The sequence below is a fragment of the Carcharodon carcharias genome, chromosome 17 (assembly GCF_017639515.1).
Source record: "Carcharodon carcharias isolate sCarCar2 chromosome 17, sCarCar2.pri, whole genome shotgun sequence".
In the NCBI taxonomy this organism is placed as follows: domain Eukaryota; kingdom Metazoa; phylum Chordata; class Chondrichthyes; order Lamniformes; family Lamnidae; genus Carcharodon; species Carcharodon carcharias.
Window position 1 is genome coordinate 95442101 of NC_054483.1, and position 288358 is coordinate 95730458.

General features: G+C 42.1%; 1 protein-coding gene across 11 annotated transcripts; it reads left to right on the forward strand.

The window, feature by feature from the left end:
• Nucleotides 1-29564: 29564 nt before the first annotated feature.
• Nucleotides 29565-217506, forward strand: LOC121289876 (exocyst complex component 6-like). 11 transcript variants are annotated; one of them, XM_041209798.1, is made up of 23 exons: nt 29566-29844; nt 65643-65814; nt 67796-67843; nt 67944-68034; nt 74727-74772; nt 84319-84523; nt 86127-86282; nt 86954-87022; nt 105622-105705; nt 105805-105851; nt 106749-106869; nt 108883-108954; nt 111117-111214; nt 112241-112346; nt 114499-114608; nt 123484-123595; nt 133105-133239; nt 134069-134248; nt 134980-135009; nt 156526-156667; nt 174218-174291; nt 206805-206917; nt 216288-217506. In XM_041209798.1, the coding sequence occupies exons 1-23, from the start codon at nt 29720-29722 to the stop codon at nt 216418-216420; spliced, it is 2469 nt and encodes an 822-aa protein (XP_041065732.1). In that variant the 5' UTR covers nt 29566-29719; the 3' UTR covers nt 216421-217506. The 11 variants fall into 11 exon arrangements, 10 of the variants coding, with proteins under 10 accessions (XP_041065739.1, XP_041065741.1, XP_041065732.1 ...); XM_041209802.1 differs by having other exon boundaries at nt 156589-156667; XM_041209799.1 differs by having other exon boundaries at nt 86136-86282.
• Nucleotides 217507-288358: the final 70852 nt, after the last annotated feature.

Below are 288358 nucleotides of genomic sequence, written 5' to 3' on the forward strand. Positions count from 1 at the left end.
ATTAGGCTCGGGATCACAATCTGGCGAGCACATCACAGACACATGCCCGCTGCTGATGGAGGGTGTGACAGCTGAGATCTCTGACTACTCGTACTGTTGGAAACCAAGCCCCTGCTGAGCCCCAAGAAGATGATGAGCCTCTGAATTTGTCCATAAGAGACCTGATGGGGATGCAGAGAGAGGCAGGGGAAACATCAGGCAGAAATGCCAGAGGCCATGTGCAGACTGGACTAAAGGCTGGAGGAGTGCAGCTGCGGTATGAGGACTGTCATGGCTCTGGCATGTGAGCGCTTGGCTTCCTTCATAGATAGGGTGGCAACTGCCATGGAGGGCCTGAACACAGAGTTGCTGCAGGAATTGCGCTTGGACCTGCACTCCATCACACTTGACTTGGGTGCCGTGCAGCAGTGGCTAGATGAGAGGTGAGTCGACGAGGTGGAGCAAATACTTGTGGCACCTAAGTTGTTCAGGGTGTAGGTGAGAGCTCCCTGCCTGGTGCGCACACGTCTGAAGGGTTTGTGTTCAGTGATCACATACCAGATGCACATTCATAGAGTAAAACCCTTTTCTGTTAATGAATGCTGTGGGCTGGTCCCAGAGATCTCTCAAGGCCACATGTGTACAGTCAATATCCCCTTGTACTTGTTGGAATCCTGAGATTGCAGCAAACACTACCGCTCCTGCTGCCTGGCTCTTGAGGCCGAATTTGACAAAATCTTTTGCTCATTTGTGGGTGGGAGGCTGGGACGTTCTGCACATGTCCGCAATACTCAACTGAATGACAAAACATTTAAAAGTTTTGAGCAGCTAACTCATCAGCTCAATGAAATGTTGAAGGCAAGAAAATGAAAGCTCGGAAATGCCAGCATCCCATTTGTGTGACTTTTAAAGTATTATTTAAAGTATGACTTTTTATAATGTGGTTTGATAGTGATTAAAACTGTGTTTTTGTTAAAAAAAAAAAGGGCCACTGGTGAAGAAGTTCAATGCCATTGTCAACTTTAACGTTACCAGCATTGGATTGCCTCCTAGTCCTCGTGGTTGCAGGTCTTTATGGAGCAGCTGGTGTATGTGAGTTGCCAGATCCTGTGACCTTCCAAACCGCCTCTCGTGTTGCCTCCCAGACATCTGCAGTTATCTGCACTGCCTGCAGTAACTACAATTGCATGGCAATACTCACTGTCTCACAGGCCCCTGCTTACCTGCATCCTGCGCTGCTTGACCCTCTGCTGCCTCTCCTGGTTGATTTTCTGGCAGTTGCTCTGCATGGCCTGGGGCAGCCTCCAGCAGTTCGTCCACAGCTGCAAAAGTAGTATGTCATAAATGATCAGCTGTCCTTTTTTACTAACAGGTAGCTTGATGTTCATTCTTGATCATGCACAATTAGAAATGTTGGGTTGACTTGCCCCATCATCATATATCATCATATCTGCCTGAAATTATCTGTGAACAAATTCCAGGGATTGATCTACTTAGCATATTCATTCAGGCCCTCCCACCTGTCTTGAGCATTTCTGCCCTATGGGAAGCCTTATACTTAGCAAAAGGCTCCACCCACCCACCTTGATCAATTCCATTCTGGAGAATCAATAATGCAGCCATGTGCATGGAAACTGGAGCATTGACACTGGAATTGGAAGCTATGACCATGCGCTTCCTATCACTACTGAGCTTTCCTCCATCATCCTCAAGCCACAGCCCGGCATCCTTTAACCTCAGATAAGTTCCACCCATCCACTTATCAGCCATGACCAGCTATTAGGCACCCGTGAGGTTGCCAACCAGCACTGTGCCCCTCTCCCTTAACCCTCAACCTGCCATCCATCATCCTATGCACTCCCTCTATCATCCTTGAGCTTCCCTCATTTACCCTCAAGCCTTAGGACCTCAGCAATATCATTTCTAGTATGTCCCTTGCTCTTCCCATTGTCATACCAGACCTGGACACTTCCAACATTGAGGTTCCCTGTATGCTCCAGTATCCACTCAGCCTCCCCTCCCTTCCCTGAGCACTCATGATGCTGCCTAGCCCTCCCTCGCTGCCTTGGTCAGCAGAAGCTGCTCTTCGGTGCACACTCTGCCTCAGCTCCCGACCTTGCTGCGATCTCACTGGAAGGGCACCCATGGGTTAAGCATCAATACTATGTTTGTAGGGTGACCATACGGAGCAGAATACACCTGAGCATGGTTCTCATCCAATTGATTCATGATTATTAGGGTTTCCCTTAGTTGGCCAATTGTTCTCATCTTTAACTCCACCCAGCTGAAAAGATCCTCCTCCTACTTCGAGGGATCACACTTTCATAGCAACTGCAGAAAGACTAAAAAAATGGCGCACATCACCTTTCAAACTCACTCCACCCTCCCTCTGTCACCCATTAACTTCCCCCATCACCCTTAACCCACCCAATATTACCATTCATCTCCCCTCTATTACCCTGTTACCTTTGACCCTATAACCATCACCCTTCACATTCCTTCCCTCCCCTTTGAGCCTACACACCTTACCATCCCCATGCCAACATTGGCGCTGACCCCTCCCTTATCCACGTCACCTGTTTTGTATGTTTCTCTGATCTTTGCCATGAGACCATCAGCTGCCCGACAATTACCCTGGACCTGCGACCCTGTGGCATCCCACTCCCCCCTCCAACTGTCACTGTTCCCTCTTCTGCCCAATAACTTCAGTTCAACTCCCAGGAACCCAGTGTAAACAGCACTGATCCCGTCCTTTCAGACCATCTCTCTTCCAGAGATCCTTATCCATAAATCCACCACTGACCCATTCACAGGACATCTCCCCACCCCCTCCACCCAAGACCCAAGGCCCTTCCTTCATTCCCACATTACTGAACCCTCATCTTCCCTCCCGCCCTGCCTCGGATTCCCTCCCTACCTCAGACTCCCTTTCCCCCACCCTGCCCCGGACTCCCTGCCTCCCGCCCAGCCCTGGACTCCCTGCCTCCCGCCCAGCCCTGGACTCCCTGCCTCCTGCACCGCCATGGACTCCCTGCCTCCTGCACCGCCATGGACTCCCTGCCTCCTGCACCGCCATGGACTCCCTGCCTCCTGCACCGCCATGGACTCCCTGCCTCCTGCCCAGCCCTGGACTCCCTGCCTCCTGCACCGCCATGGACTCCCTGCCTCCTGCACCGCCATGGACTCCCTGCCTCCTGCCCAGCCCTGGACTCCCTGCCTCCTGCACCGCCATGGACTCCCTGCCTCCTGCACCACCATGGACTCCCTGCCTCCTGCACCGCCATGGACTCCCTGCCTCCTGCCCAGCCCTGGACTCCCTGCCTCCTGCACCGCCATGGACTCCCTGCCTCCTGCACCGCCATGGACTCCCTGCCTCCTGCCCAGCCCTGGACTCCCTGCCTCCTGCCCAGCCCTGGACTCCCTGCCTCCTGCCCAGCCCTGGACTCCCTGCCTCCTGCCCAGCCCTGGACTCCCTGCCTCCTGCCCAGCCCTGGACTCCCTGCCTCCTGCACCGCCATGGACTCCCTGCCTCCTGCACCGCCATGGACTCCCTGCCTCCTGCACCGCCATGGACTCCCTGCCTCCTGCACCGACCTGGACTCCCTGCCTCCCGCCCCACCCTGGACTCCCTGTCTCCCACCCCGCCCCGCCCTGGAATCCCTGTCTCCCATCGTGCACCGGACTTCCTGTCTCCCACCCTGTCCCGGTCTCCCTGTCTCCCACCCTGCCCCTGACTCCCTATCTCCCGCCCCATCCCGGACTCCCTGCCTCCCGCCCTGCCCTGGACTCCCTGTCTCCCACCCCGTCCCGGTCTCACTGTCTCCCGTCCTGCCCTGGACTCCCTGTCTCCCACCCTGTCCCAGTCTCTCTGTCTCCCACCCCGTCCTGGACTTCCTGTTTCCCACCCTGCTCAGGACTCCCTCCCACCCGCACTGCCCCGGACTCTCTGCCTCCCACTCTGTCCCGGGCTCCCTTCCTCCCACTCCCTATCTCCCACTATTTATTCTGTCCATGCCCCTTAGGATCTTGAAAACCTCTATCAAGCCTCTCTATCTCAGCCTTCTTTTTCTCCAGGAATACATTCCCAACCTCTCCAATCTATCATCGTAGCTACAGCTCTATAACCCTGTAATCATTCCTGTGAATCTCCTCTGAACTCTCTCCAATGCCTTCACATCCTTCCTCAAGTATGGTGCCCAGAACTGTCCTTAGTGCTGCAGATAAGGCCTAACTAGTGTCTCATACAAGTTCAATATGACCTCCTTAGTCTTGTATTCAATGCGCCTATTAATAAAGCCTAAGATACTATATACTTTATGAACTGCTCTCTCAGTATGCCCTTGCCATTTTCAATGACTTATATACATATACGCTGAGGTCTCTCTGTTCCTGCACCTCCTTTAGAGTTTCTCCCTTTATCTCCCATCCTATCTTAATCATCACATTGTTGATCAACTCTCCCCAAAGAGGAAAAAAAGCACCTACTTACTGCAACTCCAGCAAGTTGACTATCTTACCTGCTGCACACCAATTATATGCATTCATAAATCTGAAGGCACATATTGCTTGCTCGTGGATAACTTAATTGGGAAGGGGAACTTAATTCTAGCGAGATTGCCTTTTGATGAGCATGCATGACAACAAATCCATGCAAACGTCGGGAAGCTCAATCCACCTTCAAGATTCCTTTAACTTAATTGATTAGTTTCATCATGCCGTCAGGAAGCTAACTTTTGGCTAATTTCCCCCGCCTATCTTGTTTCCTGCTCCTGGGAACATTTCAAATTCGCCCATAGTTTCCCTTTAGGTCACAGACCAGCTGAACGTTAACAGAAAGGCATGGGATTAGTGATAAAGTCCTGTATGGCCAAATGTGTACCATCTATATGGCATAACACTGGGGAAACCTGCTATGTGGGAAAAAAAGTGCAATGATCTCGTGCTGTTGGCTGCTTCCCAGAGACAAAGTGAGGAAAGAGTTTGGCTGGTAAGACATCTATTACCGCCTTTATCCATCAGTGGACTGCTGATTGAGAAACCTGGCATATCGATCCTCCTGTTACTTTCAAAAATAATGTAGGCTGAAAGTTCAAGATTGTGGTCACTTTGACAGATTTCACAGAGTTTTCATGATTATAGAACTTGTCTGAAGGCCTGGCTCAAGGAGATGGCATAATTCCTTAATTCACCTTTGGTGAAATGTAGGCAAATCTTTTTGGACATGTCTACAGTCACAACTTTATTTATGAAAATGAATGGTTGGATGAGGCAGGCAGGTGCATCTCCCTCTCATCCTTCCTCCCAGATCCTTCTCCCAAACTTGTAGAAGAAATGTGCCCAACAGAATGTCCATCTCCTGAATTGTGGCGATGGAACTTAAATTGCAGAGAAATGGAAAATATAGAAGGAATAGAATAAACATAGGCCAAAAATCAAGACAGCAAAATAGTGAATAGACAAATTTAAAATTAGCATTGCAGCGAAACAAACCTTTGTAGCAAACAGTGGTACTAACCTTTGGGAATGCTATCTCCAAAATGATGAACTTGTTTTAAATGGATACATCATAGCATCCATGCTTTTGATAGAAACTGCAGCAAATGGTACCCAGGCAAGGCTCTCAGCAGTCATGTGCATTTATTCTTAGGATGTGACTGTCGCTGGCAAGGCCAGCATTTATTGCTCATCCCGAATTGCCCTTGAGAAGGTGGTGGTAAGCTGCAGTTCATGTGGCATAGGTACAGTTTGTTTCAACTGAACAACTTGCTAAACCATTTCAGAGGGCTATTAAGAGTCAACCATACTGAATGTCGTATGCAAATTTCCTCCCCTCAAGGGCTAAATGCTCCACAACAATCCAATATATTGATGAGACTTAATTCCAGACTTAATAGTTGAGTTTAAATTCTCCCAGCTATCATGGTGGGATTTGAACTCATTAGTCCAGGCTTCTGGATTACTAGTCCAGTAACATTACTACTATGCTACCTCACATCCCCACCAATCACAGCAGCCCCACAGTCATTTAACACTCTAAGGAGTCCAGGACTAGGTACGTGTGGAGGGATCTCACAAAGGGGAGGGGAAGTGAAGCCTGGGGGAGGAGGGGTACTGGGAGAAGAGGTGGGGATCTTAATAGAGAGGCCAGAGTGGAGGCAGCAACCAGAGCAGAGCAGACCTTGGAGGGAGATGCTCAATGTGAAAATGGGCCCTCGAGGATATGCCAGGGCCCAAGCAGGTGACCTGCTGAGCATCCCCCCCGCCCCTGAACTCTTTCCACCAGCCTCAATAATTGCCCACTTAAAGATTAAAATTAGGAGGATGGCAGACTCTAGGCCTTGCCTGCCTCATGTAAAATTGCAGACAAGTTGGTGGTGGGTGGGAAGACCACGCAGGGAATTTTACCGACCCTTCACCTGCCTGCAAACCCACTGGTGGGGAACCGTAAAATGCTGCCCATTGGATTCAGGTGAAAAGTTGTCCTAAGGCCTGTTTAACAATTCTATGACACTCATCTGCTCAATCAGGCTGGTGATATCAGTGTACCTAATGTGGGAATTGACACATAATGATATTCGATATGTGTATCTTGTTCATTAAATTCATATTTGTCTCCACTCTTCCCTGAAGGAGGTATTGTGCGACTCAATTTGCAGTTCTCTTTTAAATCCTTCATGGGCATCGCTGGCGGGGCCAGCATTTATTGCCCATCCCTAATAGCCCTTGAGAGGTGCTGGTGAGCTGCCTTCTTGAACTGCTGCAATCCATGTGGTGTAGGTATATCCACACTGCTGTTAGGAAGGGAGTTCCAGGGTTTTGACCTAGCAACAATAAAGGAACGGCAATATATTTCCAAGTCAGGATGGTGTGTGGCTTGGAGGGGAACTTTCAGGTGGTGGTGTTCCCATGCATCTGCTGCCATTGTCCTTCTAGATAGTAGCAATCATAGTTTTTTTGCAAGGTGCTGTCTAAGGAGACTTGGTGAGTTCCTGCAGTACATCTTGTAGGTGGTACACACTGCTGTCACTATGCATTGGTGGTGGAGGGAGTGACTGTTCGTGGATGGGGTGCCAATCAAGTGGGCTGCTTTGTCCTGGATGGTGTCAGGAGTGTTGTTGGAGCTGCACTCGTCCAGGCAAGCAGAGAATATTTCATCACACTCCTGAGTTGTGCCTTGTACATGGTAGTTAGCATTTGGGGAGCCAGGAGATGAATTACTTGCCACAGGACTCCTAGCCTCTGACCTGCTTTTATAGCCACTGTATTTATATGGTTAGTCCAGTTCAGTTTCTGGTCAATGGTAACCCCAATGATGTTGATAGTGGGGGATTCATTGATGGTAATGCCATTGAATGTCATGGGGCGATGGTTAGAATCTCTCTTGTTGGAGATGGTAATTCCCTGGCACTTGTGTAGCATGAATGTTACTTGTCACTTGTCAGTCAAGTCTGGATATTGTCCAGATCTTGCTGCATTTGGCCATGGACTGCTTCAGTATCTGAGGGTTGCAAATGGTGCTGAACATTGTACAATCATCAGCGAACATCCCCACTTCTGACCTTATGACGGACGTGTATATTTACCTTTGAATTATAAAGTTCTGAACTGATCTCATACTTAGCGAGCCAATGATACATTACAAAGTTAGGATTCCCTGTCATCTCACTCCCTTGATCAAAACATTTCCACTACCTTTGGGTAGTGCTGCAGCTCACCTTTCATTAAACTAGGGCAGTGAGCCAATGCTTTGATAAATTATAGCACTCAACAAAACTAGATATGATCTCTTTGGTCTGAAGCCAGATGAAATCTAGATTCCTTGACTGGTACAAGCTGTTGCAATATGCACTGTCATGCAGCCAACCCTTGTGGTTGGTACTCCTTTCAAAATACTAATGAAAAGCTGTCTGGATGCAGACTGAGTGGTGTTCATATTTGCAAACTGATGTCTTATTGTATAATTTTAAGCAATCAAGGGGCTGTGTTTGATCTAAGTATCCAGTACCTGTAGTTGGAGAACAAATCCACTTGTTGTAGCTGCTGGGGACATAACTACATATATAATGGTCTGTATTCTGCTGCCTAGCCATTCTTATGGTGAAATCATTAAGTAAATGTTTCATTAAATTTGATTTACAGTATCCAATAATGCAAACTAAAATCATCAACAGATGAGACACAGTAAACTGTAGTTAAAAGAATCTTTCTTTCCTGAAAGAGTAGTCTAGCCTAAAAGTTTTGACAATGTTTGATTGCTAGTCTTCCCTGTGGAATGTAGAATTTAGGGTAATCTCACCCTCATGTGTGATATTGGACTGTTTTGAAGGAATGAACAGGTATTGTTCATTACTTAGACAATGAGGAAAGATTTATGTTATGGCATACATAAGGATAGACATAGATTGTTCTGTGACATGCAAAAGTTATACAAAGGTAAATTTACATAATCATACTTTAGGGTGTTTGCACAGGGATTCAGCATATCCAAAATGTAGCCTGTTTGCACACCATTCCACTCCTCTCTGGTGAGAATATGGCAGAATGACCAATGAAATTCAACCCCATGAACATTACTCCTTTTTCTTGGGACAACATTGAAGTCCCCCACCCCAGCTACATTCTGTGCCCTTGCTGCCCTCAGTGCTTCTTCCAAATGGTGTTTAACATGGAGAAATACTAATTCATCAGCTCAGGGAGGGTAGTAGGTAGTAATCAGCAGGAAGTTTCTTTGCCCATGTTTGACCTGATGCCATGAGACATCATGGGGTCTGGACTCAATGTTGAGGACTCCCAGAGCTACTCCCTTCTGACTGTATACCACTGTGTCACCACTTCTTGTGGGTTTGTCCTGCTAGTGGGGCAGCAGATACACAGAGATAGTGATGGACTGGTCTGGGACATTGAAACCACAGCTTCAGCTGAATTATTGATTTCAATCAGGCCCAAGTTAACAAGTATTATTCAAAAATAATGTTGTTTTAAATCTAATGGCCTTTATCAACTCATGATTGAGATGATTTCCAGGTGTCAGTAAATTCTTTGCTTGGTTTCTACCAGATGGAAAATTGGAGTTTTGACAGCATATTTTCTATTTTACAATAATTCTGTCTTCAGGATCTAAATCCACCATTTTAGACAATTCTTTGGCAGGAGATGGCAGATGGGGGAAGGGAATTAACTTTCGATAGAAGAAATTTTTCCAACATATGTTATGTATTCTTTACAATGGATGCACAGTTGAAAAATGAGTACAGGGGTTGGCGAGTTAGGCTCAGCAGCACGCTATGAATTCCAAACCCTGGGAAAGTTATTTGTACTAAGATAAGGACACTGGCACTGGTAAGTCTACAAAGATTTCTCTTTCTCCTTCTTTACTTCTATAACTCATTGACCCCCACTTATGTTTATCTCAGTGTTAGCTTAGTTTATAGTACTCTTTCTTTTGAGTCAGAAGCTTGTGAATTCAAGCACTACTGCAAGATTTAAGTACATAATCTGGGTTAATCCTTCAGTGCAGTAGTGAGGGAGCACTGCTTGCTAGAGTTGCTGTATTTTGGATGCGACATTAAACCTAAGCTCTGATGTCCTGCTTAGGTGGATGTAAGAGATCGCTTGGCACTTTTCAGAGAAGAGCAGCATGCTCCCCTGTGCCATGGGCAACATTTCCAAAAGGCTTTAGATAAGGTGCCACACAAAATATAAGGGCTCATGGGGTTGGGGGTGCTATATTAACATGGACAGAGTATTGGTTAATGGAGAGGAATAAGTGAGTAGGGATAAATGGAGCATTTTCGAGTTAGCAGGATGTGACTAGAGGAGTGTCATAAAGGTCAGTGCTGGGACCATAGCTGTTTACCAGCTTTATTAATGACTTAGGCAGAGAGACAAAGCTAGGTGGGAATGCAAGCTGTGAGGAGGACACAAAGATGCTGCAAAGACAGGGCAAGTGAGTGGGCAAAAGATGGCAGATGGAGATAACAGGGGGAAGTGTGAGATTAGTCACTTTGGTTGTAAGGATAGAAAAGCAGAATATTTTTCAAAAGGCACGAGACATAAATATTGACATTCAGAGAGACTTGAGTGTACTTGTACAAGGAATACAGAAGTTTAGCATGCAAGTACAGCAAGCAATTAAGAAAGTAAATGGCATGTTGGCCTTTACTCTTGTGCTCCAATTCCCTTAGAATAAAGAAGTCTTCCTACAATTGTATGGGGCTTTGGTGAAACCACACCTGGAATACTGTGTGCAAGTTGGGTCACCATATTTAAAGAAGGATATATTTGCATTGGAGGCAGTAGAACAAAGTAGAACAATCACTAGATTGGTCCCTGGGATAAGGTCCCCTGGTGAGAGGCTAAGTAAATTGGGTCTATATTCTCTGGAGTTTAAAAGAATGATGTTTATCTACATATCAACAGAGACAACACTTCAAAAATCATCCATTTATTGTAAGCTGATTTGGGTTATCCTGAAGACATGATAATGTGCTATACAAATGGGAATTTCTTAACCCTGCTCCACTTCTGTCTCTCCTCTATGTCACTTTTCATTCATTTTGGCTTGCCTGCATCACTTCTTATTCTCTCTTATCTTCCATATTCACTTCTTATTCTCTGGCTTTTTCCCCTCAATCAATTCTCACTCTTTTATTGTTCACTCTCTTTCACATTGCCCCTTCACTTCCCACTCTCCAATGCTCTCCATCATCATCTTTTGCTTTCCTCTGTCATGTTGTGGTCAGTACTTAGCTGACTGAAATTGAAAACAAGGGCAGCCAAGGATGAGCAGGAGTGTTGGGAAATATTTAGGGTGGGTTAGTGGGCAAATTGTAAAGTGTTCTGGCTAGGCAGCTATGTAAACGAGTAGGTTCAGACTGGGAAGCATTCCAGGCAAAAGGGGGATTAAGCAGGTAAACTGGAAACCACTAGCTCTGGGCAAGTGAGCTGGAAACATTTGAGGTGCACAAGGAGGTGAGCAAGTGAGGCTATGGAGACTTGGAACAGGTGGACAAGTAGCTATGGGCTCAGGAGTACTGAGGGTTGACAGGTGGACATGTTAATAAATTAGAAGATCTTAGGTCAGGTGAAGGAGGAAGCACTCAGGGTGGCAGGCAAACTGACAGGCTGGGAAGCATTCAAGTGGGTTAGTGAATGAATAGATAGCTTGGAGTGCATTCAATAGGCAAGTGAGTGAGCAAGATGCTATTGGAATGGGTAGGTGAGCAGTTGATCAAGAAAGCATTCAGCAGGAGAACAAGGAAGCAGTTTGGGCAGGAGGTGAGTTAGTTACTGAGTCAGCAACTACTCAGTCTGGTGAGCTGTAAAGCAAGCAGGTAGACCAAGAAACCCTTAGGCTGGGTCAGTGAAAGCCAGGACTTACTAGGTTAAGTTTCATCACAGCACTTGAAAAACTGAGCTCAGTCACAGAGCTGCAAGAAAGGTAGGAAGAATACAGTAACAACTGAAGAGGACATCAGGTGGTGAGGAAGGATTTAGGAAAGATTGATTTGAGGCAGGTTGGGACTGACTCAATAAGGATCGGGATGTGCCAGACAAGGAAGGTGTGTATGGGAGTGGTGGGATGATGAAATAATGATTCAGGCTGTGGGTGATGGTGGTATTTGAAAAAAAAATGGGTCAAGTTAGGTCCTTGAAAGGAGCATGAGGAATGGACTAGGCCAAATTGCTGAAAGGAGCATGGGGATTGGTTTATGGCCTGGCTACCATTGCCGAAATAAAACACAAGCATTGTGTTTCAGTCAGTCAGCATTTCTGGAAGTTCAAGAAACTAAGAATCGAATTTGGCCTGAACTCCCCACGAAACAGCAAAGTAGCAATCATTCACAAATATGAACAACACAACAAATGAAGGTTATTTAACCTTAGAATATTGCCTGTTCCTCCCATACTCACTTAGCTCAATTCACATCCTCCCTGATGAATCAGCAGAAAGTCCAGGAAGTCACCACACATTGTTCCACACAGAGCTCTGTAGCTTTCTTATAGACAATTTTTTTGCTTCTATACAAGTCACATTTGAAGTAATCAGGCATAATCTATACATTTCTTTCCTATGATGAGCTAGATTTTCACTTTGTTTGGTATTAATGGTAAATCCAATATTAAAGGAAAAGTAAAGGTATTGTGGTAACAAAATAACGGAAAATGTTACAAACAAAAAAGACAAGCAGCTGTAATTTAGACCTTTTAAAACATTAATCTATCAAAGAAAGATATTTATAATTTTCAGATTGTTCCAGTTTCCCTCCCAAAAAAAGAAGTCCTGTACCGTAATTGCATGATCAAAAGATGCACCATAAGGTGCACAAGGATTTTAAAAAGCAAAGCCCAGGAAAAAATATTTCAGTGCATATAGGTATTTAATATTAACATTTTGCCATCACAGACCAAAAACAACAATGCAGTGCATAGTTTAACTATTAACATTGACCATTATGGAACAAAGTAACAGTGCAGCACAAAGTTTAACTATTAACATTTACATACAGAACAAAAACAATAATGCAGCATGAAGTCTTACTGATCGTAGAAGCCCAAAAATTCTTCTTCACTGCTGTCATACTCATCATCTCTGGTGTTATATGAGCTGTCACTTTCTTCAAAACGTATGTCATCATCACTACCAACTAGCGCATTGCTAATACCAGATTACTTGAATTACTTCATAATTGTCTCTTTTTTCATTAATTGGCACAAATTTCTCATCCGCTTGCAAAATGTTGTCAAGTCGTGACAAAGAGCCCCCATCCATTCAGTTCACTCCTTGTACATGACTGCTTTAAATGGCTTGTTTATCAAAGGTCCAGGGGCTGTAACTGGCTTGTAAGACTACCTAGAATCGCAACTGGCTGTGTCATCAATTCCACAATATTGTGGCCTCAATTATATGTGCCCCGAAGTTGTTACACATTAATTAGAGGGGCTGGACTTTTAGAAGGCCACCTGGATGCTTCGACAACACAGCCACAATTGCATCCGTTCTTCATTCGCATCCCTTTGGACGAACATGAACAAAAATTCCACAAAGAATTTCAATCTTTGGTGCACTTTTCTCTTAAAAGATCAATGATGGTGGCATGATTTTGCCATCAGAAAATCACAGCAAAAAACAGAGTAGTGGGTTTTCTTGTGACTGGGCATTTTATTTTTATTCATTCATGGGATGTGTGCATTGCTGGTTATGCCTGCATTTATTACCCATCGCTAATTGCATGTGAGAAAGTGGTGGTGAGTTGCCTTCTTGAACCGCTGCAGTCCATGTGGTGTGGGTATACCCACAGTGCTGTTAGAGAGGGAGTTCCAGGATTCTGACCCAGTGGCAGTGAAGGAATGGCGATAAATTTCCAAGTCAAGATGTTGAGTGGTTTGGAGGGGAACTTCCAGGCGGTTGTGTTCCCATGTGTCCACTACCCTTGTCCTTCTAGGTGGTAGCAGTCGTGGGTTTGGAAGGTGTTCTCTAAGGAGCCTTGGTGAGTTCTTGCAGTGCATCTTGTAAGATGGTACACAATGCTGTCACTGTGCGTCGATGGTGGAGGGAGTGGACATTTGTGGATGGGGTGCAAGTCATGCAGGCTGCTTTGTCCTGGATGGTGCCAAGCTTCTTGAGTGTTGTTGGAGCTGCACTCATCCAGGCAAGTGGAGAGTATTCCATCACGCTCCTGACTGGTGCCCTATAGATGGTAGACAGGCTTTGGGGAGTGAGGAGGTGTTCCTCACCATAGGATTCCTTAGCCTCTGACCTGCTCTTGTAGCCACACTATTTACATAGCTTGTCCAGTTCAGTTTCTGGTCAGTGGTAATCCTAAGGATGTTGAGAGTGGGGGATTCAGCGATGGTAATGCCATTGAATGTCAAGGGGTGATGGTTAGATTCTCTCTTTTTGGAGATGCTTATTGCCTGGCATTTGTTTGGTGCGAATGTTAATTGCGTCTTGTCAGCCCAAGCCTGGATATTATCCAGGCCTTGCTGCATTTGGACATGGATTGCTTCAGTATCTGAGGAGTCACGAATGGTGCTGAACATAGTGCCCTCATCAGCGAACATTCTGACCTTATGTTGGAAGGAATGTCATTAATGAAGCAACTGAAGATGATTGGGCCTAGGACACTACTGTGAGGAACTCCTGCAGTGATGTCCTGGAACTGAGACGATTGACCTCCAACAACCACAATTATCTTCCTTTGTGCTAGGTATGACTCCAACCAGCTGTGAGTTTTCCCCCTGCTTCCCATTGACTCCAGTTTTGCTAGGGTGCTTTGATGCCAATGTGATGGGTTTTATACTGTTGAATAGAGGAGGTGGAATAGGTGGAGCAAAATAGAAGGTCAGGGATAGGTGGGTTATTTGAGTATTTTTCTAGTTGACAGGATGTAGTGAGTGGTGTACCACAGGGATCAGTGCTGGGGCCTCAACTTTTTACAGTTTATATAAATGACTTGGATGAAGGTATGGTTGCTTAGTTTGCTGATAACCACAAAGATAGGTAGAAAAATAAGTTGTGAAGAGGACACAAGGAGGCTACAAAAGGTTGTAGATAGGTTAAGTGAGTTGGCAAAGATCTGGCAAATAGAGTATAATGTGGGCAAATGTGAAATTGTACATTTTGGCAGGAAGAATAAAAAGAAGCATATTATCTAAACTGTGAGAGATTGCAGAGCTCTGAGATACAGAGGGATCTGGGTGTCCTAGTGCATGAATCACAAAAGGCTAGTATGCAGGTACAGCAAGTAACTAGGAAAGTTAATAGAATGTTATCGTTTATTGCCATTGAATATAAACGTAGGGAGGTTATGCTTCAGTTGTACAGGATACTAGTGAGACCACATGGAGTAATATGTACAGTATTGGTCTCATTGTTTAAGGAAGGATGAAAATGTGTTAGAAGCAGTTCAGAGAAAATTTACTGGACTGATACCTAGATATGGTGGGTTGCCTTATGAAGAAACGTTGGACAGGCTAGGCTTGTATCCACTGGATTTTAGAAAAGTAAGAGACAACTTGACTGAAACATATAAGATCCTGAGGGGTCTTGACAGGGTGAATTTAGAGAGGATGTTTCCTTTTGTAGGAAAATCTAGAACTAGGCGTCACTGTTTAAAAATAAGTGGTCACCCATTTAAGACAGAGATGAGAAACTTTTTCTGTGAGGGTAGCGAGTCTTTGGAACTCTCTTCCTCAAAAGGCAGTGAATATTTTTAAGCAGAGGTAGATATATTCTTGATAAACAATGGGGTGAAAGGTTATTGGAGGCAGGTGGAAGGTTACAATCCAATCAGCCATGATTTAATTGAATGGCTGAGCAGGCTTAATGGGCCAAGTGGCCTATTCCTGCTCCTAATTCGTATGTTCATATGTTTGCACCAACTACCATTATGTGTGCATAATTCTGAAACATGTGCAAATGATTTATGCAACAGGGTGACATTCAGATCATAAGATGCACAACAATTCTAGGTGATGTTTTTCCAGAGAAAATGTGCATCTTATGGCCTAGCAAATAGGGACTTGATACACACTATATCTGGTCATATAGCATGCACCGATTGAACAGTATGTCCTTAATACTACAGTGTTCTCACTGGAAATAACACAAACCCACTCCTATCTTCAAAAAAATCCTAAAGAATATGATTTTATCAAACCATGCAGTGTAAGGTTGAATCTCTACATTTTTAACTTAGTGTGGGCAGCAGTAGAGTAAAGGTGAACTGGTCAGAAGTTGCCAAACATATTTCTCTGTCTAGGCATGAATTTCTTGGTCGGCACTGTTAGAAGATCTCACCCAGCGGCTTGACAATTAGTATGGTCTCTTCTTGCAGCCTTTGTAAAGAATCCAAAAGACAGTAATCTCACTGCCAATATGCAGGGATTGCATTATCCTCCAGCATGAGTACGTAAAGTCTGGAGCAAGACAAGGCCATTAAATCAATCAGTCTTGCTCCATCCAGAGTACAAGTATGATTAAACTACCATTGACTTCCACCACCTGTTGATCCCCCTAATTAGATTCCTCCTACAGCTTAACATTGAAAAATTATCAAACAGTGCTATTAATATCTTTATATTCTGTAATCTTGCTTCCCAACATACCTTGATCCAGTTTCCCTTTAAAGGTATCAACTTCATCTTCACTATCCTTTTAGAGGAAAAGGAAATTTTCCTGGCCATCTTTTCTCTGTATTTAGTTAAGGTTTGTGAGCTTTATACTTGTTCCTTTAGTCCCTTAGGAGATATGATAGAACCACAGTAAACTTTATATACTTATACAGAAATGCATGCCTTCATACACAACAAAGACCTCTCATATGTACATAAAACAAGATCCCTGGTGCACAAAAGTAGCAAGAATCCCTACGCAAACTACATAGAATGTCACTTTTTTCATCTCTGATTTGCTCTCCTGCTCCTGAAAAAGCTGCCTGACGTGGAGGAACTGTTTCAGGGGTGTTGGTTGCTCTCTGGTATCTCACCCAAGTGAGATATGGTGGATTACTGTGCAATTTCATCCAGCTTCATATCTGTTGTTTACCCAGCACAAATGGGAGATAGAAAGGCTGTTGTCCATACACAAAACAGATGGTTGGCACTATGTAATTCTGATATTCATTGGCAATAAATCTTATGCAGAATGCCCTGCAGATGTAGAACAGTGGGCCTGGTGGAGAAGAGCAAGAGATGACAGGTAGGAGAGATTAGGACAGAGGGGCCCAACAAAGTCAGTAGGAGAAAGAGAGACACACAGACTTATCACGATTCTGACTTTGGATCTCGTATGTGTGCAGCAAGGGATGCCAACACAAGAAAAACAATTTCCCCACCCTTTGCCACACACCAACCCTTGGTTTCTGCCCTGAGCTGCGAGTAGCACAATGTCTTTCTGAGGCTGAAAAACAACCAAACTGGAGCTGGGGAGGTTGCCCAATAATCCATTATGGCTCAGGTCAGACTTACTCAAATGACAGACCCAAGACATATGCATATTCTCATGGGCAGACGGAACAATTTCTGGAACAGAGGAGATTTTGGGTTTGGAGGCTGCCTTTAGTGATCAATTCTCAGTAAATGTTGTCTTACATGTTATGCATAATGTCTAGAAACACAAGAGGTCCAATTCAGAGCTAGTGTGCATCAAGGGGTTGGATGTTGTTCTCTGGTCTCCTGTGAAGTGTGTTTTTTGTTGCATCAGTTTCAGGAAATCAAGGCTAGGCTTGAGACCTGGTTAAACCCTGAAAATATAACATCACATACGGTGATTTCCAACTTTACCAAGCCCAGTTCTGGCCCCTGCATGGACGGTACAGACAAGCACCCAACATGGCACTTGAAACTATTTCTAAGTATCTTTCAAAACATTTTTCTTTGGACCTCCTCAGCTATAACAATGGGTTTCATTTGTTGTTCTACTGTTATATTCTTTATAATCAGAAAGAAACTCTGTACAAAGTTCAAAAGCAGCAGCACAAACATATTTATTAGCTTACTTTATGGTCTGTGCACAGGTATAATGAGCTGTGCTCATTAACCAGAGAAATCACTGAATATACAAGTGGAATGCTGATCCAGCTCTTCAGATTCCTGGATTGGTCTCAAGTGTCTTCCAATATAGCCTGTCCATGGTCCCAAGGATCTTGGCAATGTGCTACCTGTTTGTTATATGATGAGGGCTTCATCAGTGGAGGCCCAAACAAAGACTCTCATTGACAGCAAGAAATTAGTAAAAGAAAAAGCAGCAGCAATCGGAAGAGAATACAAGGGCAAGCCATTGCTTTTTTGTAAAATATGATTGTACTAAAATTATACATGAGGCCTTTTCTTAACTTTGACATCTGGCTGCTGCATTAAAACCTTGTTTACATCTTCCCCCATCTAAATAAGCAATTATCTTTAGACCCTTCTCTGTGTGGAACAAGTCTCAAATCTTCCATTCATGCCCCAAGATGAAAGCAACTTCTAAATCATTCCAACAACAACAATAATTTTAGTACAATCAAACTTTTAATGAGAAACCATACTATGGCTTCTCTATGTACACTTAATATTTGTTACCCTTTGGTGCCAGGTTATGACAAATATGTTCTTTACCCTAAACACATTTTCCAGTTGCCCCTCAGTGGCAGGAATGCATGGCATAGCAGGCTGCTTTGTTGCAATAGGAACTTCCTGGCCCTTGTCTCTTGGCATCCAAGTCTGAAGGTGATCTCGCTGCAGATTCCATCTTCTGTGCTTCTTTATGAGCAGCTTGGCCTTGCACCTTTTTGCCACATCTGCAGACATTTGACCAAGTTTGTGCAGGGCATGTGATGCCAGCTTGAGAGACAATGCCATCACCTGCCCTCACTCCTACCAATGAACTGCAGGAAAACAGATCTGATGGTCCTTATGAGATCCTATGTGATGTCTGAGTACAGCCCAGCCCAAATCCTTTAGGAGTTGGAAGAGGTGGTCCTCTCAAATATGGCACCCTAGGTCTCCATGGTAGGATCCTGAGCATCCATGGAAGAAGGACAGACTGAGTTTATGCTATCCATCACGGAGGCCACCACTGGGCCTACCACAGTGTGCTGCAGAGCCTGTCCACCAAAGTACTGCTCATGGTCCTAGTGGACTTCTCTCCCAAGTTGACTTCTGGAGCATACTGCTTGACATGGCTACCAGCATCTACATCTGTGCTTGAGATTCAAGAATTATTCTTTTATTGTAAACAAAACTTGAGATCCTAACATCCAAGCTGAGAGGCTACACAACGTGACCCTCCAATTAGCAATGTCCTCCCCTTCACATACTGCTTCTCCTCTTGTGTCATCCAGTGCACTCCCCTCTGGCTCCCTCTCCAACTTCCTTGGAGTGTATGTTACTTAGCTGGTGTTTGTAAGGGGCTGAGTGAATGTTGAAGTTCTGGCAGGGCCCCATGCACTCTTGCTTGGTCATACTTCCTCAGAAACATTCAAGTAAGAAATAGACTTGATTTACAGATATTTAATGTAGGGTACAAAAAAACAAAAGTGAAGAGAAGTAAGTTGATCATGAACCTATTTTTTGCACATATGCTCTTACTTCCTCATCTCTGGCATATTCAATAGCTTTTCCTACCCAAAATTTGCAATACTTCTTTGTCAAAGAAGTTACAAGGTTTGAGGTTTGGGTGGTGAGCCAGCCATCTGTTGCAGCACTTTCTCTCTCAGGTGTTATGAGTTGTCTTGTCCCAGAAAAATAATACAAAAGTGAGAATTATTTTTTGTCGCCTTGATATCCAGTGAAACTTAACTGTTAGCCTGCAGCCCAGAATGATGCAATGACAGGGTATGTGCCACATTCCACATTAGGTTCCTTATGATTTCATACACATAAGAATGTGAGTGAAGAAATATTTCTACTTTTGTAGGCATTGATGGTAAGAACTCTAAGCAGTTTAGAGGGAGATCATTATAAATGGCAGACAGCACATTCATGGAAGTTGTATCTGGCTCCTCTTACCTTGCCTGAGTTGGTAATGTCACTTAACTTCTTCCTGTACTGTCTAGCTATGCATGAGATGGAGCTAGAGCTCACTGACCTGGTCTCCTCCTCCTATTGTCCCTGGTAGCATTCATTAGGATCCCAAAGCACTCTGTACCAGCGTCTCCTTCCTCTGCTACACTTCCTCCAACACGGTTTTCATTGCTCAAACTGAGAAGCTCAGGAGTCCCTGTTCTCACCCAGACCTGCCAGATGTTCTTCATTCTGTGAACTTTTTTGACGATAAGCAAATGGATGATGTCAGCCTCTTTAAAGTATTTCAGCTCTTTAAATCTAGCCGGGACCCACTATTTTCCACCTCCCAGAACCACGGCAGGGTTAGTACCAATTACATCAACCAATCAGAAAATTCCTTATTTGGTGTATCTTACAGAAGATGGATTATAGGACTGAGAAGAACATTGCTTGAAATAATTAAATTGCAAAGACCTCAAATTGTCGTGACAAAATGAGCTGCTGGAGGGGTGGAGTTCACCATTGTGCTTCTGTTAACGGATACCTTCAAGCTGTTTTCCCTTCTTTGGCTGCTGTGTATCCGCAGATAAGTGTAGCCTTGGGCGAAGGTCAGCAAAACTCTGCAAGCACTTGAACATCATCAACACAACTTAACGCTGTAACTAACGGATATCATTGGGCTCTTTCATTCTAAAGAATAAATCAAAATGTTCAAAGTGTTTCCTTTACATGCTCTATTGTTAATAGTGCTAACTTGTGACGGTTCCTGTATGAGTTTGCATGAAATGTGCCACAATTGAATTTGCAGCACATCTATTAGAATCTTCAGATAAACATAGAAAATAATGCTTACAACTTGTTGAAACTGTAAAGCATGGACACATAATTGTTGACTGAAATATTGTTGCTTTAGTACAAAGCCAGATCAGTGGGGTGCCAAATAGACCGGGAAGCATTCCTAAACCATCTTGTCATACAACTAATTGAGTGGAGTTCTTTTTAATATCACAGCTTAAAAAATGATTTTGAAGTTATGATTGATTAAATTTGAGTTTTATTTATTCAATCACAGAAAAAATTTCTGTTCATTTACTGGTGAACTTGAATAACTATTTTTGCTGATTAAATAATTTTACATAGCTTACTGAAGCAATTGCATCTTTTGGGATTAAACATTTTGCACAATTAAGTGAATGTGTCTAGCTATATAGGTCATATTTTGCAAATACTTTGAGAAGAAATTGATTTTATTTTTAAATATCAAAAAAGATCTGCAACTGATCAATGGATTAAATTACCTAAGTTGAATAACTTGAAGTGCAATTCTTATCATAGAAGCATACAATGGTTACAGCACAGATCAAGACCATTTGGCCCCTCCTGTCTGTGCTGGCTCTCTGAAGGAGCAATTTACCTAGTACCACCCCCCACCTTCTCTTCATAGCCCTGCATCCTTTTCTTCACTGAACAAAAATTGTTAAGAGAACTTTTTATAAATGATTGGATTATAAATTTTTTATAGCTAACCAGATTCAAATCTTAATTTCAAAGAACTGAGAAGGTTATTTAATATTCTCTGAGGGCACAGCAATTTATTCCACTTGGAATGGACTTTAAAATAACTGGATCTCATGACTTTCCTCATCCATATTAGTCTTATGATACGTTGAGTAACTTTGGCACTTATATCAGAAAGGTCTCAGGTTCAACTGCTCGCCTGTATTAAGTTGTCTGATCTCAGTTAGGACAATGATCTGTCCACAGGAATTTTTCAGACCAACATTGGATTAGGGAGGTGAAAATAAGCCCCAGGAGTTTTGTTTCTGCTTTCTTTCCAGTGACCCAAAAATGTGCACGTGTGGACATCAGATGAAAACAGGGACAGACCTACATGTGATGCCTCCTCCAGTCAAACTCCTGCAATGAGGCTTAAACTTGAAAAATGGTCAATTGGATGATTTACCAAGTGCCTAAGTTGCACTTAATTCGGCAGGTCTTCCCTAAAAGTGGCAACATTGGCTTTCATTGGCTCTCCAGCTGGCAGGTGTGATGCCTGTCACATCCATTAAATACTGCCCAGTGTCCAGAGCTTGTCAGTTCAGAGGCAAAATTACAACAGGGAATCATTTTTTCCCTGTAACTGAAAGGCATTCAGGCCAATAAAGGAGCAAAACAGTAAGGCTCAAGGCAGGGCTAAATGAATTAACAAATTAATTAGAACCAAACTGAAGGAAAAATATCGTATATAAATCCTTAAAGGGAGAAAGGCAAAGGAGTTCACCGGTTTGAATACAGAACATACAGAAACATGATAACAGAATGAACAAAGTGTCAAAGAAAGATCTGAAAAACTATAACTGGAGATATAAGACATAACAGTAAGTTACTATTTTAGTGTAGAACAGTAAAAAGATGGGTGAAGAAAACAAAGTAGAATCCAAGGATGAGCCCAAGAAAGTTACACCAAACTTATATTTATATAGTGTCTTTAATGTAAACAAATGTCCCACAATGCTTCACAGGAGCATTATGAAACAAAATTTGATATGGAGCAACATAAGGAGATATTAAGTCAGTTGACCAAAAACTTACTCAAAGAGTAGATTTAAAGGAGTGTCTTAAAAGTGAGATTCAAGATAGAGAAGCAGAGAGATGTTGGAAGGGAATTCCAAAGCCTAGGTCCTCGGTAACTGAAGGCCTAGCCAACAATGGTGGAGTGATTAAAAAAGTTAGTATCATAAATAATTCATTTCCTAGTGAATACTTGGAGAAAATAAGGAGCACCATGCGCTCCCTCAGTAGCGATAGTCCAAGTGAAACTTTAGCAGAAAATCAGCTGAAAACCTGAGACACAGTAAAAAGGGCTCAAATTATCAACCATGCATTGGTTCTTTCTCTGAGAGTAGCAAGAAAGCCAAGGGAGCTGATAGGTGAAGCATTGATGATCATCTTTGAGGTGGTCAATCATTATTAGGGCAGGGGTACACTGTACAGGCCATTGAAATCCCTTTAAATAAAATGCTGTCAATTGTGTGGCTGACCCATGCAAATGTGTAATACTAATTGGCTGTATCCCATAAGATCACTATGGAGAGCTGAGCACTGACATCAGCAGAACCTGGAAGTGACCCTGACAACTGAGAATTTTATAATCTCTGAAGATTCCATCCCAAATTTCATAGGTTTGAGCAAAACTCTTCCCGCATATTTAGCCTTATACTTTAAAAGTTGAACACATTCATCCTGTTAAACTTTGGTTGCTCCGGTTAAATGTCAGATTACTCTGTTTTCAGTGGGAACATTTTGCATCTTGTGCATTAAACATTTTGCAATTTTTTTTGCCTCCCTGATGCTGTCTTTTTAAAAATTCTTTCACAGGATGTGGGTGTCGCTAGCTAGGCCAGCACTTATTGCCTATTCCTTAATTACCTTTGAGAAGGTGATGGTGAGCTGCCTTCTTGAACCGCCGAAGTCCACATGGTGTAGGTACACACACAGTGTCGTTAGGGAGGGAGTTCCAGGAGTTTGACCCAGTGACAGTGAAGGAATGGTGATGTATTTCCAATTCAGGATGATGAGTAGCTTGGAGGAGAACTTCTAGGTGGTGGTGGTGTTCCTTTGTGTCTGCTGCCCTTGTCCTTCTAAATGGTAGTGGTTGTGGGTTTGGAAGGTGCTGCCTAAGGAGCCTTGGTAAGTCTATGCAGTGAATCTTGTAGATGGTACACACTGCTGTCACTGTGCATCAGTGGTGCAGGGAGTGAATGTCTGTGGATGATGTGCCTATCAAGCGGGCTGCTTTGTCCTTGACGGTGTCAAGCTTCTTCAGTGTTGTTGGAGCTGCACTCATCCAGGCAAGTGGGGAGTATCCCATCACACTCCTGATTTGTGCCTTGTAGATGATGGACAAGCTTTGAGGAGTCAGAAGGTGAGTTAGTCGCCGTGGGATTCCTAGCCTCTGACCTGCTCTTGTAGCCAATGTATTTATATGGCTGGTCAATGATAACCCCCAGGATGTTGATAATGGGGGATTCAGCGGTGGTAATGCCATTGAATGTCAAGGGGCAATGATTAGATTCCCCCTTGTTGGAGATGGTCATTGCCTGTCACTTGTGTGGCACAAATGTTACTTGCCACTTGCCAGCCCAAACCTGGATATTGTCCAGGTCCTACTGCATTTGGACATGGACTGCTTCAGTATCTAGGAGTCCAAATGGTGTTGGACATTGTGCAATTATCAGCAAACATCCCCACTTCTGACCTTACGTTGGAAGGAAGGTCATTGATGAAGCAGCTGAAGATGATTGGGCCTAGGACACTATCCTGAGGAACTCCTGCAGTGATGGCCTGGAACTGAAACTCAAACAACCAGAAGAGAAGGTGAAAGTCATCACAGCTTGAAGCCTTCATGCAACTATGTAAAGTCACTCCAGTGTCATCTGTCACATCAGGTAGCTTACAATGCACACAATTCCAGAAAGTGATTAAAACTGTGTACCAGTCTGGCACCTCTGGGATCAATTACATTTCCCTGTTAAAGGTCTTTACTTCTGCTGTGTTACACCTGTATTTCAAGTGGCAAATAGCTGCAGCAATACAAGCAACTGAAATGGTTAGGAGAATGGGTCTCACTGAGTCAACTCCCAGAGATGAACCACCTGCTACACAATAACCTGTAGACACGCATGGATTAGGTCAGCTCTTTCTAGAGAAGGTGAAAGTCATCACAGCTTGAAGCCTTCATGCTACAAATTGTGTAAAGCCATTCCAGTTGTCATCTGCCACATCAAGCAATTTACAATGCACACAAATCCAGAAAGTGATAAATATTATGCACCATTCTGGCATCTCTGGAATCAATTACATTTCCTTGTTAAAGGCTTTATCAGGACAGACTCAATGAGCTGGGTATCCAGACTTTAGAGAAGCGTTGACACAGGGATGAATTGGTTGAAGATTATAAAATAATGCGGGAACTAGACATAGTTTATGTTGACCTATTATTTTAAATGTACGGGTAGGTTAAAGAGGACATGGGATCATGTTACAATTCTTTTCAGGGCGGAATTCGGATAGATATTGAGTGATAATACTTTTTTTCTGGAGAGTACTGGGTGTTTGGAACAGGTTGCCAGTTTGTGTGGTGAACACAGATTTGCTGTATTCCTTCCAGCGAGAACTCGATCTCTTAGAAATCACCATGCACAAGTGGCATGTATTTTGCAAACTTAAATCAGGACCAATGCAAACTCCTGACTATCTCTGAATGCCTAAGAGGATGAGGGAGAGGGTAAAGAAACATTATCCAGCTTTTCCCCCTAATTAACCTGACTCTTTATCTGTTTTATGCTCTCCAAGGAGATTACATGGCTTTGTGTGGATGGGGAATGTATGTATTGTGATGCATAACGCATTATGATTGTATGAGACAGACACAGATGGATCATTAGATCTTTTTCTGACCATCATTTTGTTATATTCATATGATTAGGGCATTTCAGCAGAACTCTAGCTCTCAAGTGGCAAGTGTTCTGCTCAAGATTTTCAACAGCATAAAGGTTAGAATTCCCAGAGTAGCCAATTAAAGCCCCTGCCCCTGCACTCCTTACATGGGAGGGGGTTGCGCAAAGATCCACCCATAGATTTTCTCTTCCCCACTGGTAAATAGCAGGACCAAAAGCACAGGTGCACTCTAGTTCTTTGTTTTCTGGTTCCCAGTTGAGGTATCCTCCAGGGATCAGAGTTTGATCCTTTCAGCAGGTGGCAGTATTCCTACCGATGTAAAGCATTGTACTCAGCAGTTCACAGTGCCCACATTTTGAGAACAAGAAAATACACTGGAAATTTATTATTAAGAGATTATCCATGGCTGCTGACTCCACTGAAAGTAAACTCCTAAAGCAAAGAGGAGCTCAGAAATGGAAGCTTGAACATCAAATTTCCATGTCAGCCACCTCTCCTAAAGAAACATTCCCAGTCCAGCTTTCCATTATAGACAATACTACCTTCTTCAATGTATAGGAATTTAGATTTGTTTTATGTTTCATGAGCCCCATAAGAAATGTGTGTCAAAGAGAGGAGTACACTCAACTTTTTCTTCCATCTAATATCAGCAACACCTTTCTCATTTGCATCCATGTATGAATGACCCAAGTGGCTGCACTGGCTTGATCATTGACATCCCTCCATGCAACTTGGACGTGCGCTTTTCCAAATAGAACAACACTCTTGCAAGAGGTCTTTTGCAGTACGAACTCCTGTTCTTCAGCATCAAAGAAAGCCATGTTGTTTACATGTCTGTTGTAAATAAGTAGTCTACTTTTCTGCCATCACCGCAATATACCCTTTAATGGCATTTGGTAGCCCTTTAAGAGCTGCAGTCCATCAAAGTGATTGGAAAAGCATTGGACATTACTGTGTAATGACCAGGGGGTACACGTGCCAGGACTTGCCCTTTCTTTTCTACTCCTCAATTGATCGTAACAAGGTATCTTGTAATTTATAAGGATGAAATTATTAATTCAATGTCTGTGCTTAACCGTTTACATGCTGATTGCAAAGAAACCAGTCTGACAGGCTTTCTTGAGTTTAAAAAAAACAATTTTTTTACTGAAGTAAAATCCCACTCAGGCAAAGATATAAAGATATTTTAAAAGGTAAATCCACATTTCAAGCATGAATAATTATATGTTCTACATCATGTATTAAAAAATTGTCAAATTAAAACTCACTGATAAAGGCAAAAATTAGACAGTTCACTGTTTTGAGTCTTTCACTGGGTATCTGTGGCTGAGGTAGAATTTTTCCACGGTGGTCTTGAAATTCCATTGGAGTTGAGGCTGATGTGAACTGCAGTTTCTGGAGACAGTCTTTTAAACCGTAATCCATCTTTCTGAAAAGTCGATGTGATTGTGCCTGAGGTTCTTTTCTATGAAATTTCTCTATCTCTGTGGTGGCTTCCAAAATGTATCGGAGATAGGATCTTGAACTTGAGAGAGAGAGGGGAGAGAGATGATGTTACTGCTCCATTGTCATATTTCTTCCAGACTCTTGGTTTTGGCAGCCTGTGTATTGTATTAAATTACATTTCAAAGTGGTCATTTTGGTCATGTGACCTCTCTTCCCATAGTGATTTCAGAAGGTAATTGATTAGCTCATGTGAGAACAGACCTTGGTTATTGTCATGGCCTAGGTTATTAGTTCCTTTAATGTCCCAGCCATTAATTCATGAATGACCCATCCTCCACCTTGATGAGATAGGAAGATCACCAGATAGGAAGATCAACAGCAAAAAGACTCATCGCCCAAATATCATATTTTAAAACGAACTGCCCAGGAGATGAAACAGAATTCTTCACCCTACAGAACTCCACAAAGACAATAGTAAATGGTACAAATAAATCTCCTGTGTAAAGTAATCCCCTCAAGTTTTTTTTGGTTATTCATTCATGAATTCATTCATTCATTAGCAAGGTCAGCATTTGTTGCCCTTCCTTAACTGCTCTTGAACTGAATGACTTGACATTTCAGAGGACAGTTAAGAGTCAACCACATGCTGGCATAGTCTGAAGTCACATGTAGGCAAGACTAGGTAAGTACATTAGTGAACCAGATGGGTTTTTACAATTGATGATAGTTTCATGGTCACCATTATTGAGACTAGATTTCAATTCCAGATTTATTAATTCAATTTAAAATCCACCAACTGCCATGATGGGATTTGAACCCTTGTCCCCAGAGCATTGCCTGATTACTAATCTGGTGATATTATCACTACACCGCCATCTCCCCTTAATTACAGTATTAATGAAAGTAACAAAAGATGTATTTTACTGTTGTATTGGAAACATATTGATATTTTGGTAATGATATGCTCTGCGATGATAGCTGTCAAACTGCACCATCTAAATGGAAACATTGGTGGCAATTATACTGGATTGCTGATCTGAAATCAGGTGCTTTAAATGTAAAAAATAGCCAAGAAGAATAAAAGCACAAGTTGAGAGTTGCACTTTGCCCAATAGGAATAGGCATTGCCATTTATGCTTATATATACCATGAGTACTGCTCACCCAGCTCATACAAAACAGGGAATGATGAAGGAAATACTCATCTACTTGTTGAATGTTTTCATCATTCTTTGTTTTAGTTTCAGCTTTCCAGTCAATATGGCATTTTATTTTATCAGCTGCCTTATACTGTTAGGAGATTGCAGGTAAAGGAATCTTTTCTGTAACATTGAGAACTGAGTAAGTTTATAAAGTGCCCAGAAAACATGTTTTAAACCTGACCATATCAGGTTAGAGTTATATTCTACATAGTGCCCCAGTCATAGAGGGAGGTCTCACCTTACCAGTTATAGTCCATTTAGAGTCAGATCAAGATAAAAGCAAAAGACTGCAGCTGCTGGAAATCTGGAATTAAAAAACAGAAAATGCTGGAAAAACTTAGCAGGCTTGGCAGCATCTGTGGAGGGAGAAACAGAGTTAATGTTTTGAATCCTTACGACCGATTCTGAAGAAGAGTCATATGGATTTGAAACGTTAACTCTGTTTCCATCTCCACAGATGCTGCCAGACCTGCTGAGATTTTCCAGCATTTTCTGTTTTTATTTCAGAGTCAGATCAAGGCCTGACTCTGGACTTTTACTCCACATTTACCTTGATGTGCACCTAAACTTCTTTGACCTAGCACAAAACTGATGGTATAACTGCAATCAGGAGGGAATAGTTTCTTGATATAATGTTCTATCGTACAAAGAAAAGAATAGGGAGAAGATAAGCAGTTTATCATATCATTAACTATGTTAGCTGTGGGTCAGTGACAGTGCTTTCCATTGGGACTCAAGAGATTTAGACTTCAAGCCCTGCTCCAGAGATTTTGTCCAAAATGCTGACGCTGATACAGTGCTGCACTGTAAGACATACCATTTTTGGAATGAGACCTTCACTGAGGCTTCATCCCACAACCCTAGAAGTTCTGCTGTGTGTTCTTGGCGGATATCTATCCCTCAAACATCACTACGACGGATTATATGGTCATTATTACATTGTTGTTTGTGGGACCTTGTTGTTCAAATTGGCTGTTGTGTTTCCTACATTACGAGCGTGACTCCATTGCAAAAGTTCCTGATCTACGGACACCCAGTGCAGAAGGGGGTCGGGAAGGAGGAGGACCTCCTCGTGAACCTGCTCCTGGGCCTGGCCAAGTTGGCCATTAACAGGTCCAGGCAGCGGGCGATGGAGGGGGAGTCCCGCCCGATTGTTTGTCCCTCTTCCGTGGCTACGTTCGCGGCCGGGAGAGGGAGCATGCAGTGTCTGCCGGCACTCTCGAGGCCTTCCATGCTCGGTGGGCACCGCGGGGACTGGGGTGTTTTATTGACCCCTTTAATCACATTTTGGTTTAAAGTTTGTAAGTTTCCTTTAAACTTTGTCCTTGGTTTTTCAGCTGACCTGACTTAGGGGCTGTGCTTGATTTATTTTGTTAATTTAGTATAATTGGTTTAACTCCAAAAAAGTTACATTGCAAAAGTACTTAATAAGCCGTCACGTGCGTTGGACCTCCTGAGGCACTATATAAATGTGACACTTTCTTTCCCTTGGAGACATGGCCTACAATAAATGTTATAAGAGGGGTCACATTTCATCATAATTTCACAGCCCTAACTTCGTTTTACACTTTTCAGTACGCAGACTGGAGTACCACAAGGAACTTAAGTCTAAAAACCGGTTTGTTAAACGTGATGGTGATTTCTATAACGATTATCCGAGTCATCTCCACTGGGATTTGAGGAATAAGTCGTTCACTGCTTTCAACATCAGGAAGTATTTTCTCGGAGAAATAGTCTCTTAATTGTTATATTGGACTATTGTGACGACATTAGGGATCCTATATCGTATTTTATTGGACACTTTGCTATTCCATAAAACGATTAACAGGATGGTTTTTCTTAATGTTTTCTAAAGAAAGTGTAAGCTGTCATGTTGGTGTTGTAAAAGGTTAATCAGATGGACTGTGAAATATGATAGTCTTTAAATAGCCATGTGCTATAAATAAGTCGTCTCCAGTCACATCTCGTTGATGTGATGGTCGACTGTATTCTGAAATAGGATTGCGTGTTTTTTTTTACGTTTCGACTAATAATTCTAGAATCACGAGGTCATTGTTTTGTCCGGCATGTTCTTTTGCCACTCTTTCTGTTGAGTTTGAGAAAATTCTACTCCAATAACCCGGGAGCGAAGGTATTGAAACAATGGCTCAGGCAAGCAAAACGATTATTTCGAGCTCTTCTAAAGAGGAAAATCGGGAAAACCAAATTTATGAAAATGTTTTTTCTGAGATCGAAACACTGGAATTGCCACTTGGTACGAGTTTACGGTAGGTGACGTGATCTATTATTTAAGCAGTTTGATATTTTCAGTATGAACCAAAAGTATGCAAAGTATTTGTCAACGATTTTCCTGTTTGCATCTCCAACCGATACTTTGGAAGACAGAGAATGCAAGATAATGTGGGTTAAACGGGAATGGTTAATTGTGGAAAAATGCAATTCCAGTTGTCTAAATTAGCAGCCATTTGACTGCTAAATTAGGTCTACGTTGCTAGTATAATATACGACAGTACTAGTCAAGCAGCATTGTAATAAATCATAGTATCATTGCCTGTGAATTGGTATCCGCAAATCATTGTTTAAAGATACGTAGTTGATTAATAGTAGATTGGAAGTTTATAATATTTAAGTCTGCACAAGGTTGTTTGGATTGTTCAGAGCCTATCGCCAGGAGTCCCAGTGTTTCTGGAAAGTAAATACACACTATGCATCAGATAATAAAGTATGAGGAAATTAATTTGTTCGGGACCTCGGCTTCATTTTTTGTCATTGCTTTTTTTTGTCCACGCGGGAAACTGGATTTGTGCAGATTCATTGAGCGTTTTTTTTTCCAGACCTCATTACGTATTTAGAAAAAAAACTTCTACCGATTGATATTGGACTTCAGTCTGAGTCACAGCATTGAAAGGATAATATGCTTTCCCGTTACAGTAATCATTCTACAAGCTTCTACTCTTATTTAGCTGAGACTACTTTAGGTCATCTCAGTTCCAGGACATCACCGCAGGAGTTCCTCAGTGCAGTGTCCTAGGCCCAACCATCTTCAGCTGCTTCATCAATGACCTTACTTCATTATAAGGTCTGAAGTGGGGATGTTCGCTGATGCACCATTCACAACCCCTCGGATACTTAAGCAGTTCATGTCCAAATGCAGCAAGACCTGGACAATATCCAAGCTTAGTGTGACAAGTAAAATTTGTGCCACACAACTGCTAAGCAATGACCATCTCCAACAAGAGAGTCTAATGATCACCCCTTGATGTTCGATGGCATTACCATCACTGAATTCCCCCACTATCAACATCCTGGGGATTACCATTGACCAGAAACTGAACTGGACTAGCCATGTAAATATTGTGGCTACAAGAGCCAGTCAGAAGCTAGGAATCCTGCAATGAGTAAATCACCATCTACAAGACAAGTCAGGAGTGTGATGAAATACTCCCCACTTGCCTGGATGAGTGCAGCTCCAATAATACTCTGGCTTGACACCATCCAGGGCAAAGCAGCCCACTTGTTGGCACTCTATCCACAAACATTCATTCCTCCCCAGCACTGATGCACAATGGCAGCAGTGTGTACCCATTTACAAGATGCATTGCAGAAACTCATCAAGGCTTCTTAGGTAGTGCCTTCCAAACCCATGACCACTACCATCTAGAAGGACAAAGGCAGCAGATAGATGGGAACATCACTGCCTGGAAAGTCCCCTCTACGCCACTCATCATCCTGATTTAGAAATATATTGCTGTTCCTTAGCTGTTGCTGTGTCTGCACCACATGGACTGTAGTGGTTCAAGAAGGTAGCTCACCACCACCACCTTAAGGACAAATAGGGATGGGCAATAAATGTTGGCCCAGCCAGTGAAGCCCACAATCTGTGAATGAATAACACAAATTATAATGTTCTTACCAAGAAACCTGCTGCCTTGGCTTTTTAGTAAAAGGGATGTTTTTAATACCATCTGAAGTAAAACCAGAGTGTCTCAAATAACGTCTTTGTTAGCCAATAGAAAATCTATTAATATAGGGCTAAAGTAACACGGTATTCAATGTTCCCTCCCTATGAAGATATAGTTGGCTTCCTAAGTAGTTCTTCAGTGATGCTGTCAAGATGAAACTTTCTATGTGCTGAAATGAGAGAATGATCCCACATATAGCTTTGCTGCTGTGTCTTTATTTAGACAACTCTTGCAGGGAAGTGGTCAAACATTTACAACTGTTGTTTTGCAATCTGGCCTTTGTCAAAACGGCTGCCAAAACTTTTCTGCGGAGGGAGCTCCTCTCCCACACCCGCAATTCAAATCCGTTTGGAACCTGCTATCCTTTTTTCATACTGTTTAACTTAAACCTAGATGAAATTATCTTTTTGTACATTTGCGATGCATTGCAGATCCAGCAAGTGTATCCCCGTAATGAAGAAATTGAAGTGGGATTTGCACAATAAGACTCTGAAGATGCTTTATTAGTTAAGAGCCTACGCACTTAAAGGTAATAACCCCGTTAGCATTTTATTTTATGCACTTCACCAGCCTGATTTGCCCCGTGAAGTTCAAGGTGTTGGATAGTGATCCCCTGTTTTAGCAGTTTTTTTAAATTTAAAATTTCTGCAATTAAGTCGGGATTTGAATGTAAAGTGTAGGAAGACGCGCACCACTAAGCGTCGGATTTATTTACTTGTGTGCGTATATATGTATATACACACACACACACACATTTCTTAAAACAAGGACACGGTTTGCTGCAGGTGAAGTGAGGCGTGCGCGCACCCTCGCGGTTGCTCGCGCATTCTCGGGAGCGCGCTGACAGGTTGCTGTCGGGGACGCGCGGACGGGATGGGCAGGAAAGTGAAAGCGGCAGCGAAATAAAAAGCGGATCCGGCAGCGGCGGCTTCTCGTTCACACCAGAGACCCCCGAGGGCCTCCGGCTTACCGGGCCGGGCGGTCCAGGCCGGGTCATGAGCCGCTAACCGCAGCAGCAGCAGCTGCCACCTCTTTCCCCGCCCCCCTCCAGCCGGAGCCGCAAGATGGCAGACCCCGAGGCTCTGGAGACGGTCACGGAACACGAGCGGATCCTGCAGGAGATCGAAAGCACGGACGCGGCCTGCGTGGGCCCGACACTCCGGTAAGCGGCGCTGCTTCCGTCCTGGCCGCTCACCCGGTAACCGGTGCTGCCAGGCCTAGACCCGGCCCTGGGGCTTCGCCGGCACCAGCGGCCGTTCTGCCCGTTGCCTGGGTGCCCGGCTTGGCCCTGGCTCCCTCTTTGTTCGGGGCCACTGTTGTTGGCTGTGGGCCGAGAGCCGCGGGACTCGATTTTCAAAGTTTTTTTTTGTGTTTTGAAGGACTTTTGAGCAGCGGTTCCCACTCCCGTGACTGTAAACATTGAGCTGTAGGGAGTCTGTGGGCAGCTGCTGCTCACCCTGCAGCCATTTGCAGGGTCTATTGGACGGCACTGCCCCGGGGGTGCAGGGAGACAGGTGTGACATTTTCCTGATGATACAGGATTGACAGATTCACTGGGGCCACGTACAGTTCCAGCTTAACAGGCACCCAATCCCAGGGTTACAGGATGACAGTGTTCTACTGTGGGACCGTGTCAGTCTCAGGGTTGTAGGGTGTAGGTTGTAGGGTGGGAAAATTGTGCAGCTGCCACTTTTACTGTGTCTCTGCTCAAGGTTACTGGGTGATTGGGTGACCATATCCTATAGTGGGACTCTATGATTAAGGTGTTTATGTTTGGAAGCTCTGCCCTGTGCTGTTTACATCCATTGCTGGGTTTTGGAGAGTAGTTTTGTTTGTATTGGCACTACCAGTTTGCAGAATGCTCTGTTCAGTTGCTATGCATTTAATCTACTTAAATTACATAATAAATTAATTGTGATTATCAGTTGATTACTGTAAAGTGTGTATATTTGTAATATTTTGGGATAGATCATTCTGAACACTGCATTCAAATTTGTTTGGATCTGTCTGAAATTATGGTTTGTGGTTTATGGCTTGTGAAGCAGCAAATTGTCTTAGGGCAATGGAGAATATATGATACTAAAGCAAAATATTGTGGATGCTGGGAACATTCAGCAGGTCAGACAATATCTGGAGCGAGAAACAGTCCAGGTTTCGGGTCGTTGACCCTTCATCAGAAAATTAAATGATTTTGTTTTTGAGTTAGCCTTGGATATCAAACTAACTAGGCATGAAAAGTCAGTGTCAAATGAAAAGTCAGTGTCAATGCTCCATTCTTTAACTTTGGATCTCTCACAAAGAGAATCTGATGCATTTTTAAAATTGAAAAAAAAAATGGGATGTTTGCAATGTCAATGTTACTGTTATAAACATTTCATGGTCACCAGGCAGCAATCTTGCTTGACAAGATAAAATTTGAGCATCCATATTAGGCTGAAAATCAAATCTGAGATGGAAACGATCAGCTGAACAGGAACTATGCCTGAAAGTCATAATTATAGCTGGTCCAGAATTTATTGTGAAAATAATGGTCAATGCTGTTAGCTGCACCATAATTTATGTGCAAATTGGACAGCAGCTTCTGGCAAGTGCATGTGTGCAGCTAAATACAAAAATCCGGAAGTTGAGATGTGCTGCCTCTTAATCAGCTTTGCAAATATGGATGGCATCTTGCCATCTTACTCTCCATTCAAATACTTTGAACACTGAAGTGCCTGTACTTGTGTAATTATATATGGATTAAACTTACCATAAAAGTGGGGCTTTTCCATTCCAGCCTAAGCACCTTTTTTAAAGACCAGTCTTAAACACTGCCAAACAACAAGAGGTGTCATTTGTTTGTCACTCAGTAATTTTGGTGCAGTATAGTCTTGTGGTGTGCTGTGCGTGGATAGACTTTGAGTACATTGCTTTATGCTTCCTCCCACATGTCTGCTTTATGTCTGCTTTACTCCATCCTAGGTCTTTAAGTGTTGTAGTGCCGTTCCTCCCTTCTGCTGAACCCTGTTCCAAATGTTTCTCCTCTGTTCCACTCCCTTGCCGCTGTTTGTGAAATGCTTGATCTCCACTTCTCCCTCATTCTAGCTCTGCTTCCTTCCTTGCAGTCATAAGGACACCCCCCAGTTCTGGTAGCTTCAGGCAGATTCTGAAGCACTACTTCTGCTTCATGAAATGAAATGTCAGGATCAGCATGTGGGAATTCTAGTAGCCTTATTAATTTTGGGTTGCTAGTGTACAACATCATGATCCAAGTCATGCAAATATCGTCAACATCATGATCCAAGTCATGCATTGACGATATTTGCTATTTCTAACCTGCTAACAGACCTATCCACACCTCTAATTTCAAAGTTCATCTGCACTTTTTTCCCCACCCTTGGACTTTCAGTGTTCCCTTCTGTTTTAGCTTCATGTCACAGACCCTGTGCACTCCTTCTGCAGCTGCCTTTAAGGAGGCTTAGTGTAATATACTTGTCAGGTCATGGGTTCAAGCTCCACTTGAGTACACAGTGCTATGTTGTATAGCAGCATCAGCCTATATTTGAGGGAGTGCTTGATAAGTGTCATCTTTCAGAAGAGGTAGACCAAGGCCGTCTGCCCCTTTGATTGTAAAACATCCTGTGGCACGAAGAAGAGCACAGGAGTTCCTCCTGGCACCCTGGCCAACATTTATCTTTTGATCAACATCACCAAAAATAGACTAACTTGTCATTTGTCTCACTGATGTTTGCAGGACTTTGATGTATGTAAACTTAGTTAAGTACATGATGGGCTGTGAAGTGCTTGGGACATGCTGAGGTCATGAAAAGTGCTTATAGAAATGCAAATTCTACTTCCTGCTTGCAGTGGATCTATCTCTGTGGTTGCCAGATGCACCTGCCAGTGTTCTGACTCCTGATTCGATTTGCTGTGTCAATGGAAAGACTTTCTGGCCTTTGGTTCAAGCCTGTAATTCCAGATCAGCTGCTCTTTCCATAGCCGACCTTGGCACACCCCATTCTCCCTCATTCCAGACCAACTCCTGATTTAATTTACATCTGTGTTTGTTACAACACCTGTTGGCTAGCCTGTCCCCACCTCAAGTGGACCAGCTCTGTTTTCCTCTTGTCATGTGCTCTAGCTTTATAATCTAATTTGAAAAGAGAGTTGAAAATTAATGGAAATGAAGATGTATGTTTTGCAAGTAGGCACAGGAGAGGAAACAGATGGAAGGACAGACTTGCCCAACTGAGAAAAGAGACAAGGCAGACATAAAGAAATTACAATGGTGAAAACTGAGCACTGCAGTGCGAGGAAAAACAGACTCAAACTTGAAAATGTGCAGCAAAAATGTACTTGACAGGAAGGTAACACGTACTTGGTCTATAGTACTGTATTTAAATAATGGAAAGCAAACAGTCAGTGACTCTTTCCACAACATTTTTCCTCTTTTTAAAAGTTCATTTTTTAGGATGTGAGCATCGCTGGCAAGGCTAGCATTTCTGTCTGTTCATGATTGCCCTCAGAAGGTTATGGTGAGCTGCCTTCTGGAACCCTTGCAGTCCATGTGGTGTACACTTGATGATTTTGGGGAGAGCGTTCCAGGATTTTGAAGGAATGGCAGCTTAGTTCCAAGTCAGGAAAGTGTGAGACTTGGATGAGAACTTGCAGGTTGTGGAATCCAATGCATCTGCTGCCCTTGTCCTTCTAGGTGATAAAGATTGCAGATTTGGAAAGTGCTGTCAAAAGAGCCTTTGCAAGTTGTGGATGGTACATGTTGCTGCCACTGTGTGTTAATGGTGGAGGGAGTGAATGTTTAAGATGGTGAATGGGGTGCCATTCAAGTGGGCTGATCTGTCTTGGATGGTGTCCAACTTCTTGTTGGAGCTGCACTCGTTCAGAAAGTGCATTCTGCTCTTGACTTATGGCTTGTAAATGGACAGGCTTTGAGGGTTCTGTAGGTAAGTTATTGCCTGTTGAATTTCCAACCTCTGAACTGCTCTTGTAGCCACAATCTTTATATGGCTGGTCCAGTTCAGTTTCTGATCAATGGTACCCCCCAGGATGTCGATAGTGGGCGATTCAGCAATGGTAACATCATTGAATGTCATGGGGTGATGGTTAGATTCTTTCTTGTTTGGAATGGTCATTTTCTGGCACGTGTATCAGAAATGTTACTTGCCACTTTTTAGCTGAAGCCTGAATGTCACAGTCTTAAGATGGTCAATGCCTTGGAGTGAAGTATAACAGTGCAAGAATAGCATTTATTTTTCAAACTCAATTAACATTCTTCAAACTAAGCTAGTATTGCAGTTCTAAAAATGTAAGCATTATTACAATGTGCATTAAATATTTGTACACTGCCTTTCCATTTTTAAAGCTTTTTTTTCCCCACACCCACTTTTGTGGATTTGCAGCATCTTTGGCATCCATGGCCTTTGCCTCAGTCTGGTCTGGATGGAGTGCAGAGACTAGCTTGTTGGCTGAGTCAGCCAACTATCGAAACTGTATCCAGAACCTGTGTGAAATTATAGCAAGCAACTGTGTATCTCCTTAACCAGTAAAATTTGAAGTCATTAATGAGCCGTGCAGAGTCAGTAAAATTTGAAGTCATTAATGAGCCGTGCAGAGTCCAAGTCTGAACAGTGAGTGTCAAGTGTTCTATTTTCAATGTCAAATCAGGTACAGAAAGCAAAATAGAGAGGAAAAGCAAGATTGGATTGAGAGAGATAAGAGCCAGAAAGGAACAAGAAGCTTGCACTTTAACCTCCAAAAATTATAAACTGAAGGAATGAGGCTTCAAACTTGTTACTGTTATATTTGTTAGAGGTTGTTTGACAGTCTTTTAAGACTTGCCATGCTGTGGAAGGGGTACTTACATTGGAATGAACAAGTTCTTAACTTTAAGTTTAATATGCATATATCACTGAAGTACAGGAAATTCATGCCATTCAATGTATTTAAATGACTAGCTTCTTGGTGAAATTCTGGCTTCTGGAGGAGCCAGGCACCTTGGATGGCATCTTCCTGAATTTGTACATTTTGATTATGCATGTCCCATTGCTAGCAGTTCCTGCCTGATATACAGGTTAATAACAGTGAACAACATTAGCCTCACTGTTATTTTTAACCACACAATCAGGACTGGAGTCTGCAATCTTCTTTCACAATAACTTTGGAACAAAAGTTAATCCCTATTGCCAACTCCTTTTTTCCATGCTATGTACAGCACAGCATCTATGGGCAACATCATGGGCAATTCACTAGTGACTTTTCTAAGTGATTTGCAAATTTGTCTGTAGTATTGCCTACTCTCAAATCACAATTGTTACAGCACAGAAGGAGGCCATTCGGCCTGTTGTCTGTGCAGGCTCTCTGTAGGAGCAATTGACCTAGTGCTACTTCCTTCTTCCTGTAGCCCAGCACATTCTTCCTTTTTTGATAACTATTCCCAATTTGCTCTTGAATGCCTTTGTTTGAATCTGCCTCCACCATACTCTTACATTCCAGATCCTAACGGCTTGCTGTATGAAAATCTTTTTCTTCATGTTGCCATTGTTTCTTTTGCCAATTATCTTAATTCTGTGTGCCCTCTCGTTCTCAATCCTTCCACCAATGGAAACATGCTGTTGGTTGATTATTGTACAGACTTTCAAAAATTTAAGTTTTATCGAAGTAATATCTCTGAAGCATATTTGTTATGTCTGTTATATACATGTTAAATAAAATTAAACACAAGGGGGAATAGTGGCCTTCAGAAATTCTGGGGAAGGTTTGCAATGAGTTCTGCATTTGGAGTGTTGGTTGCTACAGATGAGGGTCTAGCAAAGCCTCAAAGGGGCCAGCAAAGATGTTGGAGACTGATCACTACAAGAGCTTAAGATGGGCAGTGGTGCTGAGGAAAGCTGTAATGGTGAAGTGGATTTGTAGATATTTAAGAGGGCTCGGATAACTGGGGTGAATGTCTGAACCTGATTTTTCTGTCCATAGGCTTGTATAAGAAGGATGTGCTGCTCTCCTGTCATGCTTGTTAATTTCTAGATAGCTGATTTCAGAATCAATGACCAGTCATATTCTGCAAGAGTTAATGATGTAACTAATGTAAAAGCAAGTGTATTTTGACAATCACTTCTATGAAATTGCATCATGCAATGCAGATATTTGCCCTTTATAATCCCTTCGTAGAATTTGAACAATAGAGCCATATAGACAAGAGAATATCCCAGGTCAATTGCCAGCTATTGCCGAGTTAGTTGATCTCAGCTGGACTATAGTGGGAGCAATGTAATTGTTCGCACTGTCATTGTTCGCACTGTCTTTGGGGAGGAAAACCCAGGTTACCATTTCCTGATTTCTGGTCACTTTTTCTACTGCTGGAAATTACATATGTGGACATTGGGTGAGGACAAGATTGGGCTGGTCTGTCATGTTTCAAACATGCTCAAATAACCAACTGATATTTCCATATGAAAAATTGCCTCCTGGGGAGTTACCATAGAGCAACCAATGTCCTTTGAACCTAATCCTAAGAAGGAAAAAAAAAACTTTCAGATGAAGGTAGGAAATTGGTGAGAAGGGGAAAAATGGGAAATGGCAGTGAAGATTTCAATCATTTTGATAGGGGTAAATAAGAGCAAACTTTGTACACAGGTGTTGGGGTGGGGTTGGGGGTGGGGAGATAATGACTCAGGCTGGTATTATTAGTTCAAGGTCAATATGTCTTTTAACATTTTGCAATGATTCTTTTCAAATCTTTCTTCTGAAATCCAACCCAAGAAAGCATTGATGAATCTTTTGTAGTTCAAAATGCTCAGGTTTTCGCAATGCTCCCTAGGTCTTGGAGTTTTATTGGACCTTCAAATTAATATTAATTGCTTCAGAATCATAATACCTAAACCTGGAAATCTTCTTGTGGTCCTTTTTTTTCATGAACTTCATATATAAACATTGGCCATCAGCAGGAAATAAATACTGCACATAACAGAATTCTGTGTGGCTAGTGTGGAAGATTTGTGTGGATAGTAGGAATGGTAGGAAATGTTCTGTAAATTTGGTGTTGCCAATTAGGTTTCAGTTTCTGAGGAAGAATGCTCACTCAGCAGTGTCCCTGTAACGCTGGGCTTTTCATTGTGCTTGTCACTGTAGTAATAGTATTCTGAAAGAGCATTCATATTAGCTATAGAAAGCAGTGTTAACTGACAAGCTGCTCTGTGTTTTCCTTCTCACTAACCAGATACTCGGAGTGAGAATAATTCATAGTAATTGCCAATGCAGGAAAATTTAAGCAAGAAAAATAGAATTTTGAAACATTGATTAATTCCTCTTTATTGCTTAAATTTTAATTGTATTATTTCAGTGTTACATCGTCCTAGTGTGGACACATTACTATGTCAACAAATTAAAATAGCATACTAAACATTAGTTTTACGACTGTGCTATCACTAACTGCAAATCAAGTACAGAATTCTTATGATGAATAATTACATGCTTACCAACAGGAGATGTCTGAAGACTACTTGGTGTATGTGTCAGTGTGCAGTGGTTTATGAAAATTAAGTGGCACAGAGATCTCTTAATATTTCACGTCTTCTGTTTACGAATTACACACTTTATAGTCCATATTTTGGAGGTAAATTGATTAAATTCTGCATTGCCCAGTGTACCTCTGAAATATACTGGTGTTGTAGCATGTTTAAAGATGCCTTCACTGGGAGACTCTGTTCTTGGAAATATATCTTGTATTGCGTTCCATATCAAATCATAATTGTATATTGTTGACAGGCAGTAATATCTGATGTACCAGTAAGTAAATTTAAAATGGAAGGAAATAAAATTTGAGCTTCTTCATTTGGGGAGTGACGAGTGGAGATAAGTGTCCTGTCAACACACTACTGCAGCAGAATGGTATATGATTTGCCCTGGTTTATTTTTTACTAGCTCCACTCATACAGGCGCAAGTGGTAATCTTTCACTACACGTTGAGATATTGGAAAAGAATGTGAATGGGAAGGGCTATGGGATTAGAGAGCTCCACTTGAAGAGCTGAACCTTGCACACAAACAATTGAGTAGTCTCTTTCTATGCTCTTAGGTTCCGTGCCTGCAGGAAACCAGAAAGGTCAAGTTTGCCTGGGTGCACAACAAACCACAGAGTTAGATCTTTAAAAAATATTTCAGTAAAAGTTGTTTTTTTTTATATAAGGGGAATATATTTATTGTGTGTTATGGTGAAATAACAAATGTTTGTATTGCAATATATAAATCTTTCCTCAGTCAAGCATGCTGCTTGTGGGCCTGAAGAAAGAAACCTCAACTTGGGGATGGGAATCTTTTCATTTAGCTTACTAAAATTGAGCTATTTCTGTATTCTATGCACAAATATACAATGGCCATGGTGTTTTAGTTTTCATGTGGTATAAAGATCATATGCAGAGAGAGGTAAGCTTGTGTGCTGTTGGAAACTGGTTGTAGAGAATCAGAATGGGCAGGGAGCTAGCAGCTGTGATTGTGTATCTGTTGCCTTCAAAAACCAACCTTTTGTATAATTTTTTTTGTACTGTGGCAGGCAAAAGATAAAAAAGGAGGGTGCATTCTTTGTAGTCCCCTCACTGTACCACTTAGTTGTTTTTTTCCCCCAACTGAGAGTACTGACATCAGACTGACTGTCTTGATTTTAGTGCTCAAGTCCCTGGAATGGGACTTGAACCTACAACCTTCTGACCTCAGAGGCAATTGTACTACCCACTGAGCCACTAGATTGGAGCACCAGTTGCAATGTTGCCTAGCATATTTGAATGTAACATGAAATATTACCTAATTTTCATGTTCTTGTTGAGACTGAGGTTCATTGTGTTCATTTTATCATTGTTGATAATCAGTACTGTGATGAATTGCTGTTAATAGTGTGCCCTTTATACAGGGTACCCTGTGGAGAGAGAAGATGAAGGCCACTCTCAGCTGAAAATTATTAGCCTTTTATGAAAAGAAAATTATGTAAAAGCCCAATTTGTCTTGCACCACTTTATTTGTTCTTCGAAGAAATTGCACTCTAAAATTGGCCAAACATTGCAATTTGATGATTGTTGATAGCATGCAGCAATTACTTTTAGGGAGGGGGTTGTGGTGGTGGTGAAGTGCACTGAGTCTTGTGATGGAAAACAGGAAATGCCTGTTTCTCTGTAATTAGTCACCTAACAAAATCTTGGGAATGCACAGCTTTGAAATGTCCAGTTTTTGAGAATATGAATTCATTAGGTTGGAAAAAACCCCTCCCTGCCCCTCTTCTTTGAGAAATCTCACATATTTCTAACTTCAATTTTGCAATTTTTTGTTTAATTTCTAAACTTGTTTTGTAAGAGGTTAAAAACAAAAACAGAATTACCTGGAAAAACTCAGCAGGTCTGGCAGCATCGGCAGAGAAGAAAAGAGTTGACGTTTTGAGTCCTCATGACCCTTCAACAGAACTGAGTAATATTAGGGGAGGGGTGAAATATAAGCTGGTTTGAGGTGGTGGTGGTGGTTGGGGTGGGGGAGAAGTGGAAGTGGAGGGGTTGTAGGGTCAAGCAAGCAGTGATAGGAGCAGATAATCAAAAGATGTCACAGACAAAAGAACAAAGAGGTGTAGAAGGTGGTGATATTATCTAAACGAATTTATCTAAACGAATGTGCTAATTAAGAATGGATGGCAGGACACCCAAGGTACAGCTCTAGTGGGGGTGGGGTGGAAAGACAAACACGGTATAAAAGTTATAGATTTAAAAATAATGGAAATTGGTGGGAAAAGAAAAATCTATATAACTTATTGGAAAAAACAAAAGGCAGGGGGAAGAAACAGAAAGGGGGTGGGGATGGAGGAGGGAGTTGTTGAATTCAATATTCAGTCTGGAAGGCTGTAAAGTGCCTAGTCGGAAGATGAGGTGCTGTTCCTCCAGTTTGCGTTGGGCTTCACTGGAATAATGCAGCAAGCCAAGGACAGACATGTGGGCAAGAGAGCAGGGTGGAGTGTTAAAATGGCAAGCACATGAAGGTTTGGGTCTTTCTTACGGACAGACCGCAGGTGTTCTGCAAAGCGGTTGCCCAGTTTACGTTTGGTCTCTCCAATGTAGAGGAGACTGCATTGGGAGCAGCGAATGCAGTAGACTAAGTTGGGGGAAATGCAAGTGAAATGCTGCTTCACTTGAAAGGAGTGTTTGGGCCCTTGGACTGTGAGGAGAGAGGAAGTGAAGGGGCAGGTGTTGCATCTTTTGCGTGGGCATGGGGAGGTGCCATAGGTGGGGGTTGAGGAATAGGGGGTAATGGAGGAGTGGACCAGGGTGTCCTGGAGGGAATGATCCCTATGGAATACCGCTTGGTGGGGGGGGGGTGGTGTGAAGGAAAGATGTGTTTGGTGGTGGCATCATGCTGGAGTTGGCAGAGGATGATCCTTTGAATGTGGAGGCTGGTGGGGTGATAAGTGAGGACAAGGGGGGACCCTATCATGTTGCTGGGAGGGAGGATAAGGCGTGAGGGCAGATGCATGGTTGAGGGCCCTGTTCACGACCGTGGGTGGAAAACCTTGGTTAAGGAAGAAGGAGGACATGTCAGAGGAACTGTTTCTGAAGGTAGCATCATCAGAACAGACGAAGGCGAAGGAACTGAGAGAATGGGATGGAGTCCTTACAGGAAGCGGGTGTGAGGAGCTGTGGGAGTCCGTAGGCTTGTAATGGATATTGGTGGACAGTCTATCACCAGAGATTGAGACAGAGAGGTCAAGGAAGGGAAGGGAAGTGTCAGAGATGGACCATGTGAAAATGATGGAGGGGTGGAGATTGGAAGCAAAATTAATAAATTTTTCCAGGTCCCGACGAGAGTATGAAGCAGCACCGAAGTAATCATCGATGTACCGGAGAAAGAGTTGTGGGAGGGGGCTGGAGTAGGACTGGAACAAGGAATGTTCCACATACCCCATAAAGAGACAGGCATAGCTGGGGCCCATACGGGTACCCATAGCCACACCTTTTTATTTGGAGGAAATGAGAGGAGTTTAAGGAGAAATTGTTCAGTATGAGAACAAGTTCAGCCAGACGAAGGAGAGTAGTGGTGGATGGGGATTGTTCGGGCCTCTGTTTGAGGAAGAAGCTAAGGGCCCTCAGACCATGCTGGTGGGGGATGGAGGTGTAGAGGGATTGGACGTCTATGGTGAAGAGAAAGCGGTTGGGGCCAGGGAACTGGAAATTGTTGATGTGACGTAAGGTGTCAGAGGAATCACGGATGTAGGTGGGAAGGGACTGGACAAGTGGAGAGAGAAGGGAGTCAGGATAACGAGAAATGAGTTCCATGGGGCAGGAACAGGCTGACACGATCGGTCTGCCGGGACAGTCCTGATTGTGGATTTTGGGCAGGAGGTAGAAGCGGGCCGTCTGAGGTTGGCGACTATCAGGTTGGAAGCTGTGGGAGGAAGATCTCCAGAGGAGATGAGGTCAGTGACAGTCCTGGAAACAATGGCTTGATGTTCAGTGGTGGGGTCATGGTCCAGGGTGAGGTAGGAGGAAGTGTCTGCGAGTTGACGTTTGTTTTTTTTCCAATAATTTATATAGATTTTTCTTTTCCCACCTATTTCCATTATTTTTAAATCTATACCTTTTATGCCCTGTTAGTCTTCCCACCCCACCCGCCACTGGAGCTGTACCTTGGGTGTTCTGCCATCCATTCTTAATTAGCACATTCGTTTAGATAATATCACCACCTTCAACATCTCTTTGTTCTTTTGTCTGTGACGTCTTTTGATTATTTGCTCCTATCACTGCTCGCTTGTCCCTACAACCACCGCCCCCACCTTAAACCAGCAACCAGCTTATATTTCACCCCTCCCCTAATATTACTCAGTTCTGCTGAAGGGTCATGAGGACTCGAAACGTCAACCCTTTTCTTCTCCGCCGATGTTGCCAGACCTGCTGAGTTTTTCCAGGTAATTCTGTTTTTGTTTTGGATTCCCAGCATCCGCAGTTTTGTTTTTATCTTTGTAAGAGGTTGGCTGCTTTGACTTCTACATAAAACTTAAAGAGCTGTGGATTTTGTAATGCTATCCATATCAAAGAGACTAGATAACAAAACAGTCTACTTTTTCTGGAGCCGTAACATCATAAAACATGCCAAGGTGCTTCACAGGGGGGCATTATAAAACATGATATGATACCAAACTGCGTGAGATATTGAGAAGATGATTAGAGATGGGTTTTAAGAAATGTGTTAGTGGAAAGAGTGGTGGAGTGACTTGGGGCCCAGACCACCAATGGTGGAGTGGTTAAATTTGGGAATGCTAAAAGGCTAGAGTTAGAGTGCAGATATCTGAGGATTGTTGTGCTGGAGGAGATTACAGCGAAGGAAGGGGTGCAGGATTTGAAATAAGGATGAGAATTTTAAATCAAGGTCTTACTTGACTGGGAGCTCCAAGGTACTGAACCCAGTACCGCCCCTTACACAACATCCGATTTGTTTCTTAGATGATTCCAGGGGTTTTGTATTCATTATTATAGCTGGCAGTCTGTTGAACGTATTGATTACTCTTCAAGTAAAGAAGAACTCTTGGTATGTGACTTAAATTTTTTCTTGTACTAGTTTGAACCTTTTGCCTCCTTGACCTATTCCTAAGTTTTGAGTAACTTTTCCAGATTTACATTTTTGCTGCTTATTGCTATCTTTTATATCTCTCTAAGGTCTCCACTTGTGCCTCCTTTATGGACTCTAAGCCCAAGTATCTCTAATATTCTCTTTTTTATAATCTAGGGCACCTACACCTAGGGATCAACCTTGCGACTCTTAGCTGCATCCAGCATTTGAATGGCTTTTGCTAGAACTGTATACTACTCTGTGCGCTCTGACCAGAGCAATGTAACATTTTGAACATTACTTCCTCTGACATGTCATTTTTTGTTCACGCTGCATAATTCAGCAGTAGTTGTGTTAAGTGTTCTGCGTTAGTTCAGCATTTTCAATGTCAGGTATACAAAGGTACCCAGATCTCTTTCAACTTCCCTTTCAGCTATGCCAACACTATTCATCCAATGTGCATGTTGGCCTTTTTCTTCCTACCTGCAGTACTTTGCATTTCAGGTTTCATTTCTGCCTTAATTCTGCTCTTTCACATATTTTTGTCCAACTCCAATTATATTTTGAGTTGCCTCATTTTAATCAACTGCCTGCTTCACTTTTGCAGTTATACTGAAGGTAGGGTATCCTACTTGGGCTTGCCTTCCTCCTAACTTTCTCCATGGCCCCAACCCTGTCTAAATCTTCCAATTACCTGTTAATTAGATAGTGATAGCATACTTGTAAGTCATGGGCCAGAATCATAGAATCTTACGAACCCAAAGGATGCCAGTCAGCCCATCTTATCTGTGACAGCTCTTTAATCATTACCTGCAAGTTTTCCTCCAAGCCATGCACCATCCTGACTTGGAACTTTATCACTATTTTTTCACTGTTGCTGGGTCAAAATCCTGGAACTCCCTAACAGCACTGTGGATGTACCTACACCACATGGACTGCAACGGTTCAAGAAGGTAGCTCACCATCACCTCAAGGGAAATTCGGGGTGGACAATAAATTCTGGCCTAGCCAGCTATGCCCACATGCCATGAGCAAATAAATAAAATAAAATTTTCATCCCACATTCTGGCTTTTGCTGCGTAACTGTGCAAATTTGTCCATATTCAGATACAGAACTAAGTTCTGTAGTTGTTCCTCTGCTTTATCTAATTTGGCACCATATTAACCTGCTTTCATTATACTGGTATCATCCTAATGCCCAGTGACTTCCCACAACAGTTGTCAGCATGTCACAAATGTCTGCCTAATCTATCCCAGGATACTTGAAAGGGAGATGCTGTCTAATCTTGAAATTTAGACCATTTACCTGTAATGGAAGCTCGACATAGCTTAGTCATTAGTTCTACTTTGCAGTGGTGGGAAAAGCAACAGTGACTGCACTTCAAAAAGTACTTTTTGTCTCTAAAGCATTTGAGACCTCTTTGAGCTCATGAGATGCACAATGTAAATGCAGATTTTTCTTTACTGCAGTTCCTATATTTGTGCCATCAACTAAATTAGATTGGATTCTGCATCCAAATCATATATGTAGATCAGAAGCAACCAGTGTCCAATCACTAACTTCTGAGAACTGCATCTAGCACCTCCCTGCAATCTTGTTTTGCAGTTCTCAAGCACTTTTTTTTTCTCATCCAATTTCTTGTTCAGCTCTTAATTCTTTCCTGCATTTATGTTTATTATTACTTCATGTTGGACTTTGTCTAGGATTTCGGAGCCAGAATAAACTAAACTCTACGGACTTCCACTATTCATTTGTGTAACATAAAAAAATTTGTAAAACTTGCATTTATATAGCACTTTTCATCTCACCAGACATCTCAAAAGTGCTTTACAGCCAATGAAGTAGTTTTGAAAATGTAATCACTGTCATAATCATCATGTAGGAAATATGGTAGCAAATTTGTGCTCTCAAAAGCAATGTGATAATGGCCACATAATAATTTGTTGATTTGAGGAATCTTTTATTGACCAGGATATCAGGGAATAACTTTCCTGCTTTTCTTAAAAAAAAAAAATCATCCTATGGCACTATTTTTACATCCACCTGAGCAGGCAGATGGAGCTTTGGTTTAATGTCTCATCCGAAAGACATCTTCAAATTAAGTAATACCTTTCTCGAATCTGTGTTTTAACTGAATAAACAACTGACTATACCAGTGCTCTTCCAGTCTACTCCTTAATATAGGTTATATTATTTACCCAGTTTTGATGCCTGACTAAAGACTGTAGCTATTTTTGTTTGTCTGTCCCCTTCTTACATGTAGGCACTGTTCTGAGCTTCCAATCCTGGAAACAAGTACCCATTAAAACTTTCATTAGTGTCGCCAGTACCTGACAAATTTTCTGTTGGTCTCCTTCACAATCCTGGGATATATTTTATCTACTCCTGGGAGCTGTTAGTCTTCATAGGAGCAGCTGATACAGCATGCTTGCTGTGACATAAAATTTCAGAACATCAATCGTAGAGCCATAATTGGGAGATACACAGGAAAGAGGAGAGAGAAGGATGATCTTGGAGAAATAGAGAGAAAGAGAATGAATGAGGCATAAAGTTGCATGTATAAAAATGGAAAATAATAGAATGTGATCATACACAGGGACTAACAGTGTGGAAACCTGAAGGGAAAAAAGATTAGTGTTAAAATTAAGCAGAGATCCTTTTATAGGGAGCCAGTTCTTTTAATATCCCTCTCCCTTCTTGGACAGTCCTAAGGACTGGGGATGGAGGATAATTTTCTCTCACTCTGGTTTGAGTTCTGCGATTGCTGATTAGTGCAATTTCCAGACTCTGCTGATCCATTGTGTGATCTGCTGTCTCCGCCACATGTGGGGCAGGTGGTGCTAGAGGAGTTGGGTAGATGGGTTGTTTGGAGGTTTGTGTGCTCTCTCCGATGTCTCGACTTCGCCTCTGCACATTCGTGATGAAGTCTGTGTTCAGTGTCTTCCTGGATGAACCTTCTTCATTTTGACCAGTCACAAGCCAGGGTTGGGAGGTATGCTTGACCCCTTCAGAGATGCTTGAGGACACCCCTAAAGTGTTTCTCTTGTCCTGAGTTCTCTTGTCAAGTTCTGTGTAGAGCAGTTGTTTTGGGAGTCTGTTGTCAGGCATACAAGTTACATGTCCCTGTGGACCTGATTTTGAGTAATAGCACTTCCATGCTGGGCAAGCTGGCTTAGGAGAGGATGGTGTTGGACAGCCTTTCTTGCTACAGATTTTGAGGATCTTGTGAAGGCACTGCTAATGGTATTTCTCCAGTGTTTTGAGGTATCTGCTGTGGATTGTCGGTCTCTGAAGTGTTTAGGAGTGTAGGGATCACTGCTGCTGGTAAACATTGGTCATGGGTTTGGAATCCTGCTCCTCAAACTTTTCTTCAGTTGGCCAAAGGCTGACCTGGCACATTGAGGCGATGATGAACTTTGTTGGTATGTCTTCATTGATTGGAGACTTCTAAAATACAGAAAATGGTCCACCTTTTCCAGGATCTCACTGTTGGGAGGTGTTGTGCTGTGGGAACTGGTTGGAAGAGGACCTTGGTTTAGCCAGTGTTTAGTGGAAGGCTCATTTTCTCATGCTTCAGAGTCGACAGCAATGACCTGGAGCTCAGTTCCTTCTATGTGCACTCAGATTTATCTGCATACTGAAGCACTCTATTACTGAAGTTGAAGTTTTGGATTGAAGGCGGCATTGTCTCCACATCTGTAGGTCATTTTCCTCACTGCAATAGTCCACCTCACCTTCAGAAAATTGAGAAGAGAGATGCTTGTGCAATGACACAGTCTTGTTTGACCCTGGGATAGCCAAGATGGCTCCTGTGCAGTAAGCTCCCTAGAAAGCTTCTCACTATGCCTGTCTGTCTGTGGCCATCTGCTGCCATTCGTTGCCTTTCTCCCCTCTTAAACCTCTCCTTTTGCTGCGGTTCCTCTGATTCATTCTTTTAACATAGTCACTAGACAGATGCACAGAAAATCTGTCCGTACTTTAACATTGCCTGGTTGGGCAGTTTGGCTCAGTATTTCTTTAAGAAAGCCGGTGGTAATTCATGTTTGTTTAATACAAACTTGCCAATCTTCCACACACAACTGATAAATTACATGTAGGTTTGGTTTATTTGAAGATGTAGTATGGTTACAATTGCAATTCGTTCACACCACATGCTCCTAGCTAAACAGCTCCTCTGAACAGTCTTCTGGCCACGTGGATTACATCCTGGCTACTTATTCATTTAGCATATTCTCTCCTAAAGCGATACAATTCTGGCTGTTGTGGTAGGATGCCATGTAATGAGAAGGGTGTCTAAATACAAAGTACTACTTCAGCACTTGAAGGCAGCTATTGGCATTTTGTGTTTTATTATCTAAGCATGCAACCATAATACACTGGTGTCCTTAATACTTATGTAAAATATTTATTGTCCTGCAAAATCACATTGAAACTAAGTACATCAGTGTGATGTATGCAGTTCTGTATAATGAAAATGCAATTACCTACTACTATTCAATTTTAGACATCCAAAATTACAACTGTGGAACATAAAAGAATATCTTACAACCCAAGTGACTGTGGCAATTATTATAATACAATTCCCCTGTCAGTTTGTGAACAACATTACTGTAAGTTGTGTTTACAAACGTAGCAATAACAAGTCACAAGTTGCTAACAGGTTTGTGTAACTGCTTTTTTAATACTTCTGAGGTAAATTGAAGCAATTTTGGTAGTAATTGCAGCGCAACATTAACATCAAGCTGTCGGTTGCAGAAACTAAAACAAAACACCCAGTCCAATGTATTTGCTAATGAAGACTATTTTGGCTAGTTATTGAAATTTATTAGCAATGCACTTATCACCTGATAATTGCTCATTTTCAGTACCTAATGTAGGAAGGAAACCTAATGAATCAAAATGAGTTGCAAGAATTTATTTTTGTGTAGAGAGGGAAATTCGTATCGCTGGCTGTTAAGTAAACTGGCCAAAAATTCTGTTAAGGAAGAATGCCTTGTTAATTAACATATACAACCCCTCTTTCCAATTTCTGGATATAAGGTCAGCTTTCTTATGCATTCATAGCCATCAACTCTAAATCCCTGCCTTCTCCATAGTCCTTAGAGCTGCCAATTACCACAACCATCTATCTAACATTAGGACCTGGATGAACCACATGGAATGCAGCGGTTCAAGAAGGCAGCTCACTATCACCTTCTCAAGGGCAACTAAGGATGGGCAATAAGTGCTGGCCCAGCCAATGAAGCCCACATTCCGTGAATGAATTTTAAAAAAAACTTTTCTGCAGCAAATTGATGGGGAATACCCAAGCCGTAGTCACTTTTCTTTTTTGCTCCCACAATCACTTGATTAAACCTGGAGCAGGACCTTAGTATATGGTTAAGTCCTGAGCTTGATTTCCTCTCCTGCATCCACACCTATCTCCTCCCTATGCCAAAATTTATATAATTACTATCAATCGAAGACTGGATTTCATGAGTACTGCAGTCCACAGGCAAACTTGTATGTATATTTCTTAAACAAATTGGACATTACATGGTTATTGTAAGTTAGAGGGCTGTGTTTTATAACAACATTATCAGCATTAAATTATTGGCGATCTGCTTCTCTAAACCTCACAGACAGTAAAGGTAGCTTCCAGATTATCATAACAGCTGCCTATATAGTCAGCACTTTAAAGTTTCTTGGGAATATAATAAAAACAAATTAATTTTAAATAGAACAGGTCGCTGCTAAACATTTGCCGGTTGTGCAGCCAGTAACCAGCAGGAACTTTCTTCATGGTTTACCTGAAAGGAAGCGGAGCATAAGGATTACTGATGCTACAGAAGAGCTGGAAAAATTGAGATTGCAATAAAAGTATCTCTTCACTCTGATTCTTAGTCAATTCTCTGCAACTACCCTACAATTATCACCAACTTTTGTTGCACCATTTTGCTCTTTTTTTTTTCTCTCTCTCTATGTGGTAGCCCTCTTGCCTCCGAGTCAGTTCTGGATTTAAGGTCCACTCCAGGGACTTGAAAGCAGAATCCAGGCTAATACTGAGGAAGTATTGTACTGTCAGGGATGCTGTTTTTCAAATGAAATACTACTGAGGCCATGTCTTCCCTCTCTAGATTTAAAAGACCCCATGCAAGGTAGTTCCCTGTGGTTTCCAGGCCAGCATTGATCGATCAATATTATGATCATAGTTACAGCACAGAATAAGGCCATTTGGCCTGTCGTCCGAGCCAGCTCTCTGCAAAGGCAACTTGCCTAGTCTCCGCCCTCTTGCCTTTTCCCTGTAGCCTGGCAAATTTTTTATCTTCAGTTCTCTTTGTGATTGATGCTCACTCTTGGACAGAGCATTCAAGACCTTGGCCACTTGCTGCATAAAATTTATCCTAAAGTTGCTGTTGTTTCTTTGCTGATCAACTTAATTATTGTCCTCTTGTTTCTGGATCCTTTTGCCAATGGCAGCAGTTTCTCGCTCGCTCTCTCTCCAGACTCGTCATGATTTTGAACACCTCTGCCAAATCTTCTCCAACCTACCCATGTAACTGAAGGTCCTCCATCCCTGGAGCCATTCTCGTGAATTTTTTCTGCACCCTCCAAATGCCTTTATGTCCTCCCTATAAAGTGTGATACCCAGAACTGGACACTACCCCTCCAGTTGAGGCTGAATTAGGGTTTTATACAGGGTTATCATAACTTGACTTTGTAATCCCTGCCCCTATTTATAAAGATTAGAATCCCTTATGCTCATAACTGCTTTCTTAACCTACCCTGCCACCTTCGATGATTTGTGATCGTATACCCTCGGGCCCCTCTCCTCCTGCACTCCCCTTCTTTAGAATGGTATCCTTTATTTTATATTGCCTCACCTCATTTATCCTATCAAGATGTACCACTTCATACTTCTCTGCATTAAATTTCATCTGCCTATTCTACCGTGCCAAGTCCTTTTTAAAGTTCTACCTTATCCCCCTCAGAGTTCACGACACTCTGAACTTTGTCATCCACAGAGTTTGAACTTTGTGCTCTTTACACTCAAGTCTAGATCATTAATATATATCAGGGAAATTAGGGGTCCTAACACAGACCTCTGGGAACCCTACTATATACTTTCCCCCAGCCTGAAAAGCAACTATTCACCGCTACTATTTCCTGTCATTCAGCCAATTTTATATCCATGCTGCTATTTCCCTTTTATTCCATGGGCTTTAACTTTGCTGATAAGCTGATTATGTGCACTTTATCAAATGCCTTCTGAAGTCCATGTACACCACATCGGCTGTAGTACCATCATCAACTCTCTGTTACCTCTAACTCAAGTTAGTTAAACACAAGTTGCCCATAACAAATCTGTGCTGGCTTTCCTTAATTAATCCACATTTGTCCAAGTGACTGCTAATTTTCTAAATGCCTTCCTACTACAGAGGTTAAGCTCCCTGGCTTGTAGTTGCTCAGCTAAACTTATCATTACACCTTTGCAATCCTCCAGCCCTGTGGCAATACCCTTGTATCTAAGGAGGATTGGAAGAATATAGCCAGTGCCTCTGCAATTTCCATGCTTCCTTCTTCCAGGACCTTGGATGTGTGTTATCTGGTTCTGGTGACTCGGTCAAATACCTCATCTTTATCATTAGCTCATCGTGTCTCAAGTACCTCCTCTTTCACAAAAACAGGTTGTGGTCATTGTCATGTATCTGTTGTGGGTCCTTGCTGTATGCATGGGCTGCTGTGTTTCATTATATTATGACACCTATGCTACAGAGTTTTTATTGGCAGTTGCGTGCTTAGGGATGAGCTGAGGCCATGAAAGGTGCTTGTATAAATGCAAGTTATTTTTCTCCAATTGCTTGTCTCTGTCATCTGTGTGTGTCTCATAGTTCCCTTATATATTAGATTTGTCTTCCTCGCATTTTGTCTGTGATTCTGTCTTCTTTCTTTGTCCTGCAGGGTATCCCTATCCATGTGTTTGACCTCTCAACTTCTTGAAAGTAATTTTCTCTTTTATTAATTAATGGAATGTGGCTGTTTCTGGCTAGGCTAGCATTTATTGCCTAGCCCTAATTGGCCTTCAGAAGGTGGTAGTGAGCTGCTGCCTTGAACCACTGTAGTCCATGTCTTGCAGGAACACCCACAGTGCTGGTAGGAAGGGAGTTCCAGGATTTTGATCCAATCTCAGAAGGAACGGCGATATAGCTCCAAGTCAGGATGGTGTGTGGCTTGGAGGGGGAACTTGCAGTGGTGGTTGTTCCATACATCATCTGCCTTTGTCCTTCTAGAGAGTAGAGGTCACTGGTTTGGAAGGTGCTGTTGAAGGAGCCTTGGTGAGTTGCTGCAGTGCATCTTGTAGATGGTACACATTGCTGCCACTGTGTATTGGTGGTGGAGGGAGTTGATGTTGAAGGTGATGGATGGGGTGCCAATCAAATGCAATGCTTTGTCCTGGATGGTGTCAAGATTCATGTGTCGTTGGAGCTGCATTATGTTAGTGGGGGATTCAGCAATGGTAATACCATTGAATGTCAAGAGGAGATGGTTAGATTCTCTTTTGTTGGAGATGGTAATTGTCCTCCAGTAGTGTGGCGTGAGTATTACCTTCCACTTATCATACCATGCTTGAATATTATCTAGGTCTTGCTGCATATGGACACTGACTGACTGACTGTTTCAGTGTCTGAAGAGTTGCAAATGGTGCTGAGCATTGTGCAATCATCTGCAAACTTCCCCACTTCTGACCTTATGATGGAGGGAAGGTCATTGATGAAGCAGTTGAAGATGGTTGGGTCGAGGGTACTGCCCCCAGGGAGCTCCTACAGTGATGTCCTGAGACTTAAATGATTGACTTCTAACAATCACAATTATCAACCTTTTGTGCTAGGTATGACACCGACCAGTGGAGAGTTTTCCTCCTGATTTTGTTAACTCCAGTTTTGCTAGGGCTCCTTGATGTCAAGTGCAGTCATTTTCACCTCTCCTCACCTCTGGAGTTCAGCTGTTTTTTGTCCATGATTGAGCCAAGGCTGTAATGAGCTCAGGAGCTGAGTGGCTCTGGCGGAACCCAGTTGGAGTGTCAGCAAGTTGTTGCTGAGTAAGTCCTGCTTGAAAAGCACTGTCGACAAGCCCTTCCATCATTGATGACCTGAGAGTAGGCTGATGGGTGACAATGGGTGACATTGGCTGATTTGGATTTGTCCTGCCTTTTGTGGACAGGACATAGCTGGGCAGTTTTCTCCATTGCTGGGTAGATGCCAGTGTTGTAGCTGTACTGGAACAGCGTGGCTAGGGGTGTGGCTACTTCTGGAGCATAAGTCTTCAGTACTATTGCTGGAATGTTGTCATGGCCCATAGCCTTTGCAGTGTCTAATGCCTTCAGCCATTTCTTGATATCCCCTGGAGTGAAGAGCTGAAGACTGGCATCTGTAATGCCAAGGACCTCTAGAGGAGGCCGAGATGGATCATCCATCTGGCACTTATGGCTGAAGATGGTTGAAAGTGCTTAAGCCTTGCCTTCTGCACTGATGTGCTTGACTTCCCCCCATTGAAGATGGGGATATTCGTGGAGCCATCTCCTCCTGTTAGCTATTAATTGTCCACCACCATTTAGAACTGGATGTGGAGGACTACAGTGCAACCTTTGGAGAAAACTGACAAACCCTGCCTGTTACAGTTCCTTGAGTTTCAGTTTGGAGTGTAGAATGCCAGTAGAGTTCATATGCAGGCAGAATATGCATAAAAGTTGTGATCAATTGTATGACTGATTAAAGATGGGAAGGCTTTAGGTGCATGTTTTAATGGTAATATGAATAGTTGTACATCATTTTTTGTGTAGTGAAAATTGCATGTAGCAACTTTTTTATCGGTTGTGTTTGTTTACAATAACAACTTGGATTTGTGTTGTGCCTTCAATGTCGAAAACTGGCCCAGCTGGCCTCACTGTGGCATAATATAATAAAACCTGGTTACAAGAAAAAAGGGTGATGTTAAGAATGGTGATCAGAAGCTTTTGTCAAGAAGGCTTAGGGAGTGATATGTCAGGAGTGACAATTTGTATTCAAAAGAAGTAGCTTTTGAAAGCTGTTTGGTTCCAACCTGAACCCATCCCTAGTTGCCTGAAATAATGGTGGGCTTTATGATGGTGCTGCCAACATGGTGTTAAGTAGAAAATTCCAAAATCTTGGCAACTCCAAGATGAACAAATGGCAGTATATATCTAAGGCTGGATGATGTGTGACGTGGTGGGGAACCTGCATTTGATGGCATCAATTGTGTGGCTGGGGTTGGAGGTACTATAGAAGTAAACGTACTGTAGTGCATCCTGTAGATTGTAGATATTGCAACCACAGCACGCTAACGTAAGAGAAGGAAATACCGAGTGCAGTGGCAGTGAGACCAGTCCAGCAAACTGCTTTGCCCCGCACAAATCCCAGGTGTCTTCATCTTTAGAATTGTGCCTTTTTTGGTTTATACCGTGCCTCATTCTTTGCAAAATGTGTCACTTAACACCACTGTGCATTAAATTTCAACTGCCATGTGTCTTCCTGTCTATGCCCTCTTGAAGTCTATCACTATCCTCCTCACAGTTCACAAGTTTTATGCCATCTGCAAGTTTTTTTGTGTGCACCAATCCATGTAAATAGTAGTTATTCCATCACACTCTTGACTTAACTGACTTCAGCTTAGTAGGTGAAGAGATATTGTGATTTGCAGGTCAGGAGGTAAACCACCACACAGTATTCTGTATTTGCCCTGCTATTGTGACCACAATGTTTATATGGCCAGCACAATTAAGCTTCTCGTCAGTGGCTACCCCCAAGATGTTTATGGTGGTATTCTCTGATGTTATTTTTGAAAATAATGATAGTTGGGGGCTTTTTCTCATTAGGGGTTGTCATTTGTCTAGCAACTAAGTGGTACCGTATGAGGTTCATTTGCTTATGGAACTGTCCCAACATTCCTAGAATCCCTGTCCTATGTACCCAGATTCTTGGAACCTCCTCTGTCCCAGTGTTTTGAAACACTGGGACCTTTCTCAAAATGCATTTGGTCCCTGAGACCCCATTCTAGTGTTCCAAACACACAAACTTCTTTGCTGGTGGTCCAAGTTAATTTGCTTTCATGAAGAAGTGCCTGATTGTTGAATGTGGAACTTGTGTACTCAGTGATTTTTGTTTTATACACCTGGATAGAATTACTAATTGTAATGATCTTGGTAGAAACCAGTAATGTTTGTGTATTTTGTAGAATCTGAAAACCCCAGAATTTATTAAAAAGAATGAAGCCACAAGGTTCCCCGTTTTAAATCAAAAGAATTTTATTGCACCAAAATTAAAGAGCACGACGATTCATCACTCCACTCTTACCTCAATGATCATTTATGGTAAAGATATTACAAGTAGCATGAACACAGTTACTTATTTTCTAAACCAAACTTCCCAACTCAACTTTCCTTCTAGGCCAATTTGCCTTACAACCTCAAAACTCGGGTCCAATGTTTAAAAATTGGAGGGTTAACTGCTTGGTCTGAGTACTGCTTCAAAGGTTTGCAGAAGGGTTTGCGATTTCTTGGGCCTTCCACCTATATCCGGCAAGGCTTTTCCTTCAGATCTCCTCCTTCAACCGTCCCACAGCTGTCAACTCCTAGTTCAACACAGATGTAAAGTAGCTAGCTTCTGAAGTGTGACCTTGGGTCAGGACTCTCCAGGTTCCTTGTATCTTGAACGCACCCCCTGCCTCTCAGCTTGGCTGTCTCAGAAGTATAACTCACTATTGGCAATCCTTCAGTTAACAAGAGGTTTCAACTCCAATAGCCAGCAAACCAAATTTCAAATGAATTCTGAAAAGAGATATTCTATACTCCTACAGGCAGATTGTTCTAAAACTAGAAATTCTGCTTGAGACCAGAGCTGCACTCACAATCTACTCATCCTTCCAATTAACTTCTTGTTGACTGTATTTAGCATTTAACTGAAATTCACTGTGTAGGTAACTCTTTCGAGTACAAACACGTTTCCATCTGTTCCTATTCAGATGAAGTTACATTGTTTCATAGTTTGCCATTGTGAGATTTGAACTCTTGATCTCTGTCATCACATTAGTCAGGTGCATTGCCAGAAATCAACTCTTCGAGAGCCTTGGTTCTTAAAAGTGACCAATGCCCGGACATACAATGTTGGTTTTATTCCCCCCAAAAGCACATGGGCCGTCACATTTATCACCTCCCGTGGATTAACATATGTTATTAAATTTTGTTTGTTTTCATGAACACTGCTGCAAATCCTCTGGGGATAAATTCTAGGTTGATATTTCAGTGCAGTGCTGTAATGTTGGAGGATTAGTCTTTTGGATGAGACCGTGCTCTCGGTTGGATATAAAAGACCCCATAGCTCTATCTTGAAGGAAAGCCAGGGAAATTATCCTAGGTATCCTGGCCAATATTTATCCCCCAGATATCTCAAAAATCAACTACCTGGTCAATATCACATTGTGGGAGTTTACTATGTGCAAAATTTGTTGCATTTTCTTATGTAAGTGACTACACTTAAAGTACTTTGGCTGTAAAGCACTTTACAAAGGCACTATATAATGCAAGTGTTTCTTTTTTCCTCCTTTGCCATGTTGTATGTAAGCAGCACCGCAGGAAATACCTTCATACATCTGAATTACATCAAGTTACTTAGTCATTTGGCATAACTGATCAATGCTCCACCCAAGTTGCCTCCCAACCCTCCTATTCATTTCTCCCTCATGTTCTGATCTAGTTTTCCCTTAAGTGCATCTATGCTGTTCACTTCAACTACTCCTTTATGGAAATGTGTTCCACATTCTTACATACATAAGCTAAAGAAGTTTCTCCTGAAGTCCCGATGGGGTTTATTAATGGCTACCAGTGTGTTATATTTATGACCCCTGGACTTGGGCTGCCACCCCAAAAAGTGGAAACATTTTCCATGTGTCTACTCGACCAATCTTTTCCAATATCTTAAGCTCTGTCAGGTCACTCCTCAGACCCTTTTTATGGAGGATAAAACTGTTCACAGTATCCCACAAGTGTGGTCTAACCAACGTTCTATATAAGTTTACTGTAACTTTGCTTTTCAATTCTGTCTAAATGTGAACCCTTGCATTTGGTTTGCTTTATGATGACCTTATAACCTGTGTCACTACTTTGATTTGGGGATGTATGTCCCTTTACACCTCTATCCTGTTTTAGATTGTTACTGTCCAAGCATTATGTGGTATTTTAATAACTGTTTCATAAGCATAAACACGTACAGGTTGGTTGTAATTGATTCTTTTTTGTTGCCCCCAAATGAAATGGCAAATCTCATTGGCTGTGCATGAGACTGTCAGATGCTTCCTGCAGTTTGCTTAACATCTCAGACAATTGACTGAGAAACATGTTTTTTGCCTGATTATTTTTCCACCCCACCCCATTTAATAACAGTGCTTTCCTATTACTCCTTTTCCAGTATTGTTTAGAATTTCGACAGATGTAGCCACATTTAGGCGCAGTTAAGGAAGCCCTCTAGTGGTGCTGAAGGGTATTATGCTTTTTAAAACTGCTGCAAACTGGCAGTAGGGATTGGTATTTTCAAGCTGCATGCTGCATGTTCACTTCTGTATAAATGCCATAAATGTTTGGACAAAAAAATTGCTTAATTTCCAGTCCTGTTTGAAGGTTCCATTCCACAGTAACATATATTTAAAATGCAAAGAATCTTAAAGTCAGAATTGGAGAATTGTCAAGAATACATAAGTCTTATTGCATTCACTTCTGGTATAACTTCTTGTCAAGATTTTGAGTAGCAATTTTTTTATGTCTGCTTATAATGGAATTGCCTATTCAAGTAATTATTGGAACTTTCCTATGTAAGTACTTACCATGATGGCACATCTCCACTCATTGTACAATACCACAATCTTTCCATTCTACCACCAAATGCTGACTCTTATCTAGCACCTTGGCCCTAACTTGCCTTACCCCTTTGGCTGCTGCCTTCCTGGCCCTGCTCATGTGTCTGGCACCAGATCTCTGCCCAGCTGTTTTTCCTGGTCCTGTACTTTTGTGGCATTGATGTTTCTGGCTCCAAACCTTGATCTGGATGGCTTTTCCCTTTTCCCTTTTCCCCTCAACTTTTGGTCCCTTTAGGGGGTGGCGGCGGCGGCATTGAGTGCTTAATGAACTGCTTCGTTCTTCTAGTTTTAGACTAGGCAGCAAACGCTGTCGTTTGGAATTTTCTTCGGTCTCTGCAATTCCTTGTTAAAATCACCACTTGAGATTTGAAAATGGCCTTGATCTATTGTTTTACCAGTTGCAGAATATGGCATCTTGTTATTTCTACTGTCCAATCTTTCTTTCCCTACTGTCCTTCCTGAGGAACTTCCACAGACATTGGATTGCCTACTTCCACTCTCCTGTCTTGGCACCTGGTCTTCAATTCAATGCCAGTTTCATTACGTCAAATTTTATTTACTTTTTGCCATTTAAATCCTCATGTTAGTTCCTCTCTCCTCCCCATACCTTGATCTAATTTGTAACCTCCACTGCCTGTACAGTTTAAACAAGCTGTTCTGTGTTTTCATGCACATCTGGGTTGCTGCTTTGGACCAGAGCCAATCACTTTTTTCTTTTTTTTTCTTCTCTCCTTAACCCTCTTGCCATTATGCCTCATTTTATATCTCTGCCCTTAGGAAATCTATCCTCTCGAACTCCAGTACTCATCATCTTCCCTGCTCCCATGCTGCCATCCTAGGTTTGATTCCCTCTTAAATAATTCTACTGCCTCCCTTGGCATCTTCAGAGCCCCATCAAGAACTTATTGCCACATCCTAATAAGCTGCAACTCCAGTGTCTCGTATTATTCTCTCCCTGACCTATGCATTTACCAGGGGCTAATCTAGTCAATCACCCCCCAGTCCTGACCCTATAAACTCTGCCCGTAGATCTGCTACCATTGACCCCTTCATCTCTGTTCACCTGCTAATAAACCCTTGCTGTTCATGTGTTTACTGTGGGCAATTAGTGACACCTTGACGGAGATCTGGCCGGGAGTAATGACCCCTTTTTTCCCCTTTTTAATGAAACCTCACTGCCCACCTTCTTGACTTACTCAAACTGTCAGCGCTGTGGTGGAGCCCTTGTCTCTAAATCACACCTTGGTCTGTCCCCTTACTCCTTTCATAACTCCTCCTTTGAACACCTTCTGTCACGCCTTTTTTTTTCATTTAAATTCTTGTTCTGTACTATCCATCTGAATGTCGCTCCAAATTTCTCATTTGAGATTCCTTCCCTCTGTTTCTGCACTGAACAACTTCTCATTGTCTGTGATTTCCATCTCCATCTCAACTCCTCTCTCCTTGGAGTTTACTACCCATTTCCTCTGTCTCCTTTTTTGTATAAATTCTCCATTCCAGATATGCAACCATCACCTCCTTAATCTCAGCACATGAGCACTCACTACCCCTATCATATTATTCTCACTGATGATAACTCCTATCATTATTGTCACTGATAAGGCAATCTCTGATCATTTCTTTGTAAGGACCTCTACTTGCCTTCCCCTCACTTCTCTTTCCTAGTTACTTGCCTCTGCAATCAGGTTCCCAACTACCTAGTCTTTGGCTCAATAGCTACTATTTCACTAAATCACACCCTCTCCACCAGTGGAGCGGACACGATGGGCCAAAGGGCCTCTTTGTATGTGGTAAAATTGGATGACTCTTTGCTCTTATCCCCACTAAAACCTTTGCTCTTTCCCATTTTTATCGTTCCTTACCCCTTGTCTTCACTCGCTCAACTCCAGGGGCACAGACTTAAATGTCTTTGGTGACAAACTGCTTTAATCATTGATCACCAGTGCATTAAAGCCTAATCGGGTTATGCTCTCCAACACCTAAAACTCCCCACAATCCAAAGATCATCCAGATGGCAAAGATGATACCTGGCTTTGCTCTTCCACCACTAACCATCTTGTTAAACCACACCCACCTCTAGCAAGTGTGACAAACGCATGGACTATTTTTCACAATCATCCAATCAGCTGTATCTGCTGCATCCCTCCCTTCCCCTAGTTCACTAGTACTAGTTTGTTCTAAGATTTCCTGTTGCCCTAACCTTGAAATTGCTTCTTTCTCTAGTTTCTCTCCCATTTCCCCATATGTCCTGTGAGCTCACTTTGTCAATGAAATCTGCCTTATTCTTGCTAGATGCTATTCCTGCTAAACGGCTGACCACTACCTTACCCTTTCTGCCTACTAGTATTAGCTGTCATAATGATTCCTTCTCCTCAAGTTCTGTCTCCCCTCCTTCAGATCTGCTGTCACCAACCCTATTTTTTTTAAAAGAAACCCTCGACCCCTCCATCCTTGCAAACTACTGCCACATTGTGAACCTCCCTTTTTCCCCTCAAGTCCTTGAACATCCAAACCCATGCCCGTCTTTCTTTTGAACTGCTTGTTTGAATCCCTCCAATTTCCATCACTGTAGCAAGATGGCTTTTTCCAAAGACCGAAATAACCACCCCTGTGACTACGACAAAGGTCTACTCTTCCTCTTTGTCCTACTCAAACTGTCTGCAAACATTGAATTATTTGGTGGCCAATTATTTCAATTTTAATAAGATCACTGTTTTCTGTCTGGGTAGGACTGCACTTACCTAGTTTCATTCATATCTATGCTGAATCATCTGCAAAGGCTTTTCTTCTCACTTCCACACCATTATCTCTGGTGTTCAAAGCCTGTTCTTGGACCTCCTTTTTCACATCGTGAAAATTTAAATACATTAGAGGTTCAGGTACAAGCATTGTTTAAAATGTCATGGTACAGACAATAATGAAAAAGGCTAATGGGTGCTGGCCTTTGTATCTAGAGGAATAGACTACAAGGAAGTAGAAGTTTTGCTTCAGCGGTACAAAGCCTTGGTCACACCACACTGGGATTATACTTTGGGATGTGTGCTTTTACATTAAAGGCACAAGGTAAATGCAGGTTGTTGCAGCTGTTGACATGGGGCACATGGACAGAGATAAACAGGGGGGTAAGAGACAAGAAGACATAGGGGTTGGAGAGAAATGCAGGTAAGAGGAAATGTGCAAGTTGAGAGTTAAAATATTACTGTAAAAAGATTTATGGGACACAAATGAGAAGAGAGACTTGGAAAAAACACAGGACAAAGAAACACCAAGATCTTGAAGAGAAATAAAAAGCATTGTCAGTGACATGAATGAGATTCAGCAAGAACAGACAGATGGCGCTAACAAACCACAAATGAGAGGTGGGTTTGCCAGACTGTGGACTGGTTATGTGTACAGAGAGGGAGAAGGAAGGAGAGGTGGGGGGGAGCAGGACAAAAAGGGGTGAGAGAACATAGTATTGAGAAGAATATAATGTAGAATATATTGAGAAGAATATAGTGTAGACCAACCTTTGCCTGTTCATCATTACTATTTAAAAGGTGGTGATAAGCAGTTGCCTTGAGCCACTGCAGTTCATGTGGTGTAAGTGCACCCAAAGTGCTGTTTGGAAGTGAGTTCCAGGTTTTTGATTTAGTGACATAGTTCCAAGTCAGATGGTGTGTAGCTTGGAGGAGAGCTTGCAGGTGCTGATGTTCCCATGGGTCTCCTGCCCTTATCCTTCTAGGTGTCAGAGGTTGTTTTGTTTTTGGAAGCTGCTGTCAAAGGAGCCTTGACAAGTTGCTGCAGTGCATCTTGTAGATGATATGCACTGCTGCCACTGTGTCAATGGTGGAGGGAGTGAATGTTTAAGGTGGTGGATGGGGTGCCAATCAAGCAGGCTGCTTTGTCCTGGATGGTGTCAAGGTTCGAGTGTTGTTGGAGCTGCACTGATCCAGGCAAGTAGAGAATATTCCATATGCTGCTGTCTGTCACCTCCAAGCAACAAGTCGGGCTTTGTGAAGTCAAAGTGAGTTACTTTCTGTTACGGACAGGAGGGGAGTTAATTTAAACAGCACTACGTTCTCTTCTCGCCACCCATCCATAAACGGGTGTTTTGATTTGCTTCCCTCCTTATAAGCAATGGCATATCTCTTAACCCCTTGGTTTTGGTGTGATCCAATTTTCTATTAATAACACAGCAAACTCAACGGATGAGCTCAAGGCTTAGTTTATTTGCAACGTGAAAAGCACGTTTGCAACGTCCCCATTTCATTCAGATAGTAAAGATTAGAGACCAGAGGGAAACAAAATGCGGTTTCATGATGGTTCCAGAGTCAAGAATCGAAGTCCAATGAGGTATTCCTTCACTGAGGTTGGTGGTTTGAAAATCGAAGCTGTATCACTTTTCCAGTGGTGTTGACTTCACATGATAGGCATACAGTGATGAATCAGTCTTTTCGGTGATGGTACAGAATTTCCAGCAGAAGCAGTGGAGATGAGGGCCAGGCATCCAGCTGGGCAGAGCTCCTTGTGTGAAGCAGCTAGTTAGATGGCAAACAGCAGACAACAACAGATATGCTCGTTCCTATTTCTAAAATTTTAAAACTGAACAAAGACCTTTAAACTGGCTGAACCCCACAAACAAGAGAAGCTAACGACCACCTGCAGTTCAGCAAGGAAATATTACTTGTTCCACAAGCCAGAGGCCCATGTCACATCTGTAACCTCCCCACTAGCTCTTTGACAAAGGATGTGTATCTATCATCTGGATTCCAAAGACTGTTAAATGTCTTGACCATTAGGAATTGACTGCAGGGCCTTTGTCTTAGCAGACAAGTCATCTGCTTTTGGCCAGCCTGAGTTATTCAGTGCAGATGGCCTTTGTATGGTTCTCTTTGCAGTTGGGCTGTACAGTCCACAGGTGGTCGTTAGTGGCTCCTCAGAGGTAAGATGAGTTTTTTTGAAACTGCCAAGTAGCTTCTCTTGTTTGTGGGGTTCAGCCATTTTAAAGGTCTTTGTTCAGTGTTAAAATTGTAGAAATAGGAATGAGCATATCTGTTGGTATTTTTATAAAAGTATACAGTGTGAGGTCTTAGTCCTTCATACTACTTACTAGCCTGAATATTGTCCAGGTCTTGCTGCATGTGGGCAAGGACTGCTTCCGTATTTGAAGAGTTGTGAATGAAACTGAGCACTTTACAATCATCTGAAAACTTCTTCATTACTGAATGTATGATGGAGAGAAGGTCATTGATGAAGTAGCTGAAGAAAGCTGGGCTTAGGATGAGGAATTTCTGCAGTGTTATCCTGCAATTAGTTTTAACCAACCAAAAACATCTTCCTTTTTGTCCCAGGTAAGACTGCAACCAGTGAAGAGTTTCGCCCCACCCCCTCCAGTTCCCATTGACTTTAACTTTGCTAGGATTCCTTGATGCCACATGGTCAAATGCTGCCTTGATGTCAAGGGCAGTCACTCTCACCACACCTCTTAAGTTCAGCTCTTTATCGTCTTGACCCAAATGTAGATAATGAGGCCTGCTTTGATCTGATCAGTTTATTGCTTGCTCCTTCCACTGTTCAGTGTGATGGAAGATGTCATCAAGCGGCACTTACTCAGCAATAGCCAGCTCACCAATGCTCAGTTTAGGTTCTGCTCTGAGACATATCCTGCATAGTATGATTCAGTGAGTTTGACTGAGCTGTTGCTTGACAAGCCTGTGGGACAGCACTCTGAATTGACATAGTCCCTGGATGTTAATGAGGAAGACTTTGCAAGGGTGAGTGAGCAAATCCTGCTCAGTCAATGTTGGGTGATCTGTCCGGTCTTATTCTTTTGGCTTTTATATAGTGGTTTGATGCAACTGGCTTGCTGGACCATTTGAGGGCAGTTGAGAGTCAAAGCCATTGCTGTGGCCTGGAGTCACATTTAGGCCACGTCAGGTAAGGATGGCAGATTTCCTTTCCTAAAAGAACATTAGTGAGCTAATTGTGTTTTTTTACAACTATCTGGTGGTTTCATGGTCTTTTTTCCAAATTAATTGATTTTATTTAATTTAAGTTTCCCCAGCTGCTCTGGTGGGATTTGAACTTTGGTCTCTGGAGCATTAATTTGTGCCTCTGGATTACTAGTCCAGCAACTTTTACCATTGCACTGATGCTTCTATTGGAATTTCTTTTAGAACTAATCCTTGGCCTCTTAATTTGATTATTTCACTCATGAGGACTCTAGCTCCAAGTGCAGACTTAGTCAATGTTCAGCATTTTGGCAAGGCAACAAAAGGAGTTTAAACTTCTGCTCTGATGTCCATCTAATTGTGCAAAACTAATGCACCATTGATTTGTTTTGAAGTGTAAATAATCACAAAATATTGTAGAAAATGTAACCATGCTTAAATGTAAGAGTGGAAATTTTAATGTAGGTGTGTGGGGCTGCATGGGTGTGAAACAGCAGAAAACAGGTGCTATAACTACATTTTTCACTAGATGGAGCCAGGAGTATTTGAAACAATTTCCTGGTGATTAGTAATGCAGATTGCCTAAGTCTTGGAATAAAAGTGAGTATCGTTAGTGGTATTTATTGTTAATAATAGACAAATGTTTCCCGTTCTAAAATCTTGAAAATTGTTTGTGACTGATTAAATCTGTTTTGGTAGATCTGTATATGATGACCAGCCCAATGCACACAAACGATTTATGGAAAAACTTGAGGCCCGCATTCGGAATCATGACCGGGAGATTGAGAAAATGTGCAATTTTCACCATCAGGGTTTTGTTGACGCTATCACCGAACTGCTTAAAGTGAGGTCAAATGCAGGAAAACTAAAGGTAAGAAAATGTAGTGAGGAGAAACAAAAGACTAGAATACAATCTTGCATTTTTATGATGAAATATACTGCAAATATTAACATCTCTAAGTTGTATTTAAAAACTACAATGTTGAAATGGTTCACTTCTAAGAAGCTTTTTCAATTTGAATTCCAACTCCATCTATTTCATTTACCCACTCTACAGTACGCTATGCTTTTAACAGTGATGCCAGAAGAAGTGACAAAAATACTCATCTCAAACAGCAGTTAGACTAATGACCAGATAACTTGCTTTAGTGATATAGGTTGACAGATAAATATTGATTCAAACACTGGCAACCTCCCCTTTTTTTGGTAGTTTACATTCACTTACAAAGGTAGATGGTTCTTTGATTTGTCTTATATGGATGATGGCACCTGTGATTGTACAGCACTCCCTCAGTACTGCATTGTAATGTCAACTGAGACTACATGTTCTAGTTTCTGAAGTCGGGGTTTAACTCAAGACTTTCTAACTCTTGAGGTGAGAATGCTACTCAGTCATGCATTTGCAACATGAGAATGGTGAATGGGAATATAATCCATATGGAAAGTGCATGGAGTAGTAGATGAAGGAAAAATCTTGGGGCTTCAGATACATATGACACAAGGCTAATTTGCACATTCAGAAACTAGCCATCAAAATTAAAGCAATGCTGGGCTATGTCATGAAGCTTCAAGTATAAAAACTACTGTTTTTGTACTAAGAACTTGGAATATTTGTATAGAGTTTTGGGTATACTACCTTAGGAATGACTATAGTGGCCTTGGCCCAGCACTAATTCATTAGGATGATAATAGCATGAGGGAATTTGCTTATAACGGAGATTTGGTGAACTTGAGTTGTGTTTCATTGCAATGTGGAGGCTGAGAATGACCTGATCAAAGTGCTTAAAAAAAAAGAGGAATTGACAAAGTAGAGATGAAGCTACTTCTGCAAGGAAATCCACAACAAGGGCAAATGATGGGTTTTGACTTAAACTGGTTGAAAACTTATCTTGGAAAAGCTTCTTTACAGAGGTTATGAGCATATGGAAGGCATCACTTCAAAAGGTAGTCAATTGAGGTGTTTAAAAGGTAGATAATACTTATCTGTGAAATAAGGGAGATGTACCAAAGGCAGGGATTTTGCCAAAAAGGTTCTGACAAAAATGGTAGAGCAGGCATGATAGGCTGAATGGCCTCTTTCTGTCACCATGTACATTTGGGGCTTCTCACTGGGGATGGTGATGGCCATGATTCTTTTGGGGTCAGTTCCACTATAACCAGCAGCAGAAGTATATAGGTGTGTGAGAAATTTAGAGAACTTTAATTTTGGGGAACCATTTCATTGCACAGGTGTTATAAGTGGTTAATTCAGTATCAGATTTGTTCTATAAATATGTTTAGAATGAATTGTGCGTAATTAAGATATGTTCTAGTGTTTGATGTAGTCTGTTTTTAAATCTGAGTTTCTGATTTTACTAAAATCAGAATAAGAATCCATGGTAAATTTAAAGCTTTAACTTCTTAGATGTACACATACTGATAAAAACTTAAGCTGCTGTATAAAATTTCTCTTTTACATTTGTGAACCCAGGTGCAAGTTTACAGCAGGACACCTAAAACAAGAGCTGCTTTTTTTTTTGCAGTAGATGATATTTGAATATGAGGGAATGAACTCAGTCAATGAAGCTGAGTACCTACTAATGAGTTGTTTAACAGCAAAAATGAGTTTGAACGCGGTGATGACTTAATAAGCTGCTTCATATGTGGGAAAGACTGGTGCCATTCTTTTTTGCTTGCACCTGCTTAAAGTGCTGCTTTAATTTGTTAGAGACTTCATAATTTCTGTAGTGTGTATTAATTCATATGTTTTCTAATTTTAGAGATCCAGCAAATGAATGATTGATTGAATATGGTTAAATATTTATCTCTTCTTGTTTTAGTTTCTAGAAGTCACAAAGTAATTTTTATTTTAGGTTCAGGTAACTGACACCAATAGGCGGCTTCAAGATGCAGGAAAAGAGGTGAGAAAATGACTTCAGTATTAACGTTTCTGTGAATGTTAGTACTTGGCTGTGTACTTATTTACTAATGGGTTATATATTGTATTCTTCATCTTTTAAGGTGATTAACCAAAGTGAAGAAATGATTCGATGCAGGGTACAGCAGAGGAACATTGCTACTACAGTAGAGAAGCTTCAGCTCTGTCTTCCGGGTAAGCAAGTTTAATTGCATCTTGTAGCTTGGTTTTATGAAAGTGCAGCACATAGGCCATGCTGTGCTGAAGAACATCTTTGAGAAAATGACTTGAATGTGAGTGAATTCACAAATCCAGCATCGCTAGTGGAGAGCTATATTCCAAGGAATGACGGGTTGAGAAAAGGCTACAACACTACCACTAATCATCTAATCATAGAATTTTGCAATAAAGAAACAAAAACAATTTGTCCAATAGGACCATTTAGGTGTTTATGCTCCACACCAGCCCCCTTGGACCTTAGTTGACTAAAATGACTACTGTGCTGCCATGGCCACCCTCCCCAACTTTTTGCATCCCCACTCCCTTCCCCAAGTGTGAGATTGATGAATTTACCCCGAAGTGTTACAAAATGCAGTTGAAAATTGATGAAATTCAGCCTATGGACTTGTCCTCAGGAATTGAAGTTTGAATGACTTAATAGGGAATTGATAGAGTAATTGAGGCAAATAACTATTGTATCAATTATGTTTAGTCAATTTATTTTTAGGTGAAATTTAAACCTATCTGTACTCACTTTGCAGTAGTTGGAGGTGAAGAAAGAAGAGGGAATTTAAGAATAATGCATTTATTGAATAGTGCATTTGGGAATATACATGACTTCTGTATTTAGAAATGTACATTCTTTCCACATTCTAAATGAAATCTAAATTGAATATCATTTTCATTTTTTTGTCCAAAGAGTTCAAATTAGCAGCATCAATGCGCTTTTAAATTTTGTCCTTTTTATTTTCTGCAGATTCTGCTGTGTCTCACAGCAGAGAATATTCAGTTTTTTAAAAAAAAAAGAACGTGGGTGATGCTTGGAGACAGGAAGGTGCCCTTAAATCTGTGGAACTATGAATTGATTCTGGCTCAAGCTGTTGGGATGCAATTCTTTTCTCTCGAAGGGATATACTCTGTGTGCAAGACGACTGGGGGACACTCAAAATCTCTTTTCTTGTGTTTGAGCATATTATTGTCTGTGGTGTAACAGTGGCCTGAGTCTTTTAGTCAGTGCAATGCCACTGCTCCTGAAAATTTACCTGACTCAAAGCTACTGCGCATTTCTCCCACTATCTTCTGATTCCAGCTGTCGTAGAAATGCACAGCATGGCACCCACCCCTGTTTAACTCCAATGAGTGGAGTACTCTGAGAACAAGAGGACGTGCCCCTTCTATTGGCACGAGCTGCCATATTCTGGTACATTTTTAAAGGTCCAGGTCCATTATTTTGAGTGTTGGATGGGGTTGTTGTGGAGTTGCCCAAGTGTTGGACCATGTTCTAAACTGTCCAACACTTCCTGGGTAACTATCAAGGTAAGTCACGTAGATCTGTCCCAAGTCTCCAACTTTGGCTCACAGTTGGAGACGTCTGCACAGGGTTGCAGGCAGCTGGGGAATTATGCATCTAAAATTTATGCTTCCCAGACAATCCTTACCTTGGTCCACACTGTCCTGATGTGCATCTTCCTTCATGCAGAATGGAGACTGAAAGAGGGGCCAATGTGGTTTCTGGAAATGTATTTGTGAAAGGTTTTTCTTGGGGGGTGCTGGCTAAGGCTTACAGTTGGGTTGAATAGAGCAGTTTGCATTCTATACAAGCCTGACTTGGGAATGATAAAAGAAGCATTTAATTCATAGAACAGAAAACACATTTACTTTGTTCTAGAAGTAACTAGAATTTACAAGGGAAGTTGTCTTTCCTTCCTAAATTTGAGCTATCTGCAAATACTTGATCTGTAGATTAGACAGTATTTAAAAACTCAATTCTAGGTTCTGATCAAATTATCTTTCCATTAGAGGAAATTGAGTTTTTTTTTACATAGACTCAGTGCTAACAACAAGAAAACCCATGGAATTAGAAGATATCTATTCCAATGTCCTTAGATGAGATCTGAGGGATTAGCAGTCATTATGCAAAAGAAACAACATAAATTCATATAGTGCCTTTCACAACCTCGGGACATCTCAAAATGCTTAGCATCCAAAGAAGTACTTTTCTGTAATGTAGGAATTGTGGCTACTGGTTGTAGCATAGCAATTTCCCACAAACAGCAATATAATTTAATAGAATCTGTGTTACGATTTTAGTAGAGACCAGTAATTTCTTTTTTAAGTAGACAAAATTTGAAATCCCATTATTTTCTGAAAATGCAGCCACAAGATTCCACTGTTTTAAAGCGGAAGAATTTTTACTATACAAGAGTCAGTAAAGCAAACACTAAATGCGATCTATGTTATACTCTTTTAACATCCAGCATTAACATAAATTAACCTGAATTAACAGATAAATTGCAGTTGGATATAAACTAAAAATTGCACAGTAAATGACAGATCTAACTAAGACCTATCTTGTGAATTGACTCAGCAATCCCCTCGGATTGTAGTGATCGCACACAGTCACAAAGTCCTTCAAGCTCTGTCTTCCTTACGAGGAACTTCAGCTCTGAACCCTCTTGGAGCTAATCTGATTCCCAGTCAATAGTAGCGCACAACCAACCTGAGCTCTATGGGCATGGTTTTCACCACAAATGTCGTGCCAGTTCAGCTTGCCTGTATATTGTAGATCTATCACTCTTATCTTCAAGTAACAGAAATAGCTGCAGTAACTAATTCTCTTTGTTCTCAGCTTCTGAATCTATTTGCTTCTTCTTGAGTCTTTAGCTTGTCTGTCCTGCTCCAGTGGACTCAACAGCTGCTACTGCGCAGCTTGGACTGATCTGTGTCCTCCTCCTATCGTTCAACAAGGTTTAGTTTTGATTTCCCACCTTGGCTTGTTCCTGATTTCCTTCGAGACTGGCAAGCTCAGTTTTATGTCTGTGTTTACCTTTCTTTGCTTCCCTTCCAGTTTCATTTTCAGTTCAGCTTTTTGTTTTGAGGTAGGGCCTGCCTCAAACAAATTCAATTTAAAAATCTAAATTCCCTCAGTGTTGTTAGTTGAGGTGTGAATATTTGTCAAGACGCTGGGCAGGAATACCCTGCTGCTCTTCAAAATACTGCCTTGAGATCTTTTATTTTCACTTGAGAGGACAGATAGGGCCACAGTTTAATGTCTAATCTGAAGAACAGAACTTCGACGTTGCATCATTCTCTCAGCGCTACACTAGCATGTTAGTCTGGTATTTTCTTCCAGTTTCTCGAGTGGAAATTGAGCTCAACTCAAAGGGAGAGAGCATTACCAACTGAGCCACAACTTGCTGACGAAGCCATTCGACTGGAAAGAGGTCAACGTGATATCCATTTTCAAAGAGGGGAGGAATGTAGGCACTGATAAGTATAGATGTATTTGTCTTTATTCTACATGGCAATGAAGAATGAAATTGATTATCAGGAGTAACCATGAGGATTATCTGTACAATAGGAACTTGGCAAATAGGAGTCAGCATGGATTCAGAAAGGGAAAACCCTACCTGACCCATCTCCTTGGACTTATGGAAGTGACACCTTGCGTGGACTGTGTAAAGCCCTGTTTATGAAATCTAGCTCGCCTTAAAGGCAAAGGTTGGAAATTCCAAGTCCTGAGAAATGTCGGACTTTCCGTGCATGCACAGACCCAGAGCGTGCTGCACGTGTGCAATTCAGCAGTGTAAGTTCTTTGGCCTGAGGACAGATAGAAAACCTGTGAAAACCTAGGTCAGGTGATCAGGGGCAGTGCATCATTGAAAAGAAGTGTCCCAGGCAGGGGACAGGGAGAGGTCCCAAATGGAGAAGAGATAGGGAGAGGCCTCAAAAGAAGAGCCCCGGACAGGGTCAGGAAGATGCTCCAGTGATGTTTAAAAAGTAGGAAAAGGGCTGTAGTTAGCAGACTTTACGCAAAGAGGCTCCTAGAGAAGCCCTGAAGACCCAAGAAGGCAGCAGAAGTTGGTCACTGTACCGTGGGCCTCTGGGATGAAGGTACCCCTTTGGAAGCAGTAGTGTTTGGCTCAGCACAGCCAAAGATTTAAAGTTATGCTCAAGTGCAGATTAAGGAATCCAGGGGAACGGAATCTCGAAAGATGAGTTTGGAAATCCTCCGAGGTGGGCTATTGTTGATGCCATTCAAGTTGAAGCAATTTTTGGTGAGAATTCCCAGGTTAGATCTTTGCTAATGATGACTAGAATTCTTCGTGATAGAATCAGAGTTTCACTGAGATTGGTTGACTCGGTGTTTACTGCCGTCTGGGTAGGCTATTGAAAATGCTGAGCATGTACAACAACTCAGTCAGCATTCATGTAGAAACATGGATTAATGATTTGGATGTGGTTTGAAATCTTATTTTAGAAAAAATAGTGTGTGTTGGACCGTAGCTTGGGAAAAATGCCTTTTTATAATGAAATAGACAATTGTTTCAGAGTAATCTGCTTTCCCTATCCCATTGAGCTTGTGTGAAGTATTTGAGCCTCTAATTCCAGTTTTTGAGACTGGCTAGTTTCAGGATTCAGCACTGTTCCTGTGTTGGATGCGCTTATCCCAGCCTTCAAAACAAGTGGAAGAATTCTATTATACTCACTCTGAAGCAGTACAATTTGACAATATACGAAGAGATTATTTGCTTTGTTTTGCCTGTGCCACCTCCTTACTCCAGAACTAATGTCACTTCCCAGTTTTATCCCCGTAGCCCTGTATTAAATATTCATTCACGTTTTCCTGTAGTTTTTGCCTTGAGTACTTCCTGCGGCAAAACATTCCGTGCTCCAGCAAAATGTCTGTAACGAAATTGCTCCTGATCCTTCTCTGTGTTCTTGTAGTGATCAGTTGAAATGGATGATTTTGGTACTGATTTCTAAACCAGGGAAATTCTCTCTAGTCATTCAGTCATGACACTTCGTAATTTTTAAAGACTCTATTAAACTTCCCCTTAATCTTCTCTGTTCCGGAGAAAATAGTCCCAACAACTCAAGTCTCCTATATCTTGGCTTGTCCAGGTGAATCTGTGCTGTGTGCATTTAATATCATTTTCTGGACCAGGGTGCTGAATCCTGCACACAGTATTTATAAATGTGGCCTGACCATTAACTTGTGAAAATTTGTCATTATCTATTTGATCTTCTATCTGTTTTTCAATTTAGAATACACAAGTTAGTACTATTGCCATGAAGACAATGAAAGGAATTATGAAATTTTAGAACTATTTAACAGTGCTGACTCAGCTACAGCTCTCTAATTGATAGCTGAAGTCAGGCATTCTCAACTTGTTGCATGCCCCTTCCTAATTCGAAGCCTGAAAATACACTGGAATGGAGTGTAATTATAACTTAAATGGCCCTTAAACCGGTATGTTAATAAGTCTTTCCTTTATTTATTTTTTCTTTATCGGATTTGGATTGTATTTCTAAAGCTGAAGTTTGTTTAATAGTTAACTTTTTAAAATATTTCTCAATTGAAGAAATGAGTTTCAAAAGCATTTTGAATGCAGTTTCATTTCAAGACACTTCTTCTACTAGGAATTGGAAGGGGACACTATCTTAAAAATACTGACATCTGTTTTACTTTTCCTGGTTCCTACCAATTACAGTCAAGAACCAGGTGTGAAGAGCAAAGGTCAGCATTGTAAATACACAAACTAGTTACAATTTTGAACACTTTTTCTAGAAAAAAAATAAAAAAAAAATATTGCATTCAAAATAACTCTTGTCCCTTCCTTGAGGAGGTAAGTTATTTTATTTTGTACCTGTGCATCAGTGTTTATGAAGTGAGTTTGTGCCTTCAATAAATTTTCAAAACCTGGACTTATCTCAGATATTCTTCACATAGAACATAAAAATTCTTTTTTGAAGCAAATATGTTGTTATAAGGGTGAAGAAAAGAATGACAATCTGTAAATAAAAACTGATGTTTTCAATGCTGAAATGCTTTTTGGAAATAGGATTTTTTTTCCCCCTCTATATCCAAGTTTACCATTGTAGGTCTTCCTATTATGTAATTTTCCACTCTCTCACATTTGTATTTTTTCACAAATACTTATTTTTTAGGACACTTCACACTGCTACTTTTTCTCTATTATGCTCTCCTCCACCCCCCCTCCAATACTAAGAGGCTATGTTTTGCGTTGTTCTCAGATTTTTATTTCCTGCCTTTTAAGTTTGCCCAAAAATCTACTTCTAATGTATAGTTTTGAATCCTCTTCTCATATCTTGATGAAACTCACTGCATAAGTTCTGATAATTTGAATTCATTGAAGGCTTTTTCCTTCCAGATTTTCATCATGTTTTGTCACATCTTCTCCTGAAGACTTTTACTCAAGTCCCATGCATGGTTTTTCTCTATTCCTGGACTTGAAGCTCAAACTCTACACACTGAGGTTCCTCTGTGGCCTGCTCACTTCCCAATCTGATTTGATATGCAACTTCTTGGTGTGATGATTCAATGCTATGTAATACCATGGTCTTGGCGCTGCCTCATTGGGACGAAGGTTTACTAAATAGCATTGACGTTCTTGTAGCTGTGGAAAATTGTGACCTCAGACATTGTAGTTTCCTTAAAGGCCAGTACCCCAAGTGATTTTTCTCAGTGCAAAATGCCCACATTTTCTTGTGTTTAGCTTGGATTTCAATTAGTAAAGAAAAATCATACCAAGTATTCCAATACGTTTCATTGTAGTTTATCTACCAAAAAGCTTTAGAGCAGAATAATTGCATTATTAAGAATTGTACTAACTTTTTTATTTTTCCTCCCTTTTTGCTTTTAGTGCTAGAAATGTACAGCAAAGTGAGAGAACAGATGAAGGCCAAAAGGTACTTTATGTTTCTATGCTCTGAACTAATTTTCCATTGCAACTTTCCTTTTATAACAGTCTAATGATGGGCCTTCTCATGAGACCTATATGTATATTATATTTCTACGTTTGACAGTATTCAATTCAATTATTAATTGTACATATTTTGTGTAAAGATAGCATATAATCTGACAAGTTAACAATTTGTGTGAAATTCCAACTTGCATGATGCAGCATTTTATGTTGGTTATTTTGCCTTCATGATAAATGCTGTGCCTTTATGCCTGGATGCTAAATTTGATTTACAGCATCATAGATTGCCACAAGTGACAAATTAAGATCCTAACCATCTGTCTGATGTTCTTAAGTATGTAAAACTACTACCTCAATGACCAATGTGGCACCAAATCTATGTCAATAAATTATATTTATATACTAGCAGTGAAGTACAGTAAGTGGAGACGAACTGGGACCATGCTAAGGAGGTTGAACCATTTCAATGTGATTTATAAAATTCACAAGATGCTTTTGTGCCAAATTGATGCAACGAACCATAGAATGGCGAAGACAGGCATGATATCTTATTGAATCAAAAATATCATGGAATTACTGTAAATAGATTAATAACGTCAAACTGACAAAGAAGATGGGGGATTGTTGGCTTGAATGCATGACTGCCAAATGCTTCCGTCTAGTCCATGAAAGAGACAGTATGTCTGAATCTGCACAGTCTGGTAAGTATGCTATAGTGCTTTGTAAGCTTCCTTCTTGTATAGTAAACATAGTTGAAAAAATTTGTCCATAATGTGTACCATGTTCATGTAAAATAATTGGATGAGCAACTCTCCTGTGCCCTTTTATTCTTCAGTTTGATAAATTTCATTAAATTATTTGCAAAATCTGGCTTTTGCAGTAGCTGTCTTTTCTTCTAGTTGAAAGTCATTTAATAGAAGTGTATCTTGTCTCCACAGATGAAATATCTCCATCTATTTCTGAGCTTGCCAGCAGCTTGGAAGGGCCGCTGGTTAAGCAGGAATGAACATCAGGCATAAAAGCTATGGCACTTGGGGGAATACATACAACATTGTGTTGTTAAGTGGTAGAGTTCTCTGCAAACCTCTCCTGCATAGACTGGAAGCTCTGCAACAGCAGATCAGAGGATTTATCTGCCCTACAAGGTAGATGCTGGCCACTCAAAAAGGAGGACATAGACCTGATTCATCAGCCCCTTTAAAGAATGTCTATGCTGTTGTGTAATTGGGTAATGCCCAGCTACACACTTGCAAGATTGAAACCATAATTTTATACACAAACTGGCAATAGTTGGCTCTCTGGTCTATTGTTTGCCATGTTGCTGTGAAGCCTACAACCCTCTTTCTTGGGATGTTGCCATTCAGAGCCTCCTTGAGTTCTCTGACTCTTGAAATCATAGGGTTCCATTTTCAATCCCCGTCAACCCAAATCCAAAGTAACATAATAGAGGCTTATTACAAATCCAGATGGTGTACCTACCCAAGGGACTGCGGCGGTTCAAGAAGGTGGCTTACCATCACTTTCTTGAGGATAATTGGGGATGGGTAACAAATTATGGCAGTAATACCCACAAAATAACAGGAAAAAGCCCACTCTGTTTTGTAAATCTGTAAACAGAACAAAATTACAGATTCTTGGCACAGCTCATAATGCAATTAGAATGTGTTTTATTAGTCTCCCTTGTTTCTGATATTAATCCAGTAGTAACCAGAATTAGCTTGACTTTCCTTTATTTTCCTTGGAGAATTTTGCATCATTTACACTTACAATCACAGAATTGTGGTGGTGTACTTTTTAAAAATTTGATGTAAACTTGTAATATTTTTCTTTGAATAAAATATTTTAAAATGTACTTTGGTCTCCAATGTTCTTTTCTCATGTTAGTCCTCCTGTCCCAATTCATATGGAACACTCTCAAAACTACATCCAGGAGGCAGGCCATCTGGGGAATTCTTAGCCTATGGTTCTACTGTTTACTTTATTCATATGGAAGATGTCTTGATTTGTCCAGTTACAGAAATAATTTACTAATCAGTGTTGCTTTTGCAACTATGTTCAAAAATACTATTATTTAATGTGCTAAAAAATGATGCACTATGTATTACAATACATTCTACCCTGGGTAAAACTAATTTAATTTTGGTGACATGGTTAGCATAGTCTGTATAATTGACACAAATTCTAATAAATATTTGAAGACTTCAATAAATTGGTATGGACGTGACTAAATTTTATGGGTAGTAACCCAAATTCTGCCAACATTGAAGCAAAAACTACAAATAGTTTGCAATGTAAAGCAAAAACCTGAACGACATTGGAGATACAAGGAGATAATAGTTAATTTTCAGTAATCAATCATTGCAATCATAAACTAATTTCAAAATTAAACAGGTGTCCATTTTTCTTGTGCTTATCTCATTACAATGTGTTTGCACTCATTAATGTACCAAATGCATGCAGTATAATGCATGCTACACTAAATTTGTGTGCCACAGCTGTGCTTTGCTAATAGATTAAACTATATGATTTAATGAGAGCACAACTCAGTATTTTAGGCTTCAATCAGGTAATAATTTGAGATGATTGATCAACCTAATTTACCCTAAACATAAATGACATTGCTGTAAACATGATTGGATTTCTCCAATATTGTTAGATTGCGAATCCACATTGAATGCAGGGAAATCATGAAGACTCTGTTAAAGAAAGGACTGCTCAATGTCATTTGAGGCTTTTTACCTAACAGCTACATAATAATGTAAACATTAATTTTGTTTTTGAGATTTTGATTCCCTCTTAAATGAAGGTAAAAGTAATATTTTTGGCAAAATATTTTCACAGTTGCAGATCATAATTAGGATCCCAAAGTTCCTGTTCTTTGGAGGGTGATACCAGGGCCTTTGAACAAAGGAGTGAGAATTTGGGATGGGACTTAATTATTAAGTTGCTATTCCTTTCCACAAACCAAAATTCCAACTTGAGCTAGGGACCTGTGAGGGTGGGGAGGAGGGTTGCAGAAGGTGGACATGGATCTGGGTTCCCCCAGTGCACTCAGCACTGAATAAGTCAGAACTGCAGGGGTGACATCATCCTCTGGAATTCTTGCCTTATCTTTAATAGTGTTGATGAGCCTCAATGCCTGGTGGTATTCATTGCTTTCTATTACGACAGAGGCAATTGAAATTTCAAGTATCTGTTTTAAGATTCAAAACCCATTCATGACCACCACTGAACACCACACCCCCACCCCACCAGCTCAGAGTAAAGTGGAATGGTGGCAGTCTGAAAATTCTCACCCTGCCATGGGACAGATGCCCCAAGAGCATTGTCAATGGGGTCGTTCTGTGTATCAGCAGTTGAAGTTAAAAACAGTTAAATTGACTATTTAGATTCACCTCAAGGTAAGTTGAGCAAATGATTGCATGTCAGGAAGGACAGCTGGGTTTACTGAAGCAGCTCAGAAAATGGAGCTGGAGAAAATATGGCAACGGCCAAAACCAGCTGAGGACCTTGGCTGGCTGACCTAGCCAAATTTGCTCCCACCATGATTGTCGAGCTGCTTCTGGGGTTGCAACTGGCCTCTACAGCTTGCTGGTAATCAAATAAGGCTGGTGGGTTAATTTGCCACCAACCTTATTGCATGCATGTAGAGTTTGCAGTACTGGAACTGCACCTCCAATTCACGTGCAATCCAGTTTCTATGCCCGTGAATGGTATTGAGTAGCTAAGGTTGAAGTTGAAGGAGACCCAGCTGTCTTAGGAACCTCTGGGCTCAACATATTCAATAGATGCAAAGCAACAATCAGTAAATATAATGGAGTGTTGAGCAGTTTAGCCAAAATACAAGTCTGAGAAGTGGTGACCAAATTTTATAGCACTCTGGTCAGACTGCACCTTGAATAATATGGGGTCACTAATAAACCAGCACAACATTCAAGCACTGAAGTCATTGCAGGGAAGAGCCACAGCTGATCTCGAGTGTTGATTCTGAGATATCCAGTAAAACTGGGACTTGGGATTTTTAGTCATCTGTAATTTAATCTTAGAGGAATATTAGCTAGTAAATAGTATGGAAAATATAAAGAAAAGTTATTTGAAATTAGATATCGAGAGCAAGACAGGGCAACACTGGTTTAAGTTTGCAAAAGGAAAATTTACGACTGATAGCAGGAAGATGAGCCAATAGAGGGTGTTGGCTTCTGGATAGAGCATTGGAGGTTAAACATCTAGAATCATTGATGTTGGATGCTGCAATTGGCGGACCTTTGGGTTTTTTGGGATTGATGGGCTCACACGGCTTTTCTGTGATCTGTTGTGATTACCTTGTTCTCTCATTTCATTTCACATCATGAACCATGTGTCAAGCTCACCAGTAAAGTGTCCGAACGGAAGTGAGTGTATGCTGAAGTCTCCCAGGGAACTCAGATTGGGCTTGTTGTGTTCCTTGTCTTGATCAACCATTCCCACTGCAGAGAAGTTTGCATTTGCCACTTTAAAAATGTCAGTAACCTGGTAGTCATTGAAAAGTGTGGCATCCATACTGAATCCTACATGCCAGCTGTCCTTGAACAATTTCACAACTGGTTGCAGAGAATGAAATGTACCTTAACCCTAAAAAGTGTGCGATTTATTGACATCTGCTTTGCTGAAAACAAACCAGCCCCTCCCAATTTTGTCACTAAATGATGTCACAATCGAACCTTAATGCCATCAAACTGTTGGATATATTTATCCAGGCAGATCTAAAATGACATGTACACATTGGTTGCATTGTTAAGCAAGCTAACACATTGGTTGCATTGTTAAGCAAGCTAACACATTGGTTGCATTGTTAAGCAAGCTAACAGCCCTCTGTGCATGCTTCTGAAGGTGAAATACCAGTCCCCTCATGCAATGATCATGTAACTTTTTTCATTCACCTTGTTTTGGAATATGGGGGCAGCTGTGTGGTCAAGTAGAATCATAAAGCAGCAATGTAAAGCAATTGAGTGTGTTTAGAAAAGGGCTTGCAAAGTCTTTCTTAGCCCTAATTAGTGTAGTTACTCAGACGTCTTACATAACTATGATATGAAGACACTCTAGAATAGGTATGGTCAACTCTGTTGTCCTTTCATGATCGTTGCCAATCTCCAAATTTCATGTTACCTGCAGGTGGATCTCAGTGGCTACCAGATACAGAATTCAAATCAACTAACTGAGTTAAGATGTAAAACAACAAGATTTAAGAAAATAGTGCCATATCTCATCCATACAATGAACAACCTCTAATGATTGTTGGGCTTTGAATCTTGATGATAAAGACCCTAATTTGATGATCAATGCGTTATTCTGCTCTGTTCTTTCTACCATTTTTTTGCATTTAACTTGGAATGATTGATTGTAAAGCTTGTCTCAGTTTGGCCTTTGATTTTTAAATAAATAAACCTTTGAATTGAAGTTAGTGCAATCTTGAAAACGCTAGCATGCCAAGAAAACCTGACTTTGTGAAGTGTATTTTATACATTTGAAACACTGAAAAGTGCAGCTTTTATGAATTGTTTTGATCCTTTCATGGCATATGAGTGTCACTGGTATGGCCAGCATTTGTTACTCATCTCTAGTAGCCCTTGAGAAGATGGTGGTAAGCTGCCTTCTTGATCCACTGTGATCCATCTGGTCTGGGTATGTCTACAGTGTTGTTAGAGGGAGTTCCAGAATCATGACCCAGTGACTGTGAAGGAACTGCAATATAGTTCCAAGTTGGGATGGTGTGTGACTTGGATGGAAAGTTGCAGGCGGTGGTATTCCCATGCGTCTGCTGCCCTTGTCCTTCTAGGTGTTAGAGGTTGCAGGTTTGGTAGCTGTTGTCGAGGGTTGGTGAGTTGCTGCGATGCACCTTGCAAATGGTACACACCACAGCCACTGTGCCTCGTGGGTGGAGGACGAGAATGTTTTAAGGTGGTGGTTGGGGTGCCGATCAAGTGGCCCGCTTTGTTTTGGATGGTTTCGAGCTTCTTGAGTGTTGTTGGAGCCACACTCATCCAAGTAAGTGAAGAATATTCCATCGCACCTGACTAATGCCTTATTGATGGTGGGCAGACTTTGGGGATTCAGGAGATGAGTTACTCACTGCAGAATTCCTAGCCTCTGGCCTGTTTTTGTTGCCACAGTATTTATATGGCTGGTCCAGTTCAGTTTCTGATCAGTGGAACACCCAGGATGTTGATGGTGGGACATTCAATGATAAAGCCATTGAATGTCAATAGGAGAGGAGGTGGTTAGATTCTCTCACGTTGGAGATGGTCATCGCTTGATGTTCGTGTGGTTGGAATGTTACTTGCCACGTATCAGCCCAATTCTGAATGTTGTCCAGGTCTTGCTGCAGTTGGACATAGTCTGTTTCAGTATCTGAGGAATCATGAATGGTACTGAACACTGCAATCAGTGACCGCATCTGACGGCATGATGGAGGAAAGGTCATTGAAGCCCCTGAAGATGGTTGGACCTAGGACACTACCCTGATACAAGCATTTTTCTTTGTGCTGAATATGACTCCAACCTGTAGAGAGTTTTCCCCCCCTAATTTTGATAGGACTTCTTGATGCCTCGCATGGTCAAGTGCTGCCTTGATGCCATGGGCAGTCACACTCGCTTCACCACTTGAGTTCAGCTCATTTGTTTCATGTTTGGACCAAGGCTGTATGAAGTCAGGAGCCAGGTGGCCCTGAAGGAAACCAACTGAGCATCGGTGAACAGGTTGTTGCTGTGTAAGTGCTGCTTGATAGTGCTGTCGACAGCATCTTCCATCACTTTGCTGATGATTGAGTGGATTGATGGGATGGTAATTGGCCGGATCAGATGCATCCTGCTTTTTGGGGGCAGGGCTTAACTGACCGATTTTCCATATTGCTGGGTGGATGCCGATGTTGTGGCTGTGCTGGAACAGCTTGGCTAAGGGCGTGGCAAGTTCTGGAGCATAAGTCTTCAGTACCGTTGCCGTGATGTAATCGGGACCCATAACCTTTGCTGTATTTTTATTTTAAAAACTTAAGATTGAGTAGTTTGGCACATAACATTAACAAATGTATGAACTGCAACTTCTCAAATGAAAAGTGGCTACCTCAGGAAGACTATTGTTGCCCTTCACCTAGTGTATTATTAGTTTTCAAAATTACTACACTTACTACACTGTCCCATAAGGACATCAGATTTGTATTACCTGATCAGTTTAGATCCTACCTAAGCATCATGATGAATGGCAACAAAATAGTTATTGAACATTGATTTCTAAATCAAAACCCAGAATCCAAATGATACAGTACTTTAGTATTCTGTAGAAATGTTTTCTTAATTATTATATTTGGACTTTCTGTAAGAAAAGTCACTTTTGTTAATGGTATTGTAAATGTTCTAGCCCAATGGAAGCCTATTATGGCTTGTATTTAATTATTGTATTTGCAATTAGCAAAAATGAAATCTATGTGGGTAATATATAAACTTGTCTGTCATTAAAAAATCATTGAGCCTGACTACTATTAGGTTAGGGAGTTACTTGGGTTAATGGCTTATGATACAATGTATAAATTATTCATAACTGATGATGCTGCTGAACAGCTTCAAGCAATAAATGAAAAATCTTATTTGAACAGAGAACTATTCAAAAGTTGATGTGTTTCTCAGCAGAAATATGCAAGGAGTAACTTGTTAAAATACTGATTCTAAATTCAACTTAACAGCTGGACAAATTGGAAAACAGTTTTTTGCTTTGGGTTTGTTAAATCTACATTTTGTTTTGAGTAATATGAGTCTGTCCTACCTAATTTTGTTTTGTAAGTCTTTCACAACCTTAATCTGAAGAATGATATACATGTGCAATGACAAATGGGTTGGTTAATGGGTAAAACCTGCACACAAATCTTCTAGGTTTTATTGGGCATTTACATAAATTATGCTTCATAGCTTTTGTTGATAAAATGATCGTGATAAATTTGTCACTGCCAAAGGCATTTATCAACATTTATGAAGGGTGTTATTTTGTTATGGTTTTGCTTGAGCTGGTAAGTTCATTCCAGGTTGTATGTTTTTTTTTTAAAAATTGAATATTTATTTTAAACCTTGGCCTGCAGTTGACCTGCAAATTAAAAAGGCCTTAATATTTTATGAGAACAGATGTTAAAAGCCAAGGTCTTGTTCTACAGACAGATATAATTAGAGAAGGGCTTGCAGAATGGATTTGAGGGATTATGTGTGAATGTTGATCTCAAAGTCAGTGTTTTCCAGATGATCTAACAGTGCAAAGATAAGCTGATCGGTATAATTTGAATAAAACTGTTTATATGACTTTGCTATTATGAATATATCTTCTTGCGGTTGCATCGTTGGTGCATTTTGGGCATTGCTCTTTTCAAAATGTGAAGGGCATAACCTAACAAATGTACCATGCAGTGATGGTATTAGACAAAATAAGCTGCCTTAAAGTGCACAGATCCAGTGTCATCAGAGATAAAAGTTCTTAATTTGTGTTTGAAGCCTCAGCTTATAATCATCATATCACATGGGCTGCTATGATTATAATTGAGTCCAAGCTGTTCAACTGTGCTGGTAACACATGAGCTTTGCTGGATATCCTAATTGTGGCAAGTTGCTTGCATAAAATTACTCCTTTAGCATTGAAGATAGAAGAATTTAATCAGCACTTTAATCACAATTTTTTTTAAAGCCTTTTTCTAGGTGTTTCCCTAATTTAAAGACACATACACTGATTGAAAGTGTGCAGTGTAGTTTAAGGCAGAATACAAAGAATTCAGACGATGTGCCATTTTTTTGAGCTTTTGTATCAATAGTATATCTTTTCATATGCATTTATAGTATGAGTAGATTTTTTTCCATTGTGGAATGTCAGATAGAAGTTATGACAGCTGGAACGTTGCCATGATACTTGTGACATTGACAGAAAAATTAGTAAAATAATTAGATACTTTATTCTTCATGTGCATTTTTACATACGAAACTTCAGACTAAACAATTGACATGTTCGCTAGGATTTCTGTCTTGAGAAGAAAAGTTGAACGATGTCTGCTAGATTTTAGATCTTTCTGATGTTGCGAACAGATACAATTCTTGAACCATGGGCATAGATTCAGGGTGAAACAAAATGAAATAAATAGGCAATTCAGACAAAATTTCTTCCAGAAAAGATTGATCATCCTGTGGAACAAATTGCCATTACATTTAGTTGAACAATAACATTAAAGCATTTCAAAAGGAAAATGGATGAGTTCCTGGCAGCTGAAAGAATTCATGGTTATTGATTTCCTCATTTAAATGGCAGTTATCTTGCCTAAAAAGTGATAGTTTGTGGATGTACTAGAGCGATTGATGCCTGAAATGTTATTAACTTATGTAACCGTTGAATCCATGAACACTGCAGCAGGCTAGAGATGTTATTTTCTCACTCTTTTAATTTTTTTATTGATGGCTCATCATATTTTTAAAATCCTAATTGGTTTAATGAACATGATTTGATGCATATAATTTGTTTTTAATCTCCCAGATATTATTCTGCGTTGAAAACTATGGAACTTCTAGAAAATACGTATCTTCCCCAGGTTCATCAGTACCGTTTCTGTCAGATTATGACTGAAAATATTCCCAGGCTGCGGGAAGAGGTCAAGGAAATTTCGATGTCAGATTTGAAAGATTTTTTAGAAAGTATTCGGAAACATTCTGATAAAATAGGAGAGATGGCCATGAAACAAGTGAGAAAACAATTTAATTTTTTTTTATATGGGTAACATATAATTTTGCTATTTTTTTTCTTTTCAGAGTAGCTGTATGTGTGATTATGGTTTGTTCTATTAAAATTAGTTTGCTAAAATTCAGATTTAGCTACTCAGTTGGTAAATGTAACTTGTGGAAATGTGCTGGGTCGGACAGACCAAGGCAGTTGGATTCCCTGTCTCTGTTATTTGTCAGTTTAGCCAAGGCTGGGTCACAGCAGTTGGCTGAGATGCTCAGGAGAAGAAAAGTTGTCCATTATTCCCACTGCACATGATTATTCAGTGATTTTTTTTTGTTGTCGTTGTCGAGCACATGTGGATAACCAGTGAGAACAGGATCTTTCTTGAGATTAGATCGCCTACTGATATTCACTGACTAGGTTTTCACATGAAAACTGGCCAGCTGATTAAAGTACCGAAAGGATGCCAGCATCCACAGATCTACACCCCAGCTTTCAGAAGGGAAGAGGAGAAAATTAGTGACAGACGTAAAATTGAATGTGGACAACTGGTTTACTGGAATGTTGATTTGGAGCCATGATACCAGAGTTCAAATACTAGTTTTCCATTTGGACCTCCAGAGAGAATAGGTTTTGGCATTTTGGAAAAATTAACTGTGGAATTAATAGAACACTAACAAACCCTTTTGTAATACTGAAGACTGTTTTCTGATTGTTAGATTAAAGCATGGCATTTATGCTACTTCAAGATTTCTATATAAAGTCATCTATCTCCCTGTTAACTCAGGAAACCAATTGAAGAAAGGAATTTTGTAATTGTAATCATTAAATTGCCAGTCTTTAAATTTGCTCATCTTGTTCAAGAAGTGGAAGAGTTCAGGAAAAAACATTTTCAATGTGTTCTGAAGAAAAATATGTACAATCCTTCTCAGGAGGGAAGAAGTATAATCCCAGTCAAAATCTAGCTTCATGAAATCCTGGAAAATTGGATTCCCTCTACTTAGAGAGTTACTCGGATGCATTTTGGGATCTTTTACAGACATTTTACCACTGACGCATTTGGAGATTGACAAGTGCTAGAATACAATTTAGAAGCTTAATACTCAAGTCATAGTGTACTAGATTTCTGAGTTACATTCAGCAATGGGTTGGCATTCAGATCGGGGAGAATGCTTTTTAAATTTGAGCTAACTTTGCTAGTTACGCCGTTGGGATGGAATAGATGCTGATCTCTGCTTCTGAGGAGGAGTTAAGTTTTAAAACTGCTATCCTGGAAAGAGGAGAGTCCTTTTCCTAACGTAGTTTTTAAGACTCCTGCTTTATCTTGGTAAACGATGTTATGCATTGTAATGTGTTAGTCTAGATTGGCAGAATTGACACTAAGTTAATTATTTGTAAAACTTAGATCAAGATATATGATGCATTATTGCACAATTATATAATCTCTGAATTTTAATTGTGGCTAACTTAGAATAATCTTTAATGCTGCATAGTGTCAGATCAATAAACACCTTATGTTTAAAAAAACAGTAAATTATAAATGTTTAACTGAATGAAGTAATTCATCAAAGCAAGTGTGTATTTGGAATATTTCCTATTGGCTTTGTATTAATGATCCACAGTCTCAACAGCAAAGAACTTTCAATAGTGTTGTCAAGAAGCAAACCAATACCAGCAATGAAAGGAAATTTAATGTTGCCAATGGTACGGTTCCTGAGCACATGAATGTAGCAACATCGGGACAGATACAAGACGAGGAAGACGAATACGAAGAGGAGGTAATTTTAATCATTGCTTTTTATTTAGACAGTTTATAAATAAAATACATTGATTATGTGACTGAATACACAAAAGCACAATATATATTTGTGATGATCAAAAAGTACATTTTTTCATTGATTAGTGAAAGTTTCTATTACTTTCAATTCTGTCCTAGACTAAACATTGCAAAGGTATAAAAAGCTCAGCGTAAGAAATTGTGATAACTATTCTTCATCGAGTTCAGTGGGCAACTAGAACTGTTGGCTGGTCTTAAATACTTTGAATGCATATCTATGATCAAACACTGGGGTGCATGGTTTTAGCAGGAGTTTATAAAAATATTTTAATTTGTTCTGCCTAGTATGCAACCCTATGGTTTATGTGCTGACCTAAGTAGTGCTCTGGCATAAAGTTAACAAGGTATGATTATCTGAAGGTGGAACGTAAGGTCTGGAACTCGGGTGGGGAATCTTTCCCATTAGTAGCTAAGCACTGATCTTTCTGGGCATCTTGAAGGTACAATTATGAGGTCTCTCTAGAACATGTATTAAAGTATGCTCAACATTTTTAGAGTCGAAAGTTAGACATGTTAGTTTACATTTGCAGAATAACTGCTAGTGTAGTTAAAGTTTGGTTGATGTTTTAAAGCTTTGGCATACACATACAAAATAATGCACATATTCTGCAGGTTCTCACTGCCCAGGATCTAGTGGATTTCTCTCCTGTTTACAGATGTCTGCATATATACAGCATTTTGGTAAGTGTTGTCCAAATTTCTCAATATTTCTCTTTAAAGTTGGGATTATGCATTTGCACATTATACAGGAAAGGATATTAGTGGTTTTCAGTTGTTTCAGTTGAGGTTAAGTACAAGTGGTGGGCACTAATTGAATGGTTACTTGAGTACATATAAAGAGACACTTACTGACACAGGAGAGTGGAGTCAGAGGCTATATACCTATAATGTTTCACTCTAAATAAGTCTATTCCAAGTAAACACTGGGTCTGGTTACTTCCTTCACCAACTGCCTATCAAAAGTATAATGGTTATGCTTGCCAAATAAGAACAAGGAGATTTAAAAAGCCGTATAGAAATACCTGTATATGAAGTGAAGAGCAAAACTGTACTCAGCTTCTGTAGCAAGCAATATTTTTAAACATACTTGTGAGAAAATTGAAGTAGGGAGATTCTGAATAAAAGGAATACTGAATTCTCTAAATATATCTACAGCAAATTTCATAATATAAGGTATAATTGGATTTGTTTTCCTTTGACTTCGATTTAAATAGTTTAATATGTTTTTGTGTATAGAATGTACTACTTCAACCCAAGAGGCTCCTTTCTGAAATATTTTCATGTCATGATAGAAAATCTTGCATTTGCATGCACTTGTCCACAAAACTTTACTTCCTGTTGTCACACTGTCCAAAGTCTAGGTCTTCCAGTCAGCAGCAATGCTGGGCGCATTGCCGGTGCCTTTGAAGCTTTCTGTGTCCCTATGACACTGCCCATTTTCATCTGGGACATCTGATCCTGGCTGAAGCAGAAATGGGCCTTCATGACCTCTCCAGGGTAACTCCAGTGAGTACAAAAGAGTTGAAGGAAGGAGGGGATAATGCCCCCTTTTTACAGCACCAGCTGTCTTACTGAGCCAAGTTTTTAAAGGTCCATAAGTCTTTCAATGTGGGTTAGTTAGTGGATGACTGGGTGAGTGAGTAGGTGGGCAGTTGGGTTGGGTCAGTGGTGGTAGAGAGCAAGTTGACTTCAAGTGGTGGTGATTGGGGATGCTAGTTGTGATGCTCAGTTCAATAATGGTGGCTAATGTCCGAGTTAGACCAGGTATTAACCAGCTTAACATTTCCTGGCTAAGTATCCAGGTAAGTCCTGCGTATCTGGCCCAAGGCCCTGACAGCTCAATGTTGGAGACTTTCGCAGAGGGTCCTGGGCAGTGTGAATCAGCCCATGGGAGGTTTAAACTTCCCAGGCAATTACAGCGCATGTGTGTGCCAGGACTTCTGCAGGGTCCTGATGTGCAACACAGACTTAAGTCCAGATTTTCCTGTGAGGACATTGGAAGGTTTGGGACTAAATCTTGTGTCAGTAAGATCTATTATAAGATCATAAGTAGTAGGAGCAGGCTAAACAGCTCATCTAACCTTCTCTGCCATTCAGTAAGATCATATCTGACCTTTGACCTCAACCCACTTTCCCACCTGATCTCCATGTCCATTGATTTCCCCCAGAGTCCAAAAATCTGTCTCATACTTGAACACTGAGCATCCACAGGCCTGTGGGGTAGAGAATGCCAAAGACATAGATTCCTCTGAGTGAAGAAATTTCTCCTCATCTTCAATCTTAGTTGATCGATCCCTTATCCTGAGATGCTGCCCCTATTCATAGACTCTGCACCCAGGGGAAATAACATCTCTGCATCTACCCTGTCAAGCCCTTTAAGAATCTTTTGTGTTTCCATGCAATCATATCTCATTTTTCTAAACCCCAATGAATAAAGGCCGAATCCACTCAGCATTGCTTCATAAGGCAACTCTCTGATCCCAGGAATCGATTAAATCAAATCAATTGCTGCCCCGCTTCCAAGGCCTGCCAACTCCAAAAAAACCCTGTATATCCTGACTCTGCTTTCTGTCTGTTAGCAATTATCTATCCATGCTAATATATTACGCCAACCCCATGAGCTGTTACCTCGTGTAATAACCTTTGTGGCACCTTGTTGAATGCTTTTTGGAAATCCAAATATGCTACATCGACTGGTTCTATTTACTTTGTTTGTTAGTGACCCCTTATAAATACCTTTTATGGAAAAGTCCTATGTAAACTGTTTCCTGTTAATAATTACTGACTCTGGTGCCATGTGGTGCTGTATTATTGTTTTCTCACAAGATACTTAAAATTTCTTCTGAAAATTTATCAGCTGCCAATATTTCTCAGTTAATGAAGCTGCTAATGTCCAAAAGTACGATTTAAATTAAATTTTAAAAGCTCATGCTGTCATGATTGGCAAGACCCTGTAACATAATTAAATTTATCCATTGAACAAACTTCTGTGCCTTTTAATACCTTCAGAAAAGTTTTCACTTGCAGGTGAATTGCTGTCAGAGTCATTAATGGCACAGAAGGAGGCCATTTGGACGCCAGTCTGCGAATATTGGTGTACCCAAATTCCCAAGGTAGTTAAGCTGCTGGAATATTTATTCTTTGGTTTCTCCCTAGTTGAGTTTTTCAGAATTAGTTTAAAGTTGAAGACCAAATTTCAAACATTTATTGAGATGAAGTAAAACAGTGTGTGCGTGCACACGTGTTAGAGAAAAACAGATTGTGGATGGTAAACTTGTTCTAGCATTGCTAATTAGTTCAGGAGGTGCTTTGCACTATCAGTATGTGTCTTTCCTCATAATTTAAGTTAGCTTTCAACAGTGGGATTTTGAAGAAAGCAATCTGTAGTCTACTGACATTTAGAAATGTTAATGTTCAAATTGCGAGTGTGGCCAGTGAGTGCCATTGCAATATGACTGCCCTCTGAAATGGTCTAGCAAGCCAGACAATTATATCAAACGACTACAGATAAGTCAAATACGAAGTAAACATAACAGACCATCCAATATCAATCTAGACATCAGATACGATAAAGACACACCACCAGATACAACAAAGGAATACCCTGACCAGTTGATCCTGCAAAGTCCTTCTCACTAACATTTGGGGATATAATAAAACTGGGAGAGCTGTCCTAGAGACTAGTCAAGTCATAGTTGTACTCAGAGTCATAGAGATTTCTCCATCACAAGCCCTTGATATTCCTTATCCCACCAGCAGGTTAGATTCAGCAAAGCTGGCAGCGCAGTGGTTTACAAATGGGAGGGAGTGATCCTGGAAGTCTTCACCATGACTTTGGACCCCATGAAGCCTTTTGGCCTCAGGTAAAACAATGGCAAGGAAGCTTCCTGCTGATTACCACTTACTGCCCTCCCTCAAAGGATGAATCAGTATTCCTCCATGTTGAACTTCATTTGGAAGAGGCATTGAGGGTAGCAAGTGCAAAGAATGCATTCTGGATGGAGGACTTCAATGTGCACCACCAAGTGGCTCAATAGCCCCGCCGCTTACTGAGCTGGCCGAGGTCCTGAAGGACATATTGCCACACTTATTTTGCAAAGGTAGCAAGAGAATCAACTCCAGGGAAAGACTATTGACCTTGTCATCACCAATCTATCTGTCACAGATGCATCTGTCCATGCCAGAAGTGGTAAAAGTGACCAACACACAGTCCTTGTGAAGATGAGCCCCACCTTCACGTTGAGGACACACTCTCTATTGTGTTGTGTGGTGCTACCGCCATGCTAAATGGAATAGATTCAGCTCAGATCTAGGAGCTCAAAACTGGCATCCCTGAGACACTATGATCCATCAGCAGCATCAGAATTGTGTTCAACCGCAATCTGTAACCTTATGGCCCAGCATATCCCGAACTCTACCATCACCATCAAACCAAGGGGCCAACCCTGGTTTAATGAGGAGTGTAGGAGAGCATGCCAGGAGCAGCACCAGGCATATCTGAAAATGAGGTGCTAACCTGGTGAAGCTACAATACTGCATTATGTACATGCTAAACAGCAGTAGCAGCACGCTACTGACAGAGGTATGCAACCCCATAATCGACAGATCAAATAAAAGTTCTGCAGTCCTGACACATCCAGTCATGAATGGTAATAGACAATTAACAACTAATGGGAGGAGTAGGCTCCAAAATCATCCCCATCCTCAGTGAAGGCAGAGGCCAGTAAGTCTGTGCAGAAACCAAGTCTCAAGCATTTTCAACCATCTTCAGCCACAAGTGCTGAGTGCATAATCCATCTTGACCACCAGCATCACGAATGCCAGTCTTCAGCTAATTTGATTCACATTGTGATATCAAGAAACTGAGTGCACTGGTCACAGCAAAGGCTATGGGCCTTGAAACATCCCAGCTGTAGTGCTGAAGACTTGTGCTCCAGAGCTGACTGTGCCCCTGGCCAAGCTATTCCAGTACAGCTACAACACTGGTGTCTGCCCAGCAATATAGAAAATTGGCCAGCTAAGCCCTGTCCGCAAAAAGAAAGTCAAATCTCATCCAGTCAGTTACCAGCCCATCAGCTTACTCTCAGCCATCAGCAAAGTGATGGAAGGGGGGGGTTGACAGTGCTAACCATCGGCACTTACTCAGCAATAACCTGCTCATTGCTCAGTTCGGGCTGGGACTACTCCGCTCCAGACCTCATTACAACCTTGGTTCAAATGTGGACAAAAGAGCTGAATTCCAGAGGTGAGGTGATGGTGACTGACCTTGTCATCAAGACAGCATTTGACAGAATGTCAATTCAAGGAGCTCTAGTAAAATTGAAATTAAAGGGAATATTGGGGAAACTCTCCCCTGGTGGCGCCATACCTAGCACAAAAGAAAGTGGTTGTGGTTGTTGGAGGCCAAGCATCTCCGGCCCAGGCTATACCTGCAGGAGTTCCTCAGGACAGTGTCCTAGGCCCAATCATCTTCAGTTACTTCATCAATGATATTCACTGCATCATAAGATCAGAAGTGAGGATGTTTGCACAGTGTACAACCTCATTTATAACTCAAATAACGAAGCAGTCTGTGTCTGCATTCAGCAAGACCTGCACAACTTTCAGACTTGGGCTTATAAGTGCGAGTAACATTTGTGCCGCACAGTACCATACAATGACTGTCTCCAACAAGAGAGAATCTAACCATCTCCACTTGATATTCAACAATATCACCATTGCTCAATCCCCTACCATCAACACCCTAGGGGGTTACCATTGGCAGAAACTTGACCAGCCACACACACAATGGGACTGCATTAGAAGGTCAGAGACTGGGAATTCTGCAGTGAGTAACCCATCTCCTGTCTCTCTGAAGCCTTTCTACCATCCCCAAGGCACAAGTCAGGAGAATGATGGGTTACTCCCCACTTTCCTCAATGAGTGCAGCTCCAGCAATACTCGAGAGGCTTGACAAAGCGGCCTACTTGATTGGCATCCCATCCACCATCTTAAACATTCACTCACTCCACCACTAGTGTATAATGGGAACAGTATGTATCATCTTATGGATCTAAAGGCTGACGCATCCCCTGGACCTGATGCCTGCATCTTACAGTCTCAAAAGAAGTGGCTGCAGAGCCAGACAGAGCGTACAGTGTGATGTTGCAAAATTTTCCAGCTTCTGGAAGAGACACAGCAGATTGGAAATCCACAAAGCAGGAAACTATAGGCCAATTAGCTGAACATCAGTCATTGGGAAATTGCTGGAATCCGTTATTAAGAAACTTGTAACAGGACGTTTTAGAAATTCATAATACAATCAAGCAGAGTCAACATGGTTTATGTAAGGGGAAGTGTTTGCCAATTGTATTAGAGTTTTTTGAGGATGTAACAAGCAAAATGGATAAAGGGGAATCAGTAGATGTAGTGTATTTGGATGTCCAAAAGGCATTCGATAAGGTACCACTTAAAGATTACAGCCCAATATAAAAGCTTGTGGTATGGGGGGTAATATATTAACTTGGATAGAGGACTGGCTAACTAACTGAATATAGAGTCTGGATAAATGGGTCATGTACAGGTTGTCAAACTGTAATTAGTGGAGTGCCACAAGAATCAGTGCTGAGGCCTCAACTATTTACAGTTCATATTAATGACTTGGTTAAAGGGACCAATTGTACTGTAGCTAAATTTTCTGATAATGCATAGATGGGTGGGAAAGCAAGTTGTAAAGAGGACACAGTTTGCAAAGGGATAGTTAAGTGAGCACACAAACATTTGGCAGATAAAATATAATGTGGGAAAATGTGAGGTTGTCCACATTGGTAGGATTATTTAAATGGAGAGCGACTACAGAATGCTGTGTGGTACAGAGGGATCTGGGGCTCTTTATACATGAAATTCAAGGTTAGCATACAGCAAGTAATTAGGAAGGCAAATAAAATGTTGGCCTTTATTGCAAGGGGGCCGGATAATCTAACCCGGCATGTCAGTCATATGTTTAAACTTGTGATGAAATGGAAAAAAAATGTCTATCTGATTGAAAGTGAATTTCCACTGATCAGAAGCATTGAGGTGCTCTACAAATATTGGGCTTGTGTTGAATAATTTTTTTTTCTTGTTTGTTACCTGTTTTTAAAAAAAAAAACACAATGCATAACTTTGAGTTAATTTGGAAGATCCCAGAACAAAAGGAGTTGTTTTTGAGAAGACTAATTCAGGATTGATATGTGGTGTCCCAATTGACAGCCTGGAGAAGCTTTGTCCAAACTTTCTTTTCTGTTTCACTAAAGTGATTTAGTTTTAGCATCATGAAACAGTTAATTTGCTGATGTAGATGTGAAGAATACCTTAAGTACAGACACCTGGCCTAGCTGGCGCCTTCTGTTTCTCAGGAAGGTGAACCCTTAAAATAAGATGTTGTGAATGGAATTGGCTAAGTACTTCTACTTTTAGTCTCTGAAGAAGCTTCAGAGGCTATCTGTCATCAGCCCTTTTCCATCAAATCTCTCCAGTAACATCTGAAGATACCATAAGTGCAAGGATAAAACCTGGGACTTTAATAATCAAAAGACTGGCTCAGTACTATCAGAAATTCAATTTTGCAGCAGAGTATTTGCCCTCCATTCATTTATTAAAAAGCCATGGTTTGACCATCCTCTTGTAAAAAGAATGAAAGTTGGCTTATAAACTACAGGAAAGGGGGTTCAAGTGCCTTTTAGGAAAAACGCATGCTTTATTAAAAGGATACCTATTAAGAAAATTTCTGACTCTTCCTTGGTGTGCAGGCAGAGAGGGAATGGATACTGCCAGGCAGCCAAGACAGACTAGGTAGGTAGTGCTGGAGTGCATCCAGCTCTCTAACTGGTATTCAGTTCTTGGATACTGGTGAGAGTGATGATCCCTCTGGGGACTGCAGCCAGAGTCATGTGCACAGCACCTCGCCTAGCTCAGCTGTATGGGTTGGGCGGGGGAGGAAGATATTTAAAGCATTAGTATTGGGGGATTAGGAACAGACAGATATGAATCCAGGAAGGTACGTTGCCTTCCTGGTGCCGGGGTCAAGGATGTCACTGGTTGCAAAGCACTGAAAAGGGAGGGTTAACAGCTAGCAGAAGTGATCCATATCATTGCCAATGAGATTGTTGAAAGGGATGAGGTCCTGCATGACAGATTTGAGAGAGCTAATTGGCAGGAGGGTGGGAACCAGGAAGTCACTTGAGGAAAAACAATGTGTACAAATAATTGGGAGAGACAGGTTGCGCTCAGGTAAAAAATAATAAGGTGGGGTCAGAGTAAGAGAGAATGCAATAAGGTCTAAATTGGGTTTTCAGTGCATGTATGTGAATGCATGAAATGTGTTGCAGGTGCAGAAAGCCACATTGGCATAAGATGTTATGGAGAAGAGAGACCTGGCTCAAAAAAGGGCAGGATTTGACACTAAATATTCTTGGATACAAGCTGTTCAGGAAAGAAAGGAGGAAGGGTGGCAGTATTGATTAAGAAAAATATTAAAGTGCAGGAGAGAGGATGTCTTGGAGGGGCAAGGACAGAATCTATTTGGTTAGAGCTAAGCAACAAGAGGTACCTTTACACTTCTCGGTGTATTTTATAGGCTACCAACTAGTGGGAAAGATACAGGAGCAAATTTGCACAGAAGTTTTAGAGTGGTGCAGAAATTACATAGTGATAAGGAGGGACTTTAATTACCTAATATGGACTTGGATCATAATTATACAAAGAGGCAGAGAGGGGGGGAAGAGTTTGAGGTGTGCTCAGGAGAATTTACTAGATCAATATGTATCTGGCTTAATGAGGAAGGAGGCATTTTTGGATTTGGTTATGGGGAATGAGGATCAAGTGTCAGTAGGGGAGCATTTAGGGGACAGTGATCATAGTTAACCTAAATCTTATGGGTACTAGGGAAAAGGACAAGGAGCAATCCAGAGTAAAAATAATTAATTGGGGAGGGCCAATTTTAATGGGGCAAGAACAGACCTGGCCCAAATAAATTGGAATCAAAGATTGGAAGGCAAAATGGAACAATGCAGTGGCTTTAAAGAGGAGAGTTCATGTACGGTCAAGGTACATTTCCATGAAGGGAGAAAGGTAGGACAAACAAAACCAGAGCTCCCAGGGTGACGATAGAGAGCAAGATGAAGCAGAAAGAGTGCACATGACAGAGTCATGTTGATAAAACAAGTGAGAACCAGCTTGAACATAACTCAGAGGAGAAGTGAAAAATGAAATAAGAGCAGCATAAGGAGTGTGGGACTGGTTAAAGATCAAAAGGAAATTTATGCATGGAGGCAGAGGGTGTGGCTGAGGTACTAAATGACGACATTGCATCCATTGTTACCAAGAAAGAAGATGCTGCCAAAGCCATAGTGAAATAGGTTGTTGAGACACTGGATGGGCTAAAAATTGATAAGACGAGGCATTAGAAAGGCTGGCTGTATTTAAAAGTTGATAAGTCACCAGGACCAGATGAGAAGGTATCTGATGATACTGGGAGAAGCAAGGATGGAAACTATGAAGGCACTGGCCAGAAACTCCCAATCTATCTTGGGTACAGGAGTGGTGCCAGAGGACTGGAGAATTGCAAATGTTACACCCTTATTCAAAAAGGATAAGTTCAGCAACTACAGGCCAGCCAGTTTAACCTCGAAGGTGGAAAGCTTTTAAAAGCAGCAATCCAGGACAAAATTAACAGTCACTTGGACATGTGTGGATTAATTAAGGAAAACCAGCACGGATTTGTAAAAGGCAAACTGTGTTTAAATTAATTTGATTGAGTATTTTGAGGAGATAACAGTGTTGACAGGAAAGCATTTGATGTAATGTACATGGACTTCCAAAAAGCCTTTGATAAAGTTCCACATAACAGGCTTGTCAACAAAGTTGAAGATCGTGGAGTAAAAAGGGCAGTGAATACAAAGTTGGCTGAGTGAAGAGAAACAGAGCAGTGTTGAATGCTTGATTTTCAGCTTGGAAGATAGTATATATTAGTGTCCCCCAAAGGTTGGTATTGCTTTTCTTGATCTATGTTAATGACCTACACTTGGATGACAAGTTGGAAATAATGTGAACTGTGAGGAAGGTGGTTACGGACTTAAGAGACATAAACAGGCTGGAATGGGCAGACATATGGCAGATGTAATTTAAAGCAGAGGTGTGAAGTGATATATTTTGGTAGGAAGAATGAGAAGGGGCAATATAAAATAAAGGATAAAATTCTAAAGGGGGTTTGGGGCAGACAGATCTGCGAATAAATGTGCAAAAGTTGTTGAAGGGGCAGGGCAGTTTACGAATGTGTTTAATAAAGCATACAAAATGTTGGGCTTTATGAATAGATTACAAAAGCAAGGAAGAACCTTTATAAAAACATTCATTTGATCTCAGCTGGAGCATTGTGTCCAATTTTGGCAACACCCTTTAGGAAAGATGTGAAGACATTAGAGAGTGTGAAAAGAAGATTTATGAGAATGGTTCCAGGGATGAGGGACTTCAATTATGTGCATAGATTGGAGAAGCTGTGGCTAAAGAGAAGGTTGAGGGGGGACTTGATGGAGGCGCTCAAAATCAGAGGGGCCTGGACAGTATTGATAGGGAGAAACTTCCCACTGGTGGAAAGGTTGTGAACCAAGGACACCGATTTTAAGGAGAATGGCAAAAGAACCTAAGGCAGTAACCCATTCCCCCTCTGCCTGCACACCAGGAAGAGTCAGAAATTTTCTTAAAAGTTGTCCTTTTAATAAAGCACATGTTTTGCCTAAAAGGAAAATTTTTTTTTGCACACAGCAAGTGGTGCACACTGCCTGAGAGTGTGGAGGAGGCAGGTTCAATTGTGGCTTTCAAAAAGGTATTAGATAATTAATTGAAGAGAGAATATTTGTCGGACTACACTGAAAAAGTAGGGACCTTGGTTTAGCTGAGTTGCCGAATTGCCATCTCCTGTGCTCTAACCAATCAGAGATCACGGTAAAAGTGATCCCCTGCAATATTCAGTGAGCTTATCAGCAGCATAAGGCGTTCACTGTTCTTCTTGAACATGCTATCTTCCAGACTCTCTTACCTATAAAATAATGCTTTACTTCATAGGAAGCACTGGTTTGCTTACGGAGGCAGTACTTGTCTCAAGGCATGAGAAAAAAGCACCAGAATATTAATGTGACCTGCCAAAAGTTTGTTAGCAAAAATACCTTCAGGGATGAGAATTTTCTGCCATTCCAAACATGTCTCCAACGGCCATCTCCTCTGTAACCCAAATAGGGCTGAACAATTGAAAGTCCAAGTGTCAGTGGAACGGGGAAATAATGCAGAGCTATGATTGGAGGATTGGCGAGCATGGGAAAGACCAAAATTGAGAGGAGCTGCTCCTCCAATTACAGATTCTTGCTGCTTTTCCAGTGACAGAATCTATGATTGGAGGAGCAGTAAGGACAGGAACCTATGATTGGAGAAGTTGGAGCAGTTATTCTGGCTGGTCCTGCTGCTGCCATGCAGGAGACCGATTGCTTCAATAAGATGCTTGACGACCAGTTCGACATTCTCCGTAACATTGAAGACAAGAATTTGAATAAGAGAAAAAAAGTGGCCTGAAATCCAGAATGGGGGCTGGGAGCGAGACTTCTGGCAGCTTCTCCGCCACTGCTGTCTCCAACACTGCCAAAGCCAGGAGGAGAGAGCCTTAAGGCTGGAAAATTCCTGCCAGCAATGAGTTTGGGAGCAGGCCCGGGGGAGATCTTTGTACTGAGAATGTCTTCATGAGTAGGAGCCAATGGAGAGAAGGTCTGTTTCCCCGGCTGTGGCTGTGCAGAATTGGGTAGGGGAAGGGTTATAAAAATCTTCATTAATGTTTAAGATACCACCTGGTGGTGACTGTGCACTTGGTTTCTCTGCTTCCCACTGCAAAGCCCAGCCTGTGGACAGGAGCAGGCAGGCAGCAAACTGGTAAGTGAAACTTTGTTCTGTTTTCAAAGGTATCTTGGTTGTATCAACGTGGAGTGCAAATGTAGCACAGGATTTAATTTCTGTAGAAAACTCTTTTCTATATGTAAAATGCAGCAGTCAGCAAAAGAGAGGGGTGGGGGTCTGTATTTGGTTGGGGTGGGCATTTGTTCTAGACTGACCGTTGCTCTAGATGCACAAGGTTCTCTGTGTTAGAGAGTAGGAACCTGGCCTGGGTTTATCATGGCAACACCTGGGGACCCTGTACACCCATCTTTTGAGCACGGGACTGATGCTGGCCTAGTGATATTTAAAATTGTAAGTGAGGGATGATGTACTGTTGGAGAATACCTCATTCTCACAATGCATTAAACTGACACTTGAATGTGTTGATTCTTAGATGGAGCATAGTTACACTGAATTAGTCAAGATCAGTCAGTTCAGCAGAAATAAGAAATTGAACCTGGGAACTTCCTGACTTGTGTAGTTAAGGCTGCTAGGCCTTCAGGATCTTGACTGCTACTTTTAAGTGCAGTAAAGCCCTGCAGTTCGCAGGGGGTTACGTTCCTGTGAAATCACGTACAGCGAGCATGCTTTATAATGGGAGTGAATTAGATAGGTTCTGACCATTGCAAAATTACTTGCCTGCTGCACTTCTGAGCTTTGCTGTTCCAGATGTGGAAATCTGTCCAACTCTTTACCTATCTCTCCTGAGCAGTGACATCCCTCAAATTCACAACCCCACAAAGCCAAAGTGGAAAAAAAAGTATGTCCTTGAATTTAGTCATCGTAAACAAAAACCCTATCACCACAACATGCAATTAGTCTTAACTTTATCCAGCATATAGTTGTTCTGAGGTGCCAGCATGTCGTTTAGCAGCTTGGCTTTGAGCTTATTCACACTTCATAAGGAAGCTTGATGAAAGGTAACCCTTTCACCCAAACAAATCTGTGTTTCTGTTTCAAAAAATTAAAACCTGCAAAGCATTAATCTATGAAGTAGTTCACCAGCTGATTTCACCCACCCTCCCACCCCCCCCGCAGCCACTCAATCAATATAGTATTGTGTTTTCAAATTCTTCCACTGACCATCTAGGAAGTCAACCCCTTATTTTTAGGCTCTTTCCCTCATTTGCACTCCCATGAAGATGATAAACAGGTATGAACTTCAATATAAATCCTTCCAATTTCTGAAGGTCTTTTGGGACCAATACTGCGAATGGACCAAAATTTGCGACCATGTGTACAAACCCTTTAACGCAGGTAAATGAATTTGCGAAAGAGATTGTGAACAGCAGGCATTTACCATCAGTAAATCTGTAGAAGTGGTGGGTGGGGAGGCAATGACACATGAGATGGGAAATGATCAACCATTCAGAGTTTCATTTGGTCTGTTATTTACTTGCATAAACTGCTACTTATAACTAAACAAAAACAGAATTACCTGGAAAAACTCAGCAGGTCTGGCAGCATCGGCGGAGAAGAAAAGAGTTGACGTTTCGAGTCCTCATGACCCTTCGACAGAACTTGAGTTCGAGTCCAAGAAAGAGTTGAAATATAAGCTGGTTTAAGGTGTGTGTGTGGGGGGTGGAGAGATAGAGAGAGGTGGGGGGGGGGTTGTAGGGACAAACAAGCAGTGGTAGAAGCAGATCATCAAAAGATGTCAATGACAATAGTACAATAGAACACATAGGTGTTAAAGTTGGTGATATTATCTAAACGAATGTGCTAATTAAGAATGGATGGTAGGGCACTCAAGGTATAGCTCTAGTGGGGGTTTTTTTTTAACAATGGAAATAGGTGGTAAAAGGAAAATCTTTATAATTTATTGGAAAAAAAAAAGGAAGGGGGAAACAGAAAGGGGGTGGGGATGGGGGAGGGAGCTCACGACCTAAAGTTGTTGAATTCAATATTCAGTCCGGAAGGCTGTAAAGTGCCTAGTCGGAAGATGAGGTGTTGTTCCTCCAGTTTGCGTTGGGCTTCACTGGAACAATGCAGCAAGCCAAGGACAGACATGTGGGCAAGAGAGCAGGGTGGAGTGTTAAAATGGCAAGCGACAGGGAGGTTTGGGTCATTCTTGCGGACAGACCGCAGGTGTTCTGCAAAGCGGTCGCCCAGTTTATGTTTGGTCTCTCCAATGTAGAGGAAACCACATTGGGAGCAACGAATGCAATAGACTAAGTTGGGGGAAATGCAGCTATACCTTGAGTGCCCTACCATCCATTCTTAATTAGTACATTCGTTTAGATAATATCACCAACTTTAACTTTAACACTTATGTGTTCTATAGTACTATTGTCGTTGACATCTTTTGATGATCTGCTTCTATCACTGCTTGTTTGTCCCTACAACACCCCCCCCTCCACCTCTCTCTCTCTCTATCTCTCCGCCCCCCACACACACACCTTAAACCAGCTTATATTTCAACTCTTTCTTGGACTCGAACTCAAGTTCTGTCGAAGGGTCATGAGGACTCGAAACGTCAACTCTTTTCTTCTCCGCCGATGCTGCCAGACCTGCTGAGTTTTTCCAGGTAATTCTGTTTTTGTTTTGGATTTCCAGCATCCGCAGTTTTTTTGTTTTTATTATTGCTACTTATACCTGTCTGGTTTCTATTTCATTGCATCAAGTAGTTGGAATTTGAGCTGAATTTGATTTTAGTTTATTTTTGGACATTGGGAAATGTACTTAGAATCCAAATTTAAGAGAAAATACCAAGGAACTAAGGACAAATGGTTTCCTGAACTCCTCATGTTAACTGCTGTGAATGACTGGCACTGAATCACCTTGTCGTCTTCAGTGATGAACAGAGATTTTTCAGATGGCAACCTTAGCTCTTGGGTGGTGGTGCTTACCCCTTACTGAAGCTTCTCTGCCTATGGTGTGCATGACACAGCAAGGTCATGCTTTGTTGTTAGTATGGACTTCATCCTGTACTTTATGTACTACCTACATGAAAAGTTGAAATGTTGAGGTCAGTTTGGTGATTTTATGGCACTACATTGCAAATGCATTGGTCTTGATAGCAATAGAAAGTGACGAAAGGGAAACTAACATTTCTGCCCACTTGATGTCTAATAATTTCACCCATTTGCATTTCACTACAGATCTTAAAAAGTGCTATAATTTTCTGGCCCCTCACTGCACTGACTTTGCTACTTTGTGTTGTAATATGTGCATGATTCCTTGTCTCAAAATTTTCAGATCTTTTTGTCTTTGGCTGCTCTCAGCCGTAGACTTTTTTCTGCCAATTTTATCCTTCCCCAACAAAATGCTACTTGAATTATATTTAATGTACAGCACACAAACAGGCCATTTGACCTAACTTGTCCGTTTGGTGTTTTTATACCACATATGCTACCTCCTAGCTGCCTTCATCTAACTCTATCAATACATTCTTCCATTCCTTTCCCACCTCGTGTCCATCTAGCTTTGCCATAGCTTCTATGATTGCCCAAGTATATAGCCTCAGCAAATCTTGACGAAAGAATATGATCAAAACTTTACCTCTAGTTTGAGTTCCATCCTGCCACCTTTGGACTTTCTGAGGCTATATGTAGCAGACAATAAAGCATTTTAAAGAAGTTTCAATGTTTATATATAGGCTACCAGAAAACTAATGATCATGAAAGTTGTCACATTGTTGTGAAAACCCAAGTGGTTCATTGTGATCCTTTAGGGAAAGCAGCCTGTTGTCCCTATCTGGCCTAACCTACACCTTCCTGCTTTATTCCACTGTTTGGTGCTTAATACCATCCTGTAAAGTGATGTTGCCACCCGCTCCATTATAAATAATTACTACCGAGTTCAGAACTAAGAAAAACAGGTGAATCTCAAGAATCGCCCCTCTTCATCATTGGGTCAGTTATCTTTGTGATCCCACAATGGTGTTATGTAGGAAACTTTATCAGCGTAGGACTGGTCGAGGAGAAAGGCAACCACTAAGACCATGGGTAGTCTTACCGATTTGAGTTGAACTGTTTTCTGAAAGTGTCCCTTTCTGGAATTTAGTATTGCCAAAGATCAGTGTACAGAATGACTGAAACAATGATTTGAAACTTCTACTTTTTGAGAACATATTTTTAAACGACAGCATTACACAAAGGAAACCATTTGCAAATACATTTCACCATGACAGTAATACCATGTGCTTCGCTATGGATATTAATAGCCTATTTGGCCAAGTGTCGAAGTTCTAAAATTTGATTATTTTATTAAACCATGGTGTGTTTGTTTTTCTGGCATCCCGCAGCTCAATATATATCTATAAAGTATTGTCACACAACTGTCTGCTTGTGCTCCATTTTCCCATGGATCTTTACTATTATAGTGCTGACTTCTGGTTGTGATCTTATGCAGTAGAGATTATTGTACTGGATATGTTTTGGTCCACTCTCTAAAGAGTTCATGGATTTTGGATTCTTATTTTGTCTGGCTCTGACTATATTTTGTGATGTATGTTATTTGTTAATGCCATTTTCATATAGCTATTGCAACATAAAACCTTTAGACATATAGTGATTGACAAACAAGGTTTTACCACCCATAACCGGCCTTCAAAATTATAACCTACAATGCTTTGTGTTTTGCATGTATGGCTGTCACATCACACTATATCAATTATATTTCCAAATCCCAAACTATTAGTTTTTTTACAAAAATGTAAATATTTTGCTTAATGGGAAGCAGTTCTTTGGCTTTTTAAAACATAAGTACATCTAAAATGGCCGTACTGCACTTACTTTTATTAGTTGAAAAGCCTATTATCCCTGCACCATTAATACCAGGTTCTTAAAGAATTAAGTAATAGGCTAAAACAGCTCTGACCTGGCAGTAACCTCCACAGTAAAATCAAAACATATAATGCTAAGCTGCTTTGTTCAGCTAGCAATAAAACTGTGTTGCATTCATGGAAAGGATGACAAAGAGTACTTTACAACAAATAGTTTCAAGCAGACAGATGGTTTCTACAAGAGTGCTTCTCTTAGTCAATGATCAAATACCTCAAGCACCTCAGTCCAATAAACCGATATACCAAGGCATTCCATGTAATCCATTTCATGATTCCGATTTGCATAGACTTTGTTTATGAATTAGCATTCATTTGAGCTAAGCACTTCAAAAATGCATAAATCAGGAAGATTTCAGGATTGATCTGCAATCCTTTCTAGATTGGTTGATCTCAGTCAGGGTAAAGGTAAGGGCACTGCAATTAGTTGGTTCTGACTGCTATCAGAGGATCTGTTGGCAGTGGGAAACTTTGAGATTGCTATGACCACTAGCCTTTAAAAGATGGTTATGGTTCAAACTGTATCCTTTACTTAAAGGTAAATGGAGTAATTTAGTGAGGGGGAATGTGATCTCCTATTAGCTGTGTCTAGAAACAGGCCCAGGTGACTGGGTTGTTATAGGGACAGGGGCCGAGGTGGAGCTCTATTGAAAGACAGGCATGTTTTAACACTTGGACACACAGGACGAGGAGGCTGTTCTTGCTGCTTGCAGTCAGATCGAAAACGGGTGCTTTTGAGTTAATCACTAAACGAAGTTCAGGTTACCTGGAGAGACCAGAGAAACCAGGTTTACTCTCCTTGTAAGAGGAGGCTAAGGGGAGATTTGATACAAATGTATCAGAAATGGGTTGGTAACGCTTTGAAATTAATAAGGGATGACTTAGTGCACCAATCCCAGCAATGATGTGGACCATAACAATCTTCCCATAAGCCTACCGCTAACCAACTTGAGCAACCGCTTGAGGTGGTAGGCTATATTTGAGATCCTATGACATACACAGGATCCTAATAAGTGTGTTATGACTCAACTAGGCTGAGTATGTAAAACTTGCACTCTACAGGTTTTCAGCTGACAGACCAATGCTACTCAGGAGAGCTATTACCAGTGAGAGAACATAGGAATAGGAACAAATCATTTAACCCTTCAAGCCTGTTCTTCCATTCCTACCATTCAATGAGATCATGACTGACCTGAAACCTAACTCTGTATGGATAACAATCTGTCAAGTTCAGAGTTAAAATTGGTAGTTGATCTAGCATCAATTGCCATTTGCAGGAGAACGTTCTGAACTTCTGCCACCCTTAATGTTTAGAAATGTTTCCTAATTTTACTCCTGTAAGGTCTGGCTCTAACTTCAACTATGCTCCTTAGCCCTGGATCTCTCCAAGGCCAATATATCCTTCCTAAGGTGTGGCACCCACCACTCAGTCTTCCAGGTGTGGTCTAACGAGGACCTTATATAGTTGAATCATGACCTCTAACCCCTGTATTCTAGCCTTTTAAATATAAATTCCATTCCATTAGCCATTTTGATTATTTTCTGTACCTGTTCAAGATATTTTAATGATCAATCTACCTGGACCCTCAAGTATTTTTGAACAATCACTGTTTCTACATTTTCACCATGTAGAAATACCATGTTCTATCCTTTTTAGGTCTAAAGTGGATGGCCTTACATTTGGCAACATTGGGAATAATTGTGGCAAATAAATTTCAATCACTTAAAATTGCAAAGAGATATTAATAGATTATGATTCCATCTGCTTATAATGCCGCTTTTCTTTGTGCCATTGGAAAATTAGATGTGTTTTTTTTTGAGCATCATCGAAGTCATTAATGAATACAGTGAATAGCTGAGGCCCCAAAATAGATCCTTGAGGGACACCACCACTCAGATCCTGCCAATTAGAGCACCTGCCCAACTTCCCTACTCTATCTCCTACCATTCAGCCAATTTCCTAACCAGTTCAATAATTTGCCCGCGATTCCAAGAATTTCAACTTTTAGTTACAAGTCTCTTATGAGGAACTTTACCAAACACCCTTTGAAAGTCCATATAAATAACAATTATAAACATTCTCCTTCCCACTACTTTAGCCAAGTCTTCAAAAAATTCAATCAGGTTCAATGTTGAAAACAGATACATCATTGAACTGAAATGCTCAAACCCAGTGGCATTACTGGTGTAATAAACATACTGGCAAAATATGAACACAGTATTGTTTGCAGAAACATGGGAGAACTTCACTAAATTCAGTTTTAGTAGATTTGAGTTTGGTGTAATGAGGTTCTAATGTCCTAGACAATTTATTAGGCTATTCACTTGGCCTAATATAACAGGCAACCTGCAGAGAAATATTTTTTAATAATTGTAATTTTTAATTGGAAGCAATCCCACATTTTATTGGTGCCTTTTTTCACAAAAGCTAGCAACAGATTAATGGAAAAATGTTCTTCATTTAACAATAGAAACTATTGTAGATAAAGATAGTGAAACTTACTTTCTTGTTTTGAATTGGTTTGAACTGTTTTGAATTTCCAATATGTTTTTGCTATAGGGTGATCGAGAAACCTTCGAGAACTATTACAGAAAACAACGAAGGAAGCAAGCAGGATTGGTATTGCAGCCACAGTCAAGCATGGTATTGTTCACAATGATTGTTAAGAGTTGCATGTTATCGTGTGGTTGATATCTTTATGATCACCTGTTAAATTTCTTTTTTCTCCCCCTTTCATATAAGCATGAAACTGTTGAAGGCTACAGAAAATATTTTAACCAGATTGTTGGGTAAGTCCTTGTGTTCTGTTGAAGGCTTAGCAGCATGCTTTTGTTGGGGAAGAGTGTCTCAAAAAGTGTTTTGCAGCTTTGTGCGCATGCTTGTTCTAAAGTCGATTCAAGGCTGCTGTTGCAAGCACACCTCAGTTTAACAAGGGTCATTTTTACAGTAAAGGTGGAAGTTGGTATAGCAGAACTGCTCAGTGGTAGCACTCTCACCTCTTCAGTTATACACTCAATTCCCATACCAGAAGCTTGATTCCATAGAGCAGGCTGACACTTCAGAGCACTACTGAGGCAGTGTGTCGTGATGGAGGTGCGTCTTTTGAGCAATATGTTAAACCAAGGCCCTATCTGTCCTCTCAGTTGGATGTAAAAGATTCCATGATACTGTTGAAGAGTAGAGGAGTTCTCCCCGTTGTACTGCCCAATATTTATCCCTGAATCAACATCCCTGAAATAGATTATCTGATCATTATCTTGTTGCTGTTTATGGGACCTTGCTGTGCACAAACTGGATAAGGCATTGCCCTAAATTCTAATGGTGCCTACCTTCAAAAAGTACTTCATTGCCTGTAAAGTGCTTTGGAACTCCCAAGGTCATGAAATGCACTATATATATTAAGGCATATTTTATCATCTTGCATTCTTTACAAATGCTGCATATGTATAACATTTTCTGCGTGCTAATAGGCTCACATGCAAATAGAGACCATTCTTAAAGCAATTTTTCAATAAGACTGAACTAACCTCCAATAATCTACTTAAATACTGTCATGTTTATAAATTTAATAAAATATACAAGTATAAAACTACATAGAAAAAGTTTACACATTGCAAATGTGCAGTTTTTACTTCTGTAGTGCGGTACTGTGCTTTTTAGTATTTAAATTTGTTTTTCAATTTTAGATTTTTTGTGGTGGAAGATCACATATTACATGCAACACAAGGGTTGGTGACCAGAGCATTTACTGATGAGCTATGGAACATGGCACTTTCAAAAATTATTGCTGTCTTAAGAACCCATTCAGTAAGTTGTCAGATTGCAATTTTTTTTAACATTTATGAACAAAATAAGCACTTTTGCATTATGTCAGTGTAGAAGGAGAGGCATGCAAGTTGAGATACTGACCTTCGCACTTGTTTAGTTTGTGATGTTGCACCAAATTCAGATCTGTTGGGTATTTTTCAATGTAGACTTGAACATATCAGTGATTTTCATAGCTGCATATGTACAAAGCCTCTGCAGAAAGACAGTTTATCTGAAGATTTCAAATTCATTTGACGAAAATAAGCCAACATGTGTCTAAGATGAAATTTGGGGGTTCCGTACATTGAAGTGGAACATTTAAACATAGTTCTGTTTAGTTGTATCTGGAAATTATGTGGAAGGGGTTTGTGTGTGTCATACATGCTTGTGCCATGATGCAAGTGAAAAAATTTAAAGGACTTGCTTCACGCATTTAGTGAACTGAGCAGGAGAATTCTGACATCACATCATGAGAGCTACAAAAATCTAGATATTTTTGCCGTTGGAAGTCCGGAGGCTGCCTCTTTCATATTTGAGATTGCTGTCAACTATAGGAGGGCTGTGTGTCTGCTATTGATAGCACTCTATCAAGGGACAAGTGCCTCGTGTTCATTGACAGGTATGTGCCAAAGTGATGAATGGTTACGCCTCCCTTCTTTGACTTTTTTTTGTAATTAAAAGTTACTTAAATTTGGGAGAGGACCTGCCAAGCTTTTGTTTATCTCAGTAGAATTGGGCTTTGAGCCACAGCCGTGGGCTATTTGCATAATCCTTAAGTGATTTGCAACTGACTAGCCTTCCAAACATGCTTTTAGTCCGGGAGTTTAGGATATGTAGAGTTAATCTGCTGTTATTGTTGCAATCTGTCCTCATTAGTCTCAACTGACCTCTTCATTAGATCAGATTGAATAGTTCAGTATTGAAAGCAGCACCAGGAAATAGTTCCTAATTATCATTCTAAATGCACTATTTTCAAAATACACCCCATGAGTGAAGCAGTGTTTTCCTTATGCACCAAAGTAAGATCTTTGCAATACAGTCAGAATGTTATATAGTCCATAAACTATAGAAGTTAACGTGAATTGTGTAGTGGCTGATAATTTAAGAATTTAAAATCAAATTAACTGGGTGTTTTACTCATGTGTTGTATAAATAGCAATTAAAAATTGCATAGAATTTACAACATTTAAAAAAAAAAGGTCATTTGGTCCAACTAGTTTACATTCCACATAACCCACCTCCTACCCCACATCTAATTGTCTTGGTGACTGCAGATTTCACCAATAATCCTAAAATAAAAAACAAATGATGTAAATAGAAGAGACACCTCGATATGCAATTTGGGTGCAAGACCCTTTGGCTGACTACCACGTTGCGCAGAGCATTGGTTGCCTCTGTTTTGGATTTGAATGAAATACTCATGAAGAAAGTACTCAGCTGGAAATTTTTGATGCTGTTGAAAATAGGAAAGAATGAGAAGAAAATCTATAGAATGTATAGAAGTAATGAAGCCCCAATGTATAGAAGTTAGTCACTTCATTGGATGTCGATAATGTAAATTTGAAAATCATCTGAACCTTGAAATGAGATTATAACCTTTTGTGTAACTGCCGTCCATTGTTGTGTAGCTCCCATCTGCCTATTTTATTTTTGTATAGATTGCTGAGTTTGTGAAATAATCCTATTTTTTTTCACACACTCACCAGTGTCAAGTGACATGGTATTTGTTGACTAACATGCTGCTGTTCTTACATGAAGTCATTCACTTCTGGGAATGATTAATCATTGTGATATCGCTGCAGATTTATCAAATAATCATCTATGGTTGATTAAGAAAAAACTGTGGTGATATGATATAGGAATGTATTATCCTGTTAAGTAATTTACAGATGGTAATTGAGAACAGCCTCTAGATATTAAAACGAATATTATTGTATTCCTGTTCTCTGCGGGAGAACACAGTCATATTTTCTACAGAAAATATTAATGTGCCTTTTAATCTTGTACTTCTAGTCCTATTGCACTGATCCTGACCTTGTTTTGGAGTTGAAGAATCTAATCGTGGTTTATGCTGATACTTTGCAAGTAGGTATTGGTTCATTTAGTAGTTGTCTACATCTAATGTCTTAAATTGTATTGTAATCAAAATCTGAAAATATTAAAGTAAATAAATCAAGAAGTTTTGAAGGAAAAGGTCTCAAGCCTGTAAACTTAGGAGGGTGTAAGCACAAAATAAGTGAGATGTTTCCCAGTTTTAATGTTAAAGAATGTCAGATTAAGTGGCATTCCGCTAAGTCTTGTTTTCAAAACCATGACAGTGGAGGAAGTGCCTACAGGCTCTCCTATTTGAAGCTTAGTAGGAATGAGAGTAATGATCAGTAATAACCATCATACTATTGATAAAATAGAGACAAGGAAGACTGCAGTGAAAAGAGACAAAAAAGATGTTGGGGGCTAGAGGTGAAAATACAGACAGAAAGGGGGTGGGAAGTTAGCGGAGCTTATTAAGCAACGCATTTATCTTGTAACCTGTCCAGGAGTGGGAGAGATGTTTTAAGACCATCCAAGATATGAAATAATATTCAAATCTTGGGAGGAATTATACAAGCTATGTATAAATACTGCATTGTTTTTATGGGCGTGATGGTAAAGATATCGGAACTATTTGCTTTCTGTTGTTTGATTGTACTTGGAAAGACTTTTAATGTTGAGTGTGTACAATTGAGCTAAAATGGTCTTGGCCTTCACGTTTTTTCTCAATAATTATTATTAAGTTAAATTAAACTGATCAAATTTAGTCTGCCTGTGGAACATAGAATCTGGGACCGAATGATACATCAGTTCTAGTGTTGGGGAATAAAATAATTCCAGCTTTCCAGATGGCTGAATGAGTAAATGTATTGTGAAATATGGTGCTGGGTCAAGACCAGGAAGGCTCTGGTTCAATTCCAGATTTGTGTTCTATTAACTGATCTTAGGCAGAGAGAAAAAAAAATGAAGATCTCTCAGTTGATTTAAGTGCCCTGGGCCCGGATTTTAAAAAAAGTTGGCTGCCTCCATACCTTTATCCATTTGCCAGAAGCGTATTTGTGCAACTTGGCAACAATCTGCTTGCAGCACGGACCCTTCACCTGTGAAACATTTGAGCTAAAATATAAGACATCACTTATTCAATCTACATAATACTTTAATGGACAGGAGGAGCAAGTCTAGCTTCCCTGCCAACTTTTCACCTTTTCCTTCATTTAAGATATATTTCTTCCTTCCATCTTCCACCTTACTATATTTGCTTTCAGTTTTAAGATTGTTTTCTAAATTGCCACTTCTGTGACCAGAGCAATTTGCAGCATTCTAGCGTTATGACTGTGAGGAGGATAGGTGTTGGCAGAAAAATTAAGAGAAATGCATGGAGGAAAAAGGAATAATCCCTCATTTTAGTTATCATCTGCCATACAACCACTGACCCCCCAATTCCTTTTTGACCGCCACAACTGGACTAAAACTTCACCAATGAATGTATTTTAAACATTATCGCTATCTTAATTTATTTCTAATGGCATTAGAGGTTGTTATTTTTGTCATTATTGGTTTCACACTCACAACCAACTTGGCTAGAATGATCTTTCTTTTCGTTAGGATGCTGCAGACAGAACCTGCCCTCAGATCTTTCAACTGTTTCCAGGATTTTAAGTTTCCTGAGCACAATTGGAAGATTTATACTCTTGAGAACTGAAGCCTGACCTACCCAACATTTCCACAGTTTAGTTGCTTTCACTTGTCGGAGTTGTACTTTGGAGCATGTTTGCAAGGCATTTAAACAATTCAGATGGAAAAGTGTTTTTCTTATAGCCATTTGTTACCATAGACATTCCATAAGATAGACTCTGTTCCCATAGTTCTGAAGGTCATTGAAAATTGGATTAATCGTGTCTCTTTGTTTCCCCCCAACTACTGCTCAAAAGAATTGTGAAAAGCTAAGAAATTGGCTTGAGCTCAGGCAGATGCAGCTACAGCTACAACCCAACCAGAGCAAAAAAAGTATCATTCGAAACTCCACTATTCTGCAAATCCCAACCATCACTAATCCTGCATAATGTCACTCTTCAAATGTTTAATTTTTGCACTATAACTTAAATTCTAATCAACTTTTGTGAATTGATCATGCTGTTCTGTGTTTCAGACTGAATTATTTTTATTGTCACTTCGGATAGTCCATGTGTGTTCTTAATTTTAAAATTTTTTTCTAGGGTTATGGATTTCCTGTCAACAGATTCTTCGACCTATTGCTTGAAATCCGGGATCAGTACAATGAAACCTTATTAAAGAAATGGGCAATAGTGTTTAGGTTAGTATTGTTTATGAAACAAATTATATTCTGGTCACTTTTATATCAAAATACTGCCATTTATCATTATCTTCACTTATCCAATTTCAATCTCAAAGTATTTCTGTTTGATAAAGAGTGACTGTCATTATACAGATAGAGTTACCAACTTTAGCTTTGCAAACTTGCTTAAAACTAGACTTGGGCAACTGTGAAGTGAAATCTTTTACAGGGCTCAAATCTACAACATTCTGACCCAGGGATATGAGTATTGTTAACTCAGCCAGGTGGACGTGGAAATTTTCCTTCTCTCTTGGCTTTAATCATCTTAAGCAAGATTACTTTTCGCAATACAAAACCAGTTCATAGTAGGCAAAAACCTATAAGTATAAAAGCACTTGTTTAACACTTAAAATTAGGAGCATGGCCCAGTGAGTACATGGGGATGCTCATGCACTAAATGAAATAGCAGAGGCTGTTCTTGTGTTTTTGGGCTTGGGTCCATTGCAGGCTAGTGTAGAAGTAACTTTACTCATTGTGTGGTTCATGTTGTACCTGAACTTTACTTTTCTGATGCTAATACTGGATACAAAAGATAACAAGCGCTGCATTCCAGCACTAACATCCATCACTTAATTTAAAAATCCCCCCCACTCCCTAAAATAAATTCTGTTTCAAATAAAAACAGAACCACTGCAGTGCTTGCTACAAATGTAATTATTAGTGCTGTATCAGAATAATGTGTATACTCTCTGTCTAGAGTTTAACTAGGCTGAATATGGTGCTATTTCACAGAGTCATTTAATCTATTTTTTTAGTCGGATGGTGAATCTTTGGAATTCTCTGCTCCAGAGGGCTGTGAATGCTCAGTTGTTGAGTATATTCAAGACTGAGATCTATAGGTTTCTACATATTAAAAACACCAAGGGATACGGGGATAATGCAGGAAAATGGTTTTGAAGTAGAAGTCAGCCACGATCTCATTGAATGGGCACAAAGGGCTGAATGGCCTACTCTGCTCCTATTTCTTATGTTCTATATTAACAGGGAAATTTTTGAGTCCGACAACTACAGTCCTATTCCTGTAGCAAACGAAGAGGAATACAGAATGATAATTAGCCGATTCCCATTTCACGACTTGGAGCTTGAAAAGGTCAGTGGCATCTTTGCTATAATATTTAGTTTTATCTTGCAGATCACCCAAATTTGATTCTGGTTTGTTTGTACTGCAGCCCTAGTGAAACTGAGAAGCAGTTTCTGCTTCACAGCAATGTTGAATTTGCAGTAAAGCTCTGGGTGAGGACTAAATCTGATTCCAGAGGGGAATGCTGTGAAACTTCCTGGGGGCAGTATCATACTGCTTGGTTTAACACCACATGAGGTATAATCTCCTGATAATTCTAAGTTTATTTTTGTACTTAATCATCGTAAGTAACAACATTGTGGGAATATGGTGCTAAAAAAAATCGACAATTATCTGAGTTGATCAATTTCAAGAAATAGACTGCAGAAACTATTTTGCCAAGCCTGCAAGAAGTCGGTTGAATGTTGTGGAGCTGATGATCCAAAGTGTTGCCAGGCAGTTTATAAACAAGATTCTGCCAACTTTGATCACTAATATAAGGTCACTGGCTACAGAATATGTAGTGGAAACATTAACTCCTCCAATCCCTCTTTCACTTATCTTCCAAATTTAGTGCTTTTGTTATTTTTAAGTCTATTGATGAAGATTGGTATGGAATGTTATCCTTTTACTGTCAAAACGATTAGCTTTGGTAGCAAAAGGTGCAGTAGCAGCATTATGTGAGATTTTTTTCTTTCAATTTTATCTCTTTGTTAGGCATCTTTAGGTGAAATGAAAGAAAAGGAGATTAACCCAGCTGAGCAACTTGTTACAGAGGGCCAGAACTCCTCTGTCTTTTGTTAAGAATTGATTGACATTGTAGTGGACCTGTTATAGTTAACAAAAGCAACAGCGCTCATTTTAGAATTATATTTGCCCAATACATGAGAATTTTATCTGAATGGGCCTGTGGAGTATTTTGAATTAAGTAGGATTTATTCCACATGTATACATTAAATCCTAAGATTAATTTCAACAAAGTCATGAAAATCCTTCACCTAAGGTGATCTGAAACTTGGGTATATTCCACAGTGATATGGCCTAGCTAGTTTCAACTTTTTCTTCAACAAAAACAGAATTACCTGGAAAATCTCAGCAGGTCTGGCAGCATCGGTGGAGAAGAAAAGAGTTGACGTTTCGCGTCCTCATGACCCTTCGACAGAACTTTTTCTTTGTTTGGCTACTTGTTGATTATTTGGTCAATAACCTTGTGTTGTTTTCTGGTTCCTCACATTTCCCTTTTAAAGTGCCCCACTTTAACAGGGTGGTTTGGTTGTAGGTTTTTTTCAGAAGTCGCATGTTTGAAACAATGTATGGCTTTAAGTTTAATTTATATTTTTTTATTTGGGTGTTAAAGGTGAAACCTGGTTTTAGTTTCATTTAGAGGCTTTTGTGAGCTGGGTCCTGCAAGCCTGCTAGGAAACTCGTGTTTGCTCTGAAGTTGAAGTAATAGTGAGTTCAGATTGCAGTTTTTGGGTGTTCAGAAGTCCGCCGGAAGAAAAGTGCTTGAAACTTACTTGAAACCCAAGTAAGAAACCTTGGTGTTGAGACAGTGGTAAATCTTCACTGGGGTTTTGTGTATGTAAGAGTTGATGGGATAAAGGCAATAGTGAGAATTTGAATCATTTTCTGGTATCTGTATTGAAATCTTTCCTACCTTTTTTGTCTAGTGTAATATAGTTCATTTTTTCTTGTTTAATAAACATTTTATTCTTTGTGCTAACAGTATACTGGCAGACTCTTAAATGTGTTCAGTAACTGACCTCCACAGTTTCTAAATAAAAAAAGTTAGGATCTACCAAGCCAGGTTTCGCACTGGGACCTGACTTGTCCAGTATTAACATCAGCTGGGATCATTACACTTATCTGTAATTTTAGAGATCTGTAACTGTGAGGTTTTGTACTGTTTTCCTGCATGTAAAAGTGTAATATTGTAGCACTGTTTTTCATTTATAAGACAACTATTAGATATTTAGGTAAGTTTGACTGCTAGTCAAAACTGGCATATTATCTTAAACCTACTATTTGGCTTCTTGTACTGTAACACTATTTCATAAGGAGTCAGAAGGCCAGGAGAATATATGTATGTTTATAAGGTATAATACCATGCAGTCCTAAAAGAAAATCAAAAATATATTATCTTTTTTAATTGTTCTAATAAAATATTTTGAATTTTGCATAGCAACCTTTTCCAAAGAGGTTCCCAGTTTCTCAGTCAGTACCTGAGATCTACAAGGAGTTCAAGGAATTCATTTATGCAAGCCTTAAATTTTCAGAGTCCCTTCATCGAAGGTGAGCATGAGATAACGCAAGTAGAAATGTCATGCTACGCGGCTGGGAAGAAAACTTAGAATATGTCTGCCAATTTCAAAATTGTTGGAGCTGTTAAGGACTTGTTAGAGATTTAGTAAAACTAAACATGGGTGATAATTGTCGAAGATGTTAACTATATAATTCTACACCTGAAGTCTTAATATGGTGGCAGTGTTGCATTGCATCTTTTTCATGGCTATAGATACTGATTACCTTAATTTTTTTTCTTCAAATTCAAACTCTAATACAAAATGGTTTTTTGACAAGAATAAATTAAAGTTAATCTAATGCATCCATTTCAATGTATTTCTCATGTCACATTAGATGAAATCAACTGTCTTCTGTTTGTTGGCTTCTACCATCGTTTAGTTTTTAGTATATGCCCTGTCCTTTCACCTCTTTCTCTTTTCTCCTTGCTCTCTGTCCTCCTTTGCTTCCATGGCCTCTTGATGGTACCTAACATTAGGTGACCTGAACAGTTAGTAGCAATAATTCTGAAAAGTCTTAAACAATCTAAAAGTCTCCCATGTGCAACAAAGTCATGATGTTGGAAGTAACAGTGACTAATAATGCGTGAATGCTAAATGCAAGACATATAATACAGATGTCTATTGTGAGTTTTGTCCATTACAATTCAGACATCATGCCTGGATATATACAAGTTTGTCATACTAGAACCTGAGTGACTCAAATACATATACATGTAAGAGTAACAGATTGCAAGTCATGACCATGGATCCTATCCCAGAATTACTTATGGACATATTGAACTTGTAAGTAAAACATTTTTTTTTAAAAAAAGAGATATAAGAAAAAGCTGGCCAAGATTTGTAAGGTAACAGCTTGCTGGAAAATTCCTATGTGGATTACTTGACCAACTAGTTCAGGGAGAATGGAATGTCACATCCAGCGTGTGACACTGTCTACTTCAGACAGAGGCACTTCAAAGGTAAAGATACAATGTAAATTGCACTGTAATCTCCTGTGGTTGTGGAGATAATGGAATATGATTACCATCTCGGCTGAAACCACCACCTGTTCGGTTCTATCCCAGACTGTGAACATGAACTGAGTTGAAAAATAAACCGATCTGGGCGAAAGCCATGTTTGTTTTTTCCTTCCAGGAATATGCAAGAAAAGGGGTTTAAAAAAGCCAACAGCAACCCTAGTCTGTGTAGTAGCCTGGTGTTTTGGTGTGTCTGTGCTGTGAAGATCACAGCTGAAGAATATCAAATGGGCAGCCCTGCGCTTGTAGGTAAAAAAAAGTATTTCTCTGATTGCTCGAAGCATGTCATAAGTCAACAAAGCCACTGTCAAAAAAGAAACAGGACAACTCCTTCCAGCTAACCTGCAGAACCAAGAACCTCAAAATCAACTGCTAAAGTCAGTGTTACCAGAATCACCCCAATCAATGCAACATTTCACCATCTACTCCTCTGGGACAAGCCAAAGGACTGATCGCGTATCTCTAACTTTTATTTTTGGGTTCAATTTTCTCATTTCTGACCTGTGTGCATGTGTGTTGCGTTTTTTTTCTTTCTCATGTTTAGTAACTAATAAACTCACTCTTTCCTTGATTCAAGACAGCCTGGTTAAATTGGCTCTTTTAAAACATAATTACATTTGGACTGGGAAAAGGCATCCATGAGGAATACCTTAAATTAACCTTGTTGTGACCAACCGAGGGGGTTGAGTAAAGAAAGGGAGCCAGTTCACACTGCCCCCCCCCCCCCCCCAAAAAAAAAACCAGGAGCATTATAATTTGGGGTGCCTCGTCCGGGTCCCTCGCCCAGGGACCAATCATAGCAAATTGGGGGCTTGTCCGGGCTTGTTCCCACAGATGAAACAAACTAATTAGAGTGGGGAATGTAACTTATTCCTTCGAAACCAGTTTTAAAAACTGCATAAAGGCTTTCTTGAGTCTGTACTATTAAAAGTGTAAAAATGTCCACATTTGATGCCAGTGTTTTTCCAGGAGAATTGGGGAAGTTACTTACGAGGGTATAGAAGTTCTGTCCCTTGAACAGTTAGAAGATTTAGCAAAGCACTTAGGTTTAGAATTTTTGCCTGAAATCCAGAAAACTCAAAATTTTAAAAGGGGTGGCCAACAGCCTACAGGTGGAAATTGTTGATGAAATGGATAGAATAGAGGTAGAAAGATTAAAATTGGAGCAGCAGAAATCAGGAAAGAGAAAAGGAAAGGGAAAGAGAGAAAAAGAGGAAAGACAGGAAGGGGCACAGAGAGAAGAGAGAGAACTTCAGTAGAGAGAAAGAAAGGGATTTTAAGCTAAAATATCTCAAACTGAGGGGCAGGAATCCTACTGTGTGCTTTGAAGACACTACCAACTCAGACTTGAGGGGTGAGGCAACCCAGTTTGCTCATTTAATCCATAAGTTTGATGAGGCAGAGGTGGAAGCCGCCTTTGTCTTTTTCAGGCAATTATCTGTCATTAAAGTGGCCAGTCCAAAATTGGCCCATATTACTGCAAAGTAAACTTTCAAGGAAAGCTCACAAGGTTTACTCCTTCTTCTTGCCTGAGGGAAATGCCACTGACTGTGAGACAGCAAAAAAAGGGCTATTTTAAGCACGTAGTAGTTAGCGCAGGAGGCATACCGTCAGAAATTCCGTACTCTCAGGAAATAGCCTTACTAGACGTACCTGGAATTTGAAAGGCTTAAGTAACTTGCCTGTACCCACTGGTCAAAAGCACTTAAACAGAAGCCACTTACGAAAACCTCTGAGATAATTCTACTTGTGTTTAAAAACTCCATACCCTCCTCAATAAGAACACACCTGGAGAAACAGAGGGCAACAGGGGCTGGGCAGGCGGCCACACTGGCTGATGATTATGAGTTGATCCACCAACCGTTGTTTCAGAAGAGACTCTCCCTAGTCACCCCCAACTAACTGGAAAAGATAGAGGTGGAGAAAGGATAGGAAACTGAGCGTGGGAGAGAGGGAAATGTAGAGGGCCCTCCTCAGGACAGAAAGGGTGCTGCTGAGATGAAAAGTGAGGCTAAGAAGTCTGTGTGTTTTAACTGCCGAAAAGTAGGGCATCTCCAGGCCAACTGCTGGAGGTTACGGGAAAAACCAGTGGGTTTTATTGGGGCACATACTTCCCTGTGCAGAGAATGGGAGTCAGAAGGCAAGGCAGACCAGGCTATGGCTCTGACTGTGGCTGCGAATCCCTGCAGATGCACCCCTGAGAGTGTGGTTGATAAACAAATCCCTGCGAGTTACAAGGATTTTGTATCCAAAGGAAGGGTGGCCACATTTTCCCAGATTGAGGCGAGTAAGCCTGTAATAAAATTGAGGGATACAGGGGCCAACCAAACTCTACTGTTGGGAAAAGACATGACCTTCCCACCATAGAGTGCAGTCAGTGCCAAGGTGCTGGAAAAGGGGATTGGAGGAGAGTACATGCCCAGCCCCTTATACCAGGTGCATCTGGAGTGTGGCCTTGTGTCAGGGCCAGTGACCATGGGAGTCGTGCCCAGTTTGCCAGTGGATGGGATCAGCGTGCTCCTCAGCAATGACCTGGCGGGATCAAAGGTAATAGCATCCCCAGTGGCCTCTGAGAAGCCCAACTGTGTTCAGGGAGATAGAATAGCTGCAGGAGAAAGTGCCTGGTATTTTCCTTGACTGTGTGGTAACGTGGTCCATGACCAGACAAGCTCCATCAGTGGAGGCTGAGGTGGCACTGCAGACAGAAGACCTTGTGGTCTGGTTATCTGAAATCTTTTTTGAAAGTCTAGAAGGCCCTAAGGAGGTAATAAATAGATCTTCCTTGGTAGTGGCCCAACGAGCTGATCCACTGTTAAAAGCATTAACTCAGACTGCACACACTGAAGCTGAGGCAGAAGCAGTCCCTGAATGCTACTACATAAAATGAGGTACGAATGAGGAAATGGAATTCCCCCCCCCCCTCCCCCGACACAGACCTGCAAGCAAAGATTTGACAGTGATCCACCAGGTAGTGGTGCCCCCGAGGTACCATAAGGAAATATTGCAGCTAGCTCATGAAATTCCAATGGCTGGGCATGTCGGTATATGTAAAGCCCAAGCCCATGGCAACCAGCATTTTTACTGGCCACACCTCCACAGGGATGTAGTAAGGTTTTGCAAAACCTGCCAGGTTGTGGGAAAACCCCAGCCTGCAATAAAACCTGCACCTATGATTCCTGTGTCGGCTTTTGCGGGACCATTCAGCAAGAAGTTAGTGGACTGTGCGGAGCCCCTTCTCAAAACTAAAAGGGGCCACCAGTATACCTTTACCATCATGGACGTAGCTACCCATTTCCCAGACACTGTTCCCCTGAGAACCATATCTGCCAAAATTGTGGTGAGGGAATTGACTCAATTCTTTACCAGGTATGGTTTGCCCACCGAGATCCAGTCAGATCAGGGCTTAAATTTCATGTCCAAAATATTCCAGGAAGCCATGGAAGTCTTCAGCGTATCACCTGCAGTCACAGGGGGCACCAGAACGGTGGTGCTGCAATGCTACTGCCAGACCCTAAAAACAATGATCAGGGCATACTGCCACAAGTACTCCCATGACTGGGATAAAGGGTTAGGTTTTCTTCTGTTCACCATCAGGGACTCACCCAATGAGTCCGTTGGTTTTACTCTGTTTGAATTAGTTTTTGGGGACCAAGTGTGAGGGCCTCTGAAGCTAATCAAGGAGAGGTTTTTAGAACAGCAGGAGGAAGTCTCCATGTTAGACTAAGTAACAGTATTCTGGGAGCAACTCGAGCCTGTGATGTGGCCTGAGAACACTTGAAAATCTCCCAAACAGCTATGAAGAAACAGGCAAACAAACATGCCAGGGCCCGAACCTTTCTGCTAGGGGACTGTTAGTGCTCTTATCAATACCAGGTGAATCCTTAAAAGCCCGGTTCAGTGGCTCGTACAGAGTAGCGAAGAAGCTCGAGGAAGTAAACTATCTAATAGACCCCAGATCCCGGGAAAAAGCAAAGGCTGTGTCATGTCAACATGATAAAACAATATCACAGCCGAGAGCGATACAAGTAGGTATCAGTCTATCCTATTGCCACCGACCTAGAGGATGAGGGTAGCAATTGGAGGGAGACGTGGGTGAGGCCCACATTGAACCCTTTACCACCCAGCTAACCAACACGGAGGTACTAGCAAACTTAGACTCCCTAGTCACCCACCCAAGCGCAGATCAGTGAGCAGACTTGACAAGGCTGCTCACTGCATTTAAAGGCTTGTGCAGGGACAAGCCAAGCTGCACCACACTATCTCTACATGATGTGGATTTGGGCAAGTTCCCTCCCATAAGCCTATTGTCTAGGCCCAGAAAAGCTGACCCAAGCTCGGGAGGAGCTTAACTACATGCTGAAGCACCAAATAATAAAGCGTAGCAGCAGTAGCTAAGCTCCCCAGTTGTGCTTGTGACCAAGCTGGATAGCTCTACAGGGTTCTGCATTGATTACCAAAAAGTTAATGCAGTGATCGTAACTGACTTCTACTCGATACCCTGGCTGGAAGACTGCATAGATAGGATAGGTAAAGCAGCCTCCATTACAAAGATAGATTTACTCAAGGTATACCTGACTGCCCATGCGAAGGAAATCTCTGCCTTCGTAACTCTCTAGATGGGTTACACCAGTGTCGAGTCATGCCATTTGGATTCTGAAATGCCCCAGCCACCTTTCAAAGGCTGGTGAACCAGGTAGTGGCGGGCTTATCCAATTGCATCATGTACCTAGACAACAACCTAGTGTAGAGCCACACCTGGGAAACTCAGTTTGAACAACTGGAAGCCCTCTCCCAGAAATTAGTCAGCTGACCTAGTGGTCAATCTGGCAAAGAGAGAGTTTGCTAAGGCTCAAGTGTCCTTTCTAGGACACATAGGCCAAGGACAAATACTGCCCAGAGCTGCAAAGGTACAAGCAGTAGCACAGTTCTCTGTTCCCACAATGAAACTGGAAAGCATGAGGTTCTTGGGTAAGTGTGGGTTCTCCCGCAAGTTCGTCCCAAACTTCAGCACAGTTGACACCCCACTGACAGACCTCCTACAGGAAAAAGAAAAGGCAATCTGGACTGAAATGCCAGACAACTTTCAAAAGGCTGAAGGCCATTTTTAGTAAGTGAGCCTGTGCTTGCAGCTCTGAACTTTAAGCATTTAAAGTAGCCATCGATGCGAGTGACATCAGGGTAGGGGTTGTCCTCCTACAGGAAGATGAATTGGGGATCGAGAGACCAATCGGAAGGTACTCCAAAAAAACTAAACAAGTATTAGAAATGTATTCCACAGTAGAGAAGGAAACCCTTGGTTTGTTACTGGCTTTCAAACACTTTTTATATCCATTTTGGATATATATCTCAGAGACACAGTCTATACTGACCACAACCTGTTATCTTTAGTGGAAAAATTTAAGACACAGAATGCCAGGTTATTCCGTTGGAGTTTGCTTCTCCAACCATATCACCTAAAAATTACCCAGATTGCAGGTGCCCTGTCCAGAACTTAGAGTCCTGGTTAGAACTGAAAAGATACTATTGACCAAGGCAAGAAGAATGAATGTGTGTGTGTCAGTGTGTTTGTTGTTTTATATTTATTTATTTTTTCTCCTTTTTTATTAATTAAATGAGAATCACTCTCATTTCATGCGTCATGTGGGGAAGTGTCATGACCACAGATCCTATCCCCAAATTCCTTATGGACGTATTGAACTTTTAAGTAAGACATGTGTTTCTTAAAAAAAGACATGCAAGAAAAGGTTGGCTGAGACTGTAAGGTAACTACTTGCTGGAAAATTCCTATGTGGATTACTTGACTAACTAGTTCAGAGAGAATGGAATGTTGCACCTAAAAGGTATGACATGGCCTACTTCAGACTGATGCACTTCAAATGAAAAGATACAATGCAAACTGAACTGTAATCTCCTGTGGTTGCGAAGATAATGGCAAAAGATTATCATCTCAGTCGAAACCATCACCTGCTGAATTATATCCCAGGCTGTGAACATGAACAGAGTTGAAAAGAAAACAGATCTGGGCTATGTTTATTTTCCCTTCCAGGAATACACAAGTAAAGGGGTTTAAAAAAGCCAACTGTAGCTCTAGTTCTGTGCTAGCCTGGTGTTCCGTTCTGGTGTGTGTGTTGTGAAGGTCACAGCTGAAGAACACCAACTGGGCATCTCTCTGCTTGCAGATTTTTTAAAAAAATGTATTACTTTGATTGCTGGAAGCAAGTCACAATCGAAAAAGAAACAGGGCAACTCCTTTCAGCTAACCTGCAGAACCAAGAATCTCAAAACCAGCTGCTCAAGTGGTAAAGTCTGTGCCACTGGAATCTCCCCAACCAAGGCAACTTTTCACCATCTACTCCTCACGGACAAGCCAAAGGACTGATTTGTATAGCCTTTTAACTTTTATTTTTAGACTCTGTTTTCTAATTGTGTCTGTGTGTGTGTCTGTGTGTGTTTCCATTACTCTCATTTCATGCGTCATGTGGGGAAGTGTCATGACCACAGATCCTATCCCCGAATTCCTTATTCCTATGTGTGTGTGTATATGTGTTTCCATTTTTTTGTTTCTCACTCTTTCTTTGATTCCAGACAGCCTGGTTTAATTGGCTCCTTTTAAAACATAAGTACATTTGGACTGGGAAACGGTATCCACGAGGGAAGGGATCCTTTTTAAATTCACCTTGTTGCGACCAACCGAGAAGGTTGAATAAAGAAAGGGAGCCAGTTCACCCCTCCTCACCCGGTGCATAACAATTTGGGGTGTCTCGTCCGGGATCATAACAAATTGAGGGAACCTCGCCCGGGACCGGTCGGAAGAGGTAGAAAGCACAAACTCAAAGCTATGAATGCAAGGAGAAAAACTATCAATAAATAATTACTGGAAATGTGAAGACAACAAATTAAGCACAGACAATCAGCAAATAAAAGGAGGAGCTGAACAAATCCATTCAGCTGTCAATTTGCTCTTTCACAAAATTGAGTACTTATAACAGAAAATAAGTATTAGGCATAATAGGCATAAAACAATCCCAAACTTTGTATGAAATTTTTTGAATTCTACATATGGAAGCATGTATGTATTTGAAATCTCTAAACTTTGCTTGTATGAGAAGCCTGAGTTATTGAGTTCAGACATACTGTATTCCCAGACCACAAGTATTAGTGAGAACACTCAAGCTAGCAGGTTCAGCTCTCCCTGTGTGCTTACGCATACATGTTATACAAGTTTTAATGATAGCAAAACTGGAGAGTTAGCACGTCCAGTACTGCTTTTGTAAGTACCTCGTGGAAAATTAATGAGAAGAAAATACCTTGAGAGACTATTTTTAATGCAGTGAAAATAGCTGCATTTTTTTTTTGTTGGATACAACATCAAAGACCATGTAAAACATGAAATTTTCAGCTATTTCTGATGTAACTTTCCTGAAGAATTTTTGGTCGCTTGCAGCATGTTTCATGTGTGATAAATGAAACTTTAATTTTTAGATGTATTCTAAATCGTCATATCAACCTCCTTTGTTTACACTGGGAACTTGCACACAATAATTATCCATGTGCCCCAACCATTTCTTTCCTGCTATTGGTATGCACCAATTTGCTTGTGGAGGTTGGTCACTTGTTCATTGCTGTGGATGGCATTGTAGCTAAAACACCTCTGTTGATTTGGCTGGACAGATTGTGATGATTTTGAACAATGTTATTAAAAGTCCCGTCTGAAGGACACATTGGATCTAGATTTGTGTCAACGTATTCGAGTATGGTGTTTGCAATGTTATGGTTGCTGTGAAAGGCTCTTGATTAGTCAGTTTTACTGAGTGCATCCTATTAATGCAAATTAAATCTGATCTTCAGTTCAACAGAAATAGATGATATGCTCAGAAAATCTACCAACCTGCTGCTGACTCGAACTCTGAGTGGATGTTTACAAAGCCTGATCAAGAAACAGCACATAGGTTTGACTGAAGTATGTCTTTAATGCCTAGAAGGTTTTATGTTTTAAAATAATACCAACCAGCTGGTTATAAATTACTACCAGATCATTGCTATCAAATTGAGTGGTTGAAATTTGATGTAACATGTTGGGCAGCCACTCGATTCAATTGTTATTTACACATTATTAATACATTATTACTATTTTACCTGACCACTAAGGTGGGTGGGTGGGGGGTGCGGGGTATTATTGGCCATAAATATCAGCAACAATGCAACCAAGTTGTGAAATGATTGGTCTTTCTCAAATGATAGGTTAGATCCTGAGTATGCAACTTAGTTCCTTAGCTCTGGATTAAATATCACATGGCAAAAGGAGGCAGATATACCAAATTCAGTCAAACGATTATGTAATCTATACAAAAGGCTTAGAGGTTGCAAATTAAATTCTTGATAATTGCTATTCTTCAAGACACACAGAGGACTACTAACCCTATAATGGACTTGTTCTAGCAAGCACTGGCCCTGAATTGTATACTTAGCCTAACATCTTTCTGTAAAGCAACTAATTTGCCTTAAGATCTTAGGGAATTAAAGTAATGTCAAAGCAAAGAGTTACAAGACTATTGCCATTAACTGAAGGGCCCTATGGTAACAGAGAACATGGTGGTAAAACCAAGTCAGTTGAAGTTTCACCAGCTAAGTTTTATAGATTTTATTAATTCTATTTTGTATTCAAAATTACTGTTATAATATTACAATATACTCAATCTGTCCACCAATATCTTTATAACGTCACACACTTGTTAAAAAGTACCTCTCAAACTAGTTTTTGAACTGGAAATATTTTATATTGGTTCTGTATTTTATTCAGCAGGGTGTACAAAATAACTACACAGTTCCACGGAGCTCCAATTTGAAAACAAATCCCTTGGACCTTTTTGTTATGTAAAAACGCTTTCCAACAGATGTTACTCCTTAGAAGGTCGGACTGAGAAAATGTAATTCACACCGAATACAGTATTTGTTTTTCTTGCCACCATTTACTTCTTTCTAGGATTTGGATCCATGAGCCCTGGCCATCCTCTGATACCTTCCACAAATGACCTTTGATGCTCTTGTTCCCAGTAAAACCCTTACGCCATCCCACCCTGATTGTTGTACTTGGTAGGGTCTCCTCAGGGAGTTTTCACTCCTTGAAGCTTAAGACATGCAGACTTAAATATATCTGGCGTACGACTGGTTTACTCATTATCGCCAGATCTAGCTATTACCAGATCAAGCACCATTAGACTCTGGCTTCTTGAGCCAAAACTGTCACACCCTTGCCCTTCCACTGCCCTAACTCTGAACCCACATCTTCCTCTAGTTCCTTCCTTATTTTCCTCCTTGTCCATTCCAAGTTAATCTCACCCATGAGATCCACCTCCTGCTTTCTCGACTTATTCCTATTGAACTGATAACCATCCAACTCATCTTCCTTGTCCCATGACAAATGCCCCTCTCCATTTCAGAACTTACCCCTCCTCAAGAAAATGCCCCAGCAATCTGTACCACTCCATTTCCAACCTTCCTTCTGCAAAGTCCTTGAACGTGTTGTCATCTTATTATTCTGTCAGTCTTTTCCACAACTTCCACTTGAATCTCTCCAAGCGGATTTCAGACCTGACAAGACATAGAACCGGCCGTAATCAAAATTACAAATGACTTCTTCTGTAACTTTAATTGTTTCAGGTCAGTAAGATTGTCTCCACTTTGTTCCACTCCTTGATCCAATCATAGGTAGAGAATCTCTGCCAATGGTTTTCCTTCCTGCCCCAGTACCATTATCTCTGCCCTCCACAACCACCCTAAAAAGACTCTCTTTTCCCCTTCCAATTTCTCATTTATATGTTATCCCTCAGTGATGTTGTCAGAATACATGATGTCAAGCTCCTATATGAGCTCATGATACCCAGCTCCATCTCAGTCCTTACAATGCTTCTCTGTTGTTGGTCTGCTTGATTGACATCTAGTCTTTGGGCTCAATTTCCTTACTTTAAATATTGGGAAGACCAGAGCATATATTTTTGGCTCATTTCCCCGACAAACTCTGTCTGCTGACCACCAATCCACCTCCCTCTCCTATCACTGTTTCAAGCTGAACCAGCCTGGTTGCAACTTCTGCATCCTATTTGACTGATCTTCAGGCTCAATATCCTTTCCATCACAAAGAACAGAGCTTGCAACTCCGCATCACCTGTCTGCGACTCTTACCGCCCTATCCTCTGCTGATGGTCCTCATCCGTGCTTTTGTCATCTGCAGAATTATTATTCCAGTGCTCAGCTGGCAGATATCCCATCCCCCACCCTGTATAGCCCTGAGCTTATCCAAAACGTTTCTGTATCCTAACCCTGTCTGTTTCTGAATCCATACCAAACCCTGTTCACCCACAACCCTATGCTTGCTGGATTACCTTGGATTAAACAACATCATAAATGTCCTCTCACGTTAATACTTGCAATGATTTCCACTAATATCAGCAAACAGTAAAATGTACTCAATGTTTCGTTAACGTTGCAGTGCCATTCAGCATTAACTTCAGGATCACCACTGCTGCCATTTCACAGCCCATCAAGGCCGTGCTGCTCCTGATCTTTGTCCCTCCTCCAGCCATTGAACCTCCTGATAACTCTATATTCCTCGTACCCTCGTCTCGTCATATTCCTTTCAGCCTGCCATTGATGGCTGGACATTCAGCTGTCTAGGTCCTAAGTTCTGTTGAGTTCCCTCCCTAAGACACTCCACCTCTCGCATAAGACCACCTCCCACCCCCCTAAAACCTACCTTAAATTTTTAATTACCCCTTCAACAAAGGCACCCTATAAATGCTAGCAGTAGTTGCTGTAGTTAGGTAGTCAGTTGTAATGAATTTCGACATTAGGTCCGTGGACTATTCAACAGCAAGAAACATCAATCCGGCTACCCGAAAACGGGCAGTGTCTTAAAACTGGACATTTTTATAGTGTCCAATGCATTAATTTTAACTGAGTAAAATTTAAAAAATAACTTATCTGGACAATTCAGCTGTATGCTGCATTGGCACAGTGTGGTTCCAGACCAGTTACCAGTTTTGCTACTTTGTGCGCTGCTGTATCCCGCACTCCAAGTGACCCTTGACTCCACCTGACCCAAACTGCCCATTGTCCAAGCCACCTAACCCTGAATCCAGCAATATCCGAAATCCGGCATGTGCCGGTCTCGAGTGTGCTGGATTTGAGGTACTGTACCTGTATTAATCCAAATCTGTTTTTCACTTCTATCTTAAATACACATACTTCCAGGAGGAAACATTGGATAGTGGTTTAATGAGATTTGTATAAAGGTTAACTGAGCCATGCAGAAAAGTTCATGTCATGGTTCAGCTACTGATCTATGCTAAGTTAACTGTTGTTTGTCAGGGTGATGTAAGGAATTGTATAATTGGTCTCAACTTCACTGGATTGGTGAAGGGAAAAGCATCGAGAATTCCCATTCCTAATTACAGTCCATTATTGGGACAGAAAAGAGGATGTGTGTGTGAACCTCAGGCAAGAACAGAATTGGGCTCAGCTGTGATGCCACCCAAGGCTGAAAAAATACCAGCCAATACTTACTGCTGGACCTGACATGCTCCTCAAGTCAAGTGGTCATTGTACTTCAAAGAAGCCATACACCAGCAAATAGTCAACCATTTCAGGTGGCGTGGAAATCCTTTGTGGGAGTAAAAAAAAAAGCTTTAAAAAAGAAATAAACTGGCATGGAGTATGTCATTTACCTTGGATTAAGCAAGATGATAAATATTTTCTCACTGTAGTATGAAAAGAAAAAGAAACTTGCTTTAGACATGCACTGACTTCCGCTGATATCAGAAAACAGTAAAGTATACTCAATGTCTCATTAACATTATAGTGGAATCTACTTTAGTGTTTACAGATTCATTGTTATGTGAATATAATATTTAAGCCAATTTGTATGAAACTTGTTTTTTCTGCTATCTGTATTGATCAGTAAAAGTTGATTAATTAACTTGACCTTTGATCGTGTGGCATCAGCAAAGGTTTGCACCTCTTTGCATGTAATTAGTAGTTCAGCTATTCACCGCAATTGAGCTCCTGCCATTGACACGATATAAATCCTCTCCACTATTGATGCAGTATGTAAGATCTACAGGATCTATGGAAGAGTAGGGCCAATGAGGGACCATAGAGGTAATCTGTGTATGACCCGGAAGACGTGGGTACAGTCCTCAACTAATACTTTGCGTTGGTCTTCACAATGGAAAAGGATGACACAGGTATAGACATCAGGGTAGAGGTTTGTGAAATATTAGAGGAAATTAACAGAGAGAGAGAGAGAGAGAAGGTACTAGCGGGTTTAGTGGCCTTAAAAGTGGATAAATCCGCAGACCAGGATGAGATGTATCCCAGGCTGTTGAGGGAGGCAAGGGAAGAGATATCAGGGGCCCTGGCAGTAATTTTCAAATCCTCTCTGGCCAGAGGACTGGAGGGCTGCTAATATTTTTGTCCCATTATTAATAAAGTGAGGAAGGGATAGGCCAGGAAATTACAGGCCAGTCAGTCTAACCTTGGTGGGGAAGTTACTAGAAAGAATTCTAAGGGACAGAATATACCTGCACTTGGAGAGACACGGATTAATCAGGGATAGTCAGCATGGATTTGTTAAGGGAAGATCATGTTTGACAAATTTGATTGAATTTTTTGAGGAGGTAACCAGGAGGTTAATGAGGGTAATGCATTTGATGTGGTCTACATGGACTTTAGCAAGGCTTTTGATAAGGTCCCTCTTGGCAGACTGGTCAAGAAAGTAAGAGCCCATGGGATCCAAGGCAAAGTGGCATGTTGGAGCTAAAGTTGGCTAAGTGGCATTTTGGATCTAAAATTGGCTGAGAGGCAGGAAACAGAGGGTGATGGTAAAGGGATGTTTCTGTGACTGGAAGTCTGTTTGAGGCCCTTGCTGTTTGAGACCCCATGAAGTCTCGTGGCATCAGGTCAAACATGGGCAAGGAAACTTTTTTATTAATTCATTCTTGGGATGTGTGTCACTGCCTAGACCAACATTTATTGCCCTTGAGAAGGTGGTGGTGAGCTGGAGTGACCACCGTACTGTCCTTGTTGAGAGGCAGTCCCATCTTCACATTGAGGATACCCTCCATCGTATTGTGTGGCACTACCACTGTGCTAAATGGGATAGATTTAGAACAGATCTAGCAACTCGAGACTGGGCAACCGTGAGGGGCTCTGGGCCATCAGCAGCAGCAACAGAATTGTACTCAACCACAATCTGTAACCTCATGGCCTGACATATTCCCCACTCAACCATTACCATGATGCCAGGGAAATCAAGGGCTATGGGGAAAAGGCAGGAAAGTGGGGCTGAAGATTATCAGATCAGCCGTGACCTCATTGAATGGCAGAGCAGACTCGATGGGCCAAATGGCCCACTTCTGCTCCTACATCTTATGGTCTAACTGTCTCCCCTTGACATTCAATGGCATTACCATCACAGAATCCCCCACTATCAACACCTTGGGGATTACCATTGACCAGAAACTGAACTGGACTGGCCATATAAATACAGTGGCTACAAGAGCAGTTTAGAGGCTAGGAAACCTGCAGCGAGTAACTTACCACCTGTCTCCCCAAAGCCTGTCTGCCATCTGCAGGGCACAAGTCAGGAGTGTGCTGGAATACTCCACTTGCCTGTTTGAGTGCAGTTCCAACAGCACTCAACAATCTTGACACCATCCAGGACAAAGCAGCCTGCTTGACTGGCACCCCATCCATAGACATTCACTCCCTCCACCACCAATGCACAGTGGCAGCAGATACAAGATGCACTGCAGAAACTCACCAAGGCTCCTTAGACAGCACCTTTCAAACCCACAATCATCAACACCTAGAAGGACAAGGGCAGCAGATACATGGGAACACCACCACCTGCAAGTTCCCCTCCAAGCCACTCACTATCCTGACTTGAAATATATTGTCGTTCCTTCGCTGTCACTGGGTCAAAATTCTGGAACTCCCTCCCTATCAGCACTGTGGGCTTACCTACAGCATGTGGACTGCAGTGTTTCAAGAAGCCACCTCACCACCAACTTCTCAAGGACAATTAGGGATGGGCAATAAATGCTGGCCTAGTCAATGATGCCCACATCTCATAATGAAAGAATTTTTAAAAAACTTCCATTTGGAGCTTTCTACAGGTGAAAAGGACAAGAGTAGCAATGAAATGGGAATAGTTGGCCAATATCCTGGAATTCACGACTTGGCACCATCAATTACCACAGCGGTTTAAGGAGAAATCCCACCACTACCACCTTTAAGGTAGCTATGGTGGGCAATCAGTATCCCCTACATCCTGAAAACAAGTTAGTAGTTGCTCTCTTGCAATTTCTGCTGGCTTGCTTTGAGCTGATATGCTGGTTCAGTGCTGATCTGTTGTTACACAAGAGAAGTTTCCACCCAAAACCACTTTTGGCTGCTGCACCGCTGTGTAAACTGCCAGTGAGTAGCGCTGTTAAACAACTTGATCAGTATTCACTGATTCTCTTAAATAGCTGAGCTGCCTAGATACTGATTTGCAGCTCAAATTTTGAGCCCTAATGAGTTACTGGCTATAACTTACCTTCTGAATTTTACTAATCTCATCAGCTGCACATTGAAACAATTTTTACACAATTTAGTAATCAGCTGTTTAAATTGTCAAACGGTGCTGCTCAGCTGTTCAACAGCATGATTCACCAGTGTTGTAAACAGTTGAGTGCCAGTCTTGCAGTGATATTAAACTTTGAAGTTTATTCTTGCTCTTTCTCCCACTTTAGCCCATTCCCTGTCAACCAAATTTCCCTCATGCTCTTTTGGACTGAAAGTTGGGCATGGGATTGACACTTTTTGATTGATTGCTCGTGCAATATTTGTGATCCATTTTCAAGGCTAATTAAATTGATCACTGACCAGATTCCATTGCTACAAAATCTCTTATATAAATTGAAAATCTGTACCACTAATACTGATCCCATGATTACTGCTTTGAGTTCAAATGATTTTGTATGTTGGATAGACAACAAAGAACCACCATTAAGTTCAGTCAAAAATAGAAGTAAAATTCTGCTTAATACATAAGAAATAAACTAAAAAAAATTTTCATTATTTGAACTTCTTTCCTTAAGCCCACTCTATCTCACACACATACAAAGCAGTGTGCAATTTCCACGTTCATACATACCATTTCTCAGCCATAATCTTTTCTTATTCTTAGCATTGTTCTGCTCTCTGGATTTGTTCAACAACTCTATGTTGCATCTTTGTACCATTGTCACTAATACTTCCTTGATGACTGAATTAAATGAGTATTATGGCTTCATTTGTGTGCAATTTTTAAATTGTTAGAATAATGTTACAAAGCTATCATATGAAAATGGAGCAGGAGTAGGCCACTCAGCCCTTTAAGCCTGCTCTGCCATTCAATAAGATCATGACTGATCTGATTGTAACCTCCCGCCTATCCCCAATAACCTTTCACCCTCTTGTTAATGAAGAATTTACCTAGTGCTGCCTTAAAAATATTCAAAGACCCTGCTTCCATTGCCTTTTGAAGAAGAGTTCCAAAGACTCATGAGCCTCAGAGAAAAAAATTCTCCTCATCTCTGCCTTAAATGGGTGACCCCTTACTTTTAAACCGTGACCTCTAGTTCTAGATCCTCCCACAAGAGGAAACATCCTATCCACATCCACTCTGGTGAGACCCTTCAGAATCTTATGTGTTTCAATCAAGTCACTTCTTACTCTTCTAAGCTCCAGCAGATACACAGTCTAACCTGTCCAACCTTTCCTCATAAGACAACCTTCCCATACCTGATGTTAGCCTAGTAAACCTTCTCTGAACTGCTAATACATTTACTTCTTTCTTTAAATAAGGAGATCAGTACTGCACACAGTATTAGTGGTCTCACCAGTGCTCTGTACAAACTGAAGTATAACCACCTACTTTTGTATTCAATTCCCCTCCCAATAAATGATAACATTCTGTTACTTTCCTAATTACTTGCTGTACCTGCATGCTAGCCATTTGTGATTCATGCACTAGGGCACCCAGATCCTTCTGAATCTCGGAGATCTGCAGTCTCTCACCATTTAGATAATATGCATCTTTTTATATTCTTCCTGCCAAATTGGACGATTTCACATTTCCTCACATTATACTCCATTTGCCAGATCTTTGCCCACTCATTTAACCTTTCTATATCCCTTTGTATCCTCCTTGCATCTTCTTCACAATTTACTTTGCTACCTATCTTAGCAACCATACCAGCAGTCCCTTCATCAAAGTCATTTATATAAATTGTAAAGAGTTTTTTTTATTCATTCACGGGACGTTGGCTTCACTGGTTGGGCCAGCATTTATTGCCCATCCCTAGTTGCCCTTGAGAAGGTGGTGATGAGCTGCCTTCTTGAACTACTGCATCCATGTGGTATGGGTACACCCGCAGTGCTGTTAGAGAGTTCCAGGATTTTGACCCAATGACGGTGAAGGAACGGCAATATATTTCCAAGTCAGGATGGCGAGTGACTTGGAGGGGAATTTCCAGGTGGTGGTGTTCCCATGTATCTTCCCATGCTATCCTTGTCCTTCTATATAGTAGTGACCGTGGGTTTGGAAGGTGCTGTTGAAGGAGCCTTGGTGAATTGAGGCTGCAGCACTGATTCCTGTGGCACACCACTCATTATATCCCACCAAACAGAAAAAGACCCATTTATGGCTACCCTCTGTTTCCTGCTAGCTAGCTAATCTTCTATCCATGCCAATATGTTACCCCCTACGCCATCAGCTTTTATTTTCCTCCTTAACCTTTGTGGTACCATATATGTCGTGTAAATGCAGATTAATTCTAATAGTTATTCAGTTCTTAGCCACTGTATAAACTGTTCAGTTTAAGATTAACATGGCTGAGACTTGGACCAGATGAAAAAGTAAGCCATTTCAGAGTTGCAGGTCCCCGAATAATAAGGTTTAGGAAGAGTTTGATGTGCTTATGCTGAACTTAACATGTGCATTGAAAGTGAAATAATATTTATCATAAACATGCAGTTCCACCTGTACTGTGCAGTATAGTACTAAAACTGTCTGAAGAATTGCGAAAAATTTTCTAACTAGCTTTTTTATTAACTAACTTTTTTCTCTGCAGTTGTATTTGAATCTGGTCTCTCATAAAGCAAATTGTAATGCATTTCCTTTCTGTTGGGTCGATGATGTATACTTGCTAAACAATTACAAAAGAATTGTGCTGCATGGATCCTGTTAAATCACTCCATATAGTAGCTATTATGCTAGACATATAAAAGTTATTGATGGTTGAAACAAATGGAATTGTGAGCTAAATGCTTATTTTATACCAAGTTGCCTAGAATAAATTGCATTGAATTACTGTATTGCTGGAAAACGGTAACAGCTGAAAAATTCAAATAAAGTCTCAGCAGCTGTATTTTTACGTTTTGCAGCTTGTACAAATCATCATAAATACAACACACCTGGAACAGGCCTGTAAATACCTTGAGGACTTTATAACCAACATCACCAATGTTTCCCCTGAGACTGTGCACACCACACGACTTTATGGGCTGTCCACATTCAAGGTATGTGCACTATGGATATGTTAGCAATGCACATGTGGAAATTTGTCTTGTCATTACTATAATCATGTGTAAAACAGTTACTTTAACAGCTGTGATAATTTTGACTTTGTTTATGTACTTGTGATCTAGCACTAAGTGAACTTAAAGCCCGTATCAAAGTACTCTTGTATTAGGAAACTTTTGGGAGAAAAAAATATATATTCATTTGGAAAACTTATTGGCTCACTGAGCTTTCCACCATTCTTTGGGTGGCTTCACCATTTGATCTGTCCTGAAAATAAATAATTGACAGTTCTTTAATAAAAGTTTATTTTATAACCAAACATAAAAATATTTTACATGCATTTTGGCCTTAGAAGATCGAGGTATAAATTGATTAAACTATGCTCCTATGCTTTATTGACTTTTCAAGTTAATTTCTTTCTGTGAACTGCTGTGTACCAAATTATTTCCAAAACTATCTGTGTAGCATCCCAGCAGCACAGCACTTCCTATACATATATCAACACTTTTGTTTCTCTTCCTTCAGGCGTTTAATAATATGTTGATTGATTCAGGTTGTAATTCCTTTGATGTTCTGCTGTCTGTATTCTGCTTGCTGTCTGTTAGTTCGATGTTAAAGGAAACTGGAAATAATTACACATTTTCAATACATTTGTTTTTTGAAATTTGCATGTTTCATTATCAGGATTGCGTTTTGTCTACGTGCAAAACTTTTACAAAAAATGATAGATTCTTAATGTTTGGTGAAAGTTGAATGTGAATTGAAACAGTTTTTGCAATAATAAAGATACATATCTAAATGATTTTAAATAATGGATTTTTGCAGGATGCTAGACATGCAGCAGAAGGAGAAATATACACAAAGCTTAACCATAAGATTGATGAATTCATACAGTTAGCTGATTATGAATGGACTATGACAGAACCCAATGGTCGAGCCAGTGGTTATTTAATGGATCTTATAAATTTTCTCAGAAGCACTTTTCAAGTTTTTACACATTTGCCTGTGAGTATTAAATATGAGAATGAAAATCCTAAAATAATGCTCTAAGTATAATTATTTTCTTGCTTTAGATCCTGAAACCACTTAGATTTTCCTCTCTTATTCTTGCCTATAATTTTTAAGACCATACAGATTGTAGTTTTACTTACTCTTAGCTTGAACAAGAATTAAAATGTCACTTTTTTTTCCAACTAACTTCCTTGAATGATTCTTAATATATGAGCTAAAAAGCGAACTAACTTCACTGTTGGAAGAGAATTTCAATTAGCTATATAGGTGGCATTAATCCAATTTTCAAAGATCTCCAAGTGGATTGAGAAAACACTAGCTGTAGCCATTAAATGTTGCACTTCTGTCCTAACATTGATATTTAACTGCTTTCAAAATCAGACAAAATAATCTTTAAAATAAGAATTACCTTTATATTGTGAAACAATACTGAACAATGGGAAAGGCCTGTTCAATTTTGCTTTTTTTTAAAATTTGCCACATAACCACACTCATAAATCCAAAGGGAATGTGATTGATACGCAGAATTGTGACCATTAAATGAAGGGATTAATATGGACATTCTATGACTTTTGTATTGTGAAGATGTCCATCTAGCAGCTGATCTAATTAGTAATAATATGTTTTGGCTTTACTTTCCTTTTTATTATTGGTGTTCACACTTCTTTCCACACCTGTTTACATTTGATTTTTTGTTTTGATTTCCTTGCTGGGTTCCTTCTCAGAATAACGTCAATCACCATGCAGCAATGTCGGTGAGTAGCTGAAGAAAGCATGCACATCTGAAGGCTATGAACTGGCTACAGGCTTGTTGCTCAAGTCAAGTAACCTTCAATATAAATTTAAAAGTCAACAACTAAACCTGCCCTTCCCCCACTACTGGCTTTTGCTTGTTCTATATAGAACACATAAATGACCGATGAATAACAGAACAGGCAGAATTTGGTTTACGTTAACATTTTATGATAGGACAGCCTTCAAAATGCATCTCTGTCTGTTGTAGTGGCCGTTGGTTGTGTTTAACAGAATTAGCCCTTCTACCCAAAGATGGAAAAATCTAAACGTACCTTTTGGCTTAAAAATAGTATACAGCAGCATTGATTGCTAGAAAGAACAAACTTCAGGCACCAGAAACTTTCATGTTTTTGTTAAATGTGATTAAAATATAACCTTTTGATTGGTGCACTCTTCAATGCAGTCTTGTGTGCTTTAGAAGGAAAGGTATAAATTTAAGGTGAAACTTGATATTCCATTTTTGGTGTGTTTATCAAGAATTTTTGTTTCATTCCTTTGTTGAGTAAATTGTATATTATTGGAATAGCACAGAGTTAGTATGCACACTGTACCAGTGGCATCCTATCTTCCTTTGGAATAGAAAAAATATTTTGTTTTCCTTGCAAAAATGAGTTCTGTTGCAACTACCAAGTGATGCTGTCATTTCTGGTGACAAAATGCAGGTGACGCTGACACAAAATTTGCAGTCAGCATTCAACACTTGTGCTTTATACCACAGAAATTACTGAAGCCTAACAATTTACTGTTCATTTTTTCATCATTAACTCTTAATCTATTGGGTGTAGTATTAGCTATATTTCTAAATGTTCATGACATAAAGCAATGGCTTAAAAGCAATTATTGCTTCTTTAACAGCCTGTTCAATGTATTCAAATAAGCTGTAGAAGTAGGATGAAGCAGTTAGTTCCTTTAATCACTCTTAAAATAACCATTCAGTTTATAATTTGAAAAAAAATCTCTCTTGCGCAATGTGTAAGAAAAATTCTGAATTAAAAAGAATGTTGTAATTGTATGCTTGAAAAATTTGCCTTCCAACCCTTCCCTTCCTCTATACTGTTATTTCTAAACCTCTTGACACTGCAATGTGAGACACCCATGTGGCAACTGTCTGCATTTTGCACAGATATTTGATTCCTTGGATTTAGTGCCCAATTGTCCACATTTGTAGATCAAAGTAGAGATTTTGAACTTTTCCATGCTTCGCTTAAGTCACCCCTAAAGCCATTGTGCCTCCATTGTAATAATGGTCTCGTCTTGCTTCATTTGCAACACTATCCCATTCCCCTTTCTGCCCATCCTCATCCTTTCTGAAGTGAATTTCAATAAAAACATTGTATTTGTCTCAATTAAATCATAAAAACAATTAAATTGATCAGTGAACCTGAGGAAAGGGGTGGGAATGTATGTTTACGTGATAGTGAAATCAGGAATTCTTGCGCACGGTGTGTGGTAACACTTGATCCCCCAGAGTGGCAATGGCAGTGAAAAGCTAAGACCAGTGATGAGGGATGAATTAGACAAGAGTGCTAATGTGAAGTGATGTAAAGGGGAGAAGTTTCAGTAGAACTGTGGGAAGTGCATCTGTCAGCAAGAGGAGGGATGAAGAAGACTTCCTGTGTGAACTGGTGGGGAGGAGAGAGAAGTGTTGTCTTGATATGGGGGAAAGGGGAGAAGAGAGTATGTGAAATGGGGAGGAGAAGAAGAGAATGTGAAATGAGGAAAGGGAAGGAAGAAGAGCTCTGTTGTGAGCTAAGCACTAAAGTAGGGAAGAATGAACTGAAAGCATAAAAGAAAACCTTTTAAAACAATTTAACAATACCAATGTATATGCATATAATCCAAAAATTCTGCAAGAATTGAGGGTAAAGCCTCTGCAATCTTTGCCATAATCTTCTATATATGATGGAATGTTGGTTATATCTGCCACAAGTCTGTACAAGTGCATGCCCCACTATACTTTTCATGAAATTAAAAATTTCATCAGCTTTTTTAGGGCTGCCTGAGATCTGTTGAATCTCTTGAAGAATTAGCTTTAGCTGGTTAGCTACTTTGGCATATATCAACACAGACAGCCCTAGCATATAAAACATTGACTATGTTGGCATAAATACTAAGTTAGTATTTGCTGTCTTTCACTTTTATTCCATATGAAGTGATTTTTGGAGTCTTGCATCAGTCAGTGCATATCATACTTTCTGCACAGTTAGTAATGCTGGTTTTAAAAAAAAGCTCATGTCTCAAGATGGCAAAAATGCTTGATATTTGCTGTTGACTTGTGTTGCCCTCTCCATGTAGACCAAAGTGCAATGACTTAGCGACTTGGGGACAGCACACAGCAGGGATGCAATGAGTCGTTTTAAATTTGTTCAAGATTGACCTCCTCCCTGTGTTACACCCCCTCTCCTAGTCCCATAGTGTCATAGAGGTCTACAGCACAGACAAAGGCCCTTCGGCCCATCGAGTCTGTGCTAGTCAAACAAGTACCTAACTAATCTCATTTTGGGCTAGGCCCATAGCCTTGTATGCCATTGCATCACAAGTGCACATCCAAACACTTCTTAAATGTTATGAGAGTTTCTGCCTCTACCACCCTTTCAGGCAGTGAGTTCCAGATTCCCAACACCCTCTGGGTGAAAACAATCTTCCTCACATCCCCTCTAAACCTCCTGCCCCTTATCTTATATCTATGTCACCTGGTTATTGATCCCTCCACCAAGGGGACAAGTTCCTTCCTGTCTACCCTATCTGTGCCCCTCATAATTTTATACACCTCAATCATGGCCCCCTCAATCACTTCTGCTCCAGGGAAAATGACCCCAGTCTATCCAATCTCTCCTCATAAGTAAAACTCTCCAGCCCAGGCAACATCCTGGTAAATCTCCTCTGCACTCTCTCTAGTGCAATAGCATCCTTCCTATAATGCAGATTCCAGAACTGCACGCCATGCTCTAGCCATGGCCTAACCACAGAGAAAAGAAATGTTGTTTCACTAGAATCAAAGGCCAATGAGGTATTCCTTTACTGAGGTTGACGGGCTAAAAGCTGATACTGAGTAGTTCACTTTTACAGTGGTGTTGACTTCACACGATGAAATAGGCATACAGAGTTGAATCAGCCTTGCAGGCAATGGTACAGGCTCCTCAGACATAATGATGTGTAACGATACTGCCAGGTAGCTCCTTTCGTTTGTGGGTTACAGACAGACCTAGAGCCATAGGCCTTTGTCCAGTTTTACATTTTTAGGAGATAGCAATGAACATATCTCTGTATTTTATGAAATAAAATATACAGGGTGAGGTCTTAGTCCCTCACACTAGCTTAAAGTACTTGGCAATCATACATTCTAATGAGATAAAAGCAAAAAACTGTGGATGCTGGAAATCCAAAACAAAAATAAAAATACCTGGAAAAACTCAGCAGGTGTGACAGCATCTGCGGAGAGGAATACAGCTCTGTTGAAGAGTCATACAGACTCGAAACGTTAACTGTATTCCGCTCCGCAGATGCTGTCAGACTTGCTGAGTTTTTCCAGGTATTTTTATTTTTGTTTTCGTCATACATTCTAATGAGTCTCTTTTTGATGCTTCATGACTTCTTTGCTTTGGCATGACTAATATTTATTGCAATCTACTTTCCTTCTTACCAACTGTTTTGCTACAGCAATCCCGTGTACTTGTTAGGAGCATTGCTGTTTTGACCTTCTGTGATAGTCCAAACCTCCTTGTGGTATTTTATTAACATCTTTAGATATAATTACTGCTTGACAAGAATCAGTAATCCTTTGGAAAACAACCGTGTGCTCGTACCTTGATTATACTTGCCATTTTCCATCGCAAACATCCAATTACCCTAACATAGCCCCAAATGGCTAAAATCAAATGGTGGGCGAGATTTTCCAGCCCAGCCTGCTGCATGGATTGTCCAGTCCCGCCAAAAGTCTACAGACTTTTGGCAGGGCTGCGGAATCTCCTGCGGTGGGCCCCACCACAATGGGGCCGAAACATCTCGGCTGGTGTTTATATTACTCAAGTGGACATTGCATTCCTCAGTAGCAAAAACAGACATGGCACGGAATATCCGAAAAGGTTTTGTAACTTGCTTTACCTTGTAAGTAAGTTCCACTGATCACCTTCACGGTCTGGCTCAGGTTGCTTAGATTCAGAGGATGTATGAAGGAGTGCCAGAGTTGTACTTTCTGTTCACTGCATGGATCCATATTCTTTCTTTCTCACATGTATTGAACTAACCCTTGAAGTCTGGCTCCCCTAATAAGTATGTTGTTATATAATGACTGGTTAATAAAAGCAGAAAATGCTATAAGTGTTCAGCAGGTCAGGTGGCATCTGTGGCGAGAGAAACAGAGTTAATGAACTGGACTTTTGTGAAGGAGATGGGAAGCGGTGTTAACAGTGGCACCTTGCATTCAAGGTGAAAACACTGCATCCTGTCCAGCTGATGCCTCCATTCCAGAAGAAATATTATGAAGATTTTGGCCCTTGTGAACATGGTGTCAGTCACTTGCGTGATACACATCTGCCCTGCAGACTGCCTAATATTACCTGAGTCCCTGGGGAGGATCAAAAGGATTTGGTAAAATGATACTTTCATGTTGCGATAACCTTACTAATTCTAGAATTTGTCTTCTGGTTAAACTATGACAGATGAGGCAAAACTACGGGAGCTTGTCATGTACAGAAAAGTATGGGAGTTTGTCATGTACAGCAAAGCTGGTGAAGACAGGTCTCCTCCAGCAATCTCAGGTATACATGGCGAGACCTTATAAGTATGGGTCTTGGTTACTGGTGAGTGCACACAGAACACTCCAGGTGTTTTTACAGCAGCACTTGGTGAACCCCTCTCCCTATTCTGAAGCATTTGGAATGTTTCTAGCCAGGCAGGGAGTATCCACGCTCAGCACTTTGTATGGTATAATTTGAACTCTCATAGCAAAGGAAGCTAACAAAGAAAGTTTTTATAAAAAGACAGTTCTTGGCAATAAAGAAAAAGCAGTAAAGAAGATTTCCTGATAAACTCAGCATTTAAAAGGCCTACTTCAGGAGACCAGACATCAAGATGTTTTATAAGCCATATAAACCAGGGGAGCAGCACATTGGGCCATCTCTTGACCACAGTATCCTGGCAAGGGACCTCATTTAAGTTTTTTTTTAAAAATCCAAATGAGATTTCTGTGTGCCAGAACTCAGCCTTGTAATCTTATTTGTGCATTGGTGGAGAAAATCATGGATTAATTGTCACGGGACCTGCAAAATATTTGTAGCCATGTTAGTACCTTCCTGCAACGATGCTTTAAATATAGTGTTTCTACTTATTCTTTCACCAAAGACTTGGAACTTAATCAAAATGTCATGCTCTGGAAAAAGCTACATCAGGTTTGCCCAACCCGCAGTGTGAGTGAGTGAGTACCCTGGGACTGGGAGTGAGTCGGACACACACCCTGACCCCCTCACACACTAATGGCCATCTTTATTAATTACTCAAATTATCAATTTATTGCTTTGACATTGCTCTATTTTTGCTCAACAGGTTGTCCCTTTTGTTCATATCTTAAACTTATTTTGAAATTCATGTTTAAAGTTGTGCCAAACCTATCTTTAGAAATTTGTTCATCGACCCCTTGAGTGAGAAAGAATTGGAAATATGGTCCATCCACGCAAAATGTTGGACGAGCCCGAGCTACATAAAGCTGCCCATGTGTAAAAATAGGCGTAGGAATACAAGTACAAATTTTGTCAAGAGACTGGCCTTGTGAGTTGTCTATAGTCATAGAATATGACAACCTAATTCGGAAATCTTTTCCCCTGAGTTGAAAAAGCAGACTTGCATCTGATGGGCTCAATATTATTCAAGGAATAAACAGAATGGGCAGAATCTTTGGGTTGGCGAATGGGGGCGGGCCCCGCTTGCTGATGTGTAAAATGATGTTTGGTGACATCCTGATGTCACCGTGCGTCATTTGGATCTTCGGTTCATTTGGCGCACACCTGAGTCGGCTGCGCACCCTTTGAACTGTCAAAGGCCTATTAAGGCCACTTAAATTCCAGTTGAAATAATTCATTGAATCTTAATGTTGGCAGACACGCGAAGAGCCCAGGCGGCCTTTATATTTTTCATGAAACCTCATCCATGGGCAGGATGAGGTTTCATGAAGATTTTAAAACATTAATGAAAAATTTTAATACAATTCATAGACATGTCTCAGCTCATGTGACACTGTCATGTGAGGGGACATGTCTTTAAATTTTTTTTTCCCTTTACTTTGATTTTTAAAAATTTTAATAATCTCCCTGAGGCAGCTCTGTGCCTCAGGGAGATTTCTGTGCTCTTTCGTGGGCATGCTGCTCAGCCTACTGCCTCTGCCCGCACAGGGAGTGTTCAGTGCTTCTGGATGCGTGTCACACTGGTCGGACCTTAATTGGCCCGCCCAATTGAAATAGCAGCTCGCTTCCGATCGCGGGCGGTTATCAGCTGTGTGTCCGCCCGTGCCCGCTCCTGCCCAACCCCCCTCCACTCCAGGGAGAAAATTCTCACCAATATTTCCTTGAAATCTATCTGTTATGATTTTAGCATCTATCATCAAAGAAAATATTTTTCTAACTATCAGTTGTGTTCCATGAGAGAATTCTTGTTTAGGATTTGAGTTTCATTGAGCAACATTATAACTGTCCCTTCCTTGAATCTAAGTTTGTGTGGTGGCATGCTCATTGGCAAGACTTGGAAGTTCTGGAGGGATAGACTATTTTCATATTTGTTTGTAGAATCAAAGCTAATATATTCACCTGACAGCTTTTTTAAAGCTTTTTCATTCCAATCTGGTGAATCTTCACCTTTAGCACAAAGAGTAGTTTTTGAATAATAAGTTATATCCCATAACTATTTTGCCACACATAACCGTCCCGTGCCATTCCATCTCTCATGGAAACAATCACTCCAGCCAGGGTAACTTTGTTGCTGGGCTCCCCTAACCTTGCTGTTTTTGTTTTCCACCAACACCCCTACCCCCACCCCCACCCCCAAAACTTGTTATTGGCAGTACAGGTGCATCACGTGCTCCACTTGTTAATGTGCCTCTCTTGCCTCTGTGCTCACTAGCTATCGCCCACCAAATAAATCCACCAAAAGATGGACCCCCTAAACGGACCAATCAAAACTGTTCAGGCAGACAAAAACTGATGAATAGAATCTACATTAGCAATGATACTGATCAAACCTTTATTATTAAAGTAGGTAATTGGTGAAATGTGCAAACATAGTATCAGAAATCTCTGGACATTACTGTGAATTAGATATAAATTGTTTTTCCCCCTTTGCCTTTCATGCAAGTTGACCGAAATCAAACAAACAGAATTTCTGCAGTGAAGAAGGCTTCTTCAGTGTTATAGGACTAGAATCTCTCTTCTGTGGCATGTTCTTAAGATAGTAAAATTTAATTTGCTTATTAAGCTGGTAAAAATCCCAAAATTGACCACAAATGTGAATGCTCACTTGGTGAGCTGGTTTGTGTCTGAAACCAATGCAATCCCAAAGTAACTGTGAAAGTCCAAATGACTGAATGTAAGTGTGAAAAGTGGTTATACTGATGGATTTCATGCATAACAAGACTTTTAAGTAATCAAAGTATAGTTTTTAACTTCTTTTGTAGAATAGAATGTGACATGTGTACTTGCATTATTAAGAATTGTTAAGGCATAGTTTGAATTGCAATTTTTAATACCTCTTGCCTTAATCAATTGGCTAGTGCATAAAATAAATAGCTGCCATTTGTAGTCAGCAGTATTTGAAGCTAAATGTGAGTGAAGATGTTAAGTTGAAACATAATAACCTTATCAGTTACCGGCTGATGAAATTAAAGATTTAATTGTTCTATTTTGAGGGTTGGTCCTCTTCTTGAGGAATGGATGTTACTGCAGCATTTTTGTTCATTTAAGTAACAAGGAATCCTCGATGCACAGTTGGTAGCAAGATACAGTGCATAAAAGGGCAGCTCTTAACCACGTTTGGCTCCAAAGACTGTCACCCAAAAGCCCACATAGGTTGGCCAGAGAATGGGTTTTGTTACTGATTCTACCAAATGTCACCTCATGCTGTTTTTGATTGGCACAGTTTGGCAGGGAGGATGGATGTATCTGTCACTGGCTGGTTAATTGTGCTGCCGGTCTCATCCTGACAGCAGGTCTTCGACTCTTAAGTGGCTCAATGCAAAGCGAATTAGCAGACTGTAGTCATATTTCTCATTTGGTATGCCCTGACTTGGTGAATACAGCTCATAAATCATATTGACTGGCACTAAACGGAATGATGAAAGCTGCTTTTTAGACAGCTAGTGCAGATGGAAGTATCCAACACTGGTGACGCACCATGCAAAGATGTAAAGACCAAACCCTTTGGGAGTCTTAAAAATAGAAAGAATCTTTGTGGCAACTGTTCTTAAAGAAATCTTTGAATTAAGCACCTGCCAACTCATCCAAAATATTGAGAGTTAATTGCTTTTATTTTAACTGTTTTGTAGTTCAGTTGTGATTCAGCAGAAAGTTGTTAATGCATGCAGAAAGATATCCTGCCATTCATTCAGCCTTTAACCTGGTCATTTGATTAGTGAATAAAATGAGATGCTGTGATGAGTTTATTTTTATTAAGTTCTCAATTACCCAACTAATTTCTTAAGGCAACTCTTTGCCTTTGTAAACAACCATTATTTCAAAGTTCAAAATTCGAATTCTTTACCTTCAAGTTATTATTGCCGCCTTCTTTTTAGCTCCTTGTATCATGCATGGATCAGTCTTTGGTTTCATGGGGCAGAATTTTATGGCCCCTCTGGTGGGATTTTCTGGTCCCATCAAAGTCAATGGAGTTTTGAAAGTCTCACCGCATTTTCCAGCCTGTCCCCATTGCGATGGCTGTAAAATTTCACCCACGGGGCTCCTTTAATCTCAAGTCATTAAATTGACTTAATATTGGTGAAGTTGAACCTATGAAGATTTGCCTTTTGTAACTGTGTGTTTCGATAGCTGAAAAATTAAGTTGAGGATTTAGTTTACTGTTTCGGCTGCTCAGTTTCAGGAAAATTCCTATTTCTCTGTGCCAGTCAGGCTTTTTTTTTCAGCCTACAGGTGATGCACCCCAGCTAATAAATTAGTTATAAAGCTACTCAAGCATCAATAATGTTTTTATTACTGAACTAATAACCCAAAGCTATTCAATGCCTAAAACAATTTTATATAAAATAACAAGTGTAGATACCATACCTCTCCTATTCTGGGGCTATTTTGATTTTGACTTTTTTCACTGACATATATATTTGTTAACAGCCATTTTCCAAGCTAGTGAAAAGGAAAAATTCTAATGATTGACATTGCATTAACCTTCAACATAGAAGAGCATGCAGTTCCAAATTCCACAATTGTTACCCATCCTGTAGTGTTTTGGTGCCTGTTCTGTGCCAGAGATTTTACTTAGCTAAAGCAAAACCCCAGCTACTGAGGTGTCAGCAAAGTCTAATTAGTTAGGCTTCTAAGTAGGATGGACAAAAAGTAGTATATAATACCATGATTGTAAATATGACAACTTATCTCTCACATGACACTTTTGTACATGTATGTTATCTTTTGAAATCTTTGCTTTTGATGCTGACCTGCATATAATAAAAATCACAGGAAACTAGAAGCAAAGCTCTGAATAATAGCCAACAAGCTGAAACGTCCTGAAGCTTATGCGATTACCTTTGAGGGGTTGGAGAGTAATTTTAGATACCAGTTTCTTCAACTGAATACAAGTCTCCGTATTTTTGCCTTTGTCAAGAAGGGTGGGAACATGGGAATAATTCTAGTGAGCAAAGGGCTGAGAAGTGTATGGTCTGATAGACTGTCCCTGTATTGAGTACAAAAAAAAATGAGAAAGTAACTTTGTTTTTGTTAAGTGATTTTGCATAGAGTAGTCATTTGCTTATGATGTACACATAGGTTGTTTAATATAAAATATTATATGTTTATTGCCATAATGTCATGTATGCAATGTTTGGTTGGACTAAAATACTGAAACTAAAAATTAAGCAATCTAAATAGCTAATGCGACAGGCATTAATATACAGCAGGGGATCACATTGATTAAGTAGCTTTTGTTTCATTAGTAAATATTCCATGTGTTTTATGTTGGAATGTAGGACTGCTCTTTGCTTTACTTATATGCACTTACTGGTTTTGATACCAGCAGAACATATCTATTACTACAATAAAACATGTACTTCCTGCTACATGAGACTGATATGAAGCAATACAAATATCAAAATTAATGTGAAAATTGAGCTTTCCATCATAGGACATATGAAGTGCTATTGACTTCAAAAGCAACACTGCATTTCGTATTGGGTTGAGTTTCTTGTTTGAGTTAAGTAGGAGAAAGTGGGCCATGCTTTCCACTATTGACCTCTATTTGTTGGAAGGATATCTTGAGGACAGGATTGGGTTTAGCTGTGACACCCTTTCATCATACTGCCTGCTGACACACTCTCTCAAGGCTCACATGAATATTTGTTTGAGGTAGTTGATGGCAATTGTTAAATGCTACCCATTGAGGTGTTGCTGCCTTCATTGGAGGAAAACTCAGGTGAAAGTGCTTGGAAAAATTAGAGAGTAAAATGCTATTTCGGTTTGGCAAAATATTGTGCTTTTCTTCAAATAAAAAGCTAAAAATTGTAGCAGAAAAAAAAAAGTACTGCAATTTACCACACAGGTTTATCCTCGTTATTGGTCTTGTTATAACAATATTGAGCCTCGAATTATGATGTAATGGTATATATGTCAGTGATTTTAAATATTTGTTTTGTATAAGTGGAACAGGAAAGACAAGTCAACACTAGGAGGAAATGAGGTAGTGAAGTGCTTAGGCAGAGAAAGAATATGGGGTATATAGTACAGGGAGAAAGTGAAAGCTGGCTTCAACCACAGGTTTGCAAGCAGCAGCACCACAGGAGAGATGCAATGTTTAATGAAACAAAACCTTGGTCATAATATTAGAGAACAAAATTTTCTCCCAGTGTTGTCAAAGTGGAATTACTTTTATTCAGGCAAGGGGATTTTGCAATGTCTTGTTGCAGATTTTCCTTTTGCTTCACACTCCTACCCTTGCTGTGTCTTCCTCACAGATTTTCTTTACCACTCTCTCGCGATCCCCAAAATTAGGAACTAAAATTAGGATTCTCTTGTATGTGGGTATATTGTGCATTTTGGCACCATATCTGGTGGGCAACAACAACAAATTATATTGATATAGCACCTTTAAATGTAATAAAACATGGTGCTTAACTGCAATATTATGAAACAAAATGTCGTCATGCCACATAAGGAAATATTTGGTCAGATGATCAAAAGTTTGGTCAAAGGATTACATTTTAAGGAGAAAGTAAGCAAGAGAGGCATACATGGAAGCTGTAGGCTTTTGGGCCTGGAATGATGGCAGTGTTATTTTTGGAGACGTGGTTTCTAGTTTGAAACCTGTTAAGTTGTGGAATCTCTCTCTTTTAACTTGATAATTAATTCTGTAATAATACAGATGTGTAATTAAACTTGTAGCTAAATGAAGGAGTTCATAGATTTCTTTGTCACCAAGATGGAGGTTATTCAGCTTCATATGCTGCTTTTTCCCTTACATTACCTTTTATCTACCAAGCCAAGCCTGCTCCTAGGCTCCATCCTGCCCTAGCCCCCTTTTCTATTTCTTACAGCTCCCTGTTGTATCCTTCTGACGCTGTGTGCTTGCCAAATCTGTTCCTGCATCTCCCTGTTTGAATCTCTCCAGTCAGGTATCCACCCTTACCCAGGGTCAGAAATGACACTTAACAAAGTCAGGAATGACATCCTTTTACGACTTTGATCCTGTTGTGTTATCCCTTCTCAAGCTCTCTGGAATCTTGACCATGTGCAGTAATCTAATCCTCCTCTAATGCCTTTCCTTCATTGTTTAGCTTGGTGTTGCTGCAGTTGCTTATTTCCGTTCATACCTATTTGATCATAACCAGAACATTGCCAGCAAAAATTTTTTTCCACCCGCATTCCATTACTTCTGGAGTCCCCCAAATATCTATCCCTGAGCCTCTTCTACATGCTTCTCCTTGGTGATAGCATCTGCAGACATGGAATCAATATTCACATGTATGCTGACAGCACCCAGCTCTGTCTCACTGCCACCTCTCTCGACCCCTCCATTACCTCTCTGCAGCTTACTCACCACCTCTACCCTTTCTGATCTATATTGCCTCCTGGTTCCCAGTGCCACAGATTTCAAGTTCTCATCTTTGTGTTCAAATCACTCCTCCTTATCTCTGTAATCTCCTTCAACCCTACAGTGTCCCTGCCCCCCCCCCCCCCCCCCACCAATACAAGTGTGCTGTGATTTTCCTTATACTCAAAACAGTATCTCCAGTTTACTTTCTTGTCAGGTCACCTGTACATTCCAGCTTGCAAATCTGTGCTGTTTTGCACTGAGCCTCATGCTTGTGATGTGTTCAGGGTAGTAATCTTCAACTTTTGAAATAGAGCTGATTGTTGTTCTAAGTGCATTATACATCTATTTCTATTTTATCTTGGGAGCTAAAATAAGCAAGAGCACTTACAGAGTAACTATCTTGGAGAAGAGAGCTGTCAGCACTCAGATGGCAGAGCACGGATATGAGGTATATGTATATATTGTTGGTAATATTGGCACAGGTCACATTTCTGGTTTTTCATGTTTGAATTTGTGACATTGTACTTCAAAATTCAACATGATGGAAAAACTGATCAGTAAGAGTTCATTGTTCAGCATATTTCAGGAAGAATCAAAGACAATTAAACACTTAAGTGTCATATTGAAATATATTACATTGGTCAGTATATTCGTTTTGTCAAAATTTTTTCTATTATATTACATCTCTTATACATTATATCCAGAAACTGGTTATGTTACCGGGATTATTTTGAATTTTAAGGAGTTAAATGTTAGTCATAATATAATGGAATTTATTATAATTTAAACGCTCCTGCATTTTATAAATTGAATGTTGGAATTTTGGTTGACAACCTATTAATCTGCTTATACAGTTATTACATTATATAGGCAGAATAAATAGGACATGGAGCTGATTTGATGGAACAGTATGTTACACTGAAACGCCGTACTTGTTCCATTAAATTAAAATGACATCTCCATTAAGTATCTCAAACCTATTACTCTGTAATTAAATGAACTGTGGCCATTGATCTTTAGTTTCCTTTTCCCATTCATATTGAGATTGCTTGGGGAGCAGAACTGCTTATCTTCCAATGTGATTAACATTAGGTTTGGGAAGTCCTGAGCATGCTGAGTTTGCATTGTCTTATACTTTTATTCATCGATTGATGACTAAATGTTTTGTGTACTGCCTTGGTTTTAAAATGTCTTCAGTTTAAAAAGAAGTGACGCATCCTCGACCTGGTTTGCTTTTGTTTTGGTTTAGAATGTCGCAAGTTGAAGTAAACGTATTAGAAGAACTTTTGTGACATCCTTACAATAAGATAGTAAAATGAGGGTTAAGATTTTCTGTGCATGAAATAAATTGGTATAAGGGGATTAAGTTGTAAGTGGCAGTTCTGATTAATAAAATTCAACAACCAGTGGCACAAAAATGTTTCTAAAAACTTAATGCCGTGCTGGAACCATACACTAGTAAAAAGATTGATTCCTTCAGGATTGGAGGGAGAAAATAATTGTCAAAAAGCAATTATTTGGCTGTATACAGTCAATGCATTTTATAAATCACATACATTCACTGCCTTTTATAAATGTTCATTTTCATTGCATTTTATAACCATATGCATCCTCATAGACTTCTCTATAATCTAGATATTTGGCGTAGCAAGACCAATTCCATTCCATCTGGTTTTCCAAAATTGCTGTGAATACAAAGTTGTTTTTAACTACATATACTTGGATAAAAGGTACTGATAGTTTTAGTGATATGCTTTCAGGTAATATACTAGTTGCTTTGCATTAGTTATCATATGAAACTTGAGCTTGAGGTTCTTGTGCTATAATTTGTTTTAATGGCTGTTTTTAAAAACTCTAAAACATGGACTTATCTTGACTAATCAACATTGGCTGCTTTATACATTTTTGCTTTTATTCACTTTCACTGTTCCTTAATAACTCTCAACACCTTTGGCTGGCATAGTGTGCCTGTACGTACTGCAACCTTTGACCAAGACCAGTGGTTGATCTGTGACCCTTAAAAGCTGAATAAAATGTCAGTCTCCCTACTATTGCTTGTATACTGCTACCCGCCCCCCCCCCCAATCCCTCCCAGTCTCTTCACCTATTTTGAGCAACTTCATACTAATGAAACTTCCCACAATTGTCTCTTTTTGGAACTCTCAAAGAATTAATGAATTATTAATTAAAGAATTAATTGTAACACTTCAGTTGTGATGCTGATGCCACAAGATTGCTCAATTGTTCTTAGTAATATGTATGAAGAACAGTTTCTAAAATCATTCAAGTAGAAAAGTCAGCAATTCAAGCTTCCACAATTTTACAAGTTCTTGCAGTTTAGGTGGTATTAAAGGTTTGTTCCTTCAATCCAAACAATTTCTGGATTACTTGGAATTTACGACCTTCATGCAAGAAGAAACCAGTTTTGCCAAAACCTTCAAAGGAAAGTTCACAAAAGTTCTTACTTTGCCATGAGAAGTTCTTGCCGTACGAAGAAGATAGCAGAGTAGTGTCAGTGGTGTTGAAGTTCAAGGTGAGTAAAACTGATTGAGGTCAAGATATAGATGAAAGCTGATGTTTGCACACTGAGGAGCAGCATCTGGATGAGGAAGATAAAGCGTACAAGGATAGAACCTTGTGCTGTCCATGCACAGTGAGAGCAGAAGCCCACTACATGGGATCTTCTGACTATGCTGGAACCAACAGGATGGGAGTCAAAACAGTTGGATTACTGGAGAGGGGTTATGAAGGAAAATGAAGTTTTGGCTGTCTCCAGTGCTGCAGAGCGGTTAATTTCGATGAGGAGGGATTGGGTATCATAACAGTCACAAAGGATATTAGTGAAATAGGAACAGAAAATAATGAGAAACTGTTTCCACTGGTTCGAATATCCACAACTAGAGGGCTAAGATTTAAGGTAATTGGCAAAAGAACCAAAAGTGATATGAAACACTTTTTTTGTTGTGATCCAGAGCAGACACTGCCTGAACATTGTGGTGGACGCAGATTCAGTGGTAAATATTGAAAGGGAACGGGATAAATTTAAGGCAGAGATGAGGAAAATTTTTTGAGTGTCGCAAGTCCTTGGAACTCTCTTAAAAGGTAGTGGAAGCAGAGACTTTGAATATTTTTAAGGCAGAGGTGGATAGATTCTTTATAAGCATGGGGTTGAAAGTTTATCAATAATGGCAGCAATGTTGAGTTGAGGTTACAATCAGATGATCTTATTGAAAAGCAGATCAGGTTCAAGGGGCCAAATGGCCTACTCTTCTTAATTTGTATGTTCATGTGTAAATATTTGAAGGCACAAAAAAATTACAGGTCTGTGGGATAGAGCAAGCAAGCGTGTTAGAATTATGAGCTTTATAAGATTATATTTTGGACTGACTTAGGGTAAATGAAGTAAGTCATGTGACTTGTTCTGAAGTCTGGCAGTAAGCCTGGGTGGTTTGATTGTTAGAGATCAAAGGGAAGCTTAGATTGTTTTACTGAGAGGAAGGTGCAAGGTATTTTGCGCTTGGAGATAATGGCATCAGCCTCTGGGTTTAGAATGAGTAGACTTTCAGTCTCGTAAAGTCCTAGAAACATGTTGAAGGTACCTGATGTAAACCATTATGCTGTAAATTGTCCCTTCTAAGGCGAAGGGGAGTTGTGATCAAGGATAGCTAATTAACATTGCTACCTAGATACAAGGTTACTGTGTTTTATGATGTCATAGGGAGGAAGGCAGAAGAAGCCATTTTTAACTTTTCAATGAATACAGTAAAAGTCAATGAAATCTTGTATAGTTAAACTCTAGTATGTTTAAACTCGGCTCAGCCTCTGAATATGAAATCACGGAAAAATTTCTAATTTTGTTATATCTCCAGGGACAAATAACTTTGCGAAAGAATGACATAGGGCAGAACCTTCTGGCTGGCGTGCGGGTGGCGGAGCCTGCATGCCAGCGTTTAAAATTGTAGTAGTTGGACTCATGAATAACCTAATTTCTAAAAACTCGTGATCGTCACTTGAAATTTGACTTTGGACTACAGTGGTTCTACTTGGTCATGAGTGTACATGAAGATAGATCTTGTTTTGTCTGGTCAGGATCAGCTCTTCTAATTGAAAAGGTGAGTATCATGTTTATAAGTTTTTATTTTCCGAATTAATATATAAAATGTTATGGAACATAATTGCTCATCTTCCAGTCTTGAGGCATATTTGCTTTTCTGTGCAGTAAAATAATCTGTGTTGAATTTAGTGAATATACACAAATCTTTTTGATTTTATTTCTACCTCAGTTGCACAGTCAAGTCATTTTTTACAATCAATGATTTATTTTGGGGGTGTTAGCTAGTTTTATATTAAAAGGCTGCTGCTAATACCAGCCTGACTTTGGCAGCAGCATCATTATGGAAATAAAGTGGTGCAGTTGTATTTTGTTGGTGCTGTGGAATCTGCCTCCCAATGTTAATTAGGAACACCACTGGCATCACCAGCATGCCACTGACCTCCTTACTCTTTACTCTAAAGTGAAATTTATGATGTCATGGAGAAATGTGGCTGAGTTTCTCTTTGAACAGTCTGGTAATCATATATGAAAGCGCATTTCACCCAGCTCAAACTTTTATATAGCATGTGACTGATTTAGATGTAGGGTCCAACTATGTAATTGTAGCTAAAATGCAGTTTGACTGCAGCACTTTGCCTGCCTTATTGGGAATTGGACACGGAACCTTAAGCGTATTCATATGCTTGCTATACTGTAGACCAGTACGTAGCATACTTCAAAATGCCAAATATTATGCAAATTAACAAACTTTGTATTGTATCTGGAACAATTGAGTAGCAATTCAATTATTGAGTCCCTTTTTCAGATGTACACTTAAGAGGATCTCCGCTTCATATTCTAGTCCTAGGTAATTTTTGACTATATACTTTCAATCATCAGCAACGTGGTGTAAGGGATCATTCACAGTGCTGTCAAGCAGCACGTACTGACCATAACTTGCTCACTGACGCTCAGTTTGAGTTCTGCCAGGGCCTCTTAACCCCAGAGCACAACAACAGCCTTGGGCCAAACATGGGCAAAGAATTCCAGAGGTGAGAGTGACTGCCTTTGACATTAACATTGCATTTGGGTTAGTGTAGCATCAGGGAACACTAATAAAATTGAAGTGACTAAGTGGCACCCCACAAATGCCAGTCAATGGCCATCTCCAACAAGGGAGAACCTCACCATCGCCCTTGACAGTTGATGGCATCAGTCATCGAATCCCCCTCTATTAGCATCCTGGGGTTCACCATTGACCAGAAACTGAACTGAACCAGCCATAAATACTGTGGCTACAAGAGCAAGTCAGAATCTGGGTATTCTACAGAGAGTGAGTCACCACCTGACTCCCCAAAGCCTGAAACCAAAGTACAAGTCACAAGTGTGTTGGGATAGTCTCCACTTGCCTAGGTGAGTGCAGCTCTAGCAACACTTGAGACACTATCCGGGACACAGCAGCTTGCTTGATTGGAACCCCATCCATCATCAGTATACCATCTACAAGATGCACTGCTGCAGTTCGTCATGGCTTCTTCCACAGTATCTCTCAAACCTGCAATCACTATCGCCAAGAAGGACAAGGGCAACAGGCACATGGCACATGGGAGCATTACCCCCTCCAAGTCACACACTATCCTGACTTGGGAAAAATATCATTCCTTCATCATTGTTGGTTCAAAATCCTAGAACTCCCTCCCTAAGAGCACTAGGAGAACTTCACCACACAGACTGCAGCAGTTCAAGAAGATGACTCACTACTGCCTTCTCAAGGGAAAGTAGATATGGACAATAAATTCTGGCTTTTCTGATGATGCCTGTATCATGTGAGTGAATTTTAAAAAAAGGTGGGGCCATTAATTTCAAATTTTTAATGCACCTTTTGATAGGGGCACCAATGTGAGGACAGCCAACACAGGAAGTTTGGCATGTCACAAATAATTAAATGAGCTGATCTTGCAGTATTTTGCACAGTCTGTTCACTTGTGCATAGTGCATGCATCCCTTATTTGGACCTTATTTGATTTTAATGGAAGTAATCTATCCATTAATTATGGATATTATGTAATAATCTGGGTTGATTATTAATTCAACAAGAAGGAAGACTGCATTGCCAAAGGTGCTGTGTTTCACAAGGGATAGTAAAAGAGGGGACAGATTTATGTGTGTGCTCAGTGCATGTGCAGTGTTCTAGAAGTTATACTAGTATGGTATGATATATTTTAAAAAAGGAAAGCTGGCATTTATATAGTGCCTTATCAATTCCTCGGGACATCCTAAAGCATTTCACAATCAATAAATTATTTTTGAAATCTGCTTACTGTTATTTTGTGGACAAACAAGGCAGACAGTTTGCACACAAAGGTTTCACAACCAGCAAACAAGATGAATGACCAGATAATCACCCTTTTGGTGAAATTGGTTTTAAAAAAAAAGAGGCTAGGATACGAAGGAAAACAATTTCTGCTGTTCGAGTAGTACATTGGGGGCTTCCCTCAGTAATGAAGTGCTAAGTTCACACTTAAATGTGCACTTTAACTCTCAAACTTTTGACTTTCTGGCAAACACTACTAAATGTGCCAAGTGGGCACAACTTTATTTCCTTGGATGAACTGCCAGAAGTAATAGTCAGAAACTAAATATTGAGGGATGTACAGTTATCAGCAGAGGAACTATTTTGTACAATACTCTAACTTTATAAGGGAAGTTGCATTGTAGTGTTGTTTGTTACTAAAGATTAATGATGACATCAAGCTTTGTTTTCACCTGTTTCGGATTCCACTGTAATTTCTGCATTGGTTGGTGCTCTGGACAAGGTTTTCTGATTATAATTTCAATGACAGTGTTAATCCTTCATTTTAAATAGGTTAACACTTGTGCTAAAATAACTGATCAGAAAATATAGTTGTTTTAAAAAATTGGTAGATATGTGCAGCATATTTTGTGAATGGAATTCTGAAGTTTATTAGTGAGGAATGTGAAAAGTTGAAAAGAATGTAGAAAAATGGACAAGGTCATGAAAATTAAAATCATAATCATCAAAGACTGTGGACTCATTTCTTGTGTCCATAACTTCACAAAGTTTACTTCAGGACGAGTCAAAGAAAGCAGGTACAGTTAGGAATTGACTTCTTCATCGCTAGTTAAAGTTTTTTTTTAAATTCAGTAAATCGGACTAATCACTGGATAATTTACCGTTCTTGTACATTGCCTTAACAGCAGGTTCAGAGCATTGAGAAATGGTTAGCTTACTTCATAATCTTAGTGGGCTAACGTCTTGTGGTTTAGCACCTAAAGATATGGGGGAAAATATCTTACAAATTATGGATAGGGATTCCCCTTGCAGCTAAATGGAAGTACATATTTGTCATTTAGACTCGCTGCCAATTTTCTGTGTAGTTCTAAATAATAATCATGGTGCTGGGAAAAATAACTAAGAGGAAATTATATGTAGTAAAACACTTGCCTGTAGTGATATGAAATATGCTGTTAGTTGAATCACTGTACTGTATGCATCCAACCCATTTGATTTGCTGTGAAATTTTAACACGCATGGTTTGGCAGCTGTAAGAAATGCAAATACTTTCTGCCTTGTGTACTTACAAAATTAGTTGTGAATTTGCTATGATGGTTAATGCATAATTTCATAGATCGTTGCTTTGACAACTTAGCATCAGTGGTCACCTGCATTTCAACTGGAGGGAATACTTGTGTGAGTGTTTTGAATTGTAAAATGCTGCATGTTCCAGGGTGGCAACATCCAGGGGTTTTATTAAAAATACATTGATCATAACTACTCATAAGTACTTTTCATGAAACAAAGGCATATTGCATGCATGAGAGGGCTGGAAGAATTTATAGATACAAATACAAGGCTGAAATTTAAATGGTTTCATGCCACTTTTAAAACAAAATTCTAACATCAGGAAAATAGCAAACTTTATGTATATCCACCAGCACCAATTCATTGTCAAGCTAATACAGTGATTTGAACTGCTTCTCAGTATTTTCTAATTATTGCATTATTTTATACATTGCATTGTATAAGCAATTATACATTGCTGGATTAACAGATTGGACTACCAACACACATGAAAATCTGTATTTCATTGGGGCTGGTTAGATTTAACTGCAGCTGGAGCTACTGAAATCTTGGAGCCCTGCTTTTTCTGAATTACATCCAGCCTTATCTCTCCATCTCCCATGATCTGATGACACTGTCGTGGTATGACAATGTATTGCATGACTATAATCCCCAATAATGCATTTTTCATATAGTTTGCATAATTGTTACATTAAAGGTAATAGAAATTAAGTGTAGGCTTACGTTGATACTGAACCAAAATAAAGTTGGTTTCCTCACCAAAGAATACAGATTTTTGTTCCAGTTGCTAAATTCTTGCAACCAACACAAATGTGCATTCCAGCAACAGTCATGAAACTGTAAAGATTGTATGAAATGAGAAGACACACACAAACAATCAAAACTTTTTGTTTGGTACAATTATGGCACAGAATTAATTCTGTCATCTAAAGACAGTGGTAGTCATGTTGTACTTGAGTATACTTAGTATTAAATACTAGAGTGTTTTCTAAAACTGGCAGCACCTATTTAAATTAATATACTAAACTTGTGAGCAGATCAAACTGCTGTTCTTTGTATCTTGACTTAACGAAAGCAGTAATTTCTCGGTTCTTGAGAAAGGCACAGTACAGTTGCTGGAAGAAGTTCCTGTAGTTCATGCATACCATTTCAGTCTCTCATGCATTTTCTTGTACATAACAAAATTATGCGCATTTATACAATCATCATTGCCATTAACACTCCGATCATAAACCACTCTTGTGATTTTGTTTTTTCAATATGTATTCAGTTAAGAGGGAGAAAAATCACACTTCTCCATTTCTAAGTGTTTTTGTTTTTTAAAAAATCCTAAACTGTATAGGGTTTAACCCTTTGAGGACGAGAACAACACTTTATCCTAATAATGGAATGTGTAATATAGTTCACAGTTACATTTGTTTGGAATACGATTCAATTCTCTATGAAATGCAATATAATCAATCTTAAATGACAAAAATCAAATTGGGATACTTTGTAAATTACAGGTATTTTGTCCTGAAAGGATTGACCAGATTTTTAATATGAGTGTGTAACTGCACTTTGCCCTTGGATTGATTTTGCTCAATGCCTTACTTTTTCCAGGGAAAGGTAGCCCAAACAGCATGCATGTCAGCCTGTAAACACCTATCCACATCTCTAATGCAGATGCTTCTAGATGCTGAGGTGAAGCAGATAAGCATGGGAGCCATTCAACAGTTCAACCTCGATGTTATTCAGTGTGAATGTAAGTTGAACTTTATTTAGCCTAATGGAGTTGAACAAATGATTTTAACCTCATTAATTCGATCAAATGGAGCTTATGCTAATGCCAGATGTGCATAAATCTGTTACTACATTTAAAAAGCTTGCACTACAATGATGCAGCTTTATTACTGTGGGACAAGGTAATGACCTACCTAATGGGATTTTTTTCATATATTTACTATAAAAATAAATATGATTGCTGTAAATGCAGATAACAGCTGGTGTTCTGAAGAGGATAATACCTGTAGAAAACCCATATTTTTAAACAGAAGTTGATCTTCTGTGGCATTGCTCACATATCTTTCTGTCACACTTTCTCTGCCTGTTTTTGTAATTTTTTTGTTACTCTGTCCCTCTTTCTGCTTGACCCCGTTCGTCTATCTTTCTGTAGCCATGTCACACAGTCTTATCGTTGTTGTATCTGTCTTTGTTGTATCTGACTTTTTTCTCTCACTATCTGTACACCGCCCCCCTTCCATTCTTTGTGGATACCTGTCACTTTGGTTTCTATGGCCACAGCAAACAGGAGTGGCTTGTGAACGTAGGATGATCATCCAGCTCCCGAATGTATCACCAAAGCCAACTTTCTCAAGTGTTGCAAGAAGAAAGTACCACTTGACGTCCAAGAAGAGCACAAGGAGCGATGTGTTGGTGCTATAACATGGTCCACCTCATGGAACAGCTATCTGATGTTGCCTGTTCAGGCAATCCCTTTAAGCCTGCCCTATTTGTGTGAAGCAGCCCACAGATGACTGTATCTAGTCTGAAGGGTATAATCATGGCTAGTCACACTGAGGAGCAATATAGGATTATATAATGTTCACTTGATCCTTATCTTTTTTATATATGAATGTTATTGTGACTACCCTGGAAGCGTCTGTCTCTAAAAATAGTGTAGAGTTTCATAAAGGGGAGACAGAGTGAGCTCTGGGAGAGGGCTTTGTAGAAGTTGGCAGGATAGCCATCAGGCTCTGAGGTTTTCTGAAGTTGATAGATTTCTACTGACTGTTGAAGCTTGCTAGTTAAAAGCAGAAATCTGCATTTTCTTAGAGTTGTGGAGAAGGAGGTTGGATAGATATTGTGCAGTTTGTCATGACGTACATGGAATTCAAAGATAAGGTGAGGTGTAGTAGTTTGTAAACTGTTTATCGCAACAGGGTCTGAGGTGAGGTTACCATTAACTTACACCCTTCAGCACAAACTGCATCAATAGAGTATGTGAGGAGTTTCTCCAGCTTGTCAATCTGTTTGTAGTATTTGGCTTTGATATACCAGAGGAGCTTTTCAGCACCCATTAATAGGAGGCTATTTAGTTCCTTCTGTCCTGCATCTGCGCCTTTCAATGCTCTCCATTCAATGCCTTTTGTGTTCAGTTCCTAAATCCTTTACCTTTTGTTCCAGCTCTCTCTGGGTCCGCAGCTCTTTATGCTTTTTAGTGGTGGTGAATGTGATGATATGACCTCTGAGAGACTGTTATGGTACTTTCCCACTGTAGTATGAAGGAGGTGGAGTTCAATGTGGGGAAATATGAGATCATCCACTTTAGATCCACGAAAGACAAATCAGAATATTTTCTTCATTGTATGAGCCTCAGAGCACCAAAGGAACAAAGAGATTTAGATGCCCATGTACACAAATCACTAAAAGCTAGTGCACAGGTATAAAACTCAATTAGAACGGCTAATGGTGTGTTGACCCTTATCTCAAGAGAATTGTATCGCAAAAGTGAGGAAGGAATGCTCCACTTTTACAGAACCTTGACCAGACCTCATCTGTAATATTGTGTTTAGTGTTGATCATTGAACATCAGGAAAGATAGATTGTCCTTGGAGGATGATACCAGTGCTTAAAAGATTTTGAATTGAGGAGAGGTTTGTAATGAAACTTGGTTTGTATTTGCTTGAGTTTAGATGGTTGAGGGGTAATTTAAAGAAAGTAAAGAAAGAACTTGCATTTATACACCACCTGAGGATGCTTAAAAGCACTTTACTGCTTATTAAGTATTTTTCCAAGTGTAGCCACTGTTGTAGGGAAAGGTGTCAGACAATTTGTACACATTGCAATAGAAATTCCTCAGGGTAGTGTCCTAGGCTCAGCTGTCTTTAGCTGCTTCATCAGTGAGCTTCTCTCCATCATATGATCAGAATTGGGGATTTTCACTGATGATTGTACAGTGTCTAGTATCAGTTGCAACTGCTCAGAATACTGAAGCTGTCTATGCCCGTGTGCCGCAAGACCTGTTCAAGGTTGTACTGATAAGTGGCGAGTAACACTCGTGATATCTGTCACATTGCTCCACAGCCAACCTTATTCTATAATTGCATGAGAAACTGGCCTACAATATGAGGCAGAGGCAGGCCACCAGAGGGGGCATCCCAGCACTGTAACCCCATCAACCAACGAGAAGAGAAAGCTATGGTCGTCATGGGGTCGTGTACTACTGTAGCTGTGCCAGAGACACAAATCGGCATCACCTTTCCAGGGCAAAGTACGTAGCCCTGCGGTTATAATGATGCTGTGTTAGCCCTAACTTCACATGGATGGAGACACGGGTGGACACACAGGGATGTGGACACATGAAACCTTCAAGTCTTTTTTTCTCTTTTAGAAAATGCACAAATTAATCAAGGACTGTTGGCATGGATTTGTTACAGGAAGGTTGTGTCTGACTAACTTGACTGAATTTTTTTTAGGCATTTTTGTTGCTCCCTGTGAGTTTAGCGCATTTGATGTAGTGTACATAGATTTTAGCAAGGCCCTTGACAAGGTCCCATATGGCAGATTGGTAAGAAAAATAAGAGCACATGGAATCAAGGAAAAGTAGCATTTTGGATCCAAAACTGTCTCAGGAGCAGGAGGTAAAGGGTTATGGTGGATGGATATTTTTGTCACTGTAAAGCTTTTCGTGTTATGTATATCGATGGTTTAGCCTTAAATGTAAAAAAAAATTATTAAGATTGTGAATGATACAAAAATTGGGTGTGTGGTTGGTAGTGAGGCAGAAAGCTGCAGGAAGTTATCAGTGGACTGATCAGATGGGCAGAAAAGTGGCAAATGGAATTCGGTTTAGAGAAGTGAGGCAGTGCTGGCGAGGGCAGACAAGGCAAGGGGATAGACAATAAATGGCAGGATACAGAGAAGTATAGAGGAACCAGAGGGGTGTTGGTGTGCAGGCCCAAAGAACCCTGAAGGTAACAGGACAGGTAAATAGGTAAAGAAGCAGGGAAGAGAAATTTCACCTTTTGGCAGAATTCCAACTTTTGAATCATAGAATTCCACTCTTAATTTATTTTGTGACCACCTCCTGACCCAGGATAGCTGTCACTCAGCCCCTCTCTCTTTAATCCACCGCCAATCTGGCTTGCTTTCTATGATTGGAGATATAGATGCCATGTGCCCTGTCGCTGCTGCTACTATGTGCAGCCAGCAGATTACCTTCCTGTGCTGGGCCATCCTGCTGTTGCTCCCTCCACTCTGGGAGTCACTGCCACTGGCTGGATCTTCTTGCCCAATCGGAGACTCCATTACTGATGGAGCGACTTGGCCTTGACCCAACCACAGCCTGCTGCTTAGCTTCAGGCTTTGGCCTGGGAGGAAGGGAGATTCTGTGGCCTCAACCACATCCTGCCCTCAGCAGCAGTCACCACTTTGCACCGCCTTTGACTCAGCCTATGTAGGACCCTGTGCTACCCAAGTGCCCAGTGATGTAATAGACTGCGCTTCCTGGCCTGTGGGTTCTGAACCCCAGGACCTGAGCTCCTATCCCCCAAGGAGGGGACTCCACCTTCTCTGGCAGTGCGGTTCCAAGTGGCGTCAAGTGAGGAGGAACCACAGCTGTCCACTGGCAGTGGGGAGGAGGTGGAGCGGCTGCAGGTCTAGGGGAGCAGGACCAGGAGGTCAGGGGAGTAGGGTTGGAGGTTCTGAGGGATTGGAGCTGGGGGCATCTGGGAGAGCAAGGCCTGGGGTTTGCAGCAGTTTCTCTCACACATCAATGTTTTATAGAAATTTAAAATTTGAGTCCAATTTGTAAAATGTTACCCTTTTATCCATCATCATTATCGCTGCTTTTCTACTTCTGCTCCCCAAACATCTGGACAAGGTGAAGAAATCCAGGTTTTTTTGCAAGGGGAGGGGTGTTGTGAGTGGGGAGGGAAGGAATTCAGTGAGGGGCTGAGTGGGGAGGGAGGATTTGAGGGGAGGGCTGAGGAGGTCATGAGTGAGTGCATGCTGAGTGGGTTAGGAGGACTTGAGTGAGTGGAGGCTAAATGGGGATGGGATGGAGGGCATGAGTGAATATATAGGGGGAGCTGGATTGGGAAAATGGGCATCTGGTGTGTGAAGAGGAGCTGATTGCAATTTGTGTGGGGGTGTGGGGGGAGAAAGATTGGCTTCACTGAGTCTCCTGTCACCATGGAATAGAGAATTTGGCTGAAACATACAAGTATATAACATAATATTTTTACAAAATACTTAAATATGAAAATCAGTTTTTTATTATGTATTATTATATGTTGATCTAGAATACGCAAACAATAATAGCATGCCAAATGTTACGATGTTGCTTTACTGTTGTTTTGCTTTTGCTGGCTTCTGGGGTCACGTTAATTTTCAAGTTTTTTTTTGTTCATGGGATGTGTGCATCGCTGGCAAAGCCAGCCTTTGTTGCCCATCCCTAATTGCTCGAGAAGTTGGTGGTGTGTTAAAATTAGGTCATTTTGGAAAATAGTTTCTGAAGCACTGCCGTAAACCTTTGCTTCACTTCACATGTACGTAATCCGGCAAGGTCATGTTCTGTTGTTAGCACATGTAGTGTAGGGTGAAGTCCATACTAACTGCTTTGAATACTGAGGTTGCTTTGGTGATTTTATACAAATGCATTGGACCGTCTGGTTGGTAATAGAAGGTAATTCAAAGGAAAACTAATGTTTCAACCTATTTAAAGTCTAATGATACCACCCATTTGAAGTGGCTTAGAACATTTGCATTTCATTACAGAGCAAGGAATTGTGACAAAGAATCATATAATTATTTCGGACTGTTTTGCCTCTGGCCACCAATTTTCAGACCTTTTATGTCTTCGGCCACTCTCATCCCTGAAGAAGGAATACAGGATACCTTTCTTTATTAGCTGAGGCATAGAATGTAAGAGCTGGATGGTAATGCTAAAACTGTATAAAACGCTAGTTATGTTACACTAGAGAATTACATACAGTTCATGTCCCTGCAGTATGGGAGGGTGTGATCAGACAAAGAAGGGTACAGAGGAGATTTAGGAGCAAGTTGCCACAAATGGAGAATATTGGCTATGAGAGAAAGATTGGATTCGCTGGGGTTTTCTTTGGAACAGAAGAGGTTGTGGGGAGATTTGATTCAGGAGTATAAAATTATAAGGGACCTAAGAGAGTAGATAGGAAGGACTTATTTTCATTAGGATAGAGGCCAATAATCGGGCGGTGCGGGGGGAGGTGGTGGTGGGGGCGGTGGGTGCACCATAGACTTCAAGTCATTGGATCAGAGAAGAGTTGAGAAATTTTTTCACCCTGAGGTTGAAGGGGTCTGGAACTCTGCCCGAAAGGATGGTGGTGGCAGTTTCCCTTATAATTTTTCAATAATATTTTGATATGCACTTGAAGTTTCCTAACCTACAAGGCTCCAGACCAAAAGCTGAAAAGTGAGATTTGTCTGGATAGTTCAGTTTCAGCCACACAGACGCAATGGGCCAAATGGCCTTCTTCTCTGTTTTTTATATATGTTTGTGTTTCAAGTAAGTACCAGACAATGACCATCTTCAAGAAGAGAGAATCTAACCACCTTCCCTTGATGCTCAGTATTACTGCCGTCACTGAGCTCTGCCACCATCAACACCATGGGGCTACCATTGACCAGAAACTTAATTGGACCAGCCATATAAATATTGCAAAACTAGGAATTTTGCAGCATGTAATTCATCACCTGTCTCTCCAAAGCATGACCACCATCTCCAAGGCACAAGTTGGCAGTGTGCTGGAAAACTCTCCACTTGCTTGGATGAGTGCAGCTCCAACAACACTCTAGTTGCTCAACGCCACGCAGGACAAAGCAGCCAACTTGATCAGATACTCATCCACCAACATAAAGGTTCATTCCCTCCACAACTGGCACCCAGTGGCAGCTGTATGTGCCATCTAGAAGATGCACTGCAGCAACCAGCCAAGAATTATTTTGACGGCACCTTACAAACCATCATCTCTACCACCTGGACAGACCAGGGCAACAGACAAATGGGAACACCACCACCTGAAAGTTCCTTTCCAAGTCACACATCATCCTAACTTGGAACTATATAGCCAATCCCTCATTGTCACTGGGTCAAAATCCTGGAATCCCTTCCCTAACAACACTCTGGATGTACCAATACCATGTGTACCACACCGCTTGAAGAAGACAGCTCACCATCACCGTCTCAAGAGCAATTAGGGGTGGGCAATAAACACTAGCCATGCCTTCCCATGAACGAATATTTCGAAAAGAAGAACAAGGTCCCAAAACAGCAATGACATAATGATCAGCTAAATTGTTTTTAAAGTGATGTTGGTTAAGAGCTAAATGTTGGCCAGAACAGCAGTGAGCACATCCCTGCCCTCCTTTCAGTGCCAAGGGATCCTTTACACCTATCCAAGAGGACAGACACAACCTTGGTTTAATATATCTTCTGAAGGGCAGCAACTCTGTATTCCCTTAGCACTGCACTGAAGTGTCAACCTACGTTATGCGCTCCAGTCTTTGGAGTGGGACTTGAACCTTCTGACTGGGGTGAAAGTAACTTAAATGTCTTACCAGTATGGCTGTATCACAACCCCCCTTCCCACCTCCACTCCATCAAACAGTGATAATCATTAAATAAAACTCCCAAATCAGAGTGAGCACCTTTCACACCTGATTAGTGCTGTGTGCAGCTGGCAGTAATTGTTCATTTGATCACTCACTGAAATGTCAGGAAGTCAGCTGATCTGTGCTGCACTTCATGAGGGAATAGCTGAGAGAGGAACAGGTGGGGACTCCATCAGGATCAGCAAAGAATACCAGAACCAACTGGGTTGAAAACTCCCTTATCCTCTTCTCCAGGGAACAAGCTGATGAGAGAGAGAAGGGGCTTCAGACACTGAGGTTATTGGCCAAATCAAAATGGGAGCCTTCAATGGAATCAAAAACCCTCTTCCTCTTACTGTTCTGAGACCTTGGAATCCTGATGTTCCTGCAGGAATCTCCTAAAACGTTGATTTCTCATTTCATTTCCTCTGATAGGCTAATGATGTTGTGCAGCAGTAGAAGTCAAAAAACACTCCTTCATTTATATCCACTCAACCAATCAGAAAGACAAAACAGGAGTCACAAATGGAGGCACCTGCCAATGTGAAAATGCATGGCCACTTTCTCACTGGCACGCCGTACCAGACAGTACGGTTTACTTTCACCTCTGCTTCTGACCCAAAGGTGGGAATGCTCACCATGGAGCCATGGTTGTTACATAAGGTCTTGAAAAAAGATAGAGATTAATAGAGTAAGTGGACAAATTACTTCTGGCAGGGGTTTTCTGAATAAGGGTCATAATTTTAAAGTAAGAATTGGACCAGTTAGGAGTGTAAGCGGGAAACATTTTTTTTGCACAAAGGATAATTGAATTCTGCAACTATCTGCCTCAAAAGCTTGTAGATTCTGGATCATATGAAACTTTAAATACAGGCAGTTAGATTTTTTGGAGTGAGAGAATGAGATGATATTTCAGTTCATTGACCTTTCGTGATGAAAGGGAAATGACCTGAAACATGAACTCTGTTTCTCTCTTCACATATGGAGCCTGATCTACTGAATATTGCCAACATTTTATGTTTTTATTTCAGATTTCCAGTATCTTCAGCAATGTTCTCTTTTAAAATGTTGTTTTTGTGTGCAGTCTTTTTTTCAGTGCACAGTTCCATAGCCTTTGGCTGCTGTGCATCCAGCCAGCTTAGTAGCAACATCGATCCACAGTATTTTGTTTTTGTGTGACCGATACCCTTGGCTATCAAAAATCAAGGACTATGGAGCAAAGGTAAGTAAATGGAATTGAGGTTGAGATCAGCATGATCTAATAGAATGGGTCTGTAACTACAGCAGACACATTTAGCTGAAATTTTGGCAAGTATTCCAGATTTCCAAACAGAGCAGTGATGCAAGCTCAATCACTGCAACCCAGAGCCCTTTGAAACATGTATTCACGATTTTCAAAAAACTGATGTCTTAAACAAAGGAGGACTCTGTTACTGGAGCCATCAGACCTATCTCCAGAACTCTTTGAAAAGGGAGATTGTTGTCATCAAGCAGGCAGTCTGAAATCGGGGTACTGTATTGAGTGCAGAATGCTTCATTCTACCAGAGCTCTGAGACATGGCTATCCTTAGGGTCTGGCATTGGTTTATATGGAGGGCCTGTGTCAGCTGTCCTTGGAAGTGCACAGCTCCTTACATTTTTTTTATTCTGGACAGTGTAGAGGTTCATGGAGACAGTGGGGGTGGGTGGTGATGGTGCAGGTCATCTCTAGTTAGCTTTGGGGCCTCATTGTCATTTGAGTAGTAGAGACTGCCAGTAGGATTGTTGGAAGCAAGTACTTGGGCCTAGCATTGCTCACTTTTGGATAAGGAAGTGCCAGTGGGAGGACTTCATCCTACAATGTATAGGGCCTCCTCACTGGTATAGTTGACTATCCCCCAGCTTTACTGGCAGATTACATATGGAGATGGATCTGCAGCTAGCAGTCATTTGATTCAGAGATTATTGATGCTGTTGGCTGCTGTGCTATGATTCAATATGAATGCTAAATCACTTTTGGAGCTACTTGGTTTCCACTCCATTTGAATTGATTGATTCCTGTTAATTGTCAGGGCAGTTTCCTAATGCCCTCTGCATCAGGGCTCCTCATAATCTGAAATGCAGGTGGGTGGGGTGGAGAGGGGCTGCTGAGTGATGTTTTTTTTAATGGCTCTCCTTAGATGCATTTTGTTTAGTATAGTGGGAATGCCTTGCAGCAATTTTGAATTCCAAGGGCGAATGATGTGGTGGGAAACTTTGCCGCAGTTGGCATCCCCTGATTTGGCTATTGACCAGGTCATTATGTAAATAATGACCTCTTGCTTTGATTTATTCTGTTTATTCTACTTTCTTTCGTTGAATTCTTTATTTTTCCCTCCCTTTTTCCTTTAAGTTGTATAATTCCTACTTTGTACTGCAGTAGCTAGCCTTTTGTTGTTAAAACCAATCTACTGAGGCCTTTTCTTGAAATTTAGTTTCATTCTGCTGTATCTTGGTTCGTTGTTCTTTTCTCTCCCTCATTCACTTTTTGTTTCAATGAGTTTACCTTTTTACTTCATTCTTCCCTATCAGCCTTCTCTTTCGATGATCGCACTGTTTGAGTGAGAGATCATCCTTCAGGCAGGAGTTTGGAGTTTCAAAGCTTCTGTTTTTTTTAAATACAGCCACCCTTCTGCAGCAGGAGATTGTAGAGGATCAATTGGGAGGAGCTGCGAGGGGCTTAAGTCAATGTCCATCTTTTTTCCTTTTTTAAGAAAAGCTGAACCACAGTTACAGCCATTACCAGGCTAGGAAGGCAGAATACTTGTCATCATGAAATGCCTTGGGTAACAATGGATTTGTGCAAGATTTTAAAATATGCCAGGAGCCCTTTGAAAAATGCAGGCGTATTGGTGGTGAGGCCACCGGAAGCCCAGGGTATGATTTTGCCTCAGTCGTTTAACCATGTGGAATTAACTATATTTTAGAAGAAAATCAGTAGAAGTGTGCAAAAGTTAAAATTGCTCAAATTGGATGTGTTTTTTTGAACTCCTCTTATGTAAATGCCTTTACAACAATTTTAGCATTTATTTTACACTTTTAACATAGCTGAACATTCCACTTCGCAACAGCATTATCAATCAAAATTTGACACCACTTGACAATTTGACAACACTTTCAGGATGGACCAAAAGCTTGGTCAAAGAAGTATGTTTTAAGGCACAACTTAAAGGATATGAGACTCAGAGGTTTAGGGAGGGACTTTTAGAGCTTAGGGTCAAGGCAGCTGAAAGTGTGGCTACCACTGATGGAATGATTAAAATCAGAGATGCGCAATAGGCCGGAATTGGATGAGCAGAGATCTCAAAGACTTGTCGGGCTCAAGGAATATAGAGATGGGGAGGGGCAAGGTCACGGAGAGGGTTTGAAGATGAGGATAACAATTTTAATATTCATAATATTTAATTTCAATCATGATAGGTAGGTGAACAGGTCTTTTATTATTCCTTTATGGGATGTGGGCATTGTTGGCAAGAATAGCATTTGTTGCCCATCCCTAATTACTTTTCAGCTGAGTGGCTTGCTAAGCCATTGTAGAACGCTGTTAAGAGTCCGCCAAGTTGCTGTGGATCTGAAGTCACGAGTGGTGGGTTTTTACAGCAATCAGTGATACCTTTACTGAGACTAGCTTTATTATTTAGATTAAAATTTCACCAACTGCCATGGTGGGATTTGAACCCATGTCCCCAGAGCATTAACCTTGGCCTCTGGATTACTATCCCAATGACATTACTACCAGTGACATTACTATTGTGCCACCATCTCCACCTTGGTGGCAGTTAAAATATTTATGTTCAACTGTATGCCTTAAAAATGGCATTAACTTTTTATTTGGTGTTGTGATGCTGTTTTCTTTGCAATCAAATGAAAGATCTCTTGTGTTCTATGAAGAAAAGTATTTCATGAAAGGACTCATTTTAATAACTGACATCAATTTCAGTTTATAAATTCATTCTTTGAAACTATAATTTCATATATAACCTAGAACATTCCAGGCTCCTGTTTGTGCTGTTTGAAAATTATGTTCAGTGATAGGGTGCTATGGTTGGCCTCAGTACCTCTGAATGCAGATGGGAATATTAGCCAGATTTCCTTAGATCACTGCTGGAGAAAAGGTTCAGATTTGTCTGTGATTTTTACCTTTTCCCCCCCTTTAGCCTTCTCTTTTCATGGTTAAAAAGGCTGGTGACAGTGAAGATTAGGTGCTACAGTAAAATACCAAAGGATAATGGGCACCCATAGAGTTGTAGCCCAACAAGGAGTCAGGAGCTGCGATTCTTAGTTGGGGCAGGGGAAACTGAACCTGAAATATAAGTCAGGGTATACATAGTGTTTTTAAATGAACAGTGATTGTGATATAGTTTGAATGTTTATAGTTGTGTGTGACCAAGAGGTTTAATTAAAGCAAATATTTTCAGTGCAAATGTTTTCGGCTCAAATGTTTTCAATATGTATTAATATAATGTTTCTGCATTTAATACATTGAAGGAAATAAATAAGAACCAAGCTTATTTGAAAAATTGTTAGATTTAAGTGGTCAATTCTGCCTAAAGTAATATTGCCCGTTATAAATTGTGTACTTTTTTAAAAAAAAGACTGAGACAACTTGACTGAAATTTGGAGTGTATCTGCCAGGACAGTAAATAATTGAAGCTTACTTTGTTGAGCATTTGTGGCTACTGTCAGATGCACATTCCAGAAATCACTGTGCTGCCTGTGATTTATATTTGAACTTATTGCCCTCCTCCAGTCTTTGGGTATGACATTTTCAGGATTAATGGTCACAAGAGTGACATTTCCATTAGCACCCTATATGTGCAAATAACTCACAAATGGCAGGTAGCTTCCTTTATTGTAATTGATAAATGTGCTTAAGGGTTTAACTTGCACAGGAGGAATGGTATCAACTGAAAGTCATGTTATGTTTAAATGTCAGCTGGATTCAAATCCTGCCACCTTTTTGTAAACAGAACTATTTTAAAAGTCAATAGCAAATGCAGAAGCTTAAACAAAATAAGTGCTTTTGTTCCCCAGAAATATACGTTTAAAAAACCCTAGTTTTCAGTTCTGCTTATTCACAATAGTGCCATTTGTTAACAGTCAACTTGAATTTTTTTTTAAAACCAATAAATTCAATATTTGCTTTGCAATGCAGAACTGGGTCACCAGTTCCTTAGCAATGCTACCGTGCGGTGGAAAATCCATTTAGCCACACATTTTTACACCATGGGAGGTGACACTTGTTCTGAGTCCTACATTATGTTCTTGGTTCCATCTTGCTGGGCAGCTGCAAACTGTGTGGAATGATACTGCTGGTTGGTTCCAGTGAAATGCTGGTTATGAACATTGTGCAAGATAAAAGCATAGGTAATTGGTTCACAACAACCAAAGCAGACAAAAGAAAGAAGACAGTTCATGTCATTGGCAGGAGGAAGAAAATGGAATGTCATAGACTGTTTATTGATCTGCTTCATGCATGATTCAAATGCATTGGGAGGAAGTTGTTTTTGTGAATAGACTACTTTTGATTTAAAATGTGCTAAGAACCTATTCCAATAAGAGAATAATATATAATGGTAAACCAGAATGGCTAATTCCTCTTGATAGTCAGAATTTTTGAAACAGAAATTGCTTTTGCAAGATATTGATTTCCCGAGTATTGAGCCAAAACAGTGAAATAAATGCACTGCTCCATGGATTGTCATCTTGACATGGCGGAGAGGCTTGTGCATTCCAGCGATCCCTTGAGCGATGCTGTCAGGAGCTCTTTGCTCCTGGTAGGGCCACCCATAGTGGCAAGGTTGAGGAGAGGTGCTAGATAAAGTGCAGTCCAAAAAGTCAGCTGCAGCAAAACAGGCAAAATACGCCTCACCAGCTGTGAAGGTGGCACTAGGGGGTTGCCCACTCTGCATCAGATGTGCAAATCACTCTTAATCTTTTTAGTTCTATCTACAAGAAACACAGCCTGTCCTTGAATGTTACCAAAACCAAACTCGTATATCAACCCATATCTGGTCAGCCAAATATTCCATCTCCCATATATGTTGAAGGAGGGAAGATGGAATATGCTGAGTACTTCCAATACCTTGGCAGCTTCCTCAAAAGGCCCCCATTGATGAGCTCCAACACCAGATCACTGCGCCAGTTCAGTCATCTACAAGTAACGACAGTGAGTGTTTGACAACAGCCTACACAACGAAAGCCCTAGAGTACAGAGCAGCTGTCATCAGCATGCTCCTGTACTGTAGTAAAACCTGGACTGTGTATCAGTAACACTAGAACAGCTGGAGAAATTCCATCAGCAATGCCCCTGCTGCATACTCCAGATTTAAATGGGGATTGGGGGGGGGGTGGGATTGTGGGGGGGATGGGGGCGGGGGATGGAGGGGGGGTGATGTTTTGGGGGGGGGGGGTGGGGGGGTGGTGGGGATTGGGTAGGGGGGATTGGGGGGGGGTTCTTTAAGCCAGGTCCACAAGTTTTCAGGTAAAATGCCTACAAAATCAACTTCAATAACTGACATTGTTTCTGGTTGGGTGAAAACTGTCCACCCACCAGATCCTGTTCTCTCAAATAGCCAACATTTCACAAGAGCTCAAAGAAAATGCTTCAAGGATACTCTGAATAAAGCTGTCATTGAAGCAAGGCGGCATTGACCTTAATGACTAGGAGGATCTTGCTACCAACCATTCAGAATGGCAATAACTTGTCCATCAAGCTGCTTCATCACACTTTTGAGTCCCAACTCAGCAGCAGAGAAGGAAAGAAAAGGAAGGAAATCATGCACTCCAGATCCCACTATCTTGTGGGATGTCCTGCCTCATCCAAAGATCTGTGGATCAAGAATCAGCCCTTTACTAGAAACAGAGTAACTCTGTTGACATCTGCATTGAGAAAAGGCTATTTGATGCGTGGACTCTGTTGGAAGAGGTTTGAATGAAAAACCTCACTCAAAACCTTAATGCATCTTTTCTCTTTACAGATGCTGATGACCTTCATGTATATATCTATCACTTTCTATTCTTATTTCTTTCTTTCTTGTCCTGCTCGTACCTTTTTTTGATAAGTCTGTTGAAATGTTTTAGCCACAACCCATATTGCTTCCACTTTCTGCACCTTATGTCATTCTCTATGGAGGTCTTCAATCAGCATTGGTTGCTGACCCATTCCTTCCAGCATGTTGGAGAAAGGACAGTAAGACTTCAGGCCTGTGTCAGATTAAGTGCTCCTGAAGTACTTCATCTACACTCCCTCCCCTGAAAATAGTGAAGATTGTGTTAAATTGTGTCACATGAGACCACTATTATTCTCTGTGACTTGGTGATCCCTCTGTCTGTCCAAAGACTTTATTATTTTGACTGAATCAATTAATGATCAGTCAATCTAACTCACCAAGGTAATCCTGTCACTCTAGACACAAATGTTTGCCAAGTGCCACTGTGCCTAAGTGGAACAAACCTTTGTATCTCCAGCAACCACATCACTGAAGTTCATGGAAGGGCTCTATCTTTAGGACTAAGAATGGAAAGGAGATAAGTATTCAAGTATCAGGCATTGCAGATGCATTAAGTTTTTGAGAATGGGCAAGTGGGTTGAGTTGCCTTCTGAATCATGACTTGGAGTACTCAACTTGGAATAGGAATACTATTAGCAACCTACTTTAACTATACAGGCAGCAATCTATATTCTTTCCTTCTTGTTCCCTATGGTTCTATAATGCCACCAATTTACTCTGCACTCATATTTCAATTCCTGAACACTATCAGTTACCTCAATATCCACCGCATGGATGGCAAGAGGCCAGTTGTTCCTCCACGTGAGGTCCTTTTCACTATTGAAGACAATCTTATGATTCGCTGATGCCTGCTTACCAGAGTCCATAAGTCCTCCTGACAACTTATCATTATCCCTGGATTGATAGCACTCCTGTAACCCAAGGAAAGGCGGTCTTACAAACAAGAGTTGGCATTAAGCCCACTGAGTCCATTCCACCATTCAATCAGATCACGGCTACCCTGTGACCTAACTCCATATATCTTTGCACTTGGATACTGAGGTGAAGTCAGGATGCGGGCTGGATGTCTTTATGTTTCTTTGGAACATCTTTTTGCACGTTTGTTATTTGGAACAGTCAGGATAATACCAAAGCATAGGAACTGATGACATTCTGGTAGCTCCCAATTAGTATTTTAGCATTGGAGTAGTGCCTGTTCAATCTCACTATCCTACATGAAAGACCTTCTCTTAACTTCCAGGCAAGATTTTTGTTTCTAGCCTCCCTTGTAATTCTTTTGACGATTATGTTAAATTTATGCCCCCTCATTAACACCTTGCCAATTATTGGAAACAATCAACACTAATTTATCGTAATTCTTCAGAATGTTTTGAAACCTCAATACTCTTAACTTGTCAACTCTCTTCAAAGTGTAACCCTTCACCTCTGATAATGTCCAAGTCATTCTGCATTGATCCTTCGTAAGGTGTTCACAAGTTGTACAGTGTCTTCCCGGATCATGTACAAGCTTCAACATTGTCATCTTGATTTTATATTGTATGCCTCAAGATAAAATTGCCAGTATCTTAATGATGTGTATGAAACCCAGATTTTGTGTGTTCGTATAACTGCCATCAGCTATTCCTGCTTAAAGTATTTAGATGAGCATTCTTTGGTATCTTGGTTCAAAAAGCCAATTTGGAAAATAAATCCAAGTGGATACTCTTTGTATGAAACTAGCATTTTAGTCTGGCTTTGTGCCGATTTAGTGTTCCTTTCTTTTGAACCTCTTAGTACTTGTGACTCTGAAGTATCTCAAATTTGACAGTAGTTAGCCTTAACTGAATTGATATGCTGAACATGAAGCACTTTGAACGCATTTGAATTTCTGCCACTGCTTCATTGGGTCAAGAACTTGTGATTCTGAGTTTTAGTTTGCCTCTGATATTTGCATAGCACTTCTAAATTGCACTAGCCTTCAATTAGAATATACCATCCACCAAGCTTGGCAAGATGACTTGTTAAATATATACTGCATTGCTGTTATCTTGCCCATTCCAGTTACTCTACAGCCACTTCCTGGATGCCCCTAAAACCAGTTATTGTGGATGGTATAAAAACAAGGTGCTGGAAAAACTCAGCAGGTCTGGCAGCATCTGTGGAGAGAGTAACAGAGTTAACGTTTCAAGTCCATATGACTCTTCTTCAGAATATTGTGGATGGCATATGTAAGACAGCTACATGGAATAGCCCACATACTTTCACCAACCTTTCTTTAGATTGAGCAGCAATGGAAGACATTTCATTTGGTCTGCCTGTCCTCACAGCTGGAGTCTTTCTTGCCCTATAAGAAATTCATTCTCTTCATTCTGCTTACTACTTGGTCAGCCTCCAGCAATGTGGAGGATTTGATTTGGAAAAAAAAAATATTTTGTTGAGGTTAGCTTTTTATTTAAGGAGCATCTTCCATACCCTTCACTTTCACACAGCTGTCCCTCACACCTTGTAGGGAATGCAAATGATGGATTTTTTTTTTCAGGAAATGCCTTAAGACACAAACAAATTAAGCTTCAGGGCAGAACTTATCTTGTATGTTGCACATAAGTCAGAAGCGTCACATGGGGGAGCATCACTGTCATCATGACATCACAAAATGTCTTGAGGGAGGCCGGCTCTCCATGTGACTTTTCCGAGCAAATATGGCTTGATATCTGTCCATTCTGAGGTGGGGTGGAGGGGGTGAAAGGAGTGGGTGAAGGGGGAGACCCAAGTAGGATAGGCCATCTGCTTAAAATTAACATATTTGCATATTGCTTAAATCAGTTATTTGAAATACCAAATACTTATAATTCTAAGTAGCATAATGCACACATTTGTTGCATAGACACTATTTTTAACTCTATACCATGGCTTTTGTAAAGATGGATAACTCTGTTTACTAGCTCAACTGCATTGTAATTGTCTGAAAGGAAAGTGTTCCAGTAGCCTTTAATTGTAGGATTTCCAATTGGTCAAGCTTTCTTTTTTTCTTTTAATCATATTTAAACAACCTTTTCAAACTGACTTGTATTAAATTCCATTATCAGAAACGTCTTAGATTGCAAGAACAGACATTCCAGTTAAGTACAGATTGTAGTGCTTAGAGCATTCCACCTGTTGTCTGCATGTTAAGCTAGTTCCCACCCTACTGTCTGTCTTTAATTGCTGTTTGGCTAGAGGTAGGATTTTTATTGAACAGATGCTGTAACAAAGCAGATGTTTAAAGAATATGTTGACAGCCATGGAATTGGTATTTTCTCAAAATGCTTTTGTTGTCATTCACCCTGTGGACCAAAAAAATTGAGGTGAATGAATTGTCAACCCACTTACTACAGCAGTATCACAACTTGTAAAATTTGTGCACATGATTGCGCAGAAATATTATTTTGCCATCAAACAGCACCTAATAATCAAAATTATTATGTTGCAAGTTTAATACAGCAATTGGTTTAATTGATTTCGATTTAAAAGTTTCCTCTTGCAAAAAAAACTGCAGGAAATTAAGCTTTAGGCCTTCATTTTTGATGATCTATGGCCAAGGTTAATATGCTTCAGTAGGCTGCATAAAATTGTTTAGATTTACCACATTTCTGCCTCAGAGTTAATTTTTCCCCCTTAATCTTTACTTCCAGTGTTTGCTAGCTCTGAGCCAGTGCCAGGATTCCAAGGGGACACCCTGCAGTTAGCTTTCATCGACCTCAGACAAGTAAGGCTTTGAGATTATTTTTCCTTGATGAGTGATGCTGAAACCATTGCTTAAAATATCAGTCATTGATGCTGCCTGTTAGCTGGTTTACTTTTTTAAGAAGCTGTTGTGTCCACGTCAGCTTTACTGGATTATGATGCTGTGAACCATGACAAAAGTGCTACACACTGGTTGTGATGTGTTGAACAAAAGGTTTTGATTCAAATAAACCCTGAGATTTAACTTCCTTTTTCTTCTCCCATGAGTGGCTGGTTTTAATGCTGCCTAATGTAATTTTTAAAAATAGGATTACCTTTCCAAATCCTGAGTACTAAACAAGTATATTCTTGGTTAAGTAGTATGTAATCAAACCAGTTCTACCAAATGACAAGTCACTCGATGTATGATCATGAGATATGCAATATATTATACATAATAAAGGGTAGTGGAAATGTGGAATTCTCCCAAAAAGACTGGTTGCTGAGTAAATTAAAATCTAAAGCAGAGGTTGACATAACTTCTTTTTGAGTAAGAATATCACATGCGATATACAGGCCATCTATGACCTCATTAAATGACAGAACAAGCTGAAAGCACGGAATAGCCTACCCAATGAGAGTAGGCCATTCAACCTCTTGAGTACGTTCTGTCATTTGATTAGGCCATGATTGCATTAACTTCAAATATTTATATTTCCCAAAGCATTGTAAAAAGGAATCAAAACCAAGAACAGGAATTGGGTCAGCTAGGTTTAAGGGCAGGGGGAGAGTTAGAGAGGTGGTTAAGATTGGGAAGGGGATGGTGAAAGGAAACCAGTGAGTTTGGCTACAATCAGCCTAGAGATAATAATGGGGCTGGGTGCAAAAGGAGCTGAACTCTTGATTGCCATAACAAGGCTCAGTGGGAGTAAGGGGATATTTCACCTGAGAGATTCAAACTCTAATCTGTAAATTGTGTGTGTGTGTGTGTGTGTGTGTGTGTGTGTGTGTGTGTGTGTGCGCGCGCAAGGGAGCATGCCTTGGGAGGTATTTAGTGTCAAATGCAAAGATATTGCTCAGTTGGTCTGCGGTCAATATTGGGAAAGAATAACATATTCTCTTTGCTCAGTGATGCATTAGGGAAGTTCATGTCTGATTTTATGCTCAATCCTGGAAGGTGCAGGCCGCTTCTTTAATTTCTGGAGGTCTTGTGGCACAGTAGGTAACGTCCCTGCCTCTGAGTCAGAAGCTGTGGGTTCCAGTCCCATCCCAGGATTTCATAATGTGGTCAAGCAGGTGGGTATCAACCTGCAAATCATTCCAAAGTAGGCCAATGGCAGATGATAAGAGTGGGAAAGATTTCTGGTCAATCATGTGATGGAAAGAAAGAGCCTCTATCATCACAATCCATAGTTCCAGACCACAACATGTAAACTGCATGTTACCACAGCAACACATGACTCTGAATGATCTGTAACACACACATAAGGGGATGTATTATGTAATGTAGGTTTGTGGTTGAATACCTGAACGGTGACAAGGTTTCTTGAGCTTTGAATTTCTGTTAATTGATTTTTGGTTAAATGTCAGAATCTATTTAGAATGGGGTTTTGGGCCAGGGATGGGGTGTTTTACAACAAAGGGATTTCTCCTCTCATGTTAAGTCTGTGGAGCAATATGGGTGTGGCATTTAAATTTCCTTTCAGACCTCTGCCCTGGTATTCTAGGGGATGATTGGGGAAGGGGAGAGATTACTGTGGCACCACCTGCTGGACTAAGTTAGAACCCCACTGAAGTTTCACAGAGGCTTAAATCAGTTGGTTGGTCACATAATATTAGGTGGATTATTGCTTAAGACTCATCATAATATTTTGGCTGCAATACAATTCAACAGAAGGGTCATGAGGGCTCGAAACGTCAACTCTTTTCTTCTCCGCCGATGCTGCCAGACCTGCTGAGTTTTTCCGGGTAATTCTGTTTTTGTTTTGGATTTCCAGCATCCGCAGTTTTTTGTTTTTATAGAATTTTTTCTCTATCTCTTTCCTATCATTTGGTGGCCTACAGTATTCACCCAGTGATGCAATAGCTCCTCTGTTCCCTCATGATAACTAAATGGATTCTGTCATTGACCCCTCAACTACATCATCCCCTTGAAGTGCTATAATACTTTTTTGATCAATACAGCTCACCAATTTCTCCTATCTTTCCTGAATACTTTGTTACCTGGAATGTCAGTTCCCAATCCTAGGAACAGGAGTAGGCCATTTGACCCATTGAGCCTGCTCCAACATTCAGTTTAATCATGGCTGATCATCTACCTCAATGCCACCTTCCTGCACTATCCACATATCCCTTGATGTCATTGGTCTCCAGAAATCTATTGATTTCTGTCTTGAACATTTCACAGCCCTCTGGGGTAGAGAATTCCAAAGATTCACCACCCTCTGAATGAAAAATTCCTCCTTATCACAACTTTAAATGGCCTATCCCTTATTCTGAGACTCTGTCCCCTGGTTCTAAACTCACCAGTCAGGGAAAACATCTTATCTACATCGACTCTGCCACGACCTGTAAGAATTTTGTAAGTTTCAGTGAAGTCACCCCTTATTCTTCAAAACTCTAAGGAATACAGACTTAGTTTCCCCAATCTCTCCTCATAACACAACCCTGCTATCCCAGGGATTAACCTGGTGAACCTCAGTTGCACTCCTCCTATGGCAAATATATCCAGCCTTAGATAAGGGGACCAAAACTATGCACAATACTCCAGAGGAGGTCTCACCAAGGCTCTGTATCACTGCAGCAAGACATCCTTACTGCTGTACTCAAATCCTCTCGTGAAGAAGGTCAACATACCATTTGTCTTCCTAACTGCTTGTTGTACCTGCATGCTTGCTTTTAGTGACTCATGAACAAGGACATCCAGGTCCCTTTGGACACCTGCACTTCTCAATCTCTTACCATTTAAGAAATACTCTGCTGTCTTGTTTTTTCCACCAAAGTGAATAACTTCACACTTATTCACATTATATTCCATCTGCCATGTTCTAGCCCATTCACTTAGCCTGTCCAAGGCCTCTTGAAGCCTCCTTGCATCCTCCTCACAACTTACATTCCTGTCCAGTTTGGTGTCATCGGTAGATTCGGAAATATTACATTTAGTCCCCACAACCAAATCATTTATGTAGATTGTGAACAGCTGTGGACCTTGCAATAATCCTTGCAGTACCCCACTAGTTACAGCCTGTCATCCTGAGAATGATCAGTTTATTCCTACTCTGTTTCCTGTCTGCTAACCAATTCTTGATCCATACTAGTATATTTCCCCAACCTCATGCACTCTAATTTTATTCACTAATCTCCTCTGTAGGACCTTATCAAAAGCCTTCAGAATCAGGTTCCACATCCATTTGCGTTTCAAACCCATCTTAAACTGCTTTGCATTAACCCCCATCTGATCCTGCTTATTTCTGAACTATTCTTCTAATACTATTTGTCTCTCCCAACCTCCATGTGCCCTGCTTGTCTCAAATGTTTCATCTGGTGCCCTTCCTGCCAAATTTATTTAAACTCTTCCCTACAGCACTAGTTGACATTGCATTATATGTGTTAAGTGTATTTGTGCATACATTTTACAGCTGTATGTGTGTGTTGGTGTGGAGATGCATGCAGTTTTATAAAAAATATCAATTTTTGTGCATGCCTAATTCTCCATGCAGCAATCTGTAACTGGGATGCTTTAGATTTAAACTTGCTATTTTGATTGTTATAAAGCAGTTTTAGTACATTGTTCTCATAAGGGATCATGCGGTTTTTCATTAATCAAAGTCTAAAACCTCCTTCAGCTTCTCTGCCTTGTGAGTGACGATATTTTGGGAATGCAGAAGAACACAAGCGCTTGTGTAAATCAGCACCCACCTGTGGTAGAAATACCATGTGCCAATTTCCCTGTCATACAATCCTATGATCCATTTATTTTTTAATGTGATGGATGACATTTCTTTTCAAATAGGCTGTGCAGGAAACAGTACCTTTTATAAGGAACTTCTCCATAGGGTCATCTGGCTGTTTCATGTACTGCTTGCAGTTTGAATTTGATACTCTGCCATGCCTTCGAGGTTATGAAAGATAAGGAAGTAGGTCCAGTGGTTGGGTTTTACCTGCCCACCCTGACTGTGCCCTAGGGTTAGGCTCTTGATACTTGCATCGCTTTACAGAAGAGTTGATGACAGGTAGAGACTGATACTAGGGAAAGCTTGAACCAAATCAAAGCTAAATAGCAAGAGGCTTGGGATTGGATGAGAAGCTGTGGCTAAAAGATGGATCAGCAGGATTGCCCTTTTTAGAAAAATAGGTGACCCAAGATTGAGGGGTCATGATCCCACTGCCAATCACTTGATCACTAATGGAAGTTAGTTGTCTCACTAACAGCTCCCTTTTTTTCTCCTTACTTTGGGCTGTGGATGTGAAAGATTAGTTGAAATACGGGAACAAACTCTGTTTAAAAATCTTGAATGAAACCAAATATGTGTGAAATTTCAGAAAGTCTAGAAAGCCAACATATTGAAATCTAAAAATGCACAAATGTTTTTAATTTCATGAATAAAATGTAGCATGTGTTAAATATCATTTTTCGGTTAATTTTCAGAGGACTTAACCAATATGTAGAGCCTGTACTGCTTGAAATAGTGTTATCTTTCACACACAATTGCTAACTTTCAAAATAAAAATGTGTAAGTGTATTCAGTGCTCCTGCATGCGTGGGACTTCTCTATTTAATGAGAAAATCAGAACATTGACCATCTTGTCTAATTCTGAAGTGAACGCTGATTTTGAGAGGCTCTGAGTAACCATTTCAAGTCATGTCAGTCAGTTCCACCTAACACAAGTGGTCATTTGGTTTGTTTGCTCTGTAACCTTGCGCCACGTTTGACATCTTTTACTGGCGAGCTTGAGAAGAGCATTTGTCAGTGGAGGGCAGCAGGTCAAGATGGAATAGTGAAGGTGAGGGGATGAATTTTATAAAGACCAGAACTTCAGAAGAACCATGACCAAAAGTGCAGAGCTGCAAAGGGTACAAGTGAAGATGAGATAAATCAAAAGGTTGCGATTGTGGAAGAAGGAAGATTGGGGTGTGAGCAATTATACAGCAATCTGCATTAATATGATCCCTTTAATGTACTAAAATATCACGAAACGTTTATACGTGCAAGTCTAGAAAACTAGCAAAATCTAACAGCTGAAAAAGAGTCTTGAAAATATAGCACACAAAGACATGATTAAACGGAAAGTGCGTGGGCTTTTGGAAGCAGCAAACAGAGAGAGAAAGAGTTAACGTTCAAGGTCAATGATCTTCCATCAGAACTACTCTCTCCCTAGTTGCTGCTTGACCTCCTAAGTATTTATGGCCTTTTCTGTTTTATTTCAGATTTCCAGCAATGTCTTGCTTTTGTATCTGTGAAGGGAGAATATCTGTTTCTCTCCATAAATGCTGTATTTTTCCAACATTTTCTAATTTTACTTAATTTGTCATTTATCTGCCCATTCTGCAAACCTGTTAATGTCTTCCTGTATTTTGATGCAGTCCTAATTTGTAAATCCTGGCACTCTATCTCCACTTTCTATGCCTAGATCATTATTTATAAGATAAACAATAGTGGTCCCAGCATGAGTCTCTGCAAGATGTTTAAGGCTGAAATTCCATTGTAAAATTTGGAATATTGATCAAGTTGCTTAAAATTTTCTGTTTATATCATCTAAATCCCTCAATTTAATTACAGCCTTGTAACTCAATGCAATTGTTGAACATGCATATTTAAATTAGGATTACTAATTTTAAAGAATGAAAAATATGTTTCCCTTTTTTAAAAAAAATGTTAAGATAACAAGCTTAGGTTATTAAGTTTTGAGACTTAAAAGTTCTGAATGCTAGTTTGAATTTAAATGAAAACTTGTGAAACAGTAGACATTGGCAATATTTTAAAACTCTGGTATAACAACAATCCCAAAGGCTTTGAGAATTTTTAGAACCACTAGAAATATGAGGGTTTTAACACACTTAATTTATGCATCATTTGTTAGTTTAACATTAAACCTAGCTTCTAAATTTAATTAAAATTAATATTCTTTTCCTCTGTTCAAAAATGTTTACGTTTCTAGCAATCTCATAATATGTATAACAAAAACTCTTTTTTGGATTTTGCATTTCCAGTGTTGTTCTGACCCTTGTGACTTCTTATAATTTTAGTCTGATCAGTTATTTATGATCCATAGATTTTTACTATACCAAGAGAATGCTAATCTTCTGTGTTGCCTAACCACATTTGTCCAATTAGCCTTCCATGGGATCAAGACCAACTGAATATGTAAATGCTGCTCGCAGGCCAATAAGACTTTATTCACTTACCCAGACCTCGCCTCCTTACGCAAAATCAAAAGCTACCACTGGGATGCAGGCATTGTTTGTTTTCTCTTCCAGGAATTCCTTCAAGTAGGACTTGTTCTCTGATTTTTAAATGTCTTTCTTGCCTGTGCCCAAACTTGTTAATTGAAAATTTTGAGACTCTACAATCCATAATACCATTGCCTTTCATGATCACAAAATGAGCAAAAGGAGTCCATGTAGATGAGATAGGCTATCCTCTTCATCCCAAATGTCTTCCATTTCGTTAAATTTAAGTTAAAATTAAATTGAAATTTAAATTTTGCTCATGCACTTGAAAGTCCTGACTAACCCACAGTGACACCACAGGGCCTATTCAAAGTAGTCACTGAATATATTTGTCCCTCCAAAGATGTACACTCTGGTAGCAATTCTTACTTCTCCAAATCTGACTTCAGAATATTTTCTTCACAGGGGAAGTCCGCTAAAAGGAGTCCACAAATTTACCTTTCTTATCTGATGGAGGGGACTTTGGAGGCTGTCCAACATTTATTCTCAAGCCTGCACTCTTTAAACTAAATAGCATATCTTTGCGAAGTGGGTGAGGGGAGGGCAGTTGGGTGCTTTTCAAAAGTTAATCTTTATGTTCCAAAGGTTTTCTCTGATTTTCATTGAGGGGTGATATTTGCGATGATCTTGTTAGTATTAATCCTCAAGCTTTATGAAAGAAGAAATTGGCCCATTAGGTTAAATTCCCCGAGTTTTGTTATGAAAGGATTGAAATCCTAATTGTTCAGACCAGATAAAAATGTAAGGACTACAACATTATTATGAAGGAGAAAATTGATCAGTATTTCCAACCCTAATCATTATCTAGTGACCCCCTTTGAAGTCCAGATACATTAGAGGACACTGAACTACACCCCACCTCTGTTAATCTGCTGTAACAACCCTCATTCATGCCTTTGTTACATGTAAACATGTCTATTTCAACGCACTTCCCATATTTTTCCCTCTGTAAATTTGAAATTGTCCTAAACTCCGCCGGTGTACTAATTTGTACCAAGTCTGATTCACCCATCACCCTGGTGTTTGTTGACGTTTATTGACTGCCACTTAAGCAATCCCTCGATTTTAAAGTTCTCATCTTTGTTTTCAAATCCCTCCATGGCCTTGTCCCTTCCTATCTCTGTAATCCCCTGCAGCCCCACGATTTTGAGATATCTGCACTCTGCACTTTGTAGAGCAATCCCGATTTTAATCAATCCTTCATTGGTGACCGTGTCTTAATACCTAGGCAGGTGCTGAGCTCTGGAACTCACCTAATAAACCTCTAAATCCCTCTACCTGTCTTTCCTTCTTTAACTTATTTGACCAAGCTTTTGGTCATTTTCCCTAATATCTCTCTGTGTAGTTTAGGTGTCAAACTTTGTTCTATAATGCTCCTATGAAGCACTTTGAGATGTATTTATATAGCATCCTTAACATTATAAAACAAGTTGTTATTATTGGGTGTTGGATGAGGATAGAATCAGATTTGATTGAGATGGTCTCCATAGTAGAATAGTTAGTTGACACTCAATGCCTTGGCCCAACTTATTTTTATGTCCAAAATGTTTGCTACATTTGTATTTTTATCTGTGAAATGTATTTCATAGGTTAAGTGTCATACTGATGTAGATCAATATTTTTGTTATATAAGTATTCAATCTTGACAAATCTAGATGGTCTTTTGTTAAAACCTTGAAATGAATTTGCCCTAACAACTTGGTTGAAGGATTTTTAGTTACAGATGTAATAAAAGGGGTTCTGCGGCATCATCCAAGTACAACTTTGCTGAATAAAGAAGTGATTATGGACAGCTCAAAATCCTTTTAATTCATATAAAAATGAAAGAAACTGTGCAGCTGTCCATATACCTCAGTACCAGTGTGTTTTTTAAAACTATATATACGTAATGTTTTGCAATTTTAAGAAATGTTCTCTTTGATCTCTTGCTCATTATCCCAGTCAAAACACCCTGCTCATGCCAGCAAAAAGGAACGGATTTGATAGAAATTCACTTTTCCCAGCTGGGAAGAATGACATCAAATCCATTCAACTTCTCCCTATAGAGGGTTTATGTTCCTCCATGCAAAATCCACAGCAAGTAAGGAGCCAAGTTAATTAATACCCTTGCGTGCAGATTATGTTGCCTTTTTCAAGATGGTCCTTTACAAATGGGATGAGATACTAGCAAGTTGATCTCAAAAACAGAGAGAAGACATTAATTGAAAATGTGTTGGGTAGTTTTTTTTAAACAATGCATGTGTAATGAAATGGGAAGCTTTTCATAACTTAGTGAAGTTCTCTTCTTCAGGTTAATACATACTACAATTATTGTTGTATGGTACTCTGGCATCTGACAAAGCAATTGTAGCAATGGTGCATTATAGTTCTGATATTGGCCTCAGACTAGTATCTCTAACATACTGTACGGTTCCTGTGGCTGGTAAATTTGTTAATTTTCAATGTTATTGTTGAAGCATTCATTCTTATGATTTTAATGTTAACTGTTTATAAATCACCTTTACAATGGGTTGGGGTTATCATAAGCTTGTACAAAGTCCAGCTATATGAGGCAGCTGAGAGGGGCTCTTGCACTTTCTGTTCTGACTGCTCGGAGTTCACATTACCAGTCTGATCCACATCACACTGATGCTTTTCTGAAACAGCTTTGTATCAGCATGAATACAGGTGTATAAAGGCACAGTTGTTATCACATATAAAGACGTTCAGGGCATTATTTTATGTTGCATGTTGGGAAAGTATCATGCAAGCCTGTTGTTGCAGATGAGGTATACTATCTAATGGAAAATATGTGCTAAGATATTTACATGATTTTGATTCTTTTTGTGTTTTATACATCCTGTAGGATTTTCTAGTTGAAAGAATAATAGTTCAGGTCCACCAGCAGGATAACTTGTTGAAATATGCAGTTCCCATAGCCTGTATTTTTTTTTCACCCTTAGGCCTGGGTTACGTGGGTGTGTCTGAGATTAGAACATCACTGGTGCCATTGGATTTAGTTCTGAATATAACAAGACTGGACTTCCCACAATGCTATAGCCTGAGGGCCTGCTTTTGGGAAAGCATGTTGCATGTGGGGAGAAATGAAGATTGAGCAGGCTTAGTATGAACCCACATAACCATGGCTTTTTCCTCAGAACAATAACCAATCCCCTTGTTCCAGCTGCCAAAACTTAGGGAGTTTCATTTTCTGCACACTGTCAGCGTGTGAGGAGGTAATTCCTTAAAAATTAAGGCAGCATTACCTTTGTATTTAGCAGTATTGATTTTAGCCTCAGAAACTAATGTGATCAGTTTGTAATTTTTGTCAAGTAAATTTTAATACCAAGTTTTTAGGTGCACAATTTTGAGAGTTGTGTGTTACCAGTTTTGAACACACAGCTTGTTTTATTTTCCTTTGATGCGTGGTCCCCCTGTGAGCTTGCTTTCATTGTGCTACAGTCAGTGCTTTCATTTTTACTTTCCTGTAAAAACCTGGGATCTGTTAGGAAAGTTCTGAAGAATTTACCAATTAGCAGCTGCCCTGCCAGCCACAGCAGGTGGCTTTCATATCCCTCAGAGAGGCTGTTTGCACCTCTGATCAAAGTGAATGCAGGTTTAACAAAAACAGTCAAGGATTTTGTTGGATTTTTGGTATGTGACGCAAACCCGTGAAGTATAGGTAATTTTTGTAGCTTGGCTATTGAGCTGGTAATAAATTGCTGCCATGTCAGGAAGTGTTAGCTTTGTTGTGTGTATAGCAGTGTTACGAGTTTACATTCATTTCCTTGATAGCCGCTCTCACTAGGGAATGTGAGGGGATGAGTACTAATAGGGACGAGTAAATATGTCTGAGAACCAGTCAACACCTGATAAAAGAAGGAGCTTAATGCACCTTAATTGAAAGGCCAAGTGTGAAAATAATTCCATTTGCATTTTTATGTAGTAAATGGGAGTCTTTGTCAGGTGATTTTCAAAAACATTTTGAAGCTTTAAAAAGAATGTTGCAAATAATTAGACCAATATACTAATATTTAACACATCAATATTAGCGAAACACAACAAGCTTCTCATATGATATAGTTCCAGTTCCGAAGAAGAGTCATATTAGACTCGAAATGTTAGCTCTGTTTCTCTCTCCACAGATGCTGTCAAACCTGCTGAGTTTTTCCAGCACATTCTGTTTTTATTTCAAGTTTCTCATGATTATGTAGCATGGGCATCCAATTAAAATCTGTTTTTGAACTTTTTCATCTTCTGTGCTCCCTCAAATTTTGGGCCCCTTTCTGCTTTTGCATTGACGAAAAGCATTTACAATACTTGGCTTAGAACGGAATAGAAATAATAGCAATGCAGTAATAGCATAACAGTCTGCCCTCATTAGCCTGTGTAAGAACTGTATGCACAGTGGCAATGGGAGCAATTGGCCAAGCTGTGTGTGACAGCCCGCTTGTTTGGAAATAGGCTAATCTCCTGCTTGGGTTATCCAGAGGTCAGGTGGAGATTTCTTTTTTCAGCCTCCTTTAGTGCATTAGTTTCTATGTGCTTTATAACAGCCGTCTTCTTTGGTAATTGTGCCTGCAGGCTGTGGATGGACAGTAGTTATCTGTTGAAATAGACTAAGCAGCAAGTGTTCTGACATGTTTATCAGGCAAATTGTACCTGACAAAAAGGTAATTACACTTACAATTGAGTCCAAGAGCAGCTGGATGATTAGGGGTTAATCAACTGTGCTTGGTAGACATGTCCTGTGTTTAAAGCTAATGGTTTAGCCTTGACTGTTAGAAATCCTGAGCAGAATTTACAATGGAGTAGTCAAAAAAAACATGAACTATTCAATCATATATTACATCTTCACAACTCCCAAGTATATTTGATGTTACCTTCCATTGAAAAACAAAAGGAAAATAAAGATTTGCATTTATATAGCACTTTTCAAAACCACCGGATGTCTGAAAGTGCTTTACAGCCAATGAAGTACTTTTGAAGTGTAGTCATTGCTGTAATGAAGGAAGGGTGACAGCCAAGTTGCACACAGCAAACTCTCTCAAACAGCAATGTGATAATGACTAGATAATCTGTTTTTGTGATGTTGATTGAGGGATCAATATTGGTTAGGACAATGGGGATAACTCCCCTGCTCCTCTTCAGAATTCTGCCGTGGGATCTTGAACATCCATCCGAGGAGGCAGATAGGGCCTTGATTTAATGTCTCATCTGAAAGACAGTGCTGTACTCCCTCAGCAGTGCACCAAGTGCCAACTTTTGATTTTGTGTACTCCCAACATGGATGTGATGGCACTGTTCTGTGTCTATGCATTAAATAAACATGTTTACATTCTGGATAAGGAGCAGAATCTGGATAATCACCTTATAAATCATTCAAGCTGTAGTATTAAGCTTATAGTTCAGTACTACTTTCAGTTACCTTATGAAACACATTGTGATGAATGATTGTGATATCATAGATTAATGAAACAATGTACGTTTCATGTTGTTTCCAAGATAAAACCAAATTATGAAAGAAACAAAAATTGAGGCATTGTAAATGTTTTCCCATTTCATAACTAGTAATCTTAAAATAACAGCAATGTTTTGTCAAAATCAATGTCCAAGCAATTTACCCAACCTAGGGTATCATATTAGTATTTTGTTACATAATTATACCCCATTAAGTAATAAAGCTTTCAATGTCTCATGCAGATGAAACGTAAAAACTTTCCATGATTCTGCCAAGCATTCTCCAGAAACAATGATGAATGTTTGGAAATGATACAGAAACACTTTAAATTACCTAAACGACGTTGGCAGATCACAATACATTTGGGCAGTTTGGCAGGGGAGAGGAGGGGGTTTGTGTGGAGAGGGGAAGAGGAACAAATACCTGGAAAAACTCAGCAGGTCTGACAGCATCTGCGGAGAGGAATACAGTTAACGTTTAACAATGTAAGAGGAAGAGGAGTTTGGTTTGCATTGTGACCAAATTGGATGGAATATGAATGAGAATGATTGATCGCCTAAAATAAATACTACAATGCCAGTGAGTTGAGTTGGAAAACATCCATCTTAGTGGATGGAAAAATGGGATTGGAGGTAGGGGAGCAGGGTGTGCAGGAGAAACAGTATAAAAATATCAAGTGCCCACAACAGAGATCTTGGACACCACCAGTTGAATTTTATCAAAGATATAAAATAGTTATGCTATTCATTATTTCAGCAAAGCTTAGAATTTCACCCTATTAGCATGGTAGAGACCGTGGAGTTTGGGCTGGTTGGGAAGATGATTTAGTAAAGGCTGCATTTGATGCCAGCGCGGTTCTATGCGAGGCTGCCATCTTCATATGGGTGATGTACAACATGAATCCAGCTTTTTTAGTTTCAAAAAATATTGCCCATGCATCAAAAAGTGCCTGTCAGTACTTTGCAAAATCATATTTACTCCTGCAGCATCATTAATTCATTGATCCCTCTTAAAACTGAAGAGATTTGAGGATTTGACAGAACACGCAGATGTTTTAAGATAGGATTCTACCTCTTCGCTAAGATACTGTAACGGTTTCTCCAAATGTCAATAAAATGCTTGTGAGCTAGATATTCTGAGCAACTTGCTGACTATGATGTGTAGGATCCATGGAATCCACAAACTAAGAGCACAGTGCACTAACTGAGTTAGAAAGCAAAATGAGTTGGCGGTGTGCTGGGTAAATTGACGTGTGCACGTCATTGGCTTTCTGCATGTGCGTGGACCAGTGTACAAGTGCAGACGGGTATCAGACAGCCATATTACATTGGCAGGAGACACAGTGATTTGTAAATGCTGAGTTTATTGTTTAGCAAAAAGGATATTTGTACAGCCTAACTTTGTTTTCACAAAAGATGTGACTGAGTTTGTAGCCAAGGTTTTCTGATTCAGCAAAAGTCCTTGCCAGCTCCCTTTTAAAAAAGAGTGCAGTGGAGCTCCTTTGTACATGGTGAACCCTCACCTCTACCTGTTTTTCACAATGGTATAAAATGAGCACCTTGAACCCTTGGGAAGCAAATTACGTTATATTTTAAGCAGGGCTTCATATGTAGCCTTGTTAAAAATGATTTCTGTCACATAGGACACTGGACTGTTTAAAATACATATAATGGGTCCAAGTATTTGTGTTTTCAAAGTTCTTTCTTGATATTTGTGGGTGATTTCTAAATGCAGATGGGAAGTCCTTAAGTTATGTTGTTGGGTAAAGTGATTCACCTGTTTCTTTTGATGCATCTCAAGCAGTCCTGTAGCCAAGGACTGTCCACACTAATCAACTTCCTATTTTCAGTGCCACACCTGATAAATCCCTAATTCTCTGGTATGTATCCTTTCCCCATCTGTCCCACAGATGGTTATGTGAATAAGCCTGACCTATTCTGAGGCTTGGAATATGGAGGTGCACAGCCCCTGCATTCCGCAATGTAAGGAGTTTCAGAAGAAACTAGTCCATTCTGCTACCAAGGATCATGAAACTCTTCATTGAGCCAATTGTCACTAGCAGATGCGCATAAAATCAACTGATTCAAATTTGCTATACTCTTGGAACCCTAGTGCGCAGGAAATTTGAATCAACCCATTTTATGCGCATACACTACCAATGGCAATCAACTCCCTGAAGACACTGCACTCCTACTTTCTGTCAAGAGATAAACAACCATGAGCATATAGTGAGACCCCAGATTGTAGCTGCATCACAATCCCAAGATTACCACTATATTCCAGACTTCTGAAGAGGGGTCATACAGACTCAAAACATTAACTCTTGTTTTTCTATATCTGCAGATGCTGCCAGATCTGCTGAGTTTTTCCAGCACTTTGTTTTTATTTCAAATTTCCAGCATTTGTGGTATTTTGCTTTTATTTTACTACAATAAGTTGTTTTTGTCAAAGCAGTTTCAATATAATAAACCCAAGCTATTAAAATAAGCACAATGTTAACGAAATTATTTTTTTTAAAGTTTATGTACTATTTTCCTTAGTCCAACTTTTAAACCTCTCCATGATGGGTTTTGAGTAAATGCACATCCCGATATATTTGAGCCATACAGACCATGAAGGCAGCTGCCTCAATTGCTCATCTATATTGAGTTAACTGATGTCAATAAAATTCCTGCAATTGGGCCTGGTTCCCTTGCAGGAGAGGAAAAAATCAGCCTGGCACTCCACAGCTGATCACTACCTGGTTCCCCCTGCTGGAAAGTGTGAGAGAGAATATTTTCTACGGACATGATCAGGCCTATCTTGCCTTTTGTTCTCAAATAACTCATCAGTTTCTCTTCATGTTCTCATATGCAAAATGGCCACTGGGTTAGTTATTGGAGAGCTACCAGAACCTGTGGGGCAATATCTTCAGAAGACAAGAGGTTAAAAAAAAATTCAAGTTCATTTGCAGAGTAATCACTTTTATGATGCGTATGTATAAAACTTTTTAAAATGACTGCAGAGTAGTCTAGTTCTGTCGAAGGGTCATGAGGACTCGAAACATCAACTCTTCTCTTCTCCGCCGATGCTGCCAGACCTGCTGAGTTTTTCCAGGTAATTGTTTTTGTTTTGGATTTCCAGCATCCGCAGTTTTTTTGTTTTTATTAGCAGAGTAGTCCACTTGATTATTTAAAATTAATTTCACAAGGTTAGTTTGGATAGGTTTTTTTGTGCCATGTGGGTGCTAGGATAATAGATTTAAAATGTAAACTAAATAGAGGAAAGATATTGTACAAGAAAAGGCTAGTCCTTCTTCACCATTATACATTCTGCATGTACCACTAAATAAAGTGTGGTACATGTAGAATCACATTGCTATATGAAAATTAATTTAAAGCAAAGTTATCTTGTGACCCAGAATAATTGCATCAGGGATACTGCTTAGAAAGAATGATTGTGACATATGTATGTATTAGCCGGTGTTTGTTTTGCTACAAAACAAAGGCCTATATTAAAACAATTATAGGCATAATAAAACTTCTCATTTGCAACATGGCTTAGAAATCAGTGTCCACCAATTTTATTTCACAAATCTAAGAGATTGGAATATGAATTGGAATTGAAGTAGAACATTCTGATACATTTGCTTGTGTTAAGAAATCTCTGAGAGAGGGAACTACTTTTGCAAGGTTGACTTTTAAAATTTTTTATGCACTTGCATAGAATTTACAGGATAGGCTCCGGCCATTTGGCCCAACTAGTTTAATGTTTGTTCCACATGTACCAATATTGTGTGACACTTTACAAGTGTCTGACCTGCTCCCAGGTGGCTGCAGTGTCTGATTCACTGCACTATAGTAGAGTGTGGTTTTCTCCATGCTCAATGTGTAATATCTGAGTTATGGACAGAGGTCCCCCATTCTGCTAAGATACCAGCCTCAGTCACACCATGTGGAAAGCCAGACACCACCTAAACGTAGCAAAACATCAACAGTTTACGACATAGGAGGGGGTCACTTGGCTCATTCTGCCCATGCTGGCTAAAAAAAAGTTACCTCTCTGTATTGTACCTTTTCAGGTCTTGATTTGCAGCCCTTCAAGTTTACCTCCATATGTATTTTTAAATGCGATAAGTGTTTCTGCCTCTAAGTTTCTGCTGAACTCCCTTCTAATCCTTCTATCAATTATTTTAAATCTATGCCACCTGGTTATTGATATCTCTGCTAAGGAAATGGATCTTTCCTATCCCAGGCTCCTTAGGCAGCACCTTTCAAACCCACGACTGCTATCATCTAGAAGGACAAGGGCAGCAGATACATGGGAACACCACCTGGGAGTCGTCGTCATCGTCGTCCCCACCCCAAACCATTTATCATCATCCTGAATTGGAAATATATCGCCGTTCCTTCACTGTCGCTGGGTCAAAACCCTGGAACTCCCTCCTTAACAGCAGTGTAGGTGTACCTATACCACAAGGACTGCAGCGGTTCAAGAAGGCAACTCACCACCACCTTCTCGAGGGCAATTAGGAATGGACATTGAATGCTGGCTTAGCCAGCGACGCCCACATCCCGTAAATTAATTTAAAAAATACTGTCTAGGCCCCCTCATAATTTTATATATCTCAATTAAATCTTCCTTCAGCCTCTTCTGTTCTGAAGAAAATAACCCAAACCTATTCAACCTTCCCACAGTGCAAAAGTTGTCCAGCCCTGGCAATGCTTTTGCAAATCTTATCTTGTACCCTCCCTAGATTTAAGTCTAAATCATTAATATATGCCACAAAGAACTAGGGACCAAATACTGAGCCCTGCAGGACCCCATTAGAAATAGCCTTCCAGTCACAAAAATATCCATTGACCATTAATTACCCTTTGCTTCCTGTAATTGGGCCTATTTTGGATCCAACTTGTCACTTTCCATTGGACCCCATGGGCTTTAACTATTGTGGCCAAACTGCTATGTGGGACCTTTTCAAAAGCCTTGCTAAAATCCATGTAGATTACATTCAATGCACTACACTCATTGACCCTTTTTGTTAACTCCTCAAAGTTAAATTAAATCACAGACATTACCTTCTCTTAACAAATCCATGCTGACTGTCTTTGATTAACCTGTGTCTTTCTAAATGACATTTAATACTGCCCCTCGGAACTTTTGAGAGTAATTAGCCAACCATCGTTTTCCAATCCTCTCTGGCTACAGGCATGATGCTGGAGTACTGCTAACATTGTGCCGTTGTTTAAAAATAGAGGAAGGGATAGATCAAGTAATTTCAATCCTAACATCTGTGGAGAGGACAACAGAGTTAACGTTTCGAGTCCTTATGACTCTTCATCAGAACTGATGAAGAGTCATATGGACTCAAAAAGTAACTCTGTCGCCCTCTCCACAGATGCTGTCAGACCTCCTGAGTTTTTCCAGCTATTTTTGTTTTTGTTTCAGATTTCCAGCATCCGCAATATTTTGCTTTTAATTTAAGGCCTATCTGCCTAACCTCCATGGTAACCTCCTGCCCTGATCCTCTGCATCCTTGGCTCTCTCACTCCTCGGTCCCACCACCAACATTAGAAACAGCACTTGAGGGTAGAACTGAGACAAGCAGTGGGGGGAGCTGGGCGTGGTGGTGGTGATGGCGGGGTGTTGATGGGTGTGGGGGGTGTGGTGGGGGGGGGAGGTTCCGGAAGGTGGATAGCCAGGGGTGCCAGTTGGGGGAGGGGTTATAGGTGGCTGGGAACCCTCACTATTTCCCTCAATACCTATTGTTTCTCTGACACTGATTTCCCTTCAAGTAGATGTTTCCAGTCCACTTTTGCCAAATCACATTTAAGTTGAATAAAATTGCCCTTTTCCCATTTTAAAACTTTTACTCTAGGTCTATCTTTATCCTTTACAATTCAATTGGATTTGACATAATGTCAATCAGTACCTCCAAAATGCTCTCCTATTGATACCCCTTACACCTGCCCAGATTCATTCCCTAAAGCCAAATCCTTTGCTACCCCTTCTGTTGGGCTTACTATGTCCTGGTTAAAAAAAGTTCTTAATGCATTTTAAGAACTCTGCATCTCTGTATCTTTTATACTGATCCCAATTAATATTAAGATAGCTGAAATTCCTTACTGTTACTGCCCTACTGTTTCTGTACTTAGCAATTTGTCTACATATTTGCTGTTCTATTTCCCTCTGGTTAGTGGTGTGTAGCATATCCCCAGCAGTGTGATTACCCTTTTTTGTTCCTCAGTACAATCCTTATGGCTTCATTTGATGATCCTTCTAGCATCTCATCCCTCCTTCACAGATGTTCTTTAACCAATATTCTGACCCCCGCCCCCAGCCCACTGCTTTTTTTAATCTCCCCCTCTACTCTATCTGAATCCTCTGTAGCCAGCAATGTTGAGCTATCATTCGTGACCTTGGGAATCTAGAGACCTAGTAATCTGGAAGTACCACCTTTGTTTTTTAATTTGTTTCCTGAATTCTGCTGACAGAACCTCATCCCTCCTACCTATGCCATTGGTACTGATATGGGCCATGGTTTCTCTCTCTTCACCCTGCCCCCTCAAAAGGCTCTGCAGCTGCTCAATGACATCCTTGATCTTAGGCAGGCAACATACCAATCTGGAATCATGTCTGCAGTTGCAGAAACACCTGTCTGTTCCCCTTACTATTGAATCGTCTATCACTATTTCTTTCCTGATGGTCCATCATCCACACCGCCCCCCCCACAAATCCCATCTCTCCTCCCACCTCTTCCTGTACACCTGAACTATCCATGGTGCTCTGGCTTTGGCTCTGGTATACAGAACTGAATATCACTTCAAGAGCAAAATATATTCAAACTCCTGCATTGCCCATCTGGCCCTCCTGTCTGGTGGTCACCCATCCCTTTCTGCCTACACAGTCTTGCAATATGGAGCGGTGGGGGGGCTTGTAAATAAACGTCTCAGTAACCCACTGTCATAACTTAGAGGAATAAAAGATAATGGCCAGGATTTTATGGCCCCGCCACGGCGTCTCTCCGCTCCACTGCCCCCGGCGGATGCGGCGAGCCATTTAAATCTCCGGTTCAGTGGGACTGTAATATCTTGCTGGGCGGGAGGGGCTGTAAAATCCTGGCCCATGATAATATTCACCCACCAATTACCTACCTACTTTCCTTGGCCTCACTCCTGATGTTTTTGGATTTTGTATTTGCTAAGTACTCCACTGAGTCTGCAGTCTGTCCTGGATTTTTCTCTTGCTCTTTTTAAGCTTAGTTCATAGCTTATAGTCTAATTAATATTGTTTTAGTCTAATTAGTATAGTTTAAGTTAGAGGTAAATTGAATTAAATGTTTAGTTATAATCCACACTTCTACAAATATTGACAATTTAAAAAAAAAACAGCATCTTTGCACCAAATTCCCGAATTGTGGGGTTGGATTTTAATTCCAGTGCCCTGATCCTGATGATGGGCTGAATTCTGTGACGGAAATCCAGAACTATTGGTGGTAATACCCAGAAGATGGCTAATTAAGTGGCAGCCTGCGGCACTGCCTTCCAATTAGGCAGGCAGGCTCCCAAGGCTGGAGGATCAACAGGAGACCATCCAGCACTGGAAGATTGGCAGCCCCATCATCAGAGGAAAGAAAGGACACCCTAAGATGGAGACATTCTCTGAAGACTTGTTAAAAAAAAAACTTTACAATACAAAGAGACCCCACTGCCATGCCGTCATTGTGCAGGGGAATGAGGCAGCCCTATGTTATTGAGGCTGAAGTGGGTGGGGAGGGGGTGTGGCTTGCTGGCCCACTCCCATCCGGTCTACCACCAGGAGGCCTCCTCCATCTCTCAGCTGAGTTTCAGCCTTAGCGGTGGGGGGGGTGGGGGTGGTCTGCATGTCAACTGGAAAAATCCTTAAGGATGCCTAATTGGCCACTCAGCTGTAAGCAGCATATTCATAAATTACAGAATCTCAGAATTGTTAGTGCAGAGGAGGCCATTTGGTCCATCATGTCTGCACTTGCTGTCTGAGTGAGCAATTTACCTAGTGTCGATTCTCCAACTTCTCCCCATAACCCTGCACATTGTTCCTTTTTCAGGTAGAAGTCTAATTCCTTTTGAATGCTTCAATTGAACCTGCTTCAGGCAGTGCATTCCAGATCCTAACCACTCGCTGTGTAAAAAGGTTTTTCCTTATACAAATAAGGAGCAGGAGTAGGCCATTTGGCCCCTCGAGCCTACTACGTCATTTAATAAGATCATGGCTGATCTCATAGTAACATTAAATCTGCATTCCACCTACCCCTTATAACCTATCATCCCCCTCGCTTACCAAGAATCTGTGCACCTCTACCTTAAAACTATTCAAAGACTCTGCTTCCACTTCCTTTTCAGGAAGAGAATTCCAAAGATTCATGACCCTCTGAAAGAAAAAAATTTGCCTCATCTCTATTTTAAATGGGCGACACCTTATTTTTAAAGAGTAACCCCTGGCTCTAGATTCTCCTACAAGAGGAAGCACCCTGTCAAGACCCCTCAGGATCTTATGTTTCAGTCAAGTCGCCTCTTACTCTTCTAAACTCAAGCGGATATGAGCCTAGTCTGTCCAATCTTTTTCCTCATAAGACATCCCACCCATTCCAGGCATTAGTCTGGTAACTCTTCTCTGAACTCCTTCCAACACATTTACATCCTTATACAAGATGGCCAATATTGTACAGAATACCCCACATGTTGTCTTACTAGTGCTCTGTATAACTGAAGCATTACCTCCCTACCTTTGTATTCAATTTGCCTTGCAATAAATGATAACATTCTATTAGCTTTCCTAATTAGTTGTTGTACCTGCATACTGGACTTTTGTGATTCATGCACCAAGACACCCAGATCCCTCTGCATCTCTGAGCTCTGCAAGTTCTCATCATTTAGATAATATACCTCTCTTTTATTCTTCCTAGTAAAATGGACAATTTCACATTTTCCCACGTTATACTCCATTTGCCAGATCTTTGCCCACTCACTTAACCTATCTATACTTTTTGTAGCCTCCATATGTCCTCTTCACAAATTACTTTCCTACCTAGCTTTGTATCATCAGCAAATTTGACAACCATCCCATCTATCCAAGTCATTTATATAAATTGTAAATAGTTGAGGTCCCAGCACTCATCCCTGTGGCACATCACTCGTTATATCTTGCCAACCTGAAAAAGACCCATTTATGCCTTCTCTCTGCATCCTGTTAGCCAGCAAATCTTCTAACCATGTCAATATATTACCCTCTGTACCATGAGCTTTTATTTTCCACAATAACATTTGATGTGACACTTGATCAAATGCCTTCTGGAAATCGAAGTACAGTACGTCCACAGTTCCCCTTCATCCACAGCACATGTTACTTTCGCAAAGAACTCCAATAAGTTGGTTAAACATGACTTCCCTTTCACAAAACCTGACTGTGCCTGATTACCTTGAACTTATGCAAGTGCCCTGCTATAGTTTCTTTAATAATAGCTTCTAACATTTTCCCTATGACAGATGTTAAGCTATCTGGCCTGTAGTTTCCTGCTTTCTGTCTCCCTTTTTGAATAATGGAATTATATTTGTTATCTTCCGATCTAATGGGACCTTTCCCGAATCTAAGGAGTTTCAGAATATTAAAACCGATGCATCAACTATCTCACTAGCCACTTCTTTTAAGACCCTCAGATGAAGTCCATCAGGGCCTGGGGATTTGTCAGCCCGCAGCTTCAACAATTTACTCAGTACTACTTCTCTAGTGATTGTAATTTTCCTGAGTTCCTCCCTCCCTTCAATTTCCTGGTTTATAGCTGCTTCTGGGATGTTATTTGTATCTTCTATAGTGAAAACTGATGCAAAATACCTGTTCAATTCATCTGTCATTTCATTGTTTACCATTCTCAATTTTCCAGACTCATTCTCTATAGGACCAATGCTTAATTTGTTAACTCATTTCTTTTTTAAATATTTGTAGACACTCTTGCTATCTTTTTAAATTTCTGGCTAGCTTTCTCTGTACTCTAATTTTTCCCTCCTTATTAATCTTATAGTCATCCTTTGTTGTTCCTTATATTTTGTCCAATTTTCTGGCCATCCACCTATCTGCATAATTATATACTTTTTCTTTAAGTTTTATACTATCTTCAACCTTTCTAGTTAACCATGGATGGTGTGTCCGTCCCTTGGACTTTTTCTTACTAGTTGGAATGAATCTATTCTGAAATATCCCCTCAAATGTTTGCCACTGCATCTCTATTGAACTACCCCTTAACCTAATTTTCCAATTCACTTTAGCCAGCTCTGGTTTCATGCCCTCATAACTGCCCCTTTTTAAGTTTAAAAACATAGCCTCAGACCCATTCCTCTCTCCCTCAAACAGAATGTAAAATTCAAGCATATTATGGTCGCTGCTACCTTGGGGTGACTTCACCATGAGATCACTAATTAATCCCATCTCGTTGCACAATATCAGGTATGTATAGCCTGCTGTCTGGTTGGCTCTTGGACATGCTGTTTTAAGAAGCTATCCCGGAAACATTCTATGAACTCCTCATCTAGGCTACCTTTGCCCATCTGACTTTTCCAGTCTATATGTAGATTAAAATCTCCCATGATTATCACCATGCCTTTCTGACAAGCTCACTTTATTTCTTCCTTTATGCTTCATTCTACCATGTGGTTATGATTAAGGACCTATACACAACTCCCACAAGTGACTTCTTGCCTTTACCATTTCTCATTTCTGTAACCTGGTTTCCTGAACTTAGGTCATTCCTCTCTATTGTGCTAAAATCATCATTAACTTATAGAGCCACCCCTCCACCTTTTTTCTCGCTTCCTGTCCTTCGTAAATGTCCTTTACCCTTTAAAATTCAGGTCCCAATCCGTGTCCTCCTGCAGCCATGTCTCTGTAATGGCTATCAAATCGTACTTAATTATTTCTATATGCGCTCAGTTCATGCATTCAGATACAGAGCCTTTAGTTTGATCCTTTTATTCTTTTTATAACCTCTAGTCTCATCAGTTGATTTACTGTTATATTTGTACTCTATCCCTTCCTGTCAACGTCTGTTTTACGTTTCCCGTAATAATACCTTTCTCTTTTGCCTTGTCTCTACTCTTTGATTTACCATGTCTTCCCAAATTGTACTCTTAGCCCCGCTATTTAGTTTGAAACCCTCTCCTCTTTCCTAGTTATGCAGTTCGCAAGAACTCTATTCCCAGCACAGTTCAGGTGTAGACCATCCCAGTGGCCTACAGTATTTCCCCAATGTTGGTGCCAGTGCTCCATGAATTGAAACCCAAGTCAGCCTTTGAGTCACGCATTCATCTCCCTAATCTGATTTGTCCTATGCCAGTTTGCTTGTAGCTCAGGTAATAATTCAGAGATTATGACCTTTGAGGTTCTGCTTAATTTAGTGCCAAGCTCCTCATATTGACTGTGCAGAACCTCCTCCTTTCTCCTGCCTATATTGTTGGTACCAACATGGACCATGATGACTGGGTCCTCCCCCTCCCATTGCAAGTTCCTCTCCAGCACCAAGCAGATGCCCAGAACCCTGGCACCGGACAGGCAACGCAGCTGCCTGGATTTGCGCTCTTTGCTGCAGCAGATGGTGTCAATCCCTCTGATCATACTGTACCCTACTACCACTACGTTCCTTGTAACTGCCCCTACTTGAATGGCTTCCTGTACCATGGTGTCATGACCAGTTGTCTCATCCACCCTGAAGTCCCCACTGTCAACCAAACCAAAGCTGAAAAAACCTCAAACCTTTTGGAAAATTGCACTCCTGCCCTCTGGGTCCCCTTACCTGCCTCACTTGCAGACACAGCCTCCTGCATCTGACCAAATCAGAAGACCCTATCTTAAAGGATGAGACCGCCTCCTGGAATAAAGTGTCCAGGTAACTTTCCCCCTCCCTGATGTGCTGCAGTGTCTGCAGCTCGGCCTCCAGCTCAATTACTCAGATCCGAAGTCCTGCAGCCGCAAACACTTACTGCAGATGTGTTTGCCCAAGATCGCACCAGTATTCAGTATGCTGCAATCACAGGACATCACCTGCCCTGCCATCTCCAATATGTATTAATTGTTAATTATTAATTAAGCTTACACTTCCCAATGATTTTGGCACTGTCAGTAAACTTTACAATACTGATAAAACAATATAGTACTTACAATACTGTAAAACTAACTATATCAGTTACTGGTTTACCTGCTCCTTCTGCTGCACCGAAGTGGAAATCAAATTCTGGAGGCTGAAAAAGAAATGAAGGGAAAAAAGCACTCCTCCCTGCCCTTCACCGAACTCCACACTCAACACACTTTACTACTTGGAGGAAACCTTACCTAAAGCACCTCTTTTCCCCCTATGCACCGAATTCCCACTTTGAACCAAATTCCCAAATATATTCACTCGGTCTCTCACTCAGGCAAAGTCTCCCCTCTCTGACCATGCACCTCTTACTCTTTTACTAATTACATTAAATCTGCACCATCTCGTTCTCAATCCTTTTATGAGTGGGAACAGTTTCTCCCTATCTACGCTGTCCACACACCTCATAATTTTGAATACCTCTATCAAATTGCCTCTCAGCCTTCTTTTCTCTAATGAAAACAGCCCTGACCTCTCCAGTCGATCTTCGTAACTGAAGTTTTTCATCCCTGGAACCATTCTCGTGAACCTTTTTGCACCTTTTCTAATGCCTTCACATCCTAAAGTGTGACTCCTGGAATTGTACCCAAATCTCTTTCTGAGGTTGAGCAAGTGACTTATGCATGTTCAACATAACCTCCTTGTTCTTGTACTCTATCCCCCTATTTATAAAGTCCATGATACTGTGTTTTATTAACCACTCTCTGAACCTACACTGCCACCATCAATGACTTATGCACATATACACCCAGGTTTCTCTGCTGCCACACCCCCTTTAGAATTTTATCCTTTATTTTATATTGTGTCTCTAAGATTTTCCTACCAAAATGAATCAATTCATATTTCTCTGCATTGAACTTCAACTGCCACCTGTCTGCCCATTCTACCAACTTGTTTATGTCCTTTTGAAGTTCTACACTATCCTCCACGATTCACGATGCTTCCAAGTTTTGTATGATCTGCAAACTTTGAAATTGTGCCCTGTACACCACAGTCTAGGTCATTAATATACATCAGGAAAAGCAAGAGTCCCGACAATGGGGAACTCCACTACAAGGCTTCCTTCAGCACGAAAAGCATCCATTAACCACTATTCTTTGTTTCCTGTCACTCAGCCAATTCCGTATCCATGTTGCTACTGCCCCTTTTATTCCATGAGCTATAACTTTGGTCACATGTCTGTTGTACGATACTATATCAAACACCTTTTGGAAGTCCATGTATACTACATCCCCTCATCAACCCTCTCTGCTATCTCTTCAGAAAAGCTCCAGCTAGTTTGTTAAACATGATTCTCCCTTGAGAAATCCATGTTGCCTTTCTGTAATTAACCCACATTTATCCATGTGACTATTACTTTTGTCCTGAATTATTGTTTCTAAAAGGGCCCAGAGTTAAGACCATGCCTGCAAATTGCATGCTGGCCATTGGTTGAAAATTGTGGGTCTGCCCACCTCTGGTCCCACCTCCACAGCTGTTTGAAAAATCAGCCCCTGTGTCACGTTTGCGATGCACTCTGTTCTGCCATTACTCTATGCCAGCCGGTCACGCCTCAGTACGCCCTGAACATGTCTAATTTGATTATCTGTTTCGTCACACATGCATTGATGCATGCAGTTTGAGGATTTTTTTTCAGTACTGTAAATACCTTTATCAATGGAGGTTCAACACCCATTTTTCATGTATTGCCATTTGTCCTGCAGTGCCTTGCCTATTGGAAAAAGAATCAGATTCCACAGTTAGTATAAAATACCGTTTAGTTTCAAGATTGTTGATTCTTACAATGCTGACCTCTAGCCTTCTCATTTTTAGTCATGAAACTCAGCTAGTGGGAAATCTGCTTATTTTAAGACTAGTGAATAATCTTAGTTTTTCCTGCTCATGGCTCCAAAATACCCCACCAAGTGGTTCAACCTGGAACTGATGAGTTTATGTGCACCGTTTAAGCAGTTTTGAGAGTTAGGTAAACTGTTCCAGGGATTCAAAAAATAATTATTTGGCAAGTGTTTAAGGTTAGAATTCTGATCAGAGTCTAGAATTCTATTTGATTAATTACTAAGTAATAACTCATGAGAAATATGTCACTTGCCCAGATAATTTAAACGTAAATAATGATCAAATTAAAAGTCAGTGCTTTCATTTATTCCAGCCAACCTTAGTGCTGATTCCCTCAAGTAATTTTGTGGAACATTTTAGCTATCTTAGATGATACAGTAATTACAGTGTGTACAATTTTGTTAGTCTCTAACAACATCACTGGATTATATTTTTAAATGTCAGGTATATGCAATATATATTTGTAAAACTGATCATTGCTTTCTGAATTGATAACTGTTAGTTTCAAACAAGATTACTACTAGACTTCTTTAGTGCACTGAGACCAGTTAATTATAAGAAAACAATTGCACTTAAGCCAATACACCTATTCCATGAGGTTTTATTGTTATATGATGCTCTTAATTCGTCAGCTCGAATTGCTCCTGCCATTAAAGATGGACCAGTGGTCACCTGTACTTCACCCTGGTGTAGTATCGTTAAAAATATTCTCTGGATATAGCCTCAGTTTAGAAAATCCAAATCTGTAATTATATACTAGTGGATGTTTTGCAGAGTTCAAATGACGTGGTTCACAGATTTCCCATAATCACAATAGTGCTTTAGTAAATGCTAGTGGCAATGCTGCTTAAATTACTTAGCATCCTGTTTTTGGGCATTATACCTGAATGGGATTTAAGTTTTGAATGTGTGTTTTTGCTATGCTATTACTAAAAGTGTTTGGAAACAAAGTATATAGCAAATTAAAGTATTATTGCTTAGCTAAGTTTTGTCAAGTAATTGAAGGTTTGTGATTATAGGGAAATTATTGGCAGTTAAATATTTTAAACTGCTGTTTGTGGAAGGGATAGTGTCATTCGGTGTGTGAGAAAATGCAAACGTTGATTTACTTGGAATTTCAAATAGCTTCTTCCTTTGATACTTGCTCCTACTGTTGATTGCCTTTTGAATTTGTTTGGATTCTCAGTTTAGTCACAAGTGTGGTTTTAAGTGGCTTATGGTTCAGTAGCGACATAGTCTTAACTGGCAATATAAAAGAAAAAAAAATGAGGTACAAGTAGTAACCATTTTTGAAAGAGTAGCGTGTTTTATTTCAGAAGACAATAGTTAACTCATGCATTCATTGAATTAACTCCTTACTTAAATAAAATGCACAAGGAATTGGTTTTAAAAGTATGCTTTACATTTTAGAGGCTATACTTTAATCCCTGACTCTTTGTTTCGTTCCTCATCCCTTTCCTTCCCCACCCTTCTAACAACATAGACATTGAGAACACTCAGCACCATGTAGTCTGTTTTCATTTGGAGGAAAAGATAGTCATGGGTGTTTGGTAATCTATAACTATTGTCAGCACCATTCTTTAATTATCTAATAGGAGCCAAATGCCAGAATCTCTTCCCTCTCTTCTCTAAAGAAGTTCTCTGCCATAGTAAGGTGCTTCATCATTTTACTGACGTGCCTGAGAATTGACAAAACCTGCTGTTGGGCAGTTCTAGGACTTCAGTTCTCAATATGGTTAAGAGATAAGTCATGCTACAATTGAACTGGCAGGCTATGTAATCTAGGCTATTTCTGGATTTTGGGTTGTATTATCAACTTATATGAAAGCATTTTTATTGCTCAAATTTTCATTTTCTGCCATTTTTCAGTTTGATCTGTTATGCATTGAACTGATTAAGTTTAAGGCAATAAATTGTTTGCTTAAAAAGTGAGCAATTTCTATATTTCAAATGCTTTTCTTGCCAATTTTCTGTCAAGTTTTCTCCTCTTCCAACTTCATCAAAAGCCGTTGATAGCTTTTTCTTTCCGTGGCTGCTGAATGCGCTGGTTTCATAATTGAGCCTGATCCTGTCCTTGTGGATATACGTCCAGCAGAAGTTCCTGGATGGTTCTTGTTGTCCAATCATCTCTCCATCACTCAGGATGGTGATTAAAGCTGAAAGTTCCCTGGTCTGTATGACTCAACTACCCTCTGGATAAATCCTGAGTGACAGGGGAGATTCAAACTTTTTCTTTTTTTTTCTCTCTCCAGCTTTCCCACTCTCTTCCTTTCGTAAAACTGTTGATTGTTGCTAGGGTGCAGGTTTTGTAGGCATTGGCATCCCCTCTACTTCTTCCAAATGGTAAATCTTAAGATATGATTGTAGACCATGCATCTGCAAACTGCAAATAACTGTTTATATTTTGTTTGCTCTTAATATTGGCTTATACAGAACAATGCATAGAAGTTAGAACACAGAAAGAAGCCATTTGGCTCAATCAGTTTGTAATAGGCTTTCCTCTTGAGACCTGATCATATTTACCCACCCTGTTCCAATATTTCTTCAACAATTTTTTTTCTACATCCTGATATCAAGTGATGTCTTTAATGTCCTGTGATGTTATACCCCGAAATTTCTGTGGTCTTCCACAGCACTGGACCTCCTTTCAGAGTGAAGTGACTGATTTTTTTTAAACCAAAATGCATTATCTCACATTTAGACATTGAATTTTTCTGCCACTTTTTAGCATATTTCAACATCTCATCCTCTCTTTACAGCTCCTATTGGTCTTCTAAAGAATTAACTATATCTCCTATTTTGGTTATCAGATTTTCTCATAATTCCTTCTACATCTGTATCCAAATCATTGATATACACAGTGAACAGAAGTTGCCACAGAATTGAACCCTATGGGATACCACTACCCACCCAACTACTGTTTTCACCCTTCTAACCAATTTTTAATCCAGCTTGCTGTCCTCCTCTAATTCCACAGCTCTTAGTCCGTTCTAGTTAAATCTCCATTTGATATGTTGTCAAAGAGTTTTCTAAAATCTATTTACATTCCATGGTATTTTCCCTATCTCCATATCTGTTACATTCTCAAAGGAGATTTGTCATGCACAATATTTCCTTTTGAAATCCATGATGACTTCTAACTATTTTCTCTCCACATGGATACTTGATAATTTCATCCTTAATTAAAGGCTAACATTCCTACCACAGATGTTAAGATGACTGGCCTATAATTACCTACAGGAGCTCTGAAGGAGCACAGGCACAGTGACAGACTTACCCATCCTGCAAGCCATCCTCCATATCAGTTACATGTATTTTAGTGCTTTGATGCATGAAGCCCAAGGAAAATTTCAGAGTGTTAAGGCTGTCATTTGTAATTTGCATTACGATTTTTGTTCTATGCTGAAGTACAAGCACACATGGAATATAATGATAAGGTAAGATTGCGAAAGGTTTGCATGGATAAGCAGCCGATGTAGAAAAGCTTGATGGGCAATATTTTGTGGCATAGAATCTTGACCATTTACTTTCCCCTTGGTACTTTTTGCATCATCCGGATTTCTGAAAGTATGTTTTCTTCTCTTAGCAATGGCTCCCACCTTTGACACAGTATGAAATCTTGAATTTACTGGCTTGATATTTCATCTAATGGGTGCAAATGTAAAGGAGTGCAAGGGCAGAGGGACCTGGGTGTATATGTGCACAAGGCATTGAAGGTGGCAGGACAGGTTGAGAGAGCAGTTAAATTCCTTTTACAGTAATCATATTAATAGGGGCATAGAGTTCAAGAGCAAGGAGGTTATGTTGAACATGTATAAGACACTAGCTTGGCCTCAGCTGGATCATTGCATCCAGTTGTGGGTGCTGTACTTTAGGAAGGATGTGAAGGCCTTGGAGAGAGTGCAGAAAAGATTCCTGAGAATAGTGCCAGGGATGAGGAGCTTCAGTAATGAAGATAGATTGGAGGAGTTAAAGACTGTTTCTCTTGGAGAAGAGAAGGATGAGAGGAGATTTGTTAGAGGTATTCAAAATCATGAGAGGTCTGGACAGATTAGAAAGTGAGAAACTGTTCCCACTTGTGAAAGGATCGAGAATGAAACTGCACAGGTTTAAAGTAATTGGCAAAAGCAATTTGAGAAAAATCTTTTTAACACAGTGAGGTGGTTAAGGCCTGAAATGCATTGCCTGAGAATGCGGTGGAGGTAGGTTCAACTGAGCATTCAAAAGGGAATTAGACTGTTACCTGAAAAGAGAGAATTTGCAGGGTTACTGGGAGAAGTCAGGAGAATGGCATTAAGTGAATTGCTCATTCAGAGAGCCAGTGCAGATAGGATGGATTGAATGGCCTCCTTCAACTCCATAACAATTTTGTGATTCAGCAATTCTGTTACATGTTGCATTGTACAAATTACCCTGATGCTTTAAAAAAACATATTTCTTGTAAAACAAGTTTTAACTTGGTGACCTGCATAAAGAACTGTTCTATGCAAAACAATTATGAACCTTTAATTGCACTATAGAGGTTGTGGCATTCTACAGTCACAAATTCAACAGTCTTTCTTGTGACCGGCTTGACCAATAATCAGTCAGTTAATATGTATTTTAAGCAAGATGATATAGATATTCATTTTTACTTCTCTGTAGGTGGGGGACTGTGCTGCTCTGCACTGCCCCACCTCAAGGTTGGACTACAGATTAATGAAACGTACCTGACTGACTCTAGTAACCAAGGGTGAAATTGTCCCAGATTTGCGCTAAGTACAGTAGTGGGTGAGTAAAACGATGTTTTAGCTGCCGGCTGTGATGGCAGGTTTTCATGCCGTATCATCCCAAACCCGCTATGTTACTTACACGTTCCCGGGAAACATGCCGTTTCCATGGTGGGCGGGCTCTCATTCGTCCGCCACATCATCACCTTGCCACTTCATCACGCCAGGCACCACATTTTAAAGTGCATTTGCACTCAGTGCTTCCAGCCCAGGACTTCAGCAAAGAAGACATGGCCCCAAAAGGCAAGAAGGCTGCAGCTCTCCAGTGTCTTTTGGACACTGTGGAGGCCCGCTGTGATGTCCTCTATCCCTGCTCTGGCTGCAGGAGGGGCAGCTACATTACCTCTTAGGCTTGGTAGACGATGGCACTGATCACCACTGCCATTGTTGCACAGAAGAGGTTGACCGTCCAAACCAAACATGTTCATATGTACATAAATACAAGATTTTAAAAAAAATGTTCAAAGAAAGACTTAAGTAAATTATTATAGCCTGATGAATATTAGACAGGAAAAGATTAGCTGGTCAGTCTTGATGCCTTATCCATAACAGTACAGACACTCCCTACCCACCCAGTGACACGTGATCTCCTCGGAGAGGTGAAAAAACAATTAGGGCAAGAAAATCTGGAAAATTCCTCTCACTCTGTGTAGGCAATCAAACTGGTTCAGAAGACATAAGCACCCACCCACCTCTTGTATTGCATGACCTGCACTCCAGAAGATGCACAACAAAGCTGTGTTCACCGCACACGCTGGCAACTTGTTCCAAAGGCATACTATTCACTGGGAAACCAAGAATGGCCTAATATACAAGCTAGTTCTTCCCTACGTAACATGACTCTGAGCCTCTCATCTGTAGGTGAATGTGGTAGCCATCCTACATGCAAACTGTCATAGATAAATCAACAACTAATTGTTTTTGGTGTTGGTTGAAGGAGTGATTTGGCCTAGAACATCAGCAAAGTTCCTTATCCCTTTTTAAATAGTGTTATGGGAATTTTAACAACCCCGTTTAACAATCAAACTGGAAGTGGTTTAATGTCTTAGCTGAAGAATTGCATCTCAAAAGTGCCTGAGTACATCATTGCGATTTTAGCCCTTATTATATGTTCTTGGAGCGGGGCTTCAACCTCAAAAGTTGAGAGTGCTGCCAACTACATTAAACTGACACCTGTTAAAAGACAACCAACGTTTATTCAGGAATTGAGGCGTTGTTCAAAGAGATTGCTGACATTGATGGAAAAATGCAGTCATTCTGTTACCCTGCTACTTTGATTTTCAGAAAATCATGGTAGGGAGCCACAAGGATAAAATATGATTCTGAACAGAGGACAAGGAAAGGGAAAGTAAGTTCTGTTTTCCATTGGCTTTCCAATGGTAGACAGTATCACATACAAGATGCAGTTAAAAATATGAGTAACGTTTAAGAGGTTGCAGGTTTGTAGTTCAGTGTAGCTGTCCTGGAACCCAAGCGTCAAAATACAAGTACTTTATCAAGTTACTTGTACAACACTGGGTTCGGCAAATCAGGAAATGAGTAGACGTTTGAAGCAGACTGTTAACACCTGTCCAGTTCGAATTTGTTAATTTAATCTCTTCAAAGTGGCTTCTGGCATTTAGTACTTTAAACTTGGAAAAGTTTCTTTTGTATGATGCTTATTGCATTTCGATTCAAATCGGCTAACAATTCAAAGTTGCAGAGTTGATTTGAATTGTGTTTCAACTATTTGTGCCTAATGGCTTTAAAATAAAATTAACTGCGTGAAAAAGAAGTCTCAGGGTAACCTGCTTTTGGTTCAGTCCTACTTTCATTCTATGAGAGATGCATTCCTTCCAACACGAAGGCACTTAAATATAAATTACACCAGTACTTATTTTAAAAGTGTGTAATACTATGTATTGCTTGCCTTTTGTAGCTACTTGACCTGTTTATGGTGTGGGACTGGTCGACATATCTAGCTGATTATGGGCAAGCCACATCCAAGTATCTGAGAGTGAATCCCAGCACAGCTCTGATCCTTCTTGAGAAGTAAGCAGTTATATACAGCTTTATGCCTCTTTTACGTGTGTGTTAAGTATGGTTACCAACTACCTTAGGCAATATGTAACATGGTGATTCTTTGTTGTGGTTTGTATTATTTTAAATGACTTGCATTCTGAAGAAAAGTATTAGTCTGTTTAGTTTATTTCATGTTTACTTTCTTTTCCATTTTGTATTGTCATTTATAAGATCAGGAAGTTATATTATTTATATTTGCATTTTAGATATAAACTGGAATTTTGGTCAAAATGCACATTGCAAATTCCAGTACATTAACATCAGAATTTTGCAACTGTCCTTCTTCTAATTGCTTGAAGTAGGTTTTGCCTTTCTCTCATCATTCATTATTTCATCATTCCTCTTTTGCTAAATTGTTGCAAAGCAGAATCTACAGAGGGTAAGTAGTTTGCATATTCTAGGCAGTGCTGCTCGTTCATTGTTGTGAATTGAGGCTATGTGGCTCCATTGGGAATTGCATTTTATGTTTTAGAAATTACTTTCATGATTAATGTGTGCATATTTAACATCATAGATTTATGAGCCATTGACTTAAAGCATTTGTGACAAGCTTGATTATAAACTGCTTTGATTTTTGCTGTCCTAAACCTGTTTGGGAAAGTAGCTACCATCTAAAGCAGTTAACATCCAACTTAATGACATTGAAAACTATCCCTTTGAGCAATCTAATGAGATTTTTTTTTTGGTAATCTAAGTAAGTTTCCTGTTAAGACAGAAATAAATTTTGATTGTTGTGGTGATGTTTTAAGTTTTTGATGCTGTTTTTTTGTGAATGCAGTTTACACTGACTTCAAAACCAATGAATAAGTAATCTGTTTATCCACTTTTGTGTACATGACTCATCTTCATAGAGTTATAGCATATATCTATCAAGAGCAATTGGTTGTGCATAATGCATAATTTGGCTACAGTTGAAAAAACCTGGAGAAACACCAAGAACGGTCAACATCAGAGAAGAAGTTTTTTGTTAAATTATTCTTTCACGGGATGTGAGCATTGCTAGGCCAGCATTTATTGCCCATCCTTAATTGCCCTTGAGAAGGTGGTGATGAGTCGCCTTCTTGAACCGCTGCAGTCCATGTCTTGTAGGTACACCCACAGTCCTGTTAGTACCATAGAAAAGTTATGGTTCAGAAAGAGGCCATTCAGCCCATCATGTCTGTATCAACCAAAAGAGAGAGAAGAAAAGAAACTAGCTACTAATTTTTAATCCCACTTTCCAGCACCAGCACCTTGTCTGTAAGCTTGCATGTTACAGCACGCAGAACCAGGTAGCTTTTAAATGAGTTGAGCATTTCAGCCTCAACCACCAAGTTAGGCAGTGAATTCCAGGTGCCCACCACCCTCTGGGTGGAAAGGATTTTGCTCATGTCTCCTCTAATCCTTCTACCAATCACCTTAAATCTATGCCCCCTGGCAATTGACCCCTCAGCTAGGGGAACCAAGTCTTTCCTGTCTAACCTAGTTAGGCCCCTCACAATTTTGTACACCTCAATTAGGCCACTCCTCAGCCTCCTCAGATATTAGCAAAACAACCCTAGCCTATCCAATCTTTCCTCAAAACTGCAATTTTTCTGCTCTGGCAACATTCTTGTAATCCTTTGCACTCTCTACAGAGCAATTATGTCCTTCCTGTAATGTGGTGACCAGAACTGTGTACACAATTCTAGCTGTGGCCTAACTAACGTTTTATATAGTTCCTGATTACATCCCCGCTTTTGTATTCAATACCTCAATAATTCCATTCACAAAAACATCCATCGACCAATACCCTTTGTATCCTGTTGCTGAGCCAATTTTGGATCCAATTCATCACCTTCCCCTGTATCCCGTGAGATCTCACTTCTGACCAGTCTGTCATATGGGATTTTGTCAAATGCTTTACTAAAATCCATGTAGACAACATCCACTGCACTACCTTCATCAATCCTTGTAACTTGCTCAAAAAATTCTATGAAGTTAGGAAGACACAATCTTCCTCTAACAAAACCATGCTGACAATCCCCGATCAATCCCTGCCTTTCTAAGTGACAATTTATCTTGTCTCTCAGAATTGATTCCAATAATTGGCCCACCACCAAAGTCAGACTGACTGGCTGATAATTTTCTGACCTATCCCTTGCACCCTCTTAGATATTGGTACAATGTTCACAGATCTCTAATCTTCTGATACCTTGCCTGTATCTAGTGAGGATTGGATAATTATCCTCTGAGCATTTGCTATTTCCTCCCTGGCTTCCTTTAACAACCTGGGATACAATCCATCTGGCCCTGGTGATGTATCTGCCTTCAAGGATGTCAGTCCCTCCAGCACTTCTCCTCTCATTATGCTTATTGTATCTAATATTTCACACTCCTCCTCCTTAACTGGAATGTCTGCATCATCTTTCTCCTTAGCGAACACAGAGACAAAGTACTCATTGAGAACCCTGCCCACATCTTCAATATCCATGCACAAGTTACCATGTATATTTGATAGGCTCTACCCTTCCTTAATTATTCCCCTGCTCTTAATGGACTAGTAAAACATCTTTGGGTTTTCTTTGATTTTACCTGCCAGTATTTTTTTCTTATCCTTTTTGCTTTCCTCATTTCCTTTTTTACTTCACCCCTGTACGTTGTATACTCCTTTATATAGACTTTCTACAATATTAAGCTTTTTGTGACTGTCATAAGCTTTCTTTTTCTGCTTTATATTACTCTGTATGCTTCTGGATAACCAGGGGCTCTAGATTTGGCAGTACCACCCTTTTTCTTTATGGGGATATGTCTACATTATGGCCATAGAATCTCGCTTTTGAATGCCTCCCACTGATTTGACACTGTTTTCCCTTCTTGTAATTGTATCCAGTCCACTTTTGCCAGTTCACCTCTCAGCCATGTAAAATTTGTCTTCTCCAATATAGAACTTTTACTCTTGTTCTACCGTTGGCCTTTTCCATAATGATGCTAAATCTAACTGTATAATTGTCACTATCTCCAAAATGGTCCAAGGAAGGGAATTTCAGGATCTTAACCAAGTGATGGTGAAGGAATGGCAAAAGAGTTCCAAGTCAGGATGGTGCAGGGTTTGGAGGGGAGCTAGCAGGTGGTGGTGCCCTAATATGCATCTGCTGCCCTTGTTCTTCTAGGTGGTAGAGGTCATGGGTTTGGAATGTGCTGTCGAAGGAACCTTAGTGAATTGCTGCAGTACATCTTGTAGATGGTACACACTGCTGCCACTGTGCATCGGTGGTGGGGGGAGTGAATGTTTAAGGTGGTGGATGGAGTGCCAATCAAATGGATCTCTTTGTCCGGATGGTGTCAAGCTTCTTGTGTAGTTGGAGCTGCACTCATCCAAGCAAGTGGAGCGTATTCCATCGCACTCCTGACTTGTGCCTTGTAGATGGTGGACAGGCTTTAGGGAGGTGAGCTACTCACCGCAGAATTTTAAGCCTTTGACCAAGTTCTGTACATCTTAAAAGAAAGAACTTGCATTTATTTAGTGCCTTTCACAACCTTCAGATGTCCCAAAGTGCTTCACAGCCAGTGAAATATTTTTGAAATGCAGTTAATGTTGTAAATAAGAAAACACAGCCAATTTGCACAGGGTTCCATGAACAACAATGAAATTGATAACCAGATAATCTGTTTTTGGTGATTTTTGTGGTGGGATAAATATTGACCAGGACTGCAGGAGAACTCCCCTTCTTGTCTTTGAATAGTGTCCTGGGAACTTTTACACCCATTTGAGATAGTTAAAGATGCCACCTCCAACAGTGCAGCATGATATAGTTAAGGCTGGTGCTATTTAGATACTGTATAGTAAGTCCTTGTTTTAAATTGTGTTTGTGTTCCTGGAAATTGCAACTTTAAGTGAAACAACTTTGATTCCTATGGGAACCCATGAATCACAATATTAAAGCTGGAGTTTGTTTCTTGCCCAGAAGAAGCAAAGTACAAGTTGAAATACTGTACCATACATGGTGCAGTACTGTACATTTCTAGCTGAAATAGCTTGCAAAACAAAATAAATCACTGATTATAAAAGAAACCCTGTATAAATTCAAATTGGATTACACTCACTAGTCTTGAGATGTTTCAAAACATCCAATTTCACTGCTTGGCTGATGGCTTTTCTTGCTGTCTTTGCAGCAGCAGGCTGTTACCAGCACTTACTGGCCATTTCTGGCTCAAGATTAAAAGTAATCTGGAAGTCTTACCTACAGCAGGCGCTCCTCAAACTCAACATTTAGATCAAATTTAAGTCCAACTTTTTGCTTGAAAAAAAACTTCTGGCCTGTAGGGATTTAAAAAAAAATTGATGCTGCCTCAAGTACAGTGGAAAAAGCCTCCTTAACAATGGTGCTAATTGGGCCACAGGACACGATGTCACATGAAGGGAACAGACGCACAATGACGCGTGCGCTGCATGATGACAACAGGCGCCAATGACAGACAGCAATGAAAACGGACAACAATGACACAAAATGACTCTAAAGTGAAAATCGCAACTTAAATCGGGGAAAACAGGCCTGAAACAAAAACAACTTAAAGCGGGGTGACTTGAAACGAGGACTTAATGTACTTTATTTTACACTATTTTTATCCCAGTCATTACAAATTTACATTTCACTTCATTTCTCCTCCTCATAATGTAATGTTTTGTTCCATATTTCATGGTTTTTCTTAAACCTAAACCATTAAGTAATCATTGGGAAGCCTTAATTTTGCAGAATAATTCATTGTGGAACTGTACTCCATTCCTTTACAATTTCATGGAGACTTTAGCCAAAAGTGTCTCCACCTCTCCCAGAACAAGCCCTCACCTTCATATCCATTTATTATTCAGATGTTGAATATTGACAGATGATTGCCCATGACTTGATGTTCATGTTTCAATTCAACCCTGTTCTCAAATAAAGTCGGAGTCGCAGCCCTTTCTGAGCCCAAGGACTTACAGTCCAACCATGATCTGGCAAAGATTGGTTTGCTAATATAGAACTGGGTTATCTGGTGCCTCTGTATGGCTTTTGGTGCCTGAAAAACCATTACTCAGCTATGAAGGACTGAGAAGGGAGGCAATATTTCAGCCCTCATAGTGTTGCAGCCTAAATCCTACCTGTCAGAACTTTACCAGTTTCATTTGGCTCATGCTCCCTACTATAGGGGAGGCAATGGTGTAGTGGTATTGTCGCTGGACTAGTAATCCAGAGATCCAGGGTTATGTTCTAGGGACCTGGGTTAAAATCCTGCCATGGCAGATGGTGGAGTTTGAATTCAATTAAAAGTCTAATGACCATGAAACCATTGTCGATTGTTTGTTTTTTTTTACAACAAACCCATCTGGGTCACTAATGTCCTTTAGGGAAGGAAGTCTGCCATTCTGGCCTGGCTTACATGTGACTCCAGATCCACAACAATGTGATTGTTCAGAGGGTATTTAAGAGTCAAAGTCAATTAGGGATGGGCAATAAATGCTGGACTAGCCACCGACGCCGACATCCAATGAATAAAAAAAACTATAAATGGAACAATTTAGATACTCCAACTGTTCAGAAACCCAGGCTTGACTCTCGAATTTTTTTCCCTCCCGCTCTAAACATTGGCTACAGCCAAGATGGTAACAGCCATAAACATGGCCAACCTGGATAAAATTCTTCTTCCCCAAAAGAAGTAAAACTGCTCTCTAATTTGGCTTTCTTAATTTCCCGCTGCTCTGACCCAAACTCCCTGTTATTGGCAGCAGGAATATCTTCAGTACAGCACTCATAAACAACTTGCCCTTCTCCTCCCTCGCCCTCATCCCAGGAGCTGAATTTAATTTGCTGCAGTGTTTACTTGAGTGCGAGTACTTGAATCAGAAAAATTTTGAGTAATGGATATCACCATGTTCTCTGAAACAAAGCCTTTATTATTCTGCAAAATTAAGTAATGGAATTACTGTAAATAATGAAATTCTACACATGCTGGAGATAGTTACAGTTTCTGAATAATCCAAAGACTTGTAGAAAATGAATTGGAGGTATATTTTTTTCCTTTTTTTATTCATTGATTATGGCTAGTGAGAGGAAGTATCACTTTTTAAATGATCATAAAGGAAATGTAAATAAGGCTGACCATTTGATTCAACTTAGTTTATCCATTCAGGAATAGCTGACAAGTTCTCCCATGCCTTCCCTTGCAGTATCCAATTGTTTCTTAAATTATTCCAGCCTTTTTGGATCCACTGCTCAACTTAAATCTACTTCATGCCTTTTATATGAAGGATTTTCAGACATTCTAGCTTTACCTTTTATAGTTTGAACCCGTGACACCTCGTCATACTTTCAATTTATTTTGAAGTAATTTTCCAGATCTACCTTTTCCAAGCCACCTTAATAAAATGACCACTCAGTTGCATCAGCTTTATGGTATCATCTCTGAACTGCCTCCAGTGCTTGAATATTATTACGATTCTGGTAGAGATCGATAAGTCTATTGAAAAGCAAGTAACAGGTTTCATACCTGGGACAGTTACTTTGTGCAGCACAGGGACATGAAGAGAGAAACCAGGGCAGCTGCTGTTCTGAAGGGCAGAGGAAAAGACTGTTTTTGTGTTAGGAACCGAGCAGGATGCTGTCAGAGCAGGTTCTCTGGTTGAAGAGAACAGATGGGACTTTTGGAGTTTTAAGGCACAAGGAGTGGCTGAAGTGGGCCTTGCTGCTGTATTATATGTTTTAATATACCTTCATCAAGTTACCTATATACATCAGCAAAGTGAACCAATGCAGCATCTTTGAGCCTCTCTAAGTAACTAAATTTTTTTAAGGCGGGAATTCTTCTTATGGCTCCTCTGAACCTTTTCCATAGCTTCTGTATCATGAACCATATGAAAGTTCCAAAACTAGCTACAATTTTCTAAATAAGCTTTAACCAAGATCTTTTGCAAGGATAAGATAGTGTGCTTAGTTTTATATTTAATAATCTTACTAACACTAACCAGTACTGCATTTGCTGTGGCTGCTGCTTCTCTGCATTGGCTCTGTATACATGAATACTAAATATATGGGTGTTGTGTGGTTTATTGGTCTGTAATGATTTTATTAAAGGCAAGTTATTTTCAGCAAAATATATCAGCTGAAATTTCATAAGTCAATAATCATAAATTCTTAATAGATCTATGCAGATTCAGTTCCCACTCAACTGGATAATCGGGAAAGAGAAATGCATATTGAATGGCAACCAGTAAAACATGATCAGCTGTGGGTGAATATCAGTAGCTGAAGAATTGCATGATGTAATTTCTTACCTCTAGCCACTGCTGATGAAGTAAGACAAATGGAGGCAGTGCACAAGGCACCTTACCTCACTGAATCCAGAAAACATGCTGACATTCAACATAAAGTTTTAAAATAAACTGATGGTTTCTGGGAGTCACAATTATAGGTTGTTTATTTACTATTTATCTGAAATTTATACCGTGGTAAACTTCTAATGTAAGCGCACCTTCCTATCAGTGGTAGATCTCCCAATTCCTTAGCTTGTACTAAAAGAAATAAACCAGACATCTCAAAGCACTTGACAACCAATAAAGTACTTTTGAAGTGTAGTTACTATAGTAGGAAATCCGGCAGCTAAATTGCACACAGCAAACTCCCACAAGCAGCAATTTGATAATCTGATATTTTGTGATGATGATTAAAGGATAAATATTAACCATGGCACCAGGGATGAATAGCCTGCTCTTGTTTGAGGTAGTGTCATGGAATCTTTTACATCCATCTGAAAGGGCAGTTGGGGCCTTGATTTAACATTTCATCCAAAAGATAGCACTTCTGACATTGCAACGCTTCCTCAGTACTGCACTGGAGAGTCTGTCTTGATTTTTGTGCCAGAGTGGAACTTCAACCTCAGACCTTGTAACTTAAGAGGTGAGAGTGCTATCAGCTGTGAGCTAGGGTTGGCACTTTAGAGAGCTACAACAGAGAGATTCCTGTGTTCTAACCAACTCTAGTTGTTTTCTTGATAAATGCCATGCCGTTTTAGTATTCATAGTTGAATAGCATATAAATTAAGTAAATCAGAAGGGACACAACTAGTAACAGCATTGATTGCCCTGATCCAATTATCCCTTTAGCCCCACTTCCCTGAAGATTATACATAATTTTGACTGTTTGTACATAGTTCTATGGGAGATTGACTGACTGGAATGTATTTATATAAAAGGTGGCTTTTCGATCTTTTATCTTTTTCACAAGAGATCTCTGGGGCCATGCCTGTCTCTTGCCTTAATTGAAAGTGTGTTTATTTTAAGACTCTATTCAGGGCCTTTTTGAGATGAAATGGATGTCCACCGATATGAATACACGAACTGGATTTAGCTGGGCATCCCTGTCAGTCCACTTGTAAAATTGCTTGTTTGGAAATAAATTATGGACTGGAGTTGGGATAGTCATAAGTTGCACTTGATTTTAAACAATTACAGTATTATTTAAGGTTTTATTATACCATGCATTCTATAGCTAACCTGAATCCAAACCTCCTCCTAATGTTGTTTTGACCCAGCTTTGAGGATGTATGCAACAATTGACCATAATTATTTTCCCAGTGTTTCCTCCCCCATCGCTTTTTATGGAAATGTATTTCCTCAATATTTAATCTCTGGGAATTCAATATAGTGAGGCAGGGAACTCAAACAACAACTTGTATTTATGTGACTCCTTTAATGTAGTAAAACTTCCCATGGCACTTCAGAAGAGCACTGTCAGACACAATTTGACACTGAGTCACATAAGGAAATGTCAGGACAGGTGACCAAAAGCTTGGTCAGAGACGTAGGTTTTTCAGGAGCATCTTAAAGAAGGAGAAAGGTAGTGAGGTTTAAAGTAGGAATTCCAGAGCTCAGGGCCTTGCCAGCTGAAGGCTCTGCCACCAGTAGAGGAGAGAAGGAAATTGGGGATGCACAGGAGGCCAAATTTGGAGAAATGCACAGTTTGCTAAGGTTTCTAGGGCCTGTAGGGAGGAATGAGGCCATGGAAGGATTTGAACATGGGTGAGAATTTTAAGTTTGAGGCACTGCATGTAGATCAGCAAGCGCGGGTGATGGGATGAACAGGATTTGGTGCAAGTCAGAATATGGGCATCAGAGTTTTGGATTATCTGAAGTTTATGGAGGCTGGGAATTAGGAGGCCTGTTTCATACTCTTAACATGATGTGCCACACCAAGTCATACTTTCAAATATCACCCAGTTTTTTCTCTTTCAGTGAATGGTGTGCTGTTTTGTTAATAGACTTGTGTTGGGTAATAACATTTACTTGAATATGTAGAAAGTTTTGGAAGCTGTATATCACTAAAAGTGTGGTTTATTTCTTTTTCAGAATGAAAGACACCAACAAAAAGAATAACATATTTTCCCAGTTCAGAAAAAATGATCGTGACAAACAGAAACTGATGGAGACGGTAGTGAAACAGCTACGCAGTTTGGTGAATGGTATGGCCCAACACACATAAGACTTGTTGCCCTCATTATTTTGTTCTTACCCTTTATCATTCTTCAACCAGCATTTGTATACAATAGATGGTCAAAGGAAATTCCTGAAGGATAAGACTGTATCAAGTACAGAACAAACAATTCAAAATGTAAAGGGTACAGTGGAATAAGATGAGGAGAATTGGGGGAAAATGTTTTGTATGTATTTTTCAAATCATGCAGAAGTTGGTGTATTGAGATTTTCTGAATATGTGCAGTGGCCTTTACTACACACGGCAAGCGTTTATCACAGTTTCCAAAAAACTAAAAAAAAAGGAACGAGAAAGCTAAAAAAAATTAGAGAAAATATGCTCAATTATTGGGCACTGTCAACACAGAGGAAGTTAGGTTGGGTAAGTTAAAATATTTCACACAGGTTTTACCAGTTGCAGCTGCAACGTGATTTTGTTTTAGTTTAGCAGTAACACTGTACTTTCTAACTTTGTGCAATGGATTGACAGTGACATTACTTTGTAAATAATAAAACAAAAAAAGCCATGATGTTCCAGTCTTGCATACAGAGTTGGCTGTTGTCTCCATTTCACTTTATTGACCAGGTGTTTTGTATGTTTTACCTGCATTAATGTTCTATCTAATTTGTTTTTCATTATTCACATTGTGAAAAATGTTCAGCATTGTTTTATCTTTATTCACATGACAAATTTTACTGCACACAAATTGCTATTTTTCAGTTTTTACTCAGGGCTGTACTATGTGAATTTTGTTGGTTTTTTTTGCAGAAATATAAAAATAAACTTGAAGCACTAGCCTGTAGCAATCACAAGTAATGAAATTACTTTTGATTTGCTTCAGCACATTTCTCTCCTTTTTGATGCACATCTTGAGTCATAGATCATTGATGATAATGATGGTGTTTTCTTCTGATTGTTTCTCTGCACTCTCAATTTGAAACATAGTCTTCACTATCTTACTCTTATGACCTCTTTCAGTTTGTTGACTACTGTTTGTAAGACAGACAAAAATGAAGGAAATTAAATTCTGTAAATTGATTCATTGAAGTACTTTATTCTTACTCTGTAATAAAAGTAACCCTGAGCACTTTTTAATTGCTATTTCCTGAAGTCTCAATTTTATTTCACTGGCTGATGCACACTTACATTTTACTTGTGACTAGGAATTATTTGGTCAATTTTGGAATTTTGCTATGTAATTTTACATCCTTAAAAGTATGATCCATACCTACTATTGTGTTTGAGGGTAATTCGTTTAAGTATTGCCCCTAATACTTCAATGTAAGGTTTACTCATTAATCACTTCATGCCAGCGTCACTCGCATTCATCCTTCCATGCCAGCAGCACTTGCTCACACAACAGAGTGCCTTGACAGTTGTGGTCTGAAAGAAGCAGACAAGTAATGTTTAACCCACAACTTTAAAATCTCTTTTAAAAAGGAAAACACATTAAGGAATGATTGCAATGTAGTAATATAATTTCATGACTCATATCATTATAAGTCAACCTAGCATCACGCTTACTGCTTCGTACCTGCTGAATGCATTAAGTAATATACTGTAAACACTCTCTGGGATCCTTTATTCTGGAAGGACTTTGCCCAAACCAATATCTGGAGTGTAACAATGAATATCCAGCAGAATTATGTTGTGCTGCCAAATCTGCTTTGCTCACTGGCACTGAAATGCCATTAAACTTTGAGCAACAAGCTGGAGGGGTAGTCAATATGGTGCTTTTTTAAAAAAAAGTTTACGTTTTCATTAAAAAGTTTCTGAATGGGTCTGTGTGGGTTACAGTTATAGAACAGCTAGTGTAAAGCCATCTCCTTAAATTCTCTTAAAATGATCTGCATTACTTGCCTAGGTTTGATGTGGGCATCTTGCATCCAAGTCATACCATATTCACTACTTAACGTTGATACAGTGCCCAAAATCTCTTTATACTGATGTGAAATGACCCACTGAACATAGGCACAAGCAACTACACTGATTGTGTAAAGATGTTTTCAACCCCCCCGCCCCCCCATTTTGTGAGTAACCAGAAAATTTGCTTCCACTCTGGATCTTTGAGTAGGAAAGGGGAAAGCCATTTGTATGTCCTTTTATTATTTGGGAAATCAGTAATATGATGCTCTGGCTGTCCCACGGCTATTCCCGATGTTCCTGTTCCTTTTTGCACTGTTCCCTTCTGTTCCAACCCTTGAGTGGCTCACTGCTCCCCACAAGCTTTTCACTCTCCTGTGTCTTACTGCTACTCTCCCACAACCTTTACCCAATCACCTGCAGCTTCTAACTAATCTTCCCCAATCTCTCATCACTCCAAACATGCACACCCTGGTTTGGGCCCCATTCCACAGACACTTCTCTTGAACAACAGGCAATAGAATACTATTCTTTTGGTGTTGATTTTCTTTTTCAAGATTCCTTAACAACAGACTCAATTTGAGTTATTCTTTGCATTTGGGGATTTTTTTAAAGAAAATACGATACCTTTAAAATTTATCTTAAAATAGATTTTTTAAAAACTTTATTGGGATTGTAACTTGATGAATATGAAGAACAGGGTGCAAATCCCCAATACGCCATGTGGGCAATTTCTTTGACCATCAAATTGGTCACCTTAAATATTAACACAAATTTTAAAAACTTTTCTGTCACTGGAGGTAAAATGAAAAATAGATACAGTTAATATTGAGAAGCTTTAATATGTGTTTGTTGAGGATTTTTTTGAATAAAAATAATTAAGATGCTGTTTTCTGGTTTGAAAAATTTCTTTCCTGATAACTTAAATATTGGGTTCCATACACATTGTCTACTGTGCGTTGGACGTCTGTCTTTTGAGCTATCTCTGAAGTGGTGTGGGTCCTTGTACTGTTGGTCACTACGGAGCCTTCAAATCAGTCGCGTGAATGGACCAAAAAAGTTTAAAAAAAAATTAAAAACCTATCAGCTGTGAGGTAACACCGTGGTTCAAAATTAACCAGAATGCATGATTTTAAATTTTTTTTCTTTAAGGCATGGATTTGGATTACTATAGGAATAGGGCTTCATGGCATTGGCAGGGAGGGGGCCACTTTTAGTAACAGGTGTGCCGTCTTTAATGCGTTAACCACTGCCTATTATTGAGTATACCGCTACATAAACCCGAGAAAGCATGGACACATTAACACTCAGCATGTCTCGGCTGCATCCCTCCCAAAATTTCCCTATTGGGTTGTTAATATGATCCGCAGAAAAGAGATTGACGCTGAACAGATTTCTATGGGTGCCTCTTTCTACTTTAAATGAAATTACGCGTGAGCTTTTTTCGGGTGTGCAGTTGAACGAAAAAAAATCGTTTTGCTTAAAAAGAGCTGAGGAGAACAACCCGTTCTGAAAGGTGTCATTTTCTTCAGTAAACAAGCTTTCTAATTCTCCAACAAGGAGAATAGTAAAATGTGCCTGTCTCACTCCCGCAAATTCATGTTTTTTTTTGTGTGTGGGTTAAGAAGCGAGTGTCGGTGTGTGTGGCCTTAACCATCACGCCACTTGTTGGGTTTCTGCAGGAAAGAAATATGTCTCCGCTAAGACAACAGTTAATTACGTTTTCTCCCATTTAATCCCTTGCGGATTTTATTTTTCTCTTGTTTGTTGTCGAATTCTATCTGCTCATGTCCGGTAATTATCGAGAGAAACTGCGAAATACAGGCCAGCCGAGGAGAGACTGGATTCTGAAGTTGGCATCGGATTTTGAAAGGAGGCGAATGTGGTTGTGTGATATGGAGAGCCCGGTGCCTTCTGAAAAGATGAAACAAGCCGACTCCTAATTGAGTTGAAGGAGAATCCTGAAAGAAGCTGTGCTCCCGAAGCAGGAAGATCGAATCCGTTAAAAGCTTTTCATTTATCCCCTAGCACTGCAGCGCCCCTGCTTGTAAACTAAGCCCCTCTTTCCCCAGTGGATTAGACTGAGAATGCCCTGGCCTTTTTTCCCCCATTTTTCAAAGAGCGGTATTACTTCGTGAAGAAACAAACCATTTTTTTTCCTTTTGCCTTTCTCAACTTTTAAGTTAATTGTTCCCAAAAAATCAGCGTGGGGGTGGGGGTGGGGGTGGGGGGGGGGGGGGGGGGCGGGGGGAAGAGAGACTTGTAATGCCGCTATTTACAAAAACCTTCGACTCTTTTAAAAGAAAATCACTCAGTTTGAATGTTGTAGTTTTTAAACGTTGTAGGTTGCGGTCATAACATCAAATACAACCTTAAAAGTAGCAGAGAGACTCCAGGTTGGGGTTTGAAGCTTTTCCTGACTGAAGTGCTGTCAAACCCTCTAAAGGAGACAGTCTCCCACTTTTAAGGATTTTACCACATGCGATGTCATTCTAGTGCAGCGCCAAAGAGGGTCCTGTGTAGATCCCAGTTTTTTTTAATATTAGGACATAAATACAAATGTCCTGTTCTCCCATTTCCCAATGTTCGATACGTTTAAGAATGGAGGTAGGAGAGACCTGTTCATGTGTACACACGCATGCGTAGAGCTCTCCTTGTCTAGGAGAATTTGAATGGAAGCCAGACAGGAGTCACAAACAAAGTGTTTGGCTGGCAGCGCCATAAAGAGGCATGGCTGTGGATTGAGCTGGGTAATTGTTAAGCGCTATTTACAGCGTAGAGCTCAAAGCCAACTTATGACGTAAATGGATGTCAACTGCATTTAAACCTGAATTTGTGGGCAATTGATTTCGTTACCTTTTGATATGTGGGTTAATCGTTTAAATAGTTGACCTGACGAGCTAGGCTTAGGTGTCACTGCGTATTATCCCTGCGGACTGTGTAAATGTTTTCTGGGGAAACCGTCTCGATACCTCATCCAAAAATAGCAAAACATGTTAGTTACCATACAAGGCAGGCCAGCATATTAACCCTGATTAATAATTAGTATTTATGTTCATAATTGTGTTTTAAGAAATGCCTTTAAATTCCTTTGTGAAGGTTTTATAGCCATTTGACATTTTGTATTAGTTGCATCCATTTTCTTACCGTTTCTGTATAATAAATGGTTCAGATTTAGAATGTTACTATATGAAACTAAATGTCTATCGCACATTAGATGAAAAGCACAGAAGTAAAAATAAATACATCGCACCCCCTTGTTTAATGATTAAATTCAATATTTAAATTGCATACTTCTTGTGACATGTCTATATGTCACAGTTGCGGGAATCATTTAAACAGGGGTGGGACACGCTGCGTCTGGTATCCCGCTAGAACACAGGTTCCATTCCAAGGAGATTGACATTGTTGAGGCGGGACATAGTCCCAAGCCACATTCAAAGAAGCGGGATGTCAACTAATTAAATTGTTTTTTAATTGCTTTGGTTTGAAAAAAGCTGACCAAAAATAACACACGGTGATTTATCAGGAGGGCCTTCTGGAGCCGAGTTGGGAAAAGCTCATCCCCTGAGAGTGTCCGCGTTCTTTTGTTTTTTTTCGTAAAGGGACAGTTTCGTAAAACAAAAACCATCCCAACAAGCACCAACAGGTGTCTTCAATGTCCAGGGCGGGGGTAAATGATATGAGGCACCTGGAACTGGGCCTTAGATCAGCTAAGTAAGGAAGTTAGAATCAAAGGAAGTGCTGATCGGGTGTGGAAAGTTGACAAGGGAAATAATCAACATAGCACATTAAAACTGGGTCACCTTTATAAAGGAAACCAAACGAATTCACGTATATCACAGAACTAAAACCTGCTGGAATACTCAACAAGCCAGGCAGTATCTGCATAACACCGTCTGATTTGGGAGCCAAAACTCTAGAGATTGTACTTCATAGAAATGGGATAAGGGAATTTGATTTTCAAAAGTCGTGGCCTTTATAAGCCATAAAAGTAATAACTATTTCAGAGGCAACTAGGGGATCCTTTACATTCAAGTAGCATTTTCAAGGATTTAGATCAAGAATACTCGCACAGTTGGTGGTCTGAGTTAAGGAGGGACCTTTCGAAAAGACAAACCCCAATGCGGATAATTAAATCCGAAACCACTCCAGTCGCTGTTTGAATGAAAACCAGTATGGGGAAGAGAAACTGTTTTAAAGGTGAAAATGACGTTATAGTGGAACAAAAACAATTATTCCCCAAATATAAGTTGCGAATGTGTTAGCGACCAGGCTAAGAACATTGTAGATTCAGTAATTGCGGAGGATGTTGGCATAAAGTCGAGGTCTGGTCAGAGCTGTAACTACGATATCCCAGTTTAAGGCCAAGAGTGAGCGGCAATGTACTCCCCCTGTAATTCAGTATCACACCTACATGCAGCAACTTTTAAAAAAAGGAAGCAATTTATTTTTAGGAATGAAGTAAAAATAATGTTGCACTGGAAGTTATTAAACAACATTTAAATACAAATTAATCTAGAGTTTATTTCTAATGGTCAATATTTTAACACATGGAGCCAGCAGACTGCGGTTATTTATTGAGTTTGGTTAAAAATCCAAGTCTGGAACTTTTAGCCACCTTATTGATTTAATTTTCATTATATCCTAAATAATCCAGTTTGTACTTCCTTATCCCTGTAAACACTTTATCTTGGCGATGTTTAGAAATAGGCAAGTTCTTACCGATTTGATTTATGGATGATTTTATATGGACTATTTATTCCTGAAGTTACATGCACAGATGTTCCCGAATTTAGAACATAGTTATTAACTAGGTATGGGTTAATTCTGTATGTGTGTATGCGTGGGTGTGAGTCAACCACGCTTGTGCATGTGTCAACTGTGCGCGTGTCAACTGTGCGCGTGTGACAGCTGTGCGTGTGTGTGTGTCAGGGTGTGGTGTATGTGGTTGTCTGGGTGAATTGTGTGTGTGTGTGTACGTCTGGGTGAACTGTGTGTGTGTGTATGTCTGGCTGAACTCTGTGTGTGTATGTCTGGGTGAAATGTGTGTGTGTGTAAATCTGGGTGAAGTGTGTGGGTGAACTGTGTGTGTGTGTATGCCTGGATGAACTGTGTGTGTGTGTATGCCTGGATGAACTGTGTGTGTGTGTATGTCTGGGTGAACTGCATGTGCGTGTGTATGTCGGGGTGAACTGTGTGTGCGTGTGTGTATGTCTGGGTGAACTGTGTGTGCGTATGGATGTCTGGGTGGACTGTGTGTGTGTGTGTATATGTCTGGGTGAACTGTGTGTGTGTGTACGTCTGGGTGAACTGTGTGTGTGTGTACATCTGGGTGAACACTGTGTGTGTGTACGTCTGGGTGAACAGTGTGTGTGTGTACGTCTGGGTGAACAGTGTGTGTGTGTGTACGTCTGGGTGAACAGTGTGTGTGTGTGTACGTGTGGGAGAACAGTGTGTGTGTGTGTGTATGTCTGGGTGAACTGTGTGTGTGTATGTCTGGGTGAACTGTGTGTGTGTACATCTGGGAGAATTGTGTGTGTGTACATCTGGGTGAACTGTGTGTGTATACGTCAGGGTGGTCTGTGTTTGTATGTCTGGCTGAACTATGTGTGCATGTCTGGGTGAACTGTATGTGTGTATTTCTGGGTGAACTGCATGTGTGTATGTATGTCTGAGTGATCTGTGTGTGTATGTCTGGGTGAACTGTGTGTGTATGTCTGGGTGAACTGTGTGTGTGTTTTTGTCTGGGTGAAATGTATGTGTGTGTGTATGTCTGGGTGAACTGTGTGTGTGTGTGTGTGTGTGTGTGTATGTCTGGGTGATCGGCGTGTGTGTGTATGTATGTCTGGGTGAACTGTGTGTGTTTATGTCTGGGTGAACTGTGTGTATATGTCTGGGTGAATTGTGTGTGTGTATGTCTGGGTGAATTGTGCGTGATGTATGTCTGGGTGAATTGTGTGTGTGTGTATGTCTGGGTGAACTGTGTGTGTGTATTTCTGGGTGAACTGTGGGTGTGTGTGTGTATGTCTGGGTGAACTCCGTGTGTGTGTATGTCTGGGTGAACTGTGTGTGTGTATGGCTGGGTGAAATGTGTGTGCATGTAAATCTGGGTGAAGTGTGTGGGTGAACTGTGTGTGTGTGTATGTCTGGGTGAACTGTGTGCGTGTGTATGTCTGGGTGAACTGTGTGTGTGTGTACGTCTGGGTGAACTGCATGTGCGTGTGTATGTCTGGGTGAACTGCGTGTGCATGTGTATGTCTGGGTGAACTGTGTGTGCGTGTGTATGTCTGGGTGGACTGTGTGTATGTGTACGTCTGGGTGAACTGTATGTGTATATGTCTGGGTGAACTGTGTGTGTGTGTGTACGCCTGAATGAACTGTGTGAGTGTACGTCTGGGTGAATTGTGTGTGTGTGTACATCTGGGTGAACACTGTGCATGTGTACGTCTGGGTGAACAGTGTGTGTGTGTACATCTGGGTGAACAGTGTGTGTGTGTGTGTACGTCTGGGTGAACAGTGTGTGTGTGTATACTTCTGGGTGAACAGTGTGTGTGTATACGTCTGGGTGAACAGTGTGTGTGTGTACGTGTGGGTGAACTGTGTGTGTCTGTATGTCTGGGTGAACTGTGTGTGTGTGTATGTCTGGGTGAACTGTGTGTGTGTGTGTACGTCTGGGTGAACTGTGTGTGTGTACATCTGGGAGAATTGTGTGTGTGTACATCTGGGTGAACTGTGTGTGTATACGTCAGGGTGAACTGTGTTTGTATGTCTGGCTGAATTATGTGTGCATGTCTGGGTGAACTGCGGGTGTGTATTTCTGTGTGAACTGTGTGTGTATGTATGTCTGAGTGATCTGTGTGTGTATGTCCGGGTGAACTGTGTGTTTATGTCTGGGTGAACTGTGTGTGCGTTTTTGTCTGGGTGAAATGCATGGGTGTGTGTATGTCTGGGTGAGCTGTGTGTGTGTGTGTGTGTGTATGTCTGGGTGATCTGCGTGTGTGTGTATGTCTGGGTGAACTGTGTGTGTTTATGTCTGGGTGAACTGTGTGTGTGTGTATGTCTGGGTGAAATTATGTGTGTGTATGTCTGGGTGAATTGTATGTGTGTGTATACGTCTGGGTGAACTGTGTGTGTGTGCTTATGTCTGGGTGAACAGTGTGTGTGTGTGTGTGTGTATGTCTCGGTGAAATGTGTGTGTGAGTATGTCTGCATGATCTGTGTGTGTGTGTATGCCTGTGTGAACTGCGTGTGTGTGTATGCCTGGGGGAACTGTGTGTGTGTGTATGTTTTGGTGAACTGCGTGTGTGTGTATGTCTGGGTGAACTGTGTGTGTATATCTGGGTGAACTCTGTGTGTTTATGTCTGCGTGAGCTGTGTGTGTTCATGACTGGGTGAACTGTGTGTGTGTGTCTGGGTGAATTGTATGTGTGTGTATACGTCTGGGTGAACTGTGTGTGTGTGTGTGTATGTCTGGGTGAAATGTGTGTGCATGTCGATGTCTGGGTGAACAGTGTGTATACGTGTTTGTCTGGGTGAACTGTGTGTGTATGAGTATTTCTGGGTGATCTGCATGTGTGTGTAAGCTAGGGTGAACTGCGTGTGTGTGTGTGTATGTCTGGAAGAACTGTGTGTGTGTGATTATGTCTGGGTGATCTGCGCGTGTGTGTATGTCTGGGTGAATTGCCTGTGTATGTATGTCTGGGTGATCTGCGTGTGTGTGTATGTCTGGGTGAACTGCGTGTTTGTATATGTCTGGGAGAACTGCGTGTGCGTGTGTATATCTGGATGAACTGCATGTGTGTGTATGTCTGGGTGAACTGCGTGTGTGTGTGTGTATGTCCGGGTGAAGTATGAGTGTGTGTGTCTGTCCGGGTGAACTGCTTGTGTGTGTATGTCTGGGTGAACTGCGTATGTGTGTATGTCTGGTTAAACTGCGTATGTGTGTATGTCTGGGTGAACTCCATGTGTGTGCATGTCTGGGTGAACTGTGCGTGTGTGTATGTCTGGGTGAACTGTGTGTGTGTATGTCTGGGTGAACTGTGTGTGTGTATGTCTGGGTGAACTGTATGTGTGTGTGTGTACGTCTGGGTGAACTGCATGTGCGTTTGTATGTCTGGGTGAACTGCGTGTGCGTGTGTATGTCTGGGTGAACTGTGTGTGCGTGTGTGTATGTCTGGGTGAACTGTGTGTGCGTGTGTATGTCTGGGTGGACTGTGTGTGTGTACATCTGTGTGAACGCTGTGTGTGTATGTCTGGGTGAACAGTGAACAGTGTGTGTGTGTGTACGTCTGAGTGAACAGTGTGTGTGTGTGTGTGTGTATGTATGTCTGCGTGAACAGTGTTTGTGTGTACGTCTGGGTGAACAGTGTGTGTGTGTACGTGTGGGTGAACCGTGTGTGTGTATATGTCTGGGAGAACTGCGTGTGCGTGTGTATGTATGGGGGAACTGCATGTGTGTGTATGTTTGGTGAACTGCGTGTGTGTATATGTCTGGGTGAACTGCGTGTGTGTGTGTGTATGTCCGGGTGAACTATGAGTGTGTGTGTATGTCCGGGTGAACTGTGTTTTCGTGTGTGTGTCTGGGTGAACTGTGTGTGTGTGTATGCCTGGGTGAACTGCATGTGCGTGTGTATGTCTGGGTGAACTGTGTGTGTGTGTGTGCGTGTATGTCTGTGTGAACAGTGTGTGTATGTGTACATCTGGGTGAACAGTGTGTGTGCATGTGTGGACTGTGTGTGCGTGTGTGTGTATGTCAGGGTGAAGTGCGTGTGTGTGAATATGTCTGGGTGAACTGCGTGTGTGTGTGTGTGTGTGTGTGTGCGTGTGTGTGTGTGTGTGTGTATGTCTGGGTGAACTGTTTGTGTCTGTGTATGCCTGGGTGATCTGTGTGTGTGTGTATGTCTGGGTGAACTGTGTGAGTATGTCTGGGTGAAATGTGTGTGTTTATGTCTGGGTGAACAGTGTGTGTATGTCTGGGTGAACTGTGTGTGTGTGTGTGTGGACTGTGTGTGCGTGTGTGTGTATGTCAGGGTGAAGTGCGTGTGTGTGAATATGTCTGGGTGAACTGCGTGTGTGTGTGTGTGTGTGTGTGCGTGTGTGTGTGTGTGTGTGTGTGTGTGTATGTCTGGGTGAACTGTTTGTGTGTGTGTATGCCTGGGTGATCTGTGTGTGTGTGTATGTCTGGGTGAACTGTGTGAGTATGTCTGAGTGAAATGTGTGTGTTTATGTCTGGGTGAACAGTGTGTGTATGTCTGGGTGAACTGTGTGTGTGTGTGTGTGTGTGTGTGTGTATGTCTTGGTGAATTGTATGTGTGTGTGTACGTCTGGGAGAACTGTGTGTGTGTGTGTGTACGTCTGGGGGAACTTTGTATTTGTACACATGGGTGAAGTGTGTCTGTATACGTCTGGGTGAAATGTGTGTGTATGTTTGGCTGAACTATATGTGTATGTCTGGCTGGACTGTGTGTGTGTATGTCTGGGTGAACTGTGTGTGTGTGTATGTCGGGGTGAACTGTGTGTGCTTGTGTGTATGTCTGGGTGAACTGAGTGTGCGCATGTGTATATCTGGGTGAACTGTGTGTGTATGTGTACATCTGGGTGAACAGTGTGTGTGCATGTAAATGTGGGTGAACTGTGTGTGTGTGTATGACTGGGTGAACTGTGTGTGTATGTGTGGACTGTGTGTGCGTGTGTGTGTATGTCAGGGTGAAGTGCATGTGTGTGAATATGTCTGGGTGAACTGCGTGTGTGTGTGTGTGTGTGTGTGTGTGTGTGTATGTCTGGGTGAACTGTTTGTGTGTGTGTATGCCTGGGTGATCTGTGTGTGTGTGTATGTCTGGGTGAACTGTGTGAGTATGCCTGGGTGAAATGTGTGTGTTTATGTCTGGGTGAACAGTGTGTGTATGTCTGGGTGAACTGTGTGTGTGTGTGTGTGTATGTCTTGGTGAACTGTATGTGTGTGTGTACGTCTGGGATAACTGTGCGTGTGTGTGTGTGTACGTCTGGGTGAACTTTGTATTTGTACACATGGGTGAAGTGTGTCTGTATATGTCTGGGTGAAATGTGTGTGTATGTTTGGCTGAACTATATGTGTATGTCTGGCTGGACTGTGTGTGTGTATGTCTGGGTGAACTGTGTGTGTGTGTATGTCGGGGTGAACTGTGTGTGTGTGCTTATGTCTGGGTGAACAGTGTGTGTGTGTGTGTGTGTATGTCTCGGTGAAATGTGTGTGTGAGTATGTCTGCATGATCTGTGTGTGTGTGTATGCCTGTGTGAACTGCGTGTGTGTGTATGCCTGGGGGAACTGTGTGTGTGTGTATGTTTTGGTGAACTGCGTGTGTGTGTATGTCTGGGTGAACTGTGTGTGTATATCTGGGTGAACTCTGTGTGTTTATGTCTGCGTGAGCTGTGTGTGTTCATGACTGGGTGAACTGTGTGTGTGTGTCTGGGTGAATTGTATGTGTGTGTATACGTCTGGGTGAACTGTGTGTGTGTGTGTGTATGTCTGGGTGAAATGTGTGTGCATGTCGATGTCTGGGTGAACAGTGTGTATACGTGTTTGTCTGGGTGAACTGTGTGTGTATGAGTATTTCTGGGTGATCTGCATGTGTGTGTAAGCTAGGGTGAACTGCGTGTGTGTGTGTGTATGTCTGGGTGAATTGTGTGTGTGTGTGTGTATGTCTGGAAGAACTGTGTGTGTGTGATTATGTCTGGGTGATCTGCGCGTGTGTGTATGTCTGGGTGAATTGCCTGTGTATGTATGTCTGGGTGATCTGCGTGTGTGTGTATGTCTGGGTGAACTGCGTGTTTGTATATGTCTGGGAGAACTGCGTGTGCGTGTGTATATCTGGATGAACTGCATGTGTGTGTATGTCTGGGTGAACTGCGTGTGTGTGTGTGTATGTCCGGGTGAAGTATGAGTGTGTGTGTCTGTCCGGGTGAACTGCTTGTGTGTGTATGTCTGGGTGAACTGCGTATGTGTGTATGTCTGGTTAAACTGCGTATGTGTGTATGTCTGGGTGAACTCCATGTGTGTGCATGTCTGGGTGAACTGTGCGTGTGTGTATGTCTGGGTGAACTGTGTGTGTGTATGTCTGGGTGAACTGTGTGTGTGTATGTCTGGGTGAACTGTATGTGTGTGTGTGTACGTCTGGGTGAACTGCATGTGCGTTTGTATATCTGGGTGAACTGCGTGTGCGTGTGTATGTCTGGGTGAACTGTGTGTGCGTGTGTGTATGTCTGGGTGAACTGTGTGTGCGTGTGTATGTCTGGGTGGACTGTGTGTGTGTACATCTGTGTGAACGCTGTGTGTGTATGTCTGGGTGAACAGTGAACAGTGTGTGTGTGTGTACGTCTGAGTGAACAGTGTGTGTGTGTGTGTGTATGTATGTCTGCGTGAACAGTGTTTGTGTGTACGTCTGGGTGAACAGTGTGTGTGTGTACGTGTGGGTGAACCGTGTGTGTGTATATGTCTGGGAGAACTGCGTGTGCGTGTGTATGTATGGGTGAACTGCATGTGTGTGTATGTTTGGTGAACTGCGTGTGTGTATATGTCTGGGTGAACTGCGTGTGTGTGTGTATGTCCGGGTGAACTATGAGTGTGTGTGTATGTCCGGGTGAACTGTGTTTTCGTGTGTGTGTCTGGGTGAACTGTGTGTGTGTGTATGCCTGGGTGAACTGCATGTGCGTGTGTATGTCTGGGTGAACTGTGTGTGTGTGCGTGTATGTCTGTGTGAACAGTGTGTGTATGTGTACATCTGGGTGAACAGTGTGTGTGCATGTGTGGACTGTGTGTGCGTGTGTGTGTATGTCAGGGTGAAGTGCGTGTGTGTGAATATGTCTGGGTGAACTGCGTGTGTGTGTGTGTGTGTGTGTGCGTGTGTGTGTGTGTGTGTGTATGTCTGGGTGAACTGTTTGTGTCTGTGTATGCCTGGGTGATCTGTGTGTGTGTGTATGTCTGGGTGAACTGTGTGAGTATGTCTGGGTGAAATGTGTGTGTTTATGTCTGGGTGAACAGTGTGTGTATGTCTGGGTGAACTGTGTGTGTGTGTGTGTGGACTGTGTGTGCGTGTGTGTGTATGTCAGGGTGAAGTGCGTGTGTGTGAATATGTCTGGGTGAACTGCGTGTGTGTGTGTGTGTGTGCGTGTGTGTGTGTGTGTGTGTGTGTGTATGTCTGGGTGAACTGTTTGTGTGTGTGTATGCCTGGGTGATCTGTGTGTGTGTGTATGTCTGGGTGAACTGTGTGAGTATGTCTGAGTGAAATGTGTGTGTTTATGTCTGGGTGAACAGTGTGTGTATGTCTGGGTGAACTGTGTGTGTGTGTGTGTGTGTGTGTGTATGTCTTGGTGAATTGTATGTGTGTGTGTACGTCTGGGAGAACTGTGTGTGTGTGTGTGTGTACGTCTGGGGGAACTTTGTATTTGTACACATGGGTGAAGTGTGTCTGTATACGTCTGGGTGAAATGTGTGTGTATGTTTGGCTGAACTATATGTGTATGTCTGGCTGGACTGTGTGTGTGTATGTCTGGGTGAACTGTGTGTGTGTGTATGTCGGGGTGAACTGTGTGTGCTTGTGTGTATGTCTGGGTGAACTGAGTGTGCGCATGTGTATATCTGGGTGAACTGTGTGTGTATGTGTACATCTGGGTGAACAGTGTGTGTGCATGTAAATGTGGGTGAACTGTGTGTGTGTGTATGACTGGGTGAACTGTGTGTGTATGTGTGGACTGTGTGTGCGTGTGTGTGTATGTCAGGGTGAAGTGCATGTGTGTGAATATGTCTGGGTGAACTGCGTGTGTGTGTGTGTGTGTGTGTGTGTGTGTATGTCTGGGTGAACTGTTTGTGTGTGTGTATGCCTGGGTGATCTGTGTGTGTGTGTATGTCTGGGTGAACTGTGTGAGTATGCCTGGGTGAAATGTGTGTGTTTATGTCTGGGTGAACAGTGTGTGTATGTCTGGGTGAACTGTGTGTGTGTGTGTGTGTATGTCTTGGTGAACTGTATGTGTGTGTGTACGTCTGGGATAACTGTGCGTGTGTGTGTGTGTACGTCTGGGTGAACTTTGTATTTGTACACATGGGTGAAGTGTGTCTGTATATGTCTGGGTGAAATGTGTGTGTATGTTTGGCTGAACTATATGTGTATGTCTGGCTGGACTGTGTGTGTGTATGTCTGGGTGAACTGTGTGTGTGTGTATGTCGGGGTGAACTGTGTGTGCTTGTGTGTATGTCTGGGTGAACTGAGTGTGCGCATGTGTATATCTGGGTGAACTGTGCGTGGGTTTGTACGTCTGGGTGAACTGTGTGTGTACGTCTGGGTGAACTGTGTGTGTGTGTGTAAGTCTGGGTGAACTGTGTGTGTGTACATCTGGGTGAATTGTGTGTGTGTATGTGTGGGTGAACAGTGTGTGTGTGTATGTCTGCGTGAACAGTGTGTGTATGTGTACGTCTGGGTGAACAGTGTGTGTGCATGTACATGTGGGTGAAGAGTGTGTGTGTGTGTATGTCTGGATGAACTGTGTGTGTGTATGTCTGTGTGAAAGGTGTGTGCGTGTTTGTGTATGTCAGGGTGAACTGCGTGTGTGTGAATATGTCTGGATGAACTGTGTGTGTGCATGTGTGTGTGTGTATGTCTGGGTCAACTCTTTGTGTGTGTGTATGCCTGGGTGATCTGTGTGTGTGTATGTCTGGGTGAACTGTGTGAGTATGTCTGGGTGAAATGTATGTGTTTGTGTCTGGGTGAACAGTGTGTGTATGTCTGGGTGAACTGTGTGTGTGTGTATGTCTGGGTGAACTCTGTGCGTATATGTGGGTGAACTGTGTGTGTTTATGTCTGGGTGAGCTGTGTGTGTTTATGACTGGGTGAACTGTGCGTGTGTGTCTGGGTGAACTCTGTGTGTGTGTGTCGAGGTGAAATTTATGTGTGTGTGAATGTCTGGGTGTACTGTATGTGTGTGTGTATGTCTGGGTGAACAGTGTGTGTACGTGTTTGTCTGGGTGAACTGTATGTGTATGAGTATTTCTGGGTGATCTGCGTGTGTGTATAAGCTAGGGTGAACTGCGTGTGTGTGTGTGTGTGTGTATGTCTGGGTGAACTGTGTGTGTGTGTGTATGTCTGGGTGAACTGTGTGTGTGTGTGTATGTCTGGGTGAACTGTGTGTGTGTGATTATGTCTGGGTGATCTGCGTGTGTGTGTATGTCTGGGTGAATTGCCTGTGTGTGCATGTCTGGGTGATCTGCGTGTGTGTGTATGTCTGGGTGAACTGCGTGTGTGTGTATGTCTGGGAGAACTGCGTGTGCGTGTGTATGTCTGGGTGAACTGCATGTGTGTGTATGTCTGGGTGAACTGCATGTGTGTGTATGTCTGGGTGAACTGTGTGAGTATGTCTGGGTGAAATGTGTGTGTTTATGTCTGGGTGAACAGTGTGTGTATGTCTGGTTGAACTGTGTGTGTATGTCTGGGTGAACTCTGTGTGTATATTTGGGAGAACTGTGTGTGTTTATGTCTGGGTGAGCTGTGTGTGTTCATGACTGGGTGAACTGTGCGTGTGTGTCTGGGTGAACTCTGTGTGTGTCGAGGTGAAATTTATGTGTGTGTGAATGTCTGGGTGTACTCTATGTGTGTGTGTGTATGTCTGGGTGAAATGTGTGTGCATGTCTATGTCTGGGTGAACAGTGTGTGTACGTGTTTGTCTGGGTGAACTGTGTGTGTATGAGTATTTCTGGGTGATCTGCATGTGTGTGTAAGCTAGGGTGAACTGCATGTGTGTGTGTGTGTATGTCTGGGTGAACTGTGTGTGTGTGTGTGTGTGTATGTCTGGAAGAACTGTGTGTGTGTGATTATGTCTGGGTGATCTGCGTGTGTGTGTATGTCTGGGTGAATTGCCTGTGTATGTATGTCTGGGTGACCTGCGTGTGTGTGTATGTCTGGGTGAACTGCGTGATTGTATATGTCTCGGAGAACTGCGTGTGCGTGTGTATATCTGGGTGAACTGCATGTGTGTGTATGTCTGGGTGAACTGCGTGTGTGTGTGTGTATGTCCGGGTGAAGTATGAGTGTGTGTGTATGTCCGGGTGAACTGCTTGTGTGTGTATGTCTGGGTGAACTGCGTATGTGTGTATGTCTGGTTAAACTGCGTATGTGTGTATGTCTGGGTGAACTCCGTGTGTGTGTATGTCTGAGTGAACTGTGTGTGTGTATGTCTGGGTGAACTGTATGTGTGTGTGTGTACGTCTGGGTGAACTGCATGTGCATTTGTATGTCTGGGTGAACTGCATTTGCGTGTGTATGTCTGGGTGAACTCTGTGTGCGTGTGTGTATGTCTGGGTGAACTGTGTGTGCGTGTGTATGTCTGGGTGGACTGTGTGTGTGTGTGTGTATGCCTGGGTGAACTGTGTGTGTGTATGTCTGGGTGAACTGTGTGTGTGAGTGTACGGCTGGATGAACTGTGTGTGTGTGTACATCTGTGTGAACGCTGTGTGTGTATGTCTGGGTGAACAGTGAACAGTGTGTGTGTGTACGTCTGGGTGAACAGTGTGTGTGTGTGTGTGTGTGTGTGTGTATGTATGTCTGCGTGAACAGTGTTTGTGTGTACGTCTGGGTGAACAGTGTGTGTGTGTATGTGTGGGTGAACCGTGTGTGTGTATATGTCTGGGAGAACTGCGTGTGCGTGTGTATGTATGGGTGAACTGCATGTGTGTGTATGATTGGTGAACTGCGTGTTTGTATATGTCTGGGTGAACTGCGTGTGTGTGTGTATGTCCGGGTGAACTGTGTTTTCGTGTGTGTGTCTGGGTGAACTGTGTGTGTGTGTGTGTGTGTGTGTGTGTGTGTGTGTGTGTGTGTGTTTGTGTATGTCTGGGTGAACTGTGTGTGTGTGTATGCCTGGGTGAACTGCATGTGCGTGTGTATGTCTGGGTGAACTGTGTGTGTGTGTGTGTGTGTGTGTGCGTGTATGTCTGTGTGAACAGTGTGTGTATGTGTACATCTGGGTGAACAGTGTGTGTGCATGTACATGTGGGTGAACTGTGTGTGTGTATCACTGGGTGAACTGTGTGTGTGTATGTGTGGACTGTGTGTGCGTGTGTGTGTATGTCAGGGTGAAGTGCGTGTGTGTGAATATGTCTGGGTGAACTGCGTGTGTGTGTGTGTGTGTGTGTGTGTGTGTGTGCGTGTGTGTATGTCTGGGTGAACTGTTTGTGTGTGTGTATGCCTGGGTGATCTGTGTGTGTGTGTATGTCTGGGTGAACTGTGTGAGTATGTCTGGGTGAAATGTGTGTGTTTATGTCTGGGTGAACAGTGTGTGTATGTCTGGGTGAACTGTGTGTGTGTGTGTATGTCTTGGTGAACTGTATGTGTGTGTGTACGTCTGGGAGAACTGTGTGTGTGTGTGTGTGTACGTCTGGGTGAACTTTGTATTTGTACACATGGGTGAAGTGTGTCTGTATATGTCTGGGTGAAATGTGGGTGTATGTTTGGCTGAACTATATGTGTATGTCTGGCTGGACTGTGTGTGTGTATGTCTGGGTGAACTGTGTGTGTGTGTATGTCGGGGTGAACTGTGTGTGCTTGTGTGTATGTCTGGGTGAACTGAGTGTGCGCATGTGTATATCTGGGTGAATTGTGTGTGTATGTGTACATCTGGGTGAACAGTGTGTGTGCATGTACATGAAGGTGAACTGTGTGTGTGTGTATGACTGGGTGAACTGTGTGTGTGTATGTGTGGACTGTGTGTGCGTGTGTGTGTATGTCAGGGTGAAGTGCGTGTGTGTGAATATGTCTGGGTGAACTGCGTGTGTGTGTGTGTGTGTGTGTGTGTGTGTGTGTGTATGTCTGGGTGAACTGTTTGTGTGTGTGTATGCCTGGGTGATCTGTGTGTGTGTGTATGTCTGGGTGAACTGTGTGAGTATGTCTGGGTGAAATGTGTGTGTTTATGTCTGGGTGAACAGTGTGTGCATGTCTGGGTGAACTGTGTGAGTGTGTGTGTATGTCTTGGTGAACTGTATGTGTGTGTGTACGTCTGGGATAACTGTGTGTGTGTGTGTGTACGTCTGGGTGAACTTTGTATTTGTACACATGGGTGAAGTGTGTCTGTATACGTCTGGGTGAAATGTGTGTGTATGTTTGGCTGAACTATATGTGTATGTCTGGCTGGACTGTGTGTGTGTATGTCTGGGTGAACTGTGTGTGTGTGTATGTCGGGGTGAACTGTGTGTGCTTGTGTGTATGTCTGGGTGAACTGAGTGTGCGCATGTGTATATCTGGGTGAACTGTGTGTGTGTGTGGGTTTGTACGTCTAGGTGAACTGTGTGTGTGTGTGTAAGTCTGGGTGAACTGTGTGTGTGTACATCTGGGTGAATTGTGTGTGTGTACATGTGGGTGAACAGTGTGTGTGTGTACGTCTGCGTGAACAGTGTGTGTTTGTGTGTATGTCTGGGTGAACAGTGGGTGTATGTGTACGTCTGGGTGAGCAGTGTGTGTGCATGTGTACGTCTGCGTGAACAGTGTGTGTATGTGTACGTCTGGGTGAACAGTGTGTGTGCATGTACATGTGGGTGAAGAGTGTGTGTGTGTGTATGTCTGGGTGAACTGTGTGTGTGTATGTCTGTGTGAACTGTGTGTGCGTGTTTGTGTATGTCAGGGTGAACTGTGTGTGTGTGAATATGTCTGGATGAACTGTGTGTGTGCGTGTGTGTGTGTGTATGTCTGGGTCAACTCTTTGTGTGTGTGTATGCCTGGGTGATCTGTGTGTGTGTATGTCTGGGTGAACTGTTTGAGTATGTCTGGGTGAAATGTGTGTGTTTGTGTCTGGGTGAACAGTGTGTGTATGTCTGGGTGAACTGTGTGTGTGTATGTCTGGGTGCACTCTGTGTGTATATTTGGGTGAACTGTGTGTGTTTATGTCTGGGTGAGCTGTGTGTTTTTATGACTGGATGAACTGTGCGTGTGTGTCTGGGTGAACTCTGTGTGTGTGTGTTGAGGTGAAATTTATGTGTGTGTGAATGTCTGGGTGTACTGTATGTGTGTGTGTATGTCTGGGTGAACAGTGTGTGTACGTGTTTGTCTGGGTGAACTGTATGTGTATGAGTATTTCTGGGTGATCTGCGTGTGTGTATAAGCTAGGGTGAACTGCGTGTGTGTGTGTGTGTGTGTGTGTGTGTATGTCTGGGTGAACTGTGTGTGTGTGTGTGTGTGTATGTCTGGGTGAACTGTGTGTGTGTGATTATGTCTGGGTGATCTGCGTGTGTGTGTATGTCTGGGTGAATTGCCTGTGTGTGTATGTCTGGGAGAACTGCGTGTGCGTTTGTATGTCTGGGTGAACTGCATGTGTGTGTATGTCTGGGTGAACTGCATGTGTGTGTATGTCTGGGTGAACTGTGTGTGTATGTCTGGGTGAAATGTGTGTGTTTATGTCTGGGTGAACAGTGTGTGTATGTCTGGGTGAACTGTGTGTGTATGTCTGGGTGAACTCTGTGTGTATATTTGGGAGAACTGTGTGTGTTTATGTCTGGGTGAGCTGTGTGTGTTTATGACTGGGTGAACTGTGCGTGTGTGTCTGGGTGAACTCTGTGTGTGTGTGTTGAGGTGAAATGTATGTGTGTGTGAATATCTGGGTGTACTGTATGTGTGTGTGTATGTCTGGGTGAAATGTTTGTGCGTGTCTATGTCTGGGTGAACAGTGTGTGTACGTGTTTGTCTGGGTGAACAGTGGGTGTATGAGTATTTCTGGGTGATCTGCGTGTGTGTGTAAGCTAGGGTGAACTGCGTGTGTGTGTGTGTGTGTATGTCTGGGTGAAATGTGTGTGTGTGTGTTTGTATGTCTGGGTGAACTGTGTGTGTGTGATTATATCTGGGTGATCTGCGTGTGTGTGTATGTCTGGGTGAATTGCCTATGTGTGTATGTCTGGGTGATCTGCGTGTGTGCGAATGTCTGGGTGAACTGCGTGTTTGTATGTCTGGGAGAACTGCGTGTGCGTGTGTATGTCTGGGTGAACTGCATGTGTGTGTATGTCTGGGTGAACTGCATGTGTGTGTATGTCTGGGTGATCTCTGTGTGTGTGTATGCCTGGGTGAACTGCATGTGCGTGTGTATGTCTGGGTGAACTGTGTGTGTGTGTGTATGTCTGGGTGAACTGAGTGTGCGCATGTGTATATCTGGGTGAACTCTGTGTGTGTGTGTGTGTGTGTGTGTGTGTGTGTGTGTGTGTGTGTGTGTGTGTGTGTGTGTGTGTGTGTGTGTACGCCTGGGTGAACTGTGTGTGCGTATGTCTGGGTGAACTGTGTGTGTGTGTGTACGCCTGGGTGAACTGTGTGTGTGTCTATGTCTGGGTGAACTGTGTGTGTGTGTACATCTGGGTGAACGCTGAGTGTGTGTACGTCTGGGTGAACAGTGAACAGTGTGTGTGTGTACTTCTGGGTGAACAGTGTCTGTGTGTATACGTCTGGGTGAACAGTGTGTGTGTATACGTCTGGGTGAACAGTGTGTGTGTGTACGTGTGGGTGAACTGTGTGTGTCTGTATGTCTGGGTGAACTGTGTGTGTGTGTATGTCTGGGTGAACTGTGTGTGTGTGTGTACGTCTGGGTGAACTGTGTGTGTGTACATCTGGGAGAATTGTGTTTGTATACATCTGGGTGAACTGTGTGTGTATACGTCAGGGTGAACTGTGTTTGTATGTCTGGCTGAATTATGTCTGCATGTCTGGGTGAACTGCGCGTGTGTATTTCTGGGTGAACTGTGTGTGTATGTATGTCTGAGTGATCTGTGTGTGTATGTCCGGGTGAACTGTGTGTTTATGTCTGGGTGAACTGTGTGTGCGTTTTTGTCTGGGTGAAATGCATGGGTGTGTGTATGTCTGGGTGAGCTGTGTGTGTGTGTGTGTATGTCTGGGTGATCTGCGTGTGTGTGTATGTCTGGGTGAACTGTGTGTGTTTATGTCTGGGTGAACTGTTATATGTCTGGGTGAACTGTGTGTGTGTGTATGTCTGGGTGAAATTATGTGTGTGTATGTTTGGGTGAATTGTATATGTGTGTGTACGTCTGGGTGAACTGTGTGTGTGTGTGTCTATGTCTGGGTGAACAGTGTGTGTGTGTGTGTGTGTATGTGTATGTCTCGGTGAACTGTGTGTGTGTTTTTGTCTGGGTGAAATGTATGTGTGTGGGTATGTCTGGGTGAACTGCGTGTGTGTGTGTGTGTGTATGTCTGGGTGATCTGCGTGTGTGTGTATGTCTGGGTGAACTGTGTGTGTTTATGTCTGGGTGAACTGTGTGTATATGTCTGGGTGAACTGTGTGTGTGTATGTCTGGGTGAAATTATGTGTGTGTATGTCTGGGTGAATTGTATGTGTGTGTATACGTTTGGGTGAACTGTGTGTGTGTGCCTATGTCTGGGTGAACAGTGTGTGTGTGTGTGTGTGTATGTCTCGGTGAAATGTGTGTGTGTGAGTATGTCTGCATGATCTGTGTGTGTGTGTATGCCTGTGTGAACTGCGTGTGTCTGTATGCCTGGGGGAACTGCGTGTGTGTGTATGTTTTGGTGAACTGCGTGTGTGTGTATGTCTGGGTGAACTGTGTGTGTATATCTGGGTGAACTCTGTGTGTTTATGTTTGCGTGAGCTGTGTGTGTTCATGAATGGGTGAACTGTGCGTGTGTGTCTGGGTGAACTCTGTGTGTGTGTGTCTAGGTGAAATTTATGTGTGTGTGAATGTCTGGGTGTACTGTATGTGTGTGTGTGTATGTCTGGGTGAAATGTGTGTGCATGTCTATGTCTGGGTGAACAGTGTGTGTACGTGTTTGTCTGGGTGAACTGTGTGTGTATGAGTATTTCTGGGTGATCTGCATGTGTGTGTAAGCTAGGGTGAACTGCGTGTGTGTGTGTGTATGTCTGGGTGAACTGTGTGTGTGTGTGTGTATGTCTGGAAGAACTGTGTGTGTGTGATTATGTCTGGGTGATCTGCGTGTGTGTGTATGTCTGGGTGAATTGCCTGTGTATGTATGTCTGGGTGATCTGCGTGTGTGTGTATGTCTGGGTGAACTGCGTGTTTGTATATGTCTGGGAGAACTGCGTGTGCGTGTGTATGTCTGGGTGAACTGTGTGTGTGTGTGGGTTTGTACGTCTGGGCGAACTGTGTGTGTACGTCTGGGTGAACTGTGTGTGTGTGTGTAAGTCTGGGTGAACTGTGTGTGTGTACATCTGGGTGAATTGTGTGTGTGTACATGTGGGTGAACAGTGTGTGTGTGTACGTCTGCGTGAACAGTGTGTGTTTGTGTGTATGTCTGGGTGAACAGTGGGTGTATGTGTACGTCTGGGTGAGCAGTGTGTGTGCATGTGTACGTCTGCGTGAACAGTGTGTGTACGTGTACGTCTGGGTGAACAGTGTGTGTGCATGTACATGTGGGTGAAGAGTGTGTGTGTGTGTATGTCTGGGTGAACTGTGTTTGTGTATGTCTGTGTGAACTGTGTGTGCGTGTTTGTGTATGTCAGGGTGAACTGCGTGTGTGTGAATATGTCTGGATGAACTGTGTGTGTGCGTGTGTGTGTGTGTATGTCTGGGTCAACTCTTTGTGTGTGTGTATGCCTGGGTGATCTGTGTGTGTGTATGTCTGGGTGAACTGTGTGAGTATGTCTGGGTGAAATGTGTGTGTTTGTGTCTGGGTGAACAGTGTGTGTATGTCTGGGTGAACTGTGTGTGTGTGTATGTCTGGGTGAACTCTGTGTGTATATTTGGGTGAACTGTGTGTGTTTATGTCTGGGTGAGCTGTGTGTGTTTATGACTGGGTGAACTGTGCGTGTGTGTCTGGGTGAACTCTGTGTGTGTGTGTCGAGGTGAAATTTATGTGTGTGTGAATGTCTGGGTGTACTGTATGTGTGTGTGTTTGTCTGGGTGAACAGTGTGTGTACGTGTTTGTCTGGGTGAACTGTATGTGTATGAGTATTTCTGGGTGATCTGCGTGTGTGTCTGAGCTAGGGTGAAATGCGTGTGTGTGTGTGTGTGTGTGTGTGTATGTCTGGGTGAACTGTGTCTGTGTGTATGTCTGGGTGAACTGTGTGTGTGTGTGATTATGTCTGGGTGATCTGCGTGTGTGTGTATGACTGGGTGAATTGCCTGTGTGTGTATGTCTGGGTTATCTGCGTGTGTGTGTATGTCTGGGTGAACTGCGTGTGTGTGTATGTCTGGGAGAACTGCATGTGCGTGTGTATGTCTGGGTGAACTGCATGTGTGTGTATGTCTGGGTGAACTGCATGTGTGTGTATGTCTGGGTGAACTGCGTGTGTGTGTGTATGTGCGGGTGAACTGCTTGTGTGTGTATTTCTGGGTGAACAGCGTATGTGTGTAGGTCTGGTTAAACTGCGTGTGTGTGTATGTCTGGGTGAAATCCGTGTGTGTGTAAATCTGGGTGAAGTGTGTGTGCTTATGTCTGGGTGAGCTGTGTGTGTTTATGACTTGGTGAACTGTGTGTGTTTATGTCTGGGTGAGCTGTGTGTGTTTATGACTGGGTGAACTGTGTGTGTGTGTGTATGTTTTGGTGAACTGTATTTGTGTGTGTACGTCTGGGAGAACTGTGTGTGTGTGCGTGTGTATGTCTGGGTGAACTTTGTATTTGTACACATGGGTGAAGTGTGTCTGTATACGTCTGGGTGAAATGTGTGTGTATGTTTGGCTGAACTATATGTGTATGTCTGGCTGAACTGCGTGTGTGTATGTCTGGGTGAACTGTGTGTGTGTGTATATCTGGGTGAACAGTGTGTGTATGTGCACGTCTGGGTGAGCAGTGTGTGCATGTACATGTGGTGAACAGTGTGTGTGTACGTCTGGGTGAACAATGTGCGTGTGTTTGTATGTCTGGGTGAACAGTGTGTGTGTTTGTACGTATGGGTGAACAGTGTGTGTGTGTGTACGTCTGCATGAACAGTGTGTGTATGTGTACGTCTGGGTGAACAGTGTGTGTGCATGTACATGTGGGTGAAGAGTGTGTGTGTGTGTATGTCTGGGTGAACTGTGTGTGTGTATGTCTGTGTGAACTCTGTGTGCGTGTGTGTCTATGTCAGGGTGAACTGCGTGTGTGTGAATACATCTGGATGAACTGCATGTGTGTGTGTGTGTGTGTGTGTGTGTGTATGTCTGGGTGAACTGTTTGTGTGTGTGTATGCCTGGGTGATCTGTGTGTGTGTGTATGTCTGGGTGAACTGTGTGAGTATGTCTGGGTGAAATGTGTGTGTTTATGTCTGGGTGAACAGTGTGTGTATGTCTGGGTGAACTGTGTGTGTGTGTATGTCTGGGTGAACTCTGTGTGTACATTTGGGTGAGCTGTGTGTGTTTATGTCTGGGTGAGCTGTGTGTGTTTATGACTGGGTGAAACGTGCGTGTGTGTCTGGGTGAACTCTGTGTGTGTGTGTCGAGGTGAAATTTATGTGTGTGTGAATGTCAGGGTGTACTGTATGTGTGTGTGTATGTCTGGGTGAAATGTGTGTGCGTGTCTATGCCTGGGTGAACAGTGTGTGTACGTGTTTGTCTGGGTGAACTGTGTGTGTATGAGTATTTCTGGGTGATCTGCATGTGTCTGTAAGCTAGGGTGAACTGCCTGTGTGTGTGTGTGTGTGTGTGTGTGTGTGTGTGTGTATGTCATGGTGAACTGTGTGTGTGTATATGTCTGGGTGAACTGTGTGTGTGTGATTAAGTCTGGGTGATCTGCGTGTGTGTGTATGTCTGGGTGAATTGCCAGTGTGTGTACGTCTGGGTGATCTGCGTGTGTGTGCATTTCTGGGTGAACTGCATGTGTGTGTATGTCTGGGAGAACTGCGTGTGCGTGTGTATGTCTGGGTGAACTGCATGTGTGTGTATGTCTGGGTGAACTGCATGTGTGTGTATGTCTGGGTGAACTGTGTGTGTGTGTATGTCTGTGTGTACTGTGTGTGTGTATGTCTGGGTGAACTGTGTGTGTGTGTGTGTGTGTACGTCTGGGTGAACTGCATGTGCGTTTGTATGTCTGGGTGAACTGTGTGTGCGTGTGTATGTCTGGGTGAACTGTGTGTGCGTGTGTGTATGTCTGGGTGAACTGTGTGTGCATGTGTATGTCTGGGTGGACGGTGTGTGTGTGTGTGTACGCCTGGGTGAACTGTGTGTGTGTATGTCTGGGCAAACTGTGCGTGTGTGTGTACGCCTGGTGAACTGTGTGTGTACGGCTGTGTGAACTGTGTGTGTGTTTACATCTGGGTGAACGCTGTATGTGTGTACGTCTGGGTGAACAGGGAACAGTGTGTGTGTGTGTGTGTGTATGTCTGCATGAACAGTGTTTGTGTGTACATCTGGGTGAACAGTGTGTGTGTGTGTACGTGTGGGTGAACCGTGTGTGTGTATATGTCTGGGACAACTGCGGGTGCGTGTGTATGTCTGGGTGAACTGCATGTGTGTGTATGTTTGGGTGAACTGCAAGTGTGTATATGTCTGGGTGAACTGCGTGTGTGTGTGTGTATGTCCGGGTGAACTATGAATGTGTGTGAATGTCCGGGTGAACTGTGTTTTCATGTGTGTGTCTGGCTGAACTGTGTGTGTGTGTGTGAGTGTGTTTGTGTATGTCTGGGCGTACTGTGTGTGTGTGTATGCCTGGGTGAACTGCATGTGCGTGTGTATGTCTGGGTGAACTGTGTGTGTGTGTGTATGTCTGGGTGAACTGAGTGTGCGCATGTGTATATCTGCGTGAACTGTGTGTGTGTGTGTGTGTGTATGTCTGGGTGAACTGTGTGTGTACATCTGGGTGAACTGTGTGTGTGTGTGTGTGTGTGTACATGTGGGTGAACTGTGTGTGTACGTCTGGGTGAATTGTGTGTGTGTACGTGTGGGTGAACAGTGAGTGTGTGTGTACGTCTGGGTGAACAGTGTGTGTGTGTGTGTGTGTGTGTGTGTGTGTGTGTGTGTGTGTGTGTGTGTCTGGGTGAACAGTGGGTGTATGTATACGTCTGGGTGAACAGTGTGTGTGCATGTACATGTGGGTGAACAGTGTGTTTGTGTACGTTTGGGTGAAAAGTATTTGTGTGTGTGTATCTCTGGGTGAACAGTGTGTGTGTGTGTGTGTACATCTGGGCGAACAATGTGTGTGTGTGTGTGTACGTCTGCGTGAAAAGTTTATGTATGTGTACGTCTGGGTGAACAGTGTGTGTGCATGTACATGTGGTTGAAGAGTGTGTGTGAACATTGGGTGAACTTTGTGTGTGTGTGTGTATTTCTGGGTGAACAGTGGGTGTATGTGTAAGTCTGGGTGAGCAGTGTTTGTGCATGTACAAGTGGGTGAACAGTGTGTGTGTGTACGTCTGGGTGAAAAGTATGTGTGTGTGTACGTTTGGGTGAACAGTGTGTGTGTGTGTGTGTACATCTGGGTGAACAGTGTGTGTATGAGTATTTCTGGGTGATCTGCATGTGTGTGTAAGCTAGGGTGAACTGCCTGTGTGTGTGTGTGTGTGTGTGTGTGTGTATGTCATGGTGAACTGTGTGTGTGTATATGTCTGGGTGAACTGTGTGTGTGTGATTATGTCTGGGTGATCTGCGTGTGTGTGTATGTCTGGGTGAATTGCCAGTGTGTGTACGTCTGGGTGATCTGCGTGTGTGTGTATGTCATGGTGAACTGCATGTGTGTGTATGTCTGGGAGAACTGCGTGTGCGTGTGTATGTCTGGGTGAACTGCATGTGTGTGTATGTCTGGGTGAACTGCGTGTGTGTGTATGTCTGGGTGAACTGTGTGTGTGTGTATGTCTGTGTGAACTGTGTGTGTGTATGTCTGGGTGAACTGTGTGTGTGTGTACGTCTGGGTGAACTGCATGTGCGTTTGTATGTCTGGGTGAACTGTGTGTGCGTGTGTATGTCTGGGTGAACTGTGTGTGCGTGTGTGTATGTCTGGATGAACTGTGTGTGCGTGTGTATGTCTGGGTGGACGGTGTGTGTGTGTTACGCCTGGATGAACTGTGTGTGTGTATGTCTGGGCAAACTGTGTGTGTGTGTGTGTACGCCTGGGTGAACTGTGTGTGTACGGCTGCATGAACAGTGTTTGTGTGTACATCTGGGTGAACAGTGTGTGTGTGTGTGTGTATGTCTGCATGAACAGTGTTTGTGTGTACATCTGGGTGAACAGTGTGTGTGTGTGTACGTGTGGGTGAACCGTGTGTGTGTATATTTCTGGGACAACTGCGGGTGCGTGTGTATGTCTGGGTGAACTGCATGTGTGTGTATGTTTGGGTGAACTGCGAGTGTGTATATGTCTGGGTGAACTGCGTGTGTGTGTGTGTGTATGTCCGGGTGAACTGTGTTTTCATGTGTGTGTCTGGCTGAACTGTGTGTGTGTGTGTGAGTGTGTTTGTGTATGTCTGGGCGTACTGTGTGTGTGTGTATGCCTGGGTGAACTGCATGTGCGTGTGTATGTCTGGGTGAACTGTGTGTGTGTGTGTATGTCTGGGTGAACTGAGTGTGCGCATGTGTATATCTGCGTGAACTGTGTGTGTGTGTGTGTGTGTGTGTGTACATCTGGGTGAACTGTGTGTGTATGTCTGGGTGAATTGTGTGTGTGTGTGTACATCTGTGTGAACTGTGTGTGTACGTCTGGTTGAATTGTGTGTGTGTACGTGTGTGTGAACAGTGAGTGTGTGTGTACATCTGGGTGAACAGTGTGTGTGTGTGTATTTCTGGGTGAACAGTGGGTGTATGTGTAAGTCTGGGTGAGCAGTGTTTGTGCATGTACAAGTGGGTGAACAGTGTGTGTGTGTACGTCTGGGTGAAAAGTGTGTGTGTATGTACGTTTGGGTGAACAGTGTGTGTGTGTGTGTACGTCTGGGTGAACAGTGTGTGTGTGTGTGTGTGTACGTCTGCATGAACAGTGTGTGTATGTGTACGTCTGCGTGAGCAGTGTGTGTGCATGTGCATGTGGGTGAAGAGTGTGCGTGTGTTTATGTCTGGGTTAGCTGTGTGTGTGTATGACTGGATGAACTGTGTGTGTGTATGTGTGAACTGTGTGCGCGTGTGTGTGTATGTCAGGGTGAAGTGCATGTGTGTGAATATGTCTGGGTGAACTGCGTGTGTGTGTGTATGCCTGGGTGATCTGTGTTTGTGTGTATATCTGGGTGAACTGCGTGTGTGTGTGTATGTCCGGGTGAAGTATGAGTGTGTGTGTATGTCCGGGTGAACTGCTTGTTTGTGTATGTCTGGGTGAACTGCGTATGTGTGTATGTCTGGTTAAACTGCGTGTGTGTGTATGTCTGGGTGAACTCCGTGTGTGTGTATGTCTGGGTGAACTGTGTGTGTGTGTATGTCTGTGTGAACTGTGTGTGTGTATGTCTGGGTGAACTGTGTGTGTGTGTGTGTGTGTGTGTGTGTGTATGTCTGGGTGAACTGCGTATGTGTGTATGTCTGGTTAAACTGCGTGTGTGTGTATGTCTGGGTGAACTCCGTGTGTGTGTATGTCTGGGTGAACTGTGTGTGTGTGTATGTCTGTGTGAACTGTGTGTGTGTATGTCTGGGTGAACTGTGTGTGCGTGTGTATGTCTGGGTGAACTGTGTGTGCGTGTGTTTATGTCTGGGTGAACTGTGTGTGTGTATGTACGCCTGGTGAACTGTGTGTGTACGGCTGTGTGAACTGTGTGTGTGTGTACATCTGGGTGAACGCTGTGTATGTGTATGTCTGGGTGAACAGTGAACAGTGTGTGTGTGTGTGTATGTCTGCATGAACAGTGTTTGTGTGTAAATCTGGGTGAACAGTGTGTGTGTGTGTGTGTACGTGTGGGTGAACCGTGTGTGTGTATATGTCTGGGACAACTGCGGGTGCGTGAGTATGTCTGGGTGAACTGCATGTGTGTGTATGTTTGGGTGAACTGCGTGTGTGTATATGTCTGGGTAAACTACGTGTGTGTGTGTGTATGTCCGGGTGAACTATGAGTGTGTGTGTATGTCCGGGTGAACTGTGTTTTCATGTGTGTGTCTGGTTGAACTGTGTGTGTGTGTGTGAGTGTGTTTGTTTATGTCTGGGTGTACTGTGTGTGTGTGTATGCCTGGGTGAACTGCATGTGCGTGTGTATGTCTGGGTTAACTGTGTGTGTGTGTGTATGTCTGGGTGAACTGAGTGTGCGCATGTGTATATCTGCGTGAACTGTGTGTGTGTGTGTGTGTGTGTGTGTGTGTATGTCTGGGTGAACTGTGTGTGTACATCTGGGTGAACTGTGTGTGTGTGTGTGTGTGTGTGTACATGTGGGTGAACTGTGTGTGTACGTCTGGGTGAATTGTGTGTGTGTACGTGTGGGTGAACAGTGAGTGTGTGTGTACGTCTGGGTGAACAGTGTGTGTGTGTGTGTGTGTGTGTGTATGTCTGGGTGAACAGTGGGTGTATGTATACGTCTGGGTGAACAGTGTGTGTGCATGTACATGTGGGTGAACAGTGTGTTTGTGTACGTCTGGGTGAAAAGTATTTGTGTGTGTGTATCTCTGGGTGAACAGTGTGTGTGTGTGTGTGTACGTCTGGGTGAACAATGTGTGTGTGTGTGTACGTCTGCGTGAAAAGTGTATGTATGTGTACGTCTGGGTGAACAGTGTGTGTGCATGTACATGTGGTTGAAGAGTGTGTGTGAACATTGGGTGAACAGTGTGTGTGTGTGTGTATTTCTGGGTGAACAGTGGGTGTATGTGTAAGTCTGGGTGAGCAGTGTTTGTGCATGTACAAGTGGGTGAACAGTGTGTGTGTGTACGTCTGGGTGAAAAGTATGTGTGTGTGTACGTCTGGGTGAACAGTGTGTGTGCATGTACATGTGGTTGAAGAGTGTGTGTGAACAGTGGGTGAACTGTGTGTGTGTATTTCTGGGTGAACAGTGGGTGTATGTGTAAGTCTGGGTGAGCAGTGTTTGTGCATGTACAAGTGGGTGAACAGTGTGTGTGTGTACGTCTGGGTGAAAAGTATGTGTGTGTGTATGTTTGGGTGAACAGTGTGTGTGTGTGTGTACATCTGGGTGAACAGTGTGTGTATGAGTATTTCTGGGTGATCTGCATGTGTGTGTAAGCTAGGGTGAACTGCCTGTGTGTGTGTGTGTGTGTGTGTGTGTGTGTGTATGTCATGGTGAATTGTGTGTGTGTATATGTCTGGGTGAACTGTGTGTGTGTGATTATGTCTGGGTGATCTGCGTGTGTGTGTATGTCTGGGTGAATTGCCAGTGTGTGTACGTCTGGGTGATCTGCGTGTGTGTGTATGTCATGGTGAACTGCATGTGTGTGTATGTCTGGGAGAACTGCGTGTGCGTGTGTATGTCTGGGTGAACTGCATGTGTGTGTATGTCTGGGTGAACTGCGTGTGTGTGTATGTCTGGGTGAACTGTGTGTGTGTGTATGTCTGTGTGAACTGTGTGTGTGTATGTCTGGGTGAACTGTGTGTGTGTGTGTACGTCTGGGTGAAATGCATGTGCGTTTGTATGTCTGGGTGAACTGTGTGTGCGTGTGTATGTCTGGGTGAAATGTGTGTGCGTGTGTGTATGTCTGGGTGAACTGTGTGTGCGTGTGTATGTCTGGGTGGACGGTGTGTGTGTGTGTGTGTACGCCTGGATGAACTGTGTGTGTGTATGTCTGGGCAAACTGTGTGTGTGTGTGTGTGTGTGTACGCCTGGGTGAACTGTGTGTGTACGGCTGTGTGAACTGTGTGTGTGTGTACATCTGGGTGAACGCTGTGTGTGTGTACGTCTGGGTGAACAGGGAACAGTGTGTGTGTGTGTGTGTATGTCTGCATGAACAGTGTTTGTGTGTACATCTGGGTGAACAGTGTGTGTGTGTGTGTGTACGTGTGGGTGAACCGTGTGTGTGTATATGTCTGGGACAACTGCGGGTGCGTGTGTATGTCTGGGTGAACTGCATGTGTGTGTATGTTTGGGTGAACTGCGTGTGTGTATATGTCTGGGTGAACTGCGTGTGTGTGTGTGTATGTCCGGGTGAACTATGAATGTGTGTGAATGTCCGGGTGAACTGTGTTTTCATGTGTGTGTCTGGTTGAACTGTGTGTGTGTGAGTGTGTTTGTGTATGTCTGGGTGTACTGTGTGTGTGTGTATGCCTGGGTGAACTGCATGTGCGTGTGTATGTCTGGGTGAACTGTGTGGGTGTGTGTATGTCTGGGTGAACTGAGTGTGCGCATGTGTATATCTGCGTGAACTGTGTGTGTGTGTGTGTACATCTGGGTGAACTGTGTGTGTACGTCTGGGTGAATTGTGTGTGTGTACGTGTGTGTGAACAGTGAGTGTGTGTGTACATCTGGGTGAACAGTGTGTGTGTGTGTGTGTATTTCTGGGTGAACAGTGGGTGTATGTGTAAGTCTGGGTGAGCAGTGTTTGTGCATGTACAAGTGGGTGAACAGTGTGTGTGTGTACGTCCGGGTGAAGTATGAGTGTGTGTGTATGTCCGGGTGAACTGCTTGTTTGTGTATGTCTGGGTGAACTGCGTATGTGTGTATGTCTGGTTAAACTGAGTGTGTGTGTATGTCTGGGTGAACTCCGTGTGTGTGTATGTCTGGGTGAACTGTGTGTGTGTGTATGTCTGTGTGAACTGTGTGTGTGTATGTCTGGGTGAACTGTGTGTGTGTGTGTGTATGTCTGGGTGAACTGCATGTGCGTTTGTATGTCTGGGTGAACTGTGTGTGCGTGTGTATGTCTGGGTGAACTGTGTGCGTGTGTTTATGTCTGGGTGAACTGTGTGTGCGTGTGTATGTCTGGGTGGACGGTGTGTGTGTGTGTGTGTACGCCTGGGTGAACTGTGTGTGTGTATTTCTGGGCGAACTGTGTGTGTGTGTGTACGCCTGGTGAACTGTGTGTGTACGGCTGTGTGAACTGTGTGTGTGTGTACATCTGGGTGAATGCTGTGTGTGTGTATGTCTGGGTGAACAGTGAACAGTGTGTGTGTGTGTGTATGTCTGCATGAACAGTGTTTGTGTGTACATCTGGGTGAACAGTGTGTGTGTGTGTACGTGTGGGTGAACCGTGTGTGTGTATATGTCTGGGACAACTGCGGGTGCGTGTGTATGTTTGGGTGAACTGCATGTGTGTGTATGTTTGGGTGAACTGCGTGTGTGTATATGTCTGGGTAAACGGCGTGTGTGTGTGTGTATGTCCGGGTGAACTATGAGTGTGTGTGTATGTCCGGGTGAACTGTGTTTTCATGTGTGTGTCTGGTTGAACTGTGTGTGTGTGTGTATGTCTGGGTGAACTGAGTGTGCACATGTGTATATCTGCGTGAACTCTGTGTGTGTGTGTGTGTGTACATCTGGGTGAACTGTGTGTGTACGTCTGGGTGAACTGTGTGTGTGTGTGTGTGTACATCTGGGTGAATTGTGTGTGTGTACGTGTGTGTGAACAGTGAGTGTGTGTGTACATCTGGGTGAACAGTGTGTGTGTGTGTGTATTTCTGAGTGAACAGTGGGTGTATGTGTAAGTCTGGGTGAGCAGTGTTTGTGCATGTACAAGTGGGTGAACAGTGTGTGTGTGTACGTCTGGGTGAAAAGTATGTGTGTGTGTACGTTTGGGTGAACAGTGTGTGTGTGTGTGTACGTCTGGGTGAACAGTGTGTGTGTGTGTGTGTGTGTGTACGTCTGCATGAACAGTGTGTGTATGTGTACTTCTGTGTGAGCAGTGTGTGTGCATGTGCATGTGGGTGAAGAGTGTGCGTGTGTTTATGTCTGGGTTAGCTGTGTGTGTGTATGACTGGATGAACTGTGTGTGTGTATGTGTGAACTGTGTGCGCGTGTGTGTGTATGTTAGGGTGAAGTGCATGTGTGTGAATATGTCTGGGTGAACTGCGTGTGTGTGTGTATGCCTGGGTGATCTGTGTGAGTATGTCTGGGTGAAATGTGTGTGTTTATGTCTGGGTGAACAGTGTGTGTATATCTGGGTGAACTGTGTGTGTGTATATGTCTTGGTGAACTGTATGTGTGTGTGTACGTCTGGGAGAACTGTTTGTGTGTGTGTACGTCTGGGTGAAGTTTGCATTTGTACACATGGATGAAGTGTGTCTGTATACGTCTGGGTGAAATGTGTGTGTATGTTTGGCTGAACTATATGTGTATGTCTGGCTGAACTGTGTGTGTGTATGTCTGGCTGAACTGTGTGTGTGTATGTCTGGGTGAACTGTGTGTGTGTGTATGTCAGGGTGAACTTTGTGTGCGTGTGTGTATGTCTGGGTGAACTGAGTGTGCGCATGTGTATATCTGGGTGAACTGTGTGTGTGTGTGGGATTGTACATCTGGGTGAACTGTGTGTGTACTTCTGGGTGAACTCTGTGTGTGTGTGTACGTCTGGGTGAACTGTGTGTGTGTACACCTGGGTGAATTGTGTGTGTGTACGTCTGGGTGAACAGTGTGTGTGTGTGTGTGTACGTCTGCATGAACAGTGTGTGTATGTGTACGTTTGGGTGAACAGTGTGTGTGCATGTACATGTGGGTGAAGAGTGTGTGTGTGTGTGTATGTCTGGGTGAACTGTGTGTGTGTATGTCTGTGTGAACTATGTGTGCGTGTGTGTGTATGTTGGTGTGAACTGCGTGTGTGTGAATATGTCTGGATGAACTGCGTGTGTGCGTGTGCTTGTGTGTATGTCTGGGTGAACAGTGTGTGTGTGTGTGTGTGTACGTCTGCATGAACAGTGTGTGTATGTGTACTTTTGTGTGAGCAGTGTGTGTGCATGTGCATGTGGGTGAAGAGTGTGCGTGTGTTTATGTCTGGGTTAGCTGTGTGTGTGTATGACTGGATGAACTGTGTGTGTGTATGTGTGAACTGTGTGCGCGTGTTTGTGTATGTTAGGGTGAAGTGCATGTGTGTGAATATGTCTGGGTGAACTGCATGTGTGTGTGTATGCCTGGGTGATCTGTGTTTGTGTGTATGTCTGGGTGAACTGTGTGAGTATGTCTGGGTGAAATGTGTATGTTTATGTCTGGGTGAACAGTGTGTGTATATCTGGGTGAACTGTGTGTGTGTGTATGTCTTGGTGAACTGTATGTGTGTGTGTACGTCTGGGAGAACTGTTTGTGTGTGTGTACGTCTGGGTGAAGTTTGCATTTGTACACATGGGTGAAGTGTGTCTGTATACGTCTGGGTGAAATGTGTGTGTATGTTTGGCTGAACTATATGTGTATGTCTGGCTGAACTGTGTGTGTGTATGTCTGGCTGAACTGTGTGTGTGTATGTGTGGGTGAACTGTGTGTGTGTGTATGTCAGGGTGAACTGTGTGTGCGTTTGTATATGTCTGGGTGAACTGAGTGTGCGAATGTGTATATCTGGGTGAACTGTGTGTGTGTGTGGGATTGTACATCTGGGTGAACTGTGTGTGTACTTCTGGGTGAACTCTGTGTGTGTGTGTACGTCTGGGTGAACTGTGTGTGTGTACACCTGGGTGAATTGTGTGTGTGTACGTCTGGGTGAACAGTGTGTGTGTGTGTGTGTACGTCTGCGTGAACAGTGTGTGTATGTGTACGTTTGGGTGAACAGTGTGTGTGCATGTACATGTGGGTGAAGAGTGTGTGTGTGTGTATGTCTGGGCGAACTGTGTGTGTGTATGTCTGTGTGAACTATGTGTGCATGTGTGTGTATGTTGGTGTGAACTGCGTGTGTGTGAATATGTCTGGATGAACTGCGTGTGTGCATGTGCGTGTGTGTATGTCTGGGTGAACTATTTGTGTGTGTGTATGCCTGGGTGATCTGTGTGTGTGTGTATGTCTGGGTGAACTGTGTGAGTATGTCTGGGGGAAATGTATGTGTTTATGTCTGGGTGAACAGTGTGTATATGTCTGGGAGAACTGCGTGTGTGTGTGTGTGTCTGGGTGAACTGCATGTGTGTGTATGTCTGGGTGAACTGCATGTGTGTGTATGTCTGGGTGAACTGCATGTGTGTGTATGTCTGGGTGAACTGTGTGTGTGTGTGTATGTCCGGGTGAACTGCATGTGTGTGTATGTCCGGGTGAACTGCTTGTGTTTGTATGTCTGGGTGAACTGCCTATGTGTGTATGTCTGGTTAAGCTGCATATGTGTGTATGTCTGGGTGAACTCCGTGTGTATGTATGTCTGGGTGAACTGTGTGTGTGTATGTATGGGTGAACTGTGTGTTTGTGTGCGTACGTCTGGGTGAACTGCATGTGCGTTTGTATGTCAGGGTGAACTGTGTGTGCTTGTGTATGTCTGGGTGAACTGTGTGTGCGTGTGTGTATTTCTGGGTGAACTGTGTGTGCGTGTGTATGTCTGCGTGAACAGTGTATGTATGTGTACGTCTGGGTGAACAGTGTGTGTGCATGTACATGTTGGTGAAGAGTGTGTGTGTGTGTATGTCTGGGTGAACTGTGTGTGTGTATGTCTGGGTGAACTGTGTGTGCGTGTGTGTATGTCAGTGTGAACTGTGTGTGTATGTCTGGGCGAACTGTGTGTGTGTGTGTGTGTGTATGCCTGGGTGAACTGTGTGTGTATGGCTGGGTGAACTGTGTGTGTGTGTACATCTGGGTGAACGCTGTGTGTGTGCACGTCTGGGTGAACAGTGAACAGTGTTTGTGTGTACATCTGGTTGAACCGTGTGTGTGTATATGTCTGGGAGAACTGCGTGTGCGTGTGTATGTCTGGGTGAACTGCATGTGTGTGTATATTTCGGTAAACTGCGTGTGTGTATATGTCTGGGTGAACTGTGTGTGTGTGTATGTCCGGGTGAACTATGAGTGTGTGTGTATGTCCGGGTGAACTGTGTTTTCGTGTGTGTGTCTGGTTGAACTGTGTGTGTGTGTGAGTGTGTGTTTGTGTATGTCTGGGTGAACTGTGTGTGTGTATGCCTGGGTGAACTGCATGTGCGTGTGTATGTCTGGGTGAACTGAGTGTGCGCATGTGTATATCTGCGTGAAATATGTGTGTGTGTGTGTGTGTGTATACGTCTGGGTGAACTGTGTGTGTACGTCTGGGTGAACAGTGTGTGTGTGTACATCTGGGTGAACTGTGTGTGTACATCTGGGTTAATTGTGTGTGTGTACGTGTGGGTGAACAGTGAGTGTGTGTGTACGTCTGGGTGAACAGTGTATGTGTGTGTGTGTGTGTGTGTGTGTATTTCTGCATGAACAGTGGGTGTATGTGTACGTCTGGGTGAGCAGTGTGTGTGCATGTACATGTGGGTGAACAGTGTGTGTGTACGTCTGGGTGAAAAGTGTGTGTGTGTGTACGTCTGGGTGAAGTGTGTGTGTGTGTGTGTGTACGTCTGAGTGAACAGTGTGTGTGTGTGTACGTCTGCATGAACACTGTGTGTATGTGTACGTCTGCGTGAATAGTGTGTGTGCATGTACATGTGGGTGAAGAGTGTGCGTGTGTTTATGTCTGGGTTAACTGTGTGTGTGTATGACTGGGTGAACTGTGTGTGTGTATGTGTGAACTGTGTGTGTGTGTGTGTGTGTATGTCAGGATGAAGTGCATGTGTGTGAATAGTCTGGGTGAACTGCGTGTGTGTGTGTGTGTGTGTGTGTGTGTGTGTATGTCTGGGTGAACTGTTTGTGTGTGTGTATGCCTGGGTGATCTGTGTGTGTGTGTGTATGTCTGGGTGAACTGTGTGTGTATGTCTGGGTGAAATCTGTGTGTGTATGTCTGGGTGAACTCCGTGCGTGTGTATGTCTGGGTGAACGGTGTGTGTGTGTATGTCTGTGTGAACTGTGTGTGTGTATGTCTGGGTGAACTGTGTGTGTGTGTGTGTACGTCTGGGTGAACTGCATGTGCGTTTGTATGTCTGGGTGAACTGTGTGTGTGTGTGTGTGTATGTCTGGGTGATCTGAGTGTGCGCATGTGTATATCTGCGTGAACTGTGTGTGTGTGTGTGTGTGTGTGTATGTCTGCATGAACAGTGTTTGTGTGTACATCTGGTTGAACAGTGTGTGTGTGTGTGTGTACGTGTGGGTGAACCGTGTGTGTGTATATGTCTGGGACAACTGCGTGTGCGTGTGTATGTCTGGGTGAACTGCATGTGTGTGTATATGTGGGTGAACTGCGTGTGTGTATATGTCTGGGTGAACTGTGTGTGTGTGTATGTCCGGGTGAACTATGAGTGTGTGTGTATGTCCGGGTGAACTGTGTTTTTGTGTGTGTGTCTGGGTGAACTGTGTGTGTGTGTGTGTGTGTGTGTATGTCTGGGTGAACTTTGTGTGTGTATGTCTGTGTGAACTGTGTGTGTGTGTGTGTGTATGTCAGTGTGAACTGTGTGTGTATATGTCTGGGAGAACTGCGTGTGCAGGTATATGTCTGAGTGAACTGCATGTGTGTGTATGTTTGGGTGAACTGCGTGTGTTTGTATGTCTGGGTGAACTGCGTGTGTGTGTGTATGACCGGGTGAACTATGAGTGTGTGTGTATGTTCGGGTGAACTGTGTTTTCGCATGTGTGTCTGGTTGAACTGTGTGTGTGTGTGTGTGTGTGTGGTTGTATATGTCTGGGTGAACTGTGTGTGTGTGTATGCCTGGGTGAACTGCATGTGCGTGTGTATGTCTGGGTGAACTGTGTGTGTGTTTGTATGTCTGGGTGAACTGAGTGTGCGCATGTCTATATCTGGGTGAACTGTGTGTGTGTGTGTGTGTGTACGTCTGGGTGAACTGTGTGTGTATGTCTGGGTGAACTGTGTGTGTGTGTGTGTACATCTGGGTGAACTGCGTGTGTACGTCTGGGTGAATTGTGTGTGTGTACGTGTGGGTAAACAGTGAGTGTGTGTGTACGTCTGGGTGAACAGTGTGTGTGTGTGTGTGTGTGTGTGTGTGTGTATGTCTGGGTGAACAGTGGGTGTATGTGTACGTCTGGGTGAGCAGTGTGTGGGCATGTACATGTGGGTGAACAGTGAGTGCGTGTACGTCTGGGTGAAAAGTGTGTGCGTGTGTGCACGACTGGGTGAACAATGTGTGTGTGTGCGTACGTCTGGGTGATCAGTGTCTGTGTGTGTGTACATCTGCGTGAACAGTGTGTGTATGTGTACGTCTGCGTGAACAGTGTGTGTGCATGTACATGTGGGTGAAGAGTGTGCGTGTGTTTATGTCTGGGAGAACTGCGTGTGCGTGTGTATGTCTGGGTGAACTGCATGTGTGTGTATGTCTGGGTGAACTGCATGTGTGTGTATGTCTAGGTGAACTGCGTGTGTGTGTGTATGTCCGGGTGAACTATGAGTGTGTGTGTATGTCCGGGTGAACTGCTTCTGTGTGTATGTCTGGGTGAACTGCGTATGTGTGTATGTCTGGTTAAGCTGCGTGTGTGTGTATGTCTGGGTGAACTGTGTGTGTGTACGTCTGGGTGAACTGCATGTGCATTTGTATGTGAGGGTGAACTGCCTGTGTGTGTGTATGTCTGGGTGAACTGTGTGTGCGTGTGTGTATGTCTGGGTGAACTGTGTGTGCGTGTGTATGTCTGCGTGAACAGTGTATGTATGTGTATGTCTGGGTGAACAGTGTGTGTGCAAGTACATGTGGGTGAAGAGTGTGTGTCTGTATGTCTGGGTGAACTGTGTGTGTGTATGTCTGTGTGAACTGTGGTTGCGTGTTTGTGTATGTCAGTGTGATCTGTGTGTGTGTATGTCTGGGCGAACTGTGTGTGTGTGTGTACGCCTGGGTGAACTGTGTGTGTACGGCTGGGTGAACTGTGTGTGTGTATACATCTGGGTGAACGCTGTGTGTGTGCACGTCTGGGTGAACAGTGAACAGTGTGTGTGTGTACATCTGGGTGAACAGTGTGTGTGTGTGTATGTCTGCATGAACAGTGTTTGTGTGTACATCTGGTTGAACAGTGTGCGTGTGTGTGTGTGTACGTGTGGGTGAACCGTGTGTGTGTATATGTCTGGGAGAACTGCGTGTGCGTGTGTATGTCTGGCTGAACTGCATGTGTGTGTATATTTGGGTGAACTGCGTGTGTGTATATGTCTGGGTGAACTGCGTGTGTGTGTGTATGTCCGGTTGAACTATGAGTGTGTGTGTATGTCCGGGTGAACTGTGTTTTCGTGTGTGTGTCTTGTTGAACTGTGTGTGTGTGTGTGTGTGTGTGTGTGTGTGTGTTTGTGTTTGTCTGGGTGAACTGTGTGTGTGTGTATGCCTGGGTGAACTGCATGTGTGTGTGTATGTCTGGGTGAACTGAGTCTGCACATGTGTATATCTGCGTGAACTGTGTGTGTGTGTGTGTATGTGTGTGTGTATACGTCTGGGTGAACTGTGTGTGTACGTCTGGGTGAACTGTGTGTGTGTGTGTGTGTGTGTGTACATCTGGGTGAACTGTGTGTGTACATCTGGGTGAATTGTGTGTGTGTACGTGTGGGTGAACAGTGAGTGTTTGTGTACATCTGGGTGAACAGTGTGTGTGTGTGTATGTCTGCGTGAACAGTGTGTGTATGTGTACGTCTGCGTGAATAGTGTGTGTGCATGTACATGTGGGTGAAGAGTGTGCGTTTGTTTATGTCTGGGTTAAGTGTGTGTGTATGACTTGGTGAACTGTGTGTGTGTATGTGTGAACATGTGTGTGCATGTGTGTGTATGTCAGGGTGAAATGCATGTGTGTGAATAGTCTGGGTGAACTGCGTGTGTGTGTGTGTGTGTGTGTGTGTATGTCTGGGTGAACTGTTTGTGTGTGTGTATGCCTGGGTGATCTGTGTGTGTGTGTGTATGTCTGTGTGAACTGTTTGTGCGTGTGTGTGTATGTCAGTGTGAACTGTGTGTGTGTATGTCTGGGCGAACTGTGTGTGTGTGTGTGTACGCCTGGGTGAACTGTGTGTGTACAGCTGGGTGAACTGTGTGTGTGTATACGTCTGGGTGAACTGCGTGTGTGTGTGTATGTCCGGGTGAACTATGAGTGTGTGTGTATGTCCGGGTGAACTGTGTTTTTGTGTTTGTGTCTGGGAGAACTGTGTGTGTGTGTGTGTGTGTGTGTGTGTGTGTGTGTGTGTGTGTGTGTGTGTGTGTGTGTGTGTGTGTGTGTGTGTGTATGTATGTCTGGGTGAACTGTGTGTGTGTATGTCTGTGTGAACTGTGTGTGCGTGTGTGTGTATGTCAGTGTGAACTGTGTGTGTATATGTCTGGGAGAATTGCATGTGCAGTTGTATGTCTGAGTGAACTGCATGTGTGTGTATATTTGGGTGAACTGCGTGTGTGTGTATGTCTGGGTGAACTGCGTATGTGTGTGTATGTCCGGGTGAACTATGAGTGTGTGTGTATGTCCGGGTGAACTGTGCTTTCATGTGTGTGTCTGGTTGAACTGTGTGTGTGTGTGTGTGTGTGTTTGTGTATGTGTGGGTGAACTGTGTGTGTGTGTATGCCTGGGTGAACTGCATGTGCGTGTGTATGTCTGGGTGAACTGAGTGTGTGTGTATGTCTGGGTGAACTGAGTGTGCGCATGTGTATATCTGGGTGAACTGTGTGTGCGTGTACATCTGGGTGAAGTGTGTGTGTATGTCTGGGTGAATAGTGTGTGTGTACATCTGGGTGAACAGTGTGTGTGTGTGTGTGTGTGTGTGTATGTCTGGGTGATCAGTGGGTGTATGTGTACGTCTGGGTGAGCAGTGTATGGGCATGTACATGTGGATGAACAGTGTGTGTGTGTATGTCTGGGCTAACTGTGTGTGTGTGTGTATGTCTGGGTGAACTGTGTGTGTGTGATTATGTCTGGGTGATCTGCGTGTCTGTGTATGTCTGGGTGAATTGCCTGTGTGTATATGTCTGGGTGATCTGTGTGTGTGTGTATGTCTGGGTGAACTGCACGTGTGTATATGTCTGGGAGAACTGCGTGTGCGTGTGTATGTCTGGGTGAACTGCATGTGTGTGTATGTCTGGGTGAACTGCATGTGTGTGTGTATGTCCGGGTGAACTATGAGTGTGTGTGTATGTCCGGGTGAACTGCTTGTGTTTGTATGTCTGGGTGAACTGCGTATGTGTGTATGTCTGGTTAAGCTGCATATGTGTGTATGTCTGGGTGAACTCCGTGTGTGTGTGTATGTCTGGGTGAACTGTGTGTGTGTATGTATGGGTGAACTGTGTGTTTGTGTGCGTACATCTGGGTGAAGTGCATGTGCGTTTGTATGTCAGGGTGAACTGTGTGTGCGTGTGTATGTCAGGGTGAACTGTGTGTGCGTGTGTATGTCTGCGTGAACAGTGTATGTATGTGTACGTCTGGGTGAACAGTGTGTGTGCATGTACATGTGGGTGAACTGTGTGTGTGTGTGTGTATGTCTGGGTGAACTGTGTGTGTGTATGTCTGGGTGAACTGTGTGTGCGTGTGTGTGTATGTCAGTGTGAACTGTGTGTGTGTATGACTGGGCGAACTGTGTGTGTGTGTTTGTGTGTGTATGCCTGGGTGAAATGTGTGTGTACGGCTGGGTGAACTGTGTGTGTGTGTACATCTGGGTGAACGCTGTGTGTGTGCACGTCTGGGTGAACAGTGAACAGGGTATGTGTGTACGTCTGGGTGAACAGTGTGTGTGTTTGTGTATGTCTGCATGAACAGTGTTTGTGTGTACATCTGGTTGAACAGTGTGTGTGTGTGTGTGTACGTGTGGGTGAACCGTGTGTGTGTATATGTCTGGGAGAACTGCGTGTGCGTGTGTATGTCTGGGTGAACTGCATGTGTGTGCATATTTGGGTGAACTGCGTGTGTGTATATGTCTGGGTGAACTGTGTGTGTGTGTATGTCCGGGTGAACTATGAGTGTGTGTGTATGTCCGGGTGAACTGTGTTTTCGTGTGTGTGTCTGGTTGAACTGTGTGTGTGTGTGAGTGTGTGTTTGTGTATGTCTGGGTGAACTGTGTGTGTGTGTATGCCTGGGTGAACTGCATGTGCATGTGTATGTCTGGGTGAACTGTGTGTGTGTGTGTATGTCTGGGTGATCTGAGTGTGCGCATGTGTATATCTGCGTGAACTGTGTGTGTGTGTGTATGTCTGCATGAACAGTGTTTGTGTGTACATCTGGTTGAACAGTGTGTGTGTGTACGTGTGGGTGAACCGTGTGTGTGTATATGTCTGGGACAACTGCGTGTGCGTGTGTATGTCTGGGTGAACTGAGTCTGCACATGTGTATATCTGCGTGAACTGTGTGTGTGTGTGTGTATGTGTGTGTGTATACGTCTGGGTGAACTGTGTGTGTACGTCTGGGTGAACTGTGTGTGTGTGTGTGTGTGTACATCTGGGTGAACTGTGTGTGTACATCTGGGTGAATTGTGTGTGTGTACGTGTGGGTGAACAGTGAGTGTTTGTGTACATCTGGGTGAACAGTGTGTGTGTGTGTATGTCTGCGTGAACAGTGTGTGTATGTGTACGTCTGCGTGAATAGTGTGTGTGCATGTACATGTGGGTGAAGAGTGTGCGTTTGTTTATGTCTGGGTTAAGTGTGTGTGTATGACTTGGTGAACTGTGTGTGTGTATGTGTGAACTGTGTGTGCATGTGTGTGTATGTCAGGGTGAAATGCATGTGTGTGAATAGTCTGGGTGAACTGCGTGTGTGTGTGTGTGTGTGTGTGTATGTCTGGGTGAACTGTTTGTGTGTGTGTATGCCTGGGTGATCTGTGTGTGTGTGTGTATGTCTGTGTGAACTGTTTGTGCGTGTGTGTGTATGTCAGTGTGAACTGTGTGTGTGTATGTCTGGGCGAACTGTGTGTGTGTGTGTGTACGCCTGGGTGAACTGTGTGTGTACAGCTGGGTGAACTGTGTGTGTGTATACGTCTGGGTGAACTGCGTGTGTGTGTGTATGTCCGGGTGAACTATGAGTGTGTGTATATGTCCGGGTGAACTGTGTTTTTGTGTTTGTGTCTGGGAGAACTGTGTGTGTGTGTGTGTGTGTGTGTGTGTGTGTGTGTGTGTGTGTGTGTGTGTGTGTGTGTGTGTGTGTGTGTATGTCTGGGTGAACTGTGTGTGTGTATGTCTGTGTGAACTGTGTGTGCGTGTGTGTGTATGTCAGTGTGAACTGTGTGTGTATATGTCTGGGAGAATTGCATGTGCAGTTGTATGTCTGAGTGAACTGCATGTGTGTGTATATTTGGGTGAACTGCGTGTGTGTGTATGTCTGGGTGAACTGCGTATGTGTGTGTATGTCCGGGTGAACTATGAGTGTGTGTGTATGTCCGGGTGAACTGTGCTTTCATGTGTGTGTCTGGTTGAACTGTGTGTGTGTGTGTGTGTGTGTGTTTGTGTATGTGTGGGTGAACTGTGTGTGTGTGTATGCCTGGGTGAACTGCATGTGCGTGTGTATGTCTGGGTGAACTGAGTGTGTGTGTATGTCTGGGTGAACTGAGTGTGCGCATGTGTATATCTGGGTGAACTGTGTGTGCGTGTACATCTGGGTGAAGTGTGTGTGTATGTCTGGGTGAATAGTGTGTGTGTACATCTGGGTGAACAGTGTGTGTGTGTGTGTGTGTGTGTGTGTGTGTGTATGTCTGGGTGATCAGTGGGTGTATGTGTACGTCTGGGTGAGCAGTGTATGGGCATGTACATGTGGATGAACAGTGTGTGTGTGTATGTCTGGGCTAACTGTGTGTGTGTGTGTATGTCTGGGTGAACTGTGTGTGTGTGATTATGTCTGGGTGATCTGCGTGTCTGTGTATGTCTGGGTGAATTGCCTGTGTGTATATGTCTGGGTGATCTGTGTGTGTATGTCTGGGTGAACTGCGCGTGTGTATATGTCTGGGAGAACTGCGTGTGCGTGTGTATGTCTGGGTGAACTGCATGTGTGTGTATGTCTGGGTGAACTGCATGTGTGTGTGTATGTCCGGGTGAACTATGAGTGTGTGTGTATGTCCGGGTGAACTGCTTGTGTTTGTATGTCTGGGTGAACTGCGTATGTGTGTATGTCTGGTTAAGCTGCATATGTGTGTATGTCTGGGTGAACTGTGTGTGTGTATGTATGGGTGAACTGTGTGTTTGTGTGCGTACATCTGGGTGAAGTGCATGTGCGTTTGTATGTCAGGGTGAACTGTGTGTGCGTGTGTATGTCAGGGTGAACTGTGTGTGCGTGTGTATGTCTGCGTGAACAGTGTATGTATGTGTACGTCTGGGTGAACAGTGTGTGTGCATGTACATGTGGGTGAACTGTGTGTGTGTGTGTGTATGTCTGGGTGAACTGTGTGTGTGTATGTCTGGGTGAACTGTGTGTGCGTGTGTGTGTATGTCAGTGTGAACTGTGTGTGTGTATGACTGGGCGAACTGTGTGTGTGTGTTTGTGTGTGTATGCCTGGGTGAAATGTGTGTGTACGGCTGGGTGAACTGTGTGTGTGTGTACATCTGGGTGAACGCTGTGTGTGTGCACGTCTGGGTGAACAGTGAACAGGGTATGTGTGTACGTCTGGGTGAACAGTGTGTGTGTTTGTGTATGTCTGCATGAACAGTGTTTGTGTGTACATCTGGTTGAACAGTGTGTGTGTGTGTGTGTACGTGTGGGTGAACCGTGTGTGTGTATATGTCTGGGAGAACTGCGTGTGCGTGTGTATGTCTGGGTGAACTGCATGTGTGTGCATATTTGGGTGAACTGCGTGTGTGTATATGTCTGGGTGAACTGTGTGTGTGTGTATGACCGGGTGAACTATGAGTGTGTGTGTATGTCCGGGTGAACTGTGTTTTCGTGTGTGTGTCTGGTTGAACTGTGTGTGTGTGTGAGTGTGTGTTTGTGTATGTCTGGGTGATCTGTGTGTGTGTGTATGCCTGGGTGAACTGCATGTGCATGTGTATGTCTGGGTGAACTGTGTGTGTGTGTGTATGTCTGGGTGATCTGAGTGTGCGCATGTGTATATCTGCGTGAACTGTGTGTGTGTGTGTGTGTGTGTATGTCTGCATGAACAGTGTTTGTGTGTACATCTGGTTGAACAGTGTGTGTGTGTGTACGTGTGGGTGAACCGTGTGTGTGTATATGTCTGGGACAACTGCGTGTGCGTGTGTATGTCTGGGTGAACTGCATGTGTGTGTATATGTGGGTGAACTGCGTGTGTGTATATGTCTGGGTGAACTGTGTGTGTGTGTATGTCTGGGTGAACTATGAGTGTGTGTGTATGTCCGGGTGAACTGTGTTTTCGTGTGTGTGTCTGGTTGAACTGTGTGTGTGTGTGAGTGTGTGTTTGTGTATGTCTGGGTGAACTGTGTGTGTGTGTATGCCTGGGTGAACTGCATGTGCGTGTGTATGTCTGGGTGAACTGTGTGTATGTGTGTATGTCTGGGTGAACTGAGTGTGCGCATGTTTATATCTGCGTGAACTGTGTGTGTGTGTGTGTGTATGTCTGCATGAACAGTGTTTGTGTGTACATCTGGTTGAACAGTGTGTGTGTGTGTGTGTGTGTACATCTGGGTGAAGTGTGTGTGTATGTCTGGGTGAATAGTGTGTGTGTACGTGTGGGTGAACAGTGATTGTGTGTGTACATCTGGGTGAACAGTGTGTGTGTGTGTGTGTGTGTGTATGTCTGGGTGATCAGTGGGTGTATGTGTACGTCTGGGTGAGCAGTGTATGGGCATGTACATGTGGGTGAACAGTGTGTGTGTGTATGTCTGGGCTAACTGTGTGTGTGTGTGTATGTCTGGGTGAACTGTGTGTGTGTGATTATGTCTGGGTGATCTGCGTGTCTGTGTATGTCTGGGTGAATTGCCTGTGTGTATATGTCTGGGTGATCTGTGTGTGTGTGTATGTCGGGGTGAACTGCGCGTGTGTATATGTCTGGGAGAACTGCGTGTGCGTGTGTATGTCTGGGTGAACTGCATGTGTGTGTATGTCTGGGTGAACTGCATGTGTGTGTGTATGTCCGGGTGAACTATGAGTGTGTGTGTATGTCCGGGTGAACTGCTTGTGTTTGTATGTCTGGGTGAACTGCGTATGTGTGTATGTCTGGTTAAGCTGCATATGTGTGTATGTCTGGGTGAACTCCGTGTGTGTGTGTATGTCTGGGTGAACTGTGTGTGTGTATGTATGGGTGAACTGTGTGTTTGTGTGCGTACATCTGGGTGAACTGCATGTGCGTTGGTATGTCAGGGTGAACTGTGTGTGCGTGTGTATGTCTGCGTGAACAGTGTTTGTATGTGTACGTCTGGGTGAACAGTGTGTGTGCATGTACATGTGGGTGAAGAGTGTGTGTGTGTGTATGTCTGGGTGAACTGTGTGTGTGTATGTCTGGGTGAACTGTGTGTGCGTGTGTGTGTATGTCAGTGTGAACTGTGTGTGTGTATGACTGGGCGAACTGTGTGTGTGTGTTTGTGTGTGTATGCCTGGGTGAAATGTGTGTGTACGGCTGGGTGAACTGTGTGTGTGTGTACATCTGGGTGAACGCTGTGTGTGTGCACGTCTGGGTGAACAGTGAACAGGGTATGTGTGTACGTCTGGGTGAACAGTGTGTGTGTGTGTGTGTATGTCTGCATGAACAGTGTTTGTGTGTACATCTGGTTGAACAGTGTGTGTGTGTGTGTACGTGTGGGTGAACCGTGTGTGTGTATATGTCTGGGAGAACTGCGTGTGCGTGTGTATGTCTGGGTGAACTGCATGTGTGTGTATATTTGGGTGAACTGCGTGTGTGTATATGTCTGGGTGAACTGTGTGTGTGTGTATGTCCGGGTGAACTATGAGTGTGTGTTTATGTCTGGGTGAACTGTGTTTTCGTGTGTGTGTCTGGTTGAACTGTGTGTGTGTGTGAGTGTGTGTTTGTGTATGTCTGGGTGAACTGTGTGTGTGTGTATGCCTGGGTGAACTGCATGTGTGTGTGTATGTCTGGGTGAACTGTGTGTATGTGTGTATGTCTGGGTGAACTGAGTGTGCGCATGTGTATATCTGCGTGAACTGTGTGTGTGTGTGTGTGTGTGTGTGTGTGTATGTCTGCATGAACAGTGTTTGTGTGTACATCTGGTTGAACAGTGTGTGTGTGTGTGTGTACATCTGGGTGAACAGTGTGTGTGTGTGTGTGTGTACGTCTGCATGAACAGTGTGTGTATGTGTACGTCTGGGTGAACAGTGTGTGTGCATGTACATGTGGGTGAAGAGTGTGTGTGTGTGTATGTCTGAGTGAAATGTGTGTGTGTATGTCTGTGTGAACTCTGTGTGAGTGTGTGTGTGTATGTCAGGGTGAACTGTGTGTGTGTGAATATGTCTGGATGAACTGTGTGTGTGCGTGTGTGTGTGTGTGTATGTCTGGGTCAACTCTTTGTGTGTGTGTATGCCTGGGTGATCTGTGTGTGTGTGTATGACTGGGTGAACTGTGTGAGTATGTCTGGGTGAAATGTGTGTGTTTATGTCTGGGTGACCAGTGTGTGTATGTCTGGCTGAACTGTGTGTGTTTATGTCTGGGTGAGCTGTGTGTTTTTATGACTGGGTGACCTGTGCGTGTGTGTCTGGGTGAACTCTGTATGTGTGTGTCGAGGTGAAATTCATGTGTGTGTGAATGTCTGGGTTTACTGTATGTGTGTGTGTATGTCTAGGTGAATGTGTGTGCGTGTCTATGTCTGTGTGAACAGTGTGTGTACGTGTTTGTCTGGGTGAACAGTGGGTGTATGAGTATTTCTGGGTGATCAGCGTGTCTGTGTAAGCTAGGGTGAACTGCGTGTGTGTGTGTGTGTGTGTGTGTGTGTGTGTGTGTGTGTGTGTGTGTGTGTGTGTGTATGTCTGGGTGAAATGTGTGTGTGTGTATGTCTGGGTGAACTGTGTGTGTGTGATTATGTCTGGGTGATCTACATGTGTGTGTATGTCTGGGTGAATTGCCTGTGTGTGTATGTCTGGGTGATCTGCGTGTGTGTGTATGTCTGGGTGAACAGCGTGTGTGTGTATGTCTGGGAGAACTACGTGTGCGTGTGTATGTCTGGGTGAACTGCATGTGTGTGTATGTCTGGGTGAACTGCATGTGTGTGTATGTCTGGGTGAACTGCGTGTGTGTATATGTCTGGGAGAACTGCGTGTGCGTGTGTATGTCTGGGTGAACTGCATGTGTGTGTATGTCTGGGTGAACTGCATGTGTTTGTATGTCTGGGTGAACTGCGTATGTGTGTATGTCTGGTTAAACTGCGTGTGTATGTATGTCTGGGTGAACTCCATGTGTGTGTATGTCTGGGTGAACTGTGTGTGTGTGTATGTCTGTGTGAACTGTGTGTGTGTATGTCTGGGTGAACTGTGTGTGTGTGTGTGTGTGTGTACGTCTGGGTGAACTGCATGTGCGTTTGTATGTCTGGGTGAACTGCATGTGCGTGTGTATGTCTGGGTGAACTGTGTGTGCGTGTGTGTATGTCTGAGTAAACTGTGTGTGCGTGTGTATGTCTGGGTGAACTGCATGTGTGTGTATGTCTGGGTGAACTGCATGTGTTTGTATGTCTGGGTGAACTGCGTATGTGTGTATGTCTGGTTAAACTGCGTGTGTATGTATGTCTGGGTGATCTCCATGTGTGTGTATGTCTGGGTGAACTGTGTGTGTGTGTATGTCTGTGTGAACTGTGTGTGTGTATGTCTGGGTGAACTGTGTGTGTGTGTGTGTACGTCTGGGTGAACTGCATGTGCGTTTGTATGTCTGGGTGAACTGCATGTGCGTGTGTATGTCTGGGTGAACTGTGTGTGCGTGTGTGTATGTCTGGGTAAACTGTGTGTGCGTGTGTATGTCTGGGTGGACTGTGTGTGTGTGCGTGTGTGTGTACGCCTGGGTGAACTGTGTGTGCGTGTGTATGTCTGCGTGAACAGTGTATGTATGTGTACGTCTGGGTGAACAGTGTGTGTGCATGTACATGTGGGTGAAGAGTGTGTGTGCGTGTGTATGTCTGGGTGAACTGTGTGTGTATACGGCTGGGTGAACTGTGTGTGTGCATATGTCTGGGTGAACTGCGTGTGTGTGTGTATGTCCGGGTGAACTATGAGTGTGTGTGTATGTCCGGGTGAACTGTGTTTTTGTGTGTGTGTCTGGGTGAACTGTGTGTGTGTGTGTGTGTGTGTGTGTACGTCTGGGTGAACTGTGTGTGTGTATGTCTGTGTGAGCTGTGTGTGCGTGTGTGTGTATGTCAGTGTGAACTGTGTGTGTATATGTCTGGGAGAATTGCGTGCGCAGTTGTATGTCTGAGTGAACTGCATGTGTGTGTATGTTTGGGTGAACTGCGTGTGTGTGTATGTCTGGGTGAACTGCGTGTGTGTGTGTATGTCCTGGTGAACTATGAGTTTGTGTGTATATCCAGGTGAACTGTGCTTTCGTGTGTGTGTCTGGTTGAACTGTGTGTGTGTGTGTGTGTGTGTGTGTGTGTGTGTGTGTGTGTGTTTGTGTATGTCTGGGTGAACTGTGTGTGTGTGTATGCCTGGGTGAACTGCATGTGCGTGTGTATGTCTGGGTGAACTGAGTGTGTGTGTGTATGTCTGGGTGAACTGAGTGTGCGCATGTGTATATCTGGGTGAACTGTGTGTGTGTTTGTGTGTGTGTACATCTGGGTGAAGTGTGTGTGTATGTCTGGGTGAATTGTGTGCGTGTACGTGTGGGTGAACAGTGAGTGTGTGTGTACATCTGGGTGAACAGTGTGTGTGTGTGTGTGTGTGCATGTCTGGGTGATCAGTGGGTGTATGTGTACGTCTGGGTGAGCAGTGTATGGGCATGTACATGTGGGTGAACAGTGTGTGTGTGTATGTCTGGGCTAACTGTGTGTGTGTGTGTATGTCTGGGTGAACTGTGTGTGTGTGATTATGTCTGGGTGATCTGCGTGTCTGTGTATGTCTGGGTGAATTGCCTGTGTGTATATGTCTGGGTGATCTGTGTGTGTGTGTATGTCTGGGTGAACTGCGCGTGTGTATATGTCTGGGAGAACTGCGTGTGCGTGTGTATGTCTGGGTGAACTGCATGTGTGTGTATGTCTGGGTGAACTGCATGTGTGTGTATGTCTGGGTGAACTGCGTGTGTGTGTGTATGTCCGGGTGAACTATGAGTGTGTGTGTATGTCCGGGTGAACTGCTTGTGTTTGTATGTCTGGGTGAACTGCGTATGTGTGTATGTCTGGTTAAGCTGCATATGTGTGTATGTCTGGGTGAACTCGGTGTGTGTGCATGTCTGGGTGAACTGTGTGTGTGTATGTATGGGTGAACTGTGTGTGTGTGTGCGTACGTCTGGGTGATCTGCATGTGCGTTTGTATGTCAGGGTGAACTGTGTGTGTGTGTGTATGTCTGGGTGAACTGCATGTGTGTGTATGTCTGGGTGAACTGCGTGTGTGTATATGTCTGGGAGAACTGCGTGTGCGTGTGTATGTCTGGGTGAACTGCATGTGTGTGTATGTCTGGGTGAACTGCGTATGTGTGTATGTCTGGTTAAACTGCGTGTGTATGTATGTCTGGGTGAACTCCATGTGTGTGTATGTCTGGGTGAACTGTGTGTGTGTGTATGTCTGTGTGAACTGTGTGTGTGTATGTCTGGGTGAACTGTGTGTGTGTGTGTGTACGTCTGGGTGAACTGCATGTGCGTTTGTATGTCTGGGTGAACTGCATGTGCGTGTGTATGTCTGGGTGAACTGTGTGTGCGTGTGTGTATGTCTGGGTAAACTGTGTGTGCGTGTGTTTGTCTGGGTGGACTGTGTGTGTGTGCGTGTGTGTGTACGCCTGGGTGAACTGTGTGTGCGTGTGTATGTCTGGGTGAACTGTGTGTGCGTGTGTGTGTATGTCAGTGTGAACTGTGTGTGTGTGTATGACTGGGCGAACTGTGTGTGTGTGTGTGTGTGTGTATGCTTGGGTGAAATGTGTGTGTACGGCTGGGTGAACAGTGTGTGTGTGTACATCTGGGTGAACGCTTTGTGTGTGCACGTCTGGGTGAACAGTGAACAGGGTATGTGTGTACGTCTGGGAGAACAGTGTGTGTGTGTGTGTGTATGTCTGCATGAACAGTGTTTGTGTGTACATCTGGTTGAACAGTGTGTGTGTGTGTGTACGTGTGGGTGAACCGTGTGTGTGTATATGTCTGGGAGACCTGCGTGTGCGTGTGTATGTCTGGGTGAACTGCATGTGTGTGTATATTTGGGTGAACTGCGTGTGTGTATATGTCTGGGTGAACTGTGTGTGTGTGTATGTCCGGTTGAACTATGAGTGTGTGTGTATGTCCGGGTGAACTGTGTTTTCGTGTGTGTGTCTGGTTGAACTGTGTGTGTGTGTGTGAGTGTGTGTTTGTGTATGTCTGGGTGAACTGTGTGTGTGTGTATGCCTGGGTGAACTGCATATGCGTGTGTATGTCTGGGTGAACTGTGTGTGTGTGTGTATGTCTGGGTGATCTGAGTGTGCGCATGTGTATATCTGCGTGAACTGTGTGTGTGTGTATGTCTGCATGAACAGTGTTTGTGTGTACATCTGGTTGAACAGTGTGTGTGTGTGTGTACGTGTGGGTGAACCGTGTGTGTGTATATGTCTGGGACAACTGCGTGTGCGTGTGTATGTCTGGGTGAACTGCATGTGTGTGTATATTTGGGTGAACTGCGTGTGTGTATATGTCTGGGTGAACTGAGTGTGTGTGTATGTCCGGGTGAACTATGAGTGTGTGTGTATGTCCGGGTGAACTGTGTTTTCGTGTGTGTGTCTGGTTGAACTGTGTGTGTGTGTGAGTGTGTGTTTGTGTATGTCTGGGTGAACTGTGTGTGTGTGTATGCCTGGGTGAACTGCATGTGCGTGTTTATGTCTGGGTGAACTGTGTGTGTGTGCGTATGTCTGGGTGAACTGAGTGTGCGCATGTGTATATCTGCGTGAACTGTGTGTGTGTGTGTGTGTGTGTGTGTGTATGTCTGCATGAACAGTGTTTGTGTGTACATCTGGTTGAACTGTGTGTGTGTGTGTGTGTGTACATCTGGGCGAACAGTGTGTGTGTGTGTGTACGTTTGCATGAACAGTGTGTGTATGTGTACGTCTGGGTGAACAGTGTGTGTGCATGTACATGTGGGTGAAGAGTGTGTGTGTGTATATGTCTGGGTGAAATGTGTGTGTGTATGTCTGTGTGAACTCTGTGTGTGTGTGTGTGTGTGTGTGTGTGTGTATGTCAGGGTGAACTGCGTGTGTGTGAATATGTCTGGATGAACTGTGTGTGTGCGTGTGTGTTTGTGTATGTCTGGGTCAACTCTTTGTGTGTGTGTATGTCTGGGTGATCTGTGTGTGTGTGTATGTCTGGGTGAACTGTGTGAGTATGTCTGGGTGAAATGTGTGTGTTTATGTCTGGGTGACCAGTGTGTGTATGTCTGGGTGAACTGTGTGTGTGTGTATGTCTGGGTGAACTCGGTGTGTATATTTGGATGAACTGTGTGTGTTTATGTCTGGGTGAGCTGTGTGTGTTTATGACTGGGTGAACTGTGCGTGTGTGTCTGGGTGAAATCTGTATGTGTGTGTCGAGGTGAAATTCATGTGTGTGTGAATGTCTGGGTTTACTGTATGTGTGTGTGTATGTCTGGGTGAATGTGTGTGCATGTCTATGTCTGTGTGAACAGTGTGTGTACGTGTTTGTCTGGGTGAACAGTGGGTGTATGAGTATTTCTGGGTGATCAGCGTGTCTGTGTAAGCTAGGGTGAACTGCGTGTGTGTGTGTGTGTGTGTTTGTGTATGTCTGGGTGAAATGTGTGTGTGTGTGTATGTCTGGGTGAACCGTGTGTGTGTGATTATGTCTGGGTGATCTGCATGTGTGTGTATGTCTGGGTGAATTGCCTGTGTGTGTATGTCTGGGTGATCTGCGTGTGTGTGTATGTCTGGGTGAACAGCGTGTGTGTGTATGTCTGGGAGAACTACGTGTGAGTGTGTATGTCTGGGTGAACTGCATGTGTGTGTATGTCTGGGTGAACTGCATGTGTGTGTATGTCTGGGTGAACTGCGTGTGTGTATATGTCTGGGAGAACTGCGTGTGCGTGTGTATGTCTGGGTGAACTGCATGTATGTGTATGTCTGGGTGAACTGCATGTATTTGTATGTCTGGGTGAACTGCGTATGTGTGTATGTCTGGTTAAACTGTGTGTGTATGTATGTTTGGGTGAACTCCATGTGTGTGTATGTCTGGGTGAACTGTGTGTGTGTGTATGTCTGTATGAACTGTGTGTGTGTATGTCTGGGTGAACTGTGTGTGTGTGTGTGTGTGTACGTCTGGGTGAACTGCATGTGCGTTTGTATGTCTGGGTGAACTGCATGTGCGTGTGTATGTCTGGGTGAACTGTGTGTGCATGTGTGTATGTCTGGGTTAACTGTGTGTGCGTGTGTATGTCTGGGTGGACTGTGTGTGTGTGCGTGTGTACGCCTGGGTGAACTGTGTGTGCGTTTGTATGTCTGCGTGAACAGTGTATGTATGTGTACGTCTGGGTGAACAGTGTGTGTGCATGTACATGTGGGTGAAGAGTGTGTGTGTGTGTGTATGTCTGGGTGAACTGTGTGTGTGTATGTCTGGGCGAACTGTGTGTGTGTGTGTGTGTGTGTATGCCTGGGTGAAATGTGTGTGTACGGCTGGGTGAACTGTGTGTGTGTGTACATCTGGGTGAACGCTGTGTGTGTGCACGTCTGCGTGAACAGTGAACAGGGTATGTGTGTACGTCTGGGTGAACAGTGTGTGTGTGTGTGTGTGTGTGTGTCTGCATGAACAGTGTTTGTGTGTACATTTGGTTGAACAGTGTGTGTGTGTGTGTACGTGTGGGTGAACCGTTTGTGTGTATATGTCTGGGAGAATTGCGTGTGCGTGTGTATGTCTGGGTGAACTGCATGTGTGTGTATATTTGGGTGAACTGCGTGTGTGTATATGTCTGGGTGAACTGTGTGTGTGTGTGTATGTCCGGGTGAACTATGAGTGTGTGTGTATGTCCGGGTGAACTGTGTTTTCGTGTGTGTGTCTGGTTGAACTGTGTGTGTGTGTGAGTGTGTGTTTGTGTATGTCTGGGTGAACTGTGTGTGTGTGTATGCCTGGGTGAACTGCATGTGCGTGTGCATGTCTGGGTGAACTGTGTGTGTGTGTGTGTGTGTGTATGTCTGCATGAACAGTGTGTGTGTGTACATCTGGTTGAACAGTGTGTGTGTGTGTGTACGTGTGGGTGAACTGTGTGTGTGTATGTCTGTGTGAACTGTGTGTGCGTGTGTGTGTATGTCAGTGTGAACTGTGTGTGTGTATGTCTGTGTGAACTGTGTGTGCGTGTGTGTGTATGTCAGTGTGAACTGTGTGTGTATATGTCTGGGAGAATTGCATGTGCAGTTGTATGTCTGAGTGAACTGCATGTGTGTGTATATTTGGGTGAACTGCGTGTGTGTGTATGTCTGGGTGAACTGCGTATGTGTGTGTATGTCCGGGTGAACTATGAGTGTGTGTGTATGTCCGGGTGAACTGTGCTTTCATGTGTGTGTCTGGTTGAACTGTGTGTGTGTGTGTGTGTGTGTGTTTGTGTATGTGTGGGTGAACTGTGTGTGTGTGTATGCCTGGGTGAACTGCATGTGCGTGTGTATGTCTGGGTGAACTGAGTGTGTGTGTATGTCTGGGTGAACTGAGTGTGCGCATGTGTATATCTGGGTGAACTGTGTGTGCGTGTACATCTGGGTGAAGTGTGTGTGTATGTCTGGGTGAATAGTGTGTGTGTACATCTGGGTGAACAGTGTGTGTGTGTGTGTGTGTGTGTGTGTGTGTATGTCTGGGTGATCAGTGGGTGTATGTGTACGTCTGGGTGAGCAGTGTATGGGCATGTACATGTGGATGAACAGTGTGTGTGTGTATGTCTGGGCTAACTGTGTGTGTGTGTGTATGTCTGGGTGAACTGTGTGTGTGTGATTATGTCTGGGTGATCTGCGTGTCTGTGTATGTCTGGGTGAATTGCCTGTGTGTATATGTCTGGGTGATCTGTGTGTGTATGTCTGGGTGAACTGCGCGTGTGTATATGTCTGGGAGAACTGCGTGTGCGTGTGTATGTCTGGGTGAACTGCATGTGTGTGTATGTCTGGGTGAACTGCATGTGTGTGTGTATGTCCGGGTGAACTATGAGTGTGTGTGTATGTCCGGGTGAACTGCTTGTGTTTGTATGTCTGGGTGAACTGCGTATGTGTGTATGTCTGGTTAAGCTGCATATGTGTGTATGTCTGGGTGAACTGTGTGTGTGTATGTATGGGTGAACTGTGTGTTTGTGTGCGTACATCTGGGTGAAGTGCATGTGCGTTTGTATGTCAGGGTGAACTGTGTGTGCGTGTGTATGTCAGGGTGAACTGTGTGTGCGTGTGTATGTCTGCGTGAACAGTGTATGTATGTGTACGTCTGGGTGAACAGTGTGTGTGCATGTACATGTGGGTGAACTGTGTGTGTGTGTGTGTATGTCTGGGTGAACTGTGTGTGTGTATGTCTGGGTGAACTGTGTGTGCGTGTGTGTGTATGTCAGTGTGAACTGTGTGTGTGTATGACTGGGCGAACTGTGTGTGTGTGTTTGTGTGTGTATGCCTGGGTGAAATGTGTGTGTACGGCTGGGTGAACTGTGTGTGTGTGTACATCTGGGTGAACGCTGTGTGTGTGCACGTCTGGGTGAACAGTGAACAGGGTATGTGTGTACGTCTGGGTGAACAGTGTGTGTGTTTGTGTATGTCTGCATGAACAGTGTTTGTGTGTACATCTGGTTGAACAGTGTGTGTGTGTGTGTGTACGTGTGGGTGAACCGTGTGTGTGTATATGTCTGGGAGAACTGCGTGTGCGTGTGTATGTCTGGGTGAACTGCATGTGTGTGCATATTTGGGTGAACTGCGTGTGTGTATATGTCTGGGTGAACTGTGTGTGTGTGTATGACCGGGTGAACTATGAGTGTGTGTGTATGTCCGGGTGAACTGTGTTTTCGTGTGTGTGTCTGGTTGAACTGTGTGTGTGTGTGAGTGTGTGTTTGTGTATGTCTGGGTGATCTGTGTGTGTGTGTATGCCTGGGTGAACTGCATGTGCATGTGTATGTCTGGGTGAACTGTGTGTGTGTGTGTATGTCTGGGTGATCTGAGTGTGCGCATGTGTATATCTGCGTGAACTGTGTGTGTGTGTGTGTGTGTGTATGTCTGCATGAACAGTGTTTGTGTGTACATCTGGTTGAACAGTGTGTGTGTGTGTACGTGTGGGTGAACCGTGTGTGTGTATATGTCTGGGACAACTGCGTGTGCGTGTGTATGTCTGGGTGAACTGCATGTGTGTGTATATGTGGGTGAACTGCGTGTGTGTATATGTCTGGGTGAACTGTGTGTGTGTGTATGTCTGGGTGAACTATGAGTGTGTGTGTATGTCCGGGTGAACTGTGTTTTCGTGTGTGTGTCTGGTTGAACTGTGTGTGTGTGTGAGTGTGTGTTTGTGTATGTCTGGGTGAACTGTGTGTGTGTGTATGCCTGGGTGAACTGCATGTGCGTGTGTATGTCTGGGTGAACTGTGTGTATGTGTGTATGTCTGGGTGAACTGAGTGTGCGCATGTTTATATCTGCGTGAACTGTGTGTGTGTGTGTGTGTATGTCTGCATGAACAGTGTTTGTGTGTACATCTGGTTGAACAGTGTGTGTGTGTGTGTGTGTGTACATCTGGGTGAAGTGTGTGTGTATGTCTGGGTGAATAGTGTGTGTGTACGTGTGGGTGAACAGTGATTGTGTGTGTACATCTGGGTGAACAGTGTGTGTGTGTGTGTGTGTGTGTATGTCTGGGTGATCAGTGGGTGTATGTGTACGTCTGGGTGAGCAGTGTATGGGCATGTACATGTGGGTGAACAGTGTGTGTGTGTATGTCTGGGCTAACTGTGTGTGTGTGTGTATGTCTGGGTGAACTGTGTGTGTGTGATTATGTCTGGGTGATCTGCGTGTCTGTGTATGTCTGGGTGAATTGCCTGTGTGTATATGTCTGGGTGATCTGTGTGTGTGTGTATGTCGGGGTGAACTGCGCGTGTGTATATGTCTGGGAGAACTGCGTGTGCGTGTGTATGTCTGGGTGAACTGCATGTGTGTGTATGTCTGGGTGAACTGCATGTGTGTGTGTATGTCCGGGTGAACTATGAGTGTGTGTGTATGTCCGGGTGAACTGCTTGTGTTTGTATGTCTGGGTGAACTGCGTATGTGTGTATGTCTGGTTAAGCTGCATATGTGTGTATGTCTGGGTGAACTCCGTGTGTGTGTGTATGTCTGGGTGAACTGTGTGTGTGTATGTATGGGTGAACTGTGTGTTTGTGTGCGTACATCTGGGTGAACTGCATGTGCGTTGGTATGTCAGGGTGAACTGTGTGTGCGTGTGTATGTCTGCGTGAACAGTGTTTGTATGTGTACGTCTGGGTGAACAGTGTGTGTGCATGTACATGTGGGTGAAGAGTGTGTGTGTGTGTATGTCTGGGTGAACTGTGTGTGTGTATGTCTGGGTGAACTGTGTGTGCGTGTGTGTGTATGTCAGTGTGAACTGTGTGTGTGTATGACTGGGCGAACTGTGTGTGTGTGTTTGTGTGTGTATGCCTGGGTGAAATGTGTGTGTACGGCTGGGTGAACTGTGTGTGTGTGTACATCTGGGTGAACGCTGTGTGTGTGCACGTCTGGGTGAACAGTGAACAGGGTATGTGTGTACGTCTGGGTGAACAGTGTGTGTGTGTGTGTGTATGTCTGCATGAACAGTGTTTGTGTGTACATCTGGTTGAACAGTGTGTGTGTGTGTGTACGTGTGGGTGAACCGTGTGTGTGTATATGTCTGGGAGAACTGCGTGTGCGTGTGTATGTCTGGGTGAACTGCATGTGTGTGTATATTTGGGTGAACTGCGTGTGTGTATATGTCTGGGTGAACTGTGTGTGTGTGTATGTCCGGGTGAACTATGAGTGTGTGTTTATGTCTGGGTGAACTGTGTTTTCGTGTGTGTGTCTGGTTGAACTGTGTGTGTGTGTGAGTGTGTGTTTGTGTATGTCTGGGTGAACTGTGTGTGTGTGTATGCCTGGGTGAACTGCATGTGTGTGTGTATGTCTGGGTGAACTGTGTGTATGTGTGTATGTCTGGGTGAACTGAGTGTGCGCATGTGTATATCTGCGTGAACTGTGTGTGTGTGTGTGTGTGTGTGTGTGTGTATGTCTGCATGAACAGTGTTTGTGTGTACATCTGGTTGAACAGTGTGTGTGTGTGTGTGTACATCTGGGTGAACAGTGTGTGTGTGTGTGTGTGTGTACGTCTGCATGAACAGTGTGTGTATGTGTACGTCTGGGTGAACAGTGTGTGTGCATGTACATGTGGGTGAAGAGTGTGTGTGTGTGTATGTCTGAGTGAAATGTGTGTGTGTATGTCTGTGTGAACTCTGTGTGAGTGTGTGTGTGTATGTCAGGGTGAACTGTGTGTGTGTGAATATGTCTGGATGAACTGTGTGTGTGCGTGTGTGTGTGTGTGTATGTCTGGGTCAACTCTTTGTGTGTGTGTATGCCTGGGTGATCTGTGTGTGTGTGTATGACTGGGTGAACTGTGTGAGTATGTCTGGGTGAAATGTGTGTGTTTATGTCTGGGTGACCAGTGTGTGTATGTCTGGCTGAACTGTGTGTGTTTATGTCTGGGTGAGCTGTGTGTTTTTATGACTGGGTGACCTGTGCGTGTGTGTCTGGGTGAACTCTGTATGTGTGTGTTGAGGTGAAATTCATGTGTGTGTGAATGTCTGGGTTTACTGTATGTGTGTGTGTATGTCTAGGTGAATGTGTGTGCGTGTCTATGTCTGTGTGAACAGTGTGTGTACGTGTTTGTCTGGGTGAACAGTGGGTGTATGAGTATTTCTGGGTGATCAGCGTGTCTGTGTAAGCTAGGGTGAACTGCGTGTGTGTGTGTGTGTGTGTGTGTGTGTGTGTGTGTGTGTGTGTGTGTGTGTGTGTGTATGTCTGGGTGAAATGTGTGTGTGTGTATGTCTGGGTGAACTGTGTGTGTGTGATTATGTCTGGGTGATCTACATGTGTGTGTATGTCTGGGTGAATTGCCTGTGTGTGTATGTCTGGGTGATCTGCGTGTGTGTGTATGTCTGGGTGAACAGCGTGTGTGTGTATGTCTGGGAGAACTACGTGTGCGTGTGTATGTCTGGGTGAACTGCATGTGTGTGTATGTCTGGGTGAACTGCGTGTGTGTATATGTCTGGGAGAACTGCGTGTGCGTGTGTATGTCTGGGTGAACTGCATGTGTGTGTATGTCTGGGTGAACTGCATGTGTTTGTATGTCTGGGTGAACTGCGTATGTGTGTATGTCTGGTTAAACTGTGTGTGTGTGTATGTCTGTGTGAACTGTGTGTGTGTATGTCTGGGTGAACTGTGTGTGTGTGTGTGTGTGTGTACGTCTGGGTGAACTGCATGTGCGTTTGTATGTCTGGGTGAACTGCATGTGCGTGTGTATGTCTGGGTGAACTGTGTGTGCGTGTGTGTATGTCTGAGTAAACTGTGTGTGCGTGTGTATGTCTGGGTGAACTGCATGTGTGTGTATGTCTGGGTGAACTGCATGTGTTTGTATGTCTGGGTGAACTGCGTATGTGTGTATGTCTGGTTAAACTGCGTGTGTATGTATGTCTGGGTGATCTCCATGTGTGTGTATGTCTGGGTGAACTGTGTGTGTGTGTATGTCTGTGTGAACTGTGTGTGTGTATGTCTGGGTGAACTGTGTGTGTGTGTGTGTACGTCTGGGTGAACTGCATGTGCGTTTGTATGTCTGGGTGAACTGCATGTGCGTGTGTATGTCTGGGTGAACTGTGTGTGCGTGTGTGTATGTCTGGGTAAACTGTGTGTGCGTGTGTATGTCTGGGTGGACTGTGTGTGTGTGCGTGTGTGTGTACGCCTGGGTGAACTGTGTGTGCGTGTGTATGTCTGCGTGAACAGTGTATGTATGTGTACGTCTGGGTGAACAGTGTGTGTGCATGTACATGTGGGTGAAGAGTGTGTGTGCGTGTGTATGTCTGGGTGAACTGTGTGTGTATACGGCTGGGTGAACTGTGTGTGTGCATATGTCTGGGTGAACTGCGTGTGTGTGTGTATGTCCGGGTGAACTATGAGTGTGTGTGTATGTCCGGGTGAACTGTGTTTTTGTGTGTGTGTCTGGGTGAACTGTGTGTGTGTGTGTGTGTGTGTGTGTACGTCTGGGTGAACTGTGTGTGTGTATGTCTGTGTGAGCTGTGTGTGCGTGTGTGTGTATGTCAGTGTGAACTGTGTGTGTATATGTCTGGGAGAATTGCGTGCGCAGTTGTATGTCTGAGTGAACTGCATGTGTGTGTATGTTTGGGTGAACTGCGTGTGTGTGTATGTCTGGGTGAACTGCGTGTGTGTGTGTATGTCCTGGTGAACTATGAGTTTGTGTGTATATCCAGGTGAACTGTGCTTTCGTGTGTGTGTCTGGTTGAACTGTGTGTGTGTGTGTGTGTGTGTGTGTGTGTGTGTGTGTGTGTGTGTTTGTGTATGTCTGGGTGAACTGTGTGTGTGTGTATGCCTGGGTGAACTGCATGTGCGTGTGTATGTCTGGGTGAACTGAGTGTGTGTGTGTATGTCTGGGTGAACTGAGTGTGCGCATGTGTATATCTGGGTGAACTGTGTGTGTGTTTGTGTGTGTGTACATCTGGGTGAAGTGTGTGTGTATGTCTGGGTGAATTGTGTGCGTGTACGTGTGGGTGAACAGTGAGTGTGTGTGTACATCTGGGTGAACAGTGTGTGTGTGTGTGTGTGTGCATGTCTGGGTGATCAGTGGGTGTATGTGTATGTCTGGGTGAGCAGTGTATGGGCATGTACATGTGGGTGAACAGTGTGTGTGTGTATGTCTGGGCTAACTGTGTGTGTGTGTGTATGTCTGGGTGAACTGTGTGTGTGTGATTATGTCTGGGTGATCTGCGTGTCTGTGTATGTCTGGGTGAATTGCCTGTGTGTATATGTCTGGGTGATCTGTGTGTGTGTGTATGTCTGGGTGAACTGCGCGTGTGTATATGTCTGGGAGAACTGCGTGTGCGTGTGTATGTCTGGGTGAACTGCATGTGTGTGTATGTCTGGGTGAACTGCATGTGTGTGTATGTCTGGGTGAACTGCGTGTGTGTGTGTATGTCCGGGTGAACTATGAGTGTGTGTGTATGTCCGGGTGAACTGCTTGTGTTTGTATGTCTGGGTGAACTGCGTATGTGTGTATGTCTGGTTAAGCTGCATATGTGTGTATGTCTGGGTGAACTCGGTGTGTGTGCATGTCTGGGTGAACTGTGTGTGTGTATGTATGGGTGAACTGTGTGTGTGTGTGCGTACGTCTGGGTGATCTGCATGTGCGTTTGTATGTCAGGGTGAACTGTGTGTGTGTGTGTATGTCTGGGTGAACTGCATGTGTGTGTATGTCTGGGTGAACTGCGTGTGTGTATATGTCTGGGAGAACTGCGTGTGCGTGTGTATGTCTGGGTGAACTGCATGTGTGTGTATGTCTGGGTGAACTGCGTATGTGTGTATGTCTGGTTAAACTGCGTGTGTATGTATGTCTGGGTGAACTCCATGTGTGTGTATGTCTGGGTGAACTGTGTGTGTGTGTATGTCTGTGTGAACTGTGTGTGTGTATGTCTGGGTGAACTGTGTGTGTGTGTGTGTACGTCTGGGTGAACTGCATGTGCGTTTGTATGTCTGGGTGAACTGCATGTGCGTGTGTATGTCTGGGTGAACTGTGTGTGCGTGTGTGTATGTCTGGGTAAACTGTGTGTGCGTGTGTTTGTCTGGGTGGACTGTGTGTGTGTGCGTGTGTGTGTACGCCTGGGTGAACTGTGTGTGCGTGTGTATGTCTGGGTGAACTGTGTGTGCGTGTGTGTGTATGTCAGTGTGAACTGTGTGTGTGTGTATGACTGGGCGAACTGTGTGTGTGTGTGTGTGTGTGTGTATGCTTGGGTGAAATGTGTGTGTACGGCTGGGTGAACAGTGTGTGTGTGTACATCTGGGTGAACGCTTTGTGTGTGCACGTCTGGGTGAACAGTGAACAGGGTATGTGTGTACGTCTGGGAGAACAGTGTGTGTGTGTGTGTGTATGTCTGCATGAACAGTGTTTGTGTGTACATCTGGTTGAACAGTGTGTGTGTGTGTGTACGTGTGGGTGAACCGTGTGTGTGTATATGTCTGGGAGACCTGCGTGTGCGTGTGTATGTCTGGGTGAACTGCATGTGTGTGTATATTTGGGTGAACTGCGTGTGTGTATATGTCTGGGTGAACTGTGTGTGTGTGTATGTCCGGTTGAACTATGAGTGTGTGTGTATGTCCGGGTGAACTGTGTTTTCGTGTGTGTGTCTGGTTGAACTGTGTGTGTGTGTGTGAGTGTGTGTTTGTGTATGTCTGGGTGAACTGTGTGTGTGTGTATGCCTGGGTGAACTGCATATGCGTGTGTATGTCTGGGTGAACTGTGTGTGTGTGTGTATGTCTGGGTGATCTGAGTGTGCGCATGTGTATATCTGCGTGAACTGTGTGTGTGTGTATGTCTGCATGAACAGTGTTTGTGTGTACATCTGGTTGAACAGTGTGTGTGTGTGTGTACGTGTGGGTGAACCGTGTGTGTGTATATGTCTGGGACAACTGCGTGTGCGTGTGTATGTCTGGGTGAACTGCATGTGTGTGTATATTTGGGTGAACTGCGTGTGTGTATATGTCTGGGTGAACTGAGTGTGTGTGTATGTCCGGGTGAACTATGAGTGTGTGTGTATGTCCGGGTGAACTGTGTTTTCGTGTGTGTGTCTGGTTGAACTGTGTGTGTGTGTGAGTGTGTGTTTGTGTATGTCTGGGTGAACTGTGTGTGTGTGTATGCCTGGGTGAACTGCATGTGCGTGTTTATGTCTGGGTGAACTGTGTGTGTGTGCGTATGTCTGGGTGAACTGAGTGTGCGCATGTGTATATCTGCGTGAACTGTGTGTGTGTGTGTGTGTGTGTGTGTGTATGTCTGCATGAACAGTGTGTGTGTGTACATCTGGTTGAACAGTGTGTGTGTGTGTGTACGTGTGGGTGAACTGTGTGTGTGTATGTCTGTGTGAACTGTGTGTGCGTGTGTGTGTATGTCAGTGTGAACTGTGTGTGTGTATGTCTGTGTGAACTGTGTGTGCGTGTGTGTGTATGTCAGTGTGAACTGTGTGTGTATATGTCTGGGAGAATTGCATGTGCAGTTGTATGTCTGAGTGAACTGCATGTGTGTGTATATTTGGGTGAACTGCGTGTGTGTGTATGTCTGGGTGAACTGCGTATGTGTGTGTATGTCCGGGTGAACTATGAGTGTGTGTGTATGTCCGGGTGAACTGTGCTTTCATGTGTGTGTCTGGTTGAACTGTGTGTGTGTGTGTGTGTGTGTGTTTGTGTATGTGTGGGTGAACTGTGTGTGTGTGTATGCCTGGGTGAACTGCATGTGCGTGTGTATGTCTGGGTGAACTGAGTGTGTGTGTATGTCTGGGTGAACTGAGTGTGCGCATGTGTATATCTGGGTGAACTGTGTGTGCGTGTACATCTGGGTGAAGTGTGTGTGTATGTCTGGGTGAATAGTGTGTGTGTACATCTGGGTGAACAGTGTGTGTGTGTGTGTGTGTGTGTGTGTGTGTATGTCTGGGTGATCAGTGGGTGTATGTGTACGTCTGGGTGAGCAGTGTATGGGCATGTACATGTGGATGAACAGTGTGTGTGTGTATGTCTGGGCTAACTGTGTGTGTGTGTGTATGTCTGGGTGAACTGTGTGTGTGTGATTATGTCTGGGTGATCTGCGTGTCTGTGTATGTCTGGGTGAATTGCCTGTGTGTATATGTCTGGGTGATCTGTGTGTGTATGTCTGGGTGAACTGCGCGTGTGTATATGTCTGGGAGAACTGCGTGTGCGTGTGTATGTCTGGGTGAACTGCATGTGTGTGTATGTCTGGGTGAACTGCATGTGTGTGTGTATGTCCGGGTGAACTATGAGTGTGTGTGTATGTCCGGGTGAACTGCTTGTGTTTGTATGTCTGGGTGAACTGCGTATGTGTGTATGTCTGGTTAAGCTGCATATGTGTGTATGTCTGGGTGAACTGTGTGTGTGTATGTATGGGTGAACTGTGTGTTTGTGTGCGTACATCTGGGTGAAGTGCATGTGCGTTTGTATGTCAGGGTGAACTGTGTGTGCGTGTGTATGTCAGGGTGAACTGTGTGTGCGTGTGTATGTCTGCGTGAACAGTGTATGTATGTGTACGTCTGGGTGAACAGTGTGTGTGCATGTACATGTGGGTGAACTGTGTGTGTGTGTGTGTATGTCTGGGTGAACTGTGTGTGTGTATGTCTGGGTGAACTGTGTGTGCGTGTGTGTGTATGTCAGTGTGAACTGTGTGTGTGTATGACTGGGCGAACTGTGTGTGTGTGTTTGTGTGTGTATGCCTGGGTGAAATGTGTGTGTACGGCTGGGTGAACTGTGTGTGTGTGTACATCTGGGTGAACGCTGTGTGTGTGCACGTCTGGGTGAACAGTGAACAGGGTATGTGTGTACGTCTGGGTGAACAGTGTGTGTGTTTGTGTATGTCTGCATGAACAGTGTTTGTGTGTACATCTGGTTGAACAGTGTGTGTGTGTGTGTGTACGTGTGGGTGAACCGTGTGTGTGTATATGTCTGGGAGAACTGCGTGTGCGTGTGTATGTCTGGGTGAACTGCATGTGTGTGCATATTTGGGTGAACTGCGTGTGTGTATATGTCTGGGTGAACTGTGTGTGTGTGTATGACCGGGTGAACTATGAGTGTGTGTGTATGTCCGGGTGAACTGTGTTTTCGTGTGTGTGTCTGGTTGAACTGTGTGTGTGTGTGAGTGTGTGTTTGTGTATGTCTGGGTGATCTGTGTGTGTGTGTATGCCTGGGTGATCTGCATGTGCATGTGTATGTCTGGGTGAACTGTGTGTGTGTGTGTATGTCTGGGTGATCTGAGTGTGCGCATGTGTATATCTGCGTGAACTGTGTGTGTGTGTGTGTGTGTATGTCTGCATGAACAGTGTTTGTGTGTACATCTGGTTGAACAGTGTGTGTGTGTGTACGTGTGGGTGAACCGTGTGTGTGTATATGTCTGGGACAACTGCGTGTGCGTGTGTATGTCTGGGTGAACTGCATGTGTGTGTATATGTGGGTGAACTGCGTGTGTGTATATGTCTGGGTGAACTGTGTGTGTGTGTATGTCTGGGTGAACTATGAGTGTGTGTGTATGTCCGGGTGAACTGTGTTTTCGTGTGTGTGTCTGGTTGAACTGTGTGTGTGTGTGAGTGTGTGTTTGTGTATGTCTGGGTGAACTGTGTGTGTGTGTATGCCTGGGTGAACTGCATGTGCGTGTGTATGTCTGGGTGAACTGTGTGTATGTGTGTATGTCTGGGTGAACTGAGTGTGCGCATGTTTATATCTGCGTGAACTGTGTGTGTGTGTGTGTGTATGTCTGCATGAACAGTGTTTGTGTGTACATCTGGTTGAACAGTGTGTGTGTGTGTGTGTGTGTACATCTGGGTGAAGTGTGTGTGTATGTCTGGGTGAATAGTGTGTGTGTACGTGTGGGTGAACAGTGATTGTGTGTGTACATCTGGGTGAACAGTGTGTGTGTGTGTGTGTGTGTGTATGTCTGGGTGATCAGTGGGTGTATGTGTACGTCTGGGTGAGCAGTGTATGGGCATGTACATGTGGGTGAACAGTGTGTGTGTGTATGTCTGGGCTAACTGTGTGTGTGTGTGTATGTCTGGGTGAACTGTGTGTGTGTGATTATGTCTGGGTGATCTGCGTGTCTGTGTATGTCTGGGTGAATTGCCTGTGTGTATATGTCTGGGTGATCTGTGTGTGTGTGTATGTCGGGGTGAACTGCGCGTGTGTATATGTCTGGGAGAACTGCGTGTGCGTGTGTATGTCTGGGTGAACTGCATGTGTGTGTATGTCTGGGTGAACTGCATGTGTGTGTGTATGTCCGGGTGAACTATGAGTGTGTGTGTATGTCCGGGTGAACTGCTTGTGTTTGTATGTCTGGGTGAACTGCGTATGTGTGTATGTCTGGTTAAGCTGCATATGTGTGTATGTCTGGGTGAACTCCGTGTGTGTGTGTATGTCTGGGTGAACTGTGTGTGTGTATGTATGGGTGAACTGTGTGTTTGTGTGCGTACATCTGGGTGAACTGCATGTGCGTTGGTATGTCAGGGTGAACTGTGTGTGCGTGTGTATGTCTGCGTGAACAGTGTTTGTATGTGTACGTCTGGGTGAACAGTGTGTGTGCATGTACATGTGGGTGAAGAGTGTGTGTGTGTGTATGTCTGGGTGAACTGTGTGTGTGTATGTCTGGGTGAACTGTGTGTGCGTGTGTGTGTATGTCAGTGTGAACTGTGTGTGTGTATGACTGGGCGAACTGTGTGTGTGTGTTTGTGTGTGTATGCCTGGGTGAAATGTGTGTGTACGGCTGGGTGAACTGTGTGTGTGTGTACATCTGGGTGAACGCTGTGTGTGTGCACGTCTGGGTGAACAGTGAACAGGGTATGTGTGTACGTCTGGGTGAACAGTGTGTGTGTGTGTGTGTATGTCTGCATGAACAGTGTTTGTGTGTACATCTGGTTGAACAGTGTGTGTGTGTGTGTACGTGTGGGTGAACCGTGTGTGTGTATATGTCTGGGAGAACTGCGTGTGCGTGTGTATGTCTGGGTGAACTGCATGTGTGTGTATATTTGGGTGAACTGCGTGTGTGTATATGTCTGGGTGAACTGTGTGTGTGTGTATGTCCGGGTGAACTATGAGTGTGTGTTTATGTCTGGGTGAACTGTGTTTTCGTGTGTGTGTCTGGTTGAACTGTGTGTGTGTGTGAGTGTGTGTTTGTGTATGTCTGGGTGAACTGTGTGTGTGTGTATGCCTGGGTGAACTGCATGTGTGTGTGTATGTCTGGGTGAACTGTGTGTATGTGTGTATGTCTGGGTGAACTGAGTGTGCGCATGTGTATATCTGCGTGAACTGTGTGTGTGTGTGTGTGTGTGTGTGTGTGTATGTCTGCATGAACAGTGTTTGTGTGTACATCTGGTTGAACAGTGTGTGTGTGTGTGTGTACATCTGGGTGAACAGTGTGTGTGTGTGTGTGTGTGTACGTCTGCATGAACAGTGTGTGTATGTGTACGTCTGGGTGAACAGTGTGTGTGCATGTACATGTGGGTGAAGAGTGTGTGTGTGTGTATGTCTGAGTGAAATGTGTGTGTGTATGTCTGTGTGAACTCTGTGTGAGTGTGTGTGTGTATGTCAGGGTGAACTGTGTGTGTGTGAATATGTCTGGATGAACTGTGTGTGTGCGTGTGTGTGTGTGTGTATGTCTGGGTCAACTCTTTGTGTGTGTGTATGCCTGGGTGATCTGTGTGTGTGTGTATGACTGGGTGAACTGTGTGAGTATGTCTGGGTGAAATGTGTGTGTTTATGTCTGGGTGACCAGTGTGTGTATGTCTGGCTGAACTGTGTGTGTTTATGTCTGGGTGAGCTGTGTGTTTTTATGACTGGGTGACCTGTGCGTGTGTGTCTGGGTGAACTCTGTATGTGTGTGTTGAGGTGAAATTCATGTGTGTGTGAATGTCTGGGTTTACTGTATGTGTGTGTGTATGTCTAGGTGAATGTGTGTGCGTGTCTATGTCTGTGTGAACAGTGTGTGTACGTGTTTGTCTGGGTGAACAGTGGGTGTATGAGTATTTCTGGGTGATCAGCGTGTCTGTGTAAGCTAGGGTGAACTGCGTGTGTGTGTGTGTGTGTGTGTGTGTGTGTGTGTGTGTGTGTGTGTGTGTGTGTGTGTATGTCTGGGTGAAATGTGTGTGTGTGTATGTCTGGGTGAACTGTGTGTGTGTGATTATGTCTGGGTGATCTACATGTGTGTGTATGTCTGGGTGAATTGCCTGTGTGTGTATGTCTGGGTGATCTGCGTGTGTGTGTATGTCTGGGTGAACAGCGTGTGTGTGTATGTCTGGGAGAACTACGTGTGCGTGTGTATGTCTGGGTGAACTGCATGTGTGTGTATGTCTGGGTGAACTGCGTGTGTGTATATGTCTGGGAGAACTGCGTGTGCGTGTGTATGTCTGGGTGAACTGCATGTGTGTGTATGTCTGGGTGAACTGCATGTGTTTGTATGTCTGGGTGAACTGCGTATGTGTGTATGTCTGGTTAAACTGTGTGTGTGTGTATGTCTGTGTGAACTGTGTGTGTGTATGTCTGGGTGAACTGTGTGTGTGTGTGTGTGTGTGTACGTCTGGGTGAACTGCATGTGCGTTTGTATGTCTGGGTGAACTGCATGTGCGTGTGTATGTCTGGGTGAACTGTGTGTGCGTGTGTGTATGTCTGAGTAAACTGTGTGTGCGTGTGTATGTCTGGGTGAACTGCATGTGTGTGTATGTCTGGGTGAACTGCATGTGTTTGTATGTCTGGGTGAACTGCGTATGTGTGTATGTCTGGTTAAACTGCGTGTGTATGTATGTCTGGGTGATCTCCATGTGTGTGTATGTCTGGGTGAACTGTGTGTGTGTGTATGTCTGTGTGAACTGTGTGTGTGTATGTCTGGGTGAACTGTGTGTGTGTGTGTGTACGTCTGGGTGAACTGCATGTGCGTTTGTATGTCTGGGTGAACTGCATGTGCGTGTGTATGTCTGGGTGAACTGTGTGTGCGTGTGTGTATGTCTGGGTAAACTGTGTGTGCGTGTGTATGTCTGGGTGGACTGTGTGTGTGTGCGTGTGTGTGTACGCCTGGGTGAACTGTGTGTGCGTGTGTATGTCTGCGTGAACAGTGTATGTATGTGTACGTCTGGGTGAACAGTGTGTGTGCATGTACATGTGGGTGAAGAGTGTGTGTGCGTGTGTATGTCTGGGTGAACTGTGTGTGTATACGGCTGGGTGAACTGTGTGTGTGCATATGTCTGGGTGAACTGCGTGTGTGTGTGTATGTCCGGGTGAACTATGAGTGTGTGTGTATGTCCGGGTGAACTGTGTTTTTGTGTGTGTGTCTGGGTGAACTGTGTGTGTGTGTGTGTGTGTGTGTGTACGTCTGGGTGAACTGTGTGTGTGTATGTCTGTGTGAGCTGTGTGTGCGTGTGTGTGTATGTCAGTGTGAACTGTGTGTGTATATGTCTGGGAGAATTGCGTGCGCAGTTGTATGTCTGAGTGAACTGCATGTGTGTGTATGTTTGGGTGAACTGCGTGTGTGTGTATGTCTGGGTGAACTGCGTGTGTGTGTGTATGTCCTGGTGAACTATGAGTTTGTGTGTATATCCAGGTGAACTGTGCTTTCGTGTGTGTGTCTGGTTGAACTGTGTGTGTGTGTGTGTGTGTGTGTGTGTGTGTGTGTGTGTGTGTGTTTGTGTATGTCTGGGTGAACTGTGTGTGTGTGTATGCCTGGGTGAACTGCATGTGCGTGTGTATGTCTGGGTGAACTGAGTGTGTGTGTGTATGTCTGGGTGAACTGAGTGTGCGCATGTGTATATCTGGGTGAACTGTGTGTGTGTTTGTGTGTGTGTACATCTGGGTGAAGTGTGTGTGTATGTCTGGGTGAATTGTGTGCGTGTACGTGTGGGTGAACAGTGAGTGTGTGTGTACATCTGGGTGAACAGTGTGTGTGTGTGTGTGTGTGCATGTCTGGGTGATCAGTGGGTGTATGTGTACGTCTGGGTGAGCAGTGTATGGGCATGTACATGTGGGTGAACAGTGTGTGTGTGTATGTCTGGGCTAACTGTGTGTGTGTGTGTATGTCTGGGTGAACTGTGTGTGTGTGATTATGTCTGGGTGATCTGCGTGTCTGTGTATGTCTGGGTGAATTGCCTGTGTGTATATGTCTGGGTGATCTGTGTGTGTGTGTATGTCTGGGTGAACTGCGCGTGTGTATATGTCTGGGAGAACTGCGTGTGCGTGTGTATGTCTGGGTGAACTGCATGTGTGTGTATGTCTGGGTGAACTGCATGTGTGTGTATGTCTGGGTGAACTGCGTGTGTGTGTGTATGTCCGGGTGAACTATGAGTGTGTGTGTATGTCCGGGTGAACTGCTTGTGTTTGTATGTCTGGGTGAACTGCGTATGTGTGTATGTCTGGTTAAGCTGCATATGTGTGTATGTCTGGGTGAACTCGGTGTGTGTGCATGTCTGGGTGAACTGTGTGTGTGTATGTATGGGTGAACTGTGTGTGTGTGTGCGTACGTCTGGGTGATCTGCATGTGCGTTTGTATGTCAGGGTGAACTGTGTGTGTGTGTGTATGTCTGGGTGAACTGCATGTGTGTGTATGTCTGGGTGAACTGCGTGTGTGTATATGTCTGGGAGAACTGCGTGTGCGTGTGTATGTCTGGGTGAACTGCATGTGTGTGTATGTCTGGGTGAACTGCGTATGTGTGTATGTCTGGTTAAACTGCGTGTGTATGTATGTCTGGGTGAACTCCATGTGTGTGTATGTCTGGGTGAACTGTGTGTGTGTGTATGTCTGTGTGAACTGTGTGTGTGTATGTCTGGGTGAACTGTGTGTGTGTGTGTGTACGTCTGGGTGAACTGCATGTGCGTTTGTATGTCTGGGTGAACTGCATGTGCGTGTGTATGTCTGGGTGAACTGTGTGTGCGTGTGTGTATGTCTGGGTAAACTGTGTGTGCGTGTGTTTGTCTGGGTGGACTGTGTGTGTGTGCGTGTGTGTGTACGCCTGGGTGAACTGTGTGTGCGTGTGTATGTCTGGGTGAACTGTGTGTGCGTGTGTGTGTATGTCAGTGTGAACTGTGTGTGTGTGTATGACTGGGCGAACTGTGTGTGTGTGTGTGTGTGTGTATGCTTGGGTGAAATGTGTGTGTACGGCTGGGTGAACAGTGTGTGTGTGTACATCTGGGTGAACGCTTTGTGTGTGCACGTCTGGGTGAACAGTGAACAGGGTATGTGTGTACGTCTGGGAGAACAGTGTGTGTGTGTGTGTGTATGTCTGCATGAACAGTGTTTGTGTGTACATCTGGTTGAACAGTGTGTGTGTGTGTGTACGTGTGGGTGAACCGTGTGTGTGTATATGTCTGGGAGACCTGCGTGTGCGTGTGTATGTCTGGGTGAACTGCATGTGTGTGTATATTTGGGTGAACTGCGTGTGTGTATATGTCTGGGTGAACTGTGTGTGTGTGTATGTCCGGTTGAACTATGAGTGTGTGTGTATGTCCGGGTGAACTGTGTTTTCGTGTGTGTGTCTGGTTGAACTGTGTGTGTGTGTGTGAGTGTGTGTTTGTGTATGTCTGGGTGAACTGTGTGTGTGTGTATGCCTGGGTGAACTGCATATG

Coding starts and splice junctions, on each gene's coding strand:
- LOC121289876 (XM_041209798.1), top strand. CDS start 29,720: ATGGCTCAGGCAAGCAAAACGATTATTTCGAGCTCTTCTAAAGAGGAA. Junction 84,524..86,126: donor GAGAGATGGCCATGAAACAA/GTGAGAAAACAA, acceptor AATGATCCACAG/TCTCAACAGCAAAGAACTTT. Junction 108,955..111,116: donor TTTATGCTGATACTTTGCAA/GTAGGTATTGGT, acceptor ATTTTTTTCTAG/GGTTATGGATTTCCTGTCAA.